General features: G+C 45.2%; 6 protein-coding genes and 2 long non-coding RNA genes across 25 annotated transcripts in view; 4 read left to right on the top strand and 4 right to left on the bottom strand.

The window, feature by feature from the left end:
- LOC309626293 overlaps positions 1-2,697 on the top strand; it is a 6,358-nt gene extending 3,661 nt beyond the window's left edge. Inside the window, exon 2 of the long non-coding RNA XR_014243084.1 lies at positions 804-2,697. This is a non-coding gene — a long non-coding RNA (uncharacterized lncRNA). The remainder of the gene's footprint in view (positions 1-803) is intronic.
- Positions 1-8,340, bottom strand: part of ISG20 (interferon stimulated exonuclease gene 20) — a 13,980-nt gene extending 5,640 nt beyond the window's left edge. The window contains exons 1-2 of one of the 2 annotated variants that reach the window (XM_082386851.1): positions 7,477-8,340; positions 6,930-7,181 (exon numbers count right to left, since the gene is read on the bottom strand). In XM_082386851.1, the coding sequence (XP_082242977.1) occupies positions 6,930-7,157 (228 nt within the window). In that variant the 5' untranslated portion in view covers positions 7,158-7,181; positions 7,477-8,340. Of the gene's footprint in view, positions 1-6,929; positions 7,182-7,297; positions 7,377-7,476 lie in introns of those variants that run through there. The other variant, XM_082386852.1, reaches the window with a different exon arrangement.
- Positions 8,341-11,976: 3,636 nt separating this feature from the next.
- AEN (apoptosis enhancing nuclease) lies at positions 11,977-23,143 on the bottom strand. 5 transcript variants are annotated; one of them, XM_082386847.1, is made up of 5 exons: positions 22,993-23,080; positions 20,203-20,351; positions 17,265-17,841; positions 14,672-14,872; positions 11,977-14,082 (listed from the first exon to the last, which is right to left on the bottom strand). In XM_082386847.1, exons 3-5 carry the CDS (start codon positions 17,775-17,777, stop codon positions 13,846-13,848), a joined length of 951 nt encoding a protein of 316 aa, XP_082242973.1. In that variant the 5' UTR covers positions 17,778-17,841; positions 20,203-20,351; positions 22,993-23,080; the 3' UTR covers positions 11,977-13,845. The 5 variants fall into 5 exon arrangements, with proteins under 5 accessions (XP_082242973.1, XP_082242974.1, XP_082242972.1 ...); XM_082386848.1 differs by lacking the exon at positions 22,993-23,080 and adding an exon at positions 22,721-22,805; XM_082386846.1 differs by lacking the exon at positions 20,203-20,351 and having other exon boundaries at positions 22,993-23,143.
- A 45,106-nt stretch (positions 23,144-68,249) lies between these two features.
- On the bottom strand, positions 68,250-71,009 carry LOC309625795. Its single transcript, XR_014242762.1, has 2 exons — positions 70,909-71,009; positions 68,250-69,870 (listed from the first exon to the last, which is right to left on the bottom strand). It is a non-coding gene; the product is annotated as an uncharacterized lncRNA (long non-coding RNA).
- On the top strand, positions 70,990-132,029 carry DET1 (DET1 partner of COP1 E3 ubiquitin ligase). 13 transcript variants are annotated; one of them, XR_014242760.1, is made up of 7 exons: positions 70,990-71,110; positions 77,529-78,621; positions 81,807-81,994; positions 88,929-89,120; positions 103,330-103,478; positions 104,120-104,482; positions 106,460-109,083. XR_014242760.1 is itself a non-coding variant. In XM_082385827.1 (6 exons), the coding sequence occupies exons 2-5, from the start codon at positions 77,539-77,541 to the stop codon at positions 103,457-103,459; spliced, it is 1,593 nt and encodes a 530-aa protein (XP_082241953.1). In that variant the 5' UTR covers positions 70,990-71,110; positions 77,529-77,538; the 3' UTR covers positions 103,460-103,478; positions 104,120-105,278. The 13 variants fall into 13 exon arrangements, 11 of the variants coding, with proteins under 11 accessions (XP_082241953.1, XP_082241948.1, XP_082241946.1 ...); XR_014242761.1 differs by lacking the exon at positions 106,460-109,083 and having other exon boundaries at positions 104,120-104,280; positions 104,382-104,503; XM_082385827.1 differs by lacking the exon at positions 106,460-109,083 and having other exon boundaries at positions 104,120-105,278.
- On the bottom strand, positions 119,758-130,280 carry MRPS11 (mitochondrial ribosomal protein S11). Its single transcript, XM_082385831.1, has 6 exons — positions 129,950-130,280; positions 129,689-129,817; positions 124,442-124,540; positions 122,184-122,313; positions 120,893-120,958; positions 119,758-120,170 (listed from the first exon to the last, which is right to left on the bottom strand). The coding sequence occupies exons 1-6, from the start codon at positions 130,012-130,014 to the stop codon at positions 120,063-120,065; spliced, it is 597 nt and encodes a 198-aa protein (XP_082241957.1). The 5' UTR covers positions 130,015-130,280; the 3' UTR covers positions 119,758-120,062.
- MRPL46 (mitochondrial ribosomal protein L46) lies at positions 130,359-141,069 on the top strand. Its single transcript, XM_082385830.1, has 4 exons — positions 130,359-130,630; positions 131,975-132,164; positions 132,924-133,097; positions 140,706-141,069. Exons 1-4 carry the CDS (start codon positions 130,403-130,405, stop codon positions 140,954-140,956), a joined length of 843 nt encoding a protein of 280 aa, XP_082241956.1. The 5' UTR covers positions 130,359-130,402; the 3' UTR covers positions 140,957-141,069.
- Positions 141,070-141,195: 126 nt separating this feature from the next.
- Positions 141,196-287,334, top strand: LOC309625794 (uncharacterized protein). The gene is made up of 6 exons (XM_082385832.1): positions 141,196-144,535; positions 180,800-180,942; positions 227,942-228,028; positions 242,126-242,246; positions 255,840-255,894; positions 285,721-287,334. Exons 3-6 carry the CDS (start codon positions 227,987-227,989, stop codon positions 285,857-285,859), a joined length of 357 nt encoding a protein of 118 aa, XP_082241958.1. The 5' UTR covers positions 141,196-144,535; positions 180,800-180,942; positions 227,942-227,986; the 3' UTR covers positions 285,860-287,334.
- The last annotated feature ends 399 nt before the right edge of the window (positions 287,335-287,733 follow it).

Below are 287,733 nucleotides of genomic sequence, written 5' to 3'. Positions count from 1 at the left end.
TCATGCATCTATTCTTCCATCTGTCCGTTCATTCATTCCTGGCTGCCAGGAGACATGATTATAAGGGACTCTGAAGAATGTTGCCCTTGTGGAGGCCCAGGTCCCCTACTGTCACCTTCAGGAGTGGCCCTGGTCCCCCTCTTTCCTTCTGTCCCCTGCCAAGCTCTCTGGGTGCCCCTGCCCCCAGCTTCTGTCTGCTTACCCGGGGTAAACCTGGATGACAAAGTCGTCCTCCTCCATCTGGCTGAGCCCCAGAGAGACCTGCCAGGTGGCGGGGCCCCGACAGGGCACTTCAACCCAGGCAAGGGCTACAGCGCTTGGTACAGCTGAAACCAGTCCCTGTTCACAAGCTACTGTGGCTTCCTTTCTGTTTCCCACCTAAACCACAATGCCACACAAGATTTAGTTTCTTTATTTGCAAACTAAGAGTGTCATTATCATTCCCCAATCCCCGTCATGGGGTGGATGCTTCTCAGTATACCAGGTTAACATTAGAAGAGCATTTACTTACAAAAATGAGTTACAGTCTATGGACAATTACCGTTAGATTAAAAAATGAATTAAAAGAGCATTGACTTCTCAGCTGAGAGCCCTGCATCTGAGCACTGAGTTGTAGCCCAGCTTGCTGTGTGTCCTTAGCAAGTCACTGCCCCTCTCTGGACCTTGGTCTCCTCGCCGGTTCCTTCCTGTGCTGACAGTCTGATTTGTGGGGCTCTCTGTAGAACAGGGTTCTCAGCCTTGGAACTACTAACATTTGGGGCCAGATACTCCTTTGGTGTGAGTGTGTGTCCTGTGCATTGTAGGATGTTCCGCACCATCCCTGGCCTCAAGCCACTGGATGTCAGTAGCAGCCTTCCGCACCTCACTTGTGACAATCAGAAATGCCTCCACTACTGAGCCTGCGCGTCCAGAGCCTGTGCTCCGCAACAAGAGAGGCCGCGATAGTGAGAGGCCCGCGCACCGCGATGAAGAGTGGCCCCCGCTCGCCGCAACTAGAGAAAGCCCTCGCACAGAAACGAAGACCCAACACAGCCATAAATAAATAAATAAATAAATAAATAAATTTTTTAAAAAAGAAATGCCTCCAAATCCTCTTGCACTGTTGGTGGGAATGTAAATTGATACAGCCACTATGGAGAACAGTATGGAGGTTCCTTAAAAAAATAAAAATAGAACTACCATACGACCCAGCAATCCCACTACTGGGCATATACCCTGAGAAAACCGTAATTCAAAAAGAGTCATGTACCACAATGTTCATTGCAGCTCTATTTACAATAGCCAGGACATGGAAGCAAACTAAGTGTCCATCAATAGATGAATGGATAAAGAAGATGTGGCACCTATATACAATGGAATATTACTCAGCCATAAAAAGGAACGAAACTGAGTTATTTGTAGTGAGGTGGATGGACCTAGAGACTGTCATACAGAGTGGAGTAAGTCAGAAAGAGAAAAACAAATACCGTATGCTAACACATATACATGGAATCTAAAAAAAAAAAAAGAAAGAAAAAAAATGGTCAGAAGAACCTAGGGGCAAGACGGGAATAAAGATGCAGACCTACTAGAGAATGGACTTGAGGATACAGGGAGGGGGAAGGGTAAGCTGGGACAAAGTGAGACAGTGGCATGGACATATATACACTACAAAACATAAAATAGATAGCTAGTGAGAAGCAGCCGCATAGCACAGGGAGATCAGCTCAGTGCTTTGTGACCACCTAGAGGGGTGGGATAGGGAGGGTGGGAGGGAGGGAGATGCAAGAGGGAGGAGATATGGGGACATATGTATATGTATAACTGATTCACTTTGTTATAAAGCAGAAACTAACACACCATTGCAAAGCAATTATACTCCAATAAAGATGTTTAAAAAATAAATATAAAATAAAATAAAATAAAAATATCTGATCTTACTGTAAAAAAAAAAAAAAAAAAAAAAAGAAAAAAAGAAATGCCTCCAGATATTGCTAAATGCCTCCAGATATCGCCTCCAGATTTGCCCTTGGGGGCAAAATCACAGTGCACTGAGAACCACCGTGCTGGATGACAGTGAGACCAATAGGCGTCAGAAGATAACAAGGCAGTTACCTTGCATTATAAAAGCAATGTCATCCCATTACAAAAAATAAAAAACAGAAAAGGGGGTGAGGGGAGCCCCCTCAAAATCCTAGTGCCTCGTGGCTGCATGGGCCCTGGGTGGACTGGGGCGCTCCGTGGCTCCCTGGAGCCGGCCTGGCTTCTATGGCCTGGTCTATGGCTCACTGCTAGCCGGGCCCACTTGCAGGAAGAGACAGGCTGGCGAGCCACCTTTGAAAAAGGCCTGCAAGAAACCAATGCCCGGTGAGCTGGTGGCTCGGCTGAGAGGTGTCACCTGCCTTGTGGGGTCTGATAAATGGCTAACAGGCTTCTGCCCTTTGGGGGCTCCCCAGCACAGCTTGGGATCTGTGAGCCTGGTCTTTGGGATTGAAATACTGTGGGTGATGAGTGAGGTCAAGGTGCCTCAGTGTCCTTGTTTGTGAACACAGATGATGGCGGTTGCCTCATAACCACAGCTTCACTCCCACGCTGCGCCGACACTACCTGTTCGTACATCAAGCACTTAGCATTCACAGCACGCATTTACACGCTGTGATCACAGGATCAGAACATCACAAAGCAAGCCCTCGGGCCAGAAGTTGAGTCTCTGCTCCACCCCTTTCTTGGACAGTTTGCTCAGCCTTGTGCCTAAGTTTGCTCATCTGCGAAATGGGGTGATGATACTAGTTAACTACCTCCCAGGGTTGTGGTGGGGTGTAAAGGTAGTGGGGTATGAAAAGTGCTTAGAGCAGGGCCTGGACGTGAGGCTGGATACACCTGTGCTGCTTCATCACCCCTGTGTTACAGAGGATCCTACTGAGGGCCACCGAGAGGTTTAGCAACAAGCCGGAGGACACAGGGCAATCAGGTGGCAGAGCTGGGATTGATCCCACATCCAGCCAAGTCTAAAGACAGTGTGCTAAAAGTCCACATGCTCCAACTAAAGATCCCGCACGCCGCAACGAAGATCCAGCGCAGCCAAAATAAATAATAAATAATAAAATAAATAAATAAATATTTTTAAAAAATAAATCAAGACAGTGCTTGCTCCCTGCCCCCTGGGCTGTATGTGTATTACTGTATCTTGACAGCAAAGGCCAACACGAAGGCAGAGGCAATTCTCTTCCACGCAGCTGCCAGAACTCCTATATTGTGAAAATCAATTCAACTCCAATCCCACCAACATTCTCAGGGCACCTTCTATGTTCAAAGCACAGTATCCAACCTGGGGCAGATAAAGTACATGGCAGGAGCTGTGGAGCTAGACAGACCCGTGCGTGTGGCTAGGCAAGCTCTCAAGTGTGTGGGCTATGGGAATTCCCTGGCGGTCCAGTGGTTAGGACTCAGTGCTTCCACTGCAGGGGGCACGGGTTCTATCCCTGGCTGGGGAACTAAGATCCCGAAAGCCATGCGGTGCGGCCAAAGAAAGAAAGGAAGTGTGTGGGCTATAGCAAGGAGGGTGAGACCCCCAGGGGGGTAGAGTTGGGGGTGGGGAGGGTGAGGGGGTCGGGCAGGGCATCACACAGGACTCCTCTGGCCTGGGCCTGCCAGAATGGCAGTATTTCTAGGGAAAGGGATGGGGGATGGGAGAGAGTAGGGTTGGGTCTGAAGCACAGCTGAGCTGAGAGAGAAGGCAGAAAAGGTAGGTAGGTGGTATTTAGAGGACCATGGACGTTGGGTTGCCGGACCTTAGGCAATGGGAGCCTTGGAGGTATTTGAACCAGGGGGTGGGGATGGGAGCGGGGGCTATGATCTGAGCCAGGCCTGGGGAAGTGTCTCTGGCAGCAGGGTAGAAGACATGGGCAGGGAGCATACATTGTGCAGCAGGCAGAAAACGAGGGCCAGAATCTAAGACCGAGGTTCTCAAGGGAAGTTGGAGAGGGGACGGGATGTAAAATTTGACTTTCTGCCTTGTTCTCTCCACAGGCACATTGATGACCATCAGCCATGAAGCGGGCACTGTGCTTAGGGATACAGACCACATCACTACACCCAACCTACACAAGGCCAGGAAGGAGGCATTAGTACTCCCCCTTCACTGATGAGAAAACTCAGGCTCAGAAAGTTTCAGTAACTTGCCAAAGGTCGCACAAACCAGTAAGTGATCGAGCAGGAAATGTGAACGGCAGGTGTGGTTCCAAAGAGCTGCCTGGTCTTTAGATCCCCGCCTCCCTCCTCGAACGGCTGTTAAGTGCCTACTCCAGACGGCACTCCATGTTACACACTGGAAGGGCCCGGCATAATCTCCAACTGAGAAACAAAAGCATTTTGGCACCACGTCTGGATGAGGACCGAGGTGTCCTGACTCCCAGGCCAGTGCTGGAGGGTGTCCAGGGAATTGCATTTCTCTTCTGCCCTTTCTGCTGCTGGGATGGGGAGGGAGGCTGGGGAGGAGGAGAAGGGATGGGGCCAAGCCGCCCACCTGACTGCTCAGTGGGGATCTGAGTGTGGGCAGCTCCATGTAGTATCCCTAGGTCTCCCATCGGCACCTAACCACCCCACCTTTCTTCGTGTTGCCCTCCCCTTCTTGGTGACTCACCTTTGTCCTCCTCTGTCCTAACGTTTCCTTCTTTCCGATCCTCTGGATGCTACTGATGACTAAGTCACTGCTCCCTGGGGTCTCTGACTCTTCTCTCTGCTGCCATCTCTTTCCTCACTCCCATCCATCTCCCCAGCAGCCCCGTTCAGGTCTTCTTGACAGCGGTTTTGATCCTGCCATGCTCTTACTCAAGAATCTCAGTGGCTCTCTATGGCCCGCTGAGTTGCATACACAGAATCCTCCCTCCCCTTTGGCAAATAGCACCAGCCTCATGGAGCCTTTCCAGGACCACCATGATGTACTCTGCCCCCTCCTCAGGGCTCCTTAGTACCCTCTTAGTACCTCTAGAACAGTGCTGTCCAATAGAAAGAAACATAACGTGAGCCACATAGGTAATTTTAAATCATCACCGGCCATATTTTAAAAGGTAAAGAGAAATAGGTGAAATTAGTTTTAATGTTTTATTTAACCTAATATATAAAAATACTACCATTCTACATATAATCTATATTTTAAAATTATCGAAGTACTTTATGGTTCTTTTTTCAATCAAGTCTTTGAAATCCAGTGCATATTTTACACTTACAGCACATCTCAATTCAGACAGACCAGCCACTTTTCAGGTGCTCACCTGTCACCCCTAACTGGTGGGACCCTACTGGACACACAGCTCTAGAGGTTTCGAGCCTTCCACATTCTAGTTATCTGAACTTGTGCGAGTTGCTTAGTGTTATGGGTTGAATTGCGTTCTCCCTCAAATTCATTTGTTTAAATCCTAACCCCAGCCACCTCAAAATGTGACTTATTTGGAAATAGGGTCATTGCAGACGTTATTGTTAGGATGTCATAATGGAATAGGTTGAGTCCCTAACGAATACAACCAATGTCCTTATAAAAAGGGGCAATTTGTGAGACACGCACACAGGGAGAATGCCATGTGAATATGAAGGCGAAGATTGGGGTGACATTTCTCCAAGCCAAGGAACATCAAAGATGGCCAGCAAATTGTCAGAAGCTAAGAGAGAGACACAGAACAGGTTTTCCCTTGCAGCCTTCAGAAGGAACCAGCCCTGCTGACACCTTGATCTGGGACTTCTAGAACTAGTCTCTAGAACTGTGAGAGAAGACATTTCTGTTGTTTAAGCCACCCACTTTGTGGTACTTTGTTTCAGCAGCCCTACCAAATCACTATTTAGTTCAAGAGAGCCTCAGTTTCCTCATCTGTAATATGGGGACACACAATGTCTGTTCCTCACAATAATCCTGTGAGATTGCTGCTGTCATCACCCCCATTTTCTTTTCCAGATGGGGAAATGGGGTACAGAGAGGGTGAGGAACTTGCTCAAGGTAACTTAGCAGGTAAGGAACAAAGCCAGGAATCAAACCTGGCCCTCTTAGCTCTGAGCTAACAGCTCCTGAAGACACTTTTGGCAGACTGTTTTGTGAGGCATGAATGAGCTCCTGGATGGAGCTCAGGAGAGCATCCAGTGAGTAACCAGTGCTCAGAAAACAGGGGCTATTGTTGTGGGCTTATCTCCGGCACCTGGAGCCTGGCACATGCGCAGTATGTGGGATTGAGGTGAACCTCAGTTCTTTGTGTTCTTCATGAACTTCCCCAATGTGAGTTCACCTTCCCAGAAATGACTAACCCTGGTGCCACTTCTAGAGTGGTTGAGTTTCCTTTTCTTCTAGTGATTCAGAGAAACAGAAAGTAGACTGGAGATGTCACAACAAGTTGAAGGGCAAGAGAATGGGAGACTTTGGTGTGTCACACCCATCACTATGAGTGGATGGCCTGCGGTGGGTCTGGGAGCAAGCTCTCCCTGAGCTCAGTGGGCTCTGGCTGGCCTGTCCTTCAGGACCAGGAGGGCGCCCTGCCAAGCGCCCAGCCAGTGAGGGCCTCCACCCAGGACCCATCCCCCATTTCCCCCACAGGGCTCCCCAGAGGCAGCCGGTATAGAGGAAAGAAGGAGGAATCTAGCTCCCAAATCAGTGTGCAGGGAACAGCAGGCAGGACTCAGCTTCCCCATTGTAAGACCAGCAAGGTGGACCAGATGACCCGAAGGCTGCTCCCAGATACGAGTCTAAGGTTGTCTGATGGCAGGAAGCCTCCTCAGGGATGTGATGGACACACCAACGGGTTTCTCATGCCCTGGTGCTCCCCACTCACGGGTGCCAGGGAATCTGACATGGCTGGGGTCACAGGTCACAGCTCCAGCAACCAGGGGAGGTGCCGGGGAAGTGTGTATGTGTGTGTGTGGGGGAGTATATGTGTGTTGGCCTGGCTGGCATATGGCCCTTCTCTTACCTCCAGCCTGGCCACGGCAAACGGGGTGGCCTCCTCCATGTTCTGAGCCGTGATCCCGCTGACGGGGGTTCTGTAGTCGGTGATCTCGCCCTCGGGCCGGATGAACTTGTCGTAGAGCACGTTGCCGTGGTAGTCCACGAGGCTGCAGCGAGCCAAGCCGCTCTCCTTGAAGGGCCCCAGCCCCACCATCTCGCAGTCCATGGCCACCACATGCATGCCTCTTGCCATGTTCCACCGGGACCCTCAGATGCGCTGGAGAGGGGGCGGCAGGAGGGGCATCACATGAGGGCCAGCTGAGACCCCAGGCGTCCTCAGCCACCTCCCAGCCAGCCTACACCCTCTGCCCTGCCCTTTGTCACAAACACCACCTGGCACAGAAGGAAGTTGGCCTCTTGCCACCCCAACTGGCTTCTTCAGCCGGCGGTCCCAGGGCCTCTCTCTGGTCCTGCCCGGCAGCCTCAGGACCAGGATGCCCCCTCCCAGCCCCTCCCCTGGCTGCTACCCCAGAGAAATGCCTTGAACCCACCATCCTGTCTCCCACTCTCACCTGCCTGCCTCTCTGGTGCCCCTTCTCAGCTACTGCAGTTGCTCTTAGCAGTGACTCATCTCTGACTTCAAGCCGGGAATCCTCACCCTGTTTCAGTTTCTGGTTTGCTATCAAGTGAAATCAGGGGCGGGAGGCCGGGCACATGGGCTGGGCTGCCGGAAGGTGGGGAGCTCGGTGTCCTGAGCCAGAATTGATGAAGCTGGCCGGCTCCGTGTCTGGGTGTCCCACCTTTGCCCCTGCCCTCCACCCAATCGCTCAAGCCCTCCCCCTCCTCGGATGACGCAGCTGATGTGGATGGAGTGGATTGCAACATCTGTCTTTCATTTCTCATCCTCTGGCCAGGGAATAAACATCCCCAGGACTGGAGCCCAGGGAATGTCCCACAACTTCCGGGGGGCCGCCACCAATCTGAAAACTCTGTGAGGTCTTTTTTTTTTTAATATTTATTTATTTGGCTGCACCAGGTCTTTGTTGTGGCATGCGGGATCTTCGTTGCGGTATGCAGGCTCTTAGTTGTGGCATGCAGGATCTAGTTCCCTGACCAGGGATCGAACCCGGGCCCCCTGCATTGGGCGTGTGGAGTCTTAACCAATGGACCACCAGGGAAGTCCCTCTGTGAGGTCTTTTATGGGGGCAGGGAGAGCTGGCTCTTGGGACACTGAGGTTATTGATTGGGAAGGGCAGGAGAAGGTTGGGGTGCAAGGGGGGCTATCCCCCACTGCCGACCCAGTAAAGCCCTACGGCCTCTATTGGCTCAGGGATGCCTCAGAAAGAGTCATTTGTCTGCCCTCGACGTGCTCTGCCTCCAGCTGGACTGACACTGTTTGAGGACAAGGAGAAGCAGGCCTGGAGGGAGCCCCACCAGCCCGGCCGTGTTTCCCAGGGGCTACGCTCTCCCAAGCTAGAACTTTGACCCCTTAGAACAATGCCTAACACATAGGGAGCACTCAACATTTATTGAATAAATGAATGAGTTACATCCGGGGCAAAAATAGAATCAGCTTTAATGAGGAAATTGTCCATTATATACTGTGGTGAGTTGAGCACTCCCATCTTGCCTCCTACCCCAGATCCATATGGAACAAGCTTTGAGCTGTCGAATCTGACAGCCCCCCCCCCCCCCGTTGTCACAAAGATTTGTGGCTTCGAAAGGAATTTCTCCCCAGGTTCTCAGTGTTTTCACCAAGTGACATCCAGCTTCATTTAACAGACCTCAAAAAGAAAACCAGATACTGAAGTATGTTTAAAGGATAAGTCACTGTTCCTGTTTGTCATTCAACTGGTGGGAAGTTGAGTTAGAAAAGGTTATTTGGGGTTCCCATTCTGAATGAGCTACTTTTTCTTGAATTCAGGCTGTCTGGGAATTTTTTGTTTCTCAAATGCATAAAGGATTGTCACCCTCATTTAGGGGGAGATGAAGCAAAATTCCCATTACTTTAAATGAACATGCATTGAAAAAGTAACCCCCTAAAGATCCAATTGGAGGTTTCTGTTTCTACAGTCCCCGTAGGACCCCATGCACCCTCTGGTGATCGGCCCACATCAACATCCCCACTACAGGCCTCACCCCCTCTCTTCCACTGGCCACCTCAGGACTCAGACAGAACACATACTCGCCCCTGCGATTCTTTTCCCCACGGGTCCTAAACCTGCTCCGTGGTCAACTCCAAACCTGCATCTTCCAGTCTTCTCTGCATTTCTCCTTTTCTACCCACACCCTACCCCAGTCCTCACCTGCCCTACCTCCATCTTCATGCCCTGCTCTAAATTATCCTTCAAATCTTACCAGATTAAGTTCTCCAAAACTGAATCTCTTACACTGTCATGGCACTTTGCTCAAGAACCTACAGTGATTTCCTGCTGTCCAAAAAAAAAATCAAACCTCAATCCCACGCAGTCCCCAAGACCCTCTTACATCTGTCCCACCTGCCTTTCCAATCTCATCTTGCACCACTATCCAATCTAAGACTCTTTTTTAGGTTTTGACCTAAATCCATGGCCTTCCGTGTATTCACATGTTGACTCCTTCAGAAGAGATCAGTCATTCCTTAATTCATTCATCACGTGCTAGGCCTTAGGGTTAGCAGGGGTATAATCAGGTCTGCGCCTTCAGGTCAAGGAGATGTACAGTCGTGCTACAAGGTCAGCCCCTCTCCCACACCTTCAATCAGCACCCCCTTCTCACCTCCTTCCCACACACTGGCTTTTTCTCTGTCCCCAGAGCCTGGGCATTTGCTGTGCCAGTCTGGAAAGCTCTTCCTCCAGGTTATCTATCCAGTTTTCTTCCTTTCCCTCAGGTCTCCCACCAAGGCCTTCCTTGGCCTCTATTTAAAACTACACTCTCATCCCCTTCCCAGGTTTCTTCTATAAGAATTGATGCCATCTGAGATACCACAAATTGTACTTGTTCACTTACTGTTCCCCCTCCCACTTACCTGGTTCGCTGTGGGGATCCCCCAGCACCTGGAACCCTGCCTGGATCACACTGAATTTTTTCAAATGTATTGTACGCTCTGAGGTTGGACACAAGCATTGGTGAGTAACAGCCTAGGGGAGGAATCCCTGACCCCAGCCAGGGGGATGGGCTGGGGATTTCCTAGTGGGGATGCTTCCCAGGTTTAACTGGTGTCACTCATTGGCCAGACCAATCCACAAATTTCCTTGGGTCAGGAGGAAAGTGAGTCATTCAGGGCAAACCTCAGCCTTACAAGACACACGTCCTGCCAGTTGGCACCTGCAGTGCCTTTGGCAGGTTCGAAGGCTGCCACTGTATGGCCTTCTCTGAACCCCCAGCACAGGACACAGGCTGAGTGGATGAATCATAACAGTGGGTCAGATACCTCTCCCTACAGGCAACCTGCCCTTTGGAATCCAGCTCAACTGTCTCCAACCTCAGCTGGTCACGTACCCCTAAAATGTGTATGTGAATTTCTAAATTATATACCACAGATGGAAACACCTCAGTCAAATATCAGCAATTTAATGTGGTTCAACTTAAAACATGTCAAACTGTGCTATGGAATACTGTTTTTTTCTTTTTTGGCTGTGTCGGGTCTTAGTTGCAGCACACGGGATCTTAGATGAGGTGTGCGGGCTCAGTAGTTGCGGCGCGCGGGCTTAGTTGCCCTGCGGCATGTGGGATCTTAGTTCCCCAACCAGGGATTGAACCCGTGTCCCCTGCATTGGAAGGAGGATTCTTAACCACTGGACCACCAGAGAAGTCCCTGGGATACATTTTTAAAAACACAGACATAAAAAAGAATGAGTTAAAAATAAACTATATACCAATAAATACGTGAAAAAGATACTCAACATTACTAATCATCAGGGAAATGCAAATCAAAACCACAACAAGGTATCACCTCATACCTGTCAGGATGACTATTATCAAAAACACCACAAGTAACAAGTGTTGGTGAGGATATGGAGAAATTAGAACCCTTGTGCACTGTTGGTGGGAATGTAAAATGGTGCAGCCACTGTGTAAAACAGTATAGAGATTCCTCAAAAAAAAAGAAACACAGGGAATTCCCTGGCGGTCCAGTGGTTAGGACTTGAGCTTTCACTGCTGTGGGCCAGGGTTCAATTCCTGATCGGGGGAAACTAAGATCCTGCAAGCCACGGCGTGGCCAAAAATAAATAAACAAACACAATTACCATGGTCCAGCAATGCCACTTCTGGGTGTATACCCAAAAGAATCGAAAGCAGGGTCCTGGAGAGACATAGTAGCATTACTCACAATAACCAAGAGGGAGAAGTAACCCAAACGTCTGTTGATGTATGGATGGATGGATGAACAAAAGGTGTCATATACATCCAAATGAATTATTATTTAGCCTTAAAATGGAAGGAAATTCTGACACATACTACAACTTCAGGGACAAACTCTGAGGACATTATGTTAAGTGAAATAAGCCAGACAGAAAAAGGCAAGTACTGTAGGATTCCACTTACATGAGGTACCTAATCAAATTCATAAAAACAGAAAGAACAGTAGTTGCCAGGCGTTGGAAGGAGGAGGGAATGAGGAGCTATTGTTTAATGAGTATAGAGTTTCAGTTTTGCAAGATAATACAGTTCTGGAGACGGGTTGCACAACAATGTGAATATATTTAACACTACTTAACTCTACCCTTAAAAATGGCTAAGATCGTAAATTTTATATTGTGTATTTTATATTTAAAACCAAAAAAAGTTTTTAAAAATAAAAAAAGTGAGTACATACCTTCAAAGAGAAACAAGTTTAATAAACTTGTGCTCTATACTAGGGCAGTTATAAAATTTTCAAAAATAAACTATAGTGGGAAGCAGCTGCATAGCACAGGGAGATCAGCTCGGTGCTTTGTGACCACCTAGAGGGGTGGGATAGGGAGGATGGGAGGGAGACGCGAGAGGGAGGAGATATGGGGCTATATGTATATGTATAGCTGATTCACTTTGTTATAAAGCAGAAACTAACACACCACTGTAAAGCAATTATACTCCAATAAAGATGTTAAAAAAAAATAAAAAATAAAGGAAAAAAAATAATAAACTATATAAATTCTGTAGTATTTTCTTGCTACATCCCAAAGCATCATCTTGAAAGCCGCCCACCTCAAAGGTCAAAGCACCCAGCAAGACTCAGCGCCCCAGCATCTCCACAATCCCTCCCCCAAGCCACCCTCCCACCCTAGCTGAAGAATTCAAAGAAAAGGCCGCTTTACCCACTTTTCAATTGAGTTTTTTTCCAGGTTTTACAACAAAGCTGATTTTAAACCCAGTACATCTCCCCACTGCTAGCAGCTCCATCCTTCCTCAACCCACAGACCAAAGAACCAAAGCTACTTCTCAACTGAGAGTGTGGCTTCAGCTACAGACATTTAAGGAACCCAGAACAAAGTCCTGGAGCCAGGCCAGGTGTGGTCAGTGACTCAGCCAGCTCCCAGAACAATCTGCGGCCCTGCTTTTGCAGTTGCGTGGTTTCAGTGTCTCTCCCTTCCTGGCCCTGCTGCTTTGCTCAGGCTGACGTGAAATCCACACATCACGGGGAACCGTGAGAGCCCGGAACCTCTGAGTTGTCCTCAGAGGCCTGTGCCCCACCTGCTGGAACAGCCACGAGGACAGTCCTGTCTGGGTCAAAGCCACTCAACGCAAGGGCGTGTTCAGGTGTTACCCGGAAAGCCCAACACTGATCCTTAAAACACAGCCGCTCGCACTGACCTCGGCTTACTAGGCGCCAGGCACTGGGCCAAGCACTCAGCACTTCATCCTCCTAACAACCCTGTGAGGTAGTGGTGTCATTATCCCCATTTTACAGACAAGGGAACAGACTCAAGAGTGAAGTCACACACTTGCCTAAGTCTCAAAGCTATTGAGTGATGAGCAAAGATGGGGCTCAAAGGTTCTGTGTGACCTGAGCTCTGGGTTACCCCAATACCCCCAAACTGCCCCTTAGGAAACAAGGAAAGAGGGATAGGGGATGAATCCCGACACAGAACATTTTTAGAAATCTGGAGAAAACCCAACCACCACAGTGATTGGGGGCACCCACCCGAGTGCAACAGCTGCACAGCTGTCAATGCCCGGCCCGGCCCCAGTGGACCCGCCCTCTGCTCCCCTACAGACCCGTAGCCTTGCTCTCAATAAATAAAGATCCCTGTGGGCAATTCTGCACAGGGGTCCCAGAATTCAAACCGCTGTCTTGTTTCTCAGACTTTTGCTTAAGAGAGCCTAGCGCTGGGTGGGCAGGAGGAATGCCTGGCTTGGGTCAAAATACATATGCCAGTCTCCACCCAAAGCCTATCTGCCTTCCCTCCTCCCAGAATAGTGCCTGGTGACTTCTGGTGGTGAGCAAGTGAGGACCCAGCTCCCCACGAGCTGTGGTCTCTGCTATTCCATTGTAGCCTGGCAGCTCCTACGATGGCTACAGCCAGAGTTCCAGTTCTGAGAGAAAGGGACAAAATGACCCTTGAGTGGCCTTAACTCTGTAGCTTCAGGGCGTAGTTATTCTCCTGAAAATGACTGTGGAGGAAGAGGTAGATGGTGACAACAGGAAGAGAGCTTTACCCCAGGGCACTGGGGCGAGACAAGGGAATTCTTGAATAGGGACACCCACACCCCCCGCCCCCAAGCAGGGAGAGATCATCCCTTTAGAGAGCACAGCCTGGGGGTGGGAAGTCTGCCGGTGCATCCCCTACTCCTGCTGGGCTCTAGCAGCTAGCCCACCTGCCATTTTCATGGTGCCTATAAAGTGCCATCAGCAAAACCACAGAATCGGGGACTGTGCTGTGGGCAGATGGTCCCAACACTTTAGGCCCTGGGGGACACTGGTGGCATCCGGCCCCAGCCACTCCTGGTCCCCGCTCCCCAGTGGAGCTTCTCCTGCCTCACTCCGTTCTGCCCGGCGCCTCCCCTGTTCCTCTGCTGGCGCCCTGGGCCGGGTCCTCCGGCCAGTACTGGTCCTCCATGTACTGCTCCATGTCTGTGCTGCTGTCGGGCTCTCTGTCCTCAGGGTGAGGTTGGAGGCTGCTGGCCTCCTGCTGTTCCCACTGCACCTCCACCAGCTGGTAGAGCTCCATGGCCGTCACGGCGTCTTCCACCGACGAGTGCCCGTGCTGGCCCACCTGCGGACGAGAGCCCACGCATCACTGCCCGCAGTCCTGGTGGGGGCCCAGCGGCCCGGGCTGGGTCCTGGCCCAGAGATGCATACTCTCAGAATGCGGGTGTACAGCCTGGTACAGTGGGAAGGGCATGGGTCCTAGTCACACAGACAAACGCTAGAATCCCAGCTGTACCACAAGCCTAGTTTCTTGAAGCCCGTTTCCTCAAATAGAAAACCTGGTTAAAAATCCCTGCTTCAAAGGCTTGAGGAGCAGATGGAATTATGAATGTGAAGCACAGCAGGAGCAAGAGCGATCAGCTGCCCCTGACCGAAGGCTGCAGGAGATGGGGTTCTACATGCAAGCGTGGGGACAGAGCCAGGAACTGGGTGGGAGACAGATCTGAACAACAGCAGCCCGGGAGGGTGTGGCTGGCTGTCACAAAGTGCTGGGGAAGGAGGGCGGTGGAGAGAAAACACCCAGGGCTGTGTGGACACACGGGAGCCCCAGGACTGGGACTGGCATGCTGGAGGCACAGCCCCCGGCCTGTCCGTGGCCAGGCCAGCATGGAGGCCAGGCCCTCTCGCTCCCCCAGCCCCCCTGCACCATGCACCTGGATCTTCTTGTGCAGCAGCTGCAGGGCCAGGTCCTTGAGAGAGACGCGGGTCCGGGCGTGGAGGCTGGGCTGGCTGAGGAGGCTGGGGACATAAGTGGTGTCCCGGGTCTGGCCCCGAGGGTGGATGTACTTGAGGGCCTGGAAGTCATTGTGCAGGGCGTGCCCCACCAACACCTTGCCCTTCAGGAGCTTGAGGATCTGTGAGCAGAGGAGGAGTCGGGAAGGCCCCACTGTCAGGCGGGCACAAGACACATCCTGACACCCTGACCAGTGGGTGCGGGGACCCCTCTGGAGTGAGGCAGCGCAGAGGGGCGACCACGGGCTCCACTGTCAACCAAGTTGCCCCGAGTTTGAATCCAGACCCTCTACTCACTACTTGCTATAATCAGGGGGCCACTTAAGCTTCCCCCACACCTGCAAAACAGGAAAGCTGGCGACGGCATTGGTGGGGTGGTAGTGAGCATTAAGGGGCTCTTGGATGGGTAAGTGACCCGATACAAGCACTCTTTCCTGCCAGCACAGGCTCTTCTCTCTCAGCCCGGAAGACCTCGCCAGCCCCCCGGCACCCGCCCCCCACCAACTCCTCTCAGGCAGGTCTCACCTTACACATCAGGAGGCCTCCCCCAACGCCATCAGGACCCTACTGTTCTCTCCTTCGGGGGATTCACCACATTTTCTAAGCACACATTCAGCTCCGCGTGGCCTGTCCGGCTGCCCCCACTGTGAGCTCATGGTAACACGCAGGGACCATGTCTGCCTGGACTAGTGATGCTCTGTGACAGCTCAGCACACGGGAGGGGGTCAGGGTGAAGTCCCAGAACTGTGCCAGGCACTGGAGACGTATCACCAACGGCAGCTTGTACAGCATTAATGAACGGTCCTTATCTTCAGGATTCTGTCCCTTTGCCCCTCTGCTGTACAGGACTCCCGCTTCTCACCCTCGAAACATGCTCTCTGGCTCAGCTCTGACCACCTACACAATGCGCGCCTCTCTTTCCTGCCTCCCGCCCTCCTCAGGCCCTAGGGAGGCCACGTCCAGGGCCACGGGCATCTCCTTATCACCCGCCACCAGCCTCCCACAGCTGCCTCTGCTGGCGACACGTGGTTTATCGCTAAACTCAGCCTTCACGGCGTATGGATAAGGTGCATTTAGACTTTAGTGGTAGGGACGGGCCACACCACTCTAGTCACCACCCCCCCATAACACACACACACACACACACACACGCCACGCGGTGGGAAGGCACCCAGCACACTCCACACTGGCTCAGAGTCCAGGCAGATCCAATGTGGTCCAGCTCTTGGCAGGCTGAGGGAAGCACGGGGGAGCTGGAGGGCTCACCACCTACCTCCCTTCCTGCTGCTTCTATTCCTGATCAACCTGCTTGATAAATAACCTTTTGAAAGAAATCCTTAGGGTGTATCTTATGTGAAAAAGGAAGACACAAGATGACTAATATCAGTATTTCCTAAACGCACCTTATCCCAAGAATAAACCAGAAATGTTAAGTAGTTCTGCTACAACGCTTGGTTTGAAAATGCAAAATGTTCCAACACGGTTGATATATTAGGATGTGACTTGAGAATAATGCAAATTTCGCCCTTGAGAAACAGAAGGGTGAAAGTGAATGCAGAAACCTCACCTAGCTGAGCAGAGCCACTGGGGAATCCAGAAAGCGCTCAGGCCTCGCAAGCCTACCAGCCAGCGCAGTTCACCAGCGTGCTGCCTCCACCTGGCTTCCCACCTCCTGACTTCGGGTAACTCCCTCAACCCCTCCCACAGCGCGAGCCGCCACCCCCCCCCCCCCGCCGCAACACCCACTTCCCCGAGCGCTCCAGGTCTTTTCAAGGCAAAGTGCCGTACTTACGCATTTCTCAACCACTGAACCTGTGCAAAACTGTGCTCCCACTGTTATAAGGTTTCTATCTTTTTATTTTTGGGGTGTCATTAATGAAGTTTTTTGGGCATTGTGTCCCTAACCCCTTTTTCCCCATCAGCTCTGGGGTTTTTATCGTGCAAGTTTACACAGCATGACGGTTTTTAGGAACGCACACACCAGAGCCCTCCCAAGGCCTAGAGACCTGCAGGATCAGAATCTCTACGGAGGGATCTGAGGACAAGGATCCAAGATCGTTAACAAGGATTTAGGTGTTTCCTATGCTCGAGGACGTTTGGGAATTCCTGTCATGTCAGTGTGGTCCCAACACTAATTTTTTTCAAAGCAATGAAAAACTAACATTAAAAAAAAAATACCAAAACATTTAACACCTGAAGGTGACAGCACTGTGGGCCTTACAAATTTTACTCAGACACATAGTGCTTTTATAACACAAAAGAAGCCGTTTCGCATCTTACAGTTGGCGCGGCCTCTCCACAAACACTATCACGTGGGACACCCCAGCACCCCTTCCACGCAGGTAGGGCAGGATTTCTATTCACCCTTTTCTATGGAGAGGAAACCCAAATGTTTGGAGAAGTTAAGTAACTTCCCCAAGGTCTCTCGCTTCTAGTGGCTAAGTGTTGACTCAGACCCGGGGCTGCTCTTCCCAGCCCATCACACTGACCCCAAGCCCCCAGCCCTGCCCTCACCTCTTTCTGGGCCACCTGGAAGGGGATGGCCTTGCGCATGTGCTGCCTGGTGATGCCGCTCCAGCGAGTGCGGTAGTCCACGATGGGCATCTCAGGCTGGATGTACTTGTCGTAGAGGACCTCGCCGTAGTAACTCACCACGGAGCAGCGGGCCAGCTCACTCACCCGCCCTCGGGGTCCCGTGCCCACCATCTCACAGTCGATAGCCACGCACTTGCTGGGCAAGGGCCCAGCAGATTCTCTGGGGGTGGGCTTTCTGCTGCATGGGGCACCTCCAGATTCAGCCCTTGGACGCTGCCTCACACTACTGGCGGCTTCGGTGCCTGGGGAGGATCCTGGCTCCGGGGGTGTGCTCCACAACCCATGCTCCTGCAGCAAGGCCTTCCGGGCCAGGAACCGCTGGTGCTGTCGGCTCTTCCTCTTGTGTTTCCTCCGAAGCACATCCTTGGCATTCAGGCTGGCCAGGGAAGGGCACAGGCACTGGGCAGACTCTGGAGCTTCCCGGGCCACCATCCCAATCAGCTCACCGCTCAGGGCAAGGGAGGTCTGGGAGGTAATCTGCCTACGGGGCAGCAGCCTGGGGAGAGAACACATAGGGCAGAGGGGCTGAGTGAGGAGTGTCCCAGGCCAGCCCTGCCCCTCCATCCCTCTCTTCCTCCCTCCCTGCAGTGCTCTACTGCCAGGCTGCCCCAGAGCCCTACACTTTGTCTCAGCATCCCAGATGGAGTCAAGGACCTATTTCAATAATAATTGCACTCATACAATTGATACCACCTGCAAAGCCACTGTTTTAAGTACTTTACATGGAATTACTCAATCTTCCCAACAACTTGAACAAAGCATTATTATCCTCATATTACAGGTACAAAAACTGAGGCATAGAGGTTAAGTAACTTGCCCAATTAATACATAGACAAAGGCTGATGTGAACCCAGAATCCATGCTCTCAACCTCCAAGCCATAGCTTACCTCCAATACCATTAGCATCAAAACATTTTAGAGGTACGGCTATGAGAAAATAAAGGTTACAGAAACGGCATATATATGATATCTTATTTTAAAAAAACAAAAACAAAAACTTTATGAAATGTGAACGCAAGACGCACAGCAAAACCTGGAGAAAATATTTCACAGGAAACCCACAATAGTTGTATTTTTGGTATGTGTTAACTAAAATGATGTAATCTAGTAAATGACTTTCTTCTAATTCACTCATCACAACACTGTCTACAAACATTTAAATACAGTTGGACATGTAGTTTAATCACTGAAGCCTACAGGCACTGGTGTGCTGGTAAACCAGCTCAACTCTAAAAGAGAAAGAGAAAAAGCCCTGACCTATAGTGCTGCAGATTCCTGTGGTACCTCCCACAAGCTCTCCATCCCTGATCGGTGGGTTGTAAAGAGATGCTGTCACACACCACTGTCGTAGGAAATATTTGTTGCTCACATGGGTTTGCAAATCCCATGCAATAAGGATGGCATCTTCCCAACAGTGAAGGATGTAGCTTGGAAAACCTCATCTTGTTTGCTGTACTAAGTCAGCCAGTATGTTTTGAACACACCAGAAAACCAGCGCTTTGAAGTAGACAGAGCAGGGGCTAACTCAGCTCTGTATAAGTTACCTAACCAGAGCTTCAGGTTCTTTGCATGTAAACTGGCCCTACTACCCTTCCCGTGTGAAGAGGAAAAGGCACAATCCATGTGTGCTAGGATCTGCATATATTTTTTTAAATTATTATTCTTTATTTTTTTAAATTCTATTGAAGTATAGTTTATTTACAATGCTGTTAATTTCTGCTGTACAGCAAAGGGACTCAGTTACACGTATATATACATTCTTTTTCACAGTCTTTTCCATTATGGTTTATCACAGGATACTGAATATAGTTCCCTGTGCTATACAGTAGGACCTTGTTGTTCATCCATTCTATACATAATAGTTTGCATCTACTAATCCCAAACTCCTAATCCTTCCCTTCCCCACCCTATTATTATTAAGAATACTAACTATTAAAAAAAAAAAGAATACTAATTATTACAGTCATTTGGTTCATTAATCTGTCTTTAGTCAAGACTATATACCTTGATGTAGCCTTTAAAATCCTTACAGATGACCAATTTTAGTTGCATCTGTATTCATGAAAATGCTATTTCCTAGTACATCTGGGTAAAATTTAGCTGCTCATCCTTAACTCCTGAATCAACTATTCTTAATAGGAACAAAGGGATTTTCTGTGGAGTCAGCAGTGTCATGTCCCAAGTTTCCCTTGGTTAGTGTATATTTGGATTGTGGCCAAATCCCCATTAAACTGCATATCTGCATATATTATATGCTCCCTGCATATATATATATATATTTAAAGGACTTTATCTTTTTATTGTTTGCCTTTTATTTATTTATTTATTTTGGCTGAGCAGCATGCGGGATCTCAGTTCCCCAACCAGGGATCAAACCCGTACACCCTGCATTGGAAGCATGAAGTCTTAACCACTGGACTGCCAGAGAAGTCCCTTTTGCCTTTTTAATAATTTGCTTTTTTATTTTATTTTACTTATTTATTCATTCATTCACTCATTTTTGGTCACGCGGCTTGCGCGACCTTAGTTCCCCAACCAGGGACTGAATCCGGGCCATCCATCCACCCATCCATCCATCCATCCATCCATCCATTCATTTATGGCCACCCGGCTTGCGGGATCTTAGTTCCCCAACCAGGGATTGAACCCAGGCCACGGCAGTGGAAGCGCCGAGTCCTAACCACTGGACCACCGGGGAATTCCCTCCTGGCGTGTATTATATGCTCCCTTTCCCCCAGAGGTAAAGACTCCTGCTCATGGTTGGTAACCAGTTCTTCCCAGGCCAGAGCTGCCTCAGCCTGGACTCCCAACCCACAGGCCTTCCTCCTGCCTCCCTTCCCACTCACATCCCCCCTACCCTTTCTACATCCTCCAGGAAGCCCTTCTGGAACAATTCTCCGGGTTGCACAGGCCAATGTCACACTGAGGCCTCTGGGGTCCCAACTGTGGCAAGAGCTGGGCAGAGAGTTACAAAGAAAGATCCTGGACTCCAAGAGTTGAGTCTCACTGCAGAGACAGAAACGGAGCAGAAGGCGTGTGAAGGGCTGCGTGAGAAGTGCCAGGGAAGCAGGACAGGCTGAAGAGGTTAAGTCTGCGTGAACGTGGAACAGTAGTCCTCCAGGTAGAAGGGAGAGGAATCAGTGGACATGTTAGGGGCAAAGGCCTGAAAAAAGTACCCCACCTTCAGCCTGATGCCATTTGGGCGTAAGGCACAAGGTAGGGCTGGCTGGAGGAACTGCCCCTGTCCGCTTTTTACCACTCCACCTTCTGTCTGCACTCTGGGAAGCCCATCACACCCTGGTGGCTTTTCCTACCCCAAGGTGGTGTCCCTATACTGGTCTCGGCGGGTCAAGCGAGGGAGCCCCAAAGGCACCTAGGGAGGTCACTGAAAGTGACCTTCTCAGGCACAGTAGCCCTGACCCCGGACAATTACAGTCTAACTGGGGAGCAAAGAAGTTCACCCCTCTCTGCTCTGGCAGCACAATCAGAGAATTTACTGCACTCTTCAAAGTCAATAGTTACATACAGCCTACCTCAGAGCAAGCACTCTGAAGGCAGGGAGAGAGCTTTGTTTGTCTCTGTCCCTTCCCCTACAGCCAGCCCGGGACCTGGCATGGAGCGGATCCTCTCCAGAAGCTGACACCAGGCCTGCTATCTGCCAGACTGTGGGGATTACAGAGCTGGAAGTGACCACATCCTCAGGGAACTCTGGTTTGGTCGGGAGAGAGATAGTCAGAAACTTACAAGAGTGTGCTCAGGATGGGAGCAATGGACAAAGGACCCATGCCTGAGTCACCAGGCCAGGTATTTAAAAAGCAGAAGCGCTAGGTTAGAAAAACCCTGGCAGTGGAGGGGACACTTTGAAGGGTTTCAGAAAGATCCACCAGGGAGCCCGGGAAGGGAAGGGCATCCAGACTGAAAAAAACACAGAAACAAAGTCCAGGAGGCAAAGCACATACATTGTGGGAAAGCAAGGAGTTTGGTGCAGCAATTGGAAAGCAAGGAGGTAAGGGGCGAGGAGATGGGTGCGGTGTGGACAGTGAGAAAGAACTGTTCCTGGAGAGTGGTAAAAGTTTGGGCTTAATCCAGAGGTGGATGGGAACCAATCTCCCTAGAGTTCTAGCGCGAGGGGGATCACAACTGCCATATAGGAAGAGACCTGGAGAACATACGAATCTGCGCAATAGCAGCAGAGACTAAGAGAAATGGGAGGGGAGATGAACTGCCATTTGGTGATGCCTGGGCCAGGGGGAGGCACGGTGACCCATCCTGCCTCACCCTCCCTCTGCTTGCTTATCCCTTCCCCAAGAAGTCTTCTCCTTTTTAAAAGGGCTCTTAACTGTAATCACCTTCTTCATATTGACAAGTCACATATTAAGGCTGACAAATACAGAACCTCAATTTGTCTCAGCCCAGTAATGGGGAGGCCTAAGAAGGCAGAGACCCACTAATAACTGACTTTTGTAGGGGAGGAGGGCCCTTTCCCTTCTCTGAGACGGCTAAGGACCCTACAGGTCAGGAGCTGAGGCCAGGACAAGGGTCAGTGGCCTCCCTAACATTGTTGGCAAGGTTTCAAAGAAGCCAGAGATTAGGATCCCCGAGAAAAAAGGTCTCTGTGGCCCTGGCCCTGTGTTGCAAGAGATAAATGCAGTTCTCTGCATGCCCTGACCTAGCTGACACGTCAGAACCAACAATTAATCATCAAGGGCACACCTTCCTCATCCTGGGCTCCCACATGGAGCTCAGGGAAGCTCAGGAGAAGTTTTGCTCAAATAAAAGTATTTCAGTGAGGCAAACAAATCTCTCTCCAGCCCAGAACCAGCACTTTGAATCAGCAGCCACCAGGCCTTTGGGGAAAGGCCCAAAGGAACCTCAAAGTCAGAATCCCCAGTGGCCTCAGGGCCACCAACCTGCTGGCTGATCAGGAAGGTGGGCAGTTCTAGACCCCGCTCTGGCCCTAAAGAGCTAGATCAACTGGACCAAGGCACTTGGTCTCCTAACTTAAAACGAGGGTTTATGAAGTCCAGCACTGAACTAGGTTAGGGGCTTCCCCAACCTAGTCTGTTTAAACGTCTGTTTAAAAGGCTGATTTCCAGGCCTACTCCCCACACCTTCGTAACTGCCATTTGGGGAAACGTGGCCTGGAATCTGTATTTCAAAGAGTGCGCGGCCCCACCCCCTTGCCAAGATACTAATAATCGCCCGAATTTGAGAAAAGCTGGCTCGATAAGATCCCCTGTGCTACTAAAAAGTTCACGAGACGAGAACAGTCAGAGGAGAGCCCTGCACTATCTCCCCCGGCGCCGGCGTTCCGAGGAGTGACGTGTGGGAGGCCCGGCCTCACCCAGGGAAGGACTGAGGCATTGGTCACTCACTGGTCGCGGCGGCCGGGCAGACGCCCACCAGGCCGAGTCCCATCGTCCAGCGCCGCCCACTCAGGCCCGAGATCCGCGAGCAGGGCGGGATGGGGGCCAGGCGGCGCCCGGGGCCAGGCCTGCACTTCGGAGAGCCCGGGAGCCGGCCCGACCCGGCCGGGCGTCCCCCGCCACAAGCCGGGGGCGGACACACCGCGCGGGGCCCTGCGGCCGGGGACACGTCGCGCCAGCCTACCCGACCCCGCGATCCCCAGCATGGTCCCCGAGATCACCTGAAAGCCCCGAGAGTCTTCTCACGCCAGCACGTGGCGTCCAGGGAACCTGCAGCTCCAACACGCCCGGGCAAGCCCTGCTCCGGCCGCCAGCCTGTTGGCTTGCTGAACCGCAGCGCCCGCCTAAGACCTCTTCTGATTGGCCGGGAGCCTGGCTCGCTGCGGGTTGGCGCTTGGGAGCGTAAGGGGCGGGGACTCCTAGAGGGGTGTGGTTTGTGCCCAAGGCTGGCCCAGCCCGCGGGAAATTTTAAAGCGGTTGGATGGGATCCTGGCCTCCTATCGCCCACTTCTGCTCCCACTTTTGTCCAATCCATCCCGCTCCCTGGGTCGGGATGTGGGCTCCTATGAGCTCCGTGCCACTAAAGGCAGGCTGACTTACAGAGTACACACCCACATTTGCAGAATAGGAATAACCCCTACCTCCTCTGGTGTCGAGGGGTTTCGGTGAAATAATATACACGATGGCCACTAAAAAAAAGATTTTTAAGTCAGGTTTGCTCCTTCGGCGCTACTTTTTCATTTATCCTTTTGCGATACTTTACTCATAAGTAATAAGTTCCTACTATGGGCTCGGCATTGGGATACACAGAATAAGAACAATCACTGGGGACTCTAGTTGCTCATGGTTTGGTGCAGTAACAGAGGTTAACAGATAACAGTGCAACGTGAATAATAAAAACAATAACAATGAGTTTGCATTTATTATGTGAGCATTAACAGTGTGCCAGGCAATACACCCCTTTAATCTGACGAACCCTTTGAGATTTGTGCTATTATTTCTGTTTTACGATGAAGGAAATAGACATTTCAAGAAATTAAGGGAAAACAGCGAGGGTGCAAACAAAGACCAACGCAGTCAGATTTCTTCTAGCTCCATTGTGCAAGCAGCAGTGGCATCGCAAATGTACCCAGAAGGCCAGGGGTACATGTTCCAAAACTTGGCTCTTTCTGACCAGGGTACAGATTTGAGGGAAGCAGGACAAAGGAGAAGGCCACTAGAGGGATAAGGCTTACCACTCAGATTCCTGAAGGCTTGGGGGAGCTGGAAGGAATTCAAGCCAGAGCTGGTTCACCAGCGGATTTGCGTTTGGGGACGCTCACTCTGGCTGCAGTAGGAAAGGAATGGACCCGGCCTGGAGAAAGAGGCATAGGTGTTGGGGTGATTGTGGACATTCAGGTGGAATAAGATCCTGGTGGCCAGAGTGGTAGAGAGGATAAAGAGCTTGGGACAGATTCCAGAACTCCTTCAGAGGCAACATTGAGAGGACAGAGAGCAGAAGGGAAGGGGATGCCGAGCAGCTGTTTTCAGACATGGAGACTTTGTCAGAGGCAACTCTCGGGGCAAGGAGGATTTTAAGAGAGTCAGTAACCGGATCCTTGACTCCCATGGGACTAGACCTGGGAATGGACCTGGAGTCCTTGGAGTCCAGCTTCCCTCTCCCTTTTTATAACCAGCTGTCTCCCACTTTACAAAGGAAAGTCACACACACACATTCTAAATCTTGCTCTGTGGTATTACCCTGGGAAATAAAAGTAGTCTTGGGGAAGAAGAAAAATAATGATAGGGATTGAGTAGGATAATCAAATAGTCAGCTTAGAAACCCCATTAAGGGATTGTAGATAGGGAACTTTAGGAGGTTTTGGGAGACCACAGTAAGATTAATGATCACTCAAGAAAGCAGGTTTACTTAACCACAAAACCAGGCAGGCTTGCCTAGCAACAAAACCATGTGACAGAAGCACGAGACATGCCCCAAAACAATAAAACAATGGTGGCATTAGACCCACATCCTGCCCAGTGAGCTCAGTATAGAAAGGTGCTCATTGTACAGAGACCTGAAATAATTTTTAAAGTCCTGGCTTGACTATGTAGGGACAAAAAACTCCCCTGCCCAACCTGGACGAGGAGTTGATGATGGAAGCATGACGTCTACTCAAGAATGAAAAAGAAAGTGGTCTTTTCCCCCTCCCCACTTCTCCTTTGATTATAAATCTAAGTTCCCACTAAGTTCTCGGGCATGGCACCCTCTTGCCCGCCCGCTTGTAAGCCTCACAAGCGTCCCATTCTAATAAATCACTTCTTATCTATCACTTTGCCTCTTGCTGAATTCTTTCTGCACTGAGACATAAAGGACCAGGCTTTTCGGAGCCCCCCCGAAATGACACCTATCAGTTTCAATAAGACTGTTCTAAATATTATTATTGAGGGTTATTATTGAGGACTGGGCAAGAAACCCTTCTACAAGTCTGGTGGGTTTCTGATTCTTTGCTTTCGCTATGATCCGAGGAGGGTTTAATTATGTTGCCAGCTAATGGGTCATTAAAAAATTTTTTTGAGGCTAGATAATTATCAGGAATGAAAAGAACTGACATTGCCAGAGAAAACTGCTTCCACTTCTATCTGCTTTTTATGTGAACAATGTTTTTATCAGTGTTTACATCCATAAAAACAAAACAGAAGGCCCAACTCTTTCCCATTCTTGCAAAAAGTGATATTCATCCCCAGATTTATAAACTTAATGAAAAATAACTGGCTCCATCTATCTCCTAAAGAGACATGTTTCCAATGGCATTTCTAATTAAAACTCACTTTTTATGTGTAAAGATGATTGCTCATATAATGAAATGCTGTATATTTATCATTTGCTCACTTGTAATAGAAATAATAGCAACAATGTCTCAATCCAGAAGGAAAAAAAATAACACGTAGAACCTCATGGGTCACAGGACATTTTTCTAGAGTTAACAAGTTCAAATTGATATACATAATTTTGTGACCTAAAAGTATGATCAGGTTCTCCAGAAAATATTGCCAAGCATGAAAATAGATTATGCTAGGATAAATCTCCATAGTGGAAGTTGAATGGAAATGTAAGTTGAAGAAGAAAAAAGAATGTTGCATGTAATAAAAAACAAATCCAGATTTAGTAAGGAGAGACTTTATTTGAAAGGATTAGCCAGGTGGGTGTTTGGGAGGGGATATTTATTGCAATAGAGACAATGCTCTGCTAGTTCTCAAGGGTAGGCAAAAAGGATTTTCCTTTATAGGGAGGAGTAAAGGGGGCTAGAAAGAACAGGATATGGGGGTGGCAGTGACCAGATCCCAGATCTTATTAGGTTAGTAGATTGATATTAGATATTAGATATGGATATTGTTTTAACCTGAGGCCAGCCTATTCCCTGGAGAGGTCATTAAGGAGGGATTGTAAACTGGCTCTGGCTGAGGGTGAGTTCAGGGACCTAGGGGAAGAAAAGAAGCTTAACCAAAGTTTGGTTAATGAGCGTTTTATTCCAATTGATCCATGGGTCCAGCAGTTCAGCTAATCATCAATGAGGCAAAGAATGGGAATTTGGAGTGTCCGTGCCAGGACTTGTCATAGGTGAACAATGGGGGAATCCTGGAGTCTTATCAGTCATATGGGGCAGGGTGTTTCTTTGCAGTAACTAGTTTCTGGAACACAAAAGGATGGGAGAAATTTCTTCACCATTGCTGCTTTCCAGGAGCATAGGACTCAGATAAAATTTAACATTGATGGTAAGAGTTTTTTCATGTATTTTAAAAATGGTTAATGTTAGTATCAAATTGCTCTGCTATATATGTGTCCACTACATTCATTTACAGACACATTTTTTTAAAAGATGTCAATATTTACGATACATCATTTGTAACTATCACAACTTACAATAGAAAATATTATCAAGCAAAAAAGTTGAAGGTCCACAAGTATACAATATGGATGGCCCAGTACTGGCATCTTGACTGTGAATGGCAGTACCTCCAACCCCAACCTTTAGGGACTTCACCTTCCCATTCCTGAAATGAAACTATCTCCTCCTTCCACAAAGACTGGGGCTCCTCTATAACAGACCCTTTTGAGTTGGGGCTTGGGGGGGAAAGCCCATGATCCAAGCCCTGCCCCCAGGGACCCCACCCTATTCCCCCCCCAACCTTGTCAATCCAGAAGCACTTGAGACATCGGACTTGACCTGTGCTTTGTGCTTACAAATCATTATGCCACACTCGAAGCACCATTCTGCCTTCCTTGCATGCCTGTTTTGAGGACTATTCGGGATGCTACAGGGATCCCCATGTTGCTGGACCAGGTGCAGACCTGAAGGCGGGTGTCGATCTGGCCATTTTTTGTAGCAGCGATTCTCTAAGTGTGGTCCTAAACCAGCAGCCTAGGCATCACTTGGAAATTTGTTGGACCTACTGACTCAGAAATTCAGGGGTGGGTGGGGCCCAGCGATCTGTGTTTTAACAAGCAGATTAACAGCTTCGTCATGCCTGCTCAAGTTTAAAATACGATGTGTTAGAGGGTATGAAGCGGACACAACCTGGGAGCCAATGTAAATAACTTATTTTATTCAAGCATATTCCCGCTCTACTAGCACTCTTGATCCAACAGTGACTTTGAACCTACCTGGACACAGCCTGTCACCAAGACAATTACGGTACTTTATACCTTCTCCCAACTCCTGAGATTTTCCAGGATTTTTAGAACCATGTCAAGTCTCACATGACTGACTTTTTGTGGAAAACTGGCAAGATTTGATCCAGGGGAATTTTATTCTCCACCGTTAACTTTTTCCATTCTACACTACAATTTCTTCACATATAAAATTAATCTGTTATTATTGCTCAATCTTGGCTGAACATTAGAATTGCCTGCGGAGCTTTAAAAAATATTGACACTTGGGTGACACCCCAAGATTCTGATGTAACAGGTCTGCAATGTGACCTGAATGTGGAGATTTTTAAAGCTTATCAGGTGATTCTAGCTTGCAGCCAAGATTGAGACTGGGCGCTAAGGCGCAGCTACCTACAGGATCCATCAGAGGGCGCTGCCTCCTTGCTCATCCCTGGAAACGCGCACGCAGATCTGGCTGCTGGCTGCTGGCTGCCTAAACCCGGGCGATGCAGTTGAGGTAAGGGGACTCCAGATGCCTGACCCTTGGATCACCAACCATTTTGTGTTCTGAGACTCCTAGAAAGTTACCTTAAGAAGTAGTAAGCTGTCTATTTTGCCGAGTGACTTAGAGGTAAATCATACAATCTAAGTCTTGGTTTCTGCATTTTTAAAACGGAGAAGTGTGGGGAGGGAAGAAAAGGAGGGGGTGAGGGCGGGGACACTTGGTCTATAATCATTCTTTAAATATATATTGAGCCTCCTGAAGTGGACAGGATACTGATCTGGGGAGGGGAAGGATAAACGTTTAAATGGGATAAAACTTCTATGCGATGTGGGAGACTAATAGAGAGATGGTGGTTCTCATTTGTTGCTACTTCAGGGAAGGGGACTTGTGGGTACCCCAGATGCTGGAAAAGAAAAACTATGAAAGAGGAGGCAAAAGAGACTACCGTTGAGTATTTACATATGCCATTATATATTATTGGCACTTCTCTTAATTAACATATAATCTAGCAAGGTAGTCGTGATCAATTCCATTTTACAATTAAAGAATCTGAGGCTCAGAGATGTTAAGTGACTGCCTCAAAGTCACACAGCTAGTAAGTGGTGCAGCCAGGATTGGAACTGGGGTGTGTCTGACTTTGAAGCCAGGACTCCCTCCCCACCCCCCAGGGAGTGCCTTGCTCCCTCTATTTTGCACCTTGCTACATATCAACAGGGGCACTCTTGTCCATCTCTCCAATCAGGAGTGCACCCCACTACCCTCCCCAGATGCTTGTTTCACTGAGGCAGGATCTCTCTCCTTTCTGTCTCTATAGCAGCCCTGGATACTGAGGACTGCCTGGGAGAGATTTGACTCCCCTCCTCCTGTGTTCTCCACCTCTGCCCCCTTCCACCCAATCCAGGCCCCTTTCCTCCAGTGAAGGGCAGGCACCTGCTGAGTGATACCAATTTGCAGCCTTCTCAAGTGTGAATGAGATTTCTAACAGGACTGGCTGCCCACTGGTTTCAGGCAGGATTGGAGTAAAGAGAATTTAAGAGGCAGGAAATGGAGAAGGAGAGAGCCAGTTTGGAGGAGCTGAGACACTGACAGCAGCAGCCTCTGCGTGGAAGTGAAGGGCTGATTGGTTCAGAGAGGTTGTGTCTTGCCGAAGGTCACACAGCTGGCAAGTGGCAGAGGCAGGGTGAGCTCAACCATGGTTGCATTTTTAGGGTTCCCCTAAAGGAGTACAACTCCCAACCCAATTTAAATTGGTAAGATATGTTAGTGTTCTAAAACAAACAAACAAACAAACACTTTCCCAGTCTTTTTTTTGCTGCTGACCAACACTTCCCTTCTGTGGCCCAAGGGCCCCAGGAGTGCCTCCTTCTCCAGGGTGGAGGAGGAGGGTGGGAATATACTTAGAAAGGAGTGGGGAGGGCATTTGAGTTTGCTGCTTGAAAAATTTGTCCCACTGAGAGTCTCACCATTGGAACTTGGTGACCATCTGAGGGCAAGGTGTCCCCCACACGGAGGCATGGACAAAGGATGGGAAATGGTTTGTATGATCACTGCTTCTGCCATAGTGTGGGACTGGTTTCCAGGCTCAGTTGGGGGACTGGGCTTTCTCACCTCAGTTTTCCCTTGGTGACACCTCTGGGCCCAGCAGCACGGAGGCAGATTCTGGGGCCAAGAAGAAGTTCTATAGGCACAAGTCCACTCTCTCCTCCCTGGGGTAGGCAAGGTGAGGTCCGGGCCAGCCAGGGTCAGGCGTGTCCTCCAGGTGGCTGCCAGGGCACCAACATCGCAGGCACCCTGGTCATGAGCACATGCCCCTTTGGGCCTGCACACGCTCTGGCTCTCTCCTGCCAGAGACAACCAGACGCCTGGGCCCCTGCGGGGGGATTCTCTCTCCCTGCCCTTGTCAGTGTTGTGGAAGCAGCTCGCCGCTCCCGGAGGACTGAGACCCTGTCCATCCCTCCCACCCTCATGCTTCCCCGCCACACACACACACACACACACACACTCACACACACACTCACACACACACTATAGTCTGTCCTTGTTTCTGGAAGAGTCCGCCTGAGGTGTGCTGCCCAAGGGGGTGCTCAGGGTAGTTTCCAGAGGTGCTTTCTAGGAGACAGAGAAGGCACAGAAAGAACACACGGAGGGAGAGCCACAAAGGGCGCGGCCCGCCCCCAGCCCCAGCGCCCCGCCCCCGCCCCCGCCCCCGCCCCCCCCCCGCCGCTGCGGCGGCCGGCACCATGCGGCAGACTGGGACTTGTTGTTGAGCGCAGGGAGACAACAACAAAATCACTAGTCTTCCAGATGGGGCTGGCTGGTCCACGGCCGCACCCGCCGCTCCGGCCAGGCGTTGGGTGACTTCGGACCCACCACGCGGTCAGCCAGCCCGACACTCCGACCGGGCCAGCTTGTGTCCCCGCCCCCACCCCCAAGGTCACCTCCTCCCACCAGCCCGCCACCCCTCCCCCACCCCAGAATTCTCCGGAGCCTCGGATGGGGATGGGGGGGTGGGGGATTGTTTTCTTATTTTCTTTTTTTTGGAGTGTTCCATTTTCTCTAATGAACGTATTTCCTTTAATAATAGGGGGATCTTATTTTTAAAGGGAGACAGCGGGCGGCTCATTTCTCTACCTTTTTCCGGGAATCACAAAGCGCTGTACTATCAGGGAGAAGGGAAAAGCGAAGAGCTCCAGGTCACGGTGACCCCTCTCTACCAGCCTCCCCCTTCCCATCTCCGCCCTAGTCCACGGTCAAGGCCCAGGGTGACAATGCACCCAGTGCTTACTGAGCCACGGCTCCGAGTGAAGTGGGGATGGGGGCTGGGCCTAGCAGAATAGGCAGGAGAGGAAAAGGGACACCGGGTGTGGGCCGGGGGAGGGTGGAGTCCTGGTCCTGCGCCCCCGCCTCCACCCAGCCAGTCCCGGCACTGGGCTCCGGGCTGAATTTCCCCAGGCCTGGGCACTGATGGAGGAGAGGCCAGGCCCCCGGCGCCTGGCCGGCCTCTAATTGTGCTGCCAGGGCATATCCGCTTCATAATTAGCAAAAGCCACAATATCCTGGCGGCTAAGAGAGCACGGCCCTAATTGTATTTCTGCAGCAGCTGAAGGGTAATTACCCTTCCCTTTTGGTGCTGCTTTTAATTCTTTCTCTTTTTAATTACAACTCTTCCTCTGTAGCCCAGCCTGCCATCCTTGGGCTTGTTCTGTGCACCCGGAGTGGGGAAGGGCTGGCCCAGAGAAACTGAAGGTTAGAGGGGGGACATGGAGAAGACTGGCAGAACCGAGCTCGGAGGCCCAGCCCCTTCCAGCTCTCAGCTAGATGTAAGAGAGGGGTATACCTCCCCAGGAGGTTAAGACCCCTCCCATCTCTCCACTCCCCAGCGAGGTGCTAACTCTCCAACTCCAAGCTGCAGGGAGCTGAGGACTCCCACCCCCCAGCTAACCCATCAAGGAAGAAAGAGGGGCTTGTTGCCTTTAATTTTTTGTAAAATGATAATGATAATAATAATAGGGACTTCCCTGGCGGTTCGGTGGTTAAGACTCCGCACTTCCATTGCAGGGGGTGTGGGTTCAATCCCTGGTAAGGGAACTAAGATCTTGCACACTGCGTGGTGAAGCCAAAAAATTAAAAAAAAAAAACAACCCCGTGTCTCTTTGGCACTGTTGAGAGAGGACTAGTTCATCATCCTTGGTGTATAGTTTCAGAGACAAGGGCCTGAGTGCTAATATCAGAGGGCAAGCCTAACCAAGGTGCAAGGTGTTCACCGGAGGGGCTAGAGCCCTAGTTGTTCCCAGGAAAAACAGGCCTTTCTCAGTGAGCTCTCAGGTAAACTTCAGGTGGTAATAGATAAGCTAATAGGTATTACAAAAAGAGTTTGGAGAGGCTCCTGACAGCCCTCTGGACAATGCCATGCAGGACTGTCCAATCCAGCCCATGTGAGCAACCCTGGCCCTAGAGCCACCAAGTGGCTGTCCTGCTATCAGCTCACCATGAGAGCAGGGACTGTTTTGCTGATGATTATTTTCCAGTGCCCGGCACAGCACCTGACTCATAGTATACAAAACTGATTGGCAAAGAGGCAAAGTTCAGAAATGAGTATAATCATGAGGTGTGAACACAATAACTCCATTTTCGTTGGCTTTTCCCTTGCAGGACCAATAAAGATGGACTTGAGCCTGACAGTGGCCCCAGTTTTCTAAAATTTTTTAACTCTGGGCTCTGTCTGGGTTGGGGGAAGATGCAAGAAGTGAAAGAGGCTGCTCTAGCCTCAGAGAAATGTACCTTGAAAAATGACCTGCCCTTGAGCCCACCAACTCCCTCTCCCCACTTCTAGTTTCTTTCCTCTGAATTTAGAGCCATCCCCTTAGCAACGCTTGTTTCCATGGCTTCCTCCGTGGCAAATATCCCCAAACCCCTCCTCTCTTTTTCCTTCAGACAGTAAGGGGTGATAGGGATCCTCAGTGTGGCCACTTCCATGTAACCATGGAAACAATTAACTGAGCCTTCATTTATCTTTTGTGAAGACAGCTAGGGAATAGAAGCTTTTGGAAGAGATGGGTGGGGGAGGGTGCAGGGCTAGAGTTGCCACTGTCATAAAAAGGAAGTTGAGGGACTTGTCCTAACACTAGCCTGTAGGATTCAGTTCAAATATTTGCTGGGCCCCTACTTTAAGCATGACTAAGCTCCAGGGAATCAAAGGTGTACATGACATAGCCCCTAATATTGAAGGGCTTATACTCTGGTCATGGTCCCACTCAAACCCTGGCACAAATTGGGTCACTAAAGGAGGTGGCTCTTGATAGCACCATCATGGTCAAGCATCTGTCCATTCCCAGCATGCCCTCCAGCCAAGAACAAGAAAAGATCAACCAAGGGGGTCTGTACTTACGTTAAGATTTCTCAGGCTGTTGTCAGACGGTTTCTGTCTTGCAAGACAAGGAACTTTGATGCCCCCTTCCTTTTAGAGATGTGGAGACTAATGCCAGCATCCCTAAATAGGACTGTTTGGTGGAGGGAGAAAGAAAAAAATAGACCTGCCCAACTCCAGTGCCATGACAGACGGGGGTAATCTCCAGTTCCAGGGATCTCCACCACCTACCTGCCACAGCCTTCCTGGGAAGTTATGTCTTCTCTTACACCTAATTAGAGGGTCATTGTCTCCATCCATCCAGCTTTTCTATTTGTCACTGAAAATACAGGCCAGAAGAGCAGCTGTGAAGAATTAAAATAGAAAAACAAAAAATAAAACTAGCAGGGACACCAAAGTTGGACAGAATGAATCCAAAAGCTGAGATATCTGTTCATCATAAGTAACAAAGCTCTTCTCTCTTCTGACTTCCCATCCTTAACCTCCCAGATTTTCACCAAATCCCTAAGGGTGGGGACCAATTCTACACTTCTAAGGGAAATCAGAAAGATCCCTGGACCACTGGTGTGCTGATACCAATAATCTGCACTGACTTGGAAAGATGATCATAATATATTTTAAAATGAAAAAAAAGAATCATAGAATAACGTGTAATCCAGCTGTGTTCAAGTAAGCTACAAATAACTGGGTAGTAAATTCATCATTGCAAGTCAAATGCAATCTGGATTAGTCAAGGCAAATAGCAGATCCTGGGTCTCAGAACTCTGAGTTCCATCCTTTGCTACTGGATGGTACTAAGGCAGATTCAATCATTCTGGGTACTCTGCTCACTTAGCTAGTCAGAAAAGGATAAATGGCATCCTCTGATTGGTTGACAAGGCAATACATACCAACCAATGAAAGAATGCTTCTTCCTTTCTGGCCAATAAGATCTCAGTTCTCTTCTTGAAAGGAAAGTAAAACCTTTGTCCATAAAGAAAATGAGCAGAAAGGGAATAATTTTAAAAAAAGAAAAAAGAAACCACTGTTTCTATGGGACATTATTGATGTGATCAATGATAGCTGCTCCAGAGAATTCATAAAGGAAGGCACTTCTTTGGGAAGAAAAGTACAAAAAGCAGACCAGCTGTCTAGTCTGGACTAAAAAGAAGTTTCTATAGTAACATGTGAAGGAGAAGCATTTTAATGCAAATGTCCCCAAAACTATATCTAGCCAGCCCATGGAGGATAATTTTGGCCTTCAACTTAGTCTGAAATTATAATGATTTCTAAAAATTTTACATTAGCAATGAGTGAAGAAAAAGGTGAAAAGGAAAGATATGTGTGTTTGTGATGCAGGGCAACAAAGATAAAGATATGATAGTTACTGCCTGGAATAGAGATTTCCTCCATTCCTGGGTTGTCAAGTGATAGCTCAGTTTAAAACAAGGTTTTGTTGTGAAAAGAGAAAGTTCATGGCTCTTAAGAAGTGTTCTAGTTGAAGTAGTGCACAGAACACAGGTTGTTCTATTAACTTACTAGTGATTTCCCCTTAAATCATTCTGAGAATGTTACAGCTGCCTTTGGAAAATTATGGGTAAAATGATTTTCTATCCAGATACTACAGATGAATGCAGGCAGACAAGTCTGACAGGTGAAAAGTGGAATCAATGTCAATCCAGGGAAACGAAAAAGATCAGAGTATTAGAAGCTTCAAGTGCTGCATTCCCTAATTATGAAGGCAGAGCTGAAGAGGAAGAAAAGAGAATTTTGAGGAATCTGAGGCTGGTGATGCTAGTGGCTTTTGCTAAGGGAGTCCCGTTTCTACCTATCTGTGCTTTCTGTGTGGTCTGCGGGAAGAGGTGAAAAGAGGTGATGATCTAGAATTCACCCCTTCCAGCATGAGAGAGGTGCTGAGGGAGGGAGGAACCACTGCCAAACCCAGGAGAAAGCCTCTCTCTCTCCAGTTCATCCATGAGGAGCAAATGTGTCTTTCTCATTTAAAGGGGGAAAAGCAAAGCGTGCGGGGTGGGGGTAGGGGAAGCCCTTGCGTCTGAAGGACCACATGGAAAAAATAAAAGCCCTAATTGTAAATCCCGGAGAAAGGACAGAGTAGGATATGCTCACCTCTCTGAAGGGAGCAAGAGAGAGGGTGGGAAGGACTGCGGTGGTGGAAAGGTAGCCGCTTCGCCAGGCACCTTGACTTCAAAGGAAAAATTTGCCTTCCAGGATTTCCTCTTAACCCCCAGGGATTTTGAGGGGGCGGTTGTTGACTCACATCCACACGGGGGAAAGCCGGGGCTCCCCAGCAGATATTTTTAAGAATAAAGGTGCTCACGGATAATCAATGGCCAAAGCCCCTCCACTCACTGTAACCAAGGCAACAGGAGGCTGGGGCTGGTTGCCTGGTAACCACACTCTAGTGCCGGGGTCCTGTCCCCTTCTCCTCCTCCCCCACCTCTGTTAGCCCTTTTGTGATAACGTCTTCCCCTCTGCGGCTTTTTTGCTTCCTGGCAGAACAGTCATTCAGCTCCTCATACAAAGGGCACATTGGGCGCCTTTGGCTAAAAATGCAGAGCTTGATGTTCAATTAGGACAGATTTCGTCTACACCGAGCTATGGCAACCCTGATAAAATGTGCTTTTTACCTCGACCTCAATATCTTCTCCCACCATCCCACGCTTTTCCCTTCATTCACCGGCGTTAAGGCGTATGGAGATTGTGGGGAGAGAGGCAGGGCGGGGGTCGGGGTGGGGGGAAGAGGTAGAGAGAACATGACTTGGATGTGGCGACCTTTCACAGTACACCAGTGCCTGGGGTTCCCGGTAGAACCACTCTCCCGCTTGTGCGTAACTGAGCTCACCACTTACAGGCGCGCCTCTTTTCTCTTCGGCATCCTGCCTGCACTTAGCACCAAGTTATTCCAACTGCTCTTAGCGGAGGGGAGATAGAATGCCCTCCTAGAATCCGATACCTAAGCTCCTGGAGAAATGGGGAAGATGAGTATCCCCCCCACCCCTTCTTCGGTGAACCCTGTCTCACCTCCTTGCCTCCTCCGAGTGGGATCTGAGAGCCTGCGAGCGGCGACGAGCTAGGAAGCGGAGTAGCCCGCGGGAACCCACCCTTGGGCGCAATTCGGCGGAGCGCTGTCCAGCGTCTGGTGCTGAAGCTGGAGCTTCGGACTCGCCGTGGAGGGGCTCTGGGGACCTTGAGCAGCTCGGTTCTAACCCCGAGGCAGGGAGCTGAAGTGCAGGCGCTCCGTCCGCCGGGGTCAAAGGCGAGACTCGGACGTGTCTGCACCAGATGCGCTTTTTCAGCGGACCCGACTCCCTCCCGGGCTCAATCCCCCGCTCCTCTCCGTTTCCCTCCCCGGGTTAGTGGGATTATTTGCCGCAATCGCAGCGGGTACGAAGAGTCCTTTGCAGTGGGATGGCTACCCAGTTGCCTCCCGGCAGTTCTCCCATTTTCTCTTTCAGCACTGGGCTCTCTGGGAGTCTGCAGGCAAAGTCCCGGGACTCCCGGCGCTCAGGTCTTGTGGCGGGCAGTGGCGGGCAAGGCAGGGAGGAGAGGCCTGGAGCGCCTCACCCCGCCGCTTTTCTGCACGCAACAGGTCCGCTGCATCCGGAATCTGAAGGGCGAGCAGCTCTGGAAACCAGGCGGCGGCGGTGGGCTTGGGGAGGCTGGGGCCGGCGAGCGCCCACTCCAGAGGCTGTGGTGCTCCCCATCTCCGACGGGGTGCCGGACCGAGCCAGGCAAACGGCAAACCGGTTTCGGCGTCGCCCCGAGAGTGGGTCCGAGAACTAGCTGTCCCCACAACTCGAGCTGGTCGAGCACCCCGTCAGGAGCGCTCGGGTGCAGGGCTTAGGAGCCGCTTCCCGCTTTCCGGGCGCCCTCACCGTCTTCCCTCCTCTTCGTGAATTTGGCGGCGGGCTCGGCACCTTTAGCAGATGCCAAGCCCGACTGCCCCCTCCTCCGGCCTTCCGAAGCAGCCCCAGACTCAGCCTCGCGAACCTAACTCAGTTCCAGTCGGCTGTTCTTCCAATCCCGAGCCCTCGACCTGGGACAGAGAATCGGACGGGGGACCCTGGTCGGGACTTTACCTGGCATGGGTCTCCACGGTCAGGGAGAAAGACCGCTGCTCTCCACTTCTTTCTGTAAGAAAGCCCCTCAGCCACCACCCCGCCGCTGGCTCGTCCCTTCTCCCCCCAAGAGCTGCAGATCAGGGACAAGGGGGAGGGGCGGAGAGGCGGTTGGGCTTTGAGGAAGATAATTTGTGAAGCATCCCTTGAATACTTGCCTCTCTCGGGTAATCAGTGCTGTCCGGAGCAGTGGCCGCTCCGCCAGGGCGAGAGGCAGGTCCAGAGTCCCGGCATGGTCCTCTCGGTGATGACACAAGTCGCTGCGGCTGCGGGGGCCGGTGAAGAAGAGCTGCTTTAAAGCGAGACCAACCCACAGGTGGCCTGTCAGGGCTGCGGACGTCCATGACGTCATCCAGAAGGCAGGCAGAGAAGGGAAGTGGAGGGGGGTCACCGCACTTCACATCAAAAGTCCCCTGTGGCCATAGCAACAGCTCGTGGAGGGCGGCGGGCCAGGAGCTCACCGCCTTTCCTGTCTCCTCCGGAGCGGTTGGGCACCGGGATCCCGAGCCCCTCCGGGGTTGAATGCTGGAGTAGGGTCCCGCATAAGTGCCCAAGCCAGCTTTACCCTCACGGGACAGGCACTAGAGCTAGACCCGGGTCCACCTGTCTGTCCTGGTCCTTGTCCCACTGCCCCAGCTGAGCAGGGCAGGAGAGGGGCCGTCGAACTCCAAGGATACTCCCAAAGGGCGATCCCGCAGAAAGCTTCATTTCCACAGGGCCAATTCCTATAGCCCCACTTCCCCCAAATCGCCGCGCCTTGGCAGATCAGACCCAGGTCGCCTGACTACACGCAGACTAGTTCTCCCTGAATTCAAGTATGCAAACGCTCACCCTTCTCACCAACTCTTCAGGCACGCGCATCCCTGCTCGAGCGCACCCAGGCAGCGCCGGCACAGAACCACCTGCCCCAATCCTCGCCTGTATACGCGGGTAAACCGAGACTCCAACCTTACCCTTTTGCTTCAGAAAACAGCCAAACCAACGGAGAAAAAACATGGATCTAGGGTTCGCGAACCGGTGGTCGAGGGTGCCAGATGGGGCACAAAAGTCTTTACTGGGCTCTTATAGAATTTAAAAAATTTGAAGTACTTGTCTTCAAGATCGAAAATGTTTGCACAGAAATCTGGGATTTCTGTGTCTCTTGAACACGGGAGCTGGCATTGTGCATGCCAAAAAATACTGACCCTATAGGAAAGGCTGGGGTCCCGTCCAACCTAGGCCCACCTCTCCTTTTTGTCAGTGTCACCAAGGCCATCTATAACCAACCTTATCTTTTTTCTTTTAGTAGTAGAGAGGAAAGTGAAATATTTTTGTCCCCACCTCACCTGCTCACCTCATTACTGTCATCTGTCAGGCCCTGCAGTCATGTGAGTTTTCTGCCCCCCTGTGTTTGACAGGAACTGATAATGGCTTCACTCAAGCTGAAATTTTTGCTTCACTACTGGCTGGCTGGTGCCCTGCAGGTCCAGACCTTTGACTGACACACAGACATCTGTGCTACCCACAACCAGACCACACAGAGCAGCATATTTCCTGCTAATAAGGCTGTTTTCCCCCCCTTCCATTTTCACATTTCAAAATATGCAGGTATTTGGAAACATTTTAAAAATCATGTTTTTCATTGATCACCCAGATATTTGCTCATACAGAACATTCTTTACATTTCTAAATCTAAGGACTAGAATATCTCATTAATAAAAATACAGAAAAATAGGGAGAAGAAAAAACATTAATCACTCACCACCTAAACATAACAATGTTTTACATTTTCTGACTGGCAGTTTAAATGTAGCTGTAAAAAAAAAAAAAAAAATTCTCGTGAACACAATCAACATACAAACAAACCAGCAAAGCCCACCACCATCGACAACGGAGCCATATATCAATAGTTGTGTCTCAGGTATTCACACTTACACAGCCACACTTACTGGGACAGTCATTAAATGTGCATTTTGAATATATGCAACAGTTGGGAAGGGCGATTATCTTTTCTCCCCCTTAGCAGTAGAATTCCCCCTAAGGAGAAAGAGGTTTCTATTTATATGTACTTGCTCTCCTATCCAAGTGTCTGGAAATCTTAGTTGAAGGCCAAGGTAACTTTGTACTAGATCAACTCCAAATCTTGCCCAATAGAGATTACTTTTAGCTTATTCAGGAAAATTAGGTCTGGGAAGAGATTCTGCATCTGTCTCTTGGTGGGAACCTGTTAGGTTTCTAGATAGTACATGGTGCCCTCCAACATCTCGTCATTTGGCCTGATTTTGCCCCTTCACCCAGCATATTTTTCTTAGTGCCATTCTCTTTGTGAATCTTAGAACTCTAGGCTGTCAATGAATTGAGAGTAATAATATTAATTCTCTATTCATTACCTTTCTAAAATGCTTGAGAGTTCACCAAGCATTTCACATGGTGTATCTCTCTTGATTCTAGAAACTGCCCGTTTTATAGATGAAGAAGCAGAGGTCAAACTGCTTAATTCACCTTGAGTTATCAGTGCTCTTTCTGCTGGAAAGACCCAATTGTCTCCCTTATATGAATCATCAAAATTATTTATTCAGTGGTTAAGAGGATTAAACAGACAATTTACAAAAGTAGAAAAACAATGAATATACCAACATTTGGAAAAAATTTCTGCTTTATTTAATACAGAAATGTAAATTTTTTTTCTTTGACCCCAAATTTATTCAATTTATTTGCACCTAAAATGGTTACCTTTCAGTGTTGTGTGTGTATGTGTGCACACACACATGCTCTCAAGTGGCAAGTACACATGTGTAACGATGTCCTGCTACTCCCTTCTGGCTTGCAGAGTTTCTGCTGAAAGATCAGCTGTTAGCCTTATGGGGATTCCCTTGTTGTTATTTGTTGTTTTTCCCTTGCTGCTTTTAATATTTTTTTCTTTGCATTTAATTTTTGATAGTTTGATTAATATGTGTCTTGGCATGTTTCTCCTTGTTTATTCTGTATGGGACTCTCTGTGCTTCCTGGACTTGATTGACTATTTCCTTTCCCATATTAGGGAAGTTTTCAATTATAATCTCTTCAAATATTTTCTCAGTCCCTTTCTTTATCTCTTCTTCTTCTGGGACCCCTATAATTTGAATGTTGGTGCATTTAATGTTGTCCCAGAGGTCTCTGAGACTGTCGTCAATTCTTTTCATTCTTTTTTCTTTATTTTGCTCTGTGGTAGTTATTTCCACTATTTTATCTTCCAGGTCATTTCTTCTGCCCCAGTTACTCTGCTATTGATCCCTTCTAGAGAATTTTTAATTTCACTTATTGTGTTGTTCATCATTGTTTGTTTGCTCTTTAGTTCTTCTAGGTCCTTGTTAAACGTTTCTTGCGTTTTCTCCATTCTATTTCCAAGATTTTGGATCATCTCTACTATCATTACTCTGATTTCTTTTTCGGGTAAACTGCCTATTTCCTCTTCATTTGTTTGGCCTGGTGGGTTTTTACCTTGCTCCCTCATCTGCTGTGTGTTTCTCTGTCTTCTCATTTTTCTTAGCTTACTGTGTTTAGGGTCTCATTTTCGCAGGCTGCAGGTTCGTAGTTACCGTTGTTTTTGGTGTCTGCCCCCTGTGGCTAAGGTTGGTTCAGTGTGTGGTGTAGGTTTCCTGGTGGAGGGGATTGGTGCCTGTGTTCTGGTGGATGAGGCTGGATCTTGTCTTTCTGTTGGGCAGGACCGCGTCCAGTGGTGTGTTTTGGGGTGTCTGTGACCTTATTATGATCTTAGGCAGCCTCTCTGCTAATGGGTAGGGTTGTGTTCCTATCTTGCTAGTTGTTTGGCATAGGGTGTCCAGCACTGTAGCTTGCTGGTCGTTGAGTGGAGCTGGGTCTTAGCATTGAGATGGAGATCTCTGGGAGAGCTTTTGCCGTTTGATATTACGTGGAGCCATAGGGTCTCTGGTGGACGAGTGTCCTGAACTCGGCTCTCCCACCTCAGAGGCACAGGCCTGACACCCGACCAGAGCACCAAGACCTTGTCAGCCACACGGCTGGTTAGTGGTCCTTGGGCAGCGGAGCCGTCCAGGCCTGTGGAGCTAGGTTCAGGCTCCAAACACCAGCAGAGCCTCCATGGTGGAGGCCGCCAACACCCCGAAAATCATTCTGAGGCTGCAGCTGCAAACTGACAACTGACAGTCCTCATTTAGACCTGCTGCCAGATCAGGGCTGGGGCTTCTAGAAATGTAAATTTTGACAATGTGGGATACCATTTTTCACATATGATGTTAACAACAAATTAAAATGTCTACTTCCCAATGCTGGAGAGGGTATGGTGAAATAAGCACTAATAACTTGTGGAGATTTTAAGTTGGTTAAACTCATGGGAATGTAATTTTGCAACTTGTATCAAGATCCATAAACATATTCACTCCCTTTGGGCCAGGAATTTTTCTGTGGATCTATTCTAATAAAATAATCTTAATTACAGGAAAATCTAAATGCATAACATTGTCCATTATAGCATTACATACTTTTTTAAAAATGGGAGTGACATAGATAATCCAACAATGGGAGACTGGTGCGTTGTCTATTGAATGGGTGGAATGTTCTACCAACTCTAAAAACCTATGTTAATGTTGAAACATAAGCAAAGAAAACACTCATGATATAATTTTAAGGAAGGAAATGAGTAGAATGCAGAATTGCCTTTACCGTTATGATTAAACTCATGGCTTCATGCATTCAGAAAATACATGACAGAGTACATCAAAGTGTGATAAAGTTTCTGCTAAAGTGAAGAGATTGTAGGTGGCTTTTTTTCTTTTTTATCTAATTTTATTTATTTATTAAATTATTATTTTTTAATTTTTTTCTTTTTATCATGTTTTCCAAATTATCTGAAATGTGACTATGCAGTTTCTATAATTAACATGTAATATGATACAAATATAAGAGTAGGTGAAATTTATTAGGGATCTATTACTTCTCTAGCACTCTTCCAGACGGGCTTAACTGGGACATATGTGGAGACTGTGTCTTAGACTCTATGTAGGTTACTTCAGACCTTGCCTGGGGTATTCAGTGACCACGAGATGGTTTGACCTTATCAGTAAAGAGCTGATACTAGACATTTGGTTGCTAGTAGACTCAGATGCATCATCAGCCAAGCTGGTTGGCCTCATCCTCCTTCCCAATAAGCTTGGTTCTGTTCCTAATATATACTTCCTGACCATGCGTCCTTCCATACCTGAAGTAACAATGATGATGATGATGATAATTACATTTTCCGTACATTTTTAATAGTACTTCACATTTTTTAGTGCTCTCACATCCAATATTTTACATAAATTTATAACAGCTACTAATAAAAAAATAAACACTTAAATATTACCATATTTAATTATCACAACAACCCCGTTAGATTGGGTATTCTTTTCTCTAGCTTTGTTTAACATCTGTTTAAGTAACTTGCTAGAAACCACACAGCTGATAAGTGATGGCTCCATCCGGAATTTGACTTTTAGACACTCCCTCTTCACAGGAAATAGACGTCTTCTCTATGGATAAAAATTCTTCTTTAGATTAAAATTTAACTGGAGGGCAGATTGGCAGCATAGCTGACTTCAACTTCCATCACCACTAACCAAATAAAGATAACCCTGGGTACTGCTAGATTCCTCAATATCCTCATCCATTTATTTCTTGGAATTTGGAAAACTTAGACCAGATGTCAAAAGATTATGGGAGGACTTCCGTGGTGGCCCAGGGGTTAAGACTCTGCACTTACACTGCAGGGGGCGCGGGTTCCATCCCTGGTCTGGGAAGTTCTGCATTGCTGCACAGTGAGGCAAAAAAAAAAAAAAAAAAAGATTATGGGAAGGTCAGGCATTCTGCAGGTGTTACTGAGTTTCCAGGTGGGTTAACATTTCAGAATGAAGCTTTTCAATCTCGTAATCTAATGAAATTAAATTACAGCTGCTGAGAGACTCACTTGCTATGGGTGGCTAAGAAGGCACCTGTCCCATGACAGCAAGCGCACATCTCAAATGTGGAATCAGAGAACAAGTACAGCAAACACAGTTATCTCACCTGCTATACACACGGTGGGTATCACAGCGAACTAAGGATCTCTCAGCTTTCATCCCAAATGAGTTGCATTTCTCAACCCTTTCTAGATTACCAAAAGAGTTTTAAATTTTAATTTCAAGGATTAGCCCAATACCTGGTGGGATGGCATCATATCTAAAGATGAGAGATGACTGTTCTTTAAAGATAAAGTATAATATGGACAATGAACACTAGTTCTTTGAAAGGCAGTTCTAAAATTTAGACTATACTTACCTCTGGGAAATTAAAATCCAGTAATGGAGAATTATAAATATATAAAAGGTATAAATTATATAAATAAATATATGTTATAAATTTGATGGTTCAGCTAATCTGGCCAATTCTAAAAGTGACACAGGGTTATTATTGGATAATACAATACAAATACATTGTAAGGAATGGAAAATTCATCATTTTCCCCACATGTGGAAAACTGTGCAAGACCAGGAGATTTTTTTTTAAGTTGAAAAGGAGGTGATTATATATTTATACACCCATGTTTATAGCAGCATTATTCATAAAAGCCAAGAGGTGGAAGCAACCCAAGTATCCATCAATAGATGAATGGATAAACAAAATGTGGCATATACATCAATGGAATATTATTCAGCCTTAAAAAGGAAGAAAATTCTGACATACGCTACAACATGGATAAACCTTGAGAACATTATCCTAAGTGTAATAAGCCAGTCATCAAATTCAAAGATAGTGGGACAATCAGTAAAACCTAAAAATTAATATACTTAACATTTTTAGGGCTTCCCTGGTGACACAGTGGTTGAGAATCTGCCTGCTAATGCAGGGGACACGGGTTCGAGCCCTGGTCTGGGAAGATCCCACATGCCGTGGAGCAACTAGACCCGTGAGCCACAACTACTGAGCCTGCACGTCTGGAGCCTGTGCTCTGCAACAAGAGAGACCGCGATAGTGAGAGGCCCGTGCACCACGATGAAGAGTGGCCCCCGCTTGCCACAACTAGAGAAAGCCCTCGCACAGAAACGAAGACCCAACACAGCCAAAAATAAATTAATTAATTAATTAATTTAAAAAAAAAATTTTAAGGTCTTGGGACTTCCCTGGTAGTCCAGTGGGTAAGACTCCATGCTCCCAATGCAGGCGGCCCAGATTCACTCTCTGGTCAGGGAACTAGATCCCGCACGCATATGCCACAACTAAGAAGCCCACATACCACAACTAAAGATCCCGCATGATGCAACTAAGACCTGGCACAGCCTTAATAAATATCTATTAAAAAATAAAAAAGTTTTTAAAAAGGAGGAATAGAAACCATGATGAAAGAGTGGGCAATCTTTTTTTGGGGGGGAGGGGGGATCATTTTTAAAATGAACAAGTAGATTAGAGAGAAACAGAGAATTTGAAGAAATGGAACTTAGTGGGTAGGTAAAACAGCAGATTACTTTGAGCTGGAGAGAAAATTAGTGAACTGAATGATAGTGCTAAGAAATTATCTTGAATTTAGCAGAGAAATAAATTGATAAAAAATAGGAAAGAAATATTAAGGGGCAAGAATGAATAAATGAGGGGCTTCCCTGGTGGCGCAGTGGTTGAGAATCCGCCTGCCAATGCAGGGCACACGGGTTCGAGCCCCGGTCTGGGAAGATCCCACATGCCGCGGAACAACTAGGCCCGTGAGCCACAATTACTGAGCCTGCGCGTCTGGAGCCTGTGCTCCGCAACAAGAGAGGCCATGATGGTGAGAGGCCCACGCACCGCAATGAAGATGAAGAGTGGCCCCCGCTCGCCACAACTAAAGAAAGCCCTCACACAGAAACGAAGACCCAGCACAGCCATAAATAAATAAAAATAAATAAATTAAAAAAAAAAAAGAATGAATAAATGAGAAGGCCTAAGGTATTTCTATTAGCTATTCCAGGAGGAGAAAATAGAGAGGGAGGGAGAGGCAATATTAGAAGGGACAATAGCTAAGAATGCTCCAGAACTGATTAAAAAACCAAAAAAAATGACTCTTCAAGTTAAAGAAATCCACAAGTTCTGAGAAGAATAAATAAAAATAAATTCATACCCAGACACCTAATTGTGAAACTACAGAACATCAAACACAAAAATAAAATCATAAGGGTAATTAAAGATGAAAGACGTTATTAATAAACAACAATATATGAATTTTTAAAATAAATTTATTTATATATTTATTTTTGGTTGCATTGGGTCTTCATTACTGTGCGTGAGCTTTCTCTAGTTGCGGCAAGTGGGCTGCAGTGCGCGGGCTTCTCACAGTGGTGGTTTCTCTCGTTGTGGAGCGCGGGCTCTAGGCGTTCAGGCTTCAGTAGCTGTGGCACGGGGGCTCAGTAGTGGCTCGCGGGCTCTAGAGTGCAGGCTCAGTAGTTGTGGCTCACGGGCTTGGTTGCTCCGTGGCATATGGGATATTCCTGGACCAGGGCTTGAAGCTGTGTCCCCTGCATTGGCAGGCAGATTCTTAACCACTGTGCCACCAGGGAAGTCTCAACAATATATGAATTATTATTATTTTTAACTAGCTATAATTAAGGTCAAAAATGACATTTTCAAAGTGCTGCAGAAAAATAAATGTCATCCAGAATTCAGTACCCAACTAAACAATTATTCAAGAGTAAAGTTGAAATAAAGACTATTTTAAAGAACCTAAAACTATAGAGTTTAAGTCTTTTTCACTGCAAGAGCCACAAAAGGATGGGCTTTGATAATGAAAATAATGAGTGTCAAAAGAAGGAATGAGATGAAAGTAGTAATAATTACAATATAAATTAGAAAGTATGTTGGTAAATCCAACATTATAGCTGCCTATAAAAATACAGCAATAATAATTTGTAATTTGGAAGGGGTGGAACAAAAATATATGAGAATAACTCTCAAGAAATTCTGAAGAATGAGTATCATACAGACCACATGAAAAATGGGAGGGTGGTTATAGAGTTTAAGAGTTCAAATTTCTTGTTTTATTTCAGTACATTTTATATTTATTAACTTCATATCGTACTACATCAGGTATAGATGTTAATGTATTAAGAAAATACTTTAAATTATAGAAATTATAAGTAACTTCCAAACTAGTAGAGGGAAAAGAAGGAATGAAGAAAACTAGATTGATCAAGTGGAAAGTTAGAAAGAAAAAGAAAAGAAGAAGAAAAAAACCAAGGTGAATAGAAAACAATAAATAAGATGGTAGAAATAATTTTAATATTTCTAATCACAATATGTCCGTGTACTATATCTTCCAGTTAAGAGACAGAAATTTTCAGATAGCTTTAAAAAAATCCAGCTATAACCAAATTTTAAGAGACATACATAATCACATGGATATAGAAACTTTGAATGTCAAGAGTTAAGAAAAAGTATATTTGCACAATACTAACCAAAACAAACCTGCTGTAACAATTGACGTAGAATTTATTTATTTATTTTTGGGATTTTATTTTATTTATTTTTTATACAGCAGGTTCTTATTAGTTATCTATTTTATACATATTAGTGTATACATGTCAATCCCAATCTCCCAATTCATCCCACCCCCCCACCCCCCCCACCCCGCCACTTACCCCCTTTGTGTCCATACTTAACGTAGAATTTAAAGAAGAAAGCATTAAATGGGTCATGACAATGATTTTAATGATTAAGTAATTGGCCAGGAAGATATCATTGAACTGATGAATCTTTAACAAAAATCCACCAGGCTCTGCCCTAAAACACACGAACTATCAGGTTCAGATGGTTTTATATGCAAATTCTACCATAGCGTTGAGGAACAGAATAACTCTGTATTACATAACCACGCTTACTAGAAAAAGAAGGAAGGAAGGGAGGGAGGGAGGGAGGAAGGAAGGGAAGAAAAATAACAACAGCAACAAACCACAAGAAATATGGGAAATAAATGTATAGGCCCATCTTATTTATATACATAGGTGTAGAAAACCCAAAATAAATTCTTAGTAAGCCCAATTCATATAATAAGCAAGTAAAGTTTATTCAAGGAGTGTAAGAATTTTTTAAAAATTAATTAATTTATTTTTTTTGGCTACGTTGGGTCTTCGTTGCTGTGCGCAGGCTTTCTCTAGTTGCGTCGAGCGGGGGCTACTCTTTGTTGCGGTGCGCGGGCTTCTCATTGCGGTGGCTTCTCTTGTCGTGGAGCACGGGCTCCAGGTGCACGGGCTTCAGTAGTTGTGGCATGCAGGCTCCAGTAGTTGTGGCTTACGGGCTCTAGAGCACAGGCTCAGTAGTTGTGGCACATGGGCTCAGTTCTCCACAGCATGTGGGATCCTCCTGGACCAGGGATGGAACCTGTGTCCCCTGCATTGGCAGGCGGATTCTTTTTTTTTTAAACTTTGGGTTTGTTTATTTATTTATTTATTTATTTATTTATTTATGGCTATGTTGGGTCTTCGTTTCTGTGCGAGGGCTTTATTTATTTATTTATTTATTTATTTATTTATTTATTTATGGCTGTGTTGGGTCTTCGTTTCTGTGCGAGGGCTTTCTCTAGTTGCGGCAAGTGGGGGGCCACTCTTCATCGCGGTGCGTGGGCCTCTCACTATCGCGGCCTCTCTTGTTGCGGAGCACAGGCTCCAGACGCGCAGGCTCAGTAATTGTGGCTCACGGGCCTACTTGCTCCGCGGCATGTGGGATCTTCCCAGACCAGGGCTTGAACCCGTCTCCCCTGCATTGGCAGGCAGATTCTCAACCACTGCGCCACCAGGGAAGCCCCATGGCAGGCGGATTCTTAACCACTGCACCACCAGGGAAATCTGAGAATTTTTAACATTTGGAAAAATCTATGTAAATTAATTAATTTTTAATAGATTAAAAGAAAAAATATTATAAGCAACTGAATAAATCTAGAAGCATTTGAAAAAATTCAATATTGATTTAAGATGAAACCTTTTAGCCAACCTGGAATGAAAGGAAATTGCTACTCCTTAATAAAGGGTATCTACTCACAGCTAACATCACATTTAATATTGAAATATAAGAACCATTCTCTTTGAAGTCAGGAATGTGACTGCTTGTAATCAACATGGTACTGGATTGGACCATGAAGGTACCAAATTGTCCTCATTTCAGAATATAGGATCATCTATGTAGAAAATGTAAGAGAGTCTACAGACAAATGCTATGAACTAAGATCATTTGATAAAATACCAGTATCAAAAATCAGTAGCATAATTCAGAAAAATCAATGAAACTGAAAGTGGTTATTTTAAAAGATCATAGAAATTAACAATTCTCTAGGTAGCTTGACCAAGAAGATGAGAGAGAAGATTCAAATTACTAAAATCAGGAGTGAAAGAGGAAACATTACTGTTAACCTTACAGAAAGAAAAAACATTGTAAGAGAATACTATGAACAACATATGCCAACAAATTAGGTAACATAAATGATATGGGCAAATTCCTTGGGATACACAAATTATTAAAATTGTCTCAAGAAGAAATAGAAAATCTGAACAGACCCTAACAAGTGAAGAGGTCAAATCAGAAATCAAAAAACTTCTCGCAAAGAAAAGCCCAGGACCAGGTGGCTTCACTGTTGAATTCTACCAAATGTTTCAAGAAGAATTAACACCAATCCTTCGCAAACTCTTCCAAAAAATAGAAGAGGAGGGAACATTTCCAGACTCATTCTCTGAGGCCAGTATTATCCCCATATCAAACCAGATAGAGACATCATAAGAAAAGAAAACTACAGATAAACAGTCCTTATGAATACAGATGTAAAAATCCTCAAGAAAATACTAGAAAACCAAATCCAGAAGCATATTAAAAGAATTATACACCATGACCAAGAGGGATTTATTCCAGGAATGCAAGATTGATTTAAAATCTAGAAATCAATCACTGTAACACCCCATATCAATAGAATAATGGGGAAAAACCCCACAAGATCAATTCAATAGACAAGAAAAAGCTTTTGACAGAATTCTACACCCTTTCATCATAGAAACTCCCAACATGCTAGGAGCGGAAAGGAACTTCCTCAAACTGATAAAAGGTGTCTTAAAACAAAACAAAAAAACAAAAAACCTCATAGCTAACATCACACTTAATGGTGAAAGACAGAGTTTTCCTCCTTAGATCAGGAACAAGATGAAGATGTAAGGTCTCACCACTTATATTCTATATTGTACTGGAAGTTCCATCCAGGGCTATTCAGCAAGACAAAGAAATAAAAGGATTAGAAAGGGAGAAGTAAACTTCTCTATTTGCAGATAACATGGTCTTTTATATGAAAAATTATTAAGGAATCCTCAAAAATCAATTAAAACTAATAAACAAACTCAGCAAGTTTGCAGGCTAGTAATATACAAAACCAGTTCTATTTCTAGCAATGAACAATCCAAAAGTAAAATTAAGGAAGCAATTCCACTTGCAATAGCATCAAAAGTAATAGAATGCGAGGAATAAATTTAATGAAGGATGTGTGAGACTTGTACCTCAAAAACTAGAAATCATTGCTGCAAGAAATATAAACATTTAAATCAGTGGGAAAATATCCCATATTCATGTATTGGAAGACTTAATATTGTTAAAATGACAATATACATAAATTGATCTACAGGTGCAACACAATCCGTATCAAAATTCCAGCTGCTCTTTTTTGTTGCTGTATTTGCAGAAATTGACATGCTGTTCCTAAAATTCACATTGGAATTCAAGGGACCCAGAATAACCAAAACACTCTTGAAAAAGAAGAACAAAGTTGGAGGACTCACACTTCACAATTTCAAAACTTACTGCAAAACTACCCTAATTAAGACTACATGGTACTGGCATAAGGATAAACATAGATCAATGGAATAAAGTTGAGGTCCAGAAATAAATCCATACGTCTATGGTCGATTGATTTTCAACAACAGTGCCAAGATAATTCAATGGTGAAAAGAAGAGTCTCTTTAATAAATGGTAGTGGGACAACTGGATATCCATATGCAAAAGTGTGATTTTGAACTTGTAACCTCACACAGTATACAAAAATTTGCTCAAAATGGATCAAAGACAAAAATGTAAGAGCTAAAACTACAAAACATTGGTATAAGTCTGTGAACTTATACCCATGTGGCTTAGGCAAAGGTTTCTAAAATATGACACTTAAAGCTCAAACAACCAAAGGAAAAATAGATAAATTGAACTTAATCAAAATTAAAAACGTTTGTGTTGCAAAGGACACTACCAAGAAGTGGAAAGATAACCCACAGAATGGAGGAAAATATTTGCAGATCATATATGTGGTAAGGGTCTAGGATCCTTAAAGAACTTTTATAACTCAATAATAAAAACACAACTCAATTAAAAAATGGGTGGAAGATTTGAATATACTGCTCTCCAAAGAAGATATATAAATGTCCAACAAGCACACAAAAAGATATTCAACATCATTAGCCATTAGGGAAATGCAAATCAAAGCCACAATGAGATATACCCACTAGGATGGCTATAATTTTAAAAGCGTTTGAGAACAAGAGCGAGCAAGGATGTGGAGATTTTGGAACCCTCATACATTGTTAGTGGGAGTGTAAAATGGTGTAGCTGCTTTAGAAAACATTTTGGCAGTTCTTCAAAATGTTAACTAGAGTTACCATATGACCCAACATTTCCACGTTTAGGTACTTACACAAGATAATTGAAAACATGTTCACATAAAAACTTGTAAACAAAATGTTCATAGCAGCATTATTCAAACAGCGAAAAAGTGGAAGCAACCCAAATGTCCATCAACTGCTAAATGAATAAACACATGTGGTCTATCCAAATAGTGGAATATTATTTAAAGTCCTGATACATGCTACAGCATGGACAGATCCGGAAAACACTATGCTAAGTGAAAGAAGCCAGATGCAAAAGGCCACATACTGTATGATTACATTAATATGAACTTATTTCCAGAGGAGGTAAGTCCATAGAGACAAAAAACAGATTAGTGGCTGCCAGGGACTAAGGGGGAGTGGGAAATGGGGAGTGACAGCTAATGGTACAGTGTTTCTTTTTGTGGTGACGAAAATATTCTGGAATTGCAAAACCTTGTGAATATACTAAAAACCGCTGAATTGTACATCCTAAAGGGGTGAATTTTATGGTGTGTGAACTATTTCTCAATTAAAAAAAAATCAATAGCATTCCTGAGCAACACCTTACTCAAAAAGATAATTTAATAAATGAAGTTATTCAGAATAACAAGAAAAATTCTTAGGTGCCTAGGAATAAATCTAATAATGATGTGTTACTTATTGAGGATATTCTAAAATTTTATTTTATTTTATTTTTTAATTGTTTGGCCGTGCTGCACGGCATGCGGGATCTTAGTTCCCTGACCAGGGATCAAACCCGTGCCCCCTGCAGTGGAAGCGTGGAGTCCCAACCACTGGACCGCCAGGGAAGTCCCTATTCTAAAATTTTATTGAAAGTCATAAAAGAAGACCTAAATAAATGGAGAGACATGGCATATTTGTGGATTATGACAATAACATTACAACGTTAATTTTCCTAAGTTAGTTTATAAATTTATGACAGTTCTAATAAAAAGGGGATTTATTGTGTGAACTTAACAAACTGATTTTAAAATTTATATGAAGACAAAAAGCCAAGAATACTGAAGAGAATTATGAGGATTAAGGAGGGAGACTTCCCTATGAAATATCAAAGTTTATCATAAAGCTATTCCAACCAGTAATTAGTACTGGATGGAATAGCCATAGAGAAGTTAAAATATGCTGACAGACTTGACTAGAGAGCCCAGAAACAGACCCATGGATAATACAAGAAACTGTTCTATGGGTGTTCGACAATTGAAACATTTATATGAAAACATTTATAAGGAAAATAAAATAAAATTAGTTTCTAACCTCATATCATGTCCAAAAATAATTTACATTTAGGATTAAAAACAAAAATGTGAAAAACTTATAGAAAAAAAAAGGAAAACGTACAGGAGAATGCCCTTAGAACAGTGAATGATTTCTTAAACAAGATACAAAAAGCACAAATAAAAAGATAAATTCAATAACATTAAACTTTAAAACTTCAGTGGAGGCAAATGACATAAACTAAGCTAAAATCAAGCTAGAAACTGGGAAAAGATATTTGGAAAGCATATCATCAACAAAGAATTAATATCTAGAATCTCTGAAGAACCTGTATACATCAATTCAAAAAGACAAAAATATGGAAAATTGAGTAAAGGGTATAACCAGGCAATTCACAGAAAAGGACACTCAGATGGCCAATGAACTTAGGATAGATGCCCAAATTGATTAGTCATGAAGGCAATTAAGTTAAAACAATTATAACAATCAATCACACCCATCAATTTGGAAAATTAACCATACTAATAATAGTCTGGTTAATAATAGTCTGGTTATAATAGTCTGTCTAAGAATTTCTGTTTCCCCATATCTTCATCAACACTTTAGGACAGCAATGACCTCTAGCAAGAAAGAGAGGAAGTGGGGAAGTGGGGTGGTGATAACTGTATCTGTATCATTTTATTTCTTCTTTAAAAGGATCTGAAGGAAATACGTTAACAGCTGTTAAAACTGGGAGATAGATAACGTGGCTTTTATATTTTCTATATTTTACATATCTTTGAAATATTTAATAATTTATTTTTACAAGTAGACACAATCCTTGCACAAGGTTGTTTGATGGTAGAAATTGATATTTGACCTTGGGGAGCCCTTTAACCTCTGTGTCACAGGTTCTCTTTACTCAGATAGGACTGGTGACCCTTCTTTCTCTCTCTAATAGCATTTTAATGAGCATCAAATACACTTACACACAAGAGAGCACTTTGAAAACTATAAATTCTGCTTAATGCTGATACTAGTGTTATCACATGAAATGAAATGGCAAAAACATAATGAGCTAAGAGCAGCTTAATCTGAGATTTACAACTAGAGCACACACTAATTTTGAATTAGGTTATAGATGAAGAGATGGTACTCAATTTCCCCTTCATGTTTCCCCAGGGTGTTCTAAGTAGTGCCGATAAAGGCGTTTTGCCCAGGGAGGTGGGTGAGAAGGTCCTGGGTTTAAGGGTGAGCATAAATCACTCCTTTGGCAGTCTCCTGGGCTATCCATCAGGGGAGCCTGTTAGTGGAAAATGCCAGAGGCGGCAACCGAAAGCAGCGTGTAGAAGTGATCAGTTAGCTCGTCTAGGAGGCAAATCATTTGAGAGAGGATGCCAGTGAGTTCTTAGCATTCTTGCGATAGGAAGGTCTGTAAGACTTGCCTCCAAGCCGCTCATCTTCTCCTGCCCTTGGGAAGGAAATTGATGAGTTAACTAACATGCACAGGGGATGCCAGAGCTGGCTGACTGACTGCAGCTGATCCTCACGATTATTACTAAAATGATCTCAGCCTTTCAGCTGGATGCGGAGAAACCAGTTTCCGGGGGAAATCTCAATAAGATCATTGTTTTCCTATCATCAGGTAGAAATCTTGTTAAGTGCTCCAAGCACCTTGGTTTTATCGGTTTGTGTTCCATAGCCCCTGGCAGCCTTGGCTAGGATTTCATTCTAAAATAACATTTCCTCTTGGTAAAAAATGTCTTGTTACTCCAGGCTTGGTGGCTCAATGACCTTTGTGAGTTTCTGACTCCAGGAGACGCAGGGGTGAACTGAAGGTTTGCAATTTATGTCAAACACACACACACACCCTCCTAATTGGCCTACAAAAAGAAGTGAGGACTCCTTCTGTGACTATCAAGACAGGAGAGATACTGTGTTCCTCTCAGTGTGTCATATCAGGGGGTACAAGGTGGTGTTATCTTATTACTGGCGATGTTAACCTTGATCACTTCATTAAAGTGGTGTCTGCCAGGTTTCTCCACTATCAAGTTATTTTTCCCTTTGTAATTGATAAATATCTTTAGAGCGATCCTTTGAGATGATGCTAATATCTGTTTCTCCTCAAACTTTTGTCCCCTGATTTTAGCCTCTATCTTGTCTGCAACAAATATTACTGCAGGCACATTATTTCTTAAAACAACCTTTTAAAAATTATACTTTTAATGCATGAATATATTCAGTTTACAGAGTATAACTTTAAAAGTTCCCCTTTATCGTTGCCACTCAGTACCACTTCCAACCCAGAGGGAATGTCTGTTCAATGGTGTTTGTCCAGGCCTTTTTCTATGTGTATCAAGAAAAATCTCCATCCTGTTCCTGTTCCTCAGCCATCAAATGCTCTCTGAAGGCAACAAATGTTATCAGTTCCTTGACTATCCGTCCAGGGATATTTATGTATATATGAGCACTGTTTATATCCTTCCCCCATTTTTTACCCAAATGGTAGTATACCTTCCATACAGTTCTGCACCTTAATTTATATTTTTACTTAATATACACCTCAGAGATCATTCCATCTTAGTACATAAGGTGTCTCCTCATTAGAGCTAATGGTGGCAGAGCATTTCATTGTAAGTTTTCCATTATAAGGACTATTTAATTAATCCCCTAATGATGGATGTTTAGGTAGCTTTCGATCTTTTGATCTCTCAGTGACATGGCAATGCATTATATCTTCATGTAGGTGCAAGTATTATTTGTAAGGTAAATTTCTGGAGGTGGAAATGCTAGGTAGAGGGCATGTGCATTAATAATTTCCATAGATACTAATAATGTCATCTCCCTATCAAGATGCTATCAATTTGCACTCCCGTTAGCAATATATGAGGGAGTTCCCTTTTCCACACTCTTATTAACACAGAGATCAAATGATTTGATCTTTGCCAACCTCACAGGTGAAAAATTATATCAATGTGGTATTTTAAAATGAATTTTATTGACATTTAACTTACATGCAGAAATGTGTACAAATCAGCTCCACCAATTTTCACAAAGTGAATTCATCTGCAAAATAGCACCCAGATCAACAAGTAGAATTTCACGAGCCCTTTCAAATCCCTGACTCCATACCCCTCAAGATAACCACTACCCTAATTTTTAACATCTTTGATTAGTTTTGCCTGTTTTTGAATTTTATATAAATGTAATTATCCAGTATGTCTTCTTCTTTAACTCAATACCTTGATGTAGTCTGATTCTGCAATTAATTTTATTGTAAGTGGAATGAAATACCACATCACATGGTTTAAGAGTCATTTCTTTTTTAAAAAAAATTTATTTATTTATTTTTGGCTGCGTTGGATCTTCGTTGCTGCGTGTGGGCTTTCTCTACTTGTGGCGAGGGGGGCTACTCTTCAATGCGGTGCACGGGCTTCTCATGGCAGTGGCTTCTCTTGTTGCAGAGCACGGGCTCTAGGTGCGCGGGCTCCAGTAGTTGTGGCACACGGGCTTAGTGGCTCCGTGGCACGTGGGATCTTCCCGGGCCAGGGCTCAAACACGTGTCCCCTGCATTGCCAGGCAGATTCTTAACCACTGTGCCACCAGGGACGTCCCTAAGAGTCATTTCTTAAATTCCCTTTTCTGTGAACTCTTGGTACATATCTTTTGGCTATATTTCTCTTAGGCTATTAGTCTTTATTCTTTTTTTTTTTTTAATTGAGGTATACTTGATTTATGTTAGTTTTTATTCTTAACAGTTTATAGGAGACCTTTACATATAAGGAAACTATTCCTTTGTCTGCGATATAGGTTGCAAATATTTTTTCCCAGTTCATCATTTGCTTTTGCCTATGGTGGCTTTTGCCACACAGAATTTTTTTTTTAATTCTACAGTGGCTGAATATATTAGTCTTTTGGGGTATCTGAAGTTTGTGTCATATTTAGAAAGACCTTTCCTATGCCAAGATTATTTTTTTAATTGCCCATAGTTTGTCTAGTTTTTGTTTACATTTAAATCTTCAAACCAATTGGTTGTATTTCATTTCTAAATAAATTATAATTCGATTTTTTTTCTTTTTTCTTAACCTAAGAATTATTTAGGAGAATAGTTAAATAATTTTTCTAGGCAGATTAATATTTTGGTTATCCCTTTAGAATTCTTAATCTTGAATATTATTTCATTGTGTTCAGAGATTGTGTACTCTTTATGATTTTTGATTTTTAGAATTTTTCCAGTTTTCCTTTGTAGCCTAAGGCAGAGTCAATTTTTTGAGACTGTTCCCTATATGCTGTGTATTGTGTGTCTTTTTATTGAATTTTGTGTGTACCTATGTACATACATACATGTATAATACATTTATATATGATCAAATTTAATTATGTTATCAAATCTCTTATTTTTACCTAGTATCTGATAAATACAGTCAAAACCTTCCACCATGTGGATTTATTGATTTCACTTTATTTTTCTATCCATTTTTGCACTATGTATTTCAAAGTCATGCTTGTAAGTGCATAAGGAATCATGATTTTTATTTACTTTAATTTTACACACAAGTTAGTACACGAATGCATCCTCGCTGTTAAAATGAAAACAATACAGAAATAGAAGTGAAAGATCACTACTCCATGTTAACATATATTAAAGATTGGGATTGACATATATACACTAATATGTATAAAATGGATAACTAATAAGAACCTGCTATATAAAAAAATAAATAAAATTCAAAAATTCAAAAAAATAATAAAAAATAAAAACAAACAAACAAAAAACCAACAACAATGAGATGCCATTTTCCCAGTAATAAGTTGGCAAATAGATTGGCAAAACATTTAAAGATTAGTAACGTTCTCTGATGACAAGTGTGTGGGACACATACATAGTCTCATGTATTGCTGGTGAGAGTGTAACTAGGAGAGTCCTTAGAGCATTGCCTGGCATGTGTTAAAGGTACAATGAATGTGACCTCTTATTACAAGTGAAATTACTGGGTGTGATACAACCAAGTTGCCCACCTAAAAAGCTTTAATCGCTCTACATCAAACCCACTCTGCTGAGTCCCCATCTGGCCTCAGTGTGAGGGAAATGCAATCTAAGTCATTGTTTCCTCTCCCACCATCAGGGTTGTGCAAAGGTTCTGGGTCATTGCGGATGCTAAGGCATTGAAGTGGCAGCTCTGCAGCTCTCCAGCTCACGCGGGTTTCCCTGAAGCCATGCATTGCCGGCCGCCCGTGTGGTTACTTCTCATCAGGAGGTGCTGAGCTACACGTGGGTTAAGGAACCCTTCGGTGCAGTTGGGATCTCAGGTGCCCAGACTCACCTGAAATTGAAACCAAACAGGACCCTGCTGGGCCTTTCCAGGGACAGACACTACCACCCGCCCCCCCCGCCCCCCCGCCCCTTCTGAGACTCATCACATTATCCCTTGTTCTGTGGGTTAATATTTTACCAGAGGGGAAAGGCCTTTGCCTATCGGCTGTTTCTGCTTTCTGTCCTGTTCTGATTAAGTAATTGCAAGTCCTGCTCAGTTACTAGAATTGAGGAGGTAGGAAGGAAAATTGAAGCGTACACAGATAAGGTGTGATATTTCATAAATTATCCTGCCATGGTATCCTTTATTGTGATTCCATCTTAAAGACTAACACTCCTTTATTCTTTCCCAGCTCCCTTTGCATATGCACCCCCAACACACACACACACACACACACACACACACACACACACACATTCCATATAAAAAGACAGCTGGAGCAATGGGAGCCAATGCCAGCCAGGCCTTTCTTGCACCTCTCAGTGGAGCAGAGGCTCATGTTCAATAGCTGCTAACTAGGCTCTCTGGCCCTGTCGCTCTCGAGTTTGTCTTTCGGTAGGAGCATCAAGGTTGCCTGGCAACCACAGCCGGTCGGCCTATCACATGGTTCCCTTAAAGAAAATGGTAAAGCACTCGTTCCTGTCACAGTCCGAGCAAGGCCTAATTAGTGTGAACCCGGAATCAATCATAGAGGAGGCTGGGGAGGGGGGGCGGTGCAGGATGGTAAAAAGGGTGTAAAGAGCACACAGGAGGGTCTGTGATGGGCACTTGGGAGCTGGAGTGAAAATAGGCATCATTTCTTAATTTTACCCCTTACTGCCTCCATGATGGAACCTGGGCAGGGCATAGCAAGGGGGTTCCTAGCAAGGCTCATGTCTGAGCTACTGTTGAAGGAACAGGGCATGTTTGATCTGGAGATTCCTTTCGAGAATTGGAGACATGGTTGTCTTTAAATATCTGGAATCTGAGAGTGCAAAAAAGGGATTAGTCTGGTTCTAGGGGGCATGAAAGGGAAACAAATGTGAGTCCATTATGGGGGAGTGGTTTTGAAAATCACGTGGTTTGTAGAGGAAGAGGTTAGTCTTGGGGAGGCAATGACCCTCCTGCAGCAGAGGCGTGCTTGCTGGGGACGGATGTGCACAGATGGACCGTGATGCCCTCGATGTGTCCATGCACATCCACGACACCTCACTTTGGAGACGTCTGCACTCCTGAGTGGCTACAAGTAGCTCAGTGTGTGGGCACTGATTCTGTCCCACCCACACCCTGGGTCCTAAGAACCGGGCACCCTCTGGTCTCCATTGGCAAGTGCTGGGTATGCTGTTGACCTCCTCCTCATCCACCATGGGAATCCCAGCCCAAGGTCTCTTGAAGCCACAGGTAGGGTTGGAGCCACAGCTCATGTGGCCAGGGCTGCTGCTGGGGACACTGAGCACAGCAGTGGAGTTTGGGTGGTCTCTCGGATGGACAGTAGAAAAGATTAACCCACTCTTGATGGAGCAGGTGGCAGTATGAGCAGGGGATGGGTCAAGGGTTATAAGCAGGACTTCTACAGTTGGAATAGGGACCGGAAAGTCATGGAGTGCATGAGAGGAGGTGGAGACAGAGAAGTTGGTGCCAACTGACATCAAAGTTCCTTTCAGGACTTCCCTGGTGGCGTAGTGGTTAAGAATCCGCCTGTCAGTGCGGGGGACACGGGTTTGAGCCCTGGTCCGGGAAGATCCCACATGCCGTGGAGCAACTAAGCCCTCAAGTCACAACTACTGAGCCCACGTGCCACAACTACTGAGCCCGCGTGCCTAGAGCCTGTGCTCTGCAACAAGAGAAGCCACCACAATGAGAAGCCCACGCACCGCAACAAGAGTAGCCCCACTCGCCGCAACTAGAGAAAGCCCGCGCACAGCAATGAAGACCCAACACAGCCAAAAAAAAAAAAAAAAGTTCCTTTCAGATGTTGGGTGTGTCAACCTAAGAACAGGTAAGCGGGAGAAGCAGGCTCCTGAGGGACCAGCTGTTACACTGTGACTAGCGCTACCATTGAGCGCGCATCTGCCGTGTGCCAGGTGCTTTCCATTTAATGGTCTTTGAACATCACAACAACTGGTAATGCAGGCAATGTTATCCCCACTTTACAGGTGAGGAAACTGAGGCACAGAGGGGCCAAGTGACTTGTCCAGAGTGACTTATGAAACAGCGGAGTCAAGGTGCAAATACGGATATGCCCCCCCAAATTTCACCTCTTTCCACCCTGCTGCTGACCACCCTGCCCCCCACCGCCCACCCCTCACCAGCAGGCAGAGATCCAAGCACTGAGGCTCCAGTTGTGCACGCACAGCCTGGGCTCCTTGGCTGTGGGGTGGGGGTGTTAAACCTAAGAGTTTAGCATCATTCAGTTGTGCGTTCCTTTTTTTTAAAGAGATTTTTTTCTTTTAAATTTTTAAGTAGAGGGATAATATAGAGAGAGTACATGAATAAAGGGCATTTAGGCATACAGCTGGATGACACTTTACATATGTATACATCTGTATAATCATCACCCAAGCAGCATACAGAATATTTCCAGCAGCTCCAATTGTGTTTTTCTTAACACACATCAGAACTCTATTGGAACAGCTAAGTATATACATTAATGGGTCATGTGCCACTAGCTAGAGCCTAACAAGATTTGCTAACATAGGTACTGTGTTTTCTCCCCAAATGCTATGGTTTCCAGAGCCCAGGAGAGGTGGGAATGAGGCGATTGTACAGCAGATAAGATCCTGAAGCCCAACATTTGAGATGATTAATGGTCCCTGAGCTGCAGCTCCCGTTTAGTCTGACATGGAGAGAAGGCAGCCTTGTTTAAATTCTCCCTGTTCCAGACGCTGTAACCACGCTGCTCTGTTATCTCAGCAAGGTCAGAATTAACCTGTGTTTAAACTACCAGGAGCCTCAGAGAGGGCGCATCATTGCTAAAAAACCCCATCTCTTAACGAAGTTAAAGAAGTATTCCTGAAGTGTTACCTGAGAACCCAGAACGCTGCCTTACAGCCCTCGGGGCTTTGGGGGTCTCATTCTCCCTGGCAGGTGTTTGGGACCCCTGCAGCCCACTGGCCTCGAGAAGGCGAGCAAGGACGCCCGAGTGGCCCTGTCTGGAGGATGAAAGTGCCAGATGGCGGGCCAGGTGTTCCAGCTGACTTAACAACCTTATCAGATGCTCCGAGGGGCCCAGCCCCAGCAGACAGTAATGTTTTGTGAAGGTGGCAGGGAAAAGTGTCCCCACTCCTCCCTCCCCTCCTCCCATCTCTTCAACCTGCCCCATTTGGTCAGAAGGCCATCCAGTGGTCCTTAGCTGCTGGCTGTCACTCTGTCCGCATTGTACCAGATCCCTGCAAAGGCTGCTGGCCAGGTCCTTAGAATGACTTTGGCTGTCTCTCAAACTCACTATTTATGGACTGGCAGGGGGATGGGCTGCAAAAATCCCTCCCTGGCTGGCTATGTGAGGAGATTCCTGTTGGAGTAGAGGGTGACTGATCTTACTCTGGTCGTGCCGGTAAGCTTGGGCATCACCAGATGTCATACCCTAACTGCTCTGCCCTCCTGAGCTGGGACTGGGCTTCCAGCCTTTAGTTTTGTCAATGGGTTGGAGGGAAGAAGAGAGCAACTCTGGGTGGCCTCACCCATGGATGGGGTGACCAACTTCACATCCAGCTACTGCGGTTATTGGTTATAGATTGCAAATGTCCATTTCCAGTTCCAAATGCACACCCCAGCATCTTGGAACAGAACCCAGCTTCTTTATGAATATACTTAAAGTGGTGTCCTTTTCCTGTATTCAACCACTGTGGACCAGGGAGGCTGGATGTCCCCAGGGCCACAATCCTTCCCAGCACGTCTGCTCCCATAAAAGACAAAAGGAGCCTCCAGGCCAGAGTGGCTCCCTGCACACGTGTGCTTTCCTCCTGCCTCCTCTAAATCCCGTGGTGAAGGCAGTGATGGACAGAAGGAAATAGATGCATAACGATGAGGAAAACAGGAAGAGGGATCAACAGTGGATTAAGTGATGAACAAATTTCTGGAAGGCAGAAAGTCATGGGTAATACTGAGCAAAAGTAGCTGAATATTCTCAACGCTGCTGAAGACACAGTTGTCACTTCCCCAGAAAACCTCCAAATCCAGAGTCTGATAAAGAGAGTGGTCTGCTGCTTGGCATCTATTCCAGAAGGAGGCGGGAGAACTTGTCTGGGGACAGACCCGTGAGGCGCCTGCTGTGTTCGATGATGCTCTGGAACAGTGGCTCTCAAACTCCACTGCACTTTAATATACTCTGAAAGCTCTGAAATATCCCCGGATCAGTTAAATCGGAATACTTGCGGATGGGACCCAGGGCTCAGCATTTCTAAAGCTCCCCAGTTGTGTTCATCGGGCAGCCATGGTTGAGAACTGCTGGTCTAGAGGACACTCTTCTTTTGGGCACTGGGGAGGGGGTGATTCAGCTTGTTCCCTGCCTGCAATCCTAAAGAGAAGCCCGCCGGGCAATAAGGGGGGCTCCCTGGATACACCCCTTGGCCTGGGCTCTCATCACCTGGAAGGATGGCCCAGCCTCTTCCATCACTCAGGTCCCTGTCCCCACCCTCCCTGTCTGTCCTCTCACAGCTCCCCTAATGATCTTCTTAAGGATCAACGTTAATCCCGTCACCCCTTTGCCCTTCTCTCTGCAGACCAAGTCCAGGCAGTGGAGACCCTCCAAAGACCTCCATGCTTTTCTTTCTAACCGAATTTCCTCCCCCAGCCCTATACTCTAGTCACAGTGAGGACAGGGGCTCATCTTGTTCTTCTTGTTGCCTTCCCATGCCCCCCACCCTCGGTGCCTAGCCAGGCACCGTACAGAAAGATGCTCATGTAAAGAGCTCATCAAGCTGAATTTTTTAAAAAAATTTTATTGAAATATAGTTGATTTACAATGTTGTGTTATTTTCAGGTGTACAGCAAAGTAATTCATATATATATATATATTCAGATTCTTTTTTTTAATAAATTTATTTATTTATTTATTTTTGGCTGCGTTGGGTCTTCGTTGCTGTGCGCAGGCTTTCTCTAGTTGTGGCGAGCAAGGGCTACTCTTCGTTGCAGTGCGCGGGCTTCTCATTGCAGTGGCTTCTCTTGTTGCGGAGCACGGGCTCTAGGCGCACAGGCTTCAGTAGTGTGGCTTGCGGGCTCTAAAGCGCAGGCTCAGTAGTTGTGGCGCACGGGCTTAGTTGCTCCACGGCATGTGGGATCTTCCCCTGCAATGGCAGGCGGATTCTTAACCACTGTGCCACCAGGGAAGTCCCCAGATTCTTTTCCATTATAGGTTATTAAAAGATATTGAGTATAGTTCCCTGTAGTATATACAGTAGGTCCTTGTTGATTATCTATTTTATATATAGTAATGTGTATGTTTTAATCCCAAACTCCTGATTTATCCCCTCCTCCAAGCTGAATTGAGCTTAGCAGAAGGCAGTGTCTCTGGGCTGTAGAATGAAGGAAACATAATTTGTCTTCTCTGAGATGCTCTGGCCACAGATGGCATTGTTCTGAGGGTAAAAGGGGGGATTATAAGCAGCTTGAAATCCCAGCATTTTTCTCAACCTACCTTTTTTTTTTGCTGTTATTTGTGTTTTACTTTAAATACCTTAAGTATAAACATCTGTACTGATTTTGCTGATTATTAAAACAAAACATGCTCAGTATAAATCAAAATCAAAGATGTGTTTAAAGTAGAAAGTGAATCTCTCCCCATTATGCCTCCCAGGAGTAACCATTGTCAGCAGATAAGTGTATAAACTTGCTAACTTTTTATTATCCATGTAAACTTTTCCCCCTTAAATGGGGGAAAGCATCTACATACTGCTTTCCTCGCTTAACGACAGTCACGAGTATTCTTTCTGGCCAACACTCATCCCAGACCTTTTAATCACTGCTTGATATTCCACCATTCTTTGTTTAACCAGCCTCCTCTTGGTAGCTGGTTACGTTGTTCTCAACCTTACCTATAATGTTTTCAGTTTGTGAAAATACAGTGAAAAATGTAAATCATAAAAATAATAGAGGGTATCTCTTGCCTTGTGCTTTCTCACCTACTGTACCCTTCTGCTGCCTTCTCCCCGACAGCTGTGCACCAGACCTAGTTAGAGATCACTTCTTTCCTAACTAAGGGACAGCGGGACTAACGACTAACTGTTGCCTGCTGTGTGTATCCTCATGGCCCGGTGCTTCCCTAACCAGCACTTTCCACACCCCATTTTCAGTTTTACTGTGTGAGTTACTCACCCAGATGCTCAGTGGGTGAAAGGGAGGACAAGAGAGGGAAAGGGAGGGACGGGATGCCTGCTCCTTCCCCACAGGTTGCTCCCTGGCTCCTCCCAGCCCCTCCGGTGGCCTGTGGTCTACAAGTTGCTGGGAAGGTCAGTCCTGGCTTACCCACCCCTGTTAGTCTTCTGCCCCCAGGCAGGTCCCAGCTCACGATTCATGGGCTCCCAGACCCCAGGCATGGGGTGGTGGCTCGGGGGGAGGCTCGTGCCTTGTGGATGGCCAGGCCACCTATGTCCTCCACCTGTCCCAGCTGCCCCCATTACAGGACAGCGCCGGTGCGGGGCCAGGAAGGACTGTTTGTTCAATCGTCACAACAGAGGGGCGATTACCAGGCACTGGAGGGGAGGACCAGCTGTTCCATCTCCGAATCCAGTCCTGGCCCCCCTTACCTGCTAGCCTCCCTAGGTTTTATCGAATCTCTGTGTCTCACAATTACCTCTAATTTCATTGCCTTCATGGGAAGAAGAGTGCTTTTCCCTGCAGCTAAGATTTTTTATGTTCCCTGGTCTTTGCCTCCTTGGCCCCCCAGCCTCTTTCTTTCATTTCCAGCAAGTAACTTGAGCAATTGTTTTCCAGTAGCTCTGCCTGCACATCCCCACCCCCAACCTCACACCTCAGCCATCCTCCCCTGTCCTGCCCCTGAGAAGGTGGAACCGGGTGGCCCTGAGGCACCCCAAAGGCCCCGGGTTTGAGGGCTCTGCTCTGTGGTCGAAGCAGCTGCTTCCACAGGAAACGGAAGGGGCTGATGTGTTTCCCATTTCTCCTGCCTCTCCAGAGACCTTCCTCCAACCCCCTATCTCATGTACATCTAGAAGGAGGAGAGAACTAGACTTTAGCTTTGGCTTAACTCATTCATTCATTCACTCATTCAACATATATTCATTAGGTCTCTAATATGTGCTAGGCGCTAGACAATCAAAAACTTCTTATTTAAATCAGACTTTATTCTCAGCACAGTGCCCAGGTGAGGTGTAGCCCTAGCCATGATTTTAAGACAAAGTAACCGCCTTCGGGAAGTTTCAAATCTGCTTGGCCACGGAAGCGATTGTTCGTTGAATACCTAACTGGATCTAGTATTACCTGTTGGAGGTAATACTGTTACCCCGGTTTTAGAGATTAGAAAAGCGAGCCTCAGGGCCTTTAGCCCTCTCTCCGATCCCGATCCCTGCCTACCTTACCCTTTCTGCTTCAGTAACGCCCAACTGCGCTTTGGTGCCTGCAGACACTATGGTATTTTGCATCTCATACCTTTGCCCCTGTGGTCCCTACCGCCTGGAATGCCATCCCCACCTCTCCTTCAGCATCTTCTGTAGCATCTACCCTTGGAGTCCTGGGTTAGGTGTCCATCCACCTACCCTGCACAGACCTCCAACTAAGTGCTCACTATATCGTATTGAAATTAGCTGTTTGTGAGTGTCTTTCCGACTAAACTGCAGGCGTCTCTGAAGCAAGTAGCATGACTTATTCACCTTGGTCCTGCCACAACCAGAACAGCACCTGGCACAGAGCCGGTGTTCTAGAAAGATCAGCTGAACAAGAACAGATTGGTGAAGTCACTTGTCTAAAGTCACACTGCGGGCATAGGGTAAAAATGAGATTTGAACCATGGTTGCTGCTACCATAAGGCACCTTTGTGTGAATTAGGACAAGGCTTCCTCTCTGAGCAGATTGACTGCAAAAAAGGCAAGTCCTCTGGGCGGACCAGAGGGAAAAAGACACTCCTTTCCCAGCTGCTGATGCAGCCCTGAGGGTCTCAGAGCTTGGCTGAGCCAGTAAGAACTAGATTTTAGCCCCATTCTTGCTCCCCAGAGTCCCAGCCCAGACACAGCAAGGGACAGCCTGTTTAAACCCAGATCAATCTATTCTGAAGCCCATACTTTTCTTCTCTGCCATGTGAACGAGAGAGAGAGAGATTGATTTTTGGTAAGAAATAGGTAAAATAGTGAAAGCTCCAAACAGCAGCTGCTATGTTCCTCTTGACCCAAATCTGGAAGTTATTCTCCCCCCCAACCCCTAACCGAGCAGAACAAAACTCATCCAGTTTCCTGAGCACTAAGTCATAAGTGCAAGAGGCAGTGGGAAGATGCCTGAGAAAGACTGAAGGCTGCAGCCTCACTGAAGATTAAAAAAAAAAAAAAAAGCCCAAACCTATTCCTGGGTCAGGGAGGATTCAGCCGAGAGCACGGGGGGAAGGTACGTCTTCAAACAGTTGGTAAGAACTTGGATTTGAAATCTGAAGGCTGAGGAACCATAAGCAGAAACTGAGCACTTCCTGCAAATATCAATAAAGGACACATGAAGAAGCGAGCCTTGTAAAGCAAGAATTGGGTGGCGTTTCCACAGGAGGGTCGAGTGAAACTTAGTCTCGGTTTCTGCACCCGTAAAGTGGGGATAATACCTAACATACAGGGTTATCCAGGGGAGTAAATGAGATCACCTAAGTGAAATGACTGGTATAGGGTCTGGCATACAGTAAATATGTACTAAATGACAATTTCAATTTTTATTTTTATTTTGGCCACGCCACACGGCCTGTGGGATCACAGTTCCCCGACCAGGGATCGAACCGCGCCCCCTGCAGTGGAAGCACAGTCTTAACCACTTGACCACCAGGGAAGTTCCATCGACAACTTCAATTATTTTTTATTTATTTATTTGGCTGCGTTGGGTCTTTGTTGCTGAGCGCAGGCTTTCTCTAGTTGCGACGGGTGGGGCTACTCTTCGCTGCGGTGCGCGGGCTTCTCATTGCAGTGGCTTCTCTTGTTGCGGAGCACGGGCTCTAGGTGTGTGGGCTTCAGTAGTTGTGGCACGTGGGCTCAGTTGTTGTGGCTTGCGGGCTCTACAGCGCAGGCTCAGTAGTTGTGGCGCACGGGCTTAGTTGCTCCGCGGCATGTGGGATCTTCCAGGACCAGGGATCAAACCCATGTCCCCTGCATTGGCAGGTGGATTCTTAACCACTGAGCCATCAGGGAAGTCCCTAATTTCAATTAGTTTATTAAAGATCGATGATGATGATGATGGTGATGATGATGATGATGATGATGGGGTGGTGGTGGTGATGTGATACTCAGGGTAAGAAATGTCTGCCACTGAATATAGAGGTAGAAGGAGCTCACCAGCCTCTTCAAGAAGGGGAGAAAGAACAAGAGCCTCTTGTCCTGCTTTTGTTCCCATCTCCTCCTCTCATGGCTAATGCAGAAAGCGAGCAGAGTTGCTAAAAGCCTTGGCAGAAGGGCGACAGAAGGACTGGAGTGAGGGGAGAGATGCTCTCAAGCCCTTCAGGCCCCCTCCCTATCACTCCATCATCCCACTCCCTTGGGGACCCTGTGTGTATGGAGACTCCCAGGAGGGAAGAAAAAGGCAGGGGCCTGGGGATGCAGTGGGGTCTCAGGACTTAGTGTTCTTCCCAGTGTGAGAGGACAATGGGAGGGAGCAGTGGGGAATTAGAAGCTGGAACATCTGGGAGAGGCAGGCTGAACAGCTGTGGAAATAGAAAGTGGCATCCGGTATCCTTGAAGATGGCCCCCCTGAGGCACAGACCTGCAAAATAGTAGCTGCAAAATAGAAATGATCCCTGTCCTCATGGAGCTGACTTCAAATGTAGCCCAATCCAAATATTCTATTACTTTCTGAACAAAAGCGTTCAGTTACTTAGGCCAAATACCTTGGGATATTTTTGCCTCTTCTCTTTCTTTCTCTCACACCACTTATCCAATCCATTGGCAAGTCCTCTTTACTCCATCTTCATATATTGAATATATTCCAAATCTGACCACTTCTCACCACCTCCACCTCTATAACACCAGTCCAGGCTACCAACACCTCTTGCCCAGACTATTGCAGTAGCCTCCTGACTGTCTCTTAATAGCCCCCTTTCCCCGTGGAAGCCAGAGTGAACCTTCTGAAACATGACACTGCTTATGTTACTCCTCTGCTCAAAGCCTTCCTGCAGCTCTTGATTTCACTCCAAATTGAAGGCAAAGTCCTTGCAAAGACCCACAAACAGTCATGGTCTTGCCTCTGGATGCCTCTTTAACCCCATCATACTCTGACAGCAATAACAGTTGGAAAAATGAAACAACATTCACTTCCTAGAAAAGGCAGGGAGAAAAGACAACCTTAGGCCTCCATTGCCACTAGCAGATTTTCAAGGAAGCACAGTGTGATGCCCTCCCCAAGTTAGACTCTGCATTAAATCGACAAATAGCAAGAACAGTAATGGAAGGTCGGAGCATTTTCAAGACATCACTATAAATAAAGTTAAAAATTAAAGACAAGTTTCAGACAGGAAGAAAATGTTTGCAGTCTTAACAAAAGATCAATATCCGGAATATATAAATAGCTCCTACATGTCAATAAGAAAAAATATCCCTGTAGAAAAATGGGCAAAGGATATGCAAAGGCAACTCATAGTAAAACTGTAAATGGCTAATAAATATCTGAAAAAATTAGTCAACCTCATTAGTAATCAGGAAAATTCAAGTTAAAACAACAAAATATCATATTTTGCTAATGCAACTGGCAAAAACAAGAAAGACTGATGATATACAGTGTGGGCAAGGATGTGGAGAAATAAGAGTGCAAATTGGTACAACCTTTTTGTAATTAGCATTCTCTATCAAAACTTTTTAAATGCCTAAATTCTGACCTAGTAATTTTACTGTTAAATATATGCCATATGTCATACTTGTGTCCAAAGTTATATATAGATTATTCACTGAGGCAGCTTATAAAGGTAAAAACTGCCAGAAACCTAAATGCCCATAAATAGGAGTATAGTTAAATCATGGGACATTCATACTGTGGGATAGTGTGCATGAATTAGACATCTATGTGCTGACATAGAACAAACTCCAAAACATAATGACAAATGTGTTTACTAAAAGAGCAAGTTACAAAACAATATTAAGGCAATGTCCATTCATGTGGAAAGAAAAAAGTGAAGCAAAATCCTATATATAGATCTCTGTATGTTCATCCATTTACAACAATAATGCATAGAAAGGCCTGGAAGGATAGATATACACTTACTACAGTGGGAGAGGTGGGATTGAAGATGTGGAGGAGTTTCACTTTTTACTCTATTTCTATATTATTTGTAGCTTTACAAGAGTAGAGTGTTCCTGTATGATTTGTGTAATTAAAAGTTTGTGTAAATGTACTCATATATTATTTACTTGATTTAAAAATTCATGTAAAAATCAGGTCTTTCACAAACACAGTGGTTTCCCCACTCCTTAACTCCCTCGTACACCCATTTCACAGATGGGAAAGCAGGCAGAGAAAAGTGACTTGCCGAGGCCACATAAGCCAGTGGCAGGATCCCAGGATGGAGCTGATATTCACAGGAAAGTTGTATCTGTCAGTCTGAGGTGGGAGCATGAGGGTATGAAACATAATCTTAATTCTCAAGGGGCTTGCTTACAGCCTCACTGATGAGACAAACCCATAATATTCCAAGACAAGGTAGTCCAGCATGGTAAGAGCCAAATTAATGAGTTAACATTTATGGGTGCTAATTATGTGTCAGGCAGTACTAAGAGCTTTACCTGCAATAACTAATTTTATTCTCCACTGACCCTATGATACAGGTACTACGACTGTTATCCCCATTTTACAGGTGGAGAAACTGGGGTACAGATAAGTAACTTGTAGGTAAGAAGTATTGGAGGCTGAACTGAACCAGTCTCACTGCAAAACTAAACCAGTTTTACTGCAAAACTCCCTCCTTTTTTTTTTTTTTTTAAAGTAATAAGCTCTTGGGGAAAACTTACAGGCCAATGGTCAGCAGAGAAGGGAAGGCATGGCCCCCATTCACCTGTCATCCCCATGCAGTGGCATGCCAGGGACAGGGCAGTACAGGTCTACATTCCAGGAGAGGGAGTTCCTTCCACTCCTCTCTCTTCTTGTAGGTCAAGCATGAGAGTAAGCTAATCGCTAAGTGTTACTTGAGTGCCAGGCAGGGTGCAGGGTAGCTTCACCTTTGCTGTTGTTGATGTTATGAAAAATTTCAAACCCATACAAAAGTTGAGGAAAGTATGATGAATTCAATGTCCCAGAATGCTTTTGTTCTAAACCATTCCACTCGACAGGAAAGGTTTTCCTTGAAGAAATCAGAGGAGCTCGAGAAAGTCCTGCCTCCCCCATGGTGGGCAGGAGTGGCCAGGGAGGGCTGTGGGGGGGCGGTGAGAGGGTGCTGGGCTGACCCCTTACTAGGGGCATCATCTGACAAGCTGAATGGGGAAGGGGAAGGCTGGCAGCCCACTCAGAGCTGGCTCCATGGGCCACCCCAGCCCCGAAGCTGGGGACGACCTGAAATTTAGAGTTTCTTCTTCTTCTCCTTCTCCTTCTTCTCCTCCTCCTCCTTCTTCTCCTCTCCTTCTCCTTCCCTTTCTTCTTCTCCCTCTTCTTCTCCTTCTCCTTCTTCTTCTACTTCTTTTTTCTCTACTTGAGATATACTCTGCATACCATATCTTCGTTTCCTAGAAGAAGAAATAGAGACTCTGAAGTCAGTACATTCAGCTTGGAAATGTCAAGACTGGACCAAGAACCCACGGTGTTTCCTTTTAACCACCCTCATCTCCAAGTCATGGATCCTCCTTGAGCCTCAGTATCCTCATCTGTAAAAGCCAATAAACAGTCTATGATATTTTGTTATAACAACGTCAACCAAGACAGTTAAGTTAATAAAATTTCACTTAAAAAAAAAAAGCCAATAAACATTCCTTCCTCATAGAGATGCTGTGAGCCCTACGGGCAGAGCCATTCATTCACGGACTGAACCTTCCTTGAGCACCAGCAAGATGCCAAATCCTGGTCTAGGTGAGGGTAGAAAAGAAAAGAGGACGAAACCCATGCTCTCACGGAATTTACATTCTAGTGGGGGCAAGGGAAACAGAGAAAAGAAAGAAAACAAAACAAAACAAATGGGGGTAATATCAGATAGTGATGAGTGCTAGGAAGAAATAGCACGATGGTGGTGAAATGAGAGCGGTCAGACAAGGGTTCTGAGGAAGTGACATTTGCTCTGAGACCTGAATTATCTGAAGGAGGCTGACGCAGGGAAATTTGGGGGCAGGATGTCCAGAAATAGGACAAAGCAGAGGCTTTGGGGGAGGAACCAGGTTGTAAGAGACAATGAGATAATGTAAGTAAAAGTCAAGTAAAGGTTATAGGATTAATTTAATGCAAAAAGCTTTTACTGTAGTCCACTGTGTGCTAGTAAATGTATTAGGCACAGCGTTCAGAGATCAGTACAGCCTCGGTCTTTAAAGAGCTCACTGTCTAGAAGGAGATAACAGAAAACGGATAGTTTCTCAGCTGATGAAATGGTGCATTTAATCAAGAGGTGAAAAATTAATTTTTATTCATGTTTTTGCAAGTGTGTCCAGCGGGTGCAGAGACACTGCCATAGGAGATCACTCAGGTGCCGAGGTTACGGCGCCTGGTTCCATTTTTCCTTAGCAGCCCCTGGGCCTCTAGGGCTTCGATCCCCCTCCGGGCAGCAGGGTGCGCTGTACCGTCTCTCCGGGCCGGCCGGCGGGTGCCGCGCTCTCTCCACTTTCCTTCTCGCTGCACCGCACTTCCGGTGGCTAGCGGAAGCGGGAGCCGGCAGCTGCGGGCACCAGGTCCCACAGCATGGCGGGGGCGGGGCTGGGGGAGGCGCGCGCCGAGCAGGCCGGGGAGTCCCTCGCCCCGGCCCTTTGATCCCGGACCGGACAGGTGAGGACTTCCCTTCCTTGTTCCAGGCTCCAAACCCGTCAGGCCCTCGCCGAGGCCTCTTCGAGTTACCGCCATGGGGCTGCCCCTTTCCCGCATGACGCCGAGGCCCTGCGGCCCCCGCCTTCCCTCAGCATTCTCTTCCCATTGAGGCCCCGCCCCGGGCTTTTCTTTCCGGGGGCGCCCCCTTGGGCGTGTGTGCCCGCCCCTAGGTATCCCCTTCCCGTTTAGGAAACCGTCAGAAGGAATTGAGGGTTACGTGCACCTGCCTGCCCGGGGAAACAGACCTAGCAGGGAGGAAGGTCTTGCTTAGTACCGCACGAGTTAGTGCCCCGGTTCAGTCAGGCTTTCTTCTTTCGTTCCATAGATAACATAAGAATGCATGCAATGGGGCAGCCCTAGTGCTAGGCTCTCTGAAAACTAAGGTGACTGAAGTAGCCATGGTTACGTCCTGCCTGGAGAGGATAGTTTACGGGGGAGTCGAACATGAAACACCTAACCATGCCGCTGAAAGTATAGATTCAAATTGTGGCAATGATTATGGAAAAGATGAACAGAAAAAGTAATGGTAAAGCAACAAAGATCTCTTTCGGCAAGGGTGGTCAGAGCAGACTTCCTGAAGGAGAGGACACTCGAGCTGCGGCTTGAGAAGTATAGCAAGGGCCAGAGGAAATACATGCTAGGCAGAGCGAACAGCCCCTGTGGATATGTGAGTTGCTAAAGAACGTTCAGCAAAGGAGGCTTTCGATGGGTCAAATGCTGTGATGGGCATACAGGATATAATGTTTGTGTACCGGTCAGGAGTTCACCATCTAGTGCCACAGACATAAGTAAAATGCAGAGATGAAGTTGCAAGCGTGGTAAGTGCTAAGAAGGAGACGTATGGCTGGTGTATTGGTGTTTTATCTGGTGGGAAAGGTTAAGGAAGGCTTCTCTCAGGAAGTGATGATTAGGCTGATAACCTGAAATAGGAGTTAACTCCGCAGAGTGAGGAGAAGAGCTTTTTTTAGATTGAGATGAAGAGCATGTGCCAAGGTTCAGAGGCAGGAGGTAGGCCACTTGTTGAAGAAATGATTAGAGTAAAATGGGAAAAGATGAGGCTAGAGAGGCAGCACTGAGCCTTTGAGGCATCTGGTTGGCACGGTAAGGATTTTGATCCCGTATCATTAAGAACAATGGAAAGATATTTGTTTTAATCTGTAGGGGAAAGGATGTGATCAAAAAAGCATTTTGAAAAGATTGCTCTGGTAAGTGGATTGGAAGTGGATAGGAGTGGATTTAGGGAGACCACTTAGGAAGCGGTTGCAATAACATAGACATGAAGTTATAAAATTTTGGGTAAGGGTGCTGGCAGGTCATGATAGAAAGAAGGTGGAGCATTAGAGGACTGTTTAGGGGGTAAAATCTCCAGAGTTTGGTGACTGATCAGGTATGGGGGCTGAGGGAAAGAGGTATCAAGGGAGACTCTCAGGTTTCTGGTTCCTTTTAGCAGGTGAATGGCCATGCCATTTACTGGACTAGGGAAACGGGTCGAGGGCTCCTGGGAAAAATATAAATTACTCTAACGTTTTTCATAACTCCCACTCTGACTAGAAGGGAGTTTCATGATGTACTTTTTCTATATGGTTTGAGTTTATGAGCATGTATTTTATAATTGGAATAACAAGTTGAAAGAGACTAAGAATTCCATCATCTCTCTAAAAACCATAATTGTGTCATGTAAAATATGGAGAGAGAGAGAGAGAGCACACTGAGAGAAGGGTTAGGAAATTAAGTGTGGATTTTCTGTCCAATTTGGAGCTGAAGCCAGCAGGCCTTCACCTCCACCCACCCCACCCCTTTGCTCCCTCCACCACAGTACTGGTGGCTTTTCCCTTAAAAAGACAAATTGGAGAATTTAAGATGGGACTGTTCAAAATATATACAAATTTTTTTTAGAATTAAGCATCTGCTTTGCTTAAAATGATCAATGGCTCTAAGTCAAACAGCTAGTTTACTTTATCTAACTCAGTTATATGTGGTTAGTCTGCTAGATGGTGTGTGATGCCTACTCCTTCTTCCATTCATGGGCCTTACCTGCCTCTCTCATCCCCTTCTGGTCTCCCTGATTCCAGCCCACATCTTAGGTTTGCAGGGTGCTAGTGGCAGAGGTGTCCTGGGCAGGGATTGAGGGAGGCAGTTTTGTACAGTACTTGGTATTTTAAAATGCTTAAACCTTACTGGTATGTTTTTTGGACTGTATCAAAATGGGCACATCAACTATGTCACTGTTAAAAGGAGTAGCCATGTGAAACTCAGCACTGTGTTTATTGTTCAGAAGTGGAGGATATTGCTCACTGTATCATGCCAAGGTCCTTTGAGAAAACTCATGAGAGAGATTTCTTTTAAAATCCAGTGATGGGTATTGCTGTGCTTCTTCCAAGCAGCTATTAAATTTTTATCTTCTTGGCAGTGCAAGTTCTGTAACTGACTGTATTTTCCTCTGCCTTGTCTACTGAGAAAGTCAGAGCCAAATTAGAAGCTTGGCAGTTCTGCAGGTCCTGACAGTATGCGTTTTTGTGTACTTCAGGCTTCATTTTATTGACCTACCTTTGTTTTCCCTTCACAATGATTATTTTCTAATTAAAAAAATTCTGAGTAAGCACAAATATTACTTAAAAAACATATGTAATTTTAAAAGAATAACAGTACAATGAATGCTGATTGAAGGAAAAAAAATATACTTAGAAGTGCCAATGTGTCCCTCCTACTAGAGAATGGACTTGAGGATATGGGGAGGGGGAGGGGTGAGATGTGACAGGGTGAGAGAGTGTCATGGACATATATACACTACCAAATGTAAAATAGATAGCTAGTGGGAAGCAGCCGCATAGCACAGGGAGATCAACTCGGTGCTTTGTGACCACCTAGAGGGGTGGGATGGGGAGGGTGGGAGGGAGGGAGATGCAAGAGGGAAGAGATATGGGAACATATGTATATGTATAACTGATTCACTTTGTTATAAAGCAGAAACTAACACACCATTGTAAAGCAAATATACTTCAATAAAGATGTTTAAAAAAAAAAAAAAAGTGCCAATGTGTCCCTAACTCCCATCCCATTTCTTACTTCCTCAGAGGTAACCACTATTTTGAATTTTATGTTTATGATTCCTTTGCTTTTTGTAATTGTATACCATATATATTTGTATTCTTATAGTAGAAGTTGTTTGAAGCTTATATAAAGGAAATCACATTGTATGTATTCTGTAGCTTGCTTTCTTCATTCAACACTGTGAGATTCATCTGTGTTGTTACATATAACTGTAGTACATTAATTCATTACTTCATAAGGTTACACTGCTTGGGGAATTGCCTGGCAGTCCAGTGGTTAGGACTCAGCGCTTTCACTGCTGGGGCCCGGGTTTGATCCCTTGGTTCTATCGCTGGTCCGGGGACTAAGATCCTGCAAGCCACGTGGCGTGGCCAAAAAACAAACAAAAACATTAAAAAAAAAAAAAAGATTCCGCTGCATGAATATGCTTGGATGAATTTATCTAGTCTACTGTTGATGGACATTTGGAGTGTTGTCAGTTTTTGCTGTTGCTAACAGTCCTGCTACAGACATCCTTGTATATGTCTCCTGTTACGTATGTGCAGACATTTCTCTACATCAGGATTTCTCCACCTTAGCACTATTGACATTTTGGGCTGGTTGTGAGCGACTGTCCTGTTTACTGTAGGATGTTTGGCATCATCCCTGTCTTCTGTTTGATGGACACCCAAAGCACCCCTTCCTCCCTCCCAAGTTATGACAACCAAAAATATCTTCATATATTACAAAATTGCCCCAGTTGGGAACCAGTGCTTAAGATCAGGGGTTGACAGATTTTTTCTGCAAAAGACCAGGTAGTAAATATTTCAGGCTTGTGGGCTGTGTGGTCTTTGGTTTTAATAAATGAACTGGGCCTTTGTAGGGCAAAAGCAGCCATAGGCAAGATGTAAATGAGTGCGTATGACTGTGTTCCAATAAAACTTTATTTATAAAAATAGGCAGGCTAGATTGGTCTGAGGCTAGTTGTTTGCAGTCTTTTGCTCTAGTCTAGATCAGTAGGAAATATATTTTATATCCTCACCCAGTGCATGTAACTCACGTATGTATTGAAAATGTGATACAGTTTGGTATTTTCTGTTTTATTCCATTTTTTGAAATGTCAGTTAGTATATCCACTAAATTGATTTCAGGCCTCCATTAGTGAGTTGTGACTAGCAGTTTGAGAAACTTGATTTGCTCAATCATAAGGTATGCACATTTTTAACTTGACTGGGTAGTATATATACTTACATAAGGCATTTCAGATGTCTTTTAGGAGACAGAATATAAACAAATTCCCCATTGTCTGTATGTTTTTATTTCTAAACTATAGATTGGATAGAGTCACTCCTCTGCTTAAAACCTGTAATAACTTGCATGACGTGGCATACAAAGAATTTTCCAATCTGGCTCCAATCTACTTTTCTAGGCTTCTCTTATCACTCTGTGTTCTAACCACTTGGTATTGTGTTTCCCAAATATGCCATGCTACACTCTTTTTAAGTATATTTTTTAAGCTACCTTCTTTCTGAAATGTTCCTCCTTTATTTTGCCTAGTGAGTTCTTTATCCTTTAAGACCTTTGTCAAATGTTGTTCTATTCATTCATTTAACATGTTTGTTAGCATTTACTGTGCCTCAGGCACTGTCCTAGGTGCTGGAGATTCAGCAAGGAATTAATCAAGGCCCCTGCTATCCTGTATGGGGGAAAAAGATACTAAAAAGGTAAACAAATGGCTTCAGAAGGTGATAAGGGCTGAAGAAAATAAAGTAAAACAGTAGATTGATGTGGATGGAAAAAGTCATGACTTTAGGTAAGGTAGTCAGGCAAAAACTCTGAAGAGTTGCTATTTTGGCTGAGATTTGAATGATGAAACAGACAGCTGTTTCAGCACTTTAAAAATGTTGCTTTGCTTCTGTTTGGTCTCCATAGTTTCTCATGAGACATCCACAGATAAATGAATTGTTGTTCCCTTATAGGTAATGTGTCATCTACGTGGTTGCTTTCAAGATTTTTACTTTGTGCTTTAGTTTTTCACAATTTGACAATATGCCTGGGCATGGATTTCTTTCTTTTTTTTTTTTAAATAAATTATTTATTATTTATTTTTGGCTGTGTTGGGTCTTCATTGCTGTGCATGGACTTTCACTAGTTGAGGCGAGTGGGGGCTACTACTCATTGCAGTGCGTGAGCTTCTCATTGTGGTGGCTTCTCTTGTTGCGGAGTACGGGCTCTAGGTGCACCAGCTTCAGTAGTTGTAGCTCGCGGGTTCTAGAGCGCAGGCTCTGTAGCTGTGGCGCACGGGCTTAGTTGCTCCACGGCATGTGGGAGCTTCCTGGACCAGGGATCGAACCCATGTCCCCCGCATTGGCAGGTGGGTTCTTAACCACTGCGCCACCAGGGAAGTCCCTGGGCATGGATTTCTTTGGGTTTATCATGTTTGGGGTTCTCTGAACTTCTAATCTCGGGTTTATATATGTGAGGGTTTATTTCTCAGGTCTTAATTCTGTTCATTGGGTATATTTTTGTATCTTATGCCGGTACCACACTTTTTTGATTACTGTGGCTTTTTAACAGTTTTTGAAATCAAGGAGTCTGAGTCTTCTAACTTTGTTCTTTTACAAAATTGTTTTGGCTCTTCATAGTCCCTTGAGATTACATGTAATTTTTAGGATGAATTTTTCTATTTTTGCCAGAAATGATTTTGGGATTTTGATAGGGATTTTGGGATTTTGCATTGAGTTTATAGATTGCTTTGGGTAGTATGGACATCTTAACAGCCCAATAAATACATTTTTAAAATGAATATACATTGAATGTGGTGTTTACACTGAACAAATTTGATGTAGTTCTAAGGTTTGTTCTGTTGAACATTCCCAACAGCTAAGCATGCTTTGAAGGTATTCCTAGGGTCCTTCCCTCAAACCTGTTTCTAGACTCAAAAATGTCCTGACCACTTTCTAACTATAACTTGGGAAGGAGAAATGCTGATCACTGTCATCTTGGGAGCTCCTAGGTCCAGGATATATGGAAGGAAATCTATTTGACTTGTATATACACAGTTGGCCCTTGAACAACAGAGATTTGAATTGTGCAGGTCCACTTACACATGGATTTTTTTCATCAGTGAATACTGCAGTACTAGACATCCCCGGTTGGTTGAATCCGTGGATGTGGAGGAACCATGGATAGGAAGGAACCATGTATACTGAGCTGACTATAGGTTATACTTGGATTTTCAGCTGCAGGGGATTGTTGTGCCTAATCCTTGCGTTGTTCAAAGGTCAAGTGTGTTTATGTTTTGGTAAATTTTGTTTTATTTTCTTGACTTCTTTACTTTTCCATGCAGAGATGTGATAATGGATCATCATGTTTCCACCATCAAACCTCGAAGAATCCAAAACCAAAATGTCATTCACCGCCTGGAACGCCGGCGGATCAGTTCAGGCAAGGCAGGCACCCACTGGCACCAGGTCCGAGTGTTCCACCAGAATGTCTTCCCCAACTTCACGGTCGTCAATGTTGAAAAGCCGCCTTGTTTCTTGCGTAAATTCTCACCTGATGGACGCTACTTCATTGCTTTCTCTTCAGACCAGACATCTCTTGAAATCTATGAGTACCAGGGCTGCCAGGCAGCCGAGGACCTACTGCAGGGCTATGAGGGGGAGATCCTGTCCAATGGCAATGACCAGCGGTCAGTCAACATCCGTGGCCGGCTCTTCGAACGCTTTTTCGTCCTGCTGCACATTACCAATGTGGCGGCCAATGGCGAGCACCTGAACCGGGAGTGCAGCCTCTTCACTGATGACTGCCGCTGTGTCATCGTGGGCTCAGCTGCCTATCTCCCAGACGAGCCTCACCCTCCTTTTTATGAGGTATATCGGAACAGTGAGTCCGTGACCCCCAACCCCCGGTCCCCCCTGGAGGACTACTCCCTCCATATCATTGACCTTCATACTGGCCGCTTATGTGATACACGTACCTTCAAGTGTGACAAAGTGGTCCTGTCACACAACCAAGGGTTGTACTTGTATAAGAACATCCTGGCCATCTTGTCAGTGCAGCAGCAGACCATCCATGTCTTCCAGGTGACTCCTGAAGGCACTTTCATTGATGTGAGGACCATTGGCCGCTTCTGCTATGAGGATGACCTGCTCACTGTGTCAGCTGTTTTTCCTGAGGTGCAGCGGGACAGTCAGACAGGCATGGCCAATCCTTTCAGGGATCCCTTCATCAACTCCCTGAAACACCGGCTGCTCGTGTACCTTTGGCGCCGGGCAGAGCAGGATGGTAGTGCAATGGCGAAGAGGCGCTTCTTCCAGTATTTTGACCAACTACGGCAGCTGCGCATGTGGAAAATGCAGCTTCTGGATGAAAACCATCTGTTTATCAAGTATACTAGTGAGGATGTCGTAACCCTGCGGGTCACAGATCCATCACAGGTATAAGGTGCTCTGCTGCCCTTTACCCCTCCAGTCTCCTTGGCACAATGGGAAGGTTTCTCTCTTTGCCTATAGCCAGCCTCTCAGAAATAACACATTTTATGTAATCTTGAATTTTTGCTATCTTAGGGCTCAAACTTAAAACAGCTCGATTTTTCTAATCATTTCTCAAAATGATTTCTCTCATTTGGACAAATGGAAGCTATGTCGTAAGCCATTGACATGTAGGTAGTCAACTCTGTGATTATTACCCTAATTCTTCTGCAGAGCATTTTCAGTACCCTTGAGATGGAAGCCCAGATGCTACAAGGTCAAGGTTTGACTCCCTATGGATACTGCCTTGATTTTGTATAAGATTTTGCTTATTGGTCTGCTTAGTTCTGGCAATGAGAATGAACCCACCATACAAAAAAGAAAATCTTCTAAAAATCTAGTCTTTCTTTCCTACTTAAATGATGTCAGTATACTTCCTCACCAAATCTTCTTTAGAATGTAATAGGTAAGTTCATTTGACGGAATTAAGCTTTATGACTGTACTCTGACCTTGCCCATGTGCTGGAACATAGGTTGTGGAGCAGTGAAAAGATCAAAAGGAAGCCAAAATTTTTGATCTACCAAGTGAATCATCAAGACTGCAGGTTCTGAGGGTTTTTCAGTTTGGGTGAAAGATGTTGGTAGGGGAGAGAGGCATTTCACAAATAGGAGTAACGTGGTGTTAAGAGCATGGAAACCTCTAAGACTTTTGGGTTGAAATACCATGCTGAAATTCAGGGTAATTTGGGCATTTCCCTTTGAGAAGCTCCCTACTTTAGTGTTGACCAAGGGAGAGACCTACCTTTCTGTATGTTTGTCCCCCCATTCTCCTATTTCCAGAGTGTCTCCTTAGATACTAGTCTGGAAATTTAGAACAGAACAAACCAGTAAACCACGAAGTCAGCTGAGTCTGGTTTCTCTCATTGACCTGCAGCTGATTCTGCCCGTAACAGAGACTGTATAAGGACTTGTCTCCTAAGACCTTACCAGCCATCCATGGTAAAATGTTTTCTGATCTTTTTCTTCTGAATCATACCTTGTGTATTCTAAAAAATAAGGCGGGGGGGGGGTGAGTAAAATGGTTAGAGATCATTTTTTTTCTGAATTCTTTCTCTTCTCTATTAATGATGAAGTCACCCATTGAGCCATCATGGGTGAGCGCATCTAGTTCATGTTATGAGTTGTGGGAGGTTGTCCGTGAAGCCCTTGACTTCTGTACCCTCCTGTCCTGTATTTCCCAGTCTGGCCTGGTGGGAAGGCTAGTAAATGTTTGTGTAATTCTATATTCACTAATTATGATGGATCCTGGTGAAGCCCTAATATGATCAAAGCGTCCAGGTTTATAGAAAGGACATGAATCAATCTTGTATTTAGGTTTGAGCTATAATTACCTTTTTATTTTGGAGGGAATATGTTGTGTGACTGCTGCATTTGAGATTATCCTTTTTTCCTTTGCTAAAACATGACCTACTTATATCCGGTAGCTACAGTAGGTTGTAGCCAGAAACATTACAAGGGCTCTATGCTTTGCTTACAGAATTTGTAACTTTAAACCCAATCTCTCTGCCCTAGTTGTCCTCCCCCCTCCTTTCCCAGTTTAATTTGATAGGTTCCAATAAGGTTAATGAGTAAAAAGTGCACCTAAACACAAAGCCTTGCTAATATTATGGGTATTATTCTCAGGTTACTCTCCAGCCTCTTTAATTTACAGCCAAATTTAATTTCCAGGTGACCGCAAAAGTCATGTAATATAAGCTTTGGGAAGGACTAATTACTATTAAAACAGGTGGGCCAGATGTCTCCAGAAATTGGTAATGGAGATTTAAATTCAATCATAAGAGGCGGAATACTAATCCTAGTGTTCTGAAAACTTCTAGAGTCCTGTTGGAAGCTTGCAGATTGACTCACACTGCCACATTCACTGTGATAAAAACTAGAGGTACCCGGCGCTTCCTTGTTAGGCTGAGCAGAACACTGGAGGTTTAAAGAAGAGGGCCAGTCACCCAGGGGCTCATTCAGAGAAAGCAGTAACTCTGCCACCTATGGCATTTGAATGGTTTTCAGGTTCCCCCTCTGAAATTAATTGTTACAAATCTCAAATGTATGTTACAAATGCTCTTGGCTGAAAGAACATTTATGAAGAAAGAAATGGAAAATGCTTCTCTGATTTTTCATTTGTTCAGCAGCAGTCCCCTGCTTGGTTACAACTTGCCTAGGTGGACACAGTGTACTTAAGATGTCTTTCTGCATGTTAGAAATATTAAGAGAGAAAAAGAAATGCCCCTAAATTGAACTTTCACCTGTACGTATACAAGAGAAAATAATTTGCCAACAGGCAGCTCCTGGCTACAAATCACTTTCTCAGCAGGAAGGAAAATTAAATCTAGCATTTAAAAAAAGTGGGTTGGGGGCTTCCCTGGTGGCGCAGTGGTTAAGAATCTGCCTGCCAATGCAGGGGAACCGGGTTCGAGCCCTGGTCTGGGAAGATCCCACATGCCGCGGAGCAACTAAGCCCGTGAGCCACAACCACTGAGCCTGCGCGTCTGGAGCCTGTGCTCCGCAACGGGAGAGGCCGCGACAGTGAGAGGCCCGCGCACTGCGATGAAGAGTGGCCCCCGCTCTCCGCAACTGGAGAAAGCCCTCGCACAGAAACGAAGACCCAACACAGCCAAAAATAAATAAATAAATAAAGTTTAAAAAAAAAAGAATATAGGAGGACACATAAAAACCTTCATTCCTGTGGCAACAACAAGAAAAGCACAGCAAAATAAAAAAAAAAAAAAAAATAAAAAAAAATAAAAAAAGTGGGTTGGGGAGTAAGTAGGGAACAAACACTTGGAAGGCAAAATATTAAATTTGCACACAGCTTGAAATGAAAGATTGAAAGCCTTTTTATACATATATGCTGAACAACAGTAATTCCAGCAGCACAGGTACAGTGGGAAATCAGGCAACACTGAGGCCCTTGATTGATCAAGTCCACTGAGGCTTCCTCCTTTTCCAGGACCTCTTGGCACCATGTTTCCGCCATAGTGCCGGAGTGGAGGTGTTTGCCTGTTTTACTTGGGCAGCTTGATTTTTCAACCAAAAGGATATTTGCTAGGCAAGGCATTATACTCAGCTATTCCTTAGGTCTGTCTGTTCTTCCACAGGCGTCTTTCTTTGTGGTGTACAATATGGTGACAACAGAGGTGATCGCTGTGTTTGAGAATACATCAGATGAGCTTTTGGAGCTGTTTGAGAACTTCTGTGATCTCTTCCGTAACGCTACCCTGCATAGTGAAGTCCAGTTTCCCTGCTCAGCTTCCAGCAACAATTTTGCAAGGCAGATCCAGCGCCGGTAAGCCGTTCCACTAGGCTTAACAAGCTTAATTTTTCTTCAGAAAATTTGTTGGTGTGAAGCCAACAGTCATTTACTTCAGGAAACCTCATATTCTTTCTGCCCACCCAACCTTGGGTCAGTCTGCCTGTCGTAACTCATTGTGTCATCCTAAACTTCTCTTTTCTCTTTCTTAGCACCTGAGGAATTACTTGTGTGTTGTCCATGATTCCTCCTAGACTGTATGTTAGCTGCAGAAAGATAGAAACTCTGTCTTTGTTTAGTTCATTGCTATATCTTCAGTGGTGCACTGTCAAGCATTTAAATATTTTTTGAATGAATGACTAAGGACATAATTTTTATAACTTTTGGTTAAACGTGTGTTGAACACGTGCATTTATCTCTGTTCCATCCCAAAACCCCGCTAAAATGACAGTAAAGGAAGAAGAGGGACTTCCCCGGCGGTCCAGTGGTAAAGAATCCGCCTTGCAGTGCAGGGGATGCAGGGTCGACCCCTGGTCGGAGACTAAGATCCCACGTGCCACAGGGCAGCTAAGCCCATGTGCCACAACTACTGAGCTCACGCGCCTCAACTAGAGCCCGCGTGCCACAAAACTACAGAGCCCACGTGCTCTGGAACCCATGCGTCACAAGTACAGAGCCTATGTGCCCTGGAGCCTGCGCTGCACAACTAGAGAAGAGAAAACCCGCATGCCACAACTAGAGAGAAGCCTGCGCGCTGCAACTAAAGATCCCGCATGCCTCAACAAAGATCCCACATGCTGCAGCTAAGACCCGACGCAGCCAAAAATAAATCAAATAAATAAATAAATAATAAATAAATCTTAAAAAAAAAAGAAGAAGAGGTATAAAGCTACAAGAACAAAATGGATTCTATTATAGGTTAGAATAAATGTTTAAGAAAAAAATGGACATCAGGGATCATGAGTCACTTAAACAAAGCCTTTATCTTAAAAGATAGAGACCAAATAAAACAAACAGTATAAAAAATAAAGAAACAACATGGTATTCACTGAAATAATTTAAACTATAAAAACAGGAACATTCCTAGAACAGTAATGCTAAGTGAGATGCTTTAGAAATTTGAACTTTGTTAGATATAGTTTGGGAACTCTCCAAGAAAGTAGAATAAAAAGATAAGAGTAGGGGCTTCCCTCGTGGCGCACTGGTTGAGAGTCTGCCTGCCAATGCAGGGGACACGGGTTCGAGCCCCGGTCTGGGAAGATCCCACATGCCGCGGAGCAACTGGGCCCGTGAGCCACAACTACTGAGCCTGCGCGTCTGGAGCCTGTGCTCCGCAACAAGAGAGGCCGCGATAGTGAGAGGCCCGCGCACCGCGATGAAGAGTGGCCCCTGCTTGCTGCAACTAGAGAAAGCCCTCGCACAGAAACGAAGACCCAACACAGCCATAAATAAATAAATTAAAAAAAAAAAAAAAAGATAAGAGTAGGAAAATTGGAGAGAAGTGATTAAAAAAAATTTAGAGGATTTTCCCAGGAAGTCCAATATCTGGCTAATTTCAGAAGGAGCAGTAGAAAAATGAAGGGGAAGAAATAATGTAAACAATTTTCTTTTTCCTTTTTTTAAAAAAATCTATATATTTTAATTTTTGGCTGTGTTGGGTCTTCTCTGCTGTGCGTGGGCTTTCTCTAGTTGCGGCGAGCGGGGGCTACTCTTCATTGTGGTGCGAGGGCTTCTCATTGCGGTGGCTTCTCGTTGCAGAGCACAGGCTCCAGTCGGGCGGGCTCAGTAATTGTGGCTTGCAGGCTCTAGAGCGCAGGCTCAGTAGCTGTGGCGCACGGGCTTAGTTGGTTCGCGGCATGTGGGATCTTCCCGGACCAGGGATTGAACCCATGTCCCCTGCATTGGCAGGCAGATTCTTAACCACTGCGCCACCAGGGAAGACCCTAAACAGTTTTCTAGTACTGAAAAATATACATTTCCATGGGCGTTCCCTGGTGGCCTAGTGGTTAGGATTCTGGGCTTTCACTGCCGTGGCCCAGGTTCAATCCCTAGTTGGAGAACTGAGATCCCGCAAGACGTGCAAATACACATACATACACACACACACTGTCTGTCTGTCTGTCTCTCTCTCTCTCTCTCTCCCCCGAGATTGGCAAGGACCATCCAGTGGTGTGCTGGAGCTGGCTCATTCTGGCTTGTGAAAGCCAACTGTTAAACTTTCAGGAGTTTCTGCAAGCTGTTAAACGCAGCCATTATTAAAAATTAATTATTTTCTAATTATTAATTCATAATTATTTTACTGTCGTACTCTTGAGGTTATTTGTATCTATTTTATCTGGTAAAAATATTATATAGTGATGTGCTACTGCTCATCTCTTGACAACTCTGCATTCAGTGATGTCACTTTGGTACCTTGAAATTGACCACAGCAGGAGGATTTACACCACAGAAATTGGCAGCCGCTGCAAATCATGGCTTTTTTCCCTTCAGAGAAATAATTATTAAACTTATTAGCACATCACGGCTCCATCAAGTACCCAGTACAGTCAATAAATAAAAAATCCATACTGAGGCATATCATCATGAAATTTTAGAACACTGGGGATAAAGAGAAAATTGTAAAAACTTTCAGAAAGAACACATACATTTTATATATAAAAAATTAAGTCATTAATGGTATCAGTCTTAATACTGAAAGCTTGAAGCCAATACAATTATATATCCTCAGAATTCTGTGAAAAAAATGATTTCCAAACTACAATTCTACATCCAAATAATAGGGTGTAACAAAGATATTTTCAGACACGTAAGGTCTCAAAAAATTACCTTGCATGTTCCTTTTCTGGAAGCCTCTGGAATATGTATTTTTCCCAGTAAACCACGAAAGAATGGTACAGGGAATAGAGTCTAACAGTGGGGAGAAGCACAGAGAATTCTGAGGATGATGGTAAAGGGAAGTTCCAGGATGACAGGCCACCAGTTGGACTAGGTGGAAGCAGGAGCAGGGAGTTTTCCAAGAGGGATGTATCCAATAAAATGTTAAAATTATTAGAATATCTGTTGGGTTTGAGGGTATTAGGAAGAGGTTGTCAGTTCTGTTCTAGTGGGGTTGTTAGCATAGCCTCACCGAGAAGGTGATATTTGAGTAAAGCTTTTGAAGGAGGTCAGGGAGCAAGCCATGTGGATATCAGGGGGAAGAATATATCAAGCAAAGGGAATATTAAATCTAAAGGTCCAGAGGTGGATCTCATGCATTTGAGGAACAACAGGGAGGTCAGGGTGACCGGGCTGGAGTAAGCAAGAGGCAGAGTAGTTAGAGATGTTGTCTGAGACAGGACCAGACACATAAGGCCATTCTAAGGCTTTGACTTTAACTGTAGATGAGATTTTGTAGTGTTTGAGCAGAGGAGTGATGTGGTCTCACATGTGTTTTAACAGGATCACTCTGGGTGCTGTTTTAAGAATAGACCATAGGGGGATAGGGTAGAAGTTAGTAGACCATTGCAATGATCCAATAAATAAAATTGCTACCTTTTGTTTCCTGATGCTAGGATTTAAGTTCTTTTGTGTTCATTTATAGTATCCTAAGCACCTAGAAGAGTGCCTTGCCCATTCTAGGCTATCAGTAATAATTTGTTGGTTGAATAATGGTGGCTTGGATCAGGGTGATAACGTTGGGGGTGGTAAGTAATTGTATTGTCAGTGTATTTTGAAGATAGAGCCCAAAAGATTAGCAGAGGGTGGGATATGGGCTGTGAAAGAGCAAAGTCAAAGATGATTCTAACATTTTTGGCTCAGTCAACTTGCTAAGAGAGTGTTACCGTTAAACTCTGATGGTGAAGCTTTTGGGTGGAGCAGGTTTAGGGGGGAAGATCAGAAGTTCTGTAAGTGGAGAGGTCTGGTAGTTTCTCCAAGGAAGGAGTGTCACATCCTCCTGACAGGTCAAGTACAGTAAGGACTGATAATCAGCGATTAGAGTCATCAACATGGAGATCACTGGAGACCTTGATGAAAGTCGTTTCAGTGAGATGGTGGGCATGAAAGCCTCTTTGGGGTGGGTTTAAGAAAGAATGGGAGGAGAAGAGACCGTAGGAAAAAGTGTTTTGAGGAGTTTTACTGTAAAGGAGAGCTGAAAAATGGTGCGTTAGCTGGAGGGGCAAGTGGTGTTAACTTTCTTTTATTGATACTATTTTTTAAATGGGAGGGGGAAATGGCATGTTTGTTTGCAAATGGGACTGATCTGTACATAGGAGGAAACTGATGGGTTAGGAAAAGTTGGGGTGGGGGCAGAATTGGTTAAGTATATGAGGTCAGAGGATAGAACCTAGTGCCCAGGTGGATAGATTAGCCTTCTAGGGCAGCACATACGATTAAATAGGTACAGATGTGCTGATGGGAGCTTTAAAAAGTTTTCTTCTCGTTTCTTCTATTTGTCAGTTACAAAGAAGGCAGTGCCATTACATGAGGATGAACATGGAGGAGGGGGATGAAATAGTCATCTAAGAGAGTAGGAGACTCGCTGGACTGTGGGAATGCAGCATGAGTGTCCTGCAGCATTAAGGGCCCACGTGAGTTCATGGATATAAATTTTGTGATTTTAATGATTGTGAAATTTAAGCTGGCTAAGGAAGTAAAAGAGGTCATGATGAAGGCATAGGATGGCAAAAAGTTGGTAGAATCAATGGAATTTAGGTCCCATTGGGGCTGAAGGCTGTTGAAGCTGGGATGAGTAGAGAGAGTTAGCTGGAAAAGTAGGAGAGAAGATAGTTGGAGTCTGTGGTGCTGCACCCTATTACAGGGGGGTGCAGTCATTGGTTATAGTGAGATTGAGGATATGACCATTGGAACGAGTGGCTGAGGCAGAAAGGAAGTCCAGGAACTAGGAAGCCGTGGTGTTGGAAGGATCATCTCTGAGAATTTTGAAATCGTGAATTAAGAGAGGCGTAGTTGGACAGAGTGACAGTGAGCTAGGAGTTAATCAGGTGAAGACATCAGAGGGATGACTGCTTCATCTTTTAGTCGTTGGGGAGCCTGGAGAGTAGAGGTGATGGGCGCTGCTGGGCAATAGGAGCTGCTTCAGCCCGTGGATTGTCACAGAGGCTTTGATTTATGGTCATCATGAAGCTGTGGGCCAGCCCCATCATTCAAAGCCACCTTTTGAAGCCAGTGAGTCAGGCAGGGTTGGAGTACTAGATCTTCACTGACAAAGGGCTGAAAACCAAAGAGCCCAGGATCTTTGATATCAGCTCAAATGAAAGGGAAAGAAATAAGTTCTTTGTGGCCCAGGGTTTAATTTTATGATTTACACTGAGGCTGTGAAAATTACTGTCAAGAGAAATAATGGAAGAACAGTGTTGACACTAGGCTTTCTTCTGGGGGAACTGAGAAGTGTTAATGTCCATCCAGCACTGCAGATTAGCAGTGAAAACAAAAATCAAAACCCATCTAATCAATCTTTCTGGTCTCATCAAAGTTACGAACATTCAAGTTTGTTTGTTTGTTTATTTATTTATCTATTGCTGCGTTGGGTCTTCGTTGCTGCACGTGGGCTTTCTCTAGTTGCGGCGAACGGGCTACTCTTCGTTGCAGTGCATGGGCTTCTCATTGCAGTGGCTTCTCTTGTTGCGGAGCACGGGCTCTAGGCACGCGGGCTTCAGTAGTTGTGGCATGTGGGTTCAGTAGTTGTGGCTCGTGGGCTCTAGAGTGCAGGCTCAGTAGTTGTGGCACGTGGGCTTAGTTGCTCTGCGGCATGCGGGATCTTCCCGGACCAGGGCTCAAACCCGTGTCCCCTGAATTGGCAGGTGGATTCTTAACCACTGCGCCACCAGGGAAGTCCTGAACATTCAAGTTTTTTATTCCATTAGTTTTCAGGGATGAGATGTTATATCGTATTTTCTCCCCTGGACTAAAAAAATTATTTTTCCCTTGTTTGTTAAACTATATGATATGCTTCAATATAGAAAATAAAAAAAAAATCAAGCTGATAAACAGTTGACATATTTTCTAAGGAACTATAGGAAAGTGAAAAAGAAGGTTAAAAAATAATCTAAAATGTCATTACGCAAACACAAGTATTACCATTTTGATGTATTTCCACCAGTTGTTTTTTTTTTTTTTTTTCACCAGTTGTTTTTTTAAGGCATAAATTTGTGTGTGTGTGTTTTTGATCATACTATATATACAGATTGTAGCCTACTTCTTCAACTTACCATTATGATAAACATTTCCTCTTTTACAATATAATCTTTGAAAATTATGGTTTTCTATTAGGTTTTAAATTTTTCTCTCAATTTTTCATTGTCATAAGCAGTGCTATATTGAACATGCACAGGGATTTTTCTTCCTTAGGGCAAATTTCCAGAAGAATAGAAATACTTGGTCAAAGGGTATTAAATTTAGTATTCATTATAATTGTGAGAAATAACTGCTCTATTGTTATTATTAATGGTAAGTCAGATAGGTGATTCTGTATCCATGTTACTGTTCTTCTAGATACTGGTGTTTCAGCAGAAGTATAGGTAGCTAGCTCTCAAACTTTATTTAAACAAAGAATGAGTAATTTGTCAAAAGGTTTGATGTAAGTTGGCTTATAACTGATCCCAAGAAGAGTCAGAGGCTGTGTCTGTTCAGGACTCTCTGCTCTGTGTAACTCCTCTTTAATGCACTCTAAGGCTGCTATTTGGGGGAAATAAGTTTGAGTAGAAATAGTTGTCATAGATTAGTCAAACTGTTTTTAACTTTTGTAGAACATTTGCTAACTTTTCTAAAGTAAATTAATGTTCCCAATTTCTCATTCTGTTTTTTGCTTTTTGAGGATATTTGTAGCTAGGCAGATTTGTGATGTGTCAGAATTCAATATCTAGATTTTGTTTTCAGAATGAGTTGTTCTTAGATATATGTTTGTCAATTTAAAACCCAGTGTAGTTTGTGTGCCGCTAACACAGCCTTCCTCACTGGTGCTTTATTTTAGGTTTAAAGACACTATTGTAAACGCCAAGTATGGAGGGCACACGGAGGCAGTACGCCGGCTGCTGGGTCAGCTCCCCATCAGCGCCCAGTCTTACAGTGGTAGCCCTTACCTTGATTTGTCTCTCTTCAGCTACGATGACAAGTGGGTGTCAGTCATGGAGCGGCCCAAGACTTGTGGAGATCACCCTATCAGGTACACCATCCCTGCTTCAGCTGCACACTGCCTGAGGAGGTGGCCTGCTTTCTCTTTCTCTTCTTCTTAAACATCATTTCACTGTGACTCTGTCCACTTGTACTCATGGGTTGAATTCAGAGGGTAGGCTATTTCTATAATGTGGTGGGTACTTTGATCATTCAGGCACTAATCTCATAAATTAATTAGTTCTGCTCTTTGCTTCTCATCAAAACATCCAATTCAGATAAGTGTTGTTCCCTTTTCAGGGTATCCAGGGAAGGAAACCATACTTTGCAATTTAATAATCTAATACCATTTCTTAATAGTGTTTATAATTGAGACTTAAATTTTATCCAGCTCAAATTATTTTATCCTCTCATGTTACCTAATAGAAACGATAGCAGAGACGGTTTGGGGAACAGGCAGGTTTTGGAGAAACGCATGCTTCCTCACTTGGAAGAATTTTGGAATTTAGATTACTGTATTATTGCTAGAACCTTGAAACTAACCTCCTGTAAGCAATGCCTTCCTCACGGATGTGCAATTCACAGACCCGCTTGTCTGTGCCGGGAGCTTGGGTGGTTCTGTGTGCTGTAATAGATACTAGGGAGAGGAACTGGCGCCACTGCCATTAGTGGAGTTATTTCAAGGGAGGTGTGTTCCTGGAGCCCTGAGCTGGATTGTGGAAGGTCTTTTTCACATAGAAATAGTTGTAGATAGTATTTCATAATCCAGCTTCATTGTGTATTAAATAGGCTTGTGTAACATACTCTGAACACTTAATCACCATTTGTAATACTTCCTTTGAGAAATTGCAATCAGGTTCCAAAAGCCAGTTAAAAATTTTTTTTTATTATGGAAATTTTTAAACATATTAAAGTAGAGGAGTATAATGAACCTCCCTGTACCCATCACCCTGCTTCAACAGTTATCACCTCATGGTCAGTGTCGTTTCATCTCTTTCCACCACCACTCCTCCCCTCCCAACTGCCACCCTGGACCATCACCTCCCAGGTGTCATAGCATTTCACTTGTAAATATTTCAGTATGAATTTCTAAAAGGTAAGGACTTAAAAACATACAACCTTAATACCATTATTCCATCTTATGAAAATTAACAAAAATATATTAAGATCACTGATATCTGGTGAGTTTTCACATTTCCCTATTGTCTTGTGCATAGTCTTTTTACAACTTGTTCCAATCAGTATCTAAACAAGGTGTGTATGTTGTATTTGGTTGCTATCCTCTTAAGTCTTTTTTATTCTATGAGCTCTGCTTCCCTCTTACTTTCTTTGCAGTGAAATTGTTGAAGAAACCAGATTGTTCATCTGGTAGTATTCACCACATTCTAGATTTTGCTCATTGCATCCCTGGCGTATTTACTGTCTTTCTCATTCCCCCATATTTCCTGTAAACTGGTAGTTAGATTTAGGAGCTCAAACAGCTCACTTTAAATTATAAGCCCTTTGTGTGCTGGGGACTATGTGGGTAAGGTGAATATGTTTTTCACACATAAAAGCAGATAATTGGCCTCATTTGATATTGTCACGAAGCACGAGATACATTTCTCTCCTTTTTTACTTCCCTGCCTTTCTGATTTGAAAAGATTAAACAAATCTGGAAATGCCATTGACCCTGACTTAAAAGATTTTTCTTGTAGTTCTTTATTTTTAATTTAAAATGAGAAATGTAAGGATATAAAAGTCATTTGAAGAGGTAATGCCATTACTCTAACACTTACTGTTTATTCCATTCTGGTCTTTGCCAGTATGCATGTTTACGTTTACACAGTTGTAGTCATGGTTGGCATAATACTTTGTAGCCGGCTTTTATTTAATAAACATTTTTCCATGTTGTTACATAGTCCTCACGGTTACAGTCCTAATGGTGGCATATTATTCCATCAAGTAGGTGTAGCATAATTGATTTAACTATTCCCCTATTAGTGAGCATTATTCTCTCTGTATTTTTACATTAGAGCTAATGCCGTAGTAGGCAGCTTTATTCAGGTCACTATTTACTGCATTTAAATTAAATTCTGAGGATATAAGTTCTTAGAAATGGGATTGTTGAGTCAAGGGGTATGAATATCTTTACGTCTAGTATATATTTGCTTCCCAAAAGGGAAATTATAGAGCTCTTTATTTCAGAGCTCTTTATTTTCTAGAACTTCCCCCAATTCAGCCCCAGCCCTGCTGATCATCTCTAGTTCCCAAGTTCACAGGGTACTGATTTTGCATGTGGGAAAAAGGCATTTAAGTATTGGGATGGATGGAAGCATCTTTAGTCTTACTGTGTTAGATGAAAAAGTAAAAACTACTTAGTATTTTGTATTTGTGTGTGAAAAAGAAGAACCTTCTAAAGGAATTTATTCTTAAAAGTGAAAAACTCAAATATAGGCCTAGATCTGTACTGTTCTATAGTAGCTACTAGCCTCATGTAGCTGTTGAGCACTGACATCACTAACATGTGACTAGTCCAAGTTGAGATGTGCTCAAGTGTCAACACACATCAGATTTCAAAGGCTTAGTACAAAAAAAAAAATCTTTTTAGTATCTTTTATATTGATTATAGGTTAAAATGATAATATTTTAGATACCAATATTGGGTTAAATAAAATATTATTAAAATTAATTTCACCTTTCACCTTTTACTTTGTTTAATGTGGCTACCTGAAAATTTAAAATTACGTACGTGGCTCACATTTCATTTCCAGTCCTGGCCTAGGCAGTCTTGGGCAGGTAGCTACTGGAAAAGGGGAGGCTGTAGTTAAGGCTGTAACTAAGGGTCATCTTGGGAAAGAGAAATGACCCAGTGACTCAGGACAGCATAGGGAAGTTCATAATCACCCTGCCCGTAAAATGAGCTGATCAGACAAAGGTGATTTTGCAGTTCCAATAACCTGGGGCTGCTGTTAGAGGAGATGTCATCAGTGAGGTTAAATAACAAGTTGGCACATTTTCCTGCTGTTCAGGTTTCAAGACGGTGGTCAGTATCTGTCCCATCCTCTCCTTCTCTCTTGTTCTGTTTAGGTTCTATGCCCGGGACTCTGGTCTGCTCAAGTTTGAGATTCAGGCAGGCTTACTGGGCCGCCCCATCAACCACACGGTGCGACGCCTTGTTGCCTTCACCTTCCACCCTTTCGAGCCTTTTGCTATCTCTGTGCAGAGGACTAACGCTGAGTATGTTGTCAACTTCCATATGCGACACTGCTGCACGTAGGTGCCTCACCAGAGCGGGTCATCTGGTCTTCCAAGACTCTGCCCCCTTCATATCTCAGTGGACTGTAAAGCAGAAGCTCCTGATTCTCAGCCTTGTCGGTTCCAGACTGTATACCTCAGGTGGGGAGAGCCAGGTGGCTCAGCCTGACGGAATTTTTTTGTCGTACACAGTACAACTACCGATCGACTTAAAGTCCTCTTGCCTTTTCCCTGTGGGAATGCCCAGCATTAATTAAGTCCATTTAAGTTTTGTTTTATTTTGCATTTTATTGCTATGAAGATGAGAGCATTACACCTCTGCTTCCTTCATGTCACTTCTTTGGCATTATGGTATGCAGCCTGAAGCAGGTAAATCTTGTTTACTCATGAGAATTGTGTACATCTTTCCACTTAGCCAACAGCAGGGCTGTCTTTATAAGAAAAAAAAAATAAAGCCTTGGTATTTTCTTACTTAAATATATCCTGTTTAATGACTGCCTTATGTTCTGATCTCACCAAATGTTTTTCAAATACATGGGTTCCAGGAAGGACTGTGAAAGGGACTAGAGGCCATAGATCCAGCAGCTGCTCTTGGGAGGACTAAGTGGTGTGTGCCAGCATGGAAGACAGCTATCTGCCGGGATTGTTTCCTTCCCTTGGGTGTTCTCCTGGTAATTGTTACAGCTGGAGGAACTGGGCATAATTGCACATCCTCGTGTGGAAGCACGCTCCCATCTGCACCATCTGCGTGTGCAGGTGGAAGAATGAGCGGTTCTCACTGCCACAGCAGAAACAAACACTGTGCAGCACTTACTGTAATTTGGGTAGTGGGAGCTGGCAAGCTCCAGGTGTCCCTAAAGAGATCAGACGGGTTGTTCCTGGATGGCTGAGCCATCACTGCCCTCCTACAAACACCTGCCAGCCACCAGCCAGCATCCTTCTGTCACTTTCTCAGCTAGCCTCCTCCACAGGGCTTGTCAGGATGTTTATGTTTCATATTCATACTGTGCCCACCACTTATGTAGTAAGCTTGTTTAGTAGCCTCTGACTTTGAAGGTAGCTTTGAAATGTTGGGTTTCAGAGCAGGCTGGGGAAGGAGCCGTGGATGCAGACAGCTGGATCCTATATCCCTCTACCGTCTAGGTACCGACTTCCCTTGGGAACATAATAAACGTGATATGAGATGCTGAGCCCCACCAAAAACAGTTCAGCTTATTTCATCATCTTCAACTTCGAACAGCTAAATTAATTCTCATTCAGCATTCAACATAAGATTTGAGCACGTACTGTGTGTCAGGTAGATGCTGTGCCAAGATGTTGAGGGTGAGGAGAGAAATAGGCAAATAGAATTATAATGCAAAATGGTGAAAGCCCCAATAGTGTATCTGGGAACAGTGGAGGGGGCTGAAGGAGAGGCAGAGAAGGAAGGCTATACTGGGGAAGGGACACTGAAACTGGGTAAATGGGAATCTGTCATGTGAACCAGGGCAGAGGACATTTCAAGGAGAGATCCAGCATGTGCAATGGCATGGAAGCATCAGTAGGGCTGTCACGGTTGTGAAATGGTGAATAATCTAATGGCTACAGCACAAGATGTGTGGGGGGCCCAGGGGAACAGGACTGAGTCATGAAGAGAAGCCTTGTGCACGGTGCTAGGGTGTTATGCAGTGGAAGGCGTAGTATGAATTTCACAAAGATAATTTTCAGCGGTCTGGAAGGTTGCTTGGAGGAAGTAGAGATAGGCCAGACAAGTCAGTGGTAATCCAAAGGGAGAGCTTGAACACTATCACTGGCCATCTGGTTGGATGAAATACTGAAGCATTCTCCCAGATTCTGTGTAGGTCATGAGGAAATCAGGGTCCCAAAGCTGTCACATGTTTGTGGAGCTGAATGAACCTTTCTTGGTAGAAGCCCTTTACCTGTAGCTTTTTCTTTGTACCAGGTTGCGTGATTGTACCTGAAGACTTGGCAGAGCAGAAAGAGCACAGGGTGTGGAGTTACTCGGGACTCACTGTGAATCCTGGCTCTTCTGCTCATTAGCTGTGTGACCAGTGGCCAATTTCCTAGCCTTTCTGAGGCTTAATTTACACTTCCCTCCACCTTAGTCATGCATTCCCTTGGTCATATCTTAGATCTTTTCATCACCTCTAACTGCTGAGCAACCCTCATATACTTTTCTTGTCTAATTTCCCACTCCCTGAAATTGCTGGTCTCATTTCTTCGTTTCACGTCTTCATTTCTCTTTAAAGCCCCTCCTTTGATTTCTCACTGATCACCTTGCCACCTACTTCATGGCAGAAATAGAAACGATCAGGTGGGGATTCCTTATCTTTCCTTTACCATGTCAACCATGTGACTTGCCTCTATGCCCATTCTCTGCCTTTCCTCCTGAATGAAATAGGCCTGCTACTATGAAAGGCCAACCCCTCCACCTGTTCACTGAATCCTGTCTCCTTTTGACTTCTCAAGGTCTTTGCTCTTGCAATTATTTTCTGTCTCCTCCATCTTTCTCTTGTTAGGTCATTCCCATTAACATAAAGATATGTTCGAGGATCTTTCTTCTTTAAAAACTCCTGCTTTGGCCCCATTTCCCCCTTTAGTTACTGCTCATTTCTCTGGGACCTTCACAGAAAAACTTCTCAAAAGAGTTGAACATGTTTTCACTTCCCCACTTTTTTCCTCAACCCACTCTGATAGATTTCTGTCCCCATCACTCCACTGAAGCTGCACTTGTCTGAGTCACCAGTGATTCCATGTTGCTAATACAGTGCTCACCTCTTGTCCCTCTCTTAGGAAGCCTCCCGACATTAGGCATAATTGATTTCTCTGTATATCAAGAAACACTTGGTTTCTAGGATAGTACGTAATTTTGGTTTTCTTCCTGTCTTACTAATTGTTGCTTCTTGGTCCTGCTTGCTGGCTGCTTCTCTGCTCTATCTTTAGATGTTGGAGTGCCTAGCCCTTGGCTTTGGATCCTCACCTCTTTTTCTCTATATATTCTTTCTTTAGTTGATTTCATCCATTCCATGGTTTTAAGTTCTAGGTATAAGCTGATGATTCTCGAAATGATAATTCTGGCCCTGACCCCTTCCTTGAGCGCCAAATTCGTATATCCCATGGCTTACATGGCCTCTTCATTTGGAGATGTAACAGGCGTTTCAGAACTAGCATATTCAGAGCAATGCTCTTGATTCTCACCTCCACCTCCAACCTGTTTTTCCTCCAAGATTTCCCAAATGACTTCAGTGTCTACCCATTTACTTGAGGCAAAAACTTAGGAATTATTCTCAAGTTTCTCTTTTTTCCATCCCCCACATATCTGACTTCACTCTAGGGGTGTGCCCTGAGCAGTCTAAACCAATCATGGTAGTCCCATACTCCTTGCTAGTGACTAGAACTAGACTAAGACCAGTCAGCATAAGGGGTTAGTTTAGGAATGTCATGTGGCTTAGTTCAGGTCAATGATACCATGAGATAAAGGTTTCTGGGGCTTCTGGGGAAACATTTCTCCTTAGAATATGTTAGTGAGGAAACATGTAGCCCATATTCCCACCATGCAACACCCTATGATCATATTCAGTAAGAATCAGCCTTAGGATGAAGCTGGCCTTCTGGATGGGAAAATGAAGAGGAGAGAACCTGAATCATAGATGACACAGTTGGCTGATTCAGAACCAACCCTGAAACCCACCCTACATCTGGATTTCCAGTTCGGTGAGGCAGTAAATTTCCTTACTATTTAGGCCACTTTGAATTGGATTTTCTGTTTCTTGCAGTTGAAAGCAAATTAATAGATGCAAAGAGAAAGGCAGGTCGCCTGTGGAAAGAGTCATGAAATTCCTGCTGTCTGGGGACCTTCTTAGATTCAGTTCCAGTGTCCATGAGGCCCAATTATGATTCCTAGTCTTGTATTTCTATAAGATTTCTGGCTCTCCTGTGCAGGCATCCCTGAGCTGGCCTGGCTGTTTCTTGTACCTAAAAGGATTATAGTTAAAATGGGAGGTAAAGCGCTCAGCCCATTGAGTGCTTGACCCATAATTAGTTCTCAACCCCTGTGTGTTTACATTAACTTTGTTTCTAAAGGATTTAAAGCTGCTTTAAGTAAATCCTAGTGTCTTCTCTCCACAAATGTCCATCCAGTAAATCTCGAGAATCTTTGGAGAAACAAGTTCTTTGAAACCAAAATGTTTAAGAAAAGCAGAGACTTCAGGGGATATACCTTTCAGATTAAATACCTCTGTCCTCTCAGCCCTACTCGGCAGGGAGCTGGCATGTCAGCAATCAGTTTGAAGCTGCTCTGGACCTTTGAGAGAAAGCTTCCATTTAAATTTAGCAGAACCTCTTTCATTTAGAGTCCTTACAGAGAAGCACATAAATCTGTGAAAAGCCTAAATTAGATAATTTTTAAAAGAACGGTAGCTTCATTATTTTCAAGTACACAGAGTAACTCCATGTCAGCCATGAAGCGTTCCTTTGTAGAAGCCCTTAGGGACTTTCCTTAATGAGTAGATTATAATTATTGGTAATCAGCATAATGGTTCTCTGCAGTGCGTGCTTCCAAAGCAATGGAGCGTATTAAGTGGTTTTGATGTTCTAGGGGTAATTTTGTTTACAACATTAATCTGCTCAGTGTATACCCTTTATAGCTATAACCCTCTGTTGTTTAAAAAGAAAACATTCTGAAGGCTCTCTCCATCGTACAGCATTTGATTAATAGATGTAGGAAGCAGAGAGATGCATAGTAGGACTCAGATTCTTTTTTTTTTTTTAAGATTTTTTTGATGTGGACCATTTTTAAAGTCTTTATTGAATTTGTTACAATATTGCCTCTGTTTTATGTTTTGGTTTTTTGGCCGCGGGGCATGTGGGAATCTTAGTTCCCAGACCAGGGATTGAACCTGCACCCCCTGTGTTGGAAGGCGAAGTCTTAACCACTAGACCGCCAGGGAAGTCCCGGACTCAGATTCTTTACAGAGCATGCTCTGATAGAATTATGAGAACAGCTCGGGCTTGCAAATGAGGTCTGTGCTACTGGCTTTGTAGCCCTGGGGTTGATAATAAGAACTTGACCAAAGTCTCAGTTTATCCTCCTCTAAAATGGGGATAATTTCTCATTTGCAGGGTTGATGCGAGCACTAAATGAGCATTAACTAAACACTCCTCCTTTCCTTGGTGACCAAGCAACATGAGCTTGCCCTTCTCCAGGTCCAGCCCTGATCACCCACAGGAGACTGGCGGCATCACCTCTGTCCCCACTTACCCAGGTCTGAGAAGATCAGAACACCCCTAACCCTCTTTGCAGCCAGACACATTGGACAGAGGGAGCTTCATTTGCCGCGAGTTTGTTGTTGTTTTTGATCGTTCGTGTTTAGTAAGGGCTTACCATGGACCAGAAGCTCTGCTAAGCACCTTACACGGGAGGGTATTTACCTCACTGCATCAGTTCCGGGATGCATTTTTCAAAATCGGAGTGTATCTAGGCATCTTGTGAGTGTCAGCCAGGCAGCAGTTGTGACGTCACTGCTGTCACCACCTGTGCATGAGCACGTTGAGCATGCTCTTCGTATTGTCATCATTTCTGTCAAGTGATATGCGTTATTGATGCCACATATGTTAAATGTATGTGCTGTGTAAGATGTCTTCCAAAAGACTGCACTGTGATCTGATACTACAAAGAAAGGTTATTTTGTACTCAGAAAGGTACAGAAGCAGAGCAGTGGGGTTCATTTCGGTATTAGTGAAGCAAAGGTTTGCCATTGGAGGAATGAACACGAGGTCATATTTTTTGCAAAGCAGCAACTAAGTGCTGCTTAGAACTAAAGAAAGAAAGATACACACTAGTAATTGAAATTTTACTGACATGCTGAGATTGGTGTGAAAGGTTTGCCTATCAAACACCAAGCAAGGTAAATGAATGAAGGGGAAACTGTTCCATCCTTTGGAATAAATGGAAGAATTTCTTAATGTAGTGAGAGGTCTAGTGCGACCATTTCATGCAGATCACAGGACTAATCATTAAGGTGTGAACCAATTTGTCAGAAACTTCATGCTGACTTTGAGCAGAAGCTGATTAGCTTCTGGGGATATGTGATTCAATATAGGAAGAAAATGAAACTAGAGTTGAAGTCAAATAGGAAACGATGATGAAGCTAGGTATTCTTCATCATGGCTCGGATGCCTCCAATCTAAAAAAGGCCTAAAATGCTCTTTGAATAGGTGTACATTTTAAGAGTATCGAGATTTGTTTTAATCAGTATGGTAAGACACACAGACATGGAGATGACTGTCATGAGGGAAGTTTGTTATACTCAGAGGTCACTAGAAATAGGAAGCATAGCATAGGGAAGCACCCAGGTCAATCAGGAGTCAGAGAGAGCGAGGGGAAAATGTGTGCCAGAGCCTCTAGGGTGGTTTTTATAAGAAGGAACAGGCAAGTCAGAGTGAATAGGCTTGGGATTGGCTAATTTGAATAATTTTGGTGGGCTCTGGGACAAAGGGCTGTCACTGGTTGTCTCATATCAGGCCCTGGGTAATTAGGGCAGCTGGATAGTGCCATAAAGGAGCTGGTTAGGTACTGACTCTGGATTGGTGTGTAATGAAAGGCACACTCCCAGGCAGGTTGTTTGCTAACCCTAGGAATTAGCTAACCCTGGGAGAGGCATTCCCTACAGGGTCAGCAAGGCCCCAGGATGTCAAAACATCAGAAAATAAAAGGCATGGTTAATACTGTACAAAATAGTAATTGCAAGTAATAAAAAGCATTGCCGTGGTTGAATTATCTGGGTTCTTTTTGTTAGTGATACATTGTGGTAACCAGCCTCCAAGGTGGCCCACAGTGATCTCACCTCCTAGATTCATGCTCGTGTGTAGTCCCCTCCCAACATTGTATTTGGGTTGGTCTGTGTGAGCAGTAAACACAGCAGAAGTGGTGGTGAGTCACTTTCAAGACTCGGTTATAAAAGACATTTCAAGGCTTGGCTTTTGCATCTACCTCCCCCCTCTTGAATCACTCGCTCTGGGGGAACCAGCTGCCATATCGTGAGGACACGCAGGTAACCTCCTGGAGAGGCCCACTTGGCAAGGAAATGAGGCCTCTTCCTGACTCAAAAATGTGCATGTGACTTTTTAGAAGCAGATCCTCCAACCCCAGTCAAGCCTACAGGTGACTGCAGCGTCATGAAAAACCCTGGTTGGCTTATTTCATTCATTTATTAAACACTTATGGAGGACCTACTAAATGCCAGGAACTAGGAATATAAGGTTGTGTAAGTCATAGTCCCAACCTTTGAGTTTCTAGTCTGGTAATGTCTCCGGATACCGATCTCCTGCTCTTTGAAAGAGGTGTCTTGCCTTCTCCCTGGCTCACCCATCCCACCATCAGTAAAGCGACCAGGTAACCAGTCTTTGAGTGTGTGGAGTTAGGAAGGAAGAGCTGAGTGGTGGACTGCTTTTTCGTGGGAGTCCACTGTTTCTCCTTGTTTCATTAACTCCCTGATGATGAAGTTCTGTCCCCTGCAGGCAGGGTTCCAGTGCCCCAGGAGAGCTGTTTGAAACTGCTGCCTGGCAGTAAGTAGTACACGGTAACTCTAATAGCAGAAGCGGGCTTCCTGGCTGGTCCCATTCGGCTTCCTGAGACTGGAGATTGCCTGGTCTTCAACTACCCTTTCTCTTCCAAGCTTAGTACTTAACTTTCCAAGATTAGAAGAAGAGGCTGTCTCTTATCCTTAGTAAATTGTTGAAAGAATAGAGAGGGGTCTATATTTCTACTGAAAGAAAAGAAAAAAAAAAAAGGACGGAAGGATGGATATATTCTGAACAGAGGAACAAAGAAGTAAAAGGTAATTTCCAGGCCTCCCCCAGCAGCTTTTGTTGGGCGTTATGAGGTTTGAAATATGTCCTTATGGAGGAATGTGTTGCTCAAAATAAATTGCTTCTGGATTGTTTTTCCAAGTCAATGTTTTTAAACTTTAAATGTCATTCTATTTATATTTTTTTTAAAAATAAAGTTTACCTGAAAAGTGGTTCTCAACTCAGTGTAAGTTAGGGTTAAGATTGAAGTAGTGGGCATGCTAGAATCTTGATGGAGATTCCTTTTGAGAAAACAAGTCTATATCATTTTTATTGAGAAAATGAAAAAAATGCATACGTTTTCACATTACAAACTGCGGAGACATTGAAAAAAAAAAACCTTATCTGATGAGGTTAAGCAGAAGACACAGGGATTCATAACTGGAACACATCCCCTCAAAATCCTAGAGGGAGAGGGGATTTTCCTGGTTATCAAGTAGGGAGATGACTTTTGGAAGACTGGAAAACATTTTGTTAGAAAGATGGCGAGTTTCATAAAAAAGACTGAATGGAGAAAGTTGGAGAAGGAACATTTCTATGAGTCTCCTAAAGAGAAGACTCAGGGAGGGTCAGGCAGCAAGTGCCAAGGTTGGAGAAAGATAAGGGACACAAAATGGACCTATAATTGCTGAGGTGCCATTGTCTTCTAGATTTCTGTTTATAATTTTGCAGTGAGTAAGCCCCTTTTAAGAAGGGGGGAAAAAAACCTCCATAAAATTGAATACATACAAATGAAAACTTGGCAAAAAATATCAAAACAAAATCAAATGGCAAATGACAACCCATTTATCGAAGGATTGATTTCCTTAGCTTAAAACATTTAAAAAATATATAATAAAAAGATGAACAATCCCAAAGAAAAGATGGGCACAGAATATTATTATCAGGGTGTTCATAGAAAAAATAAATACACGTGGTCAACAACTGTATGAAAAATGCTTATAATATTTATTTTTCACCCATCAGATTAGCAAAGGTTAAAAATGTTTGATGACCCAGTATTGTCAAGAAGGTAGGGTGCTCTCACCCACTGTTAGTGGGAGAGAAAGTTGATTCAGATTTTTTGAAAGACAAAGAGTAGTGTCTTAATAAATGTGCATATCTTTTAGCCCAGTTAAATTCTGTGTTATTAAGCCAAAACGTGTGCATATGTGACCAAGGTATATGCATAAGGCTTTTCATTGCAACTTTATTATGAAAAAGTGGAAACTACTAAATGTGTATCAGTAGAGATAGACTAAATAAATTATGAAATGTCCCTAAAATGGGATCCGATACACCTGTCAAAAATAATGAAACAGATCCATACATATGGATTTGGAAAGCTCTCTGCGACATATTAATTGAACAAGTGTGTTTAGTGTGATGCTATTTTTTTTTTTAAACACATGTTTTGTTTTTTTTTAATTTTTATTTATTTATTTATTTATTTATTTATTTATTTTTGGCTGTATTGGGTCTTCGTTTCTGTGCGAGGGCTTTCTCCAGTTGCGGCAAGCGGGGGCCACTCTTCATCGCGGTGCGCGGGCCTCTCACTGTCGCGGCCTCTCTCGTTGCGGAGCACAGGCCCCAGACACACAGGCTCAGTAATTGTGGCTCACGGGCCTAGTTGCTCCGCGGCATGTGGGATCTTCCCAGACCAGGGCTCGAACCCGTGTCCACTGCATCGGCAGGCAGACTCCCAACCACTGCGCCACCAGGGAAGCCCTGTGATGCTATTTTTTATAAAAAAAGAAAAATGACTAAAATCTGAAATGAAATTGAAATCAATAAAGACATAAATACATACATGCTCTTAGAGTCATAAAACATTTTTGAAGGCCCACAGAAGATGCTGTTAATGATGGTTCCCTGTGAAGAGTGGGCCTGGGGGTGAGGGAAGGTGGATATTTAATTTTTAGCTTTATCCCCTTTATCTTTGTGATTCTTTTACTGTAAATATGTATTACTTAAAATTTTTTAATGAGTTTTTTCCTAATTTGTAGCTGGTAAAAAACATGTGACATGAAATTTACCATCTTAACTATTTCTGAGTATACAGTCGAGTAGTGTTAAGTACATTCACATTGTTGTACAGCCTATCTCTACAACATTTTAAAAAATTTATTTATTATTTATTTTTGGCTGCACTGGGTCTTTGTTGCTGTGCATGGGATTTCTCTAGTTGTGGAGAGCGGGGGCTAATCTTTGTTGCTGTGCGCGGGCTTCTCACTGTGGTGGCTTCTCTTGTGGAGCATGGGCTCTAGGCGTGCAGGCTTCAGTAGTTGTGGCACGCGGGCTCAGTAGTCGTGGCTCGTGGGCTCTAGAGCGCAGGCTCAGTAGTTGTGGTGCACGGGCTTAGTTGCTCCGCGGCATGTGGGATCTCCACGGACCAGGGCTCAAACCCGTGTCCCCTGCATTGGCAGGCAGATTCTTAACCACTGCGCCACCAGGGAAGCCCACTACACATTTTCATTTTGCAAAACTGAAACTCTACAACTTTTTCAGCTTGCAAAACTGAAACTTCTATACCCATTAAACAATAATTCCCCATTTCCCTCTCACCCCAGCTCCTGGTAACCACCATTCTACCTTCTGTCTCTATGAATTTGATTACTTTAGTTACCTCATATAAGTAGAATTATACAGTATTTGTCTTTTTGTGTCTGGCTTATTTCAGTAGCACAATGTCCTCAAGGTTCATCCATGCTGTAGCATGTGTCAGAATTTCCTTCCTTTATAAAGGCTGGATAATATTCCATTATATGTATATAGTATTATACATTTTGTTTATCCATTCATCCATCATTGCTGGACACTTGGGTTGCTCCCACCTCTTGGCTATTGTGAATCATGCTTCTATGAATAAGTGCGCAAATATCTCTTTGAGATCTTGCTTTCAATTCTTTTGGATATATACCCAGAAGTGGGATTTAATGAGCTTTTGAAAAAGTGTTTAACCAATGAATTCTCCTGTAACAGCAGAAGTGGTATTAGGTAGCTACTCTGTGGGCTTAGTTGAGCTGAGTAGTCTGAGGCCAGGATTTTCTTTACTTTACCAACCTCCTGGAGGTTTAGCAATTTCACTCCTGTCCCCTGAGCCTTTCCTCTGCACAGACAGGAGGGGCCTTAACAGGCTTGTGAACCTGCTGCTCCCTGCCTGCTCCTGCCTGCATTGATTCGGCACATTTCTATAGCTCCCTGAAGGAAGAGACGCTGCAGCAGCGTTTAATTAGAGGCCAAGAACATGCTTTCCGAGGGACCCGACTTATTTCTCAGCCAGCTGTTACCAGTTGCTTCCTAGCAACATGCAGCACTCACATCTGACTGCTTCTCTCCAGACACGGTGGGTGGCCGGCCCACCTACTGTCACAGCCTGGGGTGGGGGTGACGGGGGTGGTCCCTGCATCTAGGGCTGGCTCTCCAGGGGAAGTGAGTGATCTGAACCTGTTATTCCTGCAAAGCCAGATACGGTGCTAAAACTCCTAACCTGCCTACTCCACCCCGCTCCTTCAAGTTCATGATTAGAGCAGAAAGAATGTCACCAGCTATAATACAGACAGAGCAACATGGTCCAAAAAAGTCTGCTGGGATTGTGAAGTGCAGCTGGGAGACTTTGGGGGAAGAGAGAGATTTGCCCCACAGTAGGCGGAGCCTACCTTTCAGGAAGGACTTGGGGGGTGTTGGAGGCCCTGGGGGCACCCTGTCCCAGGCAAGGGGAAAAGGAAAGCCTCGTTCCTGGTGGCTCCAACTGCTCTGGGTTTCCAGGGGCTTTGGAAAGGGGCATGGGGACGGAGATGTCAGCAGCAGCCCCAGCCCCGAATCTGAACTTGCCACTCCTCAAGGGGTGTGAGAGACGGCTGCTCAGGAACCAGACTCTGGGCCCCAGTTCTTCCCAAATGCTTCTGCAGAGGCTGCAAACTGGACGCCTTGAGATGAGATGCTGCTCAGTGACATGCCTTTTTGGTGTATGTGGTGTTTTTACAGATTTGAAGGTGTATAAAATATCCTGCATTTTCATGTTGCCGTCAGGAGGCCCACAGTCCCACGGTTGGGGCCGTCTTAGACTGGGCGTGTGTGCCTCCGGCTTGCATAACCCACCTCACCGATCCATTGGCCTGTTTGCTGTGTGACCCCTGCACCCTTCTGTATCCTCGGAAGTGTGAGGGAGGCTGCTTCTGCAGGGGTCCTCTTGTGTTTACTCATTAATTCTTTTCACAAATATTTCTTGAGCTTCCGAGCATCGCAGCCTGAGCTAGGCACTGGGCTGAAAGGACAGTAAGCCATGGTCTTTGCAGACCTGAGTCGACACACCAGATGGGGAGGCAGAGAAAGAAGCTCTGAGAGCAGGTGAGGATTCACTGAGAACAGGTGAGAGATGGGTGCCTAGGAGCCAGGGGAGCAGACACCTGGGCACCTGACCTAGGCTGGTGGGGTCCAGGAAGGCTTCTGGCAGAGCTGTGGCCTGAGCTGGATTCTGAAGGATGAGAGGGGTTAGCCTGGTGAGAAAAGGGGAGAGGAGGGGAAATGGAAGAGAAGCGGACCCCAGCCAGAGGCATTGACCACTCCCTGCGGGAGGGAGTCCAGTGAGAGGCTGGGACTTTGGTCTCTAGAATTCTCATTCCACACCTTCTCAGTCTCTGACGCTAGAGCGTCGCCTCTCTGAGCCCGTTTTCTCACATATAAAAAGGCATGATAATACTGACTTTCGAGGGTTGTTGTGAGGATGAAATTAGAGACTGCACATCTGGGCCCCCTTTGCTGTGTAGCTGGTGCCCAGTACCCTTGGCAGAAAGCACTCGTCAAGTGCCAGGCTAGGCAGCCCCTCTCCCAGGGAGCACACACCTTTTCCCCAGGTTTGGGTGGGCGCACAAGTGAGTGTTTGAAGGGTTAATCTGGCATTTTCAAGTCATTCTACCCATGGTGAGAAAGGACTAGCTTTTCCGTTTCTAGAGAGGCCGTGGGGGATGGCAGCCCTCGGTTCTGGCTTCCCTTCCAGCTGCTGCTTATGGAGGAAGTGAAAATAGGAAGCCACCCCCTCCCAGTTCCCCCACTGCGCAGGCAAAGGCCAGCTCGTCTCCGCCTGCAGACACCTACCAGCTATGTGTTTTCTTTTGTGCCAGGCACAACACAACAGGACGCCTGCTCAGGGGTGGGTGTGGAGGAAGGCCGGGGAAGAGCATGTCCTCTGCACACCTTCTCTAGAAAAGAGAACAGAGAGACTGGGCTCGGGCCACCCGGTGCTGCAAGGATCCCAGGACGGGAGGCAGTCGTGCGCTGCAGCATCACCGCGGTGAGCCATCACCGAGTCAGAGGCCGTGCAATTCAGAAACGCCCAACGGTTTCAGGTTCGAGGCCTCCATTCACCCTTACATTGCCTTTAGTGGGCTCTCCCCCGCAGTTCTGCTTTTCAGACCATTGAGTGCCATTGTCATTTGTTTGCTTCCCCCAGCATTAGAACCTCTTTCTGGGTTTGTGGGATTCTATATTTTCTGAGTTCTAATAGGGAGCAAAGGCCAGCTGCCCCTACAGGGGCCTCACAGCTGAGGCTCTGCCAGTCGGCCCACCGGTGGCAGACTTCCTAGCCCGCTGGACAGGAGGGGTACATGGGGAGCCCCTTTCCTAGGGCAGTGGCCCCGAAATACTGATATTTTAGTATAAAACTGTGTTTTCTAAATCCAGTTCACACCTGGAAACAGCATACAATTAGTGGGATTCTGCTGCTGGAGTAATGAGGATTAGGCAGCATGATTCCCAGGTTATGGACTAGGAAACCAACTAGAGAACAAGAATAAGGGAGTCACTGACAGAGCCAAAATTAGCGTGCAGGCCTTTCCACTAGACTCTGAAGGTCCTCATAGATTTCAGGACCCTTTCCGAAGAGGGTTATAAAGGTGCTTCTTTAGCTTTCCTTATCGAGTGCAGACAGATGGAGTTGAAGGCTCTGTTTGAGTTAAAGGGGAGGTCTGCTGTCGGGATGACTTCTGGAGGGTCCGAGGGAATGCGGGGGTCTAAAAAGAGCTAGTTGGGACTTCCCTGGTGGCACAGTGGTTAAGACTCCGAGCTCCCAATGCAAGGGGCCTGGGTTCGATCCCTGGCCAGGGAACTAGATCCCACATGCATGCCGCAGCTAAGGAGCCCGTCTGCCGCAACTAAGACCCAGCACAACCAAATAAATAAATAAGTAAATAAATACAAAAAATAAAAAAAAATAAAAAGAGCTAGCATTTCTCGGGCACCTGAGTCAGGCACTGTGTAAAATTATGTATGTATGTTGACTAATGGACTCAGCTCAGCTCTCTGAAATGCTTTGTCCGCATCTTATAGATAAGGATTCAGGCACAGAGAGACTAAGTAACTTGCCAAAGGTCACAAAGCTGGAGCCAGAATTCAAATGGACTTCAGAGTCTGCAGCTCAGCCCCCTGCACCCCCCGCATGTGGTAAGGGGCCCTGGGGAAGGGCGTGGGCTAGTTGAGGGCAGATGGCATATCTGGGACTCACTGCTGGCAGCCGGCCTCGTGGGAAGGGTGGAAAATCCCCATCCGAGCCACAGAACCAAGCCACGGGGATGGGAGGGGTGGTGCTGTGAGGGATAAGGGCATCTTGAGGGCACCTGAGCATCTCTGGCCAGGGAGGGCGGGTGGCAGATGGGCAGCCGTGGAGCCCAGCCCCGACCAGCTGTTGTTTGCAGAGGAGGGCAAGTGCGTGGTGACAGCTGGATTAGGTGTGCCCAGCAACCTCAGTGACCACCGGGTGGAGATGCACAGTGGGCCCTTCTGGCTGCCCCTTCCAGCACCTCCGAGCCCGGGGAGCTTAGTGCTTGCTAATCTCTGTCCCCATGGCAGCAGGAGGTGACAGGGCCATCACTAAGGCCGTGGAATCTTCCACCTCTTGATGGCCAGGGAGCTTTTCCAAAGGATCAGAGAACCTCCTCCCTTCTAGAAAGTGAGATGTAAAACTAAGATGATGGGCCCAGTGTCTGTCTGTAACTGTGGTGAATGGTCTCTCTCCTGTCCTACTCAGTCCCCCTCTTGTCCACGTCCTCTGTATCTGCTTTGATTTGGGGCTGCTGGTTTCATTGGTTTTGTCTGCCCTTCTGTCTGTTTCTTGCCTCATTTCACAAAGGATTTGAAGCAGCTCTCAAAAATACATTGAAAGTAACAGGACAATGAAATATATATTTGAATAGCTTGGGGCCAGAGGACTATATGGGTAAGCCACTGGAGGAGTGTATGGAATGCCGCGATTCCTTAGGGACCCCTTTCCAGAATATGGCTTCTGGAACCATTCTAATGTCTCATACTTTAAAACTTAGAATGATATTTTGGGAATATTTTCTTTTTCATATTACATAGGCAGTTGATTCATTCAATAAATATTTATTAAGTACCTATTTAAAAAAAGAAGAAGAAAAACATCCCCACTGTTTTCATTTCTAAATTCTTTTGTCACATTTTGGGGACATCAGTATGGTGTCCTTTCAGAATCAGACACTGGCTAATGTTTTGAATTCTAGGTAACACTCCAGAATCCACTCCTATGTATCATTTTAGTTGTTCATCTTGTTGGTAATCCAGAGTCTTCTCCTTATCGTTTTGGACCATTTCTCCAGAAATGTTCTAGAAAACCATTTAAAAAAACCACATTTTCTAATGCTCGCCAACATTCTCATGGCATTATCTGGAATATGGCTGAGTTTGCAGCTGGGTATCGGCTTCCCTGCAGTATGGGCCAGTCAGGGCAGCCTGGGTGACTGATGTTGGAGGTGAGGCCCTCACTCCAGCCACTGGCTCAGGCTCCTTCATTCGGTGAGATTTACAGGTGTTTACTGAGCACTTTCTTAGGCCCTGGGCACTGCAAATCCACAAGTCCCTGCCTTCATGGAGTTCCATTCTAGCAGACAAGACAGAACATAAACTAGGAAACTGATAAACAAGTGACATCATCTGGTTTATGTTTTGAAAAGATCCCTCTGGCTGCTGCGTGGAAAATGGGTTGTGCTCAGGGGAAGGGGTGGTAGGAAACAGGGAGGTCACTTAGGAGGCCAAGGCAACAGGCCAGACAAGACAGTAGGCATGTGTAGCAGTAGACATGGTGAGAAGTGGTCAGACGGGGACATATTTTGGAGGTAGGGCCAGCTGGACCAGCTAATGAGTTCCCCATAGAGGTAAGGCAAAGGAATCCAGGACGCATCCAAAGTTTTTTGGCCGGAACTGGGTAAGTGGTTTCATTAGCTACCTTACGTTAGACTGGGAGAGGGAAAGGGTTTCTGGGGAGGGGATGAGAATCAAGAGTTTTATTTTGGCCATACTGAGTCAAGATGTCATGTCAGTAAAGAGATCCGTAAACTTCTAGTGATCAGTCAGCACTTCAGTGAATCCGGACCGGGTGTGCCGGAGCAGAGGGATGGTCCCAGGGAACAGGCTGCCCAGGGCCGCACTGCCTGTGATCAGGGCAGCCCTGGACTCCCCTGGAACCCCCCCGCCCCCGCCCAAGGCAGCTTGCTCTAGGCTTATACATTCATTCATGCATGTGACACATTCAACACATATTTACTCTGAGTGCTATACTGGCTGTTTTCCATTTGCCCCTCAAAAACACATGCTTTTGGTGTGATCTAAATGGACAACATGTTCTTTTCTGGTGTTCCATTTAGTGTTCTGCTTTTGAAGAAACATGAAAGCCAGCTGAGTGAATGGGTCTGTTTATAAAAGATAGTTAATAAGGCCCACGGAGCTGGGCTCCTATAATCCGGGGCTGGTGGGAGGACATGTGAACTTGGAACCCTTTTATCCTGTGTCTCTGCTCCTCGGGCCACCACCTCCATCTCCTCCCGATGCTGTCATGCCTCTGATTAGAGCCCTGCTCAGGATCCTTAGGGGCACCCCAAATTCCCTTGCAGGGCCTTCCCAGTCTGGCCTCAGCCCCTTGTCAGCCCTTTCCCTCAGCATTCCAAGCCCGACCCTGCCCCCACTCTGCCATCCTGACCCTCGCGTGGCTCAGGAGGACTGTTTACAGAGCATGCCGCCCAGCCGGGCCTTCCAGCAGTGGTTCCGCTGCTCCTCGCCCACCCATGATGCCCTCACCCTGTCACTGGGGCAGAGGCCCAGCTCGGCAGCTGCAGCCCCCTGCGCCTTCCTTCCTTAGTCCACTGCCGGGGTGAGCGCCCTGCCCCACCGTGCTCCTAAAGTGCTTGTCCGTTGAGGAACGGAAACCCTTGTCCAACCAGGAAGCACCGCTGGCTTGTGCCTGGGGAGCGGGACAAATCCTTTAGTCACCAGGCATGGAGAAGGCGGGAGGCTGTGTCCCCATGGCCCACCGGGCTCTGTGCCCAGTAGGAGAAGGCTCACTGATCCTGGAGGCCCCGAGGGTGTCTGACTCCTCTATTGCACCTCCCACGCACCTGGCCCAGGCCCCGCTTATGCAGGATGGTAAAGGGGCTTCTTCCTGCTGCCTTGGAACTTCCGCTAACGGCCCAGCTGAGAAGCACAGATGCTCAGTACCCTCACAAGCTAAAGCTGTGCTCTTGAGCATGTCTGGGGTGGGAATACTGCAAAGGCATTACCTGGAACTTGTCAGAAATGCAGACTCTCAGGCGTCACCCAAGACCCACCGAATCAGAACCTGTATTTTAATAAGGGTCCCCAAGGATTTCACGTGCTCAGTCGAGGATGAGAAGGGCTGATAAAGAGAAGGGCTAGTCATATCCATGCAGGACTTGTAAGATGGCAAGACGAATCCAACAATCACCACCCCATCCAGGCGAGGGAAGAGATTCGGAATTCGAAAAGGTGTCCGGTGCCAGTCAGGTTCACAGTTGCAGGAAACAGAAACCACTTTGGCTGTTTTAGGTAGAAGAGGATTTGTTACTGGAAATTCAGTGTTTACAACACTGTTGGAAGGGCCCAGAACACCCCTGCAGACCCTCTAGAGAGCTGCTGCCTCTGCCCCATCAGGAAGGCAGGGCTTCAGGAGTGACTGAGGGCGTGGGCGACCCCAGACCACTGCCTCTCTTTGACCCAGAGCTGGAGACGCCGCCGCGGCCACTGCCGCAACCGCCTCTCCACACTGACGAAAATCCCAACATCTCCCCAGCCAAAGCAGCAGGGAGGCCATGGTCTCTGCCTCTCTTCTTCCTTCCAAATCTAGCGCAAGCACAACTAATTCGCAGGACTGCTTTATACAGCCAGGACTGCTTTCCCCTGCTTTGAAGTCAAGTGATGGGGGAAGAGCTTGCAGAGTTTGGGGCACCTACGAGAAGGGGAGGGTGGTGTCTCATGCCCTGGCCGGGAGCACACTGAGCTGCAGAAAACCAGAACCTGCTCCATGCCACCGCTAAGGCAGGGGTCAAGAGAGTCCTTGGGAGCAAAACATTGATGGTATCTCACAGGCAGTGGGGAGGGCATATACATGAAGACGGAGGGTGGTGCCTGCTTCCAGCCGGGAGAAGCCTGGAGCGGGGAGGCTGGCAGAGCGGGGCAAAGGGAGATGGGGCAGCAGCTGGGTAGGCCATGCTGCTGGCGTTTGGTGGGGCAGGGATAAGTGGGGCGTCCCCAAGGTCCCTGTGGCTCAGTGGGGACCGTGGGGGGAGCTGGGCTTGAGCCAGCATTGCCGGTACCCCACTCACCTAACGGGGCTCAGGGCTCCCCGTAGCAGCACCCTGGGTGGGGTGGGCCACAGGGCCAGGAGCTGAGATGGGTGGGGAGGGGTCAGCCCGAGTGCACGTGCTTCTTGCTAAAGGGGTCACGTGCGGGTTCTCCGGGGAGCAGGCTTGAGACACTTGTGTGGGGATGTTTATTAGGGAGTGGCCCAGGAGCGGCCCTGTGGAAGAGAGGGGAGGAGGCAGGGTGGGCAGAGGGAAGCCGAGCTGTGCTGCAGGCCTAAACCGACCCGAAGGTGCCTGTCAGAGCTGGCCAGGCCCTATGCCCGGGCCTCCATCAGCCATCGGTGGACCTGCCGTTGGAAGGGTGACAGCTCTCTGTGACTGTCCCTGGGGCTGACAGCAGCTGGGCAACAGGCCCTTCCTTTGGGGGGGTGTCTGGGCAGCCATCTCCATGTCCGCCACAGACGGCCCAGGGCAGAGGTCTCTGCGTGGGTGGCGGGCTGGGGACTGGTTCCAGAGAACCCACCACGGGCCCACACGAGAGCCAGCCTGTCAAGACGAAGGTGTGACGGCCGGTGTTGGCCAAGAGAGCCCCACGGAGAGCAGGACGACTTTGCACTTCCCCCCTCATTCCATCCTCCCTCATTCCGTTCCTGGAGGAGTGAAGATGGGGTCTACAGAGGGGCGAGGGGAGAAGCTGTGAAAGGTCCGAGATCAGAGTTTTCTAATAGATTTGACTGGACTTTTAGATCCCTGGAAGAGAGTTGAACTATCAAAATGGGACTTATTCTTACAACTAAAAGAAGGCCATGGAGTCTTCCTGAGATGGGGGTTCAGGGGTACAGAAAAGGAGCTCTGACACAGTTGATGCAAGGCAGAGATGGGAGAAAAATAAAGTTGTACCCTGATAGTCCAAATTCAGCCTGTTTGCTGAATTTGGCCGTCACTGAGGGGCTGCACAGAGCTGGCGATGTCCTTGGTGGGGCACAGGAGGGGGGTGGGCCTGCACTGTTTGCTTATTGCATCCGAGAGGCTCTGGAGCCTGTGTGGTGACCCAGTTTGCTGCCTTGTCTGAGCGACATGTGCTCTCATTATAGGGGTGTGAGGGCCCTAAATGACTGCAAAGTACTTTTCAATCAGACAGAAAATAGGTAAGAAATGCATTTCCATTAATGCCCCAATTATCCCGGTCCCAACAGGACAAAAACCTGTGCTATGCCGGCTCCCAGGGATGTGTCGTCAGGATCCCGACTGTCCTCTCCCAGAGGCAGCTTGCGCTCCGCTCGCACAGCTGAGGGGCTAGAGAGGGGTCCTAGCGATGGCTGAGGCTCATCCCTCCCTTCAGAGGCCCGGGTGCAAGGCCCGGGAAGGGAGCCCTGTCGGTCCTTCAGAGGCAGGGCCACCGGCCCAGGGTGTCCGTGTGAAGTGGGAGCTGCCGCAGCCCTACCAGTCCCTTTTGTTAGACATGCCCTGTGGCAGCTCTGGTGCTTCTTGGCCCCCTTCAACCCAGAGAGCAATTTTGCCTCGTAAACCTCTCTTGAATGGGCCCTGCGCAGCAGTCCTGACTGTCTGTTCTCGGTCAGACTCTCATCTCTCATCTCATCTCCAGGGGAGAACCTTTTCCTTGCCTCTACCAGCTTCTGGTGGCTCCAGTAGGTCCTTGGCTTGTGGCTGCATCACTCGTCTCTGCCGACGTGGTCACATGGCCTTCTCCTCCTCTGTGCAGTTACATCTCCTGCTGCCTCCATTTCTTAAGGGTACACGTGATCTCATTTAGGGTCCACCCAGGCAATCCAGGATAATCTCCCCATTTTTATATCCTTAACTTGATCACATCTGCAAAGACCCCGTTTCCAAATAAAGTGACACATACAGATTCCAGGGTTAGGATCTGTTATCTCTGGGGGCCGTTATTCAGCCTGCTACAGCCTCCTTTCCTCCCTCACATTATGTTCTAAACTGCTGGTAGTTTACTGCACAGACTGTCATTTCTGCCCCCTGCCCTTTGTCCATGCGTGCATCCTCTCTGCTGGAAACTACCCCCCTCACCCCTCATCCCCCGCATTTGCCTCCTAATGCTTACTCTTATTTTGAGCTCAGGTGTCACCTCCTCCAGGAAGTGTTCCTTGATACCTCTTCTCATCACACACACCCCTGTTCTTTGGTAGCACCTGCGGGATTACAATGGATTTTTTCTGAATTTGTCTCCCCCACCAGCCTCGAAGCTGCTGAGGGCAGCTACCAGGTTCTAGACATATTTTATCTGAGTATGGATAGATTTTCGAGGAAGGAGGGATGGAAGAAAGGCTCTTGAAGGATAGAGCTTTGGCTCTAAATTTGGCTTTTAAATTTAATTTAATTTTTGGCTGCAAATTTGTAACAATCTGGCTTAATCTACAATTGAGTGGGTTTAAGGGAGTAGGAGGATGGGTGGTTGGCTCCATCAGAACCTTCTCTGATTAAAATCACAGGAAAGAAAGCTTTGGGAATAGTAATAATAATAATGGCAGCAAGATGGGCTTGCATCTGCATCCACCACCGTTCTCAGCCAGAACCCCACAGACTGGAGCCCAAGGGAGCAGTGTGGGGAGAGCGCAGAGGCATCCTTCATGAGCACCAGCTGTGTACAAGCGGGTACACAGCTGTCTGGGCGAATGCTCCTAACAGTCCCGTGGACGTGGAGTAGCTGAGCGTCAGACTGATGCCGAGCCGGTGTCCCAACCTGGGCTGGGTGTGTCCGAAGCCCCGGCCCTCTCCACTGCAAGCAGGCAGGGGGAATGGAGCCCTGGGGAGAGCACACGGGGAGAAGAGCGAAGGGCATTTCCGCGGCATCCAGTCAGGCCTGTGCTGCAGCCCTGAGGGTCTCCCCCAGTGTGGGCTAGTGCATCCGAACCCGGGCTGTCCTCCCAGCCTCAAAGGAGCTGTGGGTTCCTGGGTGCCGGAGCTACAGCCCACTCAACCGCCTCTTGGTCCTGAGGGGGAAAGTGAGGTCCATTTGGGGAAGGGGGGTGTGGCTGACAGCCTGCTGAGTCTGTGCTCAAGCTGGGTTGAGACAACAGGTGTCCTGCCAGCCAGGGCCCCCTGTGACACCACACTGCCCCTCAGTTGACATTTCCTTTCCGTTCAAGGGGATTACGCAAATCCAAGGTGGTTAAGCTGCCACAGGGCACTATGGAAACGGGGCGCTGTGCTCTGTCTGCCCCTTCCTTCCAGCCAAGCAACAATGACATGGAGGCCAACTTTTCTGGCCAGACTTGTTAGGCTGAATCACAGAGCATGTGTACAATTTAATTTGAACCTGGGCGGGCAGAGGGGAGAAGCCAGATTGATTACCAGAACAAATTTCAGAGCCAAGTCAGAAGTCCTCCCCCAAATACTGGGCCAGCTGCAGGGTGGGGGGGTGTTACAGATCTGTGTGTGTCAAAATGTCTATTGAAAAAATGTGATCTGCCCACTTGAGATAATTTACGTAGTGCCTGACTCTGCAGCTTCTACGCATTTCTTATAAACCAGTTTTTTATTTCTATTTTTATTTTATTTTAATTGATTCATTAATTAACCTGAATAAGCAACAACATGGACAACTGACCCTTGAACAACACAGGCTTGATTTGCGAGGGTCCACTTCTATGTGGATTTTTTTCACTAAATCTGTTCAGTACTACGACACCCAAGGTTGAATCCGTGGATGCGGAACAATGGATACGGAGGGTCACTGTGAAGTTATACGTGGATTTGCACTGCACGCAGGGTGGGCGCCCCTAACCCCGGCGCTGTTCAAGGGTCAGCTGTACATGGCACCCTCTTCTGAAGGTGGAGAAGGTAAGAAATCTTCTTTCTGCCTGTTACCCAGTCACTGAGTTTCTCTCCCTGGAGGGAATGCTCCCATTTGGGGTATGTCTTTCCAGATAGTCAGTGCATCCACATTTATGTACACATATCCTGTCCTTTTCTACAGCAGTTCGCAACTGTACTCTGCACTGTCTTGCCTGTCCCGCCCCCCAACCCCCTTGTTTTTCACTTAGCAATACATCTTGGCTTGTTTCAGGGCTAACATTCCGTTATCCGGATGGGCTGTCATTTCCTTAGCTAGCGCCCTGTTGATGGACATTTAGGTTCCAGTCTTCTTCTGTGACTCGCAGTGCCTCAGGGGGTATATACCTCTGCCTACTCCCACCCACGTGAGAGCCTGTCTCCGCTGCACTGTCCGAGACAGTAGCCACCAGCCACGTGCTGTACTTACATTTCAGTGAATTTGAACTGGATAAAACCGAACTGCCAACTCCTCAGTCATGGTCCTGCTCGCCACATCGCCAGTGCTGAGAGTCCCGCGGGGCTGGCGGCTGCTGTGCTGGCCACGCAGCTCCAGGGCACGTCCGTGAGCAGGGACAGCGCTGCTCCACGTGGGAACTTCCTAGGCGGGAACTGTGAAGGTCTGTACATCGTAAGTGGTGAACGATATTGCCAGATCTCCCTCTGAAGAGGCTCTAGCTATTTACATTTGAGAGCACTTTTATTTCAGAACAACTTATGGAATATTGGGAAAAAAAGGAAGGTTCCCTGTGTACCAATGGCAAGGACGTTCTGTTTCCGTTGTCAGTGCCACGTTGCTGGAGTTGGGCGCTGCTGTTCCCGCCTGTCACTGGAGCCCCACTCCGGCTGTCTCCCCCTGAGGCCTGGCCTCCTGCTGCCTTGCTGAGGTCTGCTTCTCCCCAGCTCGAGGCCTCTTCCCTCCCCCCTCCCTCAGGTCCAGGGCTCCTCCACACCCCGACTCACAGCTGCCATGTCTCAAGGGAGACAGCCCGTCTCCTCATCCACCCCTGTTGCCATGACACAGCCTCTACGGAAGACTCGGCATCCTGACTCTCTTCCACCCTCCTTCCCTTTGGTGAATGGGGACCTCCACGTTGCCAAATCCATGGCCATTGCCCAGTCCTCACCTTGCTTGAGCTGCCAGCTGACCTCTCAGCCGCACCGTGCACCCCGACTGTTCCCTTCTTCTGAAGTGCTCGGCCCTTTGGCTTCTGAGACGCCACACCTGCTGTCTCTCTGATCGCTGCATCCCTGCCTCTTTGCAGCCTTGCCCTCCTTGCAGCATTTAACACTGGGTCGTCTTGTTTTCCTCATTCTCTGCTTTTTTCATGGGAGAGCTCATCCCCACTGTGGCTTGGATCAGCATCATTTGGGGAGTGATGGTCATGCATTTTAATTCCCATTTCTTTGATTACTTGTAAGACGGGTCATCGTTTCATGGCTTCCGGCCATCTGTATTCTTTATGAAAGCAGCTTAGAAACAGAGCAGACACTGGACACAGGTTCCAGTCCAGACCACAGCCATGGCAGGTCCCTGTCCTCGCCCCCTCCAGGCCCTCCCCGGCCTCATCTCTCTCCACACCCTCTCAGCATCTGCAAAGTCACCACGCCGGACACCCCCAACCCAGCCCACAGCCTGCATTCTTCTCCAGGACTCTCATCACCCCGCTCCTTCTTCTGTGGTCCCCAGAGCTTGATTCCACTGAGAAGAGACAGTCTCTCATCACCACACTCCTCCCCATTCCTCCCCAACTCTGCACATCTCACCCCAGTGCCCAGGCACGGGGGTCAGCATGTGGCCAGTGCCTCATCTCCCTTCTGGGACATCGTTCTGCCACCTCCTCCCAACAGTCCTTCTCTTTTGAAGTTCATGCTGTTACTCCCCTCTTCCTAAACCCATATACTCCTTCCTGTACTCTGGCTGCTCTGTGTTGTTTGGGGACTTTGATTCTCCCAGACTTTTCTGTCCGCTGCCCTGATGCCCACTTTGGGGTTTCAGCATCAAGACTGACAGCTTTCTTTGTCCACATCTCATAGTTTCTTGACAAACCTCAGTGACTCTTTCTACTCTATTTTAGATGCCTACACACCTACCTTCATCGCCTGCAAATGAGCTTGACTGCAGCCTTCTACACGCCCACCTCCCTTTCTCCATCACATCTTGTGTGGCCACAGGTTTTTTGCCTCCTTCCTTTTCTCCCAATCCTTTGGTAAGATTTTACCCCCATTCGTCTTCCTATCATGACCCACCACGCCAACTAAGCCGTATCCGGTAACCTGGGGCCATGCTGCTTTGCCAGTTTCCAATCCTAAAGATACCTGGTGATCCTGCTGGGATGAATTGAGGGGATCATCCTCTCACTCAAACACCAATAACATTCGTGCCTCGTATGGAACTTCCTTCTGACTAATTCAGCCATGTGCCTGTCCCGCTTTCTTGGTCTGTGAGCTCCAGGACAGGAATGAGAGTGCCATATCTGTTCTCCCTGTGCTCAGCCTGTGTTTGTGCAATAGCCCACGTTTGTTCACTTTGGTTGAATAGACGTTTTCTGCTTTGGCAGTGACCACTCCATCACCGTGGGCTGATAATACTCAGATTTAAAAAGCAAGGTATCTATCCAGGGTAGGAAAAAATGAATAGAGAGAAAGAATAAAGGAGTCCGGGGGAAGCCATATATGCATTCAATGCCTTTTAATTTAATATGCCTTAAAAAAAATGGACATATGAGAGTCAGGTTGCAGGTAGAGGCGATTGCAAAATGGTTTCTCCTAAACTGCCGAGTTATATTCTGCCAGCATCCAGGTACTCTACTGTTAAAAAGGTTTATTTTGGTGGTGAAGGTACAGCTTGGTGTCGGGTGATGACCTTGGCCAAAAGAAGGGAAAACATTGCATCTATGCTGAAAGGAAAAAAATTGTTTGCCTTTTCGCCTGCAGACAAGAGAAGAGAGGGGAGACGGGAGGAGAGGCTTTCCTTATGCAGCTAGTCCTGGGCCACCCGCTTTGCGCTTTGATGCACTCATAGCAATAACCCAAGGCCCTGCTGCCAGGAAACAAGGAAGTGGGCTGTCACACAAGTTGATGCCAACACTCTGCTTGTGCAAATACTCGGGACCCAGTGCCAGGCTCTGCATCTTCTCTGCCAGGGGGAAGTGTAAGCACACGGTCACCCGTGTCTCAGGACCGAGAGGCTGGCTTCGGAGAAGGGCTTGCGGCAGCAGGGGAAAGGGAAGCCTGGCATTTTGGGTGAACGATAACTGCCTTAAGTGGTCAGTGAAGGTCCTCCCCTAAGGAGGGGCCGGTCTCTGAGGCCAAGACCCCACAATTAAGAGGTGATAGGGTCTAAGAGAGCACAAGTTCACTGGCCTCTTAGAGCCTGGACCCAGCAGGGCACTGAGGCTCCCAGCAGCAAAGCTGTGTGCGTTCCCCCCGGGCGCCCTGTCGACGGTGCTCCCCCCACCTGGCTCCCGGCCGTGGTGCCGGGCTTCCATTTCTGGCCCTGAGACCATTGATCCTTTAGGGTCCCCTGTGTCCTGTCTACTTGTAGGCACTCTCAGGCAGTACCTTCCTTTTCAATGCTCTCTTGGGAATAAAATAACACTTTCTAAAACCACAGCGTACAGAGGATTTCACTTCTGGAATGATGGAGACCGCCTGTGCTTCCTCTTCTCCATGTGCCCCTCCAGATCTGGTCTGCTGCCTGGGAAGCTGGCCCTCCAAGGACGGCACCACTCTGCTCCCCTGCCTTCTGGTTCTTGTTGGGTTCAGCCACGGGGGACGTCAGGTGGTCAGAGGCTTGAGCCGTCAGGGTGTTTCTTTCCTCTCCCTCTGCCAGGCCGTGGCTTTGGCAGAGGCCGCATTCCTGTGACTATAGCTCCGGCCAGGTTCTGGGGACTGTTCCTTCCCCTGCTCCTGCTAGCCCTTGAGCGCTCCAGCATGTTTATCCCCTGACCCTGCCCACACCTCTGTAAAGGACCTTCTTTAAGCTTCTCTTTTGAACCGCCTGTTTCTTGCTCTGTTAAACTAATTGCTCCAGGCCCTCTGTCCACCCGAATAAAGGCCAAACCATATCACATCACAGAGCGGTTCTCACGAGCCCCATGTTTTTTACGCATCGTGTTTATATATAGTTTTAAAGTGTTAACTCCTTCCGTCAGTGGTTTCAACACAAGAAGCCTCCAGTTGGGTTCCTTTAGTCATTGGTCACAAGTTAACCTTCACAGGTCCTGCTAAGGATGGAAGAGAAGGCAGTAGGGAGACATTTTCCTTCTAAATTCACATTCAGGTCTTGGTCCTTTCCCCTTCTCTAACCTGTGTAACTCGGCAGCTTTCCTATGTAAGAGGGCATTCGTGCACTTACTACACGGGGTTCAGGCAAATCGCAACGCTTGGCTGGCTGTGCAGGCGTGGAGCCCCTCGGTGGTCGGCAGGCCCTTCCTGCAGACTCCCCTCCGACAGACGTGCACCTATTCATCTCCTGGTAATGCTCTCATCCTTGGTCCTCTCTGTCCAAGGAAGAGGGGGTCTCTCCTGCTGGGTCCCCAGAGGCCCCACCTTTGGCTTCTGTGTGGCATCCAGGGACCCCCGAGTCCCAACTGAGCAGGCAGTGCTGCCTGGGAGCCCGGCTGAGCCCGCTGTGCCAGCACCACCCGGACTCGCTTTCCTGCACGTCTCTATTTGGGCTCTGCTCTCGCCCATCCTTCCATCTCCCCTAATTTCTAGAGAACCCTGTTTATACCGCTCCACCCTCCCTCCTTTAGGGTCATGCAGTCTCGGGTGTTGGGGCTGCTGACACCCACGGAGTGTGTAACGCAGCCTTGACTGTGGGGAGTCTCTGATGGTTCACACTTAAGGGAACCCGATTCCAGGACCACTCTCCCGTATTGTTAGGGCTAATTAACTTCAGACACGCCTGCTAACAGTGAAACCTGCTATCAGAATGCTCCAGAGGGAGGAGGCACAAAGCTGTCAATCTGGGGCCAAATTACAAGTTAGTAAGAAAAGCTGCTAATGAGCTCTGGAAACCTTGGTTAAGGGGCTAAAAAGGAAATATGCGAAACCAAAGAGGAAGGTGCCTGGTACTTAGCGGCCCACATTTACATCTTAATCCTTCCATCGAGGGCCTCACCTCAGTTCACAATCTCATTTTCAGGAGGAAGTGGGGGGTTACTGTTTGCAACGCTGGAAGCAAAAAAACCCACAAATTACTACAGATGGTGGAGATATTTTTATTTTTTTCAGAGCAGCTGCAGCATTTACTGGTTGGAGTCTGGGTCACAGCTGCCCTGTAGCTCCCTTCCTGTCCAAGAGAGGTATGGCGTCACTTCTGGGCAAACTGGTCTCCAGTCGAAGGAACAAGCAAAGGCCATCACATAAGGAGGCAGAGCTCTCCCTTACTGCCTGAAGGGTCTCGAACAAGCCCTCCCTGGAGAGAGCTCTGACAGTGTGCTTTCCATGAGGTCCAGCGGGAGGCGGGACTTGAGGTTCAGGTTCAGGTGCAGGCTTCCTGCCCCTCACAGCCTCCGAGCCTTCCTGGGGCGACAGCCGTTGTGCGGGATGGGGGTGTTGTCTGTGATTGAGATCACTTCCAGGCCCCCCATGGTCAGTCCCTTGATGGCAGACTGGAAGGAGAAGGAATAGCAGGATGGCACGGTCCCAGAAACGATGGCCCCGTGTGTCCAGACAGGGCTCGGAGAGGAACAGGTCAGGGCAGGCGGAGGGCGGCGTAGGGATGAGAAAGCTCACTGGCTCTGATATCTACAGTACCAACGTGATGCCCTCACAGAGCTCTCCCTACCAACCCCTTCACCAAGCCCTCAACGCTGCCCACATCTCCAATCCCACCTTGCGCTTTACAATCTAAGAACAAAGACTGCTGTAAATCTCAACGCATCTTAAGCATTATGCTTTTGTAGTTTCCTCTGCCTGGAATGATCCCCCCACCCCCAATCCCATACGCATACCTGGTTAGTCCCTCGTCATTCTCAAAAAATCAGTAGAGATGTCACCTCTTTGGGGACACTTTCCTGATCACACCCAACAGGCTCCCAGCACCCTGGGCACAAGCTTTACCACTGCACTCACTAGTCTGTACTGAGGGACCCATTTGTGACAGTCCGCCAGGGGCCACCTTTCTGTTCCCAGTGCCTGGCACACAGCAGGCACTCCGTAAGTGTCTGATGAATTGAAACTAAGGGATCAGGGCTTGCTTTGAGAAGCTTAGTAGATTAGAGGCAATGGAAAGAAACTTCAAGCCGTTAGGGAAATCCACTACAGGGTCCACTCTCCCTCCTCTGCTCTCACCCCCGTTTCTCTCACTAACTGAAGAAGCGAGGTCACTTACCAAGCGCCCTGGCCCCAGGCCTTTCACCACAACTCGGACGTGGGTCACACCCTTCCCCGTAGCTTTCTGGAGAGGAGCAGCAAGTGGTTAGTGCTCTGAGAGAGAAGTGCGACATCCAAGCCCCTTGCTACTGCCACCTGGAGCAACAGGGTTATGAGCTCCATGGAACAAGCACCCACACATGTAAACAGGCAGAAGACAGGGAAGGAAGCAAAGAGCAGATGGCCGAGGTGCAGGACAGACACCAGCAGTCAGCTGGGATCTCTTTCCGCCCAGGACAGCACTGCCACCTAGTGGAGACTTCTAAATATCGCTCAGATTTTTCCCAGGTGGATAAATGCAGAATTTCAGACCATAAGGTGCCCTGGACTCCAAGGCTAAGCCTCAGTACCCTCTTAGAAAGTGTTATCTTATCATTTTAATCTTTAGTTATAGTTAAAATTTTCTTTCTTGTTTATAAAGGTAGTTTATTGCAGAAAGTCTGGAAAACACACAGGTCACTCAACCCACCATGCAGAAGCCACCATTAACACTGACATATTTCTTTTAAGTGTATAAACTTGCCCATTGGTGGCCATTTAGTATGTTTTGATGATCACTGATACATAGCAATCAGTATTTTGGGGCATCAAGCTTTGTCTGAAGGTCAAGGTTTTCCTTCCAGAGATACTCCCGGTTTGGCAGTGAACCTTTGTGAGGCCTGTGTGGTAGCAGACAGTGCCCAGGCCCTGGTCCCAGACCTGGTGGGGTCACTTCAGAGAACTGGACTGGCTGCATGGCTCTGAGCAAGCCACACACCCTGAATCCCAAATGACTCTTAAAAATGTGGGCAATACCGAGGGTCTTCTGAGGATTCAAGATAATGAACGTAAAGTGTCTGGCGTATAGTAGATACTGAATAAATACACCAGCTGCAGCTCACTGCCACCTTGCTTCTAGAAAGGTCCGCAACAGTTCACGCTCCCTCTGGTACTGCAGGAGAGTCCTCACATGCCACCCCTCTTCCAGATGGACCGTTACCACAACCACACCCCACCCACCGCACTGGTCTTTAAATCCAGGAGGCTTCGGTGAGCCTTCAGCACCTGGCTCCTGCCTCTTCTAGAATGAACCGAGTGTTTCACTTCTACTGAAGCTGAGAGAAAGAGAAAAGAGAAGCCTTTTCACACACACCTCTTCAAACCACTCCCAATGTTAGGGTAGCCGCCTCAAGGACAATTTTCCTGCCAGTGATCAGCCATGCAAAAAGTGGAGCCCAGCACAGAGGGAGCCGGAAAGAACACACACTTACCACCGCAGCAGCTATGCCCGCTGTTTGTGCTGCAATGCCCGTGCCCTTCTTGGCATTCTGAAACCCCTCCGTGCCACAGGAAGCGCGGGCAAGGGGCTGGTGAGCGGCAGAGACTACCTGGATCTGTGTGCTGGGAAAGGAGGGGAGGTGTACAGAATATAATGGCTCTTCAGGGGAGTAAGAGAGCGCTAACCCATGCCCAGACAAGCCCGAGTGTGAAAGAAAAAGACCGTTAGCTGCTTTCACTCTGAGCTTATCAGATGAGTGTTTTTTGAACTCCTGTAGGAGGTGCCAGGAAAGGTCAGAATCAACCCCTAAACCTCACTAAAAACTGACAAGTCGTATAATCTAAAGAGAGCTGTTATGCATGGAATGTTGAGGCTCCACCCCCTAAATTCATGTTGAAATTCTAACCCCTAATGTGACGGTATTGGGAGGTGGGGCCATTGGGAGATGATTAGGTCATGAGGGTGGAGCCCTTATAAACTGGATTAGTGCCTTATAAAAGGGACCCCAGAAAGCTCCCTTGCCTCTTCCAGCATGTCAGGACACAACGAGAAGCCAGCCATCTGCAACTTGGAAGAGCTGTCACTAGAACCCGATCCTGCTGGCACACTAATCTCTGACTTGCAGCCTCAGAACTGTGAGAAATAAATGCTGTTTAAGCCACCCAGTTTGTGGTATTTTGTTATAGTGGCCTGAGCTGACTAACAGAAGCTCCATAATCTGAGGGTGCTAAGTGTCATCCAGAGGAAAGGTGGCATATTTTCCTCCTAGTATCTTCCCTGTAGCCAGTGTTTTAAATTAGATTCAGGGTCCTTTCTGGCTTCTTCTTTTTTCTTCCCTAAGAAATCAGATTTTCACATCAGGTAATTTTTAATGATTTTTCATTGGTAAAGTTTCAAATATACACAAAAGTGGATAGAATAATGTCTGAACTCCCATGGACTCACCATTCAGCTTCAACAATTATTAACTCATATCCAATTTGGTTTCACCTATAAACCCTGTTTCTACTCCCCTCTATCCCCTAACTAATGGATTATTTTGAAGCAAATCTTAGACCCATCATTTCATCTGTAAATATTTCAGTATATATCTCTAAAAGATAAGGACTCTTTAACAAGTTAAATTAAAATTAAGAATAACTTCAAGAAATCCTTAGACATGCTTTCCATTTCCCTCTTGATCACTGCCCAGTCTCCTGGTCTGAAGAGCTCCCTGAGAACTCACCACAGAGGGAAGTGGAGAGTGGTTATGGGGAGACCTGCTGGAGCTGGCCCTGGGCTCAGGCCACCTGCTGTTGGCCTGGCTACGGCTGCCATTTCCCTACCAGGGCTTCTTGGGTTTTCTACACTGAACAGAGTAGAAATAGACAAGAGAATGGCTTGTCCCTGAGACAACCTCAACAGAGATCTACAGAGTGGGCCACAGACCTTTAGAAAAGCAAACGAACAAAGAGAGCTTACCTGTGTCCTTAGCAGCCTGAGAAGAGAGGAAAATCCAGGGGCTCTCATTCCGAGCTTACCAGATGAAAGCTGAAATGCATCCTATGGCACCTCGCCTGTGCCTACCCTCTAGCCCTGACTACCAACAGTCTCCTGTATTGTTCTCTAAATTGCTTCATAGGCGACTGTTGACCAAACACCAATCCCATCTCCAAGTGGGGGCTGGTGTGCAAAGATGTTACTGACGTCAGCAAGGTTTCCGTTGCCAACACACAGTTGGGAACTTACCCAGCACTGTCTGAAAGCCACACAGAACGCTAGTCTTCCAACCTTGTGCAGCCCTACAAAGGCAGAGGTCGGTGCACGGTGGCCCAAAGCGAGTACTTTAAAGCAACTCTTATTTGGAGGTTTCCATTTTGCTTAGTTTGTTAGTAAATCATATATTCTGAAATAATCTCTCTCATTTATTAATCACCCATCTCCAGTACTAACACTTAACAAATACTTTCACAGAGGGACTTTCTGGCCCTAAAACATACTCTTCTCCAACTCTTGAGCAGAACCAGGAAATACAATTCCCAAGGACAGCAATGAAATCTTATGAATGTGATATGCCTAACCTAGTTCACATTTTCACGAAATCTGAATAAACTATATAAAGAGAGAGGTGGTCTCCCCAAACCAGGAGGGAGCCCGGGGGACCTCTGCATCAGCGTCTGGGTGCAGAACGTGGCAGCCTGACTTGCCCGCCCCCTCTGAAGGGGAAAGAAGCCCACTCTAGCCCTACCAGGTGCTCCCTTCCCTGCTTACTTGTTGTACGATGCTTTGATGTGTGCGATTGGGATCTCCTCAAATTTCTTTCCTGCCCACCTCAGAGAGCTCTCTTGTCCTGGAATTGGAGGGTAAATGCTGCAATTAGAAGAAAAATTTTAGGTAAGGTTGTCCTGATTTTTTTTTTTTAATTAAAAAAAAATTACAAGGTTTAAAAAAAGCCAACAGTACAGACAAACTCATAATAAAAAACAGCAGCTCTCTCTCTCAACCTGCTCCTGAGGTCACTGCCCCCAACCCTTCTGGCGCTGCTGCCACATCTGGGAACACGGTGCTTCAACAGCCGTTTCCTGAGTTGTTGACTCTAGACACAGCTAGTGACTTTCTGCTGGGAGGAAAGAGAATTTAATCTATGCTCCCCATCTTTCCCTGTCCCTTCTAGTATAATCAGATCACTCTTTCCAGTCCTCTATAAGCTACTCTTTCTGCATTTAAAAAAATAAAGGCGAATCTCTATTTCTTGTTTTATCAACCACAGATATCTTGACTATATTATTGTTCATTTGTACAAACAATATGATTTTTCATATCATATTGATATGACAAAATTATCTTAATAAAAAAAGACAAAATTATCTTAATAATACTTATAAAAATCATTACTATAAAAAAAAATCCAGTATTCCCTGGAATAGAGGTCAGCAAACTTTTTCTGTAAAGGGCCAGATAGTAAATATTTTAGGTTTTGCTGGCCGTAAAGTTTCTGTTGCAACTACTCAACTTTGCCACTGTGGTGCAAAAACAGCTACAGACAACAGTAAGTTAATAGGTGTGACTACTGTCCAATAAAAAACAGGAAACTGGCCAGATCTGGGTAGGGGCCAACTTGCCAAGCCCTATCCTAGACCAGCGGCTGTCCATGCTGGCTGAACAGCTGGATCACGTGATTCTTGCTTACACTCCACCCCAGACTTCTGGATGGCGCCTGAGAATCCATTTCTGAAGTAGCCCAAGTGAGTCAGAATGTGAACTCAGGGTTTAGCACACTGGCCTAGACATCACGTCAAGTTCAAGACCCCTCTCTATCTCAGTCCGATCTGTCCTCTGGCTGTCTCTCAGTCAGGACTCTTCATTTTCAGGTGGAGAAACTGAGTACAAATAGGGGAACAGGGTTAACAAGGGAAGCCAGGCCTTGGGTCGAGGGGCTCTACCCTGGTTCAGAGCTCTGCTCACCACCTGCGCTTTTTTTTTATTCTAGACTCGAGCAAACCTGCTGCTGCACCCTGCCTACACGTACAGATCAGATCAGTGTTTGTACCCCCTCGGCCACCTGAACTACAATGGGTTCTGATTTAGAGAATACACTATTATCTGAGCATTATCCTCCTGACTGGCTTTCCTAGAGAGATTAAAAAAAAACAAAACAGTAGCACAGTGGTATTCAAGAGCTACAAGTGTATTCTCTCCTGCTTGGCCTGATCTTAGAGATGATTTAGCATCTCAGCAGGTTGCCAGCTTATCAGCCTGCACTGAGGTGGAATGTGGACGAGGCTCTGAGATGACATTCATATTTAAAACATTATCATTTCCCCATTGATAATTTCCCCTATGGACTTGTGGGTCAAAAACTTAAGCCTTCTAAAGTCTGAACATACCAGCATAATGCCTTTTATATAGGCCAAGATTTTTGAACTAGGAAGGATTTGGAGCTTGAACCATTTAACTGAAGGCGCAGACAAGATCAAGCTTTTAAGCCTCCCAGGTCCAATGTACAAACGAACAAGTGGTTCACCCCGAGGCAGCCCAGAAACAGGAAAGACAAAGCTTTCTGGCGCTGGTCTGCTGCCTCTTCATACCATCCTCAAACCAGGCCCGCACACACGGCATCTCTTGCAAATGGCTGACGAGGACTGAAAATAGCCTGCACAGTTGGGTAGAGAAAAATACACAGTAGTGCAGTAGTACCTACTGTCTGTCTCTCTATCACAGTTTCTTGACCTCGGTACTACTGACATTTTGGGCAAGAGAATTCTCTGACGGGGGGCTGTCCCGCACACTGTGGGGTGTTTAGCAACATCTCTGGCCTCTACCCAACTAGACATTGTCCCTCAAGTTGTGACAACCAAAAATGTCTTCAAACATCGCTAAAAGTCCCCTTGGAGGCACAGCCGCCCCAGGCTGAGAACCGCTGCTTTACTTTAATGACTTCTAACATCCAGTGGGCCCTCATTGCTGGCAATCATACAGCGCATCCACAGTTCAATTACCCTTTCACTGTCCTGGATGACTATTTTGTACCGTCTTTTGTCCTCTCAGACCTCCAACTCCTTCCTGCTTCCTCACTGCCCGCTGATGACCTTCACAGAGAAATAGAAGCAATCAGAGGCTCTTCCAGCTCCCACTACCAAACATCTGTGCCCACAATCTCTGCCTTCTCTCCTGTTATGATGCTCCACTTGTGTGTTAGCCCCTCAAGGACAGCAGTCCGGCATCCTCATTCTTTCCCCTCTCTACTGCATCATTCCCATCAGCAAAACATGTGGTCATTTCCCCAACCTAAAAACAAACAAAAACCTCTTGATCCTAAAGCCTCCTTTAGCACCTGCTCATTTCTATATTCCCGCTCAAAGAAATGACCATACCTGCTGTTTCTTCCTGTCTTCTATTCTCCTTGAACCCATGCCACTCAGACCTTAGCCCCTCATACCTCCACCAAAAATGCTCTAGTCAAGGTCACCAACCAACTCACAATGTTAAGTCCAATGAGCAATTCTGTCATCAGTCTATGGACCTATCATATCAGTAGCATTTGATATAGCTAATCTCTCTGCCCTTGAACCACATTAAAAAAAAAAACCAAACCCTCCAGGTTTTCTTAGTACTTCTCTGGAGGTTTCTTCTTTCTCTTTTGCTGATTTTTCCTCATTTCCCAAATCTCTAAATGCCAGAGGCTCCAGGGTTCTGTCCTTGGACCTCTTCTTCTCTTTGTTTACCCTTTCTCTCTTGATGATCTTGTATCTTTTGGTTTTAAATATCATCTAGGGACTTCCCTCGTGGTCCAGTGGTTAGGACTCGGTGCTCTCACTGCCAGGGGGCCCTGGGTTCGATCTCTGGTCAGGGAACTAAAATCCCGTAAGTCTTGTGGCAAAAAAACCCCAAAACAAACAAAAAATCATCTATATGATGAGTCTTCCAAATGTATACCTCTAGCCCAGATCTGTCCCCTGAACTCCATTTCTAATAGTCAATATTGTATCTCCACTTGGATGTTAATGAAGCATCTCAAACTTAACCACCCAAATCCAAGCTTCTGCAGTCTCTCCCGTCTTCATGACAACTCTATCCTTCCAGTTGTTTAGGCCAAAAATTTTAGAGTGCTCCTTCAGTCCTCTCCTTTTCGCACATCTTACATGAACAAATCCTGTTGGTCATCTTCTAGGTGTATCAGTCTGACCATTTATACTACCTCCACAGCTGCTACTCTGGTCCAGGCCAGCATCATTTCTCACCTAGATTACTTGAGTAGTTTTTTAGCTGCTTAGGAGACTTCTCCCACCTTCCATCCTTGCTTCCCTACAGTTCAATATCAACACAGCGGCCAAAGGGACCCTTTAAGATGTAAGCAGGATCATGTCAATCCTCCGTTCAGAATTCTCCAGTGACCTCCCACTTCACTCAGAGAATAAGCTGAAGTCCTCACGATGGCCCACAAGGCCGACAGGATGTAGCCCTGCATGCCTGCTGCACCCCTTTGCCCTCCTGCCCCCACCTCCTGCTTTTTTTTTTTTTTTTTTTTATTTAACTTTGGGTGTATTTATTTATTTATGGTTGTGTTGGGTCTTCGTTTCTGTGCGAGGGCTTTCTCTAGTTGTGGCAAGCGGAGGCCACTCTTCATCGCGGTGCGTGGGCCTCTCATTATCGCGGCCTCTCTTGTCGCGGAGCACAGGCTCCAGACGCGCAGGCTCAGTAATTGTGGCTCACGGGCCTAGTTGCTCCGCGGCATGTGGGATCTTCCCAGACCAGGGCTCGAACCCGTGTCCTCTGCATTGGCAGGCAGATTCTCAACCACTGCGCCACCAGGGAAGCCCCCACCTCCTGTTTTTAATCACTCCACGTTGGCCTTCTTGCTGCTGCTCTCAAACACCAGACACACTCCTACAATCTGTCGTACTTGTTTTTCTTGTTTTCTACATACTGTCCCCTATCCACTCGAATTTAAGTTCTACGGGGGCAGGGACTTTTGTGTGTTTGGTCACCGATGCATCCCCAACACCTTGAACAGTGCCTGACGTTGCTGAGTGACTATAACAGAATCTTGGCTTAAATTCCTTCGGCAGCTCCCCACTGCCTACAGTGGGGACTGCGTAAAAGCCCCAGTGTTACGGATAAGACCCTCAGCATTCGGATTCCTTCTCACCCTGCTGGCCTCATCTGCCATCACACATACACTTGAATACACTGCGTTCTTTCACAATGCATGCCTTACACAGACTGTTAGTTTGCCTAAAACGACCTTTCATCTTTTCCAGCTGAACTCCCATTCAGTTTGGTTCTTAGCTTCACATTATTTTCTTGGCACTCTTGCCTGATTTCCTCTGGAGTCAGACACTCACTCTTTCATACTTCAAAATAACCATCTCTTACTTCCAATATACCACTGGTCAGATTATGGTGAAAACATTTGTATGTTTGTCTTCCTTGGTAGACTGTGAACTACTTGTGGGGAGGAATGATCTTCTGCATTTGTATCCCCAGCACCTAGCACGGTGCCTGGCACCAAGCAGGTTCTTAGAAAAGGTTTGTTAAATACAGTGAAGTACAAGTAGCACAAAGAGGCAGTGGCACTGTGGAAAGCAAGTTGCCAGTCGCTGGGGCTAAGCACAAAAACCACCCTGGACCTTAGACCAACTCAAAAAAGTGCATAATAACATACACCCTAGTGTAGCCACCCATCCCCGCCCCCTTTTGTGTCTGAGACCCAGGGAAGGTTGTTAGTCTGACGTGATCCCAGAGGGAAACAAAGGTGATATTTACTATACGACTTCGACGTTCACTCATTCATTAATCAAATGTTCATGAGCATTCATTTTGTGCCAAAGCTCATCTCATTTGATCCTTACAACCTCTTCCGGCGTTATTTCCACTTTCAGACGAAAAAGCTGAGGCTCAAAGATTAATCTGCATAAGGTCCCGCAGATGGCAAGTGACAGAGTTGGGAATTCACTGGTTCTCTGACTCTGGAGGGCGGTGCCAGTCTCCCGAGAGCGGGACCTAAGTGGCCCTCACCTGAAGCTGCTGCGGCTCGGAGCTGGCGCCGGAGCCTTCGCCTTCTCAACTTCCGGATTGGCCGCTGCGTCTTGCATCTGCTGGGCGCTAGTGTGGATGGTGGGGGCCGGCACTCCGGCCACGGCGACCCTGTGGAGAAGGAAAGCTCGGTGAGGTCCAGGCCTAACCGAGTCCTAACTGGAGTCCAGGTGTCTCATGGGACACGGGCAGGAGCGAATTCCCGCGGGTGGCCGTAGGCTCGGAGGGAATAATCATTCTTACCTGGTCGTCGGTGGCCAAACCCATAACCGCAAGAGCCAAGACCCCGCGTTTCTTACAACCTGCATGACTTGAGTTGACCCCAGTCAGCTCCCGTCCGCGGCGACCGCGGAGCTTGGCGGGGCTAGAGCGGAGCCAGCACCACGAGCGCTTGTGGGGGAGGGTGAAGAGGAAAAGTCACCTGATTCCTTTTTATAACATACATTAAAGATTTTTCTTCCCATTTAAATAATGTATAATAACTATCGTTGAGAGTGGCCACTGGGAATCCTCCCCCCTTTTCCTAGTTTTCTAACATGAGATCTTCGCCCACCCCTCCATATTGGAATGGTTCGTTCTACTAGTTCCGGGGAACCTAGCTCTTCCCGTCATGCTGTGCCCGCGCTGCCTTGTGGGAATATAGGATTGGCCCAGGACCTCGCTGAGAGCCGCGGTACCTTGTGGGAAGGTTGACAGATGGCGGCGCCCGTAAGGCTGACTGTATTAGGGGTGGCGAGGGGCTGGCGGCGGTTCGAGGGCCCCTGGACCCGTAGACTGGGTTCTCGCAGTTTGGCCCTTGCGGCCGCACCCTCGAGCAGCGCGTCTCCATGGCGCTTGCTGGGCGCGTTGTGCCTGCAGCGGCCACCGCTGGTCTCGAAGCCGCTGACCCCATTGCAGGAAGAGGTGAAGGCTCTGCTACAGCAGGTGGGATTGAGGTGCGGGTCGTCGCTTCTAGGTGCAGTTGGGGAAGCAGTAGAGGCACGCTGACTTGCGTTTGATCCCGATTCCGCCACCGATTAGTTTGTGTGACTTTGGGCAAGTTATTTCACTTCTCTGAGCTTCAGTATACTTACCTGCAAAATAGTGCCTACCTTACTGGGTTGTTGTGGTACGTAGTACGCGTTCAATAAAAGGTACTTCGTTTTCATTGATCTTTTCTGTTGTTACCGTCGGCAACTCTTTGGAGATGCTCTCCTTTTTCAGTCAATATACTGGGGATACGGTGGTGAACAAGAGGGATTCAGTCCTTATCATAGGTAGTTGACAGTTTACAGAGGAGAAAGTCTTTGTTATGTGATGAGCATAAGGAAAAGGCAACGGGCACATCCGTAAGATGTCTGTGATAAAGTCTGTTTGTGTGAGGGGCAAGTGAAGAGACATGGGCAAAAACGGTGTAGTGGCTATGAGGGTCTTAAATCCCCATAGATAGTGATTAAAGGATATTATGTTTCCCCAGAACCTGAGACGTTTTTGTCTTGGCTACTGAGAGATAAAAACTTCACTTCTGTGCTTTTTACTTGGCTTATTACTCTGCAAACATTTTATCAATCGCTTTATAGATAATCATATAGGACCCACTTTGTACAGACACTGCTAAGTGCTAGGCATGCAGTGGTGAATGAGACAGACATAGCTCTGGTTCTCAGAGCACTTCAATTTGGTGGAGGGGGCATCAGTCAGTAACCAAATAACCACGTGATTATGGAATTGAAGTCTCTGGTAAGTGTTGTAAAGGAAAACATAGGATACTATAATAGTGTTTAACAGGGACGTTAATTTGATTTTAATGGGAGATGTCATAGAATATCTTTCTTAAGAAAGTGATATTTAAAAAAAAAAAAAGTGATATTTAAATTGAGATCTGAAGGATGAGTAGGAATCTTCCAGGAGAGCATGAGGGAAAACATTCTAGGAAGAAGGAATAGCATCTGTAAACTCCCTGAAGCAGGAAAGTTCATGGTGAGATTCTGATCAAAGACTGGCCTGACTGGAGGGAGGAAGTGGGCAGGCAATGCCTGTCCTAGTCCTCTGTTCTTTGTGGCAGTCTTGACCTCCAAACACATTCTAATGTTTTAGCAAATATGACTCAAGCCCAAAGTGCAGGTGATCTTTTTTCTCTGTTTTCACTGTGGTGTTTTGGTTGTATGTGTCTGTTGGGTGGTAAACTTCTGAGTCTGTCAAGTGCACTGTAACTCTGTTTTATTTTGGTTTTTTGTCCTTTTAATTTTCCCAGTTTGGGGTAGATTTTTGCTCTTTTAATTTTCCCAGATCGAGATAGAGAGAAGCCTGTATTCAGACCATGAGCTTCGTGCTTTGGATGAAGCCCAGCAACTGGCAAAGAAGAAAAGCGACCTTTATGGTGAAGAAGAAGATGAGAGGAATATATTGCTGTTACAGGATTTGGAAGACATGTGGGAGCAGAAATTCCTACAGTTCAAACCTGGAGCTCGAATAACAGGTTTGTGGTCTTTTCAGGCCAGTTAGAGGTAGAAAAGGGGGGTATTCTGGTTCCCAAACAAAGGATTCTTGCTTAACCCCTGCTTGTGATTTAAGTAACAAATAATTTCAAATGATAGAACTTCTTTCACGTGGGAGAAAAAGAACTTCTTTTCCCTGTTCCTCACATCCACCCTAATATAATTTTTTCAAGGTCTATGTTATTTTTGAGTGGGATGTAAGGGTATTGGGATAGCCTTATCTGTCTCAGTTAAGCCTCAGGAATGTTATCTGGGTTTAACTCCTAGTTTGGGACTAAGAGCGGGGGAAATTAAGTGTTTCCCACTAGTTTCCTGTATTTTATCTGAAATCCTTCCCAAAGCAGGGCATTGAGTTCTTTTATTCTTATTTCACGATAAAGACTGAAGAACAGAGAAAGTAGGGGCTGGTTAAGTCGGTAACAGTGTCAAGACCAATGAAATAGTAGTGTCTGGGTATTGCTTCTTTTCCAAAGGCTCAAAGTACTTTGTGTTTGGCTTTTCGAAGGAGGAGTTCAGCTTTTGGTTTCTTCTTGTTAAATTTTAGTTTCCTCAAGATTGTGAGACTTTGTCCTGAGAGAGGTCAGGGTTAAAGAGACGGGTCAGGGTTCTAATTTGATTATAAGTTCTTTGAGGGCAGAGGTTGTGGCTCTACCTTAAAGGAGGACTCTAAAACTCTAATCTTCTTGGTTCTGGCAGAACACAGTTCTCTTGTCTCCTGTGACCCCCTCTTTTCTTCACAGAAGCCGATGTAAAGAATGACCGAACCTCACTGCACCGGAAGCTAGACAGGAACCTCATTCTGTTGATCAAAGAGAAGCTTGGAGACCAGGATGTTTGGATGCTGCCCCAGGCAGAGTGGCAGTCCGGGGAGACCCTCCGCCGAACAGCTGAACGAACCCTGGCCACACTCTCAGGTGAGTTCTCTGCCTCCCTCTAAACCCCACAAGACACACTTCAGACTCAGCCTGAGGATTTGCAGGCTGACTGTGGGCCTGGCTTTAAGGGTAGGAGGTTGGAAGGTTAATGGAAACTTTGATATTTATAAAATTTCAGCTAGAAAAAAATCTTAGATCAAGTGAGAGTCTTTGTGCCACTGAGATTTTTTTTTTGTTTTTAATATTTATTTTGGCTGCGCCGCATCTCAGTTGTGGCACGTGGGATCTTTAGTTGTGGCATGAGGGCTTCTTAGTTGCGGCATACAGACTTCTTAGTTGCAGCACGCATGTGGGACCTAGCGCCCTGACCAGGGATCGAACCCAGGCCCCCAGCGTTGGGAGCGGGGAGTCTTACCCACTGAACCACCAGCGAAGTCCCGGCACTGAGATTTTTAAATTTTATTTTTATTTTATTTCTTTTAAACTATTTTCTTTTCTTTTTTTTTAAATAACACATTGGTTTTATTGATGGCAGAGAAAAAATTCTTTCACTTGTAAAAGGTAGTTGCTTTATCTGACTCCTTTTTTTTTCCCATTCTTTGTGTGGGTTGATTTATTTTTCCCCCTAAAATCTGTTTTTTCATTCTCCAAATAATAATATCCACAGTGGCTGCATTTTATTCTAAAGGGAAAGTAGGAGGTCTAGGCACTGGCTTGTTTCTTCACAAAGACTCTTGTCATACTCGTTCTGAGCCCGGGGAGGTTGGTAAAGCTGCTGGGTTGGCTGAGTGGATCGTCCTGGCTGGCCATCATCTCCTCTACAAGGCTCAAGAGTTTGGCTGTAGATGCTGTCTTCCCCCCATCTCCCTATTTGAATGGGCCTGATGTTGTTTAGAAGCGGCTTCTTCATAGTTCCTGTACTCAATGAATTAACAACTGCTGTCATACCTGAAGGATGGAGAGTTTCCGCTTCTGATCACTAAAACTTGTCTTCCCAACAGAGTGCAAAACATTCACCTCCTGGTTTCTACAGTTTTGCATTCTCCGTAGGAATAGGTGATTCTAGTACTTTTTTTTGGTTTAATTGGCCCAGATCTTCTTTGGGGCCCAGTATTGTAAAATATTTTGTCATTATAGGGTGTAGCTATGAGGGGTCCTGTTGGCTTAATAGGTCCTACTCGCCTTCCCTTCAGGCATTTCTGTCTCTCCACTCAACACCAGTGATACTATTCGTTCCAGTGGGATTCTGGTAATTAATACTTACATTAAAAGGTGCTTCAGTTTTTACGACACTGAAAGCTTCATTATTTATTGTTCATGGTTTCTTGTCATAAAAATTATCAGGATTAGCTGTTTGGTTTTCTCTCTTTTTTAAAAAAATTAATTAATTAATTAATTTTTTGGCTGCGTTGGGTCTTCGTTGCTGTGCGTGGGCTTTCTCTAGTTGCAGTGAGCAGGGGCTACTCTTCGTTGTGGTGTGTGGGCTTCTCATTGCGGTGGCTTCTCTTGTTGTGGAGCACAGGCTCTAGGCACGCGGGCTCAGTAGTTGTGGCACGTGGGCTCAGTAGTTGTGGCACATGGGCTTAGTTGCTCTGTGGCATGTGGGCTCTTCCCAGACCAGGGCTCGAACCTGTGTCCCCTGCATTGGCAGGCGGATTCTTAACCACTATGCCACCAGGGAAGTCCCTGGTTTTCTCTTTTCCTACATTTTTGATTCTTATAATTTATGGATTCTTCAGGAAGTGGATTTTTTGTGTGTGTGTGCCTCTGCATAGTATGAATCTTTTGCTTTGCACAGTTACTCCCCTTCCCTTTTTTTTTTTTAAGCAGCATTGTTGTGCTAAGAACTTAGAGGATATGGAATTTCTTTAGTTCTGTCGCATCTAGAATATGGTCTGTCCACACTTGATTTTCTCCTCAGCTCATACTTCAGATCCTGAAGAAGTACTCAGTTTTGCAGAACCTGTTTCTAGGTAACCCACTGCCTTCTAAAATTGACTTTGAATTTTGGGTCTCTTTGAAAATGAGGTTTTTCATTTCTTGGCCATCTGGTATCATCTTGAGGAAGATACCTTGGTTGGTTATCATCTTTTGCTCCATTTTGTTCAGTATTTGACAATCTGTGTTATCCCTGACAGACCTGTGATTTAGGTTCTACCCCAGAGCCCAGTGCAGAGGCAACCAACTGAAAAACACCCAGACTTTCTACGAAAGAGGCTTGTTTGTTTAACATAAAGCATCGGCCTGGGGGAACAGGCATCCAATTCAGCACACATCTAGGGGCCTGTGGAAGTATCCTGCGGGGACAGAGGCTGGCAGATGCCATCCCTGTGCTCTCCCTCACCCCCACAGAGATTTTAAAATTTATTACATTTAAAATTGATGCTCCTGCCCATCTCTCAGCCTGCTTCTCTTTTTGTCCTTGCAGGCTTGCTTATTGGCATCACCACTTACCCATTCACCCAACTAGAAACCTCAGAGTTATCCTTGACCTCATTCCAACATCCATAAGTTCTTGAGTCCTATCTGGTCTGTTCTAAATAGTCCCCTCTTTATTCCTGCAGCTTTTCTGGGAGGCTTTTGACTTCTCACTAGTCCAGATTTTCTCAGCCTTGGCACTATTGAAATTTGAGGCGGGATAATTCTTTGTGGGGGCTTCTGTGCCTTGTAGGATGTTTAGCAACGTCTCTGGCCTCTACCTGCTAGATGCCAGTAGCACTAACCCATCCGCGCTCCCGCAAGCGTGACAACCAAAAATGTCTCTCGACACTGCCAGACATTACGTGGGGAGTGGAATCACTGTGGTTGAGAACCGCTACACTGGACTATTGAGGTAGATGCCAAGTGAGTTCCCCCTTGCTTTTGTGTTGTCCTCTTCAGTGCTGCCAGAATGAGCCTTCTAAAATACAAATCCCTTGTCACTTCTCTGCCTCAAATTCTTGAAAGATTCCCCATAAAAGCAGACTTTCAAGCAGGGCCTACAAATCCTTTTTGCTTTGGTCCCGAGCTCATCAGTCTTCCATCTTGCCACTCATTAATGTATATTCCAAGTTCTAACCTAGCAAACCTTTTGCATCCTGTGAATAATGTGGTTTTTCATACATCCCTGTTTTGGAACCTGCTGGTCCCTGACTGGAATGCTTTACTCCTCCCTAGTCTGACTGCGCAGTACATCCTACCTTCTGTGGTGGAACCTTCTGGGTAGAGAGAGCTACTCCTCCCTCTAGGCTCCCGTAGCACTTGTGTGTGCCCTTACTCAGTTTATGCAGCAAACATTTACTCTCTGCCTACCATTTGCTGGACACTCTCCAGGCAGTGGGGTCACAGTGATGAACAGAACGCTACCTGTGCTTCCTGGGAGCTTATGTCCTAGTGGAGAAGACGCTCTTCACGTATTCCATTGCCGTTTAATTGTTTATTAACACGTTGTCCCTCCCCAGCCAGAATTCTGACTCCCTTGAAAATACAGGTACTATCTATTCCTCTCAGTCATCCCAGCTCTCAGCAAAGTATCTGGCACATAGTAGGTACTTGCTGAATGTTTATTGAGTAAATGATCTGGTTGTATAAGTGCACAGCCACTTTTCTGGCTCTGCCACCAGCGTAAGTACCTGCTAACGAAACGTCAGCAGCCAGTGTGCACCCCCTTGATCCTTTCCCGAGAGCGACCTGTGTGGCCTGCAGGAGAGGGAGCAAGACAGAATGGAATGGGAGGGGACTTTGCTGCGTTCTCGGTTTCCTTAGCCATCACACAAGAGTTGGCAGCTGGGTTTCTTGCCAGGATCATTGGACTCAGATGCTTAGCTTCCCTTGGTCAGTCGTTCATGTTCACGACTGGTGCTCAGCTCCACCTGCTGTGCACCACGTGGAAAGGGGCTCCCCTTGGCACCACGCTTTTCTCCTTTGAACATTCCCGTTGCCATAAATAAGTGTGAAAGGATATATTAGTATTTTATAGGTGCATATAAAATGAAATATGTTGATTTATTTCAAATTCATTAAAATCGTAAATAAAATAATTAAAATGGCAAAGAAAAGCTCAAGCGGTATAAAAGTATAAATATAAAACAGTCAAAGTCTATTCCTTTCCTCCCCTTTGGTGCACTTCCCGAGTAGTTCTGCAAGATGGAATTCCTAGAGGTGGAATTAATGGTCAAGGATGGACATATTTATGTTTTTGATAGGTCCCACCCAAGTTCCTGCAGAACGTACATAGCATGTGACATTTTCAGGAGTGGGGTATAGGAGTGCCTGTTTGTCTAGACCTCACCAACATGTGAAATAGTCTCTCTTTAAAATTTTTGCCTGTCCAATCAGTAAAAAAAAATTGATCTCTTTTGGATTAGCAGTTTCCTGATTGCTAATTGATCATCTTTTCATGTGTTCATATGTTTCATATGGCTATTTGTATTTCTTCTTCTGTGAACCGCCTGTTCAGATTCTTTGCTCATGTTTGTAATGAACTGTTTTTTTTCTTTTTGATTTAATTACATTTAATCCATTTCCCCAGATTATAGAAAAGTAATATGTATTCATTGAATTAAGTGGAAAATAAAGAAAAGTATAAAGAAACATGCCAGTATAATTCCACCACCCACAGATCCCCACTGCTGACATTTTGTATCATAGGTGATTTCACATCATACATGAATTCCTCATCTAATGCTGATGCTGTTGTTATTGTTTGTAATATTGAGAAAAGCAATTCATTGTATATGGTGAAAAAATATCAAACAGTGTCTGGTAAATGTAGTTCTATAAGAAGTAATAAGTAATTTTCCCATCTTAGAGGCAATCACCATGAACACTTTGTGTATCCTTTTAGAAACTGCAAGCACATACATATTTTATCTGTTCCTTTTTCCACACAGTGGGATGTACATGGTTACATACCTTCCTTTCTCTTCTTATGCACAGCTTTTAAGCATATCTCTATATCAGCAGGTGAAGATGTAGCTTACACTTTCAGCGCCAGTGTAATATTTCATACATGTATGTACTGCAGTTTGTTTAACCAGTGTATTGCTTTTACAAACAAAGGTGCAGTGAACATCTGTGTACACTCCACTGTGCTCACATGGGCAAATAACTATATCCAGGAGGATGAATTCTAGAAGCAGATTTGCTAAATCAAAGGGTTTGTATAATTAAAATTGGTATCTCTCGCCAAATATAGCACTTGTACTAATTACACTCCCACAGTATGTTTGAGAGATCTCAGTTTTCCCTTATCCTTGACAAGCAGTGTACAGCTCAAAGTTTTTTTTTTTAATTAAATTAAATTAAATTAATTTACTTATTTTTTTTATTGGGGTATAATTGTTTTACAATGTTGTGTTAGTTTCTGCTGTACAGCAAAGTGGAGTTCCCTGTGCTACACAGCAGATTCTCATTAGCTGTCTATTTTATACATATTAGTGTATATATATATGTCAGTCCCAATCTCCCAATTCATCCCACTCCCCCTTTCTCCCCTTGGTGTCCATACGTTTGTTCTCTACATCTGTGTCTCTATCTCTGCCTTGCAAACTGGTTCATGTGTACCATTTTTCTAGATTCCACATATATGTGTTAACATATATTTGTTTTTCTCTTTCTGGCTTATTTCACTCTGTATGACAGTCTCTAGGTCCATCCACGTCTCTACAAATGACCCAATTTCGTTCCTTTTAATGGCTGAGTAATATTCCATTGTATGTATGTACTACACCTTCTTTATCCATTTGCCTGTCAGTGGACATTTAGGTTGCTTCCATGACCTGGCTATTGTAAAGAGTGCTGCAATGAACATTGGGGTGCATGTGTCTTTTTGAATTGTGGTTTTCTCTGGGTATATGCCCAGTAGTGGGATTGGTGGGTCATATGGTAATTCTATTTTTAGTTTTTTAAGGAACCTCCATACTGTTCTCCGTAGTGGCTGTATCAATTTACATTCCCACCAACAGTGCAAGAGGGGTTCCCTTTTCTCCACACCCTCTGCAGCATTTATTGTTTGTAGATTTTTTGATGATGGCCATTCTAACCTGTGTGAGGTGATACCTCATTGTAGTTTTGATTTGCATTTCTCTAATTGTTAGTGATGTTGCAGCTCAAAGTTTCTGAACTTCGGTAATATGATGTGTTTTACACATCAAATAGAAAATAAATTTGTACAAATAGAAATAAATTTTATTTCTACAAATAGAAATAAATTTGTATTTCTTGAATTATCAATAAGATTGAGCATCTTTTTTTTTTAAAATTAATTAATTAATTAATTAATTATTTTTTGGCTGTGTTGGGTCTTCGTTTCTGTGCGAGGGCCTTCTCCAGTTGCGGCGAGCGGGGGCCACTCTTCATCGCGGTGCGTGGGCCTCTCACCGTCGTGGCCTCTCCCGTTGCGGAGCACAGGCTCCAGACGCACAGGCTCAGCAGCCGTGGCTCACGGGCCCAGCTGCTCCGCGGCACGTGGGATCCTCCCAGACCAGGGCTCGAACCCGTGTCCCCTGCATTGGCAGGCAGATTCCTAACCACTGCGCCACCAGGGAAGCCCCTGAGCATCTTTTTATGAGTTTATAGTTCATTGATAATTATTTTCATGTGAACTTCTTGTTCATATGCATGGTTCATTTTTCTTTTAGAGTTGTTTTTTTCCTCATTGATTTCTAAGTACTACTTATACCTTAAGATATTCCTTTGTTGAATGTGTTGAAAATATTTTTCCTGGTTTGTCATTTTGTCTGTGACTTTTGTATGCTTCGTTTTTCCTTGCGGAAAGATTTTAATTTTTATGTAGATAAATGTTTTTTCTGTTTTGGATTTTTGAATTTTGTGTCTTGGTTAGGACTTCCCCTCTCAAAAATGATACAGAAAATATCCCACATTTTTTTTTTATAGTACTCTTATGGTTTCTTTTTTCTTTGTGAAAAATTTTTAAATACAGAAAAATTCAGAAAATATTAAACATCCATGAAACCATCAATCCAGAATGAACAAACCATTTATGAAAATTTTAACTTACTGTTAAATCTTTGACCTGTATGGTGTCAATTTTGATGTGAGGAGTGAGGTTGGGATCCAGCTTTATTTTTTCCTTTTAGCTAGTCCATTCTCCCAATGCCATTTAGTAATTAATCCATCATTTTCCCATCCTTTGAAATGCTGGGTTGGGGTTATTAACCCATTGTTGTAGATTGCAGATGTTGTCTGTCCATCGGTCTTTGCCTTTTAACTTTCGTTTTCACCCTGCAGCCGTCAAATTGGGTCCTTTTTATACTTTCCACATGGCATTGCGTTTAAAACCCTGACGAACTTTGCTTTACAGATACCACGTGTCTTGGTCCTTCATCAACAGATGGTGACCGGGCTGAGTCTAGAAGCTCGGTGCTCTGACTCCCAGGTAGTGATATTTGGGCTGCATTGCTGATTTCAGTGTGAGAGCAGTAGCTTGGCACGAGGAATGGACCCAGTGAATTTGGAGCCTATGGGCCAGGAGCCTTTGGATGGAGAGGAGACAAGGGTCTTCAGGAATGACACTAGTTCTCACTCTCAGGGATTGCTTTTACCTCAGGCTGGAAGTGGCTCTCACAGAGACCCCCAATGATTTCAGGCGCCATAGTAAACAGGTGGGTGTATCCTCATCTTCCGATTCTGTTCCCCCCTTCTCAGAGAACAACATGGAAGCCAAGTTCCTGGGAAATGCACCCTGTGGCCACTACAAGTTCAAGTTCCCCCAGGCAATGCGGACAGAGAGCAGCCTCGGGGCCAAAATATTCTTCTTCAAAGCACTGCTGCTAACTGGAGACTTTTTCGAGGCTGGGAAGAAGGGCCATCATGTGTGGGTCAGTAAGGAGGAGCTGGGTGACTATTTGAAACCAAAATACCTGGCCCAGGTTAGGAGGTTTCTCTTGGACCTCTGATGGACAATGCTCAGACAGGTCTGCAATCGGGCCTCAAGGACGTTGCGTTGCCTCTTCTCTGCAGGGAATATCAAGCAGCAAACTAAATTCTGAGAAATAAACAAGTTTTTCATCGTGTGGGTCTCTGTTGATTTGTTCCTTGAGGACTACTGGCTTCTTTCTGTCAAGAGAGAACCGTCTCTTAGGCTGCCTTTCCCTTTTTTCCCCATGCTCATAATTGAGTAGTATTGCATTACTTTGTAGTGAATCAACTGGCTTCATGGACCCAGGAAGAAAGAACGGAAGGAAGTGAATCAGCCTTCTAAAAGCCTTGAGTTCTGTGAAAGCTTTTAGGCCCCTGAAAAAAAAAGCCTACTGCTATGTAGTTTCTTAGTCATTTTCTGTTTTGTATTTCTCTCCCTTTCTACTTGATATGAGAATGTATCAATCTGGCCTAGGAAATGATTCCTTCCTTGTTTTCTTTGCTTTGCTTTCCTTTCCTTCCCTTCCCTTCCCTTCCCTTTCCCTTCCTCCCTCCTTCTCTCCCTTCGTATTTTCATTCATTCTTTTTTTTTTAAAAGCATTTTATATTTAAACAGAATATAATCACTTCTTACATGTTTTGAAACAGTCATGTGAAATAAGCAGGGTCAGCCTGTTATCTCCCATTTTAGAAAAGGTGGCTGGATGTCGTGGCCAGGTGTGATTGGTTGAGAGTCTTACCGCAGGTCACTGATGGTGCAGGAGGAGACTGCTGATCTCGTGCCTCTGGGTTGGGGCTCTTGACCCCTCACCAGGTTGCTTGGGTCACCGCTGGGCCCAGTACCTGGCACAATGGAGGGCACTCAGTGAGCATTTTCTAAAATGAGGGGAAGGGAGGGAGGGTCTCAGGCATGCTTCTTTCTGCCCAGAATAGTGGTTCCAGTAGCAAGACTGCAGTCCTGGATCCTATCAAACCAACTGGTTTCGTCTCAGAAGGCCTTCTGGGTTAAACAGTCTGGCCCCTAGCAAATTAATTGTACACAAGAGGGAGTCCTTGGAACCTCTGATTTATAACCAGTTGGTCAGAAGCACAAGTGACCACTTGGACTTGTGGTTGACACCTAAGGGGGAAGAGGAGGAGTCTGGTAGGATGGAGCCCTTAACCTGTGGGAGCCGATGCTTTCTTCAGGTAGATAGTGTCAAAATTGAGTTGAATTGTAGGACATCTAGCTGGTGTCACAGAATTGCTTGGTGTGGAGTTGATACCAGAATCTTAATGGCCATTCATAAGATGGTCTGTTTTGTTAACAGGGTTGTTTCTTTAAAGGGAAATAGCATATATAAAATTGGTAAGTAGAGAAATGGTGTCAGGATAACCTGGAATGAGGTTGCTTCCTGTGAGGTTTTTCCCAGACTTTAATATTTTGAAGTGATCAGGGGCAGATAGAATACCTTAAGAAAAAAGCTGAAAATTGTGTAGAAGTGACTTTCTTTATTGCAAGTAGTGGCTAGTTGAGTAGCTTCAAGACTCACCACTAGCTTTTCCACTGTGTTAGGCTGTCTGGGGAAACTGAGTGGAAAGGAAGACCACTCCCCACCCCCGCAATCCTGCTTTGTTTTACAAAACTGATGAAGAAAGCCCTGTCCTGGATAACATTTTTGATTTTGATGGAACTAGTCTCTGCTAGGACCTGCATCTCAAAGACCTTACATCTCAGGAAGAAAAAAACCCTAGGATTTAAGGCTGCAAGGGACCAGTGTACGTGCCAGTGGAGGTTTAACTGTGTTAGCATCATGTGGGGCTGGATTCTGTTTTGTTGGCACCCTGGCTACAAAATTCTGGAGGTTTTGAGTGGTCTGCCCCAATCCCCTTTCCCCAGAAGGCCTGTTATTTTGGGAGTGTGATTTTGCAGAATGCAAGTGTTTTTTGGCATTATAGTAGAAATGACCGTATATGCTGAGTGCCAACCTGAATTGTCCATTGGCTGCCAAGCATAACCAAAAAACTGTTTCTAGTGTGTCCTTGGGGGAAAGGTTGCCATGGAACAAAGTAAAAGGTGATGATCTCTGTATTTTAAGGGATGTCCTTAAAACAGTGAGAGGAGGAAGGAATATTGTGTGTGATGTGGGTGTTAGGAGTTGCAATTTGAGGTGTGTTTGTGTGCTCTAAGAAGAGAAATGCTGCTGTGTGTGTGTGTGTGTGTGTGTGTGTGTGTGTGCATCTGTGTGTATAACCTGAAAAACAGACCACCTCACTAGAAGTCTCCTCCAGAAGTTTAGCCCTCACCTGGTCATTTTCTTCCCCAGTGATTTCCAGTCACTTGTTTTTCCCCTTTGCGGGGACTATGGAGAAAATATCACTTTTATAAACCTGTTTTCCTGATAACGTATCCTCAAGAGTCACCTCCTGCTGGGCCATTTCTGCACCGTGAACATGCCTCTACACATAGCACTTGATAGGACAATGGTCTGTCTCCCACACCTAACTGAACTTCCAAATCCTAGGGCAGGGCCTGCCTCACAGCCATACGAAGACATATTCAAGTGAATCAGCTTCTTTCCCTGTGAGCGCTGAACTTGGAAATCAGAAAACCTGGGTTTGAATTTGTTTTATGACCTTAGGCAAATTACACCTACTGTCACTATTTACAACAGTGGAATGACCCCTGAGTGCCAGGTACTGGGCTGGAACCTGTACCTACAACGTACATTTCTATTTAAACCAGCAGGGCAAGCATTGTTATTCCTATTTTATAGATGAGAAAATAAACTCAAAGAGGTTAGTTAACTTGCTTAGGGTTACTCTAGTAATTTGAACCCAGATCTGTGTACAAAACTAGCTCTTAACCTTTCTTAATTTTTGTCATCTGTAAGATGAAGATGATACTGTTTCTCAGGTAATGTGATAATTTATGTAAAAGTACTTAGCACCATGCATGGCTTATTATAAACACTCAGTAAATGTTTCCCTCCTTCCGACATATTTAGGCTGCTAAATTCTCCGGAGTTCAGCTGTATCATCTTTAGCTTTTGCAACTCCCATTCTCACCTTTTCCAGGTTATACATGTGACAGCCAAGCATTTCTGACCTATTTGGAGAGGAACATGGGTAATTTGGACATTGATGGATTCCATCAGCCCATCTCGGAGTGAGTGGATGGCAGGTCAGTCCCATAACCACATCCATCTGGCTGGGCATGATTCCCACCCTGGGCCAGGAAATCCAGAGCTACTGTTAGGTACAGGCTTGGGGGCACTAGAACCAGAATGGACTGGCTGACCCATTCTGTTACCCCAGCAGGGGGAAAAGGAGCACAGTGAAAGGGCCAGCAACCCAATTATTAAGAGCTCACAGGTCGCTAAGCTGCAAGCACACACAGCAAGTTAAAGCCTGTTTGCCTGGAATCTTAGGGCAGCCTTGGCCCCCCGCCCTTCTCTGCTTTATTTCCTAGAAGCCTGGATTATAGCCAGTCACTTCAGGCCATCAGTCACTTCCCACCTGCCTTGGAATGTCAGTGCTTAAACCACAGGACATGAAGGAGGAAACTGTTCTTGTCCTTGCTTCCAGAAGTATCCAGAATAGGTGCCTCTGTAAAGACTCAAGGCTGGGTCCAAACAGTGAGTCACTGCTGCAGCTGAGGGGCTGGCACTGGGATGGGAGGCCATTACTAGCCCACAGCAAGGATCTCTCTCTCTCTCTCTCTCTCTCTCTCTCTCTCTCTCTCTCTCTCTCTCTCTCTCTCTCCCCCCTCCCCTCTCTCCCTCTCCCCCCTGCCCCAAGCCATCCTCAAATGGGCCAGGGGAGCCAGCAACATGTTTTGTTCAGAAGATTTGGCAGTACGGGCACACCATTGATCATTGAAAAAATCAGATACCCAGGCCTCGGGTAGCTGCTGAGTGGCTGAAGAAGGGATGGAGATGGGGGCGGGGAAAAAGCCCCAGTTTCTCTTTGGGCCCAGGAGGGAGAAAATGGCCCTAATACAGTTAGATGAGGACCATTGAGAGTAGGGCTCTTTGAGGATGACAGGACTGGTAGTTAAACTTGAGAACACCCTGGGACTAGGGTCTTTGGGAGGACACATAAGGAAGCCTTGGGGTGGCAGAGCTGAGAAGAGGGGAGGGGACGCCCCCAGAATAAGAAGATGGCTGGAGGCGGAGGGGGTGAGGCGGGGCTTCAGGACGGGTAGGATGGTCTCTTATGCACGGGCACCACAAGGTGGCAGGATTTGCCTGACAAACACTTTGTCCCCTGCAGCCTCACCAGGCCCGGCCTTAGGCCGCTGCCTTGGAGAGGCTTCTTTTCCCAGGCTCTGCAGAGCCTTCGGTACCCGGTCCTCTGGGGTGAGACATGCACTGGCCAGGACAGATGCCGGGGGTGTTCGCATACTGTGCTTCTCTTGATTCTCGTGTTAGCCCTGTGTGGCAGCTTTTACTTTCGCCGTGTTTTGATCAGCAGACAAGCTTGGGGAGGTGAGGGGACTCTGTGAAGGTCCCATAGCCAGCGTGCGGTGGAGCCAGGATTTGAACCCAGAGCTGTGTGATTCTAAAGTCACCACTGCCCCATGCTGCCTGGACGATTACCTTTGTGGCAGAATTCCCACACCTGTTATCAAGGGGCAACCTATCACAGGCCCATGGACCCCTGGAAAGGCCTGAACGGGGACAATTTGGGAGAACATGAAGAGGATTTGGAGTGGAGAACAATTGAGACTAAAGAGATTGAAGTTGTTGAACTTGGAGAAGAGAAAGATGAGAGTCATGGTCTTCAAGTGTGTATATTACTTATTCAGGGCACTGAGCTTGAAATGCAGCACATGGAATTTTGGGAAATTACAACATGGGAAGAATTCCTTGACATTTAAGATTATTAAACATTAAAGTGAGTTCCTGAGACATTCCAGTCACCATTCAACAAATGTGTGTGGAGGAGGTGCTTTGACTGCCAAGCGCTGGGGATAAAATGGTGATCAAAGTTCTCCCAGCGGATGTCCTCCTGACGGTTTAGTGCTGAGGATGGGGGAAGGAGACAGACCCGTCGACCAGCAGATAGAGCTGTGCCATGGGAGGACATGTGCTGTGCACCCAGCGCGGTCAGTTGGGGGCTCAGAGAACACCTCCAGGACAGACAAGGCTAAGCTGAGACCAGAAGAATGAGAAGGAGTGAGCCGGGGAGGAGCGGGGAGGGAGCGCCTGCCCGTAGAGGTCTGAAAGAAGTTCTGTGGGGCCGGAGTGCGGCACATGTGGGAGTTATTTTGCAGTGTTTTACATTCTTAACTGTCCAGTACAGCTCAGGAGTTGTTTTGTCCAAAGGCAAATGAGTCCCATGATCTCTTATTACAGTGGAGCCATATCTTACCTGGGGGTTGAATTCTAAAGTCAGTGCTTAGGGAATTCCCTGGCAGTCCAGTGCTTAGGACTCAGTGCTTTCATTGCTGTGGCCCCGGGTTCAATCCCTGGTTGGGGAACTAAGATCTTGCAAGCTGCAAGGCGCGGCCAACGAAACAAACAACAAATAAAGTCAGTGCATACGTCACAAATCATGTACAGTTAAAGCTACCATTGAACTGTCCCTTAGAAAGGTGTCACATATATGACTGACACAGGTCTGTTGGGGGAATCCAACATGGCCAGTGTTTCACCCAGCGATGGAACCAATCATGGTTTATTTGGTTGAGCACAAGATTAACCAGTTGGCTTGTGTTTAGGGGCTATATTGTATAAAATACTAGGGTTTCCGTACCTGTCACTGAGGGGCAATTGATTGCAGGTCCGTGTCCTCCCCAGGAAGGGCCCGTATTGCGGCAATTTGGGAGAATATGAAGGAGATTCAGAATCACACTCAGCGTTATGAGATGCTCACACAAAGATAGGCATTCGGGACACAATGGAGTTGCCTCACCCATCTCAGGCTCGTTCCAGAGCAGGAGCCCTGGGAGCAGCAAGCTCATCAATAGTGGATGGAAATGCCTGCACGATTGGCAGATTATTGGTCTCCCCTTTAAAAATCCCAGTATAATAGTTTGAGTTCATAAGAGTAACATGTGTGTATGATGTGATTCTATGGTATTCATTTGGTTCCCAGTTGTTTCTGTAGCTCCCAGTACACTCCCATCGGCAGAAGCTAATTATCAAGCAATGAAGCTTATACCCAAATAACCAATATACCCAAAGGAGGCTTGGCCTCAAAGGTGACAAATTAACATTTTTTTTAAGGTGAGAGATTTGCATTTTAGGAAAGTTCTAAGTCAAGCCAGTGATGAGAGTGATTAAGTGATTAAAGTTGGGTAATTCTAGCCTCAGCCAATAAGAATAAGTGATGCTTGTAGTAGTGAGTGTAGATTTCATGTATGGCATACAAACCGACTGAAGGCAGGTCCCCAAACTTCATTGCACTGTGGCTGTGTCAATAAAATAAGAATTTATCTTTTTTTCTTTTCTTTTTTTTTAAGAATTTTATTTTTTAAGATGACTGCTCTGAAGCAGGTGACACTCATTTGGATGGAAAAGTGTGTTTGCTAAAGAAGTACGTTTCTTTCTTTCTTTCTTTCTTTCTTTATGGCTGTGTTGGGTCTTCGTTTCTGTGCGAGGGCTTTCTCTAGTTGTGGCAAGCGGGGGCCACTCCTCATCGCGGTGCGCGGGCCTCTCACTGTCGCGGCCTCTCTTATTGCGGAGCACAGGCTCAGCAATTGTGCCTCACGGGCCCAGCTGCTCCGCGGCACGTGGGATCTTCCCAGACCAGGGCTCGAACCCGTGTCCCTTGCATTGGCAGGCAGATTCTCAACCACTGCGCCACCAGGGAAGCCCAAGAAGTATGTTTCTTTTAGTCGCACCTCATATACAACCTTCTCTGAACATCATCCTCGCAGCCATTGTGTGTCCATAGGCGAGAATGAAAAGTTTTGATTACATCTCTGTCCCCAACGAAGACACGTGGCCCCATCTTCTCCCATGTCCATAGAGAACATCTCTGTGCACTTCCATTCTCCCATCCCCACTTCTCACCAGTCTCTCACACACACCCTTACACATCACATCACACACCTGTGAATTCACATCACACAGCTTTGAGCATGCACAGCACACATCCACCTCCTTGAACATTCACAGCATACACCCCCCCCCACACCCGCCAAGAGCTTTAAATATTCTCATCACATATACACATACCCTTGAATGTTCACATCACAGACAAACCCTTGGATGCTCGCTCCTATCACACATTTATACAAACCCCTGAAATCCATCTGATACATATGTACCCTTGAACAGTCACACTGAAACACACACTGCACATTCTGCAAGCACACGCCTTTGAAACTGATAGCAGAATACACATGCAAATTCTTACAAGTTCACATCACACACAGACTCTTGAAGATTCACCTCACGTGCTGTTCGCTGTGCAGGTCATTTGCCTGTTGCTCTCAGATTTATCCCCTGCCCTTCCCCTGCTCTGCTCTGCAATATGTGTGTGTGTGTGTGTGTCTGTGTGTCTGTGTGTCTGTGTGTTGAGGGGGGTGCTGACCCCTGAAAATTACATTTTCCAAGCTTTCTTGCCACTGGATTCCAGTTGGGTTTGGCCAATAAGAGTTACCAGTGAGAGGTGGGAGGGTGAAGGGAGAAGCCAGGTATTTCTCCTCCTTCTTTGCTTGGGTGGCCTTCCCAGCGTCCCTCTGTGGTCCCGTCTCCCGCTAGCAGACTTATTCATGATTCCAGTTCCTGCAGGATGGCAAGTGTCCAGGCAGCACCACCTCTTCGCTCTGTCCCTCCAGCTCTAGGGGTGGTGGTGGCTTCTACTCTTGCTAATCTCTGCATTGCTTCATCATCCTCTGTTTTTGTTTTCCAGACTTTCCAACACTTCTGTAACTGGTTTTCTGTATTAAACTCCCTCTTCTGAACTACCTGGCATGGGTGACTTTTCCCTAACTGGACCCTGACTTCTGCTGCTCTAACACCCACCCTTTAAAATATTCTCATCCCTGACCGACACTTTCCTCCAACTGTGCTCAGGTCTTTGTTGGATGGAATCCTGGTACAGAGTAGGCGTTCAGTATTTGTTGAATGCATGAGTACAGTGCCTCCTTCACCGTTCCAGGATTTTTCTGGGACAGAGCTTGCTGGACCCCGGGACTAGATGGCTCAGGGGCACGTTCAGCCCTCTCTAGATGGACCACAAGCGATGACAGTGAGCGCAGCCTCATGAGGGTCCAGGCCATCTCAGACGGAGCCCATTTGGAGAACGGAGGGTAAATGGCCTTCAGCTGAGTCGTGGGAGCTTTCGTGGAGCCTCACGATTTTGCATCACGGGGCCAGACATGGTTTCAGAAGCAAGGGGACTCTCAATGCCTGAGATAAATAGGGAAGAATGGGAGTGTCTGTCCCTCACGACTTGGGTGCACCTGTGGTCTGAGCATTGCCCCCAAATCTAAATTCCTAGTCGTGAAACTGACTTGGGCAAGCTGTTCCTCATCTCAGCATTCTTGCTTATAGAATCACGAGGGCCCATGACCCATCACTTATTCATGTTTATAAAATGTCTAAGGAACTGTTTGGTCTTGAACAAGTAATATGCCCCCATGTGGGCCTCGGTTTTCTCATCTGCAGCCTTGGGAAGTTGGCTTCGCAATGCTGGTGGGTGTTGCCTTGGGTTGGTGATTGATTGGTGGTCAGGGTGGGTCCCAGGTGGTACATAAGTCTTCCACAGGGAGGCGCCACACACAAAGACATACACAGCCCCAGACACTCCAGGCCAAAAGCTGTGCGGCCCACGGAGTCAGAAAGCCCACGTTCCTCTTCCCCGGAGCCTCCCTGCATGCCAGTGCCTCTGAGTGGCCCTCTGCCTGTTACAAACTGAGTTAAAGCATTGGCGATCACTGCAAATATGCAAGGATAGGGTGAGGCAGAAGTCAACAATCATTAACACATTAGAATTACTATAGCTCATAGGATTAAACAGAAGCATGAAGAGGGTGTGGGCACTCAGGACAGGTAAAATTTGAAAGGGAAGACACAGCCACAAGAGAAGAAGTATTAACACCAACATCCAAGCATTTTCACACATATTTGATTCAATTTAATATAGGTTTACTTCGAGCTGACTGATACGCTATATTCTCCCTGTAGTCCAGTATCCTAAATTTATGTGATTTTTACAGTGTGCTCGAGGAAAGCAGGGTTGTGTAGGTATCCCTAATTGACAGGTGCAGGGAACCAGGAGCTGGGGAAGTGGAGTGGCATGGCCCTTGCCACACACCTAGTAAGCGGCAGAGCTGGGACTTAGATTGAGATCCTCATGAGCCATGAAGGATACCCCTGGGTACTGGAAACAGTCAGTAGGGTGGGCACCCGCCTCAGGGTGGTTTGGGTGATTCTGTCAGCTGTGACAGGGAGGCAGTGCTGGCCAGGTCACACATGGCAGCAGGTGAAGTGGGTGAGCCCCTCAAATCACCTGTGCTTCTACTTCCTCTCTTTACATTTGGGGTAACGAGACCTAGAGAGGGAGAGTCTCTTATCTCAGGCCTTGTACAGAGCCAGAGGCAAAGGCAGGAGACCCAGGGAGTCCTGACTCCAACCCTCAGGCTTTTGCCCAGATGCCCTGTGCGGGAGCTGGGCTCCAGTGTGAGAGCTGGGGCCTTCTGGAAGCCTCGGGAACTCCCCTCCAGCTCACAAACGCCAGGCTCTATGAGGATCCAGCACGGCCCTGGGGAGAGCCTCTCCTCGGGCCCCTGGCAGGGCTCCTTGGCCCTCATAACCCCCACCCAGTAGAGCAGGGATTACTCAGCATACCAGGGTCTGTGGAGGTAGGGAGAGCTGGGCTCTTCGCACAGCTTTCCCTGGGATTACAGGATAATACATGTGACGGAACATTCGCTCGTCCAAGTTTATGGGTTATGTGGAAATCAAATTGTAGTAATCTCCCCGGCCATCTGGTCTTGGCACCGCTAGCCAGGACCTCCCAGAGGTCTTCTCAGACCCCTGAGCAGGGCTGGGGCCAGGGCTGGATGTGCTTGTTGTGCCTGGGGCCAGGCCAGGATTTTCCAAGGGTCCTGGAAGGGTTTCTACCCCCAGTACCAGAGAGAGGAAGGCAGGGCAGGGCAGCTGTAGCTCAAGCAGGGATGTGGAAACCCATTCATTACCAATGCTGCTACATATGGACGGTCCACCTGCTCTTGTAATGAAAACTCAAACTTGCATTTTAGAAGGTCTCATTAGGCACATTTCTGGGGTTGGGATGGTGGGAGGAGAATTTTTCTCAAGATTAGATGCAAAGATCTCCCATCCTCCATAAGAAGTCTAGCCTAAGAGGTAGAGTGTGCTTTTGAAGCCCAGGCCTTTCCTGCCTCCAAGGAATGGGAAGTCAGGTTTTCTGTAGCTAGTAATTTGGGCTCTGCTTTCATGGCTGACAGAAAGCCCATAGCCCACTGAAGCTTTTGAGGGAGGAAGACAAGAGGCAGGGCAGTGTCATGTAGGGGAGAAGCATGTGGACTCTGGCTCCAGATGGCCAAGTTTGAACTCAGCTCTGCCCCCTGGTAGCTGTGTGATCTTGGGCAAGTCATTTGACCTCTCTGTGCCTCATCTGCAAAATGGGAATACACATGGAACATACCTTGTGGGGTAGCTGTGAGGATCAAATGAGTGTGTATATTAAAGCACTTAGAAGATTGCCTGGCACCAGGGTCCCGAGTCCAGAGACTGTCCTGTGTGTGGGGTTGTGGCTGATATTTAGTCGGTGCCAGCGGTGTGCTGGTGAACAGGTTCTTGGAGGTGGTGGGCAGTGGGGAGAGAGTGCTGTTTTGTAGCATTTGCCAGTTTCCATGGTGTTAATACTCCCACCATGGCTGGTTTTGAGCCACCACTGTGGTGCCACTAAATGAGGGACTGGGAAGAGGTGCTCATAGTTAGCTCTCAGGGTTTGTTGTGATCTGGTTCCAGCACAGTTCTGCTCTAGTACTACTCGTGTGATAAGGCTGCTTAATAAATATTAAAGTTTTTCATACTGATTGGTAAATAGCCACTGCCTCAAGAGTTCTCCTACTGTTCCGTTGACCCTGGCCCTCCCCTCATGATCCTCCCAGAGCTCCCACTGGTCCATTAACTAAAAGAGTTATGAGGACCCTGCTCCTGTGATTTGGCCAGTATCAGTTCTGATGGGTCAAGGATGTGCCAGACGAGTAGATAAATTATTTGGGTATCACAGGTCTATAGACTAGTGTCAGGCCAGTAAGCTGAGTGACCATGGCTTGTGGACATGATGCCTAGCCCACCACTGTCGGCTATCTTGGGAGGCCCCATCCCCAGAGTGTTCCCCAGCACAGCCATAAGACAAAGATGGAGCCCTGCATCTATCTGGAGGTTGAACAGGGGCAATAGTGCACATCTCTGTTAATGTAGAGTTTGCACATGATTTGCTTCAGTGATTTAAAAAATGTAATCAATATGACCTGCTTCGCCAGCTTGGAATGCAAATACCATCACATTTCTCTTATTCCTTCAGTTGATTGCTTGACAATCTTTATTATTTGGAAGATCAGGGTCTCTCTTTTGAGGCTTCCTGCCCCTTGAATCGTTGGCTAAGTATGAAGGAGAAGACCTACTTCCAAATACCAGGCAGAAAGACAGCTAGAGTCTGACTAGTCCACTCCCTGGCTGTCTTGGTGGGTGGCTGCTGTGGTGCCCTCACTCAGGACTCCCAGCTTGACCCATGTGCCAAGGTGGTTGGATCTGGTTGGAGCCAGGCAGGTAGCAGAAATGAGTGTGTTGAGTTGTGGGTGACAATAGAGAGTGGTGGCGTCTGTGGTGAAGTGGCATGTGCATTCCCCCAGCCAAATGTGGCCAAATGTGGGCCCTGTGTTGCCAGATTTTCTCATTTTTTCAAAAGAAAGAGGATATATGTGGGGTTTTATTTTTGAGGCATAATTTAAATACAATAAAATATATAAATCCTAATGATTTTTTATATATGTATACATTTTACATATGTAACCACCACCCATATAGAGATATGGAACATTTCCATCTCTCAGAAAGTTCTGTTGTGCTTCTTTCTAAGTCAATAGCTACCCCTCCCTCCCCAAAGGTAACCACTGACCTCTATATCCATAAGTGAGCTATGTCTGATCTTGAACTTCTTATGATTAACATCTTACAGTATGTATTCTTTTGAGTCTGGCTTCTTTTGTTCAGTACAGTACTCTTGAGATTTTCCATCTGGCATGTTATCAGTAGTTCATTCCTTTTTATTGCTGAGTACTACCAAATACCACAATTTGTTTACCCATGCTCCCTTTGAGGGATATTTGGATTGTTTTTACTTCTTGGCTATTGTGAGTACAGGTGTTATGAACCTTCATGGGTAAGTCTTTTTTCCTGGACATATGCACTCATTTATCTTGGGGATATATATATAGTATATATACTATATACTATATACACACATTGGAGTAGTATTGCTGGGCCATGGTATAAGTCTTTGAAACTTTATTAGACATGGACAGTTTTCCATAGAGGTTATGTCAGTTTACATTCTCACCAGCAATGTGTGAGAGTTCTAGTGGCTCTATATCCTCACCAGCACTTTCAACCATTCTAGTGGGTGTGTAGTGGTATCTCATTGTGGTTTCCATTTGTATATCCCAATGAATAATGATACTGAGCACCTTTACATATATCTATTGCCCATTCAGTATTTTCTTCTGTGGTGTTCCTTTTCAATTCCTTGTCCTCTTTTAAAAATTGTGGTGCCTTATTTATGTAATACATATGATATATATATAATAATATATATATACATATATATATTCTTTATTCTTTATGTATTCTGAACACAAGTCCTTTGTCAGATATGTGTACTGTGAATATTTTCTTGCAGTCTGTGGCTTGCCTTTTCACTTTCTTGGTGGTGCTGTTATTTTTTTCCTTAAATGTTTGGTAGAATCCATCAGTGAAGCCATCTGGGTCTGAAGTTTAATTTATATAAGGTTTTTAACTACAGATTAAATTAACAAAAATAGGATTTCCTTTTTCTTCTTGTTTCAGTTTCAGTGGTGTTTTCAAGGGATATTTTTCATTTCCTCTAAGTTGTTTATTAACATAAAGTGCTTCATAATATCCCCTATTGTCTTTTTAATGTCTATATGATCTATAATAACATTCTCCTTCTTATTCTTAATATTAGTATTATGTCTAATCTCCTTTTGTCTTCAGTATTCTTACTAGACATTAGCCAATTTTATTAATCTTAAATTACACAATTTTCACTTTTTGGATTTCTCTGTTACTTTTATCTATTTCATTGATATTTTGCTCTTATATTTTAATTTTCTTTCTTCTACTTTGGGTTAAATTTGTTCTTCTTTTTTTAGCTTCTTGAGGTAGAATCTTTGGCCATTGATTTTATACCTTTATTCTTTTCTAATAGATACCTTTAAAGCTATAAATTTCCCTCTAAGCATTGCTTTAGCTGCATCCCACAGATTTTAGTATGCTCTTTGTTCACTTCGAAATATTTTCTCATTTCCTTGGGATTTCTTCCTTGATGCTTGGAGTTATGTTTGTTTTTTTTTTAAGGATTCTACTTAATTCCTACATATTTAGAGACTTTTAAGTTTTGTTTTGTTGATGATTTCTATTTTAATCCATTGTGGTCAGAGAACATACTCTATATGATTTTAACCCTTTGAGATTTATCAAGACTTGCTTTATGTCTCAGCATATGGATTATTTTGGTGACTGTTCCAAGTAGATTTAACAAAAGTTATATTCTGCAGTTGTTGAATATTGTTTTCTATGAATATTAATTAAATCTAAGTGGTTGATAACGTTGTTCAGGTCTTCTATATACCTCTTGATTTTTTGACTAATTGACTATTAATTAAAAATATTCATCTATGATTGTAGATTTGTTTATTTCTCCCTTTAGTTATGTTAGTTTTTGCTTCATGTATTTTGAAGCTCTATTATTAGGTGTATATGCATTTATGATTGTTGGGTCTTCCTGATGAATTGACTCATCATTATAATATGTTCCCTTTATTTCTAGTAATATTCCTTGTCTAGAAGTCTATTTGTCTGATATAAATATAGCTACACCAACTTACTTCTTTTTTTTACATCAACTTTCTTCTGATTAACATTTATATGATATATCTTTTTTCACCCTTTACTCTCAAACCATGTCTTTATATTTAAAGTGTCTCTTGAAAATAGCATAATTTGAGCTCAATTCTTTATCCAGACAGACGATCTTTTATTTTTTTAAAACTGAAGTGTCTGGTGTATTTACATTTAGTATAATTATGGCTGGCTTTAAGTTTGCCCTTTTACTCTGTGTCCAATCTCAATCCCTTTCTTATATATTTGTTTCTTATTTTCAGCCTTCTTTTGAATTAATCAAGTATTTTAAATTATTCCTTTTTATTCCTCTGTTGGCTTTTAAACTGTACTTTCTTATATTATTTTAAATGTCTATTACAGAAATTATAATATGTATGCTTAACTTTTTCACATTTAACAAATTGTGTAATTAGTATTAGTGTTAGTCTATTTAATAATGTAAGAATCTTAGAAAGTATGATTCCTTTTACTTCCTCTCCCACCATTTGTGTTATTTTTTCAGATATTTTACATACACCAATATTTACCCTTTCCCTTTACTCTTCATTCCTTCCTGAAGATCTGGATCTCCATCTGTTCCTCAGCCAGAAGAGCTTCTTATAGTATTTCTTTTGGTGCAGTCTACTAGTGGTGAATATTCTCTTCTTTCATTTCTCTGAAAATGTCTTTTTTTTTTTGGCCACACCGTGTGGCACGCAGGATCTTAGTTCCCTGACCAGGGATCAAACCCACGCCCCCTGCAGTGGAAGTGCAGAGTCTTAACCACTGGACCACCAGGGAAGTCCCAGAAAATGTCTTTATTTTGCTTTCATTTTTGAATAATGTTTTCACAGCATATAGAATTGTAGGTTGTCTGTTTTTTCTTGCAGCCCCTAAACAATGTCATTCTACTGTTTGCTGTAAACAATGTTTATATTACTGAGAAGTTTTCTGTAAATCATATGGTTATTACTCTAAATTTAATGTCCCTCCTTTCTTTGGCTGCTGCTTAATTTTCTTTTCATCTTTGGTTATCAGTGTTTTGACTATTATGTCATCAGATGTGGTATTCTTTGTATTTATCCAACTTGAGATTCGCTAAACTTGAGTCTGTGGATTGATATGTTTCATAAACTTTTGAAAATTCTGGTCATCTTCCCTTCAAATATTTCTTTTGCCTTAATTTTCTCTTTCCTCTTCTTCTTGGATTCCAGCTGTATTTATATACACTGTTTGATTTTTTTCCCACAGCACTCTGATGCTACATTTTTTTTAAGTTCTTTTTTTTTTTTTAATTCTCCAAGGACCAATTTATTCAAACTTTAGTTCTTTTTTTCTCTTCGTGCTTCAGTTTTGTTATTTTCTTGTTGATCTTTTTTTTTTTTTTTTCATTTACTGGTCCTTTCTTCTGCTTTATTCAGTCCATTATTGAGTTACTTCTTTATTTCAGACTTTTTTTAGGTCTGAAATTTCCATTTGATTCTTCTTTAGAGTTTCTGTCTCTGATGAAATTCTCCATCATTTTACCCATCATGTTTATACTTTCTACTAATTTCTTAAAATATTTATAACTGTCATTTCAGAGTTCTTGTCTGTTAATTCATTATCTAGGTCATCTGTACATCTGCTTCTACTGACCACTTTTTTCTTGATTAGAGTTGTCATCCTTCTTTGCATTTATTGTCATTTTGGATCAAAAGCTAGATATTTTGTAGAAAAGAACAGTAGAAACTGAAGTAGGTAATATTTATCCCCAGAAAGGTGATGTGCTTTTTTCTCTCAGCAGTAAAATAGTGGTTTCATCATCATTGGTTTCAAATGCCTTGAGGATGGGATCAGGCCTCTTCTCTGGGATCTAAATATTAAATGATTTTAATATCTCTCTCTGATTTCCTTTCCTGCTTTCACATTTTCATTCTGTGGGAGACTTCTTGCTCTCTTTCCAGCCCAAGTCCACATGCTGCTGCATAGTTGATAAACATCCTGTGGGGGAAGATTGGCAGGTAGTGACTGCCATCTCTACCTGAGGGCTCAATCAGAACCCAATTCATTATGCCAGCCCTTATGGTCATTTTGAGTTAATCTGGTTTCCTTTTAATTCAGCAAAATACCCCTATCTATTATGAGTTTGCTTCTCTGCCTGCCCATGTTCCCAAGAATTAAAACAGCCACTGGTCTCTATTCATTTATGAAAGGCTTGTCTCTGTCTAGAATTTAGTTCATTTAGATCGCTCTCCATCCTTAACTCTTTGCTGGGTTTACAAAATATGATTTTATGGTTTATCTGATGTTTTCTCATTGTTATGGTAAGAGTGACTGTCTTTTATGACCTGCTCTATTAATTGGAAACCCAGATGATTGTTCTTTTAGTGTGAAATCATCTCATTTTCAGGGTAACAAAAAATTCCAATATTTAAAAAATGTTATGTAGGATGAAGGAAATGCTTTTGCGGGCTAGATTGCTTTAGGCCATAGGCCATATGTTTGCATCTCCTGATCTAAAATAATTCACCCTCCAAAATTTACAAGCAGCTCATGTAGCTCAATATCAAAAAAAAACAAACACCCAATCCAAAAATGGGCAGAAGACCTAAATAGGCATTTCTCCAAAGAAGATATACAGATTGCCAACAAACACATGAAAGAATGCTCAACATCATTAATCATTAGAGAAATGCAAATCAAAACTACACTGAGATATCATCTCACACTGGTCAGAATGGCGATCATCAAAAAATCTAGAAACAATAAATGCTGGAGAGGGTGTGGAGAAAAGGGAACACTCTTGCACTGTTGGTGGGAATGTAAATTGATACAGCCACTATGGAGAACAGTATGGAGGTTCCTTAAAAAACTAAAAATAGAACTACCATACAACCCAGCAATCCCACTACTGGGCATATACCCTGAGAAAACCATAATTCAAAAAGAGTCATGTACCAAAATGTTCATTGCAGCTCTATTTACAATAGCCAGGACATGGAAGCAACCTAAGTGTCCATCATCGGATGAATGGATAAGGAAGATGTGGCACATATATACAATGGAATATTACTCAGCCATAAAAAGGAAAGAAACTGAGTTATTTGTAGTGAGGTGGATGGAGTTAGAGTCTGTCATACAGAGTGAAGTAAGTCAGAAAGAGAAAAACAAATACTGTATGCTAACACATATATACTGAATCTAAAAAAAAAAAAAATATGGTCATGAAGAACCTAGGGGCAAGACGGGAATAAAGACACAGACCTACAAGAGAATAGACTTGAGGATATGGGGAGGGGGAAGGGTAAGCTCGGACAAAGTGAGAGAGTGTCATGGACATATAGACCCTACCAAACGTAAAATAGATAGCTAGTGAGAAGCAGCCGCATAGCACAGGGAGATCAGCTCAGTGCTTTGTGACCACCTAGAGGGGTGGGATAGGGAGGGTGGGAGGGAGGAAGACACAAGAGGGAAGAGATATGGGGACATATGTATATGTATAACTGATTCACTTTGTTATAAAGCAGAAACTAACACACCATTGTAAAGCAATTATACTCCAATAAAGATGTTTAAAAAATAAATAAATAAAATAAAATAATTCACCATTACTGATGAGATAACTGTGAATTATTGTAGTATCTTACTTCTCTCAAAAATGGTTTGAGATTTTTGTTAAAATCTGCCTGTACTTAGAGAGTCTATCATGCTTATGTTCTTCACATATTTCACAAGTGTTATGATAGGGAAAATGTTAAGAATCTGCTTGTTAAAGCCATTGGTGCCCATGGTCAACAGTCTTTCAACCACTTAAGTCCTTGGGTCACAGCAAGCCCTACCTTGAATGCAAATAGTATGGGATCTCTTTGTGGGGGGAAGAGAAAGAACTGACATTGCTAGGGTTTGTGTGTGTGTGTGTGTGTGTGTGTGTGTGTGTGTGTGTGTGTGTGTGTGTGTTCAGGGTTGGGGGTGGGGAGCACTTAGGGAAAATAATTAGCTGCATAGGGCTAACTGGTAGTCCAAATTGTCGAGTCCAGTATAGTGTATAATCTTAAAGACCTGGACAGAATGCAAGGCTGCTCTTTTAAGTCCAGTGAGAGCCTGAGGCATGGATCAGGAATTCTGTCAGAAGGATCCAAAAGATAGAGAACAGCCCCAGGGGCAGAGGCCGGGAAATGAGCCATATCCAGTGTAACTAACACACTTCATTTCAGCAGATCTCATTGTGATATTAATAAAATCATATATATATATATTTTTTTTTATCTATCTCATTGTGAAAAGTTAATCTGACTCTTCTCAAATATAACCCTTAATGAGCTCTATGATAAAACTCTTGACAGAGCATATCCTTCTCCAGTATTTGAAGTTCTGCCAAAAGTTTTTCCCTGGGGGCTTATAGGTAGGTGATCACTGAAAAATCAGGAACCTGTTCTTTTGAATATGGAGGGGAACAGCAGGAGTGAGAGGTGAATAGTGTCTGAGTTCACTGTGATGCTCATATTTGTTACATATATCCTATCTTGGGCCCCAACCATGTTGATCATAGCTCAGGTTGCTATAACAAAATACCAAAGACTGGGTGGCTACAGCAGATATATATTTCTCATGGTTCTGGAACCTAGGAAATCCAAGATCAAGGTGCTGGCAGATTCAGTTCTTGGTGAGGGCTCTCTTCCTGGCTTGCAGATGGCTGCCTTCTCACTTTGTCCTCATAAGGTGGACCGAAGAAACTCTGGTGTCTCTTCCTTTTCTAATAAGGGCACTAAGCCCATTATGGGGGCTCCATCCTTAATATCTCATCTAAACCTAATTACCTCCCAAAGGCCCCATCTCCTAACACCATCACATTGGGGGTTAGGGCTCCAACACATGAATTTTGGGAGACATAAACATGCAGTCCATGGTACTTATTGATGATTTATATCACACCATCTCTTTGTCTAGTCAGTTCTGCAACATTTTCTTTCCTCCAATTTGTAGTCTTTCCTGCACATCTTCATTGTGACTGTTTCATTTCAGCATGACAGTTTATTTCATTGCTTCTCTAAAGTTGTATAAGTAGTTCCTTTGTGGTTTCTTGGAGTTCTTATATTTGGTTGGCCATCTTTGCCCTTCTTGAAAATTTAAAACCTTTAATTAAATAAATAAATGCACAAACACATACAGATTTATCTGCTTTTGATTAAGCAGATAAATGCTCAAAACAATGCAATTTTTGTGAATATTTTTATGTACTTCATTAAGAGAAAAATAAGTGACATGCTAAACACAGCATTGTAGAAATTCAAAGGTTAATTTAGAAGATTAAGTAAATACTTGGAAATGTATATCGTTCCTTTTTTTTTTTTTTTTCAATGACGTGACTTAAAGTAGCTATTTTTTTGTTTGTTTTTTTTAAATTTTTTTATTTATTTTTATTTATTTATGGCTGTGTTGGGTCTTTGTTTCTGTGCGAGGGCTTTCTCTAGTTGTGGCAAGTGGGGGCCACTCTTCATCGCAGTGCGCGGGCCTCTCACTATCGCGGCCTCTCCTGTTGCAGAGCACAGGCTCCAGATGCGCAGGCTCAGTAATTGTGGCTCACGGGCCCAGCCGCTCCGCGGCATGTGGGATCTTCCCAGACCAGGGCTCAAACCCGCGTCCCCTGCATTAGCAGGCAGATTCTTAACCACTGCGCCACCAGGGAAGCCCTGTATATCGTTCTTATAAACACTTTTATATACAGTTCAAAATAGGTGACACATTTAATATCAATATGTAAATATTCTAAATTTAATTTGGAAATATTAGGTAAACAAATGCTCAGAAGCATATCAATTCTTTCAAAGGCAGTCACCAAATGGATAGGCATGTTTTCAGTGGCTGTAGTTATTATTTAAAAAAATGCATGATCAGTGGAATCTTGGGGAAATAAGCCTTTGGATTTTATACATCAATAAATTAGGTTCATAACTCAGCCCTGCCTCGCTCCAGCCTCAGTAGAGACCTGAAGGGTGGCAGGAGGTGGGGGCACTAACAGAGAATCCATCAGGTTGCCTGGCACCACAGTTCTCAGCTCAGCATTCATTCCCGCCCCCAGGGCTTAGTCCCCAGGCCACATGACCTAGCAACAAGACTATCTCCAGATGTGTAGGGATAGAGACCCTGCTGTCCAGTTTACTGGCTGGGCAGTGGTTTATTGTGTCTGAATCTAGCTGGGCTGGGGCAGCAGGGACCCAAACCATGGCGCTGATGTCCTCTCCTTGTTCCCCTGGGTGACCACACAGTGGAGAGGAAGCAGCCTATACTATTTTTTTTTTTTTTAAACATCTTTATTGGAGTATAATTGCTTTACAATGGTGTGTTAGTTTCTGCTTTATAACAAAGTGAATCAGTTATACATATACATATGTCCCCATATCTCTTCCCTCTTGCATCTCCCTCCCTCCCACCCTCCCTATCCCACCCCTCTAGGTGGTCACAAAGCACCGAGCTAATCTCCCTGTACTATGCGGTTGCTTCCCACTAGCTATCTATTTTACGTTTGGTAGTGTATATATGTCCATGCCACTCTCTCACTTTGTCACAGCTTACCCTTCCCCCTCCCCATATACTCAAGTCCATGCTCTAGTAGGTCTGTGTCTTTATTCCCATCTTGCCACTAGGTTCTTCATGACCTTTTTTTTTTCCCTTAGATTCCATATATATATGTTAGCATACAGTATTTGTTTTTCTCTTTCTGACTTACTTCACTCTGTATGACAGACTCTAACTCCATCCACCTCACTACAAATAACTCCATTTCGTTTCTTTTTATGGCTGAGTAATATTCCATTGTATATATGTGCCACATCTTCCTTATCCATTCATCTGATGATGGACACTTAGGTTGCTTCCACGTCCTGGCTATTGTAAATAGAGCTGCAATGAACATTTTGGTACATGACTCTTTGAATTATGGTTTTCTCAGGGTATATGCCCAGTAGTGGGATTGCTGGGTCGTATGGTAGTTTTATTTTTAGTTTTTTAAGGAACCTCCATACTGTTCTCCATAGTGGCTGTTTCAATTTACATTCCCACCAACAGTGCAAGAGTGTTCCCTTTTCTCCACACCCTCTCCAGCATTTATTGTTTCTAGATTTTTTGATGATGGCCCTTCTGACCAGTGTGAGATGATATCTCAATGTAGTTTTGATTTGCATTTCTCTAATGATTAATGATGTTGAGCATTCTTTCATGTGTTTGTTGGAAAGCCCATACTTTAGGTTGAGAAGTCCTGTGTTGAGACTCGGCTCTGATACTCACCAGCTGGACAAGTCACTTACCGGTCGATGAGCTATTTAGCTTCACTCATCTTCAGTTTCCTTACCTATAAAGTAAGACTAATGATGCCTTTCTTACAGGGTTTTCGGGAAGATGAAATTAGATAATGGGTACAAGAATGCTTGCTAAATTGTATAAAGTGCCGCATACAGTGCTAATGAGGTCCACTGCAGATACTCATTTCAATCCAAGAAGCAGGTATTAAGCACTACTGTTTACCAGGCAGGTCCTGTATTAGGCACTTCAAGGGGTAGAATGATGAATAAGAATCAGCCCTTGGGAGGAAGATAAGATACATTGAAAGTAGCTATGATGGAATTCTTTTTTTTAATGTGTATTTACATCTGCCATGGAAATGCACTTTTTAGCAATATATGAAGTTTAGGATAACTTGTTATAGTGGACATGTGTTATTTGCCTCTCAAGTATTCTTTCCCCATTATCTGGTAATAGTATCCTCCATTTTTATCTGGGGGTCCACCTCTCCCCATCTCTCAGCCCATGTGGTTTTAGTAGACTCCACCCCTGGTAGGGGTAGAACATAAGGCTCAGTCTTATACAGTCAGGGCATTTCATTCCCCTGCTGACAATGATTGTTTTAAGAACTAGCACATAACTCAAGTTGGCCAATCAGAGTCATTGAGATCTAACTCTGGGATTTTTGTTTGAGTACTGGGGAAGTAGGCTCATGCTTTCTCACAGGACTTGAACCTGGAAGTATGTGGCATTAGAGCCATTATAGTCATCTTGTGGTTTTGTCAGGAGAGCCTTTCTGAGAATGGATCGTATCCAAAGAAAGAAGACCTTAGAGATGAAGAATCAGGTTTTAGTGATACTCTTTGAGTGACTGGATCCAGCCATGCCTGAAATAAACCCTGCCTCTCAACTTTTCAGCTACATGTATCACTAAATTCTCTTTTGGCTTAAAAAAAATTTTTTTTTTTTTGGCCGTGCCGTGTGGCTTGCGTGATCTTAGTTCCCTGATCAGGGATTGAACCCACACCCTCGGCAGTGAAAGTACGGAGTCCTAACCACTGGACTGCCAGGAAATTCCTGACTTAAAACAATTTGGATGGGTTTTTTTGTGCCTCCTGACTCACGACAGGATGCCTTGAAGAATCCTTCAATAGGTTCTTTGGAGAAGACCACACAAGCCAAATATTTCACTTCATGGTTGCCCCCTACTATTATGGCTCTTCCATATACATACCCTCACCTACTGAAGACCATGAAGCAGCATCAGGACCCAGATCATTTTTTCCCCAGTTTTACTGAGGTAAAATTGACGTAGAAAATTGTGTACAATGGGATGATTTGATACAGGTGTATATTGCAAAATGATTACCGTAATAAGTTTAGTTAACACATCCATCACCTCACATAGTTACCATTTTTTTGTTATTGCTGTGGTGAGAACATTTAAAATCTATTCTTTCAACTTTTAAGTATACAATACAGTATTGTTAACTATAGTCACCATGCTGTACAATAGATCCCAGAACTTATTCATCTTATAATTGGGAGTTTGTCCCCTTTGGCCAGTACCTCCCTATTTCTCCCACCTTCCAGCCCCCTGCAACCACCAATCTACTCTCTGTTTCTATGAGTTTAGCTTTTTTATTTATTTTTTTAATTTTTAATTTTTTTTATTTATGGCATGCAGGATCTTAGTCCCTTGACCAGGGATTGAACCCATGCCCCCTGCAGGGGAAGCATGGAGTCTTAACCAATGGACCCCCAGGGAAGTCCCGAGTTCAGCTTTTTTAGATTCCACAGATAAGTGAGATTATGCAGTATTTGTCTTTGACTTATTTCACTTAGCATAAGGCCCTCAAAGTCCATCCATGGTGTTGCAATTGGCAAGATTTTCTTCTTCTTCTTTTTTTTAATGGCTGAGCAAACCTTTCAACAGGATACTGGTCTGCTGTTCAGCCAGATGTACCTGTCCTGTGACAATGACTCGCCTTCTCCCCAGTGGCACCAGGCCTGAAAACTCTTTCTGGATGTCATTTACTGCCCTCTCCCTGCCCTCTTTTAACCAATTCTGGGACCTGATGTCATGCAGGGAATCTTTTCTGACTAAGTAGGGGAAGGCCTGAATCATCTTCTCTTTTATATCCCCCCCCACTAACCCTGCCCAAGATGTCCCTCAACCATAGAAGCTGGAAGGGCAGACTGTAGAAGTCATCTAGATGCAGAGAGAGGAGGTGACTTGTCCACCCTCATTTGATGAGCTGGTTTCCAGTTCAGGACAAGCAATCAGGTCTCTGCTTTTCAAGTCCAGCCCTCCTTCTGCCACCGTGTGACTAGTTTTTGTTTACATTCTGTATTTTTGCATGGGACATCCTAGATACTTTTAGACCAGTGTGGTCGGTCTTGACATTTACACTCCTAGGGAGCAAGGATGGTGCAGTTTGGTTGAGTCATAAAGCTACCTCTGGTTTGGCATCCTGCTCATGCAAGAGTATGACAGGAATTTCTGATGGCAGGCTGAGGACGGAGAGGTTGTGTGGGGCTACAGGTTCAGGTGAACCAAATGCCAGGCTGGTCAGTGTGGGACACAGGATGGGTTTGTGTGAAGTGGGGGTGGATCACTCCCATAGGGACTCCGTTAAGTTCCTCGCCTGCGATAGGGACTATCTTCTTTGAACTTATTGTTCCTCCCTGGGAAATGGGACTGATGCCTTGCTCTCATTTCCTTGTTGGAGAGTATACTTGAGGGCAAGCTCTCCCAGTAGACGGTGAGCTTTTTGAGGGCTGGGGCCAGTCAGCGGTGGGTATGTGAGCGCATCTGCATCTCTGCTTGTACAATCTACTTATCCAGCTCACAGCGCTCCCAGTGGCTGGAAGGGACTCTGTTCCATGGCATCCTTCTCCCCCTTAACCTCAGCTACGTTGTGGATGAGCCAGAACCCACATAGTACCTAGATGAAGCCAGTCTACAGAGTGCACTGCACACACGGTTATGCCACCCAGGGACAGGGGACAGAGAGGGGGGAGAGATGCCCTGGATGATTTTCCAGCTCCTGTGAGAGTTACTTTCACTTCCTGCTCAATATTTCCTTGGGTTTCCCTGGTAGCCCTTCCATCACACCCTCTACTAGTTGAGCTTATCTGAGGCATTTCTGTTCCTTGATTAGAAACAGTGATTAGGACAGTGTCTCACACGTGCTGCATCCCTAGCTCCTCACAGCAAACCCCACGTGTTTGCTGAATGCAAATATGTTTGCAGCTGAGGGCTGTGCGGCTGTGACAGAGGAGTGTTCAGCTGTACAGCGGGCTCAGGGCCCACGACCAGAGCTGTAGACACAAGCTTCTTAACTGGATGGGGGCACTGGAGAGGGTGAGCCACTGCATGTTTCTGGGATGTCCCTAAGGGAGGCTTGGTTTCAAGGACAGAAGGCAAATAGCTCTAGCAACACCCCCAGAAAAGGGGGACTTGGGTTTTGCACTCTCCAGTGTTCTTACCTACACTCCCCTTTGCCTGTGACCTGAGGTTCTCAAGGTGCTCCCTGGTCTTCCTTGGGACCCATAATCCATCTTGCCTCAGTTCTTTGAGCCTCAATTAATTGCAATCTCATTCTCTCTCCTCCTCTTTCTCCTTCTTTTTTTTCTTTGGATGTTGAAACCTGCATACCTACCCATCAAAGAGTCTGTAATCCAAGGTGGCAGATATTTTGTGCTTCAGCCCTGTGTCCCCTGGGCCCAGCCTAGCTCCTGACCTCCAGTAGCTGCTCCCCAGCCCTCTCGTAGGGCTGGCACCTGTGTCTTGCAACCTGTTCTGGGCCAGGCACATGGTAGGTGCCAGGAGATATTTGTGGCATTGAATTTGGGGAGAATATACCTGATGTAATAGGATGCTTGTCAAGGGAGACTTAGGATCGTAGAGCTTCAAGCTGGTGGGGGACTGGAGGAGAGGGGGAATGGAAGTCTGGGAGAAAGGCAGGGCTACGGTAGGTGGTGGATGTAACCAAAGACATGTTTGGCAACTGAATTAGTCAGGATCATCCAACTGCTGCAGCAAAGAAGTTCAAGATCGCAAAGTCCTAACACAATAGAAGTTTATTTTTTGCTCGGATAACAGTATATGTGTGTTTGACAGGTGGCCTCCCATGTGGTAATTCAAGCACCCAGACCCCTTCCATTTTGCAGCTCTACCATTCCCTAGGACCTCAAAATACTTTGCTAATGGGATGCTCTACACCCAAGTTAGAGAGAAAGAGAGAGACAGACAGAGACAGAGAGACAGACAGACAGAGACAGAGGCTGAGAGAGACAGAGAGAAAGAAACTTGTATAGGGGCTTTTATGGGCCAGCCCTGGAAGTGTTATCTTTCGCTTCCAATCACATTCCATCAGTGAGACAACTGCCACTGAAAAGATAGCTTATTACTCACAGTTCCCAAGAGGAGGGGTCATGCCAGGCCATGTATGACCACATGGGGAAGCAGCAGGGTCGGTTAGGAAGCAGAGGGAGAGAGAGGGGAACCGCAGAAAAGCCTTTATTGTATTTTCAGTGGGGAGGAATGGGCGTGGCAGGGTAAGCAGGTTTAGGATTGACTAGTTTGAATAATTTCTGGGGTCTCAGGGTGTAGGGGTGGCCCCTAGTTGTCTGATGCCTGGCCCTGGGGTGATTAGGGCAGAGGGATGGTGTCCCATAGGATAAGATCCTGAGAAAGCAGGGGTTGGGGGTTTGGGTTTGGACTGGTTAGTTTGCACATGAGAGGTGTGCTCTTGGGAGAGTTTACTGTCTCTAGAAATCTGCTTACTCTGGGAAGTCAGTTTCCCCAGGGTCAGTAAGGACATCAGAATAAAAAGGCATACTTAATTCAGTGACCACACAATTATAACAAAGTCAGGGAAATATAATCTAGATGTGTGCCCAGGAAAAAGAGATCAGTTTTGGTGAGCACATTTAGTGTCTACCTCCACAACTTAATTAAGTGGAAAAAGCTTCAAGTTTGGAGTTAGAAGATGGGGATTGAACTCCTGACCTATGGCATGGAACTGTGTGAGCTTGGATGAGTCACTTTCTCACAACATCAATTCCATTAGCTTTCAAAAGGGGAAAATAATTAGAGCTTCATCTCATGGCAGTTGTTGTACAAGATAGTTTTGGCACACTCCAGAGTGTTGTTCAAATGCTAACTGTGTTTTTGTGGTCTTTCCAAGTTTTCAGGGGGCCACTGTGGCTCTGGAGACAGAGCTTTGCTGTCATTTAAACACAGGTCCCACCCCCAACATGCTTGGAGTGGGACCAGAGAAGCAGCTGGGATGACCTGTTTCCCCAAAGCCACATGCAGAGGCTCAGAGGGTCTTTACAAGGATGGCTCAGGATTAACAGATATGGCTGGGGTATTTCATGCCATATCCAGCTGGGAACACACGCGGCTCAATGGGAAAGATGGTGATTAGTGACTTTGCCAATCCTTTTTAAAAATGATTCTTTTTCCCATTTTAAATCAGTACATGCTCATTAAAGAAACAGGGTTAAATATAGAAAAATACAAAGAACAAGGCACTGCTTGTACCACCACACAATCACTAGTAATATTTTGTTTCTGCTTTTTTTCCTTTTGGTAGTTTCCCTCTGTGAAATGGCTTTTAATTCATTTATTCTTAATCAAGATTCAATCTGATACATAATACATACAAAATTCAAATGTTACAGAGGGTTATGCAATGAAAGAGAAATCTCCCCCGTCCCAGTTCCCTTCCTGGAAGGCAGCCTTGGTTACCAGCCCCTTGAGTTTCCTTCCAAAGTTAATCAATGCACATATAAGTATATGCATGCATATTCTTTTATTTTTAAACACACATTCTCTCATGGTATACACCCTCTTCAATAACTTGCTTTTCCCCATGATAATGCATCTTAGAGAATGCTCCACGTCAATTCATGGGAGCTGCCTCAGTCATTTTAAAGGCTGTATAATATTCAGTGGTATGGATTGTATCATAATTTATTTAACCAGTCTCTGATATTGAAGGATATTAAGTTTGTTTCCAGTCTTTTGAATTTTTCACAATGCCTCAATGAATATTCTTATACATATGTCATTTCATATATGGGCAAGCATATCTGTAGGATAATCTTCTGGAATTGCAATTGCTAGATTGAAGACTCTACACATTTTAAATATTATGGTTTATTGCCTCTATAAAGGTCACATGCATTGAAAGTGCATAGAAGGAGAATGTCGGTTTCTTCACGTGCATGCCAACAATCTGTTAGTTAGGTTTGTCAAGTTGTCCAACCTGATAGGTTTTGTATGTTTAAAATCCATTTTATTCCAGTTACTGTTAACTATTTTATCTTGTCCATATTTTCCTATTAGACTGCTGATCTTATTGATTTGTAGAACCTCTTCATATATTAAGGGAATTAAACTTTTATCTGTGATATATGTTGCAAATACTTCCCTCAGTTTGTTACTCTTCTTGTGTAACTCTTCTTTTTTTCACAGAAAACTTTTATTTTTTGTTGGTGTATTCAATCTTTTCTATCATAGTATCTGGGTTTGTATTATACTTTTAAAAATGCCTTTCCCACTCCAAGAATGTAAAAGTTCTTCTGGTACTTTTGTGGTTTTATTTTATACATTTTAACCTTCTTTTCTATCAGGAATTAATTTTGGTATAAGGAAGAAGGTTGAGATTAAACTTTTTTTTTTTCCTGGTAGAGACACAGCTTATCCCAACATCATTTATTGAATACTGCATCCTTTGTTCTACTGACTTGAAATGTGATATTGACCATGTGCTATATTTTCGCTTGTATTTGGTTATGTTTCTAGAATCTGAAATCTGTTTCATTGATGGGTTCTCTAAAAGTAAAAAATAGACTGAAGGAGGGAAGGTCTATGTGAGGAGGTGATATTTCAGCCAAGGGTGGCAGGGCCTTTCAGGTGGAGACAACAGCATGTGCAAGGGCCCTGAGACAGGAAAAGACTTGTTTGCATTAGAGGAAGTGACAGAGAGAAGCCTGGTGTGACTGGCCCCCAAGTCAGGGAGCAAGTGGTACGAGATGAGGCACGCATTTGGGAGCCTTTGGAGGGTCTTAAACAGGGGAGTTACCCAGTCCAGTTTACATAGGTATTTTTAAATCTCTCTTTTAAAATGCTCAAGGTGCTTGTTGGATGAACGAAGCTACTATATGTAAGTTTCATTCTGCAGGGCCCTTCGCTCTTCACTCTTGGGGTTTCCAGCACAGCCACCAGGCCCTCCTGCTCCCTCTGCCTCATTGTGCAGAAAGCAGTGAGACTGGCATATTAGCCAGTAATTAGCTTTTAATTAGAAAAGCATGGCTTTGCCTTCATGAAGGGACAAATACCTTTAAAAATCTAATTGCTTTAATTGAATGAATCTTTTACCAGATAGTTCTGAAAACTCTAGTCCTTTCATTAGAAGCCCCATCGAGCAAAGCCATTTGAAAATGCTCAGTTAATATAGCAGTCCCTGGAGCATCGTGTTGAATATACGTAGTTGTTTTATCATGAAGGGTAGCCTGACTCTTGACCAGAACAGTGCTTTTCCCGCTCAGGGCCTCTCTTGTAGGTTCTCTTGAGCAGTGCTACTCGAAGACAAGGTCCCAAACTAGCAGCATCAGCATCACCTGGGAGCTTGCTGAGAATGCAGAATCTCAGGCCCCACCCCAGACCTCTTGAAACAGGATCTCTGAGGTTGAGGCCAAGAAATCTGTGTTTTAAAAAGCTCTCCAGGAAGTTCCTAGGCACACTCAAGTTTATATTCAAAACTCAGAAGGTAACTAAGAAGCTTTGTCCCATCAGCCTGTTGGAGAGAGGGTCCCCAGCAAGACACCCTCACAAAGAACTTGTAGTCATATGTTCACTGTACAAACAATTATGGAGCAGCTAGAGAATGCTAGACACTTCCTAGGGACTGGGGGTACAAGAGAGTCCCTGTCTTTTAGGAATTTTGTCTAAGAGGTATTTTTGTTTTCGTTTTTTAATAACGTGAATGGAGTCATTTTAGAGGGAAGTCCAGGATTCTGTGGGAACCCCGATGGCTGTATCTGAGGTGCTTTTTTGTCACCCAGCATCAGCTTTCCCTTTTTGGGGGTACTTTCCTATGCTTTGGGGGAATCACCTCTTTCCTACTCTCAGTCTTTTATGATTCAGGAAAAGCTGGGCCTACCCCAGACTTCCAGGGTGGTTGAAGCTCACACCCCAGGTCACAGAGATTGCTGTAGCAAAGGACCCAACCCCCCACCAGAGCCAATGAAAGGCAGTGTGACTTCAGTGGATTTCTGGGAAAGAGGCTCTCCCCATTAGATGTGAAGTTGAGTTGGTATGAGGTCCAGAGCTGCTGCAGTCCTTGGCAATCCTGAGGATAGAGGCTGTCTGAGAATCAAGACAACCCATGAAGGAGAAGAGAGTCAGGCTAGAACATGGAGTCACGCAAGTCCTGGTGACATTGTTTAAGCCCTTACTCCAAGCCAGGCCTGAAGCTAGCCCACCCCCTGGAATTTTCAGACATGGTGAGGTAATAAATTTCCTTTTTGCTTAAGCCAGTTTGAGTTGGGTTTCTTATACTTACAACCACAAGAGTACTGATTTTCAATATCAGGACAAAATTATAATACTGTATTTTACTGTTTATTTTATGTGATGTGAAAATACTAGCATTAATACTGGTATTTAAAAATTAAGTATTTGAAATTCATTTTTAAATAATCAGTGAAACTAAAACCTTAATACCTTCAAATATAAAATACGTATAAGCATATTACAAAACATCAACTAAAAGTGATAAAGTATTAACATTATACAAACATTACTAAGCTAATATCATCCTGATATACGATATTAACCACGACTAGCCCTGCTGCTTCCACCCCATGCCTTATCTCCTGGTTCAGCTGGCAGCTCCTCCTGTTGTCTCCTTTAGGCCTGTGGATGGTAAGGTTGCCCTCTGTTGCTAGTCTCTGTGCAGCACTATCTCTTTTTTGTTTTCTCTAAACCGTGCTCACACCTTTGTAAACTGCCCCTTTATGAAACTCTTCTCAATTACCTAGTTTGAGTGTGCCATCTGTTTCCTAATACACATCTCAACCCCAAACCAGAAACACTCATGGAAGAGTGTTACCTGCTGCAGCATCCAGTCTAGCTTGAGGGGAGGGTGATCAAGGCAGGCTTTCTTGGGGAGAAGCTATGTGCACTGTTTTGGAGGGATGAATAGGAGCTAGGCAGGAAAATGGTGATACAGCTCACCCCTGCAGACTGATCCATGGGCTCACCTCCTCCAGGAAGCCTTTCCTGATCTGGAGGAGCTGGGAGATGACAGGGAAGACATTCCAATCAGAGAGAGCAATACAGAAAGCAATACATACCAGAAGGCTGAGAGCTGCAGGTGTTTCAGCAAGATATGAACGTAGGTCATAAGGAGGAGTGGAGGTAAATGGAAGGCTAGAGAGGTTGGCAGAGTCCAGGACTCCACTTTGCCCAACATATGATGTGTTCTTTAGTATCTGGCCAGATGAAGGATGATAACAAGTCACCCATGGGGCGTGGACCACGTCTTCTGCTTGGATGTTTGAATTGGTGCTCATCCTTGGTGAGAGTGAACCGGGTTGTGGTTGGTCCATGGGTTTCCCAAAAGCCCAGGAAGACCCTGGAGGGACCCTTAGTGCAGAAGACTTCTCTTTCCAGGAACAAAGGGTAGGGGATCCTCTCAGCTCTGACCAAAGGGCTTGGCCAGTAAGCTCAGGAGGTGTTTCTTGATGGAATGATTGTGCCACTGAATATACATGGAGGGAACAAACAGCTGAAGCTGGGGATGGAAAGGAAACTAGTTCTGAAACTCTTATCAGCAAACCATGCCAAAAAAAAAAAAAAAAGCCATTCCAAATGACTGTGGCTAATTAATGGCCTTGAAGGGTGGCTTCTGGCTGTGTGCTTAGACACAATGGTGAGCTTGGGAGCCAATGACTCCCAGTGACCTTCTGCCCTCAGCTGTGCAAGGAGATGGAGGCTCAGTTGATCTGGGAAGAGGACGTGGGAATTGGAGGGGTCCTGACACTTGGAGGACACCTTCTCCCATGATGCTCTAAACCTAAGACAGAAGGAATATGAATACTCAGGTGTACTCACCTGAAACACAGGTAGACTCAGGGAAACCACAATTTATTTCTCTTTGACATGTGATGGAGAAAATGAGGGCAGGAAAGGAGAGGGAAAGAAAATAGCTATTTATTGAGTACTTACGTGACAAACATAAGCTAGGTTCTCTTAAAAACCTTACGAACATCGAGAGGTAGGCATTATTTATGTCTATTTTATAGATGATAAAATAGAGAAGGAAGAGGTTAAAAAAATTTCCCAAAGTCACACAACTAGTAAAGGGTGAAGTTGGGATTTGAACCCAGGCCCACCTGGCCCCAAAAGCCATAATTACCTCTTTTACTGAGGGTCCACTTGTTCTGAAAATTGACATTAATGGTGTCTTTGATTTAAGAGCTAGACAGCGTGTGCTGAGCCTGAGACTGGACCTAGTTCCACTGCTTACTGACTGGGGGATGCTGGGCAAGGTCTTGAAACTTTCTGTTATTCAGGTTTTGCAGCTACAGCTAACAGTGGATCATTGTCATGGAAGAGAATCTATTTAGAGGTTGTAGTGCAAATGGTCGCCAGAAAAGGATTATAAGGAATGGCAAGCTTTTCTTTGTCTTCTGTGTTTGCCACCTCATTCCCTGGATGGGGACAGAATTTCTCCTGGGTCAAGTCCCATATTGATACTTCCTTGTGTGTGTCTTTGATTCATTAACTTAGGAAAGGCTGAGAAGCGAACTGACCCTTTTGATCACTGTCATTTCCTCATCTCTGCCTTCCCCATCCAGCCTCACTCTGGAAGCACTGGCCCGAGTGATTTCCAGGGCCTTGGCCAGGGGTTTGCTGACCCGTCCATGGTTTGAGGCTTGCCCTGTGCCATACAGCTGGCACCACCTAAAACTGGTCTGGAGCCATTTTCCCTCAGCACTTCACATGCCACATGCCAGCTTGTTCCAGATTGCCCCAGCTTCTGATCTTCTATTTCTGAATTGGCAAATCAGCCTTCCTTCTTCCCTCAAGTCCCCTTTGGAGTCTTCCTCCCACTACCCTGCCCCTGGCTGCCTGTCCCACCCGGCTCCTTGAACCCTCTACCTCAGTGAGGCCTACATGGCCTTTACTTCCACTAGGTTCATTTTGGCTTGATGGGCAGGACACAGGAAGAGTTAAGGCTTCCCATATTATGACAGAGTCATGGTCTTCCTGAGGGGCTAGAAATTTGGACAGGATTGAACATGTCTGGTCTCAGGTCTAATTTATGAATTTCACCAGTTGAGTTTGGGAAAGCTGGTGTGCACTGTGTTTTTTTTTTTTTTTAATTCACTATTTTATTTCATTTCATTCTATTTTTGGCCACACCATGCAGCATGTGGGATCTTAGTTCCCTGATCAGGTATCGAACCCGTGCCCCCTGCATTGGGAACACGGAGTCTTAACCACTGGACCGCCAGGGAAGTCCCTGGTGTGCACTTTGGATAAGAGAGTTGCCTCTGAGGAGAATTCCAGAACACTGAATCTGAAAAGGACCCGAGGGACTTACTCCAGTGTACCCCTTTCATAGATGGGAAAACCAATGGCACACAACTCATTTTTGGCAGAACTGGAGCCAGAATTCAGGTATTATTAGCTTCCCATTTTGATACTCTTTGCCCCATACTGTATAGACAAGCAAGTTTTTCTTTGCATTTAGGATGGTTTTTCCCCCTAAGAGGGATAGTCATTTCTTACTGTCAGTTGCAAGCAGTGGAATGGATAGAGAAGAGGATCAAATATAGCAAAGAGGTGATGTGTCAGGCACTTGCTGGGTGCTTTTACAGATATCTCAGAGACAACCTACCAATGACTTATGAGGCAGATCTTTTCTGGATCTACTTTAAAGATCTGGAAAACTGACGCTTAGAGAGGACAGATGACTCTTTAAATGACTACTCATAAGGGGTGGAAGAGAGCTTCAAATGGTGGCTTGTTTGCTTCTAAAGGCCAGAGTCTTCTCCTAATGCCGCACTGTCTTTTAAAGTGTGTGTGTACATGTATGGGTGCGAGCATGAGTACACGTATGAGTGTGAGTGAGAAAGTAAGTGTGTGTGTGTATTTGCAAAACTTTCCCAGACACAGGTGGACAGAACAGAAGCCCTGAATGGAGTGGCAATGGTCCATGTCCCAGGGCTGCTTGGTGGAAGAGGACGAGGGTGCTGATACATGGAAGTTCCAGGATGGCTGGCTTCGCATTCCTTCTTATTAGAGCTGGTCCAGGCTGCCGTGTCAGGAACGAGCTGAGAGACCTTGAGTCAAGGCAGGGTTGCCAACCATCTGGGGGTTACAGAGAATCCTCTGTCCTGAAAGGGGCTGCAGAAGATGGCACAGAGGGTCCTTCCGAGCTCTGAGACATTCCCACGACTGTCAAGAGGTTACCAGGGTGCCCAGCGAGCCACAGAACTCTGGATTTCTTCCTGGCAGGTGTGGATGGGTGTGGTGGGTGTGATGGTGATCGGACACCAGGCCTGTCCCGTGTGTGTGCGTTCAGCAGTTGGCAGGAGCCATTTGGCTGTGCCTCATACTCACAGAGGGCTTAGATATGGGCCCTTGATATTATCCTCAAATGAGATTATACATGCAGTCCAAGATCCGCTGACAAGATGGAGAGGAGAAGACATTCATCACACGGCCCTGAGCACATAGCATTACTGAAGCACACAGCCTGCAGTGCCCTAGGAATTAATAGTTCATAAGTCCTATCATAAATCCTATCATTATTTTGTGGATAATTATATTACATTTAAAACACACAATGATAATTTGTTAAATGTAAACATTTAGAACAGCTACAAATATGGGGACTTGGTGATAACCATTTCTCATTCTTTAATATTCTGGAAGCCTCAAAACTGCAAGTGGTCTGGGTCTCTCTTGACTTCTGAGGACCCCTGAGTGTGGGTGTTTATGTTGCTGAGATTGAGGATGCTTATTTGTGTGAGTGTGGGTGAAAGAATGTGTTTGTGAGCCTGTGACGGTGTGTGTGTGCGTGTGTACGTGAGCATGGGTGTGTGTGTGTGTTTGTGAGAGAGTGTGTTTATATGCTGCTGGGGGACCAGAGTAGGACCACCCCAGCCTGTGAGGACTGGTAGGGGGAGGGAGCTGTCAAAGCGCTGCAATCCTAAGACCTCAGGGGCATAACTTGATTTGATGATTTGGCCCGAGTAACCCTCTCAAAATAGAAAAATCAAGGGCCCAGTGTGGAGGCAGCCTGTCTGGGCTCGGGCTGGTAATGAGGACTAACAAGGGTTGATGGAGCCCGGGAGCGATGGGCTGAGATGGCCCCGAGCTGCCTGGCACCCTGGGGCCTGCAGCCATCCAGTGCTGCCCAGCCTGGCCTAATGCTATAACCCACAGAGGTCCTCGTCGATAAGGGCCAAGGGAAAGGGAGACAGCAGCTTTGCAAGCCACGGCAGAAGGACAGCCGGCTCTATGGAGCCCCAATAGGAAGCTGCCTCTGTGGGCTGGCAAAGCTGAGATCCCTACGTGGAACTTCCTGGAGGGTACCTCAAGTACCGATGAGGACAGGGGGTCTTACCTATCCCTTGAAAATATATTACATAAATACATGTTCATTTTAGGAAACTTGGAGATGCAGAAAAAAGAAACAGGTACACCCAGAGATCCCCACTGTAGACATTTTGTTTGGTGCCGTGGGGATCAGGGTGTAAAGTCGGTCCATAAGGAGAAGTATTACCCTGGACAATTCCTCAGGAATGTGTCACATTGGGAGTGGACATACCACTTCTCAATCTATACAACCCAACCATTTTCCTCTGGGGTTGGACCAGATCACTGTTTGGTAGTTGAGCCCCAGAAAAAGTGGTTGGCTTGCTTTTAGGGGACAGGTAGTATGAAAAATGCACACCTTGAAACATTAGATTACACTCAGCATGGGAGGATGCTCACGTCCTGGAAGGCAAATGGGAATTGAGAGGGAATTTCAGCAGCCTCGTGTCCCCATCTCACTCATGGGCTCAATGAGTAGAGTGGCAGGTCAGATCTGCACTATTTAAGCTTTTCTCTGTCTCCCACCCCCACCCTCTATGGGTGCATAGAGTTGAATTCAGAGAAGTTAAATGCATGCGTGATGTGACTCCACTTTATATCTTTTCAATCTTTGTCTGTGCATATGAATACATCTATATGATTGATTGGTTGATAGAAACAGGATCATACTTTGTATGCTCTTTTCAGCTATTAGATCCTGGATATCCTTCTATATAATATCCATATCATCCTTTGTCATGACCTCCTGGTATGCTACTGAGAAGATAATACCATCATTTGTGTAATTATGTAATCAATCCTTTATTGCAGGACATTTACTGTCAAACTTTTGTTATCCTAATAATTGCTGCAATAAATTTCCTTCTGCAGGAATCTTTGCTTTTTGATCCAGTTACTTTCCTGGAAGAAATGTTCTCAATGAGGAATTCTGCATCAAACATATTTACCAGTTTAAGTCTTTGGTCCCAGCTCACCTGCTATTTTCACTCTTATGCAGGGAAGGGGAAGAGCTTAGAAAAATTTGATCAGTATCCCAGAAAGAGGTGGATTGGTCCTATCTGTGTGGTGAAGGGCATGTGAGAGTGATTCCAATCTAAACCCCTCTATTTTGTCTTATCATCTTCCATCGACCTCAATTTCCCTACCGTTTGCAAATAGGATGAGCTAGGCTCAGGTTACCCCTGGTTTCCTTGGAGCAATAAAGATGATCCATTACATTTATGGAGTGCTTTACAGATTTTGAAACAATTTTATGAGTTTTATCTTGTTGAATCTTCACCAGGCAGGCTCTATTAGTCCTTCATTTGGCAAAGGAGGGGATGGAGGTCCAGAAAAGTTAAGGGAGTTTCCCAAGTTCACAGACATCAGAATTGGGTACCAGACCTTCTGAATTTTAGTCCAGCAAACTGAAAGTGCTGCTGGGATCACAAGGTGGAAACAGTCAGGGTCTTAGCTCTCTGTCCCATTCGTAGCTAAAGGGAGGAGCCAGACTTCCTGGCTGGTGGACAGCTGTTGTTTCTGCTTGCCCAGCATCCATTCTCTTTTCCTTTAGTAACATACTGAATTTGGTTTGAGAACCACCATTAGGTTAGTAGTTGCTAACTTAAAGTATATGCTACATTTTGTCTGGCAACCCTCAGCCTTGCCAGGTGTTGTTTCTCTGCTGGTACCATCACTTCAATAGTTTGTTCCTCCGTTCTTTAAGGCCAGGTGCTTTTGGGTGATGAAATACATGGGAGGAAATATATGGGAGAAACTCATTCTCCCCTTCAGACTTCATCTTGTTCTCCCTGTTCAGGGTATGCATATCACCGAGATCTGGCATATTCTATCCCTTTGGATAGCAGTTGATTCAGTGATGAACATGTGACCCAAACTGGATCAATGAGATTCAGTCTAGGGACTTATTTTTTTTCGAAGGTGAAACTCTCTTCCTACTCAATTTGGAGCTGCCAGGAGCCACTGTGAGAGGGAGAACCTGCTTCAGAAATCTCATCTGAGGATACCCAGTGCAGAGGAAAGCAAAGCTTGGAGATGGAGACAGCAAAATCCCAAAGACATTTTAAAAATAGTGATGTATAGTTGATTTACAATGTTATGTTAGTTTCAGGTGTACAGCAAAGTGATTCACTTATACATACACACACACACACACACACACACACACATATATATATATATATATAGCTATTCTTTTTCATATTCTTTTCCATTATGGTTTATTACAGGATATTGAATATATATCCTGTGCTATACAATAGGACCTTGTTGTTTATTCTTTATATAATCGTTTGCATCTGCTAATCCCAAACTCCCAACCCATCCCTCCCCTGCCCTCACACCCTTGGCAACTGCAAGTCTGTTCTCTATATCTGTGAGTCTGTTTCTGTTTCATTTGTGTCATATCTTAGATTCCACATATAAGTGATATCGTATGGCACTTGTCTTTCTCCGTCTGACTTACTTTGCTTAGTATGATCATTTCTAGGTCCATCCATGTAGCTGCAAATGGCATTATTTTATTCTTTTTTATGGCTGAATAATATTCCATTGTATATAAGGACCACATATTTTTCCATTCGATGACATTATTTTATCATCTGGAAATCCTGCAGATGTTGTGACCTTCTGCTTAACCCCTACAAAAGCAACAAATGGGACCTCCACTGCACCAGAACTTCTATTACTGCTCCTGCAAAACTACCTAAGACCTCACACTTGCTTGTACCCTCACTGTTCTCCCTTCTGCTTTGCCAGTCTCATGCCGACACATCTACTTGAAGGAAGCTAGTCTCATGTCTATACCTTATTTAAAAGGAAGCTGGGAAAGTGTAGTTTTTGGATTATATCTCAGAAAGGCAGGCTTTACAAAGTGGAAGTGTTCAAAAGTTACAGATGTTCCTACGATCTACCCCTTGGCTGCCTGGCATCCACATGTGCCATGTTTTCATACTTATATTTCCAGCCATAATAGTAGCAATAACCTGTGCTTGCTTAAAATGGTACAGCTATCACTGGGACAATCAAAATGCACTTCCTCAAAGGAAGGACCCACAGTTTCATTCGTTTCTGCACCTAGATACAAGTTCAGGTTTTCTGGGCGACGACCATATCTCCTCTGGTTGTCATAATATCGTACTAATATTCTGTAGCCTGTGGACTAAATTGTAGACTCACATAGACTATATAAAATATTAGAGAAAAGGGGAAGGAAGAAAAAAGAAACTTTATTAAATACTAGGTATGTACATGACACAGCAGGCAAAGAAGAAAATGTGGCTAGCTGCCACAGAACTTATTGATGCAGCTGGCTGTGACACTGCGAGGGCGTTTATAATGTCCTTCCTCCAGTGCCCATTTATGTTCCCTTTGTCCTCAGCAAATCAGCTGCCTGTGATTCTTTATCTGGTGGGGTGACCCAATCTTCATTCTTGGGGAATCTGAATACTTACTGGCTCTGTCCATATGGGCTTAGAACTGTTAACTTTTTATCACTGGATATGGTAATTTTAGATGTGCCCCAGGGAGTCCCTTGGTTTACAGAAATAGTCCGTTCTGCCCTCATGTGTGACAGCAGTCTACTTTGATAATCCGGATCAGTCATTTTGTCCAACAGGGCATGATAAGTCTCATATGTCCATGTGGAAGTCTCAGGTTCCAATTCAATGGGCCTATTATTGTGTCCCCTGGTAAAAGTATCCCTCCCATTGGTTCAAAGACCTTTACATCAGTAGAACCCAAAGTCACAGAAGGCAAAAATTTAGCAAGTGGTTCATTAGTCATCATGATGCGAGGAGCTACTTCCATCTCTTATTTCTAGGGGTGAAACCGTGGTCATTAACTTAAAGGATATAAAGATGTAGACATAGAGAATGGACTTAAGGACACAGGGGATGGGGAGGGGGAAGCTGGGGCGAAGTGAGTGAAGCATCGACACATATACACTACCAAATGTAAAACAGTTAGCTAGTGGGAAGCAGCATAGCACAGGGGGATCAGCTCGGTGCTTTGCAATGACCTAGAGGGGTGGGATAGGGAGGGTGGGAGGGAGACTCAAGAAGGAGGGGATATGGGGATATATGTATGCATATGGCTGATTCACTTTGTTGTACAACAGAAACTAACACAGCATTGTGAAGCAATTATACCCAATAAAGATGTATAAAAAAAATTCTGAAAATGAAAAAAAAAAACTTAAAGAATAGACTACATTTTGTAGGGCTACATTTTGTGAGATTATTTAATAGCCTGTTTATTGTGAGCTTCCTCCTCAGTAGAAACCACAGAGTATTTCCACTCTCTGTCCATTCTGAGAGGTCCATTCACGTGCCTCTTCTCCAATAGTCCTTGTCACCAATCCTCCAATCTAGTTTTCTTCAAGTCTGATCAAACCATTAGCCGCTGCTTGTGAAACCTAGAGGATCCACAACCCAGGGCATCTCTCTTTCCATATAAAGTGGAACGTGAGATATCCTCTTAGAGGTGTGCCCCCTGGGAGGGATTTGTTCTCCTTACTGTTCCTTAGGACCATCTCTATGTGGGGTTATAGTCCATTTTCATCTAAAGCCTGCGTATGGTGCAGAACTACCTGAACTACCTGAGGCTCTAGTTTTTCCCTTTTCAGTCAGCTGGTCATGTGGAACACCTCTTAAGGCTCTAGGCATAGGTTGAAGGAGGTATGGAAATGTGGAGGGAGTAGACATCCTGGGAACAGGAGTCATGCAATTTTCTTGTATCTATTGGATCAGCTAAGTTTATACGTTACGTACCACTTCTATCTCATCATGAAGTGTTTTTGGATACATCCTAATGTTGGCTGGCCACCCCTAGTTAGAGATGGGCAACTCAATTGCAAGGCCACCAGTTTTCCTATTGTTTGACATTTTTGTCTCCTCCAGGGCCAATAACAAGCTATGAACTGTTGAGGTGACATCACCAAGATGATGACATAGTAGTTCTTGACTTCACTCACCCTCACAAGAAGAACAACTAACAGCTATTCATGGACAAGACACCGACGAGAGAATCCTAGAACCATGTGGTAAGGTCTCCCCAGAGCCTATGGATCCTTCAGTGGGAAAAGAGAGCCCAAGGGGCACTTACAGCTCCCCCAACATTGTGGGTCACTTCTTGGGAGTCCCCACTCTGGTCTGGCCCCCTGGGGTTTGCAGGGGAATCTGTGGGGCCCATCAGTGGGATTCTGGTTGTGACGGAGAATGGGGTATGGGCTTGTAAAAACTAGCACTTGGATCTAGGCAGACCGAGTTCTTCCCTGCATATCACAAACAGTAGCCCAACCAGCACTTTGCTCATCTGCAGAACCAAGTCGGTGGTGCAGTCCGGCCAGGGGAAAAACAGCCTGGCCCTGCCTGATCAGAAAGGCTAGCAAGAACACCTGGAAGCTGCGTAGCCCATACCACGAACTGTTAAGAGAACATCTGCCCACTCAAAGGGCAGGGCTTTGTTTCAAAGCCCCAGATGGCTCAGCTGTGGTGCTCATATTGGGGCTGGCTGCAGGCTCTACAAGGCTCTCAATCAGCCACAAATCTACCACGTCATGAAGTCCTAGTGGCAGAGCTTTGCACAACATCCAGGGCATACCAGAGCCTTCTCTTGCTTGTATCCCCCACAAAGCTGGCAGTCTTATAGGCTATACAACCATGAACTGATGAAATAACCATGGCGGGACTCATATCCCACTCCAATAACCTTTACTTCCACAGGCTTCTACCCTAGCAGTGGACCATGGTGATATTCTGTGTTGCCAGTGATTAGTGTTAGCTCCGAGCCAGGGTCAAGTACTCCCTCAGAGTTCTAGGAATTCCTTTCCCCCACCCCCCTAGGGTACAATGATCCTGAAACATAATTTGTGTCCTTTTGGTAACAGTCAGGTGAAAGTGTTATGGCACATGGCTTATAATGTTACTGCATAATTCTTTTTTAAGGGTACCCCATCTCCTTTTCAATCAGAAAGCTCTGGCTCTTTGAACTGATTTAGGGCTGGGAACTGGGTGAGAAGTAGTGAGTTTCTATAACAGTGGCTCAAATCAATCTTCTGTGCTTACTAAGTCTAGCTGGGTTTTGTTGTTGTTGTTGTTATGCACACTGAGTAAAACCTTAGGGGGTAACCCATTTATTTAAGTCATAGAGGCCTAATTATCTCCAAAGATCCCTATAGGTAAAACCCTGTAGGTAAAACCATTTTGTTTGTTACTCTGGCTCTGCTACCTATTATGGTAACTGCATCTCCCTTTTCTCTGGTATTTGAGTACATCTACTTGACATTTGTCATCCTAAGTTTCCATCATTGCCACTTAAATCAAGGAACTCTTTATAATGGCAACATTTCCTACTTTTATACTCTACCTACAGTGGTTAGTGTGATTTTACCTAACGTGATTTTAAAGGATATTGGTGCTCTTCATCGTCAATGTATTTCTCAATACTGTGATGAAGAGATTATCTTCTGAACTCTCTTGTGGGTTATTTTTGGGGTGGGAGTTGTGAACACATGATAAATCTTATACTCTTATCTCCCCAGCTTTTTGGATTCTTTCCTCTATATTATATCAAGTTCTTTCTGGCATCTCAAATTCACGTAGGTTCCTGTTGACTCTAGTTTTAGTCCATCAACCAAGCAAATAAATGGAATCCTTCCCAGTAGCTTGAGTCAATATTTTGCATCCAGAATCTCTTGTAGATGTTCACACATAGAAAATTTGACCTGATCTAAAATTATGTCCCTCTCTCCCTATTCTAGGTCCATGAGACCCCCTTCATTCCCACACATATTCCTCATAATTTTTTTTTAAGTTTTATATTAACATACAGTACAATCGACTCTTTTTTGGGCATATAATTCTATGAGCTCTAACACACATATAGATTCATGTGATTACCACCACAATCAAGTTACAGAATAATTCCCTCACCCCCAGAATCTTCCTTGTGCTACCCCTTTGTCGTCATATTCTTCCCCCACATGTAACTTCTGGAAACCATTGATCTGTTCTCCATCAATGTAGTTCTGTCTTTTTGAGAATGTCATATAAGTGGAATCATGTAGTACGTAGCCTTCGAGACTAGCTTCTTTCATTTATCGTAATGCATTTGAGACTCATCCACATTGTTGGTGTTTATCAACAGTCTGTTCCTTTTTACTGATGAATTTTCCATTGTATGGATATACCACAGTTTGTTCACCCTCTCACCTTTTGAAGGTTGTACCTAGATTTTGGCAGTTATGATTAGAGCTCCTATAAACATTCATGTAGAGGTTTTTGTGTGAATGTAAGTTTTCATTTCTTTAGGGTAAATACGTGAGGAGTAGGATTGCTGGGTCATATGGTAGGTATCAGTTTAACTTCATAAGAAAATGCCAAACTGTTTTCTAGAGTGAATATATTATTTTGCATTTCTGCCAACAATGTATAAGAGTTTCAGTTCCTCCCCATTCTTTTGAGCTCTTGGTATTGTCAGTTTTCTATTTTATGTTAGCCATCCTAATAGGTATGTTTTAATTTGTGTTTCCTTAATGGCTGGTGATGTACATCTTTTCATGTACGTATTAGTAATCCGTCTATCCTCTTTGTCCAGGTGTTTGGCCCATTTTAAACTTGAGTTGTCTGGTTTCTTACTGTTGGGTTTTAAAAAAATTCATTCTGGACAGAAGTCCTTTGTCAGATACATGATTTCACATATCTCCCAGTCTGTAGCTTGTATTTTCACTCTCATAACAATGCCTTTCAAAGAGCAAAAGTTTGTAATTTAGATGAAGTCAGTTTTTCTTTACAGATCATGCTTTTGGTGCAGATCTTTGAAACCTTTGTCTAACCCAGACCACAAAGATTTTTTTCCTATGTTTTCTCCTAAAAGTTTTATACTGTTAAGTTTTACATTTAGATCTCTGATCCATTAAAAAAAATAAATTGTGAGGTTTAGAATGAGGTTAATTTTTTTTTGAGCATGAATGTCCAGTTATTGTAGCAAATTTGTTAAATGAGATACTTTCTTCACTGAGCTGGTTTCGCACCTTTGTTCAAAATCAGTTGTCCCTAAATATGTGTTGATTTCTACTCTCCCCGTTCTGTTCCATTGACCTATCTGCCTATCCGTTTGCCAATAGTATACTGTCTTCATTACCCTAGCTTTACAGTAGGTCTTCATATTGGGTAGTACGATTCCTACAACTTTTTTCTTATTTTCCAAAATTGTTTTGGATATTCTAATTCCTTTGCCTTCCATGTAAATGTTAGAATTAACTTGTCTATATCTATAAAAATTCCTGCTAGGACTTTGAATGGAATTGTATTAAACTATAGATCAATTTGGTGAGAATTGATATCTTTATCTGGTTGAGTCTTCCATTTCTGCTATTGGACCATCCAGTGAGTTTTTAGTTTGTGGAATTGTGCTTTTCAGTTCTAAAATTTTTATCTGGTTCTTCTCTTTTTTAAATAAATCTGGTTCTTCTTTATAGGTTCTATTTGGCAGAGGCTTTCTATCTTTATTTTCCTTTTAATTGATCCTTACTTCTTAAGCATTTTTGAAATAACTGCTTTAAAGTCTTTGTCTGATATTTCCCACATCAGTGACATTTCAACATTGGCATCTGTTTGTTGTCTTTTCCCATGTGAGTTGAAATTTTGGGGGTTCTTCTAATAGTGAGTAATTTTAAAAATTATATCCTGAACATTTAAAATATTACTTTAGGAGACTCTAGGTCTTATTTAAATCGTGGGGAGAATGCTGATATTTTGTTATGGCAAGCAATCGACTCAGTTAGGTTCAGACTGCACATTCCAACTAGCCTTTTGTGGGTTGTTGTTTTCAGTGCCAGTTGGGTCTTCAAAGTCTGTTGTGCTAATTGAATGTGTCTCAACCTGGTGTGCTACCTGGGGTTGACCAGTCTGGGGCCTGAATGGTGGTCTATCTTGTAGTCCAATTCTCAGTCTTTGGTATACTGGTTAGGGCCAGATCCATACATGTGCAGCTCAGGGGTGAGTTCAGAGTTTATAAACTACTTTATGGGATCGCTTTCCTAGATTTTCCCTCTCTGTAATCTTTCTGGGATTTTCCAGGTGCTTCTCTTTTTTGTTCTCTAGCCAGAACACTGAGGCCATAGACACCGCCACTCTGTCTTAAATTTCCCACAGCTATGCCTACATCTGGTATCAAGTGACAGGAAGAATAAGAGAGACAAAAAAAGCTGTGGGGTTTGCCTCCACCTCTTGGGACCACGGGTCCTCCAATTGGAGATGAAGTTTTCCCTTCCTCAGAATTTAAGGATCTGTAGGCTCCCCGCTGTTACTTCCTGTTCTATCTCCATGAGATTGCCTGGGGGTTGGAGCACAAGAGAATGGAGAGGAGGAAATAAAAGAAAGAAAGAAAAATGGAGGACTTCCTCACTTACCCTGAGCGTTAGGAGTTCCCTTTCTTGCTCCTGGAGCCAGAACTAGAGGGTTCCTCCTGAGCATTCTCTGTCATGTTTGGTGCCCACTTTCAGATTTCTGACTTTCTTGAGTCCGGGCTGGGAGATATCATAGAAAATAAAAGAACACTCACCACCAGTTCATTGATACTTTAAATTTTCCCCACCTTCTACTATTTATCTTTCAGAAACCTCAGATAGCTCCATGAATTCTGTCCAGGTTTTATAGCTTTATTAACTGGGAGGTACAGAGTAAAGTGTGCTCACTCCATCTTACCCAGAACCAGAAGTCTCTTCCCATACTTTTGACAATATAAATGGCAAACTCCTACATTTCTTTTGGTATGTTGGCCATCTTCTGCCAGGTACAACTTTGTAATTGGCATCTTGGAGATTACTGTCATTTGACCCTCATTGTAGATCTGGAGGCAATGAGAGGATAGATTTAGGTGGCAGGGGGAATTCTTACAATGTAACTATGCCAGGTGAGGTCATTACAGGGTCTTCATATGAGGTAGAGCCAGCCTGGTGACACAGGGAAGAAGAAAGCTCAGTGGGCTTTGGGCTTGGAGTACTCAGAGTCATATGGATCCTCCAGAATATAACTTTTCCAGTTCTTGAGATCTTACTCTATTCTAACAACTGCCCTTTCAAAAGACATGATAGGGTTTTGAGTTCAAGCTCCAGTGTATAATTAAACAAGCTACAGGCAGACTCTGAATTTGATCTTAGTTACATCATCCCTGCTAGAGATAAGAGAGTCATTCTTTCTCGGTAGTCATAGAAACTCTGGTTCTCTGACCATACTTTGAGTAGGAAACTTAAAACCCCAACCTTTTAAGTTTTATTCTCTAAGCTTACCATTGCAGCTATAAATCCTAGTCTACACAGTCCTTGTATTCCTCAAGCCTCTAATAATGTTCTATCATAGCTGCCACTCTGACCACCAAAGTCTTCATTCCGTGCTCTTCATTTCAGGTCGACACAGGCAAAATTTAAGAAATCATTTTGTCTCTAAGTGTTATAAACTAGCAATATCACATCTTTTATTGATAACTGTATCCTTACCCCATCAGGGTAGACAGCCTGTTAATCCTGTATTCTCATTTCTTCAAAGATTTATTGCTCTTTATATTATTTACTGTTTTGCTCAGGGTTCAACTGCAGGTGACAGAATCCATTTTGCCAAGTTTAAGAAGGAAGAGAATTAAAATAGTATATATGTGTTTCTTAGTTTGTTTGGGCTGCTGTAACAAAAGTACCATAGACTGGGTGGCTTATAAACAACAGAAATTTGTTTCTCATAGTTCTGGAGGCTGGAAAGTGTAAGATTAGGGAACCTGCAGATTCAGTGTCTGGTTAGACGTGTTTTCTGGTTCATAGATGTCTTTTCACATGTCCTCATATGGTAGAAAGAGCAAGGGAGCTCTCTGGGGTGGGGTCTCCTTTATAAGGGCACTAATCCCATTCATGAGGGCACTACCCTCATGGCCTAATCACCTCTCCAAAGCCCCACCTCCTAATACCATCACATTGGAGATTAGGTTTCAACATATGAATTTTGGGGGACACAGACATTTAGTCTATGGCACTGTGGTAGGCAGAATTCTAAGATGGTCTCCAAGATTGTCTCCCCTTGGAGTACATGCCTTGTCTAATCCCCTTTCTTTGAGTGTGAGAAGAAACTTTGAATATGACAGGATATTACTCATGTGATTATGCTCATTATATGGCAGAATGGATTTTGCTGCTATGTAATTAACATCCCTGATCAGCTGACTGTGAATCAATCAAAAGTGAGACTTTTCTGGGTGGGCCTGACCTAATCAGGTTATCTTTTAAAGGTTATGAGAAGAAAAGCAGATGCCTTTCTACTGGCCCTGAAGGAGTAAACTGCCATATTGTAGAGAGGACCATGTGGCAAGGACCCAAAAGCAGTCTCTAGAAGCTGGTAGTAGCTCCCAGCTGACAGAAAAATAGGGACTGTAATCACATGGCCATGGGGAAATAAATTTTGCCAATAACCTGAGAGACTTTGGAAGTAGATCTTTCCCTAGCTGGGCCTCCTGAAGGGACAGCTGCTGACATCTTGATTTCCATGAGGTCCTGAGGAGAGGACCTAGCTAAAAGGTGCTGGACTCTTGATCCATGGAGATTATGAAATAATTAATGTGTGCTGTTTTTTTTTTTTAAACATCTTTATTGGAGTATAATTGCTTTATATTGTTGTTGTGTTAGTTTCTGCTGTATAACAAAGTGAATCAGCTATATGTATATATATCCCCATATCCCCTCCCTCTGTGTCTCCCTCCCACCCTCCCTATCTCACCCCTCTAGGTGGTCACAGAGCACCGAGCTGATCTCCCTGTGCTATGCGGCTGCTTCCCACTAGCTATCTATTTTACACTTGGTAGTGTATGTATGTCAGTGCCACTCTCACACTTCATCCCAGCTTACCCTTCCCCCTCCCTGTGTCCTCAAGTCCATTCTCTATGTCTGCATCTTTATTCCTGTCCTGCCCCTAGGTTCTTCAGAACCATTTTTTTTTTTAGATTCCATATACGTGTGCTGTTTTAAACTACTAAGTTCATGGCAATGTGTTACACAGCAATAGAAAACGAATACAGTATACTAACAATTTTCAGAATTCCTAGAAGGTTCAGGACCCAAACTTGAAAGCCACAAAGCTGAAATTGACACAGCCAGGAGATATACCCAACCATACAGTGAGACTGTTGTAGCAGCAATCCTGCTGCTTCTTTCATCTGATGCACAGCATTCATGAAACCAAAAATCAAACACCATGAATAAAAGCTGTGCACTATGGCAAGACTCAGATAGCATGTTGTCATGATGCTTTCTCCTATTTCTGTGAAATAGGAATCATAATAGTACCTACCTCAATAGGAATTTATAAGGATTAAATGAAATAAAACTTTTAACGTATTTTAGTAATACACAGTTCTTAATGTTCTATATGTATTAACTATTGTTATTCATAATTGACTTGCCCAAGACCACAGAACTAGTGAGAAGCCGAGTAGAGACTTAATTTTGTGTCTGTCTGCTACCAAATTCCATTCTCCTTCTTTTCATCCCTTCTTCACTTTAGCAGGAAGAGTGATCCAGGAACCCAGTTTTAAAGAGACTTTGCCCATTCCCATTCTTAGTTTCTCTGAGGAGACAGATTCACCTCAAAGGGACAGAGGAAATTCTACATAATGGAGCATAAATGTTTTATGAATTGGTCTTCACTGAGTAAATTAAAGGGTCATTAACGTACTCATTAACAAGTGCGGCACTTTGTTTGGAATTCTGAAAATGACTGGACAGTGCACAACCAAATAAGCTTGTGAGGACTTCTTGAAATTCCCTAGATCAGCATCCTTGCTTTCACAATTTTCTCTCTCTCCTGACTTCTGCCTCTGGTGTCTTACACCATGTTCCAAATATATGTCTTTTTCTCCTTTACTAATTGGAATTCTTCTCTGCCTGTCACTGGGAGGAAAGGATGTGAAAGTTTGGAACATCTGCCTTTACTGGCTAAGGAAGATGTGTGTCTGTGTGTGGGCGTATGCATGGGTGGAGAACAAGGCAAATGGTTTGGTGAGAATGTTTTAGACCCTTAGAATTGATGAAAAGGAGAATAATTCTAATAAGGGTGCAGAGTGAAGGGGCTAGTGAAACATCCAAACCAGGCGGTAAAATGACTTAATAGTATTAAGAAGGAATCTACTTATCCAGGTGCAAAAATATGATCATTATAAAACTAAAATATTTTAAATCAAAATTTTAATTAAAAATTAAAAAATATTATAGAGACACAGATGTAGAGAACAAACATGGACACCAAGGGGGGAAAGTGGGGGTGGTGGTGGTGGTGGGATGAATTGGGAGAGATTGGGATTGACATATATACACTAATATGTATAAAATAGATAACTGATAAGAACCTGCTGTATAAAAGATAAAATAAAATTCAAAAAAAGTATTAAAGGTGGCAGTGATCTGAGGTGCTATTTTCAGGGAGACCCATGCATAGCCATTGACTGTGGAGAGGTCTTTGAAGCTTCTCAATGTAGTCAAGATTTGAGCAACATACAGGTCAATACAAGCCCTAAGTATTAGTCTCAGCCCTTGATTGTAAACAACTTGCTCTGGATGATTCAAACCAAAATGGATTTACCAGGAAGGCTACTGGGATACTCACCAAATAAATGACAGAAATCAGGAGGACTGGGTTTAAGTGATGAAATACATGGAGAACTGACTAGGATGTTGCTCAATTTGTATGATAAAAATATTTCAAAAGGTTTCTGGTTTCAGATAATGGCAGAGGACCTTATATCAGACTAACTTTCCTAGTGACAACAATTTTAAATTCTTGGTAAAATACAAAAAAATAATTATTTGAAGGCATAGTAGAGTGACTAAAAGCAGGCAGAAACTGGAGGGGCTACAATCTAAGAAAGAAGCAAACACCCTGGGTAAGACTCACACTTACCTGTCTTTCCCCTGAGGGCACTCCCTAGTTTGTTCAATGTACGGGAATAGAGCTCATACAGAATTACTAATGGACTGAGGAGACAGAGGTTGGAGTTCAGGGCTGCTAGAATGGCTGAAAGTTAAGGGGGGATATCCAGGAAAAGAGGGAGTCATGTAAGAGGGACCTCCCAAATCTGCAGATCTTTCTTCAAATCCTTAGCTGACTGTGAAGACATAGGGCAAGACTCCAAGGAATCCCAGAAGAAAACACTAGCAATCTTACTAAGCAGATATTACAGCAACTCCCCAGTGCTGTGGATACATGATTTAGAGTTCAAGTTCTGCCAAAGTAAAAGAGCTTGACAATACCTTAGGCTTTTTGTTAAAATGTGAGAAGGGTCAAACTCTGGGAGTAAGGACTATGTACAAGGACTAAGGACTGCTCCTTAGGATAAAGGAAAAACTGAAAAGACCTACCTTAACAAAACTTAAAATTAAGCTTCCACAAGATCAGGGTTATCTGCCAGTAATTTAACTGCTTGCTAGAACAAGAATCAATACTCTTCTAAGGAAGATAATGGTATCCAGAGCCCTATAACATCATCCTCAATGTCCTAGATGTAATAAAAAATATATATTATTAGATATGAGAAGAAACAGGAAAATGGGACCCAAAGTCAAGAGAAAAAACAGTAAATAGAAACAGACCCAGAGGGCTTCCCTGGTGGCGCAGTGGTTAAGAATCCGCCTGCCGATGCAGGGGACACAGATTTGAGCCCTGGTCCAGGAAGATGCCACATGCTGTGGAGCAACTAAGCCCGTGTGCCACAACTACTGAGCCTGTGCTCTAGAGCTGTGAGCCACAACTACTGAGCCCGCATGCCACAACTACTGAAGCCCGCACGCCTAGATCCTGTGCTCCGCAACAAGAGAAGCCACTGCAGTGAGAAGCCCGCGCACCACAAGGAAGAGTAGCCCCCGCTCGCCACAACTAGAGAAAGCCCGTGTGCAGCAACGAAGACCCAACGCAGCCAAAAAAAAAAAAAAAGAAACAGACCCAGAGATGATCCGGATGTCAGTTTTAGCAAAAACTTTAAAATAATTGTGATGAATATGTTGAGTCTGTAGGAAAAGATGACATAATGGGTGAGGAGAAGAGGAATTTCAAAAGATATATGAAAACTGTAAAACAGAATCAATGGAAATGCTAACACTAAAAAATAAAGTATCCAAAATAAAAATTCTGTTGGATGAGATTAATGCAGATTTGACAGAATAGAAAAGAGGATGAGTGAATTTCAAGACAAGTCAATGGAAATTATCTGAAGTGAAACAGAGAGAGAAAAAAGGTGAAAATAAAAGAATAGAGTCTTAATAACCTTTGAAAGAAATATTAAGGAGCTTAGAATACATGTATTTGGAGTCCCAGAAAAAAAAAGAAAAAAAGAAAGAAAAAGGAATAGGAGCATGGGGTAGGAAAAATAATTAAACAAATACTGACTAAAAATTTCCCAATTTGCTCAAAACCAGCAATTTATAGAAAAAAAGAGAGCAAACACCAAGGAAGATAAATACAAAGAAAATCACACATGATCAAAATGATGAAAACAATGGATAAGAAATAAGTCTTAAAGGCATCCAGATAAAAAGTCTAAAAAAGCAGCATACAGGGGAAAGATGATAAGAATAACAGCTGACTCCTCATAAAAAACATTCCAGAAGAGAATGGGATGACATATTTAAAATCAGAAAAAATAATCAGTCAACTTAGAATTCCATATCCAGTGTAAAAATCTTTCAAAAATGAAGGCAAAATGAAAAAAAAAAAACAAAAATGAAGGCAAGAGTAAAGATATTATCAGATAAGTGAAGGCTGAGAGACCTGCACTGTAAGAAATGCTAATGGGCGTTTTTGAAGAAAAGGGAAAATGATGCCAGATGGAAATTTGAATCCAGGGGAGAAAATGAAGAGTAATAAAAATGTAAATATATGGGAAAAGAAAGATTAAAAATTACTTAAATGACAATTCTCTAGAATGAAAATAATAACAATGTATTGTGTAGAAGGAAAATATATGACAGCAATAGTACAAAGAGTGGAGGATGAAATAGAATTTTACTGTTGTACTATTTTACTTCACACTTCTTGTGTGTGAAGTAGCATAATATTAATTCAAGGTACATTGTGATAAATTAAATATGTATATTGTAATCCTAAGAGAACCACCAAGAAATAATGCAAAGAGGTATGGCTAATTGAGGAGATAGACTGGAATACTTAAAAAAAAAAAAAAACTGATTAGCCCAAGAGACAGTAGGAAAAGGAAGAACAGAGGAACAAAAAACATAGGGGACATATACCAAAAAATAGTAAGATGATAGAACTAAATCCACCATATCAATAAAGTTTTAAAATGTACATGGAGACTAATACTAAACACTCCAGTTAAAAGATAAAGATCAGAGGGATAAAACAGTAAGACCCAACTATATGTTTTCTATGAGAAACTTACTTTCAATCTAAAGACTTAGACAGATGGAAGCATGGAAAAATATATAACTTGTAAACACTTAGCATAAGAAGACTGAAATGGCTGTATTAATATCAGACAAGTTAAAAAGTATCACAGAGATAAGAGGGTCATTTTATAAGAATAAACGGGCCAATTCATCAGGAAGGTATAACAATCCTAAATGTGTGTACATCTACTAACAAGCTGCAAATATATGAAGCCAAAATGGATGGAAATAAAGGAAGAAAAAGAAAAATCTATAACCATTGTTGGATATTTTAATATCATGTCACTGTCATTCACAGAACCAGTAAATAAAACATCAGTTAGTATATTGAAAATTTGAACAACACTATGAACCAACTTGACCTAACTGACAATTATAGAACAATACACCCAACATCTGTAGAATATACAATCACTTTCTTTTCCAGTGCATATGGAATGTGCACTATGCTAGAACATATACTGGGCCATAAAACTAGTCTTGATGAATTTCAAAAGATTGAAATGATACAGAGTATGTTCTCTGATCACAATGATACTAAATTAGAAATCAATAACAATAAGATATTTGGAAAATCCCCGAATATTTGGAAATTAAACAGTACACTTCTAAGTAACCATAGGTCATGGAAGTAATCATAAGGGAAATGAGAAAGTACTTTGAACTAAATGATACTGAAAACACAACATGTAAGAATTTGGGATAGAAATAAAGCATTATAGCTTTATATCAGCCTGAAGTGCTGATATTAAGAAAAAACGTTTAAAATCAGTGATCTGGCTTCCACCTTAAGAAGCTAGAAAAAGAAAGAAAGAAATTAAGCCTAAAGTTAATAGTGAAGAGGAAAACATAAAGATAACTGTAGAAATCAATAAAGTAAAAAATAAGTCAAAGAAAATGGAGGTGATAGAGAGTCCAGTGAACTTGAAGACAAATGAGTAGAAATTCTATAATCTGAAGTAGAGAGTGAAAATGATTGAATAAAAAAGAGAATAGGGGATCAGGGAGCTGTGGGACAACATCAGAAGGTCTAATGTCTTTGGAATTGGAGTCCCAGAAGGAGAAGAGAGAGAGCATAGGGCAGAAAAGAAAATATTTGAAGATATAATGGCTGATTAATAAACCTGACAATATTAAAAAAAAAACAAACCTATGCCCAAGTGCCCAGGCCACACCCCATATCCATATCATCAGAATCTCTGAGATGGGACTCAGGCATCAGTATGTTTTAAAGCTTCCCAGGTGCAGCCGAGGTTGACAACTACTGACCTAAAAAGGACTGGGGCTTAAGCAAGATACAGAAGAGATTATATGGTTTTCTGTGCTTATTTGCTTGTAAATATCTGTTCAATAAATGTCTCCATGAGTGGAAGAGAAAAAAATAAACCAGTCATGTAGATAGCACCTAAACAAACAAACAAAAAAGATATAATGGCTGAGAATTTCCATTATGTGAAGACATAAATGGACAGATTCAAGATTAGTGACTCTAAGGATAAATATAAAGAAAATTACATCTAGGCAAATCATAGTCAAAGTGCTAAAAACCAAACATAAGGAGAAAAGCACGATAGCAGCCAGAGAAAAGTGATACAATACATGTATGGTGCCAATGACTCAAATTTCCACTGACTTCTCATCAGTAATCATAGAGGCCAGAATACAGTGGAAAAACATCTACAATGTGCTAATTTGAAAAAAAAAAAGGTCAATCTAGCATTATATCTCCCGTGAAAATATTCTTTCAGAATGAAGATGAAATAATAATATTTTCAGATAAAAGAAATGAGAGAATTTGTTGCCAGCAAACCTGTACTACAAGAAATGCTAAGGATAGATCTTTAGGTTGAAGAGAAATGCATCAGGTAGAAATTCTGATCTTTAGGAAGGAATGGAAAGCACCAGAAATGGTAAATAAATGTGTAAATATAAAAGTCTCACAAATACAAATATTTATAAAGTATCTCACAAAGAAACTCCCAGCCCAGATGGCTTCATTGGTGAACTCTATCAAGTACTTAAGGAAGAAATATACTAATATTCAATAAACTTTTTAAGAACACAGAGGAGGAAGGAATACTTTTGTTCATATCAAAACCAGACAAGGACATTAAAAGAAAATAAATTACCAGTATCCCTCATGAATATAGATTTTAAAATCCTGAGCAAAATATTAGCAAATTTGGTCTGGCAATATAGACAATGAATAATATATTATGACTAAAAGGGACTTATTCCAAGAATGCAAGATTGCCATAACATTTGAAAATCAATCAATTAAATTCATCACCTAAACAGATTAAGGGAGAGAAACTATGAATAGATGCAGAAAAAGTCAGAGCTGCCAGCCCAGCAGGAGGTTGATGTCACCTACAAGAGTGGAAAATTGTGGTCCCTTGCCTGATTTCCAGATTTCTATCAGTTCTTAGACCCAGAGCTCATTGAAGGGAATTATGGCTTCCAGGGAGCACAGTAAAGATCCTACTTAACTAGAAATTGCAACTACCACTTGGCAACTTTTAGGTCCTTGTGCCAGTGAAACCAATAGAAAAAGAAAGGAGTTACTGGGTGGGGGAATAATTGACTCTGATTACCATGAGGAGCTAGGTTTGATGCTACATCATGGGCACAAGGAAGACAATGTCTGGAACCTAGAAGATTCACTGGGAGCTTATTTTGGGGCTTCCGTGCCCGCGGGCAACTCTAGCAACAATGGCTCTACAAGGTCTAGGCAACTAAGGATTTAAACTTCCTGGGGATGAAGGTGTAGGTCACTCCAGCAGGGAAGGAATGCAGACTAGTCAAAATGGATGCTGAATGAGCGTGATGGTGAATGCCAGTTGTAACAACTCTAGGACCAGCTGCAGTAGTACGGATGTACCGAGTTTGGCTTACTAACCTCCTTTAATTCTTTTTGGAATATTGCAATTTGCCATTACGTTGAAGAACTGGATTTTCTCTCTCACCTCTTGGGGAAGAATTGAAAGTGTATTGATCTGATATAAGATCCATGTATTATAAATGGGTATGAGCAGATCTGAAAGGCACAATGGATAATTGTACTGGACCCCATTTGTGTGCCACCCCAGGTCCATGTGGCCACACCTTCCCTCTGCCTGGGCCTTGGTCACTTGCCTTGCTCTTCAGTTGAGCAGCCCTAGCGAGAGCTCACCCTATTGTTCCACTGCAAGAAACCCGGATCTCCAGCACTGCCATTGCTACCGTTGCAGATGGAGGGTCCTTGAACAAGAAGAGACTGTCTGCTCTGTCCTGGACCCCCAAAAGCTCTGGCTCCTCTAGAGGTTGCCCAGGAGACCAGGTTACACGTTTCAGAAAAGCAAGGGTGCAAATGCTCCATAGAGCTGACTTTGACTAATGGGAGATGGGGGCTGGGAAGGAATCAACAGATAAATTCTTCTCCATTCCTCCTCACAAATAAACTCTGTAAGAGGTGCAGCAGATGAACCATTAAGATCTGAAGATCTGCAAGACTCAACAGTCAGTTGCATTTGTTATGAAACTGTGGCTTGCTTCTTAAATATCCCCTCTATTCGCTGTCCCTCCTTTCCTGCCTCAGTCTCCTTTTCCCTGGTATTGCACTCTGCAACTAAATGTCAGTAGGTAAGCTTCTCCCCCAGGCAGGCTCTCTTTCCCAGGGAACGTGGGTTAAGGCAGGTAGTGATAATGTTGTTAATGAGGATATTGATGTGGTTGTGATGAGGCTGGTGAAAGTGGTGATGGGGTCATGGAGAATGATGGTGCTGTGGGTGACGATGGTATGGGTGAGAACTTATGAACGTATTGTGAGGAAGTTGAAAGCCTGGGAAGTCAAGGGTTATGGTAGATTGTATAACTGTTCAACTCATATTTGGTATCTTTTTCTTTTGTGCTCTTCCCTGGGGAAGGATTACATATCTCCATCCATTTGAGCCTAAGCATGGCCATGTGACTTGCTTTAGCCAATAAAGAAGCTGTAAAAGCCAGTGTGTGCTTCTGCCAAGTTCACTCTCCTTCTGTCATGATGATCGGTGATCTCCAGTAGGCTGCTCCTTCAACACGGTTCTTGGAGCAGAGCCATAACTGATCTGTGACAGGCAAGCAGCATGAGTGGGATATAATCTTTTGTAATTGAGAGTCAATGAGATTTTAGAGAGTTTGTTACCATAGTGTAATCTAGGATACCCTGACTTATATGTGAGAAAGGAAGTCTGTCCAAGGAATATGCCTTTGGGATACTAGTGGTAAATAGGAAAAAGTACTGCCTTAAAAAGATATGTTCTAAAAGTCCAGGACCAGATGGCTTCACAGGTGAATTCTATCAAATATTTAGAGAAGACCTAACACCCATCCTTCTCAAACTCTTCCAAAAAATTGCAGAGGAAGGAACACTCCCAAACTCATCCTATGAGGCCACCATCACCCTGATACCAAAACCAGACAAAGATACTACAAAAAAAGAAAATTACAAACCAATGTCACTGATGAATATAGATGCAAAAATCCTCAACAAAATACTAGCAAACAGAATCCAACAACACATTAAAAGGATCATACACCATGATCAAGTGGGATTTATCCCAGGGATGCAGATTCTTCAATATACACAAATCAATCAATGTGATACACCATATTAACAAATGGAAGAATAAAAACCATATGATCATCTCAATAGATGCAGAAAAAGCTTTTGACAAAATTCAACACCCATTTATGATAAAAACTCTCCAGAAAATGGGCATAGAGGGAAACGACCTCAACATAATAAAGTCCATATATGACAAACCCACAGCAAACATCATTCTCACTGGTGGAAAACTGAAAGCATTTCCTCTAAGATCAGGAACAAGACAAGTATGTCCACTCTCACCGCTATTATTCAACATAGTTTTGGAAGTCCTAGCCATGGCAATCAGAGAAGAAAAAGAAATAAAAGGAATACAAATTGGAAAAGAAGAAGTACAACTGTCACTGTTTGCAGATGACATGATACTATATAGAGAGAATCCTAAAGATGCCACCAGAAAACTACTAGAGCTAATCAATGAATCTGGTAAAATTGCAGGATACAAAATTAATGCACAGAAATCTCTTGCATTCCTATACACTAATGATGAAAAATCTGAAAGAGAAATTAAGGAAACACTCCCATTTACCACTGCAACAAAAAGAATGAAATACCTAGGAATAAACCTACCTAGGGAGACAAAAGACCTGTATGCAGAAAACTATAAGACACTGATGAAAGAAATCAAAGATGACACAAACAGGTGGAGAGATACACCATGTTCTTGGATTGAAAGAATCAATATTGTGAAAATGACTATACTACCCAAAGCAATCTACAGATTCAATGCAATCCCTATCAAATTACCAATGGCATTTTCCACAGAACTAGAACAAAAAATGTTAAAATTTGTATGGAGACACAAAAGACCCCGAATAGCCAAAGCAGTCTTGAGGGAAAAAAACGGAGCTGCAGGAATCAGACTCCCTGACTTCAGACTCTACTATAAAGCTACAGTAATCAAGACAATATGGTACTGGCACAAAAACAGAAACATAGATCAATGGAACAAGATAGAAAGCCCAGAGATAAACCCACGCACCTATGGTCAACTAATCTATGACAAAGGAGGCAAGGATATACAATGGAGAAAAGACAGTCTCTTCAATAAGTGGTTCTGGGAAAACTGGACAGCTACATGTAAAAGAATGAAATTAGAACACTCCCTAACACCATACACAAAAATAAACTCAAAATGGATTTAGAGGGGCTTCCCTGGTGGCGCAGTGGTTGAGAATCTGCCTGCTAATGCAGGGGACACGGGTTCACGCCCTGGTCTGGGAGGATCCCACATGCCGCGGAGCAACTAGGCCCGTGAGCCACAACTACTGAGCCTGCGCGTCTGGAGCCTGTGCTCCGCAACAAGAGAGGCCACAATAGTGAGAGGCCCGCGCACCGCGATGAAGAGTAGCCCCCGCTTGCCGCAACTACAGGAAGCCCTAGCACAGAAACGAAGACCCAACATACCAATCAATCAATCAATCAATAAATCTTTAAAAAATAAAAAAATAAAAAAATAAATAAAAAAATGTATTTAGAGACCTAAATGTAAGACTGGACACTATAAAACTCTTAGAGGAAAACAAAGGAAGAGCACTCTTTGACACAAATCACAGCAAGATCTTTTTTGATCCACCTCTTAGAGTAATGGAAATAAAAACAAAAATAAACAAATGGGACCTAATGAAACTTAAAAGCTTTTGCAAAGCAAAGGAAACTACAAACAAGACAAAAAGACAACCCTCAGAATGGGAGAAGATATTTGCAAATGAATCAACGGACAAAGGATTAATCTCCAACATATATAAACAGCTCATTCAGCTCAATATTAAAAAACAAACAGCCCAATCCAAAAATGGACAGAAGACCTAAGTAGACATTTCTCCAAAGAAGGCATACAGATGGCCAAGAAGCACATGAAAAGCTGCTCAACATCACTAATTATTAGAGAAATGCCAATCAAAACTACAATGACGTATCACTCACACCAGTTAGAATGGGCATCATCAGAAAATCTACAAACAACAAATGCTGGAGAGGATGTGGAGAAAAGGGAAGCCTCTTGCACTGTTGGTGGGAATGTAAATTGATACAGCCACTATGGAGAACAGTATGGAGGTTCCTTAAAAAACTAAAAATAGAATTATCATATGACCCAGCAATCCCACTACTGGGCATATACCCAGAGAAAACCATAATTCAAAAAGACACATGCACCCCAATGTTCATAGCAGCACTATTTACAATAGCCAGGTCATGGAAGCAATGTAAATGCCCATCGACAGACGAATGGATAAAGAAGATGTGGTACATATATACAATGGAATATTCCTCAGCCATAAAAAGGAACGAAATTGGGTCATTTGTAGAGACGTGGATGGATCTAGAGACTGTTATACAGAGTGAAGTAAGTCAGAAAGAGAAAAACAAATATCATATATTAACACATATATGTGGAACCTAGGAAAATGGTACAGATGAACCGGTCTGCAGGGCAGAAATTGAGACACAGATGTAGAGAACAAATGTATGGACACCAAGGGGGGAAAGTGGAGGGGGTGGTGGTGGTGGTGGTGGTGGGATGAATTGGGAGATTGGAATTGACATGTATACACTAATATGTATAAAATGGATAACTAATAAGAACCTGCTGTATAAAAAAATAAATAAAATAAAATTTCAAAAATTCAAAAAAAAGAAAAAGTTATGTTCTCTCTTGGAACAACCTTCTGGATAGAAGTTTTGGGAAAATCATAACCCCATTTGAAACTGGCCAAAAGCAAAATGAAGAAAACGTCTTCACGGGCTGAGGCAGCTGCTAGTTCATCTCATCCTTGCACGTCTGTATTAGTGGGGTTCTTCATGAGCTTAGGAGTTCTGCAGAGTTCTCATGAAGTGAATTTGTGTGCTTGCAGGCTGCGATGGAGCTGGGAGAGGAAGATGGGGTTGTCGGGTGGGGGAGTGTGGCAGAGAGTCTTCCAATATCCATGAATGCTGCTGGGCTGATGCAATCAGTCCTGTGCAGAGGGCACGGATCTCTACTTTCCCCACCAGCCCATGGGGGGGGGGGGTTCCTGCTAATGAGGCACTCAGGCTGATTCTCATTAATGCTCTTTATTTACAGGCAAATGAATCAATTATGGAACGCATGGTTTTCTCAGTCAGTTTTGTCTCCATTTTCGATCTGCTGGTGTTCTGGGCCAGGAATGCCAAGCCCTGTCTTTCTTGGGGTGGTTCGTTTGGAGTTAGAGGATAAGGAGGGGCCTGCATGTGTTGGTGGCGAGTGGCAGGCGAAGAGATAGAAGATGGCTTCATTAGGAACAGCCAGGGGGTGCAGACTTGGAGTGGAATAATCTAATTGATTTTGCATCCTCCTCCTTGTCCCTGCCTCACCCAGAATATGCAAATTCTGATTAAAACCTCCCTCCAGAAGACTGACTGACTCCCTAGCTAACAGGAGTAAGCACAAGTTATGCCATCTTTCAGAACATGGGCTGCCTAAAGGTGCATGCTCCGTGCTCCTTGCCCTACATTTTCCTAGTCTTTGTAAAGGGGGTAGTGGGGGGAGGTGCAGTGAAAGGAGTGAAAGCACGAAGGAAAAGTGGCAAGTATGTGATAGTCATGATAGTCATGCAGTCAACAGCCATGAATGGGCACCTACTGTGTTTTACTCTCTTAGGTAATGGAAACTCCTAGAAAAAAAGGCAGTCATGATCCTATTCCTTCACAATGCTTACATTCTGGCGAGGAAGACAACGGTTTGAACAATTAAAGATGCAATAGGTGCATCTAAGGCGCTTTAGTTGGGAACCTAACGTTGCCTGAATGGTCAAGGGGGAAATGATGTTTAAGAATAGACCTGAGAATGGGTAGCAATGAGCGTTAGGGAATGCATTTATGCAAAATACGTTCTTGTGCAGATGTGTGGGTGCACACATACACAGTTGCACACACAAAGTAAAACCATGGGTAACGAGGTAAATGAATTAGCACACAGAGTAAATTTTCCAGCTTGCCACGTTTATAATCCATTGAGCACCCAGATGATTTTATTGCCAACAAATTAGATGTAGATTTTCTTTTTTCAAAATTAATTTAACGTTCCCTGCCCTCTTAAGCAGGCTAAGAGTTGCTTTCTTCATACTTCAGGGCCTCCACTGTGAATATCATGACTATTCAATGCTCCAAGAGAGTGCTTCCTCAGGATTTATTTAGGGGTATATAATAATTTTATCCCACTGAGATGGCTTCAGACTGCTTTGCTTTTTGAGTTCCTATGTCTGCTTTTTATAGTTTGCTGTCTCTTTCTTTGCTATTGGGCTGTCAACTGTCACTTCCTGCAGCTGTCAGAAAGCCTGGCTTTGGCAGGGCTCACCACTACCAGCATCTGCCCTGCCCCCAAAACATACACTCACTGATTCCATTCTGATCAGGTACTGCTTGGGAGTCCAGACTTGGCTTAACTAAGCTGTGAAGCGGTGGTCCTTAAAGTGAGGCCCCTCGGCCGGCAGCATCAGCTTCACCTGGGAACTTGTTAGACATGCAAATTCTTGGGCCCCATCCAAGACCAGATGAATCAGAAACTCTGGGGGTGGGGCCAGTGGTCTGTATTTAACAAGCTGTCCTGGTGATTCAGATGTCGCTTACTGACGCAGTGCTGTAAGATAGGATAAATAGAGTCCAAGTGAGGGCTGAGTTGCTCTCCCATGTGTGAAGTGCATGCTCATTACAGCATCAACTGTGATCTATGTTCCGTCCAATCAAGGGACTTGCATTTCTTCCTGGTTCTTGGCTATTGTTCGGTGTGATTGGATTGTTACAGGGTGGCTGAGCCCTGGGAAAGGGTGTGTGTGCATGTGCTCATGAGCGTAAATGCATACACACCCCGAGAGAGAGAGAGAGAGAGAGAGACAGACAGACAGACAGACAGACAGACAGACAGACAGACAGAAAGCCGGAAAAATCCGGGGCCCAGAGTGAGCAGTGTCTTGGGCTCCAATTCCCTGCTCTTAGCTGCTAGAGTTTCCCACATGTCCTGCTTTCCGAGCTCTGGCCTGATCCCTGCAGCTTGGGGTCCCGATGGTCCTTAGATAACAGAAGTGTCGCCTGATTCCCCCTCTCACCGCCCCTGAGTGGCTGCCTGGGGCCCAGACTGAGTGTCAGGAACGCTCTGAGAGGCATCAGCTGGCGGAGACACTGCCAGAGACTCTCCAAACATACATCTTGGAAGGACAGCTGGGATATGTGTGGGAGCCTCGGAGATGCATGGATTTGGGTTTGTAAACATGGGCCTGTTAAATTCAGGGTGGGCCATGGGCCTAGGAGAGCACCGTAGCATCTTCTGGCAAATGCTGAACATTCTGAGTGGTTTTAAAGGTATTGGTTTTTAACGTATTGCTCATACCTTATCTATGTAAGGAGATATAGGAGGCCTGCTTTAGCGTAGCTCATTAGCAGGGGGAGGAGAGAGAAGGGGTTGGCACTGGTTGAACACCCACCACACTCTGTGTGCCAGGGACTCTCCATGAACTGTCTGATTTTGTCTTTACCCCCTTGGTGAAGGACTGGGCTTGTCAGCTCTGCTCTATAGACTAGGACGTCGACTGAGAGCAAACGTCTGGGCCCGAGGTGTCCCAGTGAGTTCGACCTGAGCTGATGTGGAGGACGTGTTTTGTGAGCAGCCAAGACTTTGGAGCGTGGCTGACATGATGGTGATGAGAACGCTCTGCCCACAGTGGGAGCACACGGTCACGGTCACGGTCAACTGTCATAGGGAGCTGACATTCCCTTAGGACCGGCCAGCTCAGTTTGCCTAAATCAGAGTTTGCCAGAGAGAGAGATCTGCCAGACATGAATCCCATGAGGTGCTCCTCAACCTCAAGGCCCTACTGGACAAATCTGTTTGGGAATTGTCGTAAAACTACATTCTACTCTTGGAGATTATGAATCATGGTACAAATTGTATCAGGCAGAATCCAACAAGAGAAACAGGGCCAGTGGGGTAGATAGAAAAATCGATAGGGATTTATAGCAAAGAGTTGTTTTATGCAGCTGTCGGGGCTGACCAGACAGATCTGGAGTCTGAAGGGCAGGCTGTCAGGAAGGGCAGGCTGAGGGTCCTGCGCACGGGGTGGAGCTCCAGGCCACAAGCGGCACTTCTTCAGCAGGGAAGCCTCAGCTCTGCTCTTAAGGCCTTTGGACCGACTGAATCAGGCCAACCTAGATTATCTAGGATTATCTGTCTTACTTAGAGGTAACTGATTATGGATTTTAATCACATCTATAAAATAACACTTTAGATGTAAAGTAACACAGTGACACTTAGATTAGTGCTTGACTGAATAAGTGGGGATTTAGTCTAGACAGGTTGACTTAAAACTGACACTGAGAAGTCCTGTACCTAAGACGCCTTAGTTTTTTTGAGCCCATCGTTTCCCAAAGTTACAGGGACAAGAACCACCTCTCATCCCCATCCCCGCCACAATAGCCATTTACACCCAGTGTACCTCACTGGACACTTTGGAAATCACTGGCCCAGCTCTCTGGTCTGACCTAAGAGGTGCTGGGCAGTGAAAGCCCAGAGCACGAGTCTATCTGGCTCCTGTTCAAAGTCTCTCAACAGTGGTGCTGTTTACATTTGGGGCCAGATAATCCTTTGTTGCTGGGGGTGAGGGCTGTCCTGTTTACTGTAGGATGTTTAGCAGCATGCATGGCTTCTATCCACTCGCTGTCAGTTGCATACCACTTCCCCCCAGCAGTGACAACCCAAAATATCTTCAGACATTGCCAGATGTCCCCATTGAAAACCACTGGCGTAGAAGAATAAATTACAGGACAGCACGGGGGCTTTGCAGGCCCAGCAGCCTGGGTTTGAATCCTGCCTCTGTCCGTGTTATTTTTACTTACATTCCGTCATATCCCAAAAGGATCTGAGTGACTAAATCTGTCATTTTGGGGAACAGATCCATGGTCCTAGGGAAGTTATTTTAACTTTTGTGAGCCTCAGTTTTCACCTCTGCAAAGTGGGGATCACGATAGGACTTGCCTCGTTGGGTTATTAAGGGGATTCACTGGAGTGGAACAAGCAGGGTGCCTGGATCTTGGTGGTTATTCCAAGAATGTTAGTTCCTTACCCTCCCAAGAGGGAAACTGAGTCTCGCAATTAGGCTTGCAGAGGCATCCTAGAGTCGGGGAGCTGGAAGGATCTTGGCTTCCCCAGGTCCATTTTCTGGATGAAAAGACCAGCCTAGCACCTGTCTGAGGTCCCAGAACTCCAGGCCAGGGAGAGTCCTCAACCGTGAAGTGTGTAGCTTCCCTGGGTGGGAACAGCCCAGGTATCGCTTGTGGTTCTAGCTGCTGCTGAGTCTAGAGAGAAGTCCTTAGGGCGCGAGGGGCACTAAGGCCCCTCCGAGGGCTCGGGACACACCCAGCTCCTCTCTAGGCCTCTTCCGCAGGCTGCTCAAGTCAAATCATCCCGTCACGCAGGCCATGGTGCGGAAGCTGGAGCGCCATGGCAGATTTATGAACAGGGCACCCCTGCGCAGCTCAGGTCACGCCTTGCCAGGAGGTTTATTAATGGCCTTTCATCTAGCACTCAGGTTTGCAAGCTCTGGCTGTTCCCTGGATCACAGTCAGACGTGGGGAGGCACACCACACCAGCAAAACCTTTCTCTTCACTCGGCGGCGGGGGCTTGGCGCAGTAGGGTAATCTAGATACTTCCGTACGAGCTCCACTGGGATCAGAACCCACAGCCCTCCTTCCTCCTATCTTGGCTTTCTCTCAGCCCATTGGGATATCTCCCCTGGTAGCCTCAGCTCCCCTGGTCAGGATGGGGACCACTACCTCAGGCCTCAAAGGGAAGCTGAGAATACCAGCCTTGGGCCAGAAGCGCTTGGCCCTGGCCCTGGGCATTGCGTGTACCAGATGGATGACACTGGGGAGCCACTGCACCTCTTAGAACCTCAGTTTCCTCCTCTGTAAAATGGGGACAATAATCGCCACCCCACAGGATGGTTGTGAGTATTCATTGAGTCCTGTTCAGATGGGCGTAGTAGGGGCTTCCTCTTTCCTTCCCCCCACCCCACCATGCCCAGCACAGGGCCTGCATTGGGCTACGCCCTCCTCATGGTGTGGAGGCATGAATCACCGTGGGGCGTGGTCCCCAAGGGTGCAAGCTGGGACACAGCCACCCCGTGGCAGCGTCAGAGGGGCTCCTGCCCCATCCTTTTGAAGGACATCGTCTTCAAAGCCAGGGAGAGCTTGAGGAGGGACCCCATAACCCCCTCAGACCTTGGGAACCATCCATGTCTGAGACCAGGAAAGGGGTGGAGGAAGGGCATTTTCTAGGCTGTCAACCATTCATCAATAGAGGAGTGAATCAAGCTGCCTCCTCCCGACACTGATGGAATGTCCCCGCAGCATCGCCTGAGGGCTTGTTAGAAATACAGATCCTGGGGCCCCGCCCCAGACCCCAGGGTGGAACCCCTCGCTGTCAGTGATGAGGGAGAGGCCCTGAGGGGTGAAGAGCCTCTTCCTCCAAGGCCGTGGTGCCTGGGAGCTCTTCCTGCTTCACTCTCCATAGTCCTGCTGGGATGCCAGATACCTGCACCAGGAGTTCTGGGTGTCCACTTCTAGCATTTTTTATTTAGGAGGTTGGCCTAGAAGACCCCCAAGGTCCCTTTCAGCTCTGTCACTGTGCTCACAGGAGGGAGTTCCAGAGAGGGGAGGAGCAGCGGCCTGTCTCTGTCCCGGGGGTGGCTGAGCTCCTGGTGGTGCAGATACGCTGAGCCACTGATCCTAGAGGCAGGATGGAGCCCCAGAGCTGCTGTTCCCGCGGCCACAGCTAGCCCTGCGTTTTAGGATGTGCCTGGTGGGCTTGAGCTGAGAGGGGGTCCTAGCTACCTCCTTGCCAAATTCCTTAACCCCTATCCCCCTCCAAAACGCACACTCTTGGAAACTGTTGTGAGCTGCGGAGCAGTTAGCAGCCCATGATATGCCGGGCTGTATGTGAGGTGGACTTGCTGGGGATCCCTTTTCTACCCTGTGCATTGCAGACCCCACCTGCCTCTCCTGGGCCACTTCTTTATCAGGCAAACATTGGCTGAGAACACACTGTGGGGACATAAGAGTCACAGTCTCTGAGCCTCAAGAAGCAATAGGCTGGTGGGGAAGACAGACTGATAATCCAAGAAGAGATTTGCAATGTCATAGGCTGTCTGATGGACAGATATATGCCCAGGGCTCCAGATGGCCTCCCTGGAGATGCAGCTGGAGCAGTCAGCAGGGCCACTTCTGGCTTCTCTGCAAGCAGATGGGCTTAACTTTGAGGTCAGTACCACCCCCCCACTCCCCATTCCCCTGCCCCAGCTGACCCTGGTCTGGTGGAGACCCTCCAACCCCAGCCAGTTCCAGGTTCTGATTTGGGGTGTGGAGCCCAGGATCCGCTCTCGGTCCCTGAGCTGCCCTGTTGGCTGCCCCGCCTCCCAAGCCCTGAGCAGGCAGCTGCTGCGTTCGCTGGAAAGGCGCTCTGCTCTGGCGAACATGAGTGCTCTCACCTCCTCCCTCTGGACCTCACACAACCTGGCCTCTGAGGGACCCCTGGGGAAATGAGCGCAGAGGAGCCTGGCAGTTTAAAAGCCCTATAATTGCAGTGCTGGTTTCTAGCACCGCTCTGGGTTTCCTACGTTAAGGAAAGTTTACAAGGCCCCGGAAACAGCTCCGATGCCAGCAGGCTCTGGAGATGCAGGCTGGGGCAGCAGAGGGAGGGGGAGAATGTTTCTTGAAGGATCCCTGAGATTCTCCCATCCCTATGAGCCCCTGGGGCCTGGAAGGGAGGCCTCTGGGATACAGGGAGAGAAAGTTCCAGGGATGGGAAGTTTAAGGAGAATCGGGCAAAAGTTTTTCTGGGGCTCTGAGTTTTCTTAGTGCATTCAAAAATGTTTATTGAGTCCCTGCTTTACATGCCTGTTCTAGGCACTGAGATCCATCAGTGAGCAAAACAGATCAAGTCCTTCCTTGCCCTTAAAGCGCTCACACTCTACTTGGGAGATACAAAAGGAGCACGTGTGCAAATACAGATGTGGAATAATGTCAGGGAATGAGACGTGGGAGAAGAAAAATAAATCAAAGTCATGTGATAGAAAGGTTGGGGAAGACGATTTTAGACAGGGTAACCCAAGAAGAACTCTAAGGAGGTGACCTTTGCCCTGAGACTGGAGGGAGTGAAGCAGTGTAGGAGGTGAGTGGGGGAGCAGGTGGGAATGGGGTGAGGGGCAGAGGCCCGGGCTGGGAGTGTGCATGGTCTGTTCAAGGAACAGCATGGGGTGCAGTGAGGCTGGGGAGAGGGTGCGAAATGGGACCAGCGAGGGAGCTACTGCCAGATCCTAGAGGGACTCGTGGACGAGACTCTGGGTTCAGATGGAGGGATGTTGGTGGGTGTGGTGAAGGCAGTTGGAGCACCCGAGCATGGCTTCTGTTTCTATATGAAGCATGAGGTGAGAGTGGCAGATGAGAGTGAGGGGGGACTGGGGAGCGGGGGGTGGAGGAGGGCTATGGAGAGAAGAGGAGGTATTCAATCATCATCTCAGAGAATGAGAAAGAAATTTCTAGAAAAACCTGCTGGGATTGCTGGGCAGCACTCAGGGTGCTTTGCAGTTTGTGGTCTTGAATTTAACAACTCTTTGTGTGGTTTGCTCTGTTGAGTGGCTAAAATGGGCTGGCCGAGGGCTAGCCGGTAAGGAGGGAATAAATAGACACACTCCTGCCCTCAAGCAGTTTCACCTCTGCACGGGAATTAAGTCAATGTTACAAACAACTGCAAATCAGAACAATATGAAGCTGTGCACCTCTCAGAAAGGTGTGAGAGGCTCTGGAAAGAGCCTGATGGAGGAGAAAGACTTTGGGGGCAGATAGACGTGGGCTGGAACCCCAGCTTTCCCACTCCTGAGCTGGATACTCTAAGGCAAGTCACAAAAGCTCTCTGAATCTCAGATTTTCCAAATTTTAAAATGGGGATAATCCTACTAATTTAATAAGGCTGGAATGGTGATTAACTAAGGAAATATCAATAGATCTTGTGTGGAGTAGGAATTTAATGAATGGCGGCCATTGCTGTTTATTAGAACAGGGTCAGCAAATTATGACGCGTGGGCCAGTCCCATCCACCGATTGTTTTTGTACAGCCCATGAGCTAAGAATGATTTTCACATTTTAAACGGTTGGGGGAAAAAAAAAATCAAAAGAAGAATAATATTTCATGACACGTGAAAGTGATATGAAATTCAAATCTCGGTGTCCATAAATAAAGTTTTATTGGAACACAGCCATGCTCATTTGTTTATGTATTGTCTATGCTGCTTTTGCTCCACAACTGCAGAGTTGAGAAGTTGGTTGTGACAGAGACCATATCGCCTAGAAAGCCTAAAATATTTACTCCGTAGACCTTTACAGAAAAAGTTTGCCAACTTCCGATTTAGAGGAAGGAAGGAGAGATTGAACTGGGTACTCCGAAAGATGGCTTTCTGTCGTGACCCAGTTTCTCTCTTTCTAGCAGGAGCAGGACAGGTAGGAGGCTGGGCTCCATAGGAGTCCTCTCCAAACTAGGGCTGCGCGTTTTGGGGGTGGGGGAGTGTGTTCCTGGGCTTGGGCCCCTAAGCGTGTCTCCTGGCAAGCCAGATGCAGTGCCCTCTTTTCAAGACCCAAAGGAAGATAGAAAGAGCCAAAGAAACATTACAGGAAGAAGGCACGAGTCTGTGTGGATTGGGTCTGCAGGGGTGAGCGCAGCAGGGCCTTGGCTGTGCAGCAACCTTTCATTTTTCTCTTGCTAACAATTACGGCAGCTGATCCAACCTTTCTCACTGTCCTCAAGCCTCTGAGGCCACCCCTGTGCTCCACTCGGCAGAGGACCCCAACCCCAAGGTCGAGGAGACCAGACTACCTGCTGTGAAGTCCCTCTACATTCCTCCTCCCCACCCCAACTTCTCTGAATTCCCAGGGTTTCTTCCTGCTGCCCCCTAGGAAGAAGCGTCCCTATCCCTGTTCAGGCTAAGCCTTCCACCCATGCTTTGATCTCATCCCTCCTTGGCTCCCCTGGGCTCTTGCTCTGTTAATTATACATCTTTCTTGCATTCTTAGTCTTGTGTCCACTGGCACTTTTCCTTTCCTCCTCTTTTTGGGAAGGTGACTAATATTTAATGAGTTCCTATTATGTGCCAGCACTCTGCTAGGTGATTGTAGATGCTGTTTCATTTGATTCTGACAAAAGCCCTGAGGTAGTATATTAGTCAGGACTTTTAGTTGCCTGTGAAAGAAACCCAACTTAAACTAGCTTAGAGGAAATTTATTGGTTCATGTCATGGGAAGTTCAAGGACAAATTTTAGACATGATTAGATCCAGGTCCTTCAATAATGTCCTAAAGAATTTCTTTCTGTATTTCTCAGTTCTGTTTTCTTCTGTATTGGTTTCATTCTCAGACAGACATGCCTCATGTGGTGGCGAAGGTGGCCACCAGCAGCTTCTAGACTTTTACTCTACCTTTGTCGCAATTCCCAAGGAAAGAGAGTGTCAGCAAAAATCCCAGGGCTGACTATCATTGGCTTGGCCTGGGCCACAGAGCCTTTCCTGAACCAATCACTGTGGCCAAGCGATTGCTGTCCTCTCACTGGTCAACCCAGGGCTATCTGCCCACTTGTGGTGGGGGCATCAGCCCCATCTAAACCACATGGACTAGGAGTAAGAAAGGTGTGGTTTCCCCAAAGGAAAATCATGGTGTTGACATTGGAAGATGGGAGAATGGTTGCTGGGTAGGCAAAAATGACAGTTGTCCATCAGAGATAGATATTACAACCCTCATGTTATAGTTGAAGGAATTGAGCCTAATAGAGGTTAAATGGCTGGTACCAGGTTGTACAGCTGAAACTCAGTAGAGGTGCAATTTCACCCAAGTTGGGCTCACTCTATATTCTGCCTTGATTCCTAGGATTGCCATGGGAATGCAGGAAACTTCAGCTTGCTCAGGGAGTAGAAGGGAACAGGAGTGGAAATGATAAGAAAGAAAATATGGTCTTCTGGAATAACCAATGAGAAAAAAAGCTGCTGGCTGGGTAAACCTCGGGTGGATGCAGGTGGCTGGGCAGAGGTATTGGGAATCAAGGGGTCTCTACAGGAGACATCTCCATTGGAGAGACCTGGTCTCTATCTCTTCCGAATAACCCTACTTGTCTGTTTGTCCAAGGCCTTTCCAATCAACCTTGATGTTTGGCAAATGCTATTGTATTTTACTGAACACAACTGGGCTCAGAGGGCATTGCTGTGAACACACACAGCCCTGGTGTTTCACAGAGTGACATCAGAGAGGAGGGGAGTCCTGTGACCCCAGGAATGAATCCCCACATTGGGATGAGCTGGACATATACCACCCAACCAGATATTTCCGGTCTGTATCCACCTGGAACTTTTCAAGGGAGAGGAACCCTTTGAGCAAGACCATGAAAGACAGGAGAATTTGCCTGGAGGAAGCAGTTTTCTGCTGGTCTAGGGTGGGACTGTTTTCTAGAAAATTTGGGGCCAGTTCTGTTCATGTACACATATGGAAAGAGGAGAAACACACACTCACACACACACACACAAACACACTCTTTTTCTTTCGGATCACTGTATCTGTGGCCTCCAGACTGTGATGGGGAAATAAAGTCTGATCAAGGCTCTAAGTAGGGGGTGCTGGGAGTTAGGGAGGCCTGGGGGACACAGGGCACCAGGAGGGACAGCTGAGGGAGGATGGGAGTGTGGACCCAGAAAGGAAAGAATTAGGACCACATATGTGGTCCTGGGTTCTGCTATTGATTCTCCCAAGAGGCAGAGATGGTGACAGAACCCGGCATCGGACCCTAAAGAAAGACATGAGTTGAGTTGGAGGACAGCTGCAGACTGTTGTGTGAGAGCCTTGCCTTTCCCCCGTATCCCTAGCCCCACCCACGCCCCCTGTGCTTCAATCTGAGCTGCTGGAGGCTGAGGCGAAGTGGGTGGAACATTTCTAAGCATAGAATGTCTTGGACGTGGAACCCATGGGAACCTCAGAGGCAAACTCATCCTCACCTAGTGAAAAATGCCCTCGATTGGGCATTGTTAGATGCTTCATCATCAGAAAAGCTCCTCCTTATGTCACACCCAAATCTGCCTCCCAGTAACTCCCAAAGAATGGTCCCACTTGTGGACAGTTGACATCATGCTGGACAAATCCAAGTCCCTTTCCAAGTTAGAACTGGCCCGAGAGTGTCAGTGACGTCATGTGGTCCAGGCAGCTCCGCTCCCCTCGCGTGCACGGGCTTAGCATGTGTCGGGGTGGCGACGTGTACGGTTGTGCGTTCAGGCAACCCGACTGGTGAGTAAATGAAGGGCTATATTTATCTCCACCTCCCAGGCCCAGGAGCTCCCACTCTGTGCCAGAGAAGGGAAAAACAAGCATGTGGGGAGATGCCTCACATTATTGTGACAAGTAATTAGGGGATGTAAAATGTTCATAAATTACTTTATTAGACAAATGCTGCTTATAAGCCCCACACCACAAACATTCCTGGGGAGTTGCCTCTGGTCCCGGGACTCTGCTGCTGAAGGAATCTCGGCTCTCCTGGCCCTCCACATGGTGGGCTGTGTGCAGGGAAAGGTCTGGATTTGGTATCTCTGCTCCGCCCCTCCTAAAGGCATGATCTTAGGCACATCAGCTTATCCGGTTAGACTGCAGTTTCTGTGTCTGTAGGTGGGAGTAATGCTCTTCGCTCTCTGCTCCAGGAGGTGTCTCCAGCAGACCCTACCACCGCCAGAGCTGGGGGTAGGGTGATAGTAGAAGAGAAGTGGTGATAAGAGATCCCAGGTATCAGGGCCTGCCTGCGGGGGCGGGGACAGTTGAAGAGGTGTTTCCAGTGGGAAAAGAATATTAATTGAGCATCTACTATTGCCGGGGACTGGAACAGGCCTAAGGAACATTGCTGAACAAGATTCTTCCTCAATTTGCTCGTCATCCACAGAGAAGACAGGGAATCCTAGGACAAGAGCTGTTTGAAATGAAAATCGTAGCAGCCTAGATCTGGGGTCAGCAAGCTTTTCTGCTAAGTCAAGGGCCACGAGAGTAAATGTTTTAGACTTTGCAGGCCAGGCAGTCTCTTGCCACCATTCAGCTGTGCCCTTGTCACGCAAAAGCAGCCTGAGACAATACATAAACGAACGTGCGTGCCTGGATTCTGATGAAACTATTTATGGACACTGAAATTTGAATTTCACAACATTTTTACGTGTCCTGACATATTCTTCTTCTTTCGATTTTAAAAAAAACACTTAAAAATGTAAAACCATTTTCGGCTCATGGTCCGTAGAAAGGCAGGTGGTTGGCTGGATTTGGGTCATAGTTTGCAGACTCCTGGCATAGAGGAAAAAGCAATGGAGTCCATTAGGGGTACCAGGGAAGGCTTTGCTGGGTCTGAGATTCTCAGTAGGTGACGGTTTCACTGGGACCGTATGCTGGGGAGGGGAGAGGTGGGCCTTCTACGCAGAGGCAAGTGCTGTTACGTGAGCAAGGAGGCAGGAGCAGGGGAGCAGGGGTGCCTGCCGGACAGTGGGGAGTTTGGAGTGATTGGACTACAGGTGCGAGGTGGGGAAGTGAGCGGGTAAGACTGGAGAGAAGGTTGGGGTGGGATTGGGAAGCCCTTATAAGCCATGAAGAGGAGTTGAGCTGATCCTGAGGGCCATGGAGCTCTAGTGGAGATTTCTTGACTTTGTAGGAAAGCCCCCCCAGCCCCCATCATGGCAGGAGGGCCGGGAAGGGGTTGTCTCAGTAGATTGTGAGAGGGGTGATGAGAGCCTGAACGGAGTCAGTAACAGCAGGGACAGGAGCAAGAAGCCAGACTGGAGAGGAGAATCCATAGGTGGAAACAGCCCAGATATGGGGACAGGGAGGAGAGGAGGTCATCTCTGAGGTCGCATTCCCAATGGAGTGCCATTTGTGAACAAGCACCCCATTATGTGCCCTCCCCCTGATGGCTAATAGGTATCTAATGGTGCCTCAGAGGAGGGGCAGGGAGGGGCCTCCCACTCGTGTTCCAGGTTCTGCACCAGGAGCTTTATCGACATTATGTCATTCAATCCCACCACTGTCCTGAAAAGGGAGTTTATGGTCTCACTTTACTGATAAGAAAACCAAGGCCTGGAAAGGTTAAGCAGTTTGCCCCAGGCTACATAGCTGGTGAGTGAAAAAGGGGAGCTCGGATCTTGGGTTAATTACTCTATATGCCAACATCTTTCAACCTGGACACCCTGCCGGGGGCAGTTTGGGAGCATGAGGCACCCAAAACCTGAAAGGACATTTTTATGGGCACCTGGTCACACTGGAGGCTGTGGAGGAGAGCACAGCAGAGCAGGGGGAGGTGGCAGGGGTTGAGGTGACAGAAGTCAGGCAAGTAGCTCCTCTGCTGGGCGTCTACATTTAATTCCAGAGCAAGGAATCAAGGGGGTGGTTGAGAGAGACCTCGGATAAGCTGCTGAGCCTCTGGCTGCGGTCTTCCTTTTGTGAAGCCTGGTGAGGGGATACTGAAGGGACCGCAGGGGTGGTTCCAATCACCCTGCATACAAAGCTGTCCTCCCAGAAAAGGCACCTCCCCAACCCCTGCCAGGGCACCATCCCCAAACCCTTAATTCCATTCCATCCCTCTACTGCTCAAAAGCGCCCAACTTTCGGTGGGTTCCATGGTCCGAAGGGCACATCTGGCTCCCCAGCCTGGCAGGGAAGGCCTGGCCTCCACAGGGCTCCAGTCTTCTCATTCAGGTCCAGTTCTTACTGTTCCCAACAGAACCTCTGCTGCACTGGCCCCCAGCAAGACACCGTGGCCCCTCTGCTGAGACCACCCCATCCCTCTATAGATCTGGGAGATGCTTTCCTCAAGGTGCAGCTGGGCGCCCACCTCCCTTGCAGTCTTCCCTGACCAGCCGGCCCTCCCCTGGCGCCGTGATGATGTGATGTCCCCGTTACCCTCAGGAAGTGGTGCTGAGGGCTGGCCAAGTTCTTGTTCTGGGTAAAAGAGGAAACACAGGGCTTCAAAGAGAAGCCGAGGGTGATGAGTCCCTGAGCAGAAGACCCTGGTTAGAGGAGAAGGCCAAAGGGGGAGGCAGAGATCATGGGAGCCATCAATTAACCACAGGATCCTGAGGGGGGAGGTGAGTGTGTTGGGGCAACGTCCAAATTACAGGCAAGGGTCATCATGGGGCTCCCCTAGTTACCCTGCTCCCCAAAGGACTATCATGGGCTCTGCTGTGAAAACACCTATTATGGGATGTGGTCGAGGCCATGGTTATGGGGTGGGACTGGAAAGGCTTTGTATCTTAGGGAGAGGGCCTCGTAGGGAATAAAGCTTCCTGGATAAACCTTAAAACATATCAATTTCCATGTTATTTCAGTGGCCGCAGGAAGCTCCACAACCTGGAGGAGGTGGGTTACACTTATACTTAACACTTATACTAATCACAAGGCTGTGACCCTGAATAGCTGTTCAACATTCGCAAGGTGCTTTCATATGCACTAGATCATCCCACCTTCATGACAATCTGATGGGTGTTTTCATCCCCGTTTTACAGACGAGGCTCAAGATTAAATGTGACTTGCTAGGCTCTTCCTCATGGCTGCCAGGCTGGTCTTCAAGGTCACGGGGAAGCCCCCTGTGAGTTCTCTCTCCTAGCAGGAGGGCACAGTGTTTGCTAAGTGTTAACCAGGAGCGTGTGAATTAGCTTTTTAGAAGCTTCTCACGCAGCTAGTAAGTGATGAGCTTGGGAGTCAAGTCTAGTTCTATGCTCCTCCCAACACCTTGTGTTGTTACTTAACTGCATGTGTGTGCACCTGTGGCCTCGGTGAAATTATACACTCCTTGAGGGTAGCTATTCTGTTTCCTGTTCTGTGTAAGCCCCCTTTTGCACCGGGCACTAGTACATAGTAAGCACTCAGCCAACCTTTGGCTGATCATCTCTTCCCTCCTACCCCAAATTTGACAGGTCTGCCCCTGAGTCATTCTGCTTAGGAAGGAGAGATGGAATACTGTCAGTTTCTCTGGGATCCCCTTCCCTTTGGGAGTTTCTCTGGAGAGTTCCCAGAGCTGACCTTGGGAACAGAGATCCAATTCTTGCCATTTGGAGAATTGTATCCTGATTACATTCATTCCCACGACACATCTTCTCATGGTCTTGGACAATTTAGAGTTTTGCTTGGTGGGAAGGCAGGGGAGAGAAGGTGGCCTCTCTCCATCACTTAGGGCTGCAGATTCTCAGATGCCAATTTCTCGTCTTTGGCCCAGTCCAACTGTTCACTGTGGGACACTTAAGCTCTCAGGCCCACTTTGGGGCTCAGGAAGAGCTGGTCCTCCTTCCCCATCCATCTCTGCTTTATCTTTCTTTCATCTAATGGTTTGGCACCTTGGCAGGAAGGGTGCTACTGGGAGCTGGGGAGACCCCCTCTTCCAAGTTCTCTCTCTTAGCAGGAGGGCACTGTGTTTGCTAATAGGTGTTAAATGGGAGCATCAAATTTTAATCAGCTCCTTAATGGAGTCTGGGGACCTGGGGGAGTTCTCGAGTCCTGCATTATGCTGCTTGCTGGAGCCAAGTTGGATGCAGTGAGTGGGAAGGTGGGACGGGAAGCTGCCGTCAGCCAGAGCTACTGGAAAATGAGATGGTGCCGGCTACTTTCATTCAGGGTGGCCCAGCTCAAGTGGCCACCATGGCTGCTCTTGGTGACCCATCCATTGCTGACTTCCTCTTGGTGGGAAGCAGGTCTAACAGCAAATGTAAAAATGGGAGAACATTGGCATCGGAAGACCCTGGTTCATATTCTAGGATTTTCAAGTTGAATGAATTACTGTGGATGAGTTCCTTGGTGTGGTAGCCAGTTCATTTTAATTAGGGCCCCCAAATCGGGCCTCCCTGCATCCCTTTTGCGACGGGATGTTGCCACTCGTAGCACTGAGAGGCAGAGTTTCTTCATCCCCATCACACTGGGTTGGTCTATGACTTTCTTTGACCAATAGAGTATGGTGGGAGTGTCATAGGTGGGTTCTGGAGCCTAGGCCTTAAGAGTCCTTATCGCTTTTGCTTTCCACTCTCTTGGAATGCTGTCCTGAGACCACCATGAAAGGAAGCCTGTCTAACCTAGTAGAGGGTGAGAACCCATGTGGAGGAGAACCAGGGTGCTCCCATCCATAGCCAGCACATGTGAGTGAGGCGACCTTCCAGCTCCAGGTGAGCTGTACGCTGACTGCAACCGTATGAGGGATCCCAGGTAAGACGTGCAGAAGGACCACCTAGATTGAAAACACATATTGTGAGAAATAAGAAAATCATCATTGTTTCAGGGCACTGAGTTTTCGGGTGCTTTGTACTGATTAATAGATAACTGAAATGCTTGGCTTCTCTGAGCCTTGGATTCTCAGATGTAGCCCAGGACCTCCGATGAGCGCCTTGTCCCTGGAAGGGCCCCCATGACAGGTGCCTGAGACTGTGCCTGGGACATAGTAGGTCTGCAGGGAGAGAGAAGCACTGTCAATGAGACTGGGGGAGAGAAGGGCCTTGGCCGCCACAGCAAGGAGATGTGACAGTGGTGGTGGTGGTGGGATGAGGGAGAGGGATGACATGTAAGACGTTTCTGAGACAAAACGGGATTTGATGAATGACTACATGAACAAGGAGGGTGAGTCAGAGATGCCATGGAGGTTGCCAGCCCGGGGAAGTGAGTAAACAGTGCTGCTAAGGAAGGTGGGAGGAGGGCAGGTCTGAGATGGAGATGAACGGGTGTGAGAAGGAGACAGTGGACACAGTTGGCCATGTGGGTCTGAGCTCAGGAGAGAGGCCAGGGCTGGGTGGAGGTGTGGGACTCATCGGGGTGCAGGGGGCCATTGAAACCTGGTGGAAGGCTGTCTCAGTCTGTTTGTGCTGCTATAACAAAACACCGCAGACTAGGTGGCTTGTGAAAAACAGAAATTTCTATCTTTGACTTCTTAATTGACATCAGACTCCTTCTAAGCACTTCACAAATATCATCTATCTCAACCTTGTAACGACCCTACTATCCCCGTTTTACAGACAAGGAATCAGAGGCACAAGAGTTACTTGGTGCACAGTGCACATCTAGTAAGTTCCAGAGGCCAATGTGGCAGTCTAGTTTAGAGCCCACACTCTTAACCAGTGCCCTCTAAGCCAACTCCCCGGCATGATGCACATAGTAGGCGCTCATGAAATACATGTGCATTGAATTAAATCCATCAGATCGCTATTTCCAAGAAAGCCAAAGATTGTAAATTCGTAGGAACACAAATCCCTTTAAATGTCACTTTTAGAATCTCAGATACTAGGAAGAAAACGAAATAGGAGGGTGGGTGGGTCTTCAGGAGGGATTTTGCTCTTCCATTTTTGCAGCTAGTGTGGTTTGCTGCCCTCTCACCCTGCCCCTGCCCCACAAACCTTCCTCCCAGTCTTGCCCTCTTGGGAAAGGGAAGAGTTGGAGCACCCACCAGCCATCGTGGCAGACAGGGGTGGGGTAGAGCAACGATCAGTGTTTCAGTGTTCTCCATGCTGCTGGAGCCTGTGAGGCGAAGGCCAGATGAGCTGGAGCTGAACGCAATTTTTGTCAGAGTTCCCTTCCCATCTGTGAATGCAAATCCTGAATTACAGGCCATCCGGATGACAAGCTGACATTTTAGCTCCAAACATTCTCCTATAATTAGTAGAATCTAATGCAATACAGGGAATGGCTCCATTTTACACACACGTTATCGTAATGCCTTTAAATAAGATAATTGATTATGCCTCTGCATAAGAAAGTGAAATATTCGGTGTAATTAAAACCAGCATTCCAATCCTGGCTGCCTGACAGGTGATCCACGTGTCACTTTATAAACCCTTAAAGTACTGCTCACACCCACATTCAAAGTTTGTTGTAGAAAAAACTTTGGAGAATTTTTTTTTCTCATGGTTTCCAGCTTTGGGTCTGGAAATCTGAGTGGGGGTGGCTACTGATTTTGGCGGGATTTCTGTATTCCTCCTCAGCTCCCTGACACTATCACAAACTCTGTCTCACGTTTCACTAATAGGTCTTCTTTTTATAGATGAGGAAATTGAGGCACAGGGAAATGACAGCCATTCTGTGACAGCCAGGCTTGGAACTCAGTTGTTTGTCTCACAGCCCTTGCAATTAGATTTGAATTCAAGTTCTTTTGCTAAAAGTGGGAAAAGTGTGGTTTTGTTGACAGAATGTAGGGCTGGAATCAGGAAATCTGGATTCTTCTTGGCTTTGCAATCAGTTAACTTCTCTGAGCTTTAGTTTCTCCACTTACTTCATTGATTGGCTAGGGAGAAAATTAGATCAGATCAGTAAAGTGAGAAATTTTAATATAATAGCAATCTAGTAGGTAGACTCCTGGGTTGTCTGGGGTGGAGATGGGGAGGTTACTTGTTTGAGTAAAGAAAAGTCAGGTACGGCTGTGGAAATCTCAGTGGCCTGGAGGTCTAGGGAGTCCCCAGTACTGCCCCATTACTCTTGACCCAGCCTCCATCTTCTGGAGGTTGAGTGGTGGGGAGGAGATGGGACATCAGTAGGAAAGCTAGGTGAAAATTGTGTGGGCAGCTCTTTACCTTGTTGGTACTTGGAGATGACATAGATATCTCAAGTGGTGTTGACCCACATTAGAGCCCTGCATTAGTCCCACCCTGTCAGTAAATTTCCGAAAGAGTTAGTCTGTGGCATGCTTTTGTGGGGCAGCTGATGGGTATTGGGTGAGTGCTCTGGAGACAGGAAAGCAAGCTACTCCCATTGGTTTCTCTTAAGGGGGCAAACTAATTACTTCATCTTTATTCTCATGAACCCCATAGCCTCATCCCAATAGCATTACTAATAAAAGCCTAGCTTCCTACAGAGATGTCAAGACTATTATCAATACATTTGTTCAGGAAAAACTCTTCCCAGTGTTGTCCTGTTCACACTTGCATTAGTTTCCTATTGCTGCTTTAAAAAATTACTATACACTTAGTAGCTTGAAATAACACAAATGTATCATCTTATAGTTCTAGAGATCAGAAGTCTGAAGTCGATCTCACTGAGCTAAAATCAAAGTGTTGGCAATGCCGTGTTCCTTCTGGAGGTTCTAGGGGAACACCTGTTGCCTTGCCTTTTCCTGCCTCTAGAGGCTGCCTGCATTCCTTGGCTCATGGTCTCTTCCTCCACCTTCAAAGCCAGCAATGTATGTTGAGCCTTTCTTACTGTGCCTCATCTCTGATTCTGATTCTTTAGCCCCTTTCTTCCCCACTTGTCACCCTTGTGACTACGCTGAACCTACCAGGATAATCCAGGAAAATCTCCCCATCTCGAGATCCATAACTCAATCACATCTGCAAAGTCCATTTTGTCATATAAAGTAACACAGTCACAGGTTCCAGGGACTAGGATTTGGGCATCTTTTGCAGGGGTTGGGGAGCGGGTTGTTATTCTGCCTACCACTATGCTCTAGCCCCAGGGATAATTGTATTAGTTACCTATTGCTTCTTAACAAATTACCTCCAAATTTCATGGCTTAAACAATGACCATTTACTGTTTCACCATTTCTGTTTGTAAGAAATTCTGTTGGTAAGAAAAACTAATACAAGTGTGAACAGGACAACACTGGGAAGAGTTTTTCCTGAACAAATGTATTGATAATAGTCTTGACATCTTTGTAGGAAGCTAGGCTTTTATTAGTAATGCTTTTTGGACACCCCCCTGGCTGGGGGTCTCTCACAAGGCTGTATTCAAGGTTGGCTGGAGCTGTAGTCATCTCAAGGCTTGATGAGGGAGGATTCACTTCCAAGTTCACTCACATGGTTATTGGTAGGCTGTTGGCTAGAGACATCAGTTCTTTGCCACATAGGCCTCTCCGTAGGGCAGCTCACAATATAGCGGCTGAATCCCTTCAGAGTGAGCGAGTGTGAGAGCAGAAGAGGGTGTCCAGGATGGAAGCCACAGTCTTTTCATAACCCAGTATTGGAAGTGACATCCCATCACTTCTGCCACATTCTTTTTTGTTAGAAATGAGTCAATAAATCCAGCCCACACTCAAAGAGAGTGACTTACACAGGGTATAACCAGGAAGTGAGGATCAAACTCCGGGCCATCTTAGAGGCTGCATCCTCCAGCAATGGGGAAGCTGATCCCTAAGGATCAGAGATGAGGCCTCCAAGATTTAAGACAAGGGAAATCAGACTTTAGAGGCCCTATCCCAATGCAGAGGAGAGTGAGATATTGGGGGGGGGAGGCGTGTGGGTAGGTGGGTGGTTATAGAACTTTCTTCCATCTAGGTCAGTGGTTCTCTAACTTAGGAGATATATTAGAATTATCTGGAAAGCAAGATAAAATGCCAAAGCCTGGACTCCAAACCTATAGGTTCTTATTTAGTTGGATTGGGGTAGAATCCATGCAGGTGCATGTTTTTCAGAACTCTCAAAGTAATTCTGATTTGCATCAAAGTTTGAGAAATATTGATCTAAAGAGTTTGCTGGTGTCTAAAAGAAAGGATTTGGAGATACCACGGAACTCTCTGAAGTCTGGATCTTCCAAATGATGATAACGATGATGATGATGACAATAATAAGAATTATTATTTACGTGAGTACTTAATACTTGGCAGGCACTATCTCCTGGGTCTCAGTTTCCTCATCTACAAAACGGAGAGAACATCAATCCAACAGGGAGATAGTGAAGCCTAAATGATTTAAGTCTGTATGCACTTGGTAAATGCTGGATTTACACCAGCGCCTCCTGTCTTGGACATCCCTGTGCTCCTTTTGGGGAGCCGAGATACCACACCCATCCCACCACCCTAGCACATTGGAACTGCTGGACAAGGGTGAGTGAACTCAGAGGAACCTACAAAGGACATTGTGTAGTGACCACAGGTCTGATGGGCTGCCCAAGAGGCCATTATGCAGGCTTGGGCTGGGGTGAGGCTGGCTGTGCGGTGTACCCAGGGCTTCCATTAAAAGGCTTGGACCAGCAGCTAAGCCTAAGAGCAGTGACCAGGCTATTTTTACCTCCAGGTGACAGAGCTGGATCTACTCCTCTTCTTAGAGGAGCAGTCTATGCTGGACATGGCTGTACCTCTGAGGCCCCAGTCCACTTCTCATCACTGATGAGTGAACTCCGTTGACAGTTATTCCCAGCTTTTCCAGACCTCTTAGGTTTCTTCAGAATTACCTGGTAGTCTGGCCTGGATTAAGGGGGATGTAATTCTTTGTGGGCAGGACTTTTGGCCTCCCCTGCTTAAGCTGTCACTTGGTTCAAGTACAGGTATGCCCTAAATAGGAAAGTAGGAAGGGCTGGTGACCTTCACATAGCCCTAAATAGGGAAGTAGAAAGGGCTGGTGACCTAAGCCAGGTTTTGTTCTTCCGCTACTAGGGAAACCGAGGCAGAGTACAGGGCCTTATCTGCTTACAGTTAGTGTGAGTTTTGGCTATATTTGGAAAGTTCCAGCCTCCTGGAAGTTTCAACACATGAAGATACTCATGAACTGACTGTTCTGTGTGTTCTTTTCTGCCAGAAGCTGAGCTCCTGGGGACTGATGAGAAGGATAAAAGAAGTTATGTAGTTCTAGTTTCAAAGGGCCTAAGTTCAAGACTCAAACTAGTTTTGCAATATTGAACTTAGCTTCAAAAAGAATGTCCTTTAAATGCTTGTTTTGCCACTATCTTGCTGTGTTACTTAAGGCAAGTAAGTTCACTTAACCTATTTCAGTATTGGCTTTCTTATCTGTGACATGCTTGTATCAGTCAGCATAGGCTCATGCTGCAGTAGCAAACAACCCTCAAACCTAAGTTGCTTAATACAGCAAAGATTTATTTCTTACTCACTTTTTGTGTCCATCTTGGGTCTACTGAGGGCTCTGCTACATGCTGTCTTTATTTTAGGACAGAGATGGACAAAAATAGTTACCATCAGAAACATTGCTGATTTCTGTGGTACCGGGACAGGGAGAGCGGGCGCAAATGATGGTACTTCCACCTGGAAGTAACACACATTATTCTGCTCATTTTTCATTAGTCAGAGCAAGTCACATAGTCATCTCTAACTGCAAAGGTGCAGGGAAGTGCAATCTTACCATGTGCCCAGAAAGGGGGAGATCTGGAAAGGTTTGGTGAACAGCACTACTGGCTGTCCCAATGAGTATTGTTATGTCAACTTTCCCTCCAGGTTATTGAAAGCATTAAATGAGATAATAGAGGGAAAATCACTTGCAAATAGTAGACACAAGTGAGATGTTGTTCAAGTAGCATTTGGTGTCAGCTGTTGTGTGACAAACACTATATGCTAGATATTTTGTAACAGCAGCAACCCCCAGATAGAACTCTGGAAGGCAGTGGCTCCCCTGGCTTTGCTCCCTCTTGGCACTGGAGTCCTGACTGTAATCGTCAGGCAAGGCGCACTAGCCCAGGTATGTGTGTGGAATGAGAGCTCTTCTTCAACTGGAGACTTCTGGATGTTGTCCAAAGTATTTCCTGGGAAGGGCTCACTCTTGTGACAGCTGACCAGTGATCTCCACAAGCAGAGACAACGTGGGTTGTCCTGATGTCGGCCTCTGCGTCCTCTTCACTAAGGAGCAGGTCAGGTCTCTTAGCTCAGTGGATTTGAGACTGGTCGTGGTCTGATGTGGATTTTGGTCCAAGTGCCCCTCTGTATTCTGGGGTCCACTCTGTGCTGAGATGCCTGCTTCTTGCTTTGAGGCCCTTGGAGTGGGAAGTCTTTGGTAATCTAGGGAGGTCCTGTGATATTGCAGTTCCCTGTCCCCATCAGTGGCTTTTCTGGCAGGAAGAAAAAGCCCGTTGAGATCAGCAGTGTTGTGTTGGTGGCTGCACTCCATGCTGTCTGACCATTGGAATTTTGGATGTTAAGCAGCTCCCTTTTTTTAAAAAAAATTTATTTATTTAATTTATTTATTTATGGCTGTGTTGGGTCTTCGTTTCTGTGCGAGGGCTTTCTCTAGTTGCGGCAAGCGTGGGCCACTCTTCATCGCGATGCGCGGGCCTCTGACTATCGCGGCCTCTCTTGTTGCGGAGCACAGGCTCCAGACGCGCAGACTCAATAATTGTGGCTCACGGGCCTAGTTGCTCTGCGGCATGTGGGATCTTTCCAGACCAGGGCTCGAACCCCTGTCACCTGCATTGGCAGGCAGATTCTCAACCACTGCGTCACCAGGGAAGCTCCACAGCTCCCTTTTTTTTTGATGGGAAGAATCTTTACTTGAAATTTAAACTAAAAAGAGATCCCTATGTCCTTAGCATTTTGTGTGGGCCAATAGATACACCCCCGGCAACAGTAGCTCAGAACTTAGTCACTCCTGTGCTCAATATACACTTGCAAATGCATTCTCTTGTTATAATTCCACAGGATTATTCTACTAATAATTTTATTAGTAGTAATAAATTATTAATTTATTAGCAATAAATACTAATAATATTATTCTACTAATAGTCCTGTGAAATAGCTAACATTCTTATCCCCAACTTACAGATGAGGAGACTGAGGCTCATGTAGCTTATCTGCCTTGTCCAAGGTCCCACAGGTAGCAAGTGGCCTGCATTTAAAGACAGGTCCTCAGACTCCAAGCCCATTGTCCATTTCACTCTACAGCTCTCCTTCATAGTGTTGTTTGCCTTTTTTTTTTTTTTTTTTTTTTTTGATGATAGAAGATCCTGACTAACCATCCACGTTTTAGAGCTAAAGGGGATTTTAGAGGTGATCTGGCCCAACACCCTTGTTTTATGGAGGAAGCTCCAGGCTCACAGATGGTTGTCTGATGGCTCACATTGAGCTGTCACATTGAGTGTCTCACTCCTTTGCTTTTTCTACTGTATCCTAACCACGATGATAGTTTTTTTTTTTTTTTGCTTTATTTCTGTCCATTCCCTGTCCCCCTTCTACAGCATCTCATCCTCATTTTGTAACACCACCTTCTAGAAGCCTCCCCTGATCATCTTTCTTCCCCCAGGTTAGGTTTGGTGCCTACTCAATGCAATGTAATAGTCCCTATAGCCTTCCAGATTATAGGATATACCCACTGAGTTGTAATCGTCAGTTTACTGATGGATAACGGTGGACCTCCCCCTCCACCCATCACCCTGGGGACAGAAATTATGTTTGTTTTGCTTGCCACTGTATACTTGAGGCTGGCACTTTGTTGGTGCTCAGAAAATGTCCATAGATGGAAGGAAAGGAGAAAAGGAAGGAAGAAAGGAAGGAAGGAAGGGAGGGAGGACAGCTGACCAGGTGTGACTTTCTGTGTGGGCCCTCTCTTGCAGGGTTGGGGGGTGCCTCCTGAGGGGCTCTTCCTATTGGGGTCTCCCAAGGGTCAAGGAGCAGGAAAGCCTCTCTGCTGCCTTTGTGGGGCCTGCCCCCTGCCTCTGAGTTGTTCTTATTCTTACTAGCAGCCCTTGGAAAGGGAACTGAGCTGAGCGGGGGGGAGAGCAAGAGAGATTGAGGGGGAGAGAGTAGAGGAGGGTGCGCTGCTCCAAGACAGGAGAAGAGCACTTAAAAAATGTCACTTAGAATCCCTGAAAGAATAGGCTGTAAAAACAACCACACACTCTCTGCTAGGTGACGCAAGTCAAAGAGAAATGCGATGCAATTAGTCACTGGTTCTGAGTAGGAGGCGGGGAGGGGCAGGGAGGCAGAACAGGAGAATGGTGAAGGGCTGGGGGGCGGTGGCAGCCTCCCTCACAAACTTTGCATCATCTGCTCAGAGACAGCCTCCGTAGCCCTGGGGAGATGTTATTTCTTTTCTTTCAGCCCTCTGTGCTGGCCAGAGCCCCTCCTCGCTTCTCCTCTTTCTCTCCCAAGAGGTGGCATCTTCTCCCTTTGCCAACACAGTCTTAGGTCTAGAACTGGGGAGCCCACAGTTTCTTGAGGGAAGGAGGAGGCTGGGAGACCGGGGTTCATGGGATTGTAAGGGGGGGAAACCTTTGACCTTGGGCCCACCCTGTGGACCTCAGCTCCCCACTTTCCTGCCCTCTTTGGTCCAGAGTGAAATGTTTTTCCTGTTCAGGACTTCAAAAGGGGTAATTTGTTCACCCCATTACGTACCAAACAGTTACTAAGCAGTCACTATGTGCCAGACCCTGCCCTCATGGAGCTCACAGTTTAAGTCGAAGAGATGGACAAGGCATTAGGCAAATAGGATGCTGAGTGAGGGGAAATATGCTGGTGGTTTCCCATTTTACCCATCCAAGAAGTAGCCTAGCTGCTGCACATGGGTCTGAAGGAAGGATCCAAAAGATCCTTTCTCACAAGGCCCTCCTTGTTTTCCTGGGTAAGGAAGCAGTCAATGATGATTAGAAGTTCTGGGTATTACATGAACCTCACACTGCATGGACTTTTGGGTTCCCTGGCAAGAGAGGTAGATTCAGGAAAGAAGTGTCCTAAGGGTACTTTTAGGCACAGGGGTCATCCTATCTTTTAACCACGGCTATTCACAGCAGCATCAGCACCCCCTGGGAACTTATTAGAAATACAAATCCATGGGCCCCACCCAAACTTGATGAATCACACTCTCAGGGAGTGGGGGCCAGAAATCAGTGTTTTAACAAGACTCCAGGTGATTTCATTGTGCATGGAAATTTGAGATGCACTGTCTAAAGGACTAGCTGAAATTGACTCAAATCCCCCACTCCTCTGTCTTTGGGAAGGTGAGGCCAATCTAGCTCCTTCCCTTGGTTTTTGTAAATTTCAAAAGCTTTCCTAGTCAACAATGGCTCTGACTTCAGGGGCGCGGGTGGGGGGGAGGGTGGGGAAGGGCGGGGGAGGTTGATAATTCTTGTTATGTATTTAGTGCCATGGACCTTTATCTTCACCTGGGTTACAACTCTGATAAGGGACACAAGCTTTTCCTTTTCTTTTTTTAAAAAATAAATTTATTTATTTATTTTTGGCTGCATTGGGTCTTCATTGCTGTGCGCAGGCTTTCTCTAGTTGCGGTGAGCAGAGGCTACCCTTCATTGCGGTGCGCGTGCTTCTCATTATGGTCGCTTCTCTTGTTGCAGAGCACGGGCTCTAGGCACGTGGGCTTCAGTAGTTGTGGCACGCAGGCTCAGTAGTTGTGGCTCGTGGGCTCTAGAGCTCAGGCTCAGTAGTTGTGGCGCATGGGCTTAGTTGCTCCGTGGCATGTGGGATCTTCCCAGACCAGGGCACGAACCAGTGTCCCCTGCATTGGCAGGCGGATTCTTAACCACTGCACCATCAGGGAAGTCCCACAAGCTTTTCTTGATCAGCCTTTTTGCACCTTCACACCTCCCAAATACAGTTCACATGAGGTAGTTGTGCATAATAGATTTTTCCTTGTGATTTGAAGGCACATTGTGGAAAGGAACATCCCAGCACTTCAGCCAAATAATTTAAAGTCGAATATTTCCCTTCCCTGTCCCTCAGCCATTTTTTTTTTCCTGGCCGCACTGCACGGCCTGCGGGATATTATTTCCCCAACCAGGGATTGAACCCACGCTCCTGCAGTGGAAATGCGGCAGAGTCTTAACCACTGAATCGCCAGGGAAGTCCCCCCTCAGCCATTTCTTACAACGCAAGACTCCAGTGATGTTCCTAGGCCTTCTCTCTCCTCCGTTCTTTTTCTCTTCTCTACATGTAAGTTTCTATGCATTTAACTTGCCAAAGAGCTTAACTTTCTCCTTGTTTCCTTCCAATGCAGTTCTCCAGGATCCCACCTTGCACCACCTAAGAAACTCTGATGATATTTTCACAAACAAAGATAGTTCCTTCCCTAGGAGGTTCTCTGGTGCCGTCTGGTAAAATAGTAATTTTCTTTATCCCCCTACATTAGCAATCAAACTTCTTATTTAATCCTAAGGGTGCTCCCACAACCATGGCCTTGGTAACTTCCTACTCCTTTAGGCTGAAGGGTTGTGGTCTGCCCTTCCCACACCAGCATTCTCTCAACCTGGGGTGCTTTCCCTTGGCCATATTACTGACTTGGTTCTCAAGTGGATGCTTCACCCATTAAACAAATTTCTTAACGGTCTTTCCTTCCCTAGCTTGTCCTCTTTTATTGTTTTTCTCCCAAAGACCTTTGTTCATTCAGCAAACTCTTCTTAAAATTCTTCTCAATCCCTCAACCCCTCAATCCTTAAATGCTGCCTCCTTCCCCTACCAGCTCTGACCATTCCCTTATTGCTGGAAGGAAGAATGTCCCTGACCCCAGCCAGGCCATGAGCACTGCCTCAGTGGTGGCTTCTTATGCCCCTCAAACTTGTACCCATTTTACCTCTTCCAAACTATTGATTCAGTTGATTCAGCTGATGTTATTTAAGCTTTCAGGGTAATAAATGAAGGTAAACCATGTCACGGCCTCATACCCACTCCAGAATAAGCTTTAATTAGAAAGGAGGACAGGTACTTCACCAGAAAGGAGACTCTACCTTCCATGAATATGTAGAAGCTCATTAAACTTCTGTGCACAGATGGATGTCAAAGACTTTTTCCATCCTCACCTTCTTGACCTGTCCATCATCTACAAGACTGTCAACCTCACTCTCTCCTTTCATTCTCTCTTCAGGCTGGTCCTGATGTTGGGTCCTTCCGAGGATCTTCTCCTACTATTTTGAGCATCCCTTTGACTGTTCTTGTCTTGTAAGATGGGCACCTTTACTCCTCTCCCGGCTTCTCTTGCCAGGAGTAAGACCAAATATTGGGAATCAGCTAAGCATAATGAGGAACGTGGAGGGCTGAGCCCTGGCCACACTGCAAATCATCTGGGAAAAAAAAGCACTGGGGTGTTTCCCAGGACAGGTCCTTTGGGGCACATCAATGAGTAGACAGAGATGAGACTGGGTTTTTCTGCATGAACAAGCAAGACTCCTCCCTATGACCTACCTCTTCTTGGTCTGGAGACGCCACATCCTTGAAGTGAAATCAACAATCCTTTCCTTAGATCACATCCTTTCCTGATGTGAAGACCAAGAGAGCCTGATCATTTGTAATCACCTCTTTCCAGTTGATAACAGACATTGGAACCTTAACCTGGAGGATCTGCAGATCCATGATGACGAGGAAAAGCATTTCCCTGGGAAACATCTGCCAAGTAAGTCTTTCCTCCAGGGTAGTTGTCAATGATAAGCCTCCTTATCACTCACCCAGGCACAAAGCCCAGCAAACTGGGCAGGGGTACCAACTGGGAAAGCCAAAGTCATCCAGTCTCCTCCTCACAATTGTAGTGATTGCACATCTAGCCACCGTGGGAGCATTTTTCTCTGCCCCTTGTGCCTCTGCTGCCCGTACCCTCTCATCCATGGGGCTGAACCCTGCGGTAGATTTTCTATCAGTGCAGGGGCACAGATCCTTCTTTTCTTGGAAGGCCTTAAGGAGTTGAATATGAGGGTGGGAAGAGGGAAGCCAGAAACTCACAGATGCAATGGAACCAGATCTCACTGTCCAGAGACCACTATGCTAGTAGCAGCAGCTGAGATGCTTTCCCTCTGGGATGGAATCTTGGGCTAACATGAATCTAGATAAAAGAATAAGTCAGGCTCTGCTCCATGACCTCTGGGACACATGATCCAAGACTTAGACCTGAGGTGTGGAGGCCAAGAATGGAAAAAAGGGAGCAGACTTTTTCTCTACATTATAGGAAAGCTTAGATTGTAGGGAACCCAAGGACTGGAATGGTGTTGCATCTCTCTCTGTGGCCCCAGAACTCCTGTGGTGCCCAGCACTTAGCAGACCATTCAGTAAATGTTGAATGGATAAAAGAAGTGGCTTGACTTCAGAGGAGTGTCAGGGAGGAGCTGATGTAGGTAACTGCAGCTCAATCGGCAGGGACTTCCGTTCTTCCTATGTTCCAGCTGTGAGGCCTGATTGAGTCCCGTCACCTCCCAGAGTCCCCAGCTTCCACATCAGCAAAATGGTAAGTGTTATTGACTTCATGGGCTTGCTGTGAAGGTTCAGTGAGGTGGCAAGTGTGCAATGGGGGGAGCACATCAAAACCACCCCCATCAAAGAGCAGCATGACAGAGTAAAAAAAGCCCTGGATTTGGAACAGTCTGTAGGTCCAAATTCCAATTTTTTCACTGCCCTTCCAAGCTATGTGATCTTAGGCAAGTTGCTTTATATCTCTGAGCCTCGGTTTTCTCATCTGATAAGAGTATCCATTTGTATTTGTTTTCTATTGCTGCTGCAACAAATCATCACAATCTTAGCGGCTTAAAACAACAGAAATTTATTATCTTACATTTTTGGAGGTCAGAAGGCCAAAATGGGTCTCAACTAGATTAAAATCCAAGTGTTAGCAGGGTTGGGTTCCTTTCTGGAGGTTCTATGGGAGAATCTGCTTCCCTGCCTTTTCCTTACCCCCATTCTGTGGCTTGTGGCCCCTTCCATCCTCAAAGTCAGCACCGGCTGGTTGAGTCTTTCTCACATGGCGTCTCTCTGATACCCACTCTTCTTCCTCTCTCCAGATAATCCAGAATAATTTCCCTATTTTAAGTTCAGCTGATTGGTAACCTTAATTCAATCTGCAACCTGAATTCCCCCTTGCATGTAACATAATATATTCAGAGGTTCTGGGGATCAGGATGGAAACATCTTTAGGGTCCATTATTCCACCTGCCACACCTCAGAGTGTTCTTATGAAGATTAAAAAAGACAATACATGTAACCTAGGCCTGTGCTGACTTGTGATAAGAGTTTAGCAAATTGTGGCAGCTATCACCATCATCATCACCACCATACCATCATCATCATCATCATTATCACCATCATCACCACCACCATCACCATCATCACCACAACCACCACCACCATCATCATCATCATCACCACCACCACCATCATCATTACCACCATCATCACCACCAACACCATCACCATCATCACCACAACCACCACCACCATCATCATCATCACCATCATCACCACCACCACCACCATCATCATCACCATCACCATCACCATCATCATTGCCACCACCACCACCATTATCATCATCACCATCATCATTATTCTATAGTCATCTTAGTCCCCATTCCCTCCTTTGCTCTGCAGAAGGAAAGCTTGCCCCTCTGTGAAGACCACCAGGTGTGCTGGGGCAGATGAAGGCTCACAGAGCTCCCTGCATGTCTCGCCCTTGACTTCCTGGCTTACCAAACCTCCAGCCCCAGCTCTCCCTCTTCCACAGGAGCTGCCCTGATCCTTGGGCCCTCACACAGGGGCCCAGGGACAGCTTCTGCTTCTAGACACCACGTCCTGGACGAGGGGGAAACCAGCTTTGTCTTTCCCCCCAGCCCCACCGAGCTCTGTCCGCAGTCCTGGTTGGAGAAATGCTCCTGGACACACAGAGCAGTTGTGAGAACACATTTCTCTGGAAGTTCACAGCTCCCCTGGGCTCTTCCTGAGCACGAGGGGCTGTGCACAAAACCCCAATGCCAGTTAAAGATGAGTTAACAAAACAGCTTCTTATGTAATCTGCCTGATAATAATGGAACATGATATTCATTCGGGGAGGGGAGGGGATGTCCCTTGCTCTCCTCCAGCTGTGGGGAGGAGCTCTGTGGACTCCAGGGTACCGGTACAGCGAGGTGAAAGAACTTTGTTGAGAGAACGTGATTTGTGTACTCCAGCGTTGGTGGGTATAGGGGTTGGGTCTGACTCTTGCGAAAAGCATCTAAAGGCTGGGACTGGCTGGAAATGCCTGTCCTGTCAGAACACAGAGAAAGAGTGGGGTGGGAGGGGCTTACCCTTCCCAATTCCAGTGAACTTTTTCTGAGTCTTATGAGGGTGATGGGATAGGAGCCATTTGGAAAGGACTCCATGCAAGATGACTCCGCCAACAAAAAGAGGTTGTGTGGTTGTGCCCCTGGATGTGGGCTCTGGAAGGGGTGGCGAGGCAGTCACCAGAGAGCACTTCCCTTGCATAAGGACGCCACGCCGAGAGAGAGGCTCCCAAAGGGGGAGGGTGGGGCCCTCAAAACCCCTACTGACTCCTACAGCTCAACAGCAAAAAACCAGGCAACCCGATTGAAAAACGGGCAAAGCACTTGAAGAGACATTTCTCCAAAGAAGACATACAAATGGCCAACAGATATATGAAAAGATGCTTAACATTACTAATCATGCAACTCAAAATTACAGTGAATTATTACCTCATACCAGTTAAGATGGCTATTATCGGAAAACAAAAAATAACAAGTGTTGGCCAGGATGTGGAGAAATGGAACTCTCATACGTTGTTGATGGAGTGTAATATGGTGCAGCTGCTATGAAAAACAGTATGAAAGTCCCTCAGAAAATAAAAAATAGAATTACCATCTGATCCAGCAATTCCACTTCTGGGTATACAACCAAAAGAATTGAAATCAAGGTCTCAAAGAGATTATCTGCATTCCCATGTTCATTCCAACATTATTCACAATAGCCAAGATGTGAAAACAACCTAAATGTCAATTGATGGATGAATGGATAAAGAAAATGTGGTATATACATGTAATAGAATATTATTCAGCCTTAGAAAGGAAGGAAATCCTACCATTTGCAGCAACATGGATGAACCTGGAGGACATTATGCTAAGTGAAGTAAGCCAGGAATCTATAATAGTTAAACTTACAGAAACAGAGAGTAGAACAGTGGTTGCCGGGGGTTGGGGGGAGAGGAAGATGGGAGTTTCTGTTCAGTGGGTATAAAAGTTTTAGTTATATAAGCTGAATAAGTTCTAGAGACCTGTTGTATACAACATCATGCGTATGGTTAACAATACTTAACGTGCATTTACAAATGTGTTAAGGATAGGTCTCATGCTAAGTGTTCTTACCGATAATAATTTTTTTAAAAAGCCATCAGTGGCAGATGACATCAGTGGCAGACCACAACAGAACCAATCCAATGAGAACTTCTCTGACCCTTATTTCCCCTCCCTCCCTAGCCCTCTATCCTGTTCCTAGAGGCACTAGAAGCAGCTGCGTGGAGGGGGCAGAGAACGAGACAAGAAGAATGGAGGAACCCACTATGTCTTCCGGGCTCCGGGCAGGGGGAATGGAACCATTTAGATCAGATGAGACCAAAGATTTTCTATTAGACTCTTCCAGCCTTTCACTACATGTAAAAACTGTTAATACCTGAAAATAGCCGGAAAACACAGGCGATCTGCTCAATGTACCACGGGCAGAGAAAGGAGGTCAGACAGCGTGTAGAATAAAACAAAAAGCAAAGGTGTTTGTGTTTGTAAGCCTGCAAGTGCAGCTTGTCTAGGGAGCTGGTTACAGTAGCAGTTGTTCACTTCATGGTCCTACTCAGGGGTGCCTCTTTCTCTCATTTAATGCCTCCCACAGCACCATGAGATGGACCATTGTTTTACTGTTCCACGTTGGATGCTACAGGCCGGGGCTAACGTGACACATCAAGGCCACTCAGCTGGTGAGGAGCTGAAATTTGCCCTCTGGGTCTGGCATCAAATCGCAGCACGAGCCACAGATACATATCGGTGGGGTGAGCCCACGAAGTCACGTGTCAGGAGACTTCCCTTTTCTGACCTCAGTGGTCTCCTTTCTTTGTCTGCCATTTCCCAGCATTTAGGGGGATGAAGAAGAGGGTCTCCGGGAAGTGTGCTGAGCTTGTCAGAAAAAAGAGACAGAGGAGTCGGAAGGTCTTTTCTGACCCCTGCTGTGTTCGGGTTTGCCTGTCTGCCCGGTGACTGTGAGGCAGGTTTCCTTGGAGGTGCCCTGCGGTGGCATCAGGGAGTTCTGGAGGAAGCTGGGCTCCAGGTGGGCGTGTCAGCCGCCATAATAGGAAAGGCATTGTGCAAACAGAGGGGTCCTCATCCCTTGCCCACACCACCTCTTGGCCAGGTGACACGTCATCTCCCTGAGCCTCAGTTTCCCATCCAGAGCCGGAATCCTAGTATCTGCTCTGTCCACCTCCCAGAAGTGTCTGAGAAAGCCCTCTGTGAGCTCCGTGGCTGTCACAAACCTGGGACAAACAATGGCTCGGCATCTCAGGTGGACATTGTCTTTGTTTAGCTACCCAGCATGCAGGCACACTTTTTACTTGGGAGAATCCATGCTTTGAGAAAATCTTGGTGGGAGGCAGGAACCCACCTTCTACCATGGGAGGCAAAAGATGCCAACCACTTCCTCTCCTGGAATCCACCCCCTTGTCTCTCTCTCTCTCTCTCTCTCTCTCACACACACACACACACACACACACACACACACACACACACACACTCACACACTCAGCCCTCCTAGTCTGGGCCCCTTGGAGGCTGCTACCTGGACCTGTGAATGTGGAGGGAGTGGCGCAGAGACATAGGAGCAGCAGAGATGAATCACTGGGACAGGATGGCTGAGGAGAGTCCGTAGCCTCACCGGTGGGGTGTTGGTGCCAGGGTGATGGAGAGCTCCATCAGCAGGGGCCCAATCAGCCTTCTCCTCTGGCATGAACCTGGGGGAGCGCGTGGCTGCCAGGTCTCTACTGATTTCTGCCAAGTTCTCTAGGGCTCCCATTAGCTCTTCTGATCTCTTTCCAATATACTCCTTTCCTGTATCAGATATACTAACCAGAGTTGGCTTTTATTGTCTGCATTAAAGGACCTGTTGGGTACGGCTTCCATCAGTAGAATTTCAGGGACATTCACACTGACCATTGCCAGCCCTGAATTCCTCCCAAGGAGTTCCCAGAGTCCTTTGGGGCTGTGGTCCAGGACACAGCTTGCCCTCCTGCTTCTCCTTCCTGCATCCCTGATGGCTCCACTGGAAACGTCTGGTGTCTGTCCCTGCACAGGACGTACACAGTTTACCTGTCCTCTTTGAAACCTTCTCTTTGCGTTGTGCAGTGGCAGAGACCTCCAGCTTGCAAGCTCTGCAGACAAGCTTTGGTTTCAATAGGCTCAGCCTGGCATCACAGCTCTGCCACCTACTAACTCATCATGGGTGAACTTGTTAACCTCCCTGGCCTCAGCTTCCTCATCTGCACAGTGAGAATAATGATAGCACCTTTTCATAGAGCCGTGGAGGGAATGAAGTGAGAGCTCCCACCCCCACCCGATGCTCTCAACCAATGACTAGAGGCTGTTATTATTACTGACTTTAATGTTCTGCTCACACTAGAACGCTGGCTTTCTTTTCCTGCTCTGCTGTGAGTCTAATTTAGGGTCCTCCATAAACCCAGCTTTTTTCTATCTCGGAGGCATGGGAGGAGAGGTCTGAGGTTGAGTTCCTTGAACGCTTGGGCTTTGCAGTAAGAAAAGGGCCCTGGAAGAAGGAAGCAAGGGATTCAGGGATTGAGCCAAAGTTTCTGAGTTCCCAAGAGCCTCAGATCTGCTGCCGTTAGCAGTGGGTTAGTCATGCCTATGGCTAAGAGATGCCTTGTGTAATGGGCACCGCTGGCCTCCTCACCCTATCAGCTTCCCTGTGCCCTCCCAGGACACTGCTGAGTTCCCTGTGGCATTGTGGTCTGGGGCCAGGGCAGGAGAAGTCTCTGTGAGCCAGACTTTCAGGGCACAAGGGGCTTTAGGGCCACCTTTTTTGACCTTCTTGCTTTATGGATAAGAAGACCCAGACCCAGAGAAGGAAAGAGCCTCATGGAGCCCAGTCTCCTGACTGGAGACAGGACCCTCTCTGCTCCCCATACTGCTTCCCAGAGCATCGTTGAGGCCTGAGCTTACCTGTGTGTGTGTGTGTGTGTGTGTGTGTGTGTGTGTGTGTGTGTGTGTGTCCCCACCTGTGTGACCTCCCCCTCCCCGTGCAGCCCCCTGGTTTGTCTCACCACGAGACTCTCAGGTGAGCTGCAGCATCGAAGGCAGATATGTTCCCTGGAACAGCTTCAGCTGACTGCTAGCTTGGGGTGTAATAACATTTATCACAGGTCTCCTTCATAAATAGATTTCTTTCCTGAGCTCGCAATCCTGGTTCAGATGCTTTTGAGAGGCTGTGGAACAGACAAATCCGCAACCTAAAAATAAAGCCCAGCCCAAAGCAGGGGCTTCACATAGTGGGAGAACAAGGGGAGGGAAAAAATGAACACCTTTCTGAGTGGCTACAAGGTGCACGAGACAAGCTCTCACTGAATTTTCACAGCCTCCTACAAGCTATTTCCCCACTTTACAGGGAGAAAACAGGTCCAGAGAGGCCACAGAGCAGGCAGAAGCCAGAGCCAGGAATTAAAACCAGGTCTGTCTGCCTCCAACGTTCATGAGGACCTTTGATTACAGCTTATTCAAGTTTCTGGAGAAGAATTTGACATGTTTGGGAAAAATTCATCATAAGAAGAAAGAGTTTCTCACTTTGTCCTTTTCTCTCCTCCCACAGAGATCCATTCCTTTTGAAACTAATGTCCATTTGTCATTTCTTCTTTTTCCGTCTCTCCCTCGCACCCCTTGCTTTCTTTTTTCACTCTTATGGCTGTCTAAGGTCGTCAAATATCCTGAGATGAGTCCCCTGTTGAATCCAAAGCCCATATGGGCATTTCTCTGGGTGGAAGGCTGGTGACAGCTCTGGGCAGGGAGCCGAGGCTGGCTGGTTGGTGTGGTCAGGCTGGGGACAGGCTGGGGACACAGCCGAGGATGTGTCCTAGCTGCTCCTGTCTGCAGGACTGGCATCCTGGAGAGACACAGGTGGGTACCTCTCACTGGTTGCCTGGTGCATCTGACACTCTCTTGGCCTAGGGACCGCTGGCCACATGGAGGCACCAACAGGCTCATGGATGGAGGGATGCCCACCAGGCAGAGTGCCAGACATCAGGAAGCCCTGTGCTGTTCTCGGGAGGAAGTTACCCTGGTCCAGGTGGTGGGCAGTTGGGATGGGAAGTCTGCAATTGATTTGGCTCCCTGAGACTTCACCAGTGAAAGAGAGATGCCATTCTATAGTGTAGGAGTAAAAAATATGAACTAGGTTATTGATTGATTTACTCAACAAGTAATTATTGAGGACGTACTCCATACTAGATCCTTTTTTAGGTGCTAGAGACTGAACGAACATGGCAGATAAGTCCAAGATCTCAAGAAATTTCACTTCCAGTGGCAGAGAGAGACAATAAACAAGCCCCATCTTCTGAGTGGCAAGCAGATGGAGAAAAAAGGTGCGGCTGTTCAGATCTAAGACTTTAATTTCTCTTCTCACTGCCTCTTTAACCTGTTTCCTACCTGAGTGTTAATTTTCACCCATTGTAGATTGCTGCCACCATCAAAGACGCTGGATGTGGATGATCAAAGATTCGAGATTTAAGCAAAACAGACAGTTTCTCTCTTGTATTTCAAAAGTTGGTGATACCGCTGTTCCCTTTGGGCAAACACCTATGCAGCCCCATGTCTTCAAGGAACATCCATAATACCATGTCCTAGGTGGATAGAATGATCTGTGGACAATTTTTAAGGAGTAATTTTAGGTCAAGGCATTTAATGGCAGGTCTTTTTTTCTTTTCCTTTTTCTTTCTTTCTTTTTTTTTTTTTAATTGAGAATCATCTGCCATTCACAGGGCACTGCGATGTGCATGAGACCATCCAGGGGTCACCGGGGGCCATGAGGAAACTTGGCCCTCTTACTCAAGAGTGTTTGTATTCTTCCTATTGATACACCTGCTCTGTTGCCTTCAATCACCACCTGTACGGCTAAGAGGAGATTAGGGCCAGAACTTATTTTAAACTCTGGTTCTGTCATTTCCTAGCTTTGTGATCTTAGGTAAGTCACTTAATCTTTCTGAGCTTCAGTGACCCCTTGGGAAAGAGTGTAGTTGAATGGAAAGAACAGAGTCTTTGAAGTTTGATTCCTGGCTCTGCCACTTACTTGCTGTGTAACCTTATGCACGTAACTTACCTGTGGGAACTTGGTTTCTTCATCCAAAAAATGGAAATGAAAATACCTACTTCACAGGGCTATTTTAAAGATTAGATGAAAAAACGCATTTCAAGCACAAAGTCTGTATATCTATTTGTTAGTCAAAAAATGTAATTTTCTTTTAACCTTTCCTTTTCTATGAAATAAAACCTTCTGGGATAACTTCACCCCATCTCATAAATGGCACTACCGTCTACCCAAATGCTCAGACCAAAAATCTAGAAGTCATCTCTGATTCATTTTTTATATCACCCGCCCCCCCGCTCTTTCTTGAGCACAAAATTCAATAGAAAGGTCCTTGGCTTGACTTCTGAATGTGTCTTGAATCTGTCTTCTCCCACTATCTCTACTTCTACGGCATTAGTCATAGCCACAATCATCTCTCCCTTAGCAGTTTTAAAACATGGTCCTCAAATTCTTTGACACTCCTCTCATTGAGAGGTGGAGGGTGGTGTTCCCTCCCCTTGAATCTGCAAGGACCTGGGACTACTTTGACCAGTAAAGTATGGCAGAAGTGATGCTATGTGACTTCTCAGGATGGGTCATAAAAGGCTTCTGACTGTTTCTCTTAAAACACTCCCTTTGAATGCTCCCTTTTGTACCTGAGTGGTCACGCTGTGAAGAAGCCCAAGAGAGGCACAAGTAGGGGTTCCAGTTGACAGTTCCAGCTAAACCAAGCTTTTGCAGTTCTCAGACATTTAAATCATCCCCAGCCATTTGAAACCTCCCAGCTGAGGATCCAGACATCACGGAGCAGGGGGGAGCCATTGTCCCTGTGCCCTTTCTGAATTCTTGATTCACAGAATCCATGAGCATAATAAAATGGTTATTGTTTTAGTGCTACTAAATTTGGTTTGTTATGCAGTGATAGATAATCAGAACACTCCCCTTGTCTACTGCAGTGCCCTCCCGACTTCTTCCCCTGCTTCCACTAACATCCATTTCTCTGCAAAGCAACCACAGGAATCTTTTGGGAATATAAATCAGATAATGTCACTCTGCCATATAAAACCTTGCCAAACTTCCTATCTTGGCCTACTGGGCCCCACATGACCTAGCCTCTGCTCTTAGGTGCTTGCTGGAGGTGGGACACTGTCACCTTCTACATGGAAATCAGAGGCTGGCCAAAGCCATATGACATGGGACACAAAAAGCACGTCTTGCAGCTCAGTCCCAGCTTTCTCACTTCAAGAGCCAAAGCAGGATTTTCTGTACCTATGTGGGTATTGGAACCCTGGTCCATGACCCCAAACACTCTGTGGGTGATCATGACCTTTCCTATACCTTTTTAGCTCTGAATGCTCTCTTGATTGCTGGCACTATTATATCCTTCCCTTCCTCCATCTCCATCTCTCCCCCTTTCTTCCTTTTTCTCTCTCTTTCTTTCTTTCCTTTTCTTTCTTTCTTTCTTTCTTTCTTTCTTTCCTTCCTTCCTTCTTTCTTCCTTCATTCCTTCCTTCTTTCTTTCTTCCTTCCTTCCTTTCTTTTCTTCCTTCCTTCCTTTCTTTTCTTTCTTCTTTCCTTCCTTCCTTCCTTCCTTCCTTCCTTTCTTTCTTTCCTTCCTTCCTTCCTTTCTTTCTTTCTTTCTTTCTTTCTTTCTTTCTTTCTTTCTTTCTTTCTCTCTCTCTCTCTCTCTCTCTCTTTCTCTTTCTTTCAGTGCAGCCATATTTTTCAAATAATATCATGCATTTCCATGTGTTTGTGACTGGAGGGGAGAACTCCATCAACTCAACAGCCCATGTTGCAAGAAGCCTTAAAACTCTCATTATTTGTATACAGTGCCATCACCTACTTAACTTAAGAAATGAACTGAGAAGTAGTTAGAAGTTAGAGCATTTGGTAAGGTGGCTAGATATAAGGTCTACATACCCAATTGACTTTTTGGTGAAAATGGTATTAATAGATTAAGCACAGTCATTTAAATTCACTCTGTTCTGAAATGCCACTAAAACTACCAGTAAAGTTTTTTTCCCATAAATCCACAAAGATGGGGAGAATGAGAGTGGAGACAACATCATTTGGGGAGTTAGAAAGCAGATGGACAAATGGTAATTTATGTAGCTAACATAAGAAAGAAGAATCCTAAACCAGCAGAATCCTAAACCAGAAGAATCCTAAGAACCAACCAGATTTACACTGCAGAATGTAAAGGCTCAGAGACTGGTTGCACCAGAAACTTTTGGAGCTGGAGGTAGGGGGTGAAAAAGAGGATTGGTAGAAAACTGTTTAAAAAGCAGTTAGGAATGGGAGTTATTGCTTAATGGGTACAGAGTTTCTGTTTGGGGTGATGAAAAATTTTGGAAGTAGGTAGTGGTTATGGTTGCAAAAATATTGTGAATGTACTTTATTGCCCTCTCACAACATGGCAGTGTACTTCTTCAAAGCCTACAGGAAAACCTCTCACTCCAGTCAAGACAGAGTCTTATATAATGTAATCACACAGAGACTATCCCATCACCTTTGCTATATATAGACTGTAACCTAATCAAGGGAGTGACTCTTCCTTCACCTTTGCCATATTCTTTTGGCTAGAAGCAAATTACAGATTCTGTCCACACTCAGAATATACAAGGGTGTAACTCATTGGGGGTCATCTTAGAATTCTGCGTACCATAACTGTAGACCAAAAGAAGCTCTAATAAGCTTTCAGAGAGAAATAAATAGGTTCAGTCAAATAATCAGGAAGTAGAATAATTCAGGTTTCTCAACAGCAGTGTTGGAAGCTATGGAGTAGTGCTATCAAAATTCTAAAGTGAAAAGATTTCCTACCTATCATTTTATACCGAACCAAGCTATCCATTGAGTGTGAAAGTAGAATACAGACATTATTGGAAATAAAAAGTCTCAAATATTTACCTCCCACACACTTTCTTAGGAAGCTATGACCTATAAATCAGAAGAGTAACCAACAAAAAGGAAGACTACTGATCCAAAAGACAGGAAATAAGGTCAGAAGGCTTGGGAGGGGGAAATTCATCAAGATGAAAATAATAGAACAGCTGAGATGAGTGAATGTGATGAAAAAAGATTTAGACAACTGGCAGTGAGTTTTGAGTTGAATTAGTGAAAAGAACATAAAAAACTAATCAAACAATAACAAATAATTATTAACTCCAGGGATATAAAAAATTATTCAGGAAAGGAAATGGAACTACATGGCTCAGCTCTGAAGAATTGAGTGATAGGTTCATTACAATGTAAATAGTGCACATTAATCTAACCAGAGTGATGATGTAATTATACAGTTCTGAAAGGATGGTGTTATGGGTTGAGGTCCTAACCCCCAGAACTTGTGAATTTGGAAATAAGGTCTTTGTAGATGACCAAGTTAAGGTGAGGTCACCTTAGGGTGGGCTCTGCTCCAATATGACTGGTGTCTTTATCAAAGGGAGAAATCTGGACATAGAGACAGAGACACAGTGAGAACATATGAAGCCTGGAGTTAAGCTGCCACAAGCCAAAAAAAGGCCAAAGATTGCTGAAAATCCACCAGAAAAAGGAGAGAGGCTTGGGAGAGATTCTTCCTCACGACCCTCAGAAGGAACCAACCCTGCCGACACTTTGATTTTGGATTTCTAACCTCCAGGACTGTGAGACGATAAATTCTTGTTGTTTAAGATATCCAGTTCGTGGTACTTTGTTACAACAGCCCTAGTAAACTAATGCGGATGGAAAGTATGTGTGTATCAGTGGGGGGGCAGGGCGGGCAGGGGAAGGAAGAGGAAAGAGCTAGCCCTTCATCTTCAGTGGGACGTTAACAGATCATTCCTGCAAATAATGAATCAAGAAATAGCAGTATAAGCATAGTATTTAGAAATAGCAAGGTAAATACCAAAATAATCATCTAAAAGAATTAAAATTTGTTTCCTATGGGGATGGGTTAAGGAAGTAGGGTGGAAGAGGGCTGGAACTTGATGTTTATCTTTGAACCAGCTGACTCTTTACCTTAAGTGCGTAGAAGGATAAAAATAAAAACACAAAAAGTCCACTATATCAGCAATTATTAACTAGAAAATATAATAGAGAAAAAATTCCATTCACAAGGGCAGTAAAACCTAAATAATGGCACCCAAGAATAATTCCGAACAGGACACATGCCAGATCCTTCTGGAGAAAAGTCTCAAATGTTACTGAAGGACAAAAGTAAATAGAAACTGGACCCTGCCTCAAGCAGTGCCTGTGATGAAGGAAATGGCAGATGAACATTACAGCATGACATGCAAGGAGCTACTTGATTAGGCGGGAAAAAGCGTCCAACTCTGCCTGGGAAGTCAGAGAAGGTTCTGCAGAGGATGTGGCTCTAAGTGAAATCTTGAAAGACAGAGAAGGCAGGGAGACATTCCAGGCAGAGAGCACAGCCTGAACCAACCCACTGTGTGTTTGGGGAATCGTAATGTGCTTGACCTGAGGGAGAAAAGTGGACATGATGGAGAGTGTTGGCAGATGAAGCTGGCTATCGAGGCAGAAATTGGATCACTAAGAAGCCATGTACACAGTGGGAGTGTTTGCTCTATTTTATAGGAATGGGAGTTTTCAAGTAGCAGAATGAAAAGAAGGTAATATGTGTCTTGGAATAAGCATGTGGGTGACTTCTCAATATAAGATGTCGCTGTGGAGAGGGAGCCTGTGTTACTGGCTTGAATTCTTTGGGCAGGCTCCCTACGGATACTTCTTGACAGCAGCCCCAGACCTCAGTGAGCCATTGATCCAGGGGGTTACTAGGTGCTGTTATTCATCCGCCTGAGGTGGGGAGCTCCATGTCCATTGCAGACACCTCCCAGGAAAGAGGCCCCGCCAAGCACAGTGTGTGTGGCAGACCACTTGACCTCAGGGAGCTCATGCCTTCCACTGCTCCTCCTTCTCATGGTCAGGAGGGTGCAGAAACCCCCTGCTGAGACACTGCAGTACAAACACAGGGACAGGAGGTGTGGGCTCTTCCTCCAAGGAACCCCAAAAGCACCTGTGATCAGCCACCATATAAAAGAGAGAGATTATAAAAGCAAAAATGGTACCTCGACTTCAGGAACAATAAAGGCTTTTGTATCAATGTTGGCAGATGGTCCCGGGTGTTTTGTGGCTGAGTGTGGCTCCTCAGTGTCACACTGAGAGGGGCTGAGTGGTGGGGAAGAAGGTGGCACATTAACCTGCTTCTGTGACTGGAAGTTTCTTACCTGGGTTGGCTTTCCCAGCCCCGGGGTCAGCACACTTCAGTCTGTTTCTCTCACATTCTCTGCCTAACTGGTCACCTCCAGTCTTCAGCTGTGCTGACCTTCCCGTGGTTCTCCAAACATCCCAGCTTGGTCCAGCCGCAGCGCCTTTATCCTTGCTAATCCCATTTTCTGGAATGTTCTTTCCCCAGGTCTTCACGTGGCTGGCTCATACTCATTCTCTCAGAAGGATCTTCTCATGTAACATTAATAGCAAGTACTCTGGAGCTAGCCTGACTGGGTTCAAATCCCAGCTCTGCCACCTTGAACAAGGTAAGTATCCGGTGTGCCTGAGTGGGTGAATTGTGGGGATTAAATGAGTTGGTGTAAATGTAAAGTCTTAGGATAATGCCTATCCCATAGTAAATTTATGTAAGAATTAGCTATTATTATTGGTCAATAATGTATGTCACCTTTTATTAGAACGGTCCTCCACCCACCCTAGTCATTCTTTCCTCTTACCCACTATCTGCGAATATATTATTGATTTCTTTGCTTGTTTATTGCTTCCCTCTCCACCGCTAGAATACAAGAACCATGAGGACAGGGACCCTGTCTGTCTTGTTTACTGCTGTATGCCCAGTACCTAAGTAGTGTCAGACACATAGCAGATGCTCAAGAAATAGGTGTTGAGTGAAGTAATATAGTCAATGAACTTCTCTGAACCAATAATTATTTCTTGGGGATTCTAAGTGGGTAAAGTGCTTCCAAATTCATGTGAGGCATAACGTGGCTTTTCCTTAAAAATTAATTCCCTACTTTGCTCCCTTGCCCAGACCCCTTAATAATATTACCACTTCAATCCATAGGACAGTGGACATTAAGATGGTAAATGATAAATTTATAAGCTACTGCAATCTAGACACATGTTTTTCTAATAATTCGTGGGATATATCCTAGTGTCTGAGCTTTTGCCCAGTGGGCCATTTTCAGCTCTGGCAAAATCACAATGTGTCTTTTCCTCCCAAAGAAGAAGGAGATATGACCTCTCATAGACAACAGAACCCAGAGGGAGCTGAGGTAGGGATACAGATGAAGAACAGCACAGCAGAGCCATGCAAACTGGGAGACAAAACTGGTAACATAACTTGCAGAGCTTGTTGGATGAGGCAGCCCTTTCTTCTTCTATTTTTGATAGAGAATAAATTTACCGACTTCCTTGCAGCTAGGTATGGCTAGTCCTAGCCAGTGGGATATAAGTGGAAGAGGTGAGTGCAGCTACTAGGAAGGTTCCTTGAAAGGACTTTTCTTTTTCCTGCTCTCTGAGGGATAGATGGCTGGAGCTGGAGCAACCATGTTGGCTCATGAGGTAAACAGAGGCCGTGCTTGGGGGAGCTACAAGAAAGAAGGAGCATGGCTTCATGAGGATTTGGTGGAGCAGAGCTGCCATTATCCCTGGACTATTCATCTCTCAATTTTTATTTGAGAGAGAAACAAACTTTCATCTTTTAAAGCCTTTGTTATTTTGGATTTGCTGCTACTCATAGGCAAGCCTAATCTTAGCAAACACAGCATCATAAATGGACGATGGATAAATGCTGAACTAAATTTTGACGTGTTAAATAAAAACTAGGGATTGTCTGCAAACAGAAGACCATGACGCAGGAAGTGCACACCAGTCTGGGTCCAGATCAGCGTAGGAAGAACAGCGGAGGCTCAGCAGACTCCTAGGTGCACAGGAAGAAAAAACCCAGATCAGGTTAATAGACAGTTCTCTCAGCTAAATCCAATTAAACACTTCCTTGGTTCTTTAGTGGTAAGAAATTAAAAATTAGCACCACAGCCTTGCTAGATAGCACACAGTACCTCCTCTACTTAATAACAGGTTACATTCTTCCTGAGTCTATTTGTTTGAGTCCAGAGGGACTGAGGCCCTGGGAACATAACTTAATCAGAGTACGAATCCTTGGAAACATTAAAACCAGCAGACTCTTCTTCTTCATGCTGATAAGTATTTCATGGGCAATCTTTTCTCCAAGTAGTTGGGGGCACTAAGGGAGTCTGTGGAGCTGATAACTCCTTCCTGCCTCCGCCCACATCTCCTGGAGCACCTCAGCCACCGTGATCATTGCACTTTCCACCTCCCTACTCACTCTGACGCTGTGCAGATTCGAAGGGCCTGGAACCTATGATCCTCCCCTGGTTATCAACTCTACACCGCCTCCCACCCCGCTTCCCCTTCCCTGGCTTTCCATCACTGCCTCCTATTTTGTTTCTTTCATAGCACTTACAACATTTACACTTTAATGTTTTTTAGTTTATTACCTGTATCTATCCCCATCTCCCACTGACTGTAAGTTTTTCAAGGGTAAGGACTGCGTTTGTTTTAGTCACCAACATGTTCCCAGTAGCCAGCAAGTATGTTTGGCTCATATTAGGCGTTCAATAAAATAGGTGGTGAATGAATGAATACACACTTCAACAGCAGCACTTTCACTCTGCCATTAGGTCCTTGAGCAAAGTCCCAGCTTTGTCCTGCATTAATACCTGGCTCATGGGCAGCCCACGGGAGTGCTCATCTGATAGCCTCCTACTCTCAAGTTCTTGCCTTGTTCTTTTCCCTCCCCTCTTGCTGATTATCAGTGATGGTGTAAGCATAGCAGGTTGCGTGCTAAGCACTTTGTCCTTCCAAACTGTGCATTCTTTTGCAATGCATCAAGGCACACGAGCACAGCAGTCATTATTTTTTTCTCAGCACTTTCAATCTTTTATGATTTCTTCTTTTAGTTCCATCACAATCACACACCTTTTATTTCAGTCACTTTAAAACTTTTGCTGCTCTTGTACTTGCTGGATACAGTGGAATTAACCATGCTTGCAAACTACCTCAAAACTAAGAGGTAAGATTGCCACTTATTAACAAAGGATTCTATGGTCCAGACTGGAAGGAACTTGCACTACATCTATCGCCATCTGTTGGCAGGAGGCCGAATTAATGTGATCTTGTTTTGTAGCTTTTGTTTGTATCTATGAAAGTTTATAACTTGGAAGTTCATAAGTAGAGTAGTTTTTTTTTTTTTTTTTTAATCTGTAGTTTGTTGGATTCAATTACACTTAAGTTAAACCCGGAGTATAATCTCTTTTAATCCCTTTAGATAGTGCGTGAGTTCAAATATTCTCATTTATTCCTTTGTGTTGAATCCCCAAGTCTGGCATAAAGAATTCTAGTGAATATTGTTATAGCTCAATTTGTCGCAAATTGTGCCGCATGGGGTATATATAGGTATTCCCACCTAAAAATTTTGATAAAATAAATTTGGGACTCCTGGCATACCTCATTCACAATGTGCATTATCATTTAAAAGGCTCTCCTTAACCAATGTGTATTATCACCTAAAAGTCTCTTTTAAAAAAAGCCTAGTGTTTTTCAAACTTGCTTAATTATAGAACCCTTTCCTCATATAACATCCCGTGTTCCAACATTACTAGGGACATGTAGAGATCTATCATCTATCTATCTATCTATCTATCTATCTATCTATCTATCTATCTATCATCTATCTAATCTGGTAGATCATAAATGTTTCTTGGAGTCAAGATTCTGGTGCAAAAAGGGCCCAAAACCATAATCATAGCACTCCTGAAAGAATACTGCCTTTGCAAAGTTTATTTCAGCCCTTGTGTGCATCACTTTAAACTAGCCCAGCAGCAGAAGACGATACCTGTTTGACATTCTGGAAAGGGTCCTCATGCTGTCTAGTTCAGTAATACTGAAACACCTTTTCCCAGCAGGTAATACAGTATCTCAGCAATCATTACATTTTGTGGAAGAAAAACATGAGAAAATTCCAGCAGCTACAGGAAAGCTTGAAGCACTTGCTTTGTTTTTTTGAGTAGGCTCATCTTGGCTTGCACACGTCTTAGTCTGAGTAAGGCGAATATTATTCACAGTGTGGGTGTGGCAGCCCAGGAGGACAATGATAGAAGTTCCATTTTCACATTTTTCTTTATTTGGTCTTACATCCTATGCGTCAAAATGATAAAGAATGTTCCAGTGGCCTTCTAAAAGTTCACAGTGGGAAGACTCCATGGTTGAGGCATCCCTTAAATAATAGTCCTCATACCAGAATGTGTGTGTTTGTCTGTGTGGTGTGTGTGTGTGTGTGTGTGTGTGTGTGTGTGTTTGTGTGTGTGTGTGTGGTGTGGGTGAGTTATAAAACATTTAAAAATTTTCTTGGTGTTAGGAATTTAAAATTGAAGGACCCAAGTTCAGAAAACTGTGGGAGTGATGATATTATTGTGCATTTGCACTCTCACCCTTGATGACTGGTTGCAAATGACCTTGGGCAAGGTCAAAGTGTGCGACTATCAGCTTCTAACTACTTTGTAAGAACAGTAGGAAATCAACCAACTGTGGGTACTGGCTGTTTAATTGCATTTCATTATACCTAATGCTCTTGGAGTCTCCCTTAAATCCATATAAGTGATAGGTGTTTTTCTGGCAATGTTGCTATTACCAAGTGGCCACAGATGACCAATTTGATGATTTGTTTGACTTGATGATCAATGTCTTCAACTTTCTAAACACATTTTTAAGGTTAAATTTCTGACTTTCAAGTGAACTGTTGCCTTGGATGAATCCAGAGGAATAATCCTTTTATGCATTTAACTCCACAGAGAATACTTTTGGAAATCTATTGATATTCTGGTCCTTGGGCTGTTCCATTGGCATAAATATCTTAGACATGAATTCCCAGAGTTGTGATCCAGTTCCTTTGCAAGAGGCTTTTGTGCTGCTATTATAATAATCATCATCAGTATCATTACCAATCCCTGCATTTGTAAAATAGTACTCATCAAGACTCTTGGTGGCAACTGATAGCAAACCAATTCAAGGTGGCTTAGCACAATGAACCTTTATTGGCTCATGAAGCTTGAAAGTCCCGAGGTAGAGCTGGATTCTGTCACTGTACTTAAATAACACCTACCCTTCAGTCTTCATCTCTTACCCTGCTTTAATTTTTCTTCATAGCACTTATCATGAGCTGGCATGGTATTCCGTGTCTACTTGGTATTTATTGCCTGGGGTTCCCACTGGAATGCAAGCTCCAGGAGCGTAGGGTCTTCCTTTTGTTCATCACCTAATGCCAAGCATCCAGAAATGGACATGGAATATAGGAGGAATGTGATAACCAGTTGAATTAAAGAATGAAAGAATGAATTCATGCAGGTGCTCAAATGGCTTCATTGGAAATTTGTCTTTAAACATCGTTTGTTCTGCTTCTTTCTGTGTTGCTTTCATTCTTTGGACTGCCTCTTCCCTGTGGGGACAAGATGGCTCCCAGCAGAAAGAGAACTTCTTTTTCTCAATAGAACCAGCAAAAGGCTCACTGACCAGCTTAGGTCATATGGCCATCCCTCAGCCAGTGAGCACGGCCAGGGGCGTGCAGTTGGCCCAAGTGAACCACAGTGTCTGAGGGTGGGAGGATATAAGCTGGGCAGACCTCACAAGAACTTGGCTAAAATAATAAGAGCTTAATAATTGCTCTCAGGTGCACTTTATCAACTGATCCTCACAAAACCTTGTGAGGAAAGAACAGATATTATTCTCCCCATTTTACAGACGAGGAAATTGAGGCTTGGGTAGGGTATGCTTCTTTAAGCAGTTAGGAAACGGTGGAGCTCTGTCTTGACCTCAGGTCTTCTTGGGCTTCACCCAGAATTCTTTCTACTGCAACAGACCTGGTGGAATAGCTTTTCAGTGTGGAAGAAAATGGCATGTGGCTTGTCTTTGCAGAAGGGGCTGAAAAGTGGGAAAGGTAAGAGATTTGATAAAATCCTTGAAGGGTTTTTACTTCTCTGGCTGAGTGACTTTATTTCTCTCAGTGGAGCCAGCTGGTTGGAAATGGCTGGTAATCACTAAAAGGTTTTGCCTTAGTACACGGAAAGCAAGGACTCAAGATGGTATGAGGAGGGAGTGGCAATAACAGCAAATTTTCTGAGCCCAATGACCTGAATCTGGAAAAAAGAAATGGCGTCATATTTAGGCAATGAACAATCACCTCTGAACCATGTGGAAGCACAGAGGTTTCTCTTTCTGCCAGTTTTGCACACATGTATAGAACACCTATTTTAAGAGATGAGAGGAATCTCAGGGAGCATCTAGACCTATAATTCTCACCCACTGTTTTATGGCCCCGTGAGCCAAATTTTTAGCACTTCATGCTTGTTCCTCTCCCTCCACTCTTTGTTGGTAACATTGGCTGTGTTGCTTTTACTCTCTCATTCTGGGGTCAGCGGTAGAACATTTATAGGATTTTCCAGTTCACGGTGTAATTTTGTCTAGAAAACATTGAACTGGTGGTTTCACAGTTAAGAACTGGGCTGGAAAAAAGGAAGGTCACTTGTTAAGATTGTCTGGCAATAAACGGAGGGACTGAACCTTAAACCCAGACTTAAAACAAACAAACAAAACCCCCCTTCCAGTTGTTTTCAGTAAACCAGTGCTTCTCAAGAGTTTGACCTGGCTGGGTCATACTCTAGGGGTTCTGATTTAATTGCTCTGAGGTGTCTGGACTTTCACAATTTCCCTGAGGGATTCTGATGGACAGACAGGTTGAGAACCTGAGCACTATCCACTGCCACTCCATACGCTGAAGTGCAAGGCTGTTGCTTGTTGCAGGATAGGATAGAGGGTTTCGGGGTAGAAACAAGTTGGAGAGCATTTGAGAAGATTATAGGAAAAAAGAAGAGAGCTAAGATGTTATTTTTTTTTTAATAGCGTGTATCAGTACTTCATTCCTTTTTTTTTGAATTTTATTTTATTTGTTTTTTTATACAGCAGGTTCTTATTAGTTATCCATTTTATACATATTAGTGTATACATGTCAATCCCAATCTCCCAATTCATCCCACCACCACCACCACCACCCCCTCCACTTTCCCCCCTTGGTGTCCATACATTTGTTCTCTACATCTGTGTCTCAATTTCTGCCCTGCAAACCGGTTCATCTGTACCATTTTTCTAGGGTCCACATATATGCGTTAATATACGATATTTGTTTTTCTCTTTCTGACTTACTTCACTCTGTATGACAGTTTCTAGATTCATCCACGTCTCTACAAATGACCCTATTTTGTTCCTTTTTATGGCTGAGTAATATTCCATTGTATATATGTACGACATCTTCTTTATCCATTCGTCTGTTGATGGGCATTTAGGTTGCTTCCATGACCTGGCTATTGTAAATAGTGCTGCAATGAACATTGGGGTGCATGTGTCTTTTTAAATTATGGTTTTCTCTGGGTATATGCCCAGTAGTGGGATTCCTGGGTCATGTGGTAATTCTATTTTTAGTTTTTTAAGGAAACTCCATACTGTTCTCCATAGCGGCTGTATCCATTTACATTCCCACCAACAGTGCAAGAGGGTTCCCTTTTCTCCACACCCTCTCCAGCATTTGCTGTTTGTAGATTTTCTAATGATGCCCATTCTAACTGGTGTGAGGTGATACCTCATTGTAGTTTTGATTTGCATTTCTCTAATAATTAGTGATGTTGAGCAGCTTTTCACGTGCTTCTTGGCAGTCTGTATGTCTTCTTTGGAGAAATGTCTATTTAGGTCTTCTGCCCATTTTTGGATTGAGTTGTTCGTTTTTAATATTGAGCTGCATGAGCTGTTTATATATTTTGGAGATTAATCCTTTGTCCATTGATTTGTTTGCAAATATTTTCTCCCATTTTGAGGGCTGTCTTTCATCTTGTTTATGGTTTCCTTTGCTCTGCAAAAGCTTTTAAGTTTCATTAGGTCCCATTTGTTTATTTTTGTTTTTATTTCCATTACTCTAGGAGGTGGATCAAAAAAGATCTTGCTGTGATTTATGTCAAAGAGTGTTCTTCCTATGTTTCCCTCTAAGAGTTTTATAGTGTCCGGTCTTACATTTAGGTCTCTAATCCATTTTGAGTTTATTTTTGTGTATGGTGTTAGGGAGTGTTCTAATTTCATTCTTTTACATGTAGCTGTCCAGTTTTCCCAGCACCACTTATTGAAGAGACTGTCTTTTCTCCATTGTATATCCTTGCCTCCTTTGTCATAGATGAGTTGACCATAGGTGCGTGGGTTTATCTCTGGGCTTTCTATCCTGTTCCATTGATCTATATTTCTGTTTTTGTGCCAGTACCATATTGTCTTGATTACTGTAGCTTTGTAGTATAGTCTGAAGTCAGGGAGTCTGATTCCTGCAGCTCCGTTTTTTCCCTCAAGACTGCTTTGGCTATTCGGGGTCTTCTGTGTCTCTATACAGATTTTAAGATTTTTTGTTCTAGTTCTGTAAAAAATGCCATGGGTAATTTGAAAGGGATTGCATTGAATCTGTAGATTGCTTTGGGTAGTATAGTCATTTTCACAATATTGATTCTTCCAATCCAAGATCATGGTATTTCTCTCCATCTGTTTGTATCATCTTTAATTTCTTGCATCAGTGTCTTATAGTTTTCTGCATACAGGTCTTTTGTCTCCCTAGATAGGTTTATTCCTAGGTATTTTATTCTTTTTGTTGCAGTGGTAAATGGGAGTGTTTCCTTAATTTCTCTTTCAGATTTTTCATCATTAGTATATAGGAATGCAAGAGATTTCTGTGCATTAATTTTGTATCCTGCAATTTTACCAAATTCATTGATTAGCTCTAGTAGTTTTCTGGTGGCATCTTTAGGATTCTCTCTATATAGTATCATGTCATCTGCAAACAGTGACAGTTTTCCTTCTTCTTTTCCAATTTGTATTCCTTTTATTTCTGTTTCTTCTCTGATTGCCATTGCTAGGACTTCCAAAACTATGTTGAATAATAGTGGTGAGAGTGGACATCCTTGTCTTGTTCCTGATCTTAGAGGAAATGTTTTCAGTTTTTCACCACTGAGAATGATGTTTGCTGTTGGTTTGTCGTATATGGCCTTTATTATGTTGAGGAAAGTTCCCTCTATGCCTACTTTCTGGAGAGTTTTTGTCATAAATCGGTGTTGAATTTTGTCAAAAGCTTTTTCTGCATCTATTGAAATGATCATATGGTTTTTATTCTTCAATTTGTTAATATGATGTATCACATTGATTGATTTGCATATATTGAAGAATCCTTGCATCCCTGGGATAAATCCCACTTGATCATGGTGTATGATCCTTTTAACATGTTATTGGATTCCGTTTGCTAGTATTTTGTTGAGGATTTTTGCATCTATATTCATCAGTGATATTGGTCTGTAATTTTCTTTTTTTGTAGTATCTTTGTCTGGTTTTGGTATCAGGGTGATGGTGGCCTCATAGAATGAGTTTGGGAGTGTTCCTTCCTCTGCAATTTTTTGGAAGAGTTTGGGTGTTAGCTGTTCTCTAAATGTTTGATAGAATTCACCTATGAAGCCATCTGGTCCTGGACTTTTGTTTGTTGGAAGATTTTTAAGCACAGTTTCAATTTCATTACTTGTGATTGGTCTGTTCTTATTTTCTATTTCTTCCTGGTTCAGTCTTGGAAAGTTTTACCTTTCTAAGAATTTGTCCATTTCTTCCAGGTTGTCCACTTTATTGGCATAGAATTGCTTGTAGTAGTCTCTTAGGATGCTTTGTATTTCTGCGGTGTCTGTTGTAACTTCTCCTTTTTCATTTCTAATTTTATTGATTTGAGTCCTCTCCCTCTTTTTCTTGATGAGTCTGGCTAATGATTTATCAATTTTGTTTATCTTCTCAAAGAACCAGCTTTTAGTTTTATTCATCTTTGCTATTGTTTTTTTGTTTCTATTTCATTTATTTCTGCTCTGATATTTATGATTCCTTTCCTTCTGCTAACTTTGGGTTTTGTTTGTTCTTCTTTCTCTAGTTCCTTTAGGTGTAAGGTTAGATTGTTTATTTGAGATTTTTCTTGTTTCTTGAGGTAGGCTTGTATTGCTATAAACTTCCCTCTTAGAACTGCCTTTGCTGCATCCCATAGGTTTTGGATCGTCGTGTTTTCATTGTCATTTGTCTCTAGGTATTTTTTGATTTCCTCTTTGATTTCTTCAGTGATCTCTTGGTTATTTAGTAACGTATTGTTTCGCCTCCATGTGTTTGTGTTTTTTACGTTTTTTTCCCTGTAATTGATTTCTAATCTCATAGCGTTGTGGTCAGAAAAGATGCTTGATATGATTTCAATTTTCTTAAATTTACTGAGGCTTGATTTGTGACCCAAGATATGATCTATCCTGGAGAGTGTTCCGTGCGCACTTGAGAAGAAAGTGTAATCTGCTGTTTTTGGATGGAATGTCCTATCAATTAAATCTATCTGGTCTGTTGTGTCATTTAAAGCTTGTGTTTCCTTATTAATTTTCTGTTTGGATTATCTGTCCATTGGTGTAAGTGAGATGTTAAAGTCCCCGTCTATTATTGTGTTACTGTCGATTTCCTCTTTTATAGCTGTTAGCAGTTGCCTTATGTATTGAGGTGCTCCTATGTTGGGTGCATATATATTTATAATTGTTATATCTTCTTCTTGGATTGATCCCTGGATCATTATGTAGTGTCCTGTAACATTCTTTATTTTAAAGTCTAATTTATCTGATACGAGTATTGCTACTCCAGCATTCTTTTGATTTCCATTTGCATGGAATATCTTTTTCCATCCCCTCACTTTCAGTCTGTATGTGTCCCTAGGTCTGAAGTGGGTCTCCCGTAGACAACATATATATGGTTCTTGTTTTTTTATCCATTCAGCGAGCTTGTGTCTTTTGGTTGGAGCATTTAATGCATTCACGTTTAAGGTAATTATCGATATGTATGTTCGTATTACCATTTTCTTAATTGTTTTGGGTTTGTTTTTGTGGGTCCTTTTCTTCTCTTGTGTTTCCCACTTAGAGAAGTTCCTTTAGCATTTGTTGTAGGGCTGGTTTGGTGGTGCTGAATTCTCTTAGCTTCTGCTTGTCTGTAAAGCTTTTGATTTCTCCATCGAATCTGAATGAGATCCGTGCTGTGTAGAGTAATCTTGGTCGTAGGTTCTTCCCTTTCATCACTTTAAATATGTCATGCCACTCCCTTCTGGCTTGTAGAGTTTCTGCTGAGAAATCAGCTTTTTACCTTATGGGAGTTCCCTTGTATTTTATTTGTTGTTTTTCCCTTGCTGCTTTCAATAATTTATCTTTGTCTTTAATTTTTGCCCATTTGGTTACTATGTGTCTTGGCGTGTTTCTCCTTGGGTTTATCCTGTATGGGACCCTCTGTGCTTCCTGGACTTGGGTGGCTATTTCCTTTCCCATGTTAGGGAAGTTTTCAACTATAATCTCTTCAAATATTTTCTCAGGCCCTTTCTCTCTCTCTTCTCCTTCTGCGACCCCTATAATGTGAATGTTGTTGCGTTTAATGTTGTCCAAGAGGTCTCTTAGGCTGTCTTCATTTCTTTTCATTCTTTTTTCTTTATTCTGTTCTGCAGCAGTGAATTCCACCATTCTGTTTTCTGGGTCACTTATCTGTTCTTCTGCCTCAATTATTCTGCTATTGATTCCTTCTAGTGTATTTTTCATTTCAGTTGCTGTATTGTTCATCTCTGATGGTTTGTTCTTTAATTCTTCTAGGTCTTTGTTAAATATTTCTTGTGTCTTCTCAATCTTTGCCTCCATTCTTTTTCTGAGGTCCTGGATCATCTTCACTATCAATATTCTGAATTCTTTTTCTGGAAGGTTGCCTGTTTCCACTTCATTTAGTTGTTTTTCTGGGGTTTTATCTTGTTCCTTCATCTGGTACATAGCCCTCTGCCTTTTCATCTTGTCTATCTTTCTGTGAATGTCAAGAGCTAAGATCTTTATGGAAGCTGCCTGCGCTGATGGAGGAAGCTGATACTGGCTTCTCGATGCAGACTATCTTCGGGACTGGCGACAGTGTTACTGCGAGTCCATGGGTATTTCTGTGCAAATTAGAAAATCATGCAGAGGCCTCAGTCCTGCAGACACCCACCCAGGCTCACGAGAGGATGGTTGCCTTGGAAATTTTCAAAGGAAACCTTCTGCGTTAAGGATCCAGCTGTGCACCAGGCACAAGCCCCAGTTAGCAAAACAAGGACTGAGTCTTGCGCCCACTTGCCGCCTTGGATGGGTGCCTTGTGCAGTGAACAACCTGCCCAAGAACTGAGGCAGCCCGGGATGGGGAAGTCCAACTAGAAATTCCATTCAACTACAAGCTGATATCTAACGCTTTTTTGACTTGCCTTACTGTCAAATTCATCTGTTGTGGACAGGGAGAAACACATGGGGTCCTGCTATTCTAGTTCTTGAACTGATAAGGAGAAATTGTCTGGTAAAGAAGAAATGCCTAGAGTCTTTGGCAGGCTCCTATGGTAACTCAGGGTGGATGAAGCTGGGCATAATCAGACATATTCCCTAAATCTTAAGGTGGACCTGAGTAGAACTAAGGAAAAGATGGCCAATCCATAGCATGAGACTTAGAAAAGAAGATGGCTGAAGAGAATTGAAAGATTGTCAAAAGTATAACTCTTTTAAATATTCCTTTCATCTTACAAAAGCAATCCAAACTAATTGCAGAAATTGTAGAAAATAGAAATGAGCCCAAAGAAGACAAGCCATTTGAAAGCTTACTACTCAGAAATAACCACCAACAGTTTTTTGTTTATCCTATCAGTCTCTTTTCTATGCTTATAGATACATTCATATATACTGCAAAACAGGATCATTATGTATAGAATGTCTTGTAAGCTGCTTTTTAACTTAACAGTATTCCACATTTTCCATGTCATTCACTGTTCCCCTATCTTGTTATTTTATGGTTGCATGGTAACTCATTTAATGAATGTGTCATAATATATTTAATTAATTTCTATTTTGAAATGTACATTGTTTCCAATTTTTTACATTATAAATAGTATTTGATGAACATTCTTTGAGTTATACCTATTGCCATATTCCTGAATAAATGCTTAATGGGGAAATCAGGGTCAAATACATCTTGCCAAACAGCTCAACAGAAAGATTGTACCATTTTCCGCTCCCACCCGTGATGGATGAGAAGGTGGGTTTCCTAGAAACCCCTCCAATGTGAGTCAGAGCAATATGTCTGACTTAGCAGTTTGTTGGCTCTAAATGAGATGGAGTGGGATGTCCTTCCAGGGATAGAAGGGCAAAAATTGAGACTTTGAAAATGGGCAGTCCCAAAGAGCTGGTTCCAGGAGCGTGTTCTCACACTGCAAGCTTTCAGAATGATGTTCGTCTCTTCTGCACTGAACTTACTGGTCAGAGGAAGTGACTAAGCCCGCATTGCATTTCCTCCCATGGTCACAAGACCAGGGGCAGAGTTCATTCTAGGCAATGTCTTCATAGGTGTCCTCACCGCTTGGGCCTGGGTGCCCAGCACCGCCTGCGAGCGCAGTGGGAGGGACAGAGTGTGGGTGCAGACATGCTTCTCTAACGGAATAAGAAGACCCGAGAAGGACACGACAAGCTCCCTTTCTGAGAGTACTGGGAGGCATTCAACACATTGCCAATTGAGGAGGACGCAGGCTTCTTTTCTTAGACACTTCTTTTCTTATTTTTTGGTAATAAAGTTTAATTTTTCATCATAAAAGTAATGCACATTCTCTAAAGAAAATGTGGAAAATATGGGATATAAAGTGAAGGAGAAATCATGCACAGGCACATTACCGAAGTATGAATGTCAGTACATGTCTCTCCAGTCTTTCGCTGTGTGAATGTGCATGTGTGTGTGATTGTTCTTTTGGTATAGTTGTAATTGCACTGTCTCAATTATTTTTCCATCCTGCTTTTTTCACTTTAACATCATATGCATTTTCCATGTTATTACATGGTCTTGATAAACATTTTTTGATTATGTAATTCTCAGTTGTGTGAATGGGCCACCATTCATTGTTCAGTGTTAATAGTTAGACTATTATTTCTGTTTTACAGATGAGAAAGATAAGACCCCTAGGAGATACAAGATTTACCCAACATCGCAGGACCAGTAAGTGGTACCACCAACATTTCATCTGTTCATCTATTATTTAATTATTCATTCATTCAGCAAACATTTATAGAATACCTGCTGTCATATCATGTACTATAAAGCCTTTGGGAGGCAAAAACAATATTCCTGCTCATGTGATATTTATAAGTTAGTGGGCAGTACAACCTCATTGGAGCTTTGACAGAAGAGTTCCTTGGCTCTGTTAGCGCTCAGAGAGGGATACCTATCCAGCTTGGGGTCCAGGAATGCTTCCTTGGAGGAGGTAATGTTGAAGCTCACTCTTACAGGAAGGCTGAGAGTTTGGGAGCAGGGTAAGGGGGTGGCCACATAAACATCCCATCGTGAGAGGGAGCAGGATGTGCTCTGGGAACTGCAAATCATGGGCCACGGGATTTGTTGGGAGTGATGGGGTTGGTAGGTGGGAATCAGCTCATGATGAGCTTCTGTGGCCCGCCAAGAACGTTGGACCTTTTCCTGCAAGCAGTGGGGACCCTGGGTACAATGTAGGCAGGAGATTTGTACATCCTATTTGGATTTTAGAAGGAACCACTGATGTCACGGAGGAGAATGGACTGGGGAGCCTGGAGTGAAGGAAAGCAGCTGGAAGACTATTCAGATAAGAGATGTTGGGGCCCTCAATGAGGCAGGATAGCTGGGGTGGAGGGGAAGATATAGATTCAAGAAATAACTGGAAAGCAAGACAGAAAGCAGACCCAACTTTGTGAAGTCTGTGCAGAGGACAGGGCAATATGATGAGGTCATCGGGTTTGGGAATCCGTGAGGAGAGGAGACAACTGGCTCTGCCTTATCTGCCATGGATTTGTTTTGAGGTGCCTGTGGGACTGAGTGGGTAGTTGTGTGGAGAGAGGTGAGAGGTTTGGGTGGAATAAAGATTAGGAGCCATCAGGGCATATGTGATGGTCAAAGCCTGAAGGAGGATGAGAATCAAGCAGGAAGAGTACAGAGCAGTGGTTGGAGCCTATTGGCAATCCTGAACCCCTCTGTGGATCTTATGAAACCTGGAAACCCTCAATTCAGAAATCTATAAGCAGAGAAAAGTTCGAAGAGTTTAAATAACTTTCTTGGAGTTTGTAGGTATTCTGAAGCTCATCTGTGGTGTGGAGTGAGAAGTGAAGTCTAAGGCAGCATGCTGAAGGGCACCAGTATTTCAGGGGCAGGCGGTGGAAGAAAAACCTCCAAAAGAAACTGAGAAGGGCCTGCTTGGGTTAGGGGTTGGGGGGCAGAATGAAAAGAGTAAGAGAATGATGCTCTGGAAAGAGGGAAAGCAGTTTCATGAAGGAAAAGGTCACCTACAATGTCAGAGTTTAAAGTTAGGGTCAGCTCAGTGTCAAATGGAGCTGAAGCTCAGTGGATTGAACGCTAAGAGCAATGAAAAGACCCAAGGCTTCCAGCCCATAGGCCAGTGTTCTCCGTACACCCTACTTCTCTCCCATGACTCCTGTTCCGTATTTCAGGGGAGAGAGCATTCATCCATCACAAGGGGCACCTCTTAGCTTACAACATGGCCCTTTTTGAGCACAGTTGGTATATGAGACAAGGAAATTGCAAATCGCTTTGGGCTGAGGCTGCATGGCTGATTATTGCCCTCAGTCCTCTACCCCTGCATATATCTAGGTCCCTTGCTATGAAGCTTGGTAATTCCCCCCACAAAAGGGCAAGTATATTTCCCTGCCCCTTGACTTTCGGCTCAGCCACATGACTTGCTTCAGCTGGTTGGATATTAGCAGACCTGGTGTAAGATGGAGCTAGGAATGCCTTGTGTGGCTCATCTTGTCCTCATGAGCATGTGCCGTTGCCCTGAGAAAAACCCGGCCAGCCATCTCACTGCTCCTGGGAGGCAGGTGAGAGACAGGTGGAGCAGAGCTACCCCTAGGCCACCCCCTGACTCATGAGTGACAAAGACATGCTTGCTATTGTAGGCCTCTGAGATCTTGGGGGCCATCAATGAGTCCTACAGCACTCTTTCATAAAGGCCCCCATGCCTCACAGAAGCTTTCACCTGTCTTCCTTTCCTGGGTCCTCTCCCCAGTGTCCCTCTGCCTGACTCCCTGCTGGGACATTGTTCCTCTGTCACAGACTCAGCTCCCCTAGCTCCTGGTCATGATCTGGAGCAGGAGGGATTGAAGCAGCCGTAGCCCCACTTCCCGTCACCTGAGTCTACTCATTTCAGAGACAAGCCCAGTATGATTCAGCTCGCAGGTTCATATCTGAGGTTTCTTGTTTATTCCCAAGGCCCAGTCCCAGTCAGGCGCCCTTCTGTTCTACTTGGGATAAATTTAATAATTCATTCAACACATTTTTATTGAACTGCTACTATATGCCAGTCCATTAAAAGCAAAGTCTCCTCTTTTTTTCAAAGAAAATACTTGTTTGTTTTCATGTAAAACACCCAGTGCAATGCCTGATGTGTAGCTGGTGTTCCACTGATGGCAAGCACATTGCTATTCATTCACAAATGAATATATTTGTGCATAAATCTTGGTTTCCATTTTTAAAAAACTCCTTGTATTTTTAATTGCCAAAGTAATGCATGCCTGTCTTAACAAATTAAAATATCAAATTACATTTAAATTTTAAATTAATTGACAGGAGCTTGGGTTTTGTACCTCCCAGAAAAGTGTCTGGTGGGTAAAATGAGGCTCAGCTATGGCTCAGTCTTGTGTTATATGTTTAGCACCAGGCCTGGCACAGGGTAAACTCCCAATAAATGGTAATTGCTATTTTTTTTTAAATTTATTTTTATTTATTTATGGCTGTGTTGGGTCTTCGTTTCTGTGCGAGGGCTTTCTCTAGTTGTGGCAAGTGGGGGCCACTCTTCATCGCGGTGCGCGGGCCTTTCACTATCATGGCCTCTCTTTTTGTGGAGCACAGGCTCCAGACGCGCAGGCTCAGTAATTGCGGCTCACGGGCCCAGTTGCTCCGCGGAATGTGGGATCTTCCCAGACCAGGGCTCGAACCCGTGTCCCCTGCATTGGCAGGTGGATTCTCAACCACTGCGCCACCAGGGAAGCCTGTAATTGCTATTTTTTTAATTAATTTTTATTGGAGTATAGTTGATTTACAACATTGTGTTCGTTTCTCCTGTACAGTGAAGTGAATCAGTTATACATATACATATATCCATTCTTTTTTAGATTCTTTTCCCATATAGGTCATTACAGAGTATTGAGTAGAGTTCCCTGTGCTATACAGTAGGTTCTTATTAGTTATCTATTTTATATAGTTTAGTAGTGTGGTTATGTCAGGTAACTGCTATTATTATTACCGTCACCATCAACATCATCAACAAGCAGAGCCAGATGCTCAGTCTTTTCTTTCCTCTGCCAAGGCGATGCTGTTCAGGCCCTTCCAAGCCGGCCTTCCTGCTCCATCTTCCTGGCTCCACCCTTTGTACCACGTCTGTGACTGCAGATGTGGGTGTTGCCCACTTGCCAGCTTTCTCCCAGCAGCACCGGGTCATGGTCAGTGGGAGGCATCCCTCCAGGCTCCCTCAGCTCCCTTCACTTTGTGGCCTGCATTGCTCACTGCTCCCCAGAGATGGGGATTCCTCCCTCAACCCTCCTCTCCTCCTCCTTCTCCATCCTCTCATAACTGCAGTCAGGGTCCAGGTCCTTGCAATTCCCAATCCTCCTCTCCCTTGAGGAGTCTCAGGGGCCTGTTCTCTCCTTCTCACTGTGGCTGCCGCTCTCTGAGGTCAGGTTGGCAGAAGCTCCTGCCAGGAACAGGGAAACAGCCCCCTCACTGGTCTCCCTTCCTCCAGCCTCTACCCGCATTGCCTTATTAATTAATTAGAGCCTGAGAAATTAAAGTGTATCTCCGATCCTGTCTCTTGGTGCTCAAAGCCCTTCCATGGCTCCCTAGTGCATTACTGAATCACTCTCAGTGCCTTAGGGCTCATGAAGATCTAACCCTAAACTAATTATCCAGCCCCTTTCTCTTGCCTGCTCCTCACCAGGTGCATGGCCAACTGGACAGTTCCTTGAATACACCCTTCACTTTCCACCTTCTAGGTCCCGCTCATGCTCTCTCCTTTGCTGGAGATGTCTTTCCCTCCATCCCCACATGTCCACCCTACCGATTTTTGAGAGCTGCTCAAATGCCCCTTCTCCATGAACTCTTTTCTAATTTCTTCAACTAGAATTGATTTTGCTTTGCTCTGAGTGCCATGGCACCATCACTCCTCTGGACCAGGATTTCTCCACCTTGGCTCTGTTGAGATTTGGGGGCTGAATAATTCCTTGCTATGGGGGTTTCCTGCATATCGTACAATGTTTAACAGCATCCCTGGCTTTTATCAACTAGATGCCATTTCCACCTCCTAATCCAGTTGTGACAACCAAAAATGTCTCCAGACATTGGTCCAAATGTCTCCAGTTAAAGTCCACTGGGGGGGGGTGGGGGGTGATGGAGCAAATCGCCACCCCTCCCCCCTCCCCCCCCCCGCCCCCCAGTTGAGAACCACTGCTTTAGAACAATATTTATGCAACAAATCACCTGCCACACTCACTCGTGTCTTGCCTGGGACTATGCTACTTAATTATGTCAGGTCCTTTCAAGCCCCTGAGCATTGGCACATGCTGTTCCCTCTCCCAGGAATGCCCTTCCCCTCTCTCCTTCATCTGATGAGTTCCTCCTTAGCCTGCCAAGCCTGGATGACAGGCTGCCTCCTCTTGTGGCCCCTCCCATCCTGCCTCCTCGCTCGCCGGGCAGAACGGATGGCTCTGGTTCCTGAGTTCCACAGCACTTTGCACAGACTTTGATCATAGTCCTCACCAGACCACGTGCTGCGTTATAGAAAACTAGTTTAAGTATTTGTCTCCTGAAGTAGAACATGAGCTGTGACATGGCAGGGACCTCGGCTTGCCGAGGCCTCTGCAGCTGTGCCAGGGCAGGAGCTCACCAAGGACAAGGCTGGGGCACTGGAGTGGTTATGTGTGTCTAGGAAGAGCAGTGTCTGAGTTCAAGCCCCAAGTTAGGCATTTATAGTTGTGTGATTTGGGGTGATTTATTAAGCTTCTCTGGAGGCTTAATTTCACTCCCCGTAAAACCACCTTCAGGATAGCATCTATCTTACAGGGTTTTTCCAAGGATTTAACAAATTAATACATATAAAATGCTCTCCTGGTACCTGGCAGATAGTAAGTGCTCAGTAAATCTGCGTAATGAGTGAAGAATGAATGAATGAGGGTTGCACTGGGCAGTGCGAGGATGTGGATCCCATGGGCTGGTACACCCTCAGTAGCGCAGTAGCCTGGGTGCTGCTCCCGGACCCGAGCCTCTGTCCCGCCCCACCCCCCGTCCCCTTCCAGCAGTCCTCACCCTGTCCTCCCAGCCTGGGCAGCTTGGGCTCTGAGCACAGCCTGCTGGGGAGAGAGGGCTGTGGGCTCACTTCACGGTGAGGTAGCCAGCCTGGGCGGAACAAGGACAGACATTAAAAAATCTGTTTTCTCACTGGGCATAAGTAATTGGCAAAAAAGCTCTAAATCCATAGCTGTCAGGTGAAGTCATTTCCGAGAGAAAAAGGAGCAAAGGAGCGAGGCAGCCAGAGGGAGGGAGTGAAACGCAGAACAAGGGTCTGGAGAGGCCGGGACAGAAAACCTTCTCCTTCCCTCTCCCAGACCAGACCCTTCTCCTGCTATCAAACTTCCCTCATTTTTTTTTTTTTTTCTTTTCTGGAAAAAGAGATTTTTAAGGTGGTAAAAGCAACAAAAGCCAGCCCTGGAATTATTTAATGAGCCAGAATGAATTGCATTTGAAATAATTTAAATGGGATCTGGGAGCATTTAACTGCAGCTTGGGATCTTAACTAGAGTGGGAAAGGATCTTTGTGCTAATTGCTGGCAGTGATATTCCTACAGAGAGGGAGAGATAGCAACAAGCAATTAACAGACAAGGGGTAATTTCAGAGTCTGGGCTGCTCAGGCCGGGAGAGTGAGCACCTTGGTGTTGCTGCCTGGGGAGCCCAAGTCCCCCAGTAGGGGGCAGACACGGCCTGGGGCCCTGGGTGGGGAGGGAAGGGGGAGGGGGGATGTGGGGGGATAGGTAAGGGACCAGGTCGGGGCTTCCAGCAGTGGAAGCGGGTCCATCATCTTTCTGAGGGATGGATCTCCAGAAGGGGGATAAAGTGAAGCTTCCCTGCAGTCCCCTGCCCCACCTTCTGGAACACCAGCTTTGGGAAGGCAGTGGACTTTGCCAGCTTCCAGGTGAGGGAACAGAGACAGCCACATTTGGGTTCTTTCTGTTTCATCCCACATAACCTTCCCTAGAGGTCTCTCTGCTGGTTGCACCTTTAATCGCCAGTTTTGTTGTGGAGTGTACGATTCTGTTCATTAGCTTTGGGATTGACAAATGACCCTGGGAAGGTATTCTTAGCCCCATTCTACAGATAAGAAACTGAGGCTTTCGACTGTGACTTAGTTGAGGACACACAGTTGATGAGTGTCAAAGGGTGTGTCCTGAACCTTCATCAACTAGTAGTCATGGTTACAGTGTGCAGGCAGATGTGAATGTCATCGTCCCTGTCCTCCGGGATGAGTCTACAAGGCTCGCACTCTAGAATCACTAATAATTACGACAGATTGAAGATGCTAACTTCCATAGGAAAGATACAAACGAAAGCCAGAGGAGAGGGGGCTCACTTCTGAGTGGGTGACCAGCACAGGCATCACCTTGGAGTGTGGGTAGAATCTGGATATGTGGAGATGTAGAGGAGAGAGGCTGCCGTAGAGGGCATTACTTGAGCAAAGACAGGAAGGGGGAAAGTATGGGGCGTGTATGGGAGACATCAGACATTTCTATACATCTGGAGAGGAGGGTAGAGCTAGGGGAAGAGGCGGGGTCAGATAATGGAGAGTTTTGCATGCTGGGCTGATAAGTTGGAACCTCGCTTTGCATGCAGTGGGGATTTCTGGGTGGTTTTTGAGCTGGGGAGCAGCCGTGCGGGATTAATCTGGCAGTAGCGCGGGGGAAGGGCTCGGCGTGGAACCAGGTAGAGACCATCATAGTTGCCTACAGAAGAGGCAGTGAGAGTCTGAATTGGGACAGTGGTGTGGGATAGAGAGAAGAGGACCCCCTGCCCCATCCACTGCTCTGCCCTCAACACCACGCTGGCTGTCCTGGGTGTGCTCCGCGGTCCTCAGCAACAGTTCGACCACAGCCTGGGTTGGAAATACAGATCACGGATGACATGTGTGTAACACGTGGGGCACAAGGCTGTTGTAGCCGGGAGGTCATCTGGGCATCTGGACCGGTCCTTGCTTTTGACAGGTGACGACCAAAGCCACCCCAAACCATGGTCACTTACCCTGTTTGTAACTCCATAATCTCTCTTCCCCTCAGAAGTCTGCATTTAATCATTTTGACAGTCCAGAAAGCCTACGCTAGAGCTTCCTCCACTTTGAGCACAAGAATTTTCTAATTCCGAGTTGTTGGCAGAGGGAAAGCACTGCCCCCCAGGTGTGGTTTCGACTCATCCCTGGAACTGGGCAAACAAGACAGACCTGTGTGGAGCGGGTTTCCATTTAAGTGTGGGAACAGGGGGTTGGACTCATGATCTTTACGTCCCTTCCTGCCCCTGATTCTTAAATTCCCCTCATTGTGCTGCCTGTTCATTTTATTCTGTCCTCTGTGCCATCTCCTCCAGGAAGCCTTCCCTCACCACAGCCACCTCGTGCCTCTCTAAAGACCTGCTTCCTTGGAAAGTTGCCTATGATAGATTTGTGCCTGCTTTGAGGGCAGGGCCCATGTCTTGCACATATTCCCTGTAAGACCACCTGAGGCATGACGGAGAGAAATTTGTTATTAATACTTTGTTGTTATTTTGCTATTTTTAATAATGCTAATAATAATAACAGTTAAAGCTACCACTGCTCTGACCACGTGGTGAGCATCTCAATACATTATTTCTAATTCTCAAACAAACCTGCAAGGGAGGGATCATTACTGCCATTTTCCAATGAAGGAAGTGAGACTCAGAGAGGCCAAGTCACTTGACCTCTGTCCTACAGTTAGGACAGGGAGGCATCGGGATTTGCTCCCAGGCTGGCCAGCTCCAAAACGCTCTTTCTCTCTCTGTTTGGTGGAATGGAATGATCATAATCATGCTTCCAAATATCATCTCGTGGTTCCATAGCATAATAATAGCAAACCATATTGAGAGAGCTGAACTTGGGCTATTGTCCATCTGAAGGTCCACCCAAGGGTTTAGCCCACGAGGAGAGGTTTGCTTGTTGTCCTAAATCCTCTGACCATACAGCTTTCCACAGCTCTAGGTCACGAGGCAGAACGTTGGGGCTGGAAGCCCTACACTAGACTTTCCAACTCTGGGCAAAGAAGTCGCTGAGGAAATGTTATTGCTCTGCGGTCTTCCAGCCCATAGGTGGAGCTGTTGGACCCTGGGAAGTCCCAGGTTGTGAGGGATGGAGGGAGCGATGCAGGCCAGTCCCAGCTCAGCTCTGGAAAAGGGAAGGCACACACTGATTTTAAGAACGGACCCTGGAAACATCCTAAATGACCATCAAGATGAGCCGAGTTAAATACATTATAATACACCCACACAATGGAATGCCATGTAGCCATTAAAAATTATGACGTGGATTTATGTTGATTGTTATAGAAAGATACCTCACAATATATTTTGCTGAGGAAAAAAGCATGCCTCGGGACATTTGATATATATAGAATGATCCCCAAGATACAAAATTGTGAGAGACAGAGATGGATAGTAAGCATAGATATTCACCAAAATCATTAACAGTATAGATCTTTTTAGATGGTGAGATTTCAAATGATTTTTACTGTAGTCTTTTTATCTGTAATACGTGCATTTTTAAAATAACAAGCATATATTATCTTTGCAAGTGGGAAAAATAAAGCCTTTTTCCATTTGAAAATGCATAGATCAAACCAAACTGAAGGTGTTACCCACTCTTCCCAAAGCTAGTCCTGTTCAGAGTGTAGCACCTCTGATGTCTCATCCGTGTGTTAGTGACTAGTTACTCCCTCGCAGAGGAGTGGAGACATTTGTCACCAGTGTTAGAGACAGAAAAAAGCCGAGGAGGACTTTCCTGGGCCAGTTCCAGCACCTATGTGGGCGCTGAGGGCCAGAAGGCGGTCCCCAGGACTCCCCACCCCTCCGTTCCGTCTCGGCCCCACCCCTCCCTCTCCCGTTTCCACCCCCAGCCTCGTCTCCCCCGTCCTCACCCTCCTCCCGGTGTCTCCAGCAACTTTCATCTCCACAAATTCTATTCAGCAGCGAGTGCCTGAACTTTCTAATTGAGATCAGAGATAAATATAGTGGGGAAGAAGGGAGGGAGAAGGAGGAGGCCTAGTTTTAATTTGCAGCATCTCCCATTAATAACAACTTCTAATTAAAAAGTCTCTATCTCCCAGCCGGAGTCCAAGAGAAAAGTCTCCCCAGGTCTGTCTGGCTGGAACCTTTGTGCCAGTAAGTTCGGAGTGCGGATTTCTGCACCAGCTGAGCCCTCTCTGTCAGAAGCCATAATTAAGCTGGAAAAGAAAAAAAAAAGGAAAAAAAAAAAGGATGTCATCTAAGACCATAGGGATCGTCCCTTGATGCAGTCCTAGAAGGAGGCCGTACACCTTCCTCGGAGAGTGGTGCCTGCTGGGCCAGTCCTGTTAGAGGTGGCCAGGCCAGATGGACGAGGAGGAAGTTGAGGGGGTGGGGGACGTTTTCTGGAGCTGGAGGAGCTAAGTGTCACAGGAGGTTGGAACCAGTGAGCTCAGAGAGAGAGCGCTCTGCCTCAATCCAGGGTGCGTCTGCCCTATCTTTTTTTTTTTTTTTTTTTTTAATTTTTATTTATTTATTTATTTCTTGGGCTGTGTTGGGTCTTCGTTTCTGTGCGAGGGCTTTCTCTAGTTGCGGCAAGCGGGGGCCACTCTTCATCACGGTGCGTGGGCTTCTCACTATCGCGGCCTCTCTTGTTGCGGAGCACAGGCTCCAGACGCGCAGGCTCAGCAATTGTGGCTCACGGGCCCAGCCACTCCGCGGCATGTGGGATCTTCCCAGACCAGGGCTCGAACCCGTGTCCCCTGCACTGGCAGGCAGACTCTCAACCACTGCACCACCAGGGAAGCCCTGCCCTATCTTTTCCCTTTCTCTTCTCCCCCCATTTTCTCTACAGAGGCTCCATCCTTCTGTGGTTTGTGAGCCTGTGTGTGTCTGTGTGTGAAACGGGTGTGCTGGTGCTGCGGATGGAGAAGCGATGGCTGTTAACAGTCTAAGATAGTAGGATGTGCCATTTAGTATTGATCTAAACACAAGTACCAGTTTATATTTTTTCCCCAGAAACATTTTTATGCCTTTGCAACTTGCTGAACTGAAGTGGGCACTCAGTAAACAGCTGTGGATGAATGAAGGGTGGAATGAACATAAAGATCCTCTCTGAGCTTCAGTCTCATAGCCCACTGGTTACTCAGCGCCCCCACTTGGATCTTTAATAGGCATCTCAGACTTCATGTGTCTCAACTAAACTCATGATCGTCCTTTCCAGACCTGCCCCTCACACAGTCTTCTCCCATCTCAGTTGAAGGGAGCTCCATCTTTCTAGTTGCTCAGGCCGGAAATCTTGGTGGCATCCTTGACCCTCCCCTTTCTCTCACATACCACATCCTTTATCCACGAGGAATTCTTGTTGGCTCTGCCTTCAAAATATACCCAGCCACTTCCCCCCATGTCTCCTACGGTGACCTTGGTCCAAACCACCATCATCTGTCGAAACCACCATCATCTGTCTATCATCTCAATAGCGTCCTGACTGCTGTGCCTGCTTCCTCTCTTGTCCCCTAAAGTCCATTCTAACCCCAGCAGCTGGAGGAAGCCATTTAAAGCACAAGTCAGATGATGCCCCTGCTTTGCTCAGATTCCCTCCAGTGCCTTCCCTTCATCATCCCCAAAGCCTTACTGAAGCCTCAAGCCCCGTAGGGTCTGACCCCTTGTTACCCCCTCACTGTCTTCGTTCATTCATGCTGCTATAACAAAATACCATAGACTGTGTGGCTTATAAGTAACAGAAATGTCTCTCTCACACTTCTGGAGGCTGGGAAGTCCAAGATCAAGGTGCTGGCAGATTTGGCATCTGGTGAGGGCCTGCTTCCCGATTCATAGACAGCCGTCTTCTCAGTATATCCTCATGTGGTGGAAGGGGCAAGGGAGCTCTCTGGGGTCCCTTTTATAAGGGCACTAATCCTGTTCATGAAGGCAGCAGAAATCCCTCAGATGAGAGAGCGTTGAGACTGAAGATCCATTTGCAAGAGCTTCTAGTCACTTCCCAAGTGCCCCACCTCCAAATACCATTAGGAGTTAACATAAGAATTTTGGGGGTGAGGGGGGACACAAACATTCAGTCTGTTGCACTTACCTCACCTCCTGCTTCTATCCCCTTGGTCCTTCTGCTCCAGCCAGCTGGTCTCTTGGCCACTTTTTGACCCTGCTGGTCATGCTCCTGCCTTAGGGTCCTCATTCTTGTTCTTCCTCTGCTTGGAAGGCTCTTCCTCCAGGGGCCCATGTGGCTCAATCCTTCACCTCCTGCAGGTTACCTTCCCAGCAAGGCTGTTCTGACCACCCTATTTTGTGACCCTGCCCCACTCCAGCAAGCTATTACTTCCTTGTTTATTTTTTATAGCATTTGCCACCTTCTGATTTCTTTCTTATCTTATTTATTCCTCTTCCCCTCTCTCCTACCCCACTGGAAGGTGAGCTCCACCAAAGCAGTGATTTTTGCCTATTTTGTTCACTGCTGTTATCCCAGCACCTAGATCAAGGTCTGGCACATGTCATTGCTCGATGGATCTTTTGTTGTATAAATAATGATTAAATGAATGAGTGCAAATGAGCTAAAGTGTCAAGTGCAAGTCAAAGTTTACTTTACTGGGGACCATAGCTAAATTAATAACCCAACCAAGTCCTAGCACCTGGGAAGAGGAAAGCTGTTGTCATATAAGGAGTTTGGGAGTCAGTGGAACCTGAGTTTGAAATCTAGTCTTGTCCTTTGTGAATGTTTGACCTCAGGTATTTACTTCTCTGGGCCCCCATTTCCTCATTTATTAAAATGGGGGTAATGATAGGATATTCCTTGCAGGGTAGTTAGATGGAAACAAAACCGTGATCTAAAATAAATGCTTATCACTGGCCAGGCTTATAGCAAGTGCTCAGTACATGTTAGCTAGTAATGGTGGTGTGATTTTGTTGTCAACAGGGAACATCTTGAAATCAGCAGTGACAGTTGACCATGAGGAGGCCAGTGCAATCCTCCCCTGTAGAAAGAGGGGCTCACTATTAAGAAAAAGCAAGGAGACAAGTCTTGTCCAGCCCCCGCAGGAGCACAGTTCTGGGATCACCTTTCAAAAAATGAACATAAATTAATGGGAGCTGTTAAGAGGAGAGTGATCAGGGCAGTGAAGGTGAAAAGACTCAAAACCATGCCTTGTGGTGGTCACTGGCAAGAGCTGGTTGGTTCAGCACAGCGCTGAAGAAGGTGTGGTCTACAGCAGGGGTTGGCAAATTTTTCTGTAAAGAGCCAGATAGTAAATATTTTAGGCTTCTCAAGCCATATGGTTTCTGTCACAACTACTCAGCTTTGCTGTTGAAGTGTGAAAGCATCCATAGATGATACATAAATGAATGAGTGACTGTGTTTCAATAAAGCTTTATTTATAAAAACAGGTGGAGGGCCAGATTTGGCCCTGGGCTTGTAGATTGCTGATCCCTGGTCTACAGGATTCTATCATAAGATGGTTGAAGGAATGTCCGAAAGAGGACTGGACTGTTCTGAGGATCCTCAAGCAGGAGAAGTGGGGCTGAAGGATGGAAAATATATGTCTATAGATTTTGTTCCCTTTAAGGAAGTTGTTTAAACAGCCAGGGCTTCTGGCTCTGCACTGGACAGAAGTCTATAAGTCCTCATCTGTGGATCTGTTCAGACAAAAGTTAGGGCAACTTGGCAGAAATGTTGGAGAGTGTATTTAAACATTGGGTAAGTGGTTGATTCAATCTTTCGAAAGGGGACTTTCAAGATCCCTGATTATTGGGATATTCTAAGGTATGTGCATATTGACATTCAGGGAAACAAAGTCATCACAGATTTGGCACCTCTGCAATGAATGGGTCATTGAAATTTTCAGATTGAAGACAATTTTACTTTTCAATTATATCGCCAAACAGAATTTGTACACGGATCCATGGGTGAAAAACCACAAGAATGCACTGTCAACTTCATTTAGGATCTAATCCATCTCAGTACTCATTTGGGTCTCTCATGAAGGCCCAGGCACTAATCATAAACTCTAGTCACTGTCCTACTGATAAAATAGCATGAGGAATATATGAGAATTTCCTTTTTAGATGCAAGAATAGAAAACATCTGGCACAGGGGCCTCTACTCCCCTCAACTCTATGTATTTGAAAATATTGCTCATTGATCTTGACTCCCTTTCTTCCTGAACCTTGGCCTCAAAGAGTTAAGGTTCCAGAATTTTTGTAATAAGAGAGATTTAGGGCCAGCTGCCTACTTAGAATAAGGGTTAGGCTGTAGAATCAAAGCTGAATTATGTAAAGGAATGGAGGCAGAAATGATTGAAAACCCCAAATACCCCCTCCCCAAAGACCCTTCTTGGTCCGCCCTGCTCCACTTCCCCAGAATTCTTCACAACACATTGCTCCAGGCAGCTAGCACCAATTTATTGGAGGCAGCTGTTTGTCATCTCTGGCTTAGAAAGTTCAAGTGCAACAATTGACATTTTCTATAACCTCCTAGAAGTTGGATAGTGGACAGTAAGTTGATAACTTAAGTTTCTCTACTGAGCACCCTGTACAGAAGGAATCAGGAGGATGGGATCTCTGAGCATCTTTGACATCATGACACCTTAATAAGATACTGGAAATGACTCCAAACTTTTGGGTGCAGGCATATCCTTGGGTCAATACCCTGAGCCAGGTGCTGGCAAATGTGGGGTGACACCCATTCACCCAACCTTTTTCAGTGTGCTAGGACCACCTGTGTTTGTGCCCAAGTGAGGTGTAGGGCTGAAGGATGAGACCTTTGGGAGGGCAGGATTCTGGTGAAAGACTTGGAGAGTGGTGGTCTTAATGATGTGTCCACACTTCTAGCTGAATATAGGGTGGAGGCAGGAGACCAAGAGTGGGAGCAGAGATAGTCAGGATGCATATTTGTGGAAATGGGATGAGCCCAGTGGGAACATGTTTCAGGAGGGCAGCCCCAAGTTTAGAGGATTTGGGGGTTGAACTGGAAATAGCCAGGGCCCTGTCATAGAAAATGGTACCCAACATCAAGCCCCAAAGGCCAAGGTGACAACGTAAATGGTAGAATAGGCAGCAAGATTATCCTTTGGAAGGGTTGGTCGCACGTTGGAATTAGATATGATGGATGGATGAAGGAAGGTGGTTCTGAATTAAGGCAGAAATGGTGAAGGTGCTTGTGTTTGCATCTCACTCAGAATAAAATATGAAGACATCACCATTGTCCAGGGTTCCTTAACCTTGACGTTGTTGACATGTTGGACCAGATAATTTTTTTGTTTTGGGCGCTGTCCTGTGCATTATAGGATGTTTAGCAGCATCCCTGGCTTCTACCCACTAGATGCCAGTGGTCCTCTCCCCATTACCCACCTCCCACATTGTGACAACCACAAATGCTCCAGACACTGCCAAATGTCCTTGGGGGGCAAATTGCCCCCGGATGAGAACCACTGCATAGCCTGCCAGACTATGGTACACAGTGCATATTCTAGGGTGTAGAGGAGACCTGCCAGTCCAGACTGGGATGGGGGATCTGGAAGAAATGCCAAGAGGCTTGTGGGCCTGGAAATTTACTAATTTAAAAGCTTAGGACAGGTTCCCTTAGATCAAATTGGGTTCCATCTTCCTGACTTAGAGGTTTCGTCTTCGTCTCCTGTGCTCCCACTGTACATCACACATATTCCCAATAAAGCTCCTAATTTCTTGTATTGTCAATGTTTGCGTGCTTTTACCCCCATAAGACTTTAAATCCCTCTAGGACAAGATTACACTCTTTTATCTTTGTGTTGCCAGAACCTAGCATGGTTCCTGGCATATAGAAGTTGCTTATTACATGTTTTCCAAATGCATGAATGAATGAATGAATTAGTGATTCGGGGATTGCTCCCTGGCCCTCCAGCACCACACATGGACAAGAGATGCAGATCCTGAATTACCGACACAGAGCAGATATCAGAACTGGAAAATGATGAGTCTTTCCCCTCTTCTGGAAAAACATAAGTCAGCCTAGGAATGAGGTTCCTGAGTCACTGAGGGGAAATGAACCCAGGGTGGGGACAAGCGGCCTAGCTCGGGTTTGGGAACAGGCCAGGGAGGTCAAGTCGGGAGGTCTGACATCCTGAGAGCAACCAAGCCCCAAGTCCCACTCCCCTCCGCGCGGTCCACAGCAGCTGTGCTGACCACTGCAGCCTCGGCTCCCCCACTGCCACCGCTGCTCCCTTAGCCCAGCGCTGGGAGCACATCCACCAGTTAATGGACCTCTCGAAGGGGGGCCGAGCCAGGAGCCATCAGCACAGCTCCCTACCCAACAGTCTACTGAAGCAGTGATTTCAATTAAAGGACCATTACCATGAAATCCTATCCAGCCCCAGATCCCATCGGCCAGCGGGAGGCCTTTCTTCTCCCTGTCCCAGGCCCTGCTCTGTGGTTACCGAGCAGCCCTCTCACTGGGGCCCACCGCCTTCGCTAAAACACAGCAGCTGCTGCTAATAAACAAACATATTGATCATACAGATATGGGATGTCAGGGACTTAATTCACGAATGAAGTGAGCTTTAAGAGTGCCCAGTGGGAGCTGGCTCCGTTTAAAGGGCCAGCAGCTACCTGAGTAGCCTTGAGGTGGATTCCCAGACAGGCCAGAGAGGGAGCGTTTCCCTGACCTGTGTCCTGTGGTGCCCAGTTGGTGTGAAATGGAATCTTCTGCCCGATGGATACCACCTTACCTAGCCCTCTGCCCTTCTCCTCTGGGGCCCTCTTTGCAACCTGGAGATAGTCAGGTGAGGCTGCAGTGCTCTGAGAGTACAAGCACTGGGGCCAAGGCGGAGGAGGAGAAGAGGGCTTGCCCAGGCTCCCCTGGCTTGGGTTCTTGGGGTCCTGCCCTGATGATGGTGATAATGGCCTCAGTCCTGATGACCAGTCTCCACCAGGACCTGCTGTCTCACCGGAACGTACGGTATGAGAGCCCTGGGAACCCTGATGAAGGGTCCACTTTGGGGTACTGGAGTTCCTAGACATTCCTTAATGCAATCATTAAGTGAGGGGCTGGGGACCCAGGTTAAAGAAAATGTTGTCTTTGGCCCACAGGAAATTGATGGAGAAGCAAGCAAACAGGCGATTTGAATGCAATGTGGTAAGAGAAAGGGAGGAGCAACGTCTGGGTGGCTGTGGGAGCCGAGAGGCTCTTTGCCAGGGAAGCTTCCTGAAGCCAGTGGCTCTGAAGTCCAGATGAAATGGTTGCACAGCAGCGGTTGGCAGGGGAGGTGTGGTGGGCACAGCAGGTGCAGGGATGTGCCCTGCAGAGCAAAGGGGTGATGTTCTAAAGCAAGCCGGGAACACTGGGAAGCACACGCGGTGTGGTTCTGCTGGAGGATGAAGGATTAGGGTGGCTGGAGTGGAGGAGGGAGGGTGGTCGAGGCTGGAGAGGGGCAGGGGTCCAGACGTGGGGTCGTGTCTGCGGTGCTGAAAACTAGGCTGCAGTGAGAAAGCTCCTGAGCGGTTTGAGGCAGAGAGACAATGAGACGGCATTTGTGGATTAGAAGGATCACGGAAGCCCTGTGGTACAGAAAGACCTGGAAGGCAGGGAGGTCATTAGTGGTGAGTGCACAAGCTCAAGGAGAGAGGGTGCAGGCCTGTACCCTGGCGGCCTGGTGGGGGGGAGAGGAAGAAGAGCTTTGAGGATAACAACAGTCAAGCGTTACCCCGCCAGCGATGGGTCTCATTAATTTCAAACTTGAGATCACTTTTTTAAAGACCTGAGCTGAACTTTACTTGTGTTCAGAAATCTTTCTGCGGAGAGGGCCTAGGTCCCCATATCTATCAAACACGGCAAAAGCTGTTTGCAGAGGAAAACTTATAGCCTTAAATGCCTTCATTATTAATGAAGAAAGCCCCCTTCCCCCCAAAAGGGGTGGCATTAGGTAATCATCTCAAGAAATTAGAAAAGGAACAACTGAATAAACCCAAAGAAAATGAGAATAAAGATAAAAGCAGAGATTAATGAAATAAAAACGGAAGTATATTAGAAAGGATAAATAAAACCAAAAGTTTGTTCCTTGAAAAGTCTAGCAAAATAGATGAATCTGTTTTAAGAGGCTGCTTAAGGGGAGGGAGAGATATTGAGAGAAAACAGAGATGATATAAATTTAATTGCCTCAGCAAGAATGTGGAGAGGAAATTAGAAATACAGAAACTGAGATCCAAGAGCCTCCCGCCCTGTTCCTGCACCAGTAATGGACACGGCAGCCCTGATCCACACTTAACCCTCCCTTCCCAGAAGCCCGAGGAGACCAGCGATGTTTTATTAATGTGAGTCTCCTTACCATCATATAAAATAATAGTGACTCACATTTATCGAGCTTTTTTTTCTTCCTTTATGCCAGACACTATGTTAACTACTTTGTATGGATTTTATTTTAATCCTTCCAATAGCTGAACCAGGTGAATCTGTGCCTCATTTGACACCCATTTTACAGATGAGAAAATCAGATTTAACATGACAGAATAATTTACCCCAAGCTCCTACATCTCTTGAGAGGTGGAGGCAGTCAGTTTCGGGCAGCCTGACTCTTGGGCTGGTGCCCCAACCCTGTTTAACTCACACCTCTCCCGTGCACGACACCGCCCCTGGGTGGGCATGTTTGGAGGTATTAAGGGTGTAGGAGTAGTATCTGGGTGCCCAGACAGAGATGCTCTGGGCCCTGGGTTCCAGTCATGGTTTTGTCACTTAGATGCTCAACTTTGGGGAGTTATTCAGACTTTCTGGAGCTCAATTTACTTTTCTTTAAGGGAGTTGGACTGGGCCCCTATGATTTAGAAGTTATTTTATGTCTTTAAAAATGCTTCATATTCAGACCTCGTCACTCATTCAGACAAGCCTTGGCATTCAGTGTCAGTAGGAAGGTATGAATGTTCCAGAACTATGCATCTTACTCACCTTCCATCAGGGACGCCCTGGCTGCCCTCTGAATAAACAGACCAGGACAAAAACTGCCACAGTAGGTAGTGCCAGGGGTGGCATATGGCAGTACTGCCCGTAGAACTGGCAGCCCGGGCTCCTGTCCCAACCCCCAACCCACTCTGGCCCTCCTCTGGCTGCACCCTTCCCCAGGAGCGCAGAAGGACACACCTACCAGAACCCATACTCTCTTCTTCACCTCGCTACCTGGATGCCCGGAGCCCACTTCCAGGGCCTGTGTAGCCTCTGGCGCTGGGCTGCTTCCCCAGAATGAACCACTGGTATGTGCACCCCCCATTCCAGGGGGTGTCCAGGGGCACACGGGGCTGTGAACAGAGCCTGGCTTCGCTGGTCTTAGACTCCACAGGCAGGAGGGGACCAGGCCCCTTGTGCTGTGAGAATGAATGGGAGTGGAAAGAAAAGGGGAGCCAGGGCAGGGAACCTCCATATGAAGTCTTATCCTGACGTATGGTGCCCCAGATTTTGTTAATAGAGGAAAATTTAGTTGCGTGGTAAGCGTTAAGGCCCCACAAAAGACATATATAGATGTGAATTGTAGGCAAAATGACAGGTCACATTGAGTTGAGTCAAGTCAACTTGACGATTAGGGGGCCAGGTAAGTTAACACTCTTACAAAAAGAGAATCCCTCAGAAGGGAGACAGACTGCCTACAAGACGGGAAACCGGAGCTCAGGAGGCAAACGTAGGGAAACCAAAACAACAGAAATCTGTCTTAGCTTTCTGATCTCAAAACCAGCTCATGCCTCTGGGCCCTGACTTGAAGCTGACCAGAGCAGTTCTCTGATGAGAATCTGGCCCTCCAAAGAGATGTGCCAGGGTGCATTCACATCTCCATACGGTCATCAGCAAATATTTATGGAGCCCGCGCCAGGTGTGAAGCGCAGTGCCAGACCCAGTCCCTCCCAGAGTGGAAGTACAGCCTCATGGTGGAGGCAGGTGCTGGTAGAAGAATCGTGCAGATGATGTAGAACCGTGCTTGTGAGACATTCAGGGAGGGAAAGGGCCAGGGTGACCCGAGGCAGCACAGCACAGGCCCTGACCCAGCCTGGGAATCGGGGCTTTCCCAAGGAAGTGGCATTTGGAGGTGGGACAGTATGTGTGCAGCCTCTGGGGTGGGCAGCGGCCGGTCCGGCTAAAGGCAAGCTATGAAGGGGGAGAGAAGTACCTGGAAGGTAAGCAGGGGTCACAGGGGAAGAGGCAGCATCAGGAGACCCTTCCAGATTCGAGTTCACTTAACCGATTGCAGGTGAGGCCATTTCCTGAGACAGAAGGACACTGGAAGCAGTGGAGCTCAGGGCTGGGGGTTTGGGAGAGATTGTGAGTTTGGTTTTGGACCTGTTGATTCTGAAGTACTAAAAAAAAATTATTTTGAAATAATTTCAAACTTAAAGAAGAGCTGCAAGAACACAAGGAACTCCTGTCTCCCCTCCTCCCAGACTCTCCTAAATGTAGTTAGCATTTAATTGCATCTGTTCCATCACCTTTACTCCCTCAACAAAGACACTCTTCATTCCCATCATACAAGCTCCCTGGTCAGGAAATAAACCACAACCTGCATTCAAATGTCAACAACCCTCTCAACTAGGTCTTTTACTTTCTGGCCCAAGATCCCATCCAGGGATACATGTAGCACTTGGCTGCCATGTCGTTTCTGTCCCCTTCAGTCTGGAGCATTCTCTCAGTACTTCCCTGACTTTCATGGGCAGTTGGAAGCCTACAGGCCTTTCCTTCTGTAGGATGAACCTCAACCTGCCTTAGCGAGGCTTGCTCGTGACAAGACTCAGTTTTTTGTGTCAGGTTTATTGAGGTTTAATTTACATACAGTAACATTCATCCTTTTTAGTGCATGATTCTATGGGTTTTGACAAACACATAACCCTGTGTAACCACCACCACAATAAATAAATAGAACATTTCCATCCACGGCTGCTTCATGGGCACATGACCTGTGTAGTTACATAAGGCTCTGTGCTTTGAAGGGCCTGTGCTTGGCTTAATGCTGTCCTGTCACCATCTTGAAATAATAATTTTTTATCAAGGGGCCCTGCATTTTCATTTTGCACTGGGCCTTGCCAATTATGTCGCTGGTCCTGTTTCCCATCACCCCCAAAAGTTTCCTCCTGCCCCTTTCCAAGATCTTTGGCAACAATTGATCTGTGTTCTGTTCCTAGAGTTTTGTCTTTTCCAGGTGTCATTTAAACAGGATCATGCAATGTGTTGTTGCCTTTTGAGTCTGGCTTTTTTCACTTAGCACAATGCATCTGAAATTCAGATCTGTTGTTTCATGGATCCGTGGTTGGTTCCTTTTTATTCCTAAGTACTATTCTGTGCTATGGCTATATTGCAGTTTATTTATTCATTCACCAGTTGAAGGACACTTGATTTGCTTCCAGCATTTAGTAATTATGATTAAAGCCACAATAAATGTTCACATACAGGTTTTTGTGTAAGCATACGTGTTCATATTTCTTGAATAAATAGTGATAATCAATAGAGTGAGATTGTGGGTTGAATGGTAAGTGTATGTTTAACTTTATGAGAAACTGCGAAACTGTTTTCCCAAGGGGCTGCACCACTTTGCATTCCCACTAGCAATAGATGAGAGGTCCAGCTGCTCCACATTCTCACCAGCACTGGGTATTACCCACATTTTTATTTTAGCCATTTCAGTAGCTGTATAGTGATTTTATTTTGCATTTCCCTCATGACTAACGTTGTTGGACATCTTTTCATGTGCTTGTTTGCCATCTGTATATCTTCTTGAAGTGTCTGTTCAAATCTTTTGTCCATTTAAAAATTGGGTTTGGGGGGCTTCCCTGGTGGCGCAGTGGTTAAGAATCCGCCTGCCAATGCAGGGGACATGGGTTCGAGCCCTGGTCCGGGAAGATTCCACACACCGTGGAGCAACTAAGCCCCTGAGCCACAACTACTGAGCCCGTGTGCCACAACTACTGAAGCCCACGTGCCTAGAGCACATGCTCTGCAACAAGAGAAGCCAATGCAATGAGAAGCTCACGCACCACAATGAAGAGTAGTCCCCACTCGCTGCAACTAGAGAAAGCCTGCGCAGCTATGAAGACCCAGTGCAGCCAAAAATAAATAAATTTAAAGAAAAAAAAATTGGGTTTGGGGACTTCCCTGGTGGTGCAGTGGTTAAGAACCTGCCTGCCAATGCAGGGGACACGGGTTCGAGCCCTGGTCCGGGAAGATCCAACATGCCGCAGAGCAACTAAGCCTGTGTGCCATAACTACCGAAGCCCGCGCGCCTAGAGCCCATGCTCCACAACAAGAAAAGCCACTGCAATGAGAAGCCCACCCACCCCAACAAAGAGTAGCCCCCGCTCGCCGCAAATAGAGAAAGCCTGCGCGCAGCAATGAAGATCCAATGCAGCCAAAAATAAACAAACAAACAAACAAGATAAAAATTGGGTTTGGGGGCTTCCCTGGTGGCACAGTGGTTGAGAGTCTGCCTGCCAATGCAGGGGACACGGGTTCGAGTCCTGGTCTGGGAAGATCCCACATGCCGCGGAGCAACTGGGCCCGTGAGCCACAACTACTGAGCCTGCGCGTCTGGAGCCTGTGCTCCGCAACAAGAGAGGCCGCGATAGTGAGAGGCCCGCGCACCGCGATGAAGAGTGGCCCCCGCTTGCCACAGCTAGAGAAAGCCCTCGTGCAGAAACGAAGACCCAACACAGCCATAAATAAAATAAATAAATAAAATTTTAAAAAAAGAAAAAATTGGTTTTTTTTAAAATTATTAACCTTTGAGAGTTTCTGAATGTATATTCTGGATACTTGTCCTTTATCAGATACGTGTAACAAATACTCTTTGTCCTGATGCACTTTTGAGACACTCAAGTGGTTAGAGCTAATGAACAGAGGAAGGTTCTGGGCTGGTGATATGAAAATGTGACTTAACTGGTGTGTAAATTGGAATTGAAGACATGGGCCTGGGTCTGATTGCCAAGGAAGAAAGCAGAGAACTGAAAGAAGAGATAGCTTAAGACTGAGTGTTTAGGAATAACAAAATTAAACAGCCAATGGAATGGGATGAGCTAGGACAGGAGATTGAAAAAGAGGTGTCACAACTGTAGGAGAAACCCAGGAAAGAATGAAGCCACGGAAGAAGAGAAAGGAGTGTTTCAAGAAGAAAGGAATGTTCAAGAGTGCTGGACGCAGTTGAAAGATCGAATAAGATGAGGCCTGAAAATTAGCCTTAACAGATTTAGAACATGGTGGTCACTAATGACCTTAGCAAAGCTATTTATGTGGAGTCACAGAGCAAGGCCGGTATTCACACCACACCTAATGACACAGCCATGACACTTAATATTGGAATGATTAAGTATTGATTGGTGAATGGCTACCACCCCAGCCCACTGGCTGTTTCCCTGGCTCACCCTTGGACCTCCTCATGATCCAGTAGCAAAGTCAACCTCCCAGCCAGCAGGGGATCTCTAGGATTCTGCTAGAATCTCTAGGACTCTGCTAGAATTCTGGGAACCCAGAGCAGGGCTCTGCTAGGGAAGATGATTCCTGTCTGCAATGTAATTGGGTGTCCTTCTCCCCAACCCCGAGTCTCATCCCCCTGGGACTTCATGAACCATTATTCATGTTTCAGACCCAAGAAAGTTGTATCTGGGGTGGCATCCCTGACCTTGTCCTTCCATCTGCCCAGCTGCACTGGGTCAGGATTGGGTCAGACAGCCATGTGCTACTTCCGGAACTTAGGACCTCACATCCTTACCTATTATTGTAGGGGCAATGAAAGTGGCAAATAGATTTTCGTTCATTTTGTTTCTCAAGGGGTAGACTGTTTTTGTACTTTGGTATGTATTGATTCTGGGTTCGAGTAGTAAGTGTACTTTGAGATTTTTAGTTGAAATATAGTAAACAATGCTAGAAATATAGATAAAATGGTAATGAATCAAGTTAATGTGTCTAATTGCGGCATACCATTAAGGAGAGTCTTAGCCCTCAGTCTTTTTTTTTTTTTTCAGCCCTCAGTCTTTAACTTAAAAGTCTTTAACGCTACCTAGCTTCTTAATGAACTTACAGCATTGATGCGGATCATTTTTCAAAGTATTTTAGGGGTACTAGTTCAAGGACAATAGGCATGAAGCTATGATTTGACCCACAATCTCTGAACACCGTCCGTAATACAAACCTGGTTGTGTTGATATTAGGGTTGTTTGATTTAGGCGTCCTGGGATTGCGTCTGTTTTTAGGCCTAAGGAAGGTACGGCTCGTGAGTGTAATACGTCTTTGGAGGAGCTTAGTATTTGGATTGTTATCTCTATGGGTAATACTACTCAGTTGTCTACTTCTAGTAGTCGTAATTCCCCTGGTTTTAAGTCTGATGTTGGGATTATGTAGGAGTCGAAACTTAAATCTTCGTAGTCAGTGTACTCATAGCTTCAATACCACTGGTGACCTACAGTTTTTACAGTAAGAGATGGGTTATTAATCTCATCCATCACATAGAGGATTCATAGTTATGGCAGGGCAATTAAAATCAAAATAATAGCTGGTAAAACCGTCCAGATGGTCTCTACTTCATGTTCGTCTATTGTGCTGGCATGTGTTAGCTTAGTTGTTAACATTAGTGAGATAATATAAGGACCAGGGAACTAATTAAAAAGACAATTATTAGTGTGTGATCATGAAAATGTAGTAATTCTTCCATGATGGGCAATGTTGCGTCTTGAAATCCTAGTTGGAAAGGATGTACCATAGAGATATACAGGATTTTCACCTGTGACTTAACTTTGACAAAGTTATATAATTTTTTACTAATATCTCATTTATAGAGAAAGACATAATGGTTATGGTGTTGGCCTGAAACCAGTAGACGAGGGTTCGATTCCTTCCTTTCTTAGTCATTTTAGGTTAACGTAAGGAGGTTCTTCAAATGCGATATGGTGGAAGACATCCATTTAATCACTCTAAATTTCTGGTAGTTAATTCTACTGTTAGGACTTCTCGTTTGGATGCGAATGCCTCTCAGATAATGAAAATTATTAACATGACTGCTGTTAGTGAAATGAATGAGCCTATTGATGCAATAGTATTTCATGTTGTATAGGCATCTGGGTAGTCAGAGTATCGTTGAGGTATACTGGATAGACCTAAGAAATGTTCTGGGAAGAAGGTCGTGTTGACGCTTACAAATATGATTACGAAGTGGATTTTTGCTCATGTTGAGTTGAGTGTATACCCTGAGAATAGTGGGAATCAGTGCACAAACCCTCCTATTACAGCGAAAACAGCCCCTATTGAGAGTACATAGTGAAAATGTGCAACTATGTAGTAGGTATCATGAAGAATGATGTCTAATGATGAGTTAGCTAGGACAATACCTAGCTAACCTAGGTATCTCACATCCCTTCCTTCAGACTCTCTTCAGACCCTCCAAACACGGCAGTCCACCTTTGCCCACCCCTCACAAGTGATTTTTCTCCGCCTTATGAAGTACTGCCCCCACTTTAATGACTGACGGTTAGTAACTCTTCCAGGGTTGACTTGCCAAATCCTCCCAGGAAGTTTTTCCGCCACCTCTTTCACTAGAAAGAGAGGGAAATGCAAGCTTAATTCTCAGTGGAGCCTCTTTTTACAGAAAATATTTGCTTTATCCCAAGGGGAAGGCCAAGTTCCCTTTTCTGAGTGAATTTTCTGTCGACTTCCATGTAGCTCTTTGCTCACACTGACTTACAAATTCCCAAGGTTTCCTTCCCTCTCTGCTCGCTTTCCCCATCAAGCAAAGGAAGGAGCTGTACCAGATAGTACAGAAGGCCTCCTCCGGCTCTGACTTACAGAGACTTTGTCCTTTGTGGTTTGCATCCACCCTGAGCCAAGGACACCCAGGCACTGCCATCGTCATCGTCCACCTGCAAAAGCCGCCTACACGGGATACCATCAAGGGAGGCCACCGTGGTCTTGTGGTGCTTCAGTTGCAAGGTTACAAAGTACGGATGGTGGCAAATAATGCCTCCTCATCGTTTTTAACCTTTCTGAAGAATGCCTCTGTGCATAAGCCAGAGGATTTTATTTTAAAATCAATTGTGCTTATTGTGCTCTTTGGAAAAGTAAATGAGAAGCTGGGAAGAAAGAAGTGGGATCCAGGGCTTATTAACACAAAGAGGTTGGAGTGGAGTGTGGTTACACGGGCCTGCCTAGCCCAGACTGCTATTGTCCTGGAGTACAGGGTTAGCAGCTGAAAACCCCAAGTGGTTGCTATGGGAGAAGAGAGCTTCTCACGCCACAAAAATGTACCAGACATATGTGGGCAAAGCAGCTGTCTTCTATTAGCCTCAGGCGCCCTGAGAACCTCCATCCCTATCCTAGGGAGAATGGGGCCCTCGTCTCACGGAAGGACTTTTAAGTCACAAAGATCAGATATCCAATCCAAGTTCAGCCATTTACTAGCTCTGTGGCCTTGAGGGGGCCACTTGACGTCTCTTCTGTACAATGGAGGGAGCAACACCCAGTGCGTGGAGTTCAGAAGATCATGGGAAACTCGGGAACACTGAGCCAATGGCTTGTAGGGGCCCGTGGCTGTGAAAACCCCACATAGGCTCATTCCCAGGGTAACATGTGTATTGCAGGGGCTGGTAACCTGAGAGAACCAAGGCAAGATCTGTGGGTACGAGAGGGGTTGTAATTTTAGCTCAGACCCTAATCAGTTCTGCAGCTGCCTTGGGCAACTATGGCATTCCAGTGACAACACTTGGCATAGTGGAAATGCCACCATGCCTGGCTCCGAGGTATCTGTGCTCGGTTCTCTGTAGAGCCACAACACACACACACACGCCACACCATCTGCCCACGTCCCCAACTCACCACTCAGGACCTCCTACTGCTTTTCCAAACCCACTTCCACATCTTAAAGGAGAAAGGAAGGGAACTCTTTCTATCACTTTTGCAGGGGGAAACCATGAAGAGAATGGTTGGTATTAGACTCTGTACTGGGACTTGTTCATTTTTACTAGTTACATCACTATACATAAGGTAACACCTTTCTAATGCATGGCACAGAGCAGGCTCTCCAAGAGGCCAGCTAGCTTTTCCTTCTTTTTATTTTTTTGGCCCCTACAGATCTTGATATGAGTAGGGCTGGTCATTTGCCAACCTAGGCCTCAATGATGGCAAAGAGATCTTACTAGAGAGCCCACATCCTCAGTTTTGTCCTAATGACTTGCATTTATCTGTTCTGCTCTTTTCTAGGGCTCTCATTGTAACATAAGTCCTAATGGGACCAAAGGCAGAAGGGGGGAGTGAGGGAGAAGGATGCAAGAAGGATAACTGTTTCTTCTTGCTCATCAGAGATTATTCATGAGGTTTGATCCATTGGGCTTAGGGGTCATTTTCATCCCCTGCCTGGTAAGAGGGGTGCGAGTGAGGGCAGAGTTGGGATGGGGAGCAGATGCTCGGGGGATGAGACTCTGGCAGGGAGACCTCAGACCAGGGGCAGTGTCGAAGGTTCTAATTGTTCTGGGGACCAAGGCCTTCTTCTGAGTCTCTCTTCACTAACATGGACACCTTCTCAGTGCTCTGTCATTGCACCCTGTGTGGATAACACCCCCTGGAGTTGTGCAGCACGGAAGCCCTGATGCTCATCATTCCTCAAACTCCAGCTACAATAGACATCACTCTGTAAGTCTGCCATTTCTGCCTGCCGTATGGTTAAGCTTTATGCCTGGAATGGCCTTTCAAAACTCATATCAACACTTGCTACCTAATATTTATACCATTCTGGACCCCAACTTCATTCAAGAAGCAATTTCACATACCTAAAAGACATTCATGCTCAACTTTACCCAGATAAAGACTGGTTGGGGCAGACACTGATGGTTGCCTAACTATCAGAACTCTCTGCATCCCAAATCCTTCTTTGTTGGTAGAGCTAGACTTCCACTATAAGTGTTAATGTCACATACTCACATTCCCAGGCTCCTTTGCATCATGAATATCGACAGCGGGATCTAATCGTTGCCAATGGAAACTAAGAGGAAAAGTGCCAGGAGGTTTCTGAGAAATGTTTTCCTCCCTGATGAAAAGAGGAAGGAGGAAATGTGTGTTTTTCTTTCTATGAACATGGTTGTGTAAGGATGTGATGCCTGGAACCACAGCAGTCATCTTGAGACCATGAGGAGATAAGCCTGAAGAAGATTGACGATAATGGAAGAGTAGAAGGAAAGAAAGAACCTTGCTCTTTGATGACATTGTTAAACCAGTAGTTAGACCTTTGAACTTCCATACTTCTGTAATTTGTTAGGTTAGGTAATTAAGTGCCTTTCTTGGTTAATCTTTGTTGAGTGTTCTGCCACATGCATCCAAATCATCGTAACTGCTATATATTCATCTTCCCATCTATCACTATGCGTGTGTGGAGCTGTGTGGTGGGGGGAAAGGAGTACTGGGTCAGGAATCTAGGTATTAGTTCCAGATCTTCTACTACCTTCTTGTGGCAAGTCAGGGATTGGTAAGAAATAGCTTAGAGGGTCAGGCTGGACCCCTATTTTTGATAGAACTGGAGTGAATTCAAGAACCAGACATCAGGGCACAAGGTCATTCCCAGTGTGCTGAGCAAAGAGGGTACAGCATTACCCTCTTGAAGCATTCGGGGAACTACTCTGACCCCATGCCCACCTAGAAGATGACATTCAAATTCTAGACACCTCTAAAAGTCCTTCTTATAGTGGAGTGGAGCTCTGAATAGGCTATGTGGCTGGCTCTTCTTGGCTCAGCGACTGGCCAGGATGAGCCTGCAGTTGGCAGGGTTTAGAACCCACACAGGACATAGAGGAAGTCTGAAAAGGCTTAGCTGGGGTGTGGTCTGAGACCATTGGCTAAATTCTGATCTTTGCTTTTTAAATTTTTCATGCTGTCCCTGCCCTCCATCCAGCTGGCCATGAAAAAGTTGTCTATGTTATACTTTGTCAGCTCGAGCTCAAATTACCCTTTGAGAAAACATCCTCGCCTAGAGCAGGAGCTCTCCCTGCAAAGCCAGGACCTTTAAAATTACATCTGCCAAATGGAGAACACCTTTTGGAATCACAGAGCATTAGAGCTGGGGATGCTGAGGCCCAAATAGGAATAGATGATTTTCTAAGGCTACCATCTGGTTAGTGGAAAAACCTGCCTCGGGTCAACATCCTGGACTCCAAGTTTAGTGTAACCTCCATGACACTAAATAATACATGGATCCATTTCTTGGGTGCTGAGAACAGCTGAAAAAATGGACATGAGGAAGTGTGCTCATGAAAGCTGGGACTGAGGGCAGACATTTATCTAAGTATCTTACCGCCTTGGGATTTTTATTATCTTCCAAGACTTGGGCTCAAGTCACTGGGAGAAAGATGATATCAGAGCTTGAGAGTTCTCAGATATCCACATAAGAGGCCCTCAGATTTTGCTGGGTGCATCTCTTTTAGGATTAATTTTTATAAGATGACAGTGGATCCAATTTGCTGTGGCATGGATGAATAATTGACCTCTGGTATTTTCTGAAAATCAGACACCACTCATTGGTGTTCCATCAAAAGCAGTGCCGGTCTTGCCATTAATTCTGGTGATGATTCTCATTTTCAGGAACCATGCGATAGGTAGCTGATGGGATCTTTTCCCCTGTTGAAGTGGTTTACAGACAAAAATAATTCAAGAAGTGCTGTCATTCTTTGTGCTTTGTAGGTCACTCAAATGAAAATTTAAGGACCAATGAAGCAATCCATATTTGTCAGGGAAAGAGCAGCCCCTGATGTTAAGAAGTCCTCGGGAGGATAGGTTGAACTCAGAGTGACTGGAATAACTTACTCCAGTATGCTTTGAATACCGATGGCTCTCGTCTGCTGTGTGGAATGTAGATACACCTCCACACAGTCATGTGCTTATGACTGTAGCACCACCCACAGATTCACACCTATACCTGCAAAGACTTCCAGAACTGGGACATGGTGTGGTGAAGAGAAAAGCGCGTGGACCTTAGAGTTAAGCAAACCTGGCTCCAATTCCAGCCCACCAGCTGATTGTCTAGAGCTAATCTCTTTCCTTCTCTGGGTCTCAGTTTCTCCATCTGAAAAGTGGGGATATTATATCAACCTTTCCCAGTTTCAGTCAAGATTAAATGAGATCCCTTAACAAAAAAAGTGCATAGCATACAGCAGGGCTTAAATAAAGGCCAATTTCTTTTCTTTTTTCCTTTGCCCTCACAATCTACCAGCTGCTTGGGGAAATTTGGTCTCCACCCACCCACCCAAGGTCCCTGGAAGTTCTGCGTGTCAGAAACTTCACAGTCATGTGGTAAAGACCCAATGCAGCGACTAGAGAAGATACAGGGAGCAAGGGGCCTTCCTTGGCTCTTCCCATCCCCTTAAGCAGACACATCTGCTTCTCGGCAAAAAGCAATCACATCCCTCTTACCCCCAAAGGGAACCTGACTTCTGAGACCTTTTTAGGTATTGGGTATCAGGGTAATAATAATAATAGCTTCCATCTCTTGTGTTTTTACTATGTGCCAAGCATCACGTTAAGTGCTTTATGCGCTTTCTTTCCACAGGCCTATCTGTGGTGCAGGAACGGGCAGCCTCAGTACAAGGAGACCCCGGCCTGGAGAAGTGAAGATCCTTATTCAGAGCTACGCAGCTAAGAAGAACTGGGGTCAGGATGTGAGCCCCAAACAAAACCTTCACTCTTAATCAAGGGTCCCAGTAAAACGTAAGTCCATCCACTTTTTCATTGGTGTAGCATGTATTGTCTTACATTTATTGTCAATATTTCACTGGCATCGATAATGTGCATTTTAAAATTTCAGACTCTAGCATAAATCACACAGGTATTAGATAATGTTTGTCTCCCTCTCTCCCACTTGTTAAAATACATGTTTATAAATTATAGATAAGCGCTACTCAAAGTGTGGTCTCAGCTTCACTGGGGATCCTGTTAGAAATGCATATTCTCAGGCTCCACCCCAGCCCTGCTGAATCAGACCGGGATGCACCCAGAGATCTGTGTTTTAACAAGTCTCCAGGTGATTTGGAAGTGCGAGACGTACTGGTATGGATATTTCTTAGAGCCGCTAGGTATACAGGCATGCAGGAAAGAGGAGAATTTAAATCCATCTTCCTCTGATTGGCCCAATCAGCTCTGGGAGTTGCCCGCATTGTGTTGAAGACCTTGCGAAGCTCCTGTTTTGTGAGGACCCAGGACAGGCCTGTTATTTTGCTGAGAGCTGATAAATGGAGAGTGAACCATCCGTTTCTTCTTTGACCAGGATGCTCGTCGTACCCCTTTCATCCAGCAACAATGGCAGCAAGCATGGCCACACTCTGAAAGATTTAAATACTCAATTAATCAATGGAATATTCCATTAGTGGGATAATCAGTTGCCATTGCCCTGATCTATAGTTACATCTCAGCTGGGCCTCACAAATTGATTCCTGATGAAGTTCTAATTGACTGGACCATCTGATAAAGGGCCGGTTGGAGTTTATTGAAATACCGGTGAGCAGTCCCTGGGGCTGGGGCCTTCCTTAGGGGAAGGCCGGGGGAGGGAAGAGGGGCAGAGGAACATAATTTATGCCCAGTTCTCACTACATCTTCTCTCCAATACAATGTTTATGAGTCCCAGGTGAGGGATGTGCACTCACAGCTGGAGTACAGGGATGAGACAGCCTCTCTGAGCCCATCCCCTGATCTGGGCGGCAGGTGGCCAGAAAGGAATTTGCCCAGCAACCCTTGGGGCGATGGTTTTCAAACTCGCGTGTGCTTGAGAATGACTCAAAGAACTTCTTAGAATGTAGAGTCCAGGTCCTAGTCTCAGGCATTCAGACTCTCTGGGTCTGGGGCGAGGACCTAGGAATCTGCATTTGATCAGTTTCCCATTGATTCTGATACAGTGGTCTCCAGGCCTCCCTTTGAGAAATTCTGCCTTAGGAGCTGGTAGCTCAGAAACAGACTGTGTCTCCAGGGCTCTGCTTCCCCGGGGGGATTCGGGTTTCTTAGGCTTTTTGTGTGGGAACAAATGTGTATGTGTACTGTCAAAGGCTCCCAACCTTTTCATTGCCTAGCACCCCTTTCATTATTTTTTTCACTTATTTTGAGTGATTTTTCCTTTCAAATAATCTGCTACCCTACTGCTAATGGATTTGCCTTCACATTTTTATTACTCAAAGACACAAAGTATGTAAAACAGTATAGTATCACCTTTATTTGTTTCATTCACTAATTCACTGGCTTATTCTCAGACGTCTTTTAAAGATTATGTGGCAGGCATTGAGGATATCTTTTTTAAAAACATGAAGTCAGGCAAATATATGGTTCCCAATTGCAAGGAGCTCATACTCCTTTGGGGAGACAGGCAGGAAAATGAAATGCAGCATTAGAGGTAAGTATAGGACCCCGCTATGGGACTGCAGGTCATTTAGTAGGTTTTGTTGCAGGAAAAAAATATATGATACCCATTAGGTTTTCTGGAAATTTGAAAACAATTCCCAGATCTCTGTATCTATCTTTGAGAATTCCCTCAGCCCAGAAAGTCCTGGTGATGTGAAAGCCTTGTCAGCTAAAGATG

The sequence above is a fragment of the Balaenoptera borealis genome, assembly GCF_965194805.1.
Source record: "Balaenoptera borealis genome assembly, chromosome: 3".
In the NCBI taxonomy this organism is placed as follows: domain Eukaryota; kingdom Metazoa; phylum Chordata; class Mammalia; order Artiodactyla; family Balaenopteridae; genus Balaenoptera; species Balaenoptera borealis.
Note: the sequence above shows the minus strand (reverse complement) of the source record. Positions and strands in the feature narration are given on the sequence as shown.

Bases quoted from the DNA above. Each gene is read 5' to 3' on its own strand.
- AEN (XM_082386846.1), bottom strand. From the start codon at position 17,777: ATGGTGGCCCGGGAAGCTCCAGAGTCTGCCCAGTGCCTGTGCCCTTCC. The intron at 14,873-17,264 runs GTGAGGGCAGGG...CTCTGCTCACAG, and splicing joins TCCAGGTGGCCCAGAAAGAG to ATCCTCAAGCTCCTGAAGGG. The intron at 14,083-14,671 runs GTGCATGGTGCA...TCTCGTCCGCAG, and splicing joins TGCTGCACAAGAAGATCCAG to GTGGGCCAGCACGGGCACTC.
- LOC309625794 (XM_082385832.1), top strand. From the start codon at position 227,987: ATGATGACGAGGAAAAGCATTTCCCTGGGAAACATCTGCCAA. The intron at 242,247-255,839 runs GTAAGTATCCGG...TCTGTTTTACAG, and splicing joins GCTCTGCCACCTTGAACAAG to ATGAGAAAGATAAGACCCCT. The intron at 255,895-285,720 runs GTAAGTGGTACC...TTCTTTCCACAG, and splicing joins TACCCAACATCGCAGGACCA to GCCTATCTGTGGTGCAGGAA.
- MRPL46 (XM_082385830.1), top strand. From the start codon at position 130,403: ATGGCGGCGCCCGTAAGGCTGACTGTATTAGGGGTGGCGAGGGGCTGG. The intron at 130,631-131,974 runs GTGGGATTGAGG...TAATTTTCCCAG, and splicing joins TGAAGGCTCTGCTACAGCAG to ATCGAGATAGAGAGAAGCCT. The intron at 133,098-140,705 runs GTGAGTTCTCTG...CCCCCTTCTCAG, and splicing joins AACCCTGGCCACACTCTCAG to AGAACAACATGGAAGCCAAG.
- MRPS11 (XM_082385831.1), bottom strand. From the start codon at position 130,014: ATGCAGGTTGTAAGAAACGCGGGGTCTTGGCTCTTGCGGTTATGGGTT. The intron at 129,818-129,949 runs GTAAGAATGATT...CCTTCTCCACAG, and splicing joins GTTTGGCCACCGACGACCAG to GGTCGCCGTGGCCGGAGTGC. The intron at 120,171-120,892 runs GTAAGTGACCTC...TTCTCCTTCCAG, and splicing joins GCCTGGGGCCAGGGCGCTTG to TCTGCCATCAAGGGACTGAC.
- DET1 (XM_082385819.1), top strand. From the start codon at position 77,539: ATGGATCATCATGTTTCCACCATCAAACCTCGAAGAATCCAAAACCAA. The intron at 78,622-81,806 runs GTATAAGGTGCT...GTTCTTCCACAG, and splicing joins GGGTCACAGATCCATCACAG to GCGTCTTTCTTTGTGGTGTA. The intron at 89,121-92,137 runs GTACACCATCCC...TGTTCTGTTTAG, and splicing joins TGTGGAGATCACCCTATCAG to GTTCTATGCCCGGGACTCTG.